Source organism: Theropithecus gelada, chromosome 16 (assembly GCF_003255815.1).
Source record: "Theropithecus gelada isolate Dixy chromosome 16, Tgel_1.0, whole genome shotgun sequence".
Lineage (NCBI taxonomy): Eukaryota > Metazoa > Chordata > Mammalia > Primates > Cercopithecidae > Theropithecus > Theropithecus gelada.
The window spans coordinates 15,193,612-15,475,146 of NC_037684.1; the positions used below are offsets into that span (position 1 = coordinate 15,193,612).

The 281,535-nt window shown below is 47.1% G+C and overlaps 9 protein-coding genes, 1 long non-coding RNA gene and 1 pseudogene across 26 annotated transcripts; 9 read left to right on the plus strand and 2 right to left on the minus strand.

The window, feature by feature from the left end:
* Positions 1-5,390: 5,390 nt before the first annotated feature.
* Positions 5,391-8,540, plus strand: C16H17orf47 (chromosome 16 C17orf47 homolog). Its single transcript, XM_025361603.1, has 2 exons — positions 5,391-7,711; positions 8,368-8,540. Exons 1-2 carry the CDS (start codon positions 6,118-6,120, stop codon positions 8,517-8,519), a joined length of 1,746 nt encoding a protein of 581 aa, XP_025217388.1. The 5' UTR covers positions 5,391-6,117; the 3' UTR covers positions 8,520-8,540.
* A 974-nt stretch (positions 8,541-9,514) lies between these two features.
* Positions 9,515-30,332, plus strand: SEPT4 (septin 4). 7 transcript variants are annotated; one of them, XM_025361604.1, is made up of 13 exons: positions 9,515-9,667; positions 11,122-11,218; positions 23,366-23,662; positions 24,005-24,098; positions 24,537-24,623; positions 25,103-25,226; positions 28,503-28,637; positions 28,751-28,868; positions 28,958-29,059; positions 29,253-29,349; positions 29,430-29,592; positions 29,748-29,847; positions 30,102-30,331. In XM_025361604.1, the coding sequence occupies exons 1-13, from the start codon at positions 9,660-9,662 to the stop codon at positions 30,159-30,161; spliced, it is 1,482 nt and encodes a 493-aa protein (XP_025217389.1). In that variant the 5' UTR covers positions 9,515-9,659; the 3' UTR covers positions 30,162-30,331. The 7 variants fall into 7 exon arrangements, 6 of the variants coding, with proteins under 6 accessions (XP_025217389.1, XP_025217391.1, XP_025217392.1 ...); XM_025361606.1 differs by lacking the exon at positions 11,122-11,218 and having other exon boundaries at positions 9,521-9,667; XM_025361607.1 differs by lacking the exons at positions 9,515-9,667; positions 11,122-11,218 and adding an exon at positions 18,243-18,365.
* A 2,208-nt stretch (positions 30,333-32,540) lies between these two features.
* MTMR4 (myotubularin related protein 4) lies at positions 32,541-60,660 on the plus strand. Of its 2 annotated transcripts, XM_025362663.1 has the most exons (19): positions 32,541-32,629; positions 33,827-33,865; positions 37,492-37,581; positions 37,926-38,042; positions 38,935-39,017; positions 41,591-41,751; positions 41,868-41,964; positions 42,158-42,271; positions 43,102-43,298; positions 43,550-43,678; positions 44,835-44,946; positions 45,445-45,640; positions 45,933-46,118; positions 46,201-46,371; positions 46,523-46,677; positions 53,888-55,286; positions 57,280-57,390; positions 57,633-57,721; positions 58,379-60,660. In XM_025362663.1, exons 2-19 carry the CDS (start codon positions 33,863-33,865, stop codon positions 58,554-58,556), a joined length of 3,588 nt encoding a protein of 1,195 aa, XP_025218448.1. In that variant the 5' UTR covers positions 32,541-32,629; positions 33,827-33,862; the 3' UTR covers positions 58,557-60,660. The 2 variants fall into 2 exon arrangements, with proteins under 2 accessions (XP_025218448.1, XP_025218447.1); XM_025362662.1 differs by lacking the exons at positions 32,541-32,629; positions 33,827-33,865 and adding an exon at positions 35,822-36,076 and having other exon boundaries at positions 58,379-60,656.
* Positions 60,661-61,724: 1,064 nt separating this feature from the next.
* On the plus strand, positions 61,725-89,157 carry HSF5 (heat shock transcription factor 5). The gene is made up of 5 exons (XM_025361857.1): positions 61,725-62,520; positions 70,444-70,818; positions 84,197-84,291; positions 85,802-85,823; positions 89,087-89,157. The coding sequence occupies exons 1-5, from the start codon at positions 61,914-61,916 to the stop codon at positions 89,155-89,157; spliced, it is 1,170 nt and encodes a 389-aa protein (XP_025217642.1). The 5' UTR covers positions 61,725-61,913.
* Positions 72,880-74,944, plus strand: LOC112609199 (annotated as a pseudogene).
* A 5,962-nt stretch (positions 89,158-95,119) lies between the features above and the next one.
* RNF43 (ring finger protein 43) lies at positions 95,120-161,769 on the plus strand. Of its 5 annotated transcripts, none has more exons than XM_025361218.1 (10): positions 95,120-95,714; positions 96,774-97,410; positions 144,518-144,640; positions 152,070-152,144; positions 152,264-152,395; positions 153,031-153,135; positions 154,850-155,011; positions 155,543-155,645; positions 156,622-157,977; positions 160,452-161,769. In XM_025361218.1, exons 2-10 carry the CDS (start codon positions 97,159-97,161, stop codon positions 160,493-160,495), a joined length of 2,352 nt encoding a protein of 783 aa, XP_025217003.1. In that variant the 5' UTR covers positions 95,120-95,714; positions 96,774-97,158; the 3' UTR covers positions 160,496-161,769. The 5 variants fall into 5 exon arrangements, with proteins under 5 accessions (XP_025217003.1, XP_025217005.1, XP_025217004.1 ...); XM_025361220.1 differs by having other exon boundaries at positions 96,977-97,410; XM_025361219.1 differs by having other exon boundaries at positions 95,120-97,410.
* LOC112608994 lies at positions 161,718-178,252 on the minus strand. Its single transcript, XR_003116152.1, has 3 exons — positions 177,774-178,252; positions 163,541-163,720; positions 161,718-163,457 (listed from the first exon to the last, which is right to left on the minus strand). It is a non-coding gene; the product is annotated as an uncharacterized LOC112608994 (long non-coding RNA).
* SUPT4H1 (SPT4 homolog, DSIF elongation factor subunit) lies at positions 162,355-170,228 on the plus strand. Of its 2 annotated transcripts, XM_025361224.1 has the most exons (6): positions 162,355-162,495; positions 163,278-163,389; positions 163,946-164,052; positions 167,852-167,907; positions 168,202-168,255; positions 169,136-169,527. In XM_025361224.1, exons 2-6 carry the CDS (start codon positions 163,321-163,323, stop codon positions 169,201-169,203), a joined length of 354 nt encoding a protein of 117 aa, XP_025217009.1. In that variant the 5' UTR covers positions 162,355-162,495; positions 163,278-163,320; the 3' UTR covers positions 169,204-169,527. The 2 variants fall into 2 exon arrangements, with proteins under 2 accessions (XP_025217009.1, XP_025217008.1); XM_025361223.1 differs by lacking the exon at positions 162,355-162,495 and having other exon boundaries at positions 163,258-163,389; positions 169,136-170,228.
* Positions 178,253-186,655: 8,403 nt separating the features above from the next.
* Positions 186,656-214,580, plus strand: TSPOAP1 (TSPO associated protein 1). Of its 3 annotated transcripts, none has more exons than XM_025361214.1 (32): positions 186,656-187,855; positions 188,657-188,764; positions 189,026-189,154; positions 189,713-189,892; positions 190,419-190,610; positions 191,873-191,950; positions 192,037-192,120; positions 192,386-192,475; positions 192,649-192,771; positions 193,027-193,131; positions 195,020-195,070; positions 195,469-195,489; positions 196,304-196,508; positions 197,144-197,316; positions 199,351-199,466; positions 199,765-199,874; positions 203,184-204,014; positions 204,184-204,335; positions 204,674-205,051; positions 205,136-205,375; positions 205,724-205,918; positions 206,504-207,343; positions 207,940-208,039; positions 208,119-208,270; positions 208,910-209,078; positions 209,462-209,533; positions 209,947-209,979; positions 210,169-210,272; positions 210,356-210,427; positions 210,666-210,776; positions 211,439-211,500; positions 213,359-214,580. In XM_025361214.1, exons 1-31 carry the CDS (start codon positions 187,523-187,525, stop codon positions 211,466-211,468), a joined length of 5,577 nt encoding a protein of 1,858 aa, XP_025216999.1. In that variant the 5' UTR covers positions 186,656-187,522; the 3' UTR covers positions 211,469-211,500; positions 213,359-214,580. The 3 variants fall into 3 exon arrangements, with proteins under 3 accessions (XP_025216999.1, XP_025217001.1, XP_025217002.1); XM_025361216.1 differs by having other exon boundaries at positions 209,489-209,533; XM_025361217.1 differs by lacking the exon at positions 189,713-189,892.
* Positions 214,581-235,512: 20,932 nt separating this feature from the next.
* Positions 235,513-246,687, plus strand: MPO (myeloperoxidase). Its single transcript, XM_025363122.1, has 12 exons — positions 235,513-235,840; positions 235,986-236,079; positions 236,429-236,604; positions 236,797-236,920; positions 237,025-237,154; positions 237,237-237,443; positions 238,414-238,732; positions 240,867-241,027; positions 242,875-243,130; positions 243,627-243,797; positions 244,651-244,888; positions 245,679-246,687. Exons 1-12 carry the CDS (start codon positions 235,687-235,689, stop codon positions 245,884-245,886), a joined length of 2,238 nt encoding a protein of 745 aa, XP_025218907.1. The 5' UTR covers positions 235,513-235,686; the 3' UTR covers positions 245,887-246,687.
* A 1,334-nt stretch (positions 246,688-248,021) lies between these two features.
* LPO (lactoperoxidase) lies at positions 248,022-278,414 on the minus strand. 3 transcript variants are annotated; one of them, XM_025362200.1, is made up of 13 exons: positions 278,102-278,414; positions 273,790-273,867; positions 272,772-272,859; positions 268,899-269,059; positions 267,349-267,466; positions 266,830-266,959; positions 265,915-266,121; positions 264,034-264,358; positions 261,586-261,746; positions 251,589-251,841; positions 250,227-250,400; positions 248,947-249,184; positions 248,022-248,747 (listed from the first exon to the last, which is right to left on the minus strand). In XM_025362200.1, exons 2-13 carry the CDS (start codon positions 273,863-273,865, stop codon positions 248,540-248,542), a joined length of 2,139 nt encoding a protein of 712 aa, XP_025217985.1. In that variant the 5' UTR covers positions 273,866-273,867; positions 278,102-278,414; the 3' UTR covers positions 248,022-248,539. The 3 variants fall into 3 exon arrangements, with proteins under 3 accessions (XP_025217985.1, XP_025217984.1, XP_025217986.1); XM_025362199.1 differs by lacking the exon at positions 272,772-272,859; XM_025362201.1 differs by lacking the exons at positions 268,899-269,059; positions 272,772-272,859.
* Positions 278,415-281,535: the final 3,121 nt, after the last annotated feature.

Here is a 281,535-nt window from a genome sequence, read left to right on the forward strand (position 1 = left end):
GCTCTCCCTGCCATCTCCCAACTGGATGTGCTACTACCAAGGTCCAAGTTGGTTAGGGGCAGGTCTCCTGACTCCTACATTTCTTCTTCTTCTTCTTCTTCTTCTTCTTCTTTTTTTAATAAATAACCCAGTCTTAGGTTTCTATTATAGCAACAGAAAGCAGACTGACACTGTCATGACATGTCCTTTATGAACTTCACCCCAATCTCCATATCTATTCTATGGGTTTTGTGCCAAGTTTTTAGAATGTACTAAGTCCTTCAAGATGAGAAAGCAGAGAGAATATGTAGCAAGTTCTAGACCCACAGATGATTTATAAACATTGGTTCACTGTTGAATGAAATTACTAGAGTACCCTTGGAAACTTTGCATTATTAGAAATTTTCAGAATAAGGCCGGGCACAGTGGCTCATGCCTGTAATCCCAGCACTCTGGGAGGCCAAGTCAGGTGGATCACCTGAGGTCGGGAGTTCGAAACCAGACTAGTCAACAGGGTGAAACCCCATCTCTACTAAAAATACAAAAATCAACCGGGCATGGTGGTGCACGTTTGTATCCTACCTACTCAGGAGGCTGAGGCAGGAGAATTGCTTGAACCTGGAAGACAGAGGTTGCAGTGAGCCTAGATCATGCCACTGCACTCCAGCCTGGGCAATAGAGTGAGATTCCGTCTCAAAAAAAAAAAAAAAAAAGGAAATTTTTGGAATAAATTTCAATTGCTCTTTTCCAAATACATTACTTTTGGCTCCTTTCTGAATGCTAATGGTAATGTTATGTACTCGTATATGTTGGTATTGGAAGTGGGTTATAGTGAGGTGCCCCCCAAGAGCTCAGAAATAAGTTGCTCCTGTGGGAGTTAAGTAAGTAAAATCCACTCTCCTACTGAATACTACTAATTGTATAGTGGAGTAAAATTAAAGGACTTTTAATAAATGCATGGATGGAATAATGCTGTAAAAGAAGTCAGGAGGAAGGACTTGTCCTACCATATATTAAGGTATAGTATAAAGCTGTAATAAACAGAGTATGGCATTGGCATAAGAATGGAAAGAATTACAGAACATAATAGAAAGTTTCTAGCCTGGGCAACATAGTGAGACCAGATCTCTACAAAAAATTTAAAAATTAGCTGGGTGCAGTGGCACACACCTGTGGTCCCAGCTACTCAGGAGGCTGAGGTGGGAGGATCATTTGAGCCCAGGAGGTTGAGGCCACAGTGAGCTGTGTTCACACCATCACACTCCAGCCTGGGTGACAGAGCAAGATCCTGTCTCAAAAAACAAAAAATCCCGAACAGTCCAAAAAACATACCAAAGCATAAAGTTTGGGAATTAAGAATGTAAAACTTCTTTACTGCAAACAATGCCTGAACAAGGATAAAGTCAACAAACCAGGTGGAAATAATTGCAATATATTGTATAAACAGTTTATATACCTAATATACAGAGAGTTCTAATAACCTGTAAGAAAAAGACAAACACCTTAATAGAAAAATAGACAAAGAACAATTCACAAAAGAAGCTGTACAGATGGCCAATTAGCATATTAAAAGATGTTCAGTTTAACTTGTAATCAAAGAAATGCAAATTAAAACACGGTTGTTTTTCACCTCACTGCGGAAGACAAGTATTGATAATATCTAAGGTTGCTGAGAGTATGGAGAAACAGACATCTTCATTCTCTATGTTGGGTATAAATTGGTACTACCTCTCTGGAGGATATTTGTCAGTATGTATTTTAAATGTGATTATTTTTTGACCCAGAAACTCCATTTAGACCAGTATGACATAGATTTTATTGTACATATGAATCACCTGAGGGTCTTGTTAAACTACTGATTCTGACTAAGTAGGTCCAAGGTGGGGCCCAAGCTCCTGCAGGTCTAACAATGCTCCCAGGTGGTTCTGATGACGCTGGTCCATGGACCACACTTTGAGTAGAGAGGATTTAGAGAACTTTATACCCTGGTTGCACATTAGAACCATCTGAGGCATTTTAAAAAAATACCGATGCTCAAGCCTTATCCCCAAATTATTTGATTCATTTTGTCTGAGGTGGAGGCATGGGCTGTGAAAGATCTCCAGGTGATTCTAATGTGCAGCCAGGATTTAGAGCTATTATCCTGAGGAGAAAATTGAACTATACACAAATATATATTTATAGAAATGTATGTTTATTGCAACGTTGTTTATAATATTGAAAAATTAGAAACAACCCAAATGAGGTGGGCTACTCAGTAGGCTGAGGCAGGAGAATCACTTGAGCTCAGAAGCTTTGAGGCTTTACTGTGCTGTGCTCAGGCCTGTGAGTAGACACTGCACTCCAGCCTGGGCACCATAGCAAGAAAAAAAAGAAACAACCTAACGTCCAGCAGTAAAGGACTCATTTAAAACATTCTGGAACAACCGTAAGTAGGTTAATTAGAAATTACATCATAGATATAGACTTATTGACAGAAAGGTATTCATAACATGTTATGGAATAATGCTAGTACTAGGATGCTGGGAAGTTTATAATAGGACTATGTAAATTTATAAATAAATGTCTATGTACTGTAAATGCATAGAAAGATATGTGGAAAGATGCTTATTAAAATAGTAAAGGGGTCCTCTTAGGTGATTTCAACTTTTTATAATTATTTATAAAGCTGTCTAATTTTTAAAACTATTTATTTATTTATTTGATAGAGATGGGGGCTCACCATGTTGCCCAGGCTGGTCTCGAACTCTTGAGCTAAAGTGATCCGCCCACCTCAGCCTCCCAAAGTGTTGGGGTTACAGGCTGAGCCACCACACCTAGCCAAAGCTGTTTTCATTTTGGGGAATAGAAAGGGTTTAGAAATACTTAAAACTGGCTGGGCACTGTGGCTCACACCTGTAATCCCAGCACTTTAGGAGGCCAAGGTGGGTGGATTATCTGAGGTCACGAGTTTGACACGAGCCTGACTAACATGGTGAAACTCCATCTCTACTAAAATACAAGAAAATTAGCTAGGCGTGGTGGTACGCACCTGTAATCCCAGCTACTTGGGAGGCTAAGGCAGGAGAATCGCTTGAACCCAGGAGGCAGAGGTTGCAGTGAGCTGAATCGTGCCACTGCACTCCAGCCTGGGCGACAGAGTGAGACTCTATCTCAAAAAAAAAAAAAAAAAAGGAAAAAGAAATACTTATAACTTAGGCCAAGTGCAGTGGTTTACACCTGTAATCCCAGCACTTTGGGAGGCCGAGGTGGGTGGATCACTTGAGGTTAAGAGTTTGAGACTAGCTTGGCCAGCATGGCGAAATCCCATCTCTACTAAAAATAACAAAAATTAACCACGCATGGTGGTGTGCGCCTGTAATCCCAGCTACCTGGGAGGCTAAGGCATGAAAATTGCTTGAACCCAAGGAGGTGGAGGCTGCAGTGAGCCAAGGTCGTGTCACTGCACTATAGCCTGGGCAACAGAGCAAGATTCTGTCTAAACAAAAATAAAATATTTAAAACGTAAATCAACGGGAGGCAGGACTAGAATATCACAATTAATAGCTAAACCTAATCAATTTTATTATAGCTCATTTGAGGAAAAACTGTTAACAGAAGAGAATGGGTCAGTGTAGAGCATAGAAAAATGAAGCTGGGGCCGGGATTACAGGATACAGGCTCATCCCTGTAATCCCAACACTTTGGGAGGCCAAGGCAGACAGATCGCCTGAAGTCGGGAGTTTGAGACCAGCCTGACCAACATGGAGAAACCTTGTCTCTACTAAAAATACAAAATTAACCAGGTGTGGTGGCACATGCCTGTAATCCCAGCTACTTGGGAGGCTGAGGCAGGAGAATCGCTTGAACCCAGGAGGCAGAGGTTGCAGTGAGCCAAGATCGCGCCATTGCACTCCAGCCTGGACAACAGCCTAGGCGGAGTTTATTTGAAACTCCATCTCAAATAAAGAAACAAACAAAAAAAGACATAAGAAAAATAAAAAAAGAAATAAGAAAAATGAAGCTGACCATCCTATAATCTCAATGACCCTTCAGAGTTCATAATAGAATATTGAATATGGCAGAGTCTATGTCTAAAAGAGAGAGCGAGAGAAAGAGCATGTGAAAGGGAGAGAAGTTGACAGAGTCTCCTCCAAAATGGTCATCCAAATTGGAAAGTCACTCTTCAAGAGAGAACCAGAGTCCAGCTGATTGGACAGGTGACAGAATCATGAGAAAGGACATTAACATTTGTTGTGTGACACCCATGTACCAGGCAGTGGTTTCCAGGTGAAGAAACCAAGTCCCATGAAAGTCAGGTAATTTCTCCTAGGTACATCACTAGTCATTTATGATGAAAACCAATGACTAACTCCAAATTCCTTCTTTCTTTCTTTTCTTTCCTTCCTTCCTTCCTTCCTTCCTTCCTTCCTTCCTTCCTTCCTTCCTTCCTTCCTTTCTTTCTTTCTTTTTCTTTCTTTCTCTCTCTCTTTCTTTTTCTTTCTTTCTTTCTTTCTTTTCCTTCTTTCTCTTTCTTTCTTTCTTTCCTTCTCTTTTTTTTTTTTTGTTGAGATGGAGTCTTGCTCTGTTGCCCAGGCTGGAGTGCAGTGGCACAATCTCAGCTCACTGCAGCCTCCATCTCCCAGGTTCCAGCAATTCTCCTGCCTCAGCCTCGGGGGTAGCTGGGATTACAGGCACGTACCACCACGCCGGGCTAATATTTGTATTTTTAGTAGAGTCGGGGTTTCACCATGTTGGCCAGGCTGGTCTCAAACTCCTGACCTCCGCCCACCTCAGCCTCCCAAAGTGCTGGGATTACAAACGTGAGCCACTGCACCCAGCCCAAATCCCTTTTATTTTCTTTTTATTTATATATATATTTTTTTGAGATGGAGTTTTGCTCTTGTCACCCAGGCTGGAGTGCAATAGTGCAATCTCAACTCACTGCAACCTCCACCTCCCGGGTTCAAGCGATTCTCCTGCCTCAGCCTCCCGAGTAGCTGGGATTACAGGCACCTGCCACCATGCCTGGCTAATTTTTTGTATTTTCAGTAAAGACGGGGTTTCACCTTGCTGGCCAGGCTGGCCTCAAACTCCTGACCTCAGGCAATCCACCCGCCTCGGTCTCCCAAAGTGCTGGTATTATAGGCGTGAGCCACCTTGCCCGGCCCCAAATCACTTTTATTTATTTATTTATTTATTATTTATTTATTTGAGATGGAGTTTCGCTCTTATTGCCCGGGCTGGAGTACAATGGCGCAATCTTTACTTAATGAAACTTCCGCCTCCCAGGTTCAAGCGATTCTCCTGCCTCAGCCTCCCAAGTAGCTGGGATTACAGGCATGCGCCACAACACCCAGCTAATTTTGTATTTTTAGTAGAGATGGGGTTTCACTATGTTGGTCAGGCCATCTCAGACTCATGACCTCAGGTGATCCACCCACCTCGGCCTCCCAAAAGTGTTGGGATTACAGGTGTGAGCCACTGCACCTGGCAAATCCCTTTATTAATAAAACACCAAACTCTCCTGGACCAAGAATGTGAGAATTTTATTATTTGAGCAACCTGGATTTTTACCCCAGGAGCAATGAAACCATCCATGAGACCTGGAAAAAGCTGAAGCTCTCTTTTTTTTCTTTTTTCTTTTTTTTTTAACTTGTATACAGTACAGTTTCAAACAAAATTGGGGCAACTTTGTACTTTGTACCTTATTAAAACTGGGGCTTACACAGTGTGTTTGGTTTGACCTTGTCTTCATAGGATCTTCTGGCTGATTCCTTCTCTGGATGAGTCCCTGAGAATTTCTAGAATCTGGGGAGAGTAAAGGAGGGTCTGGAGCCTTCTCTATATACAAGGAAATCCCAGTTTTGTTAAAAACTTGCCAAAGGCTTGGTGATATAACTCCAAAGAGAAATTCACAGATTCCTTTCAGGTACTTCTTTGGGATTCTGTAAAGAATTGTGACTGTACACTAGGATGTTTAATAGGAAGGAAACTCCCTCCTTTATGACATCACCAGACAGAGAGGTAGCTAAGGGGACTAGTTGAGACACTCTTAGAACAACAGCCACTTTTGTGGGAGCCCAAGAACAGCAGCTTTAAAACGGGGTAAATATTCAGGCATCATTAGGATCCTGAATACAAGCGAGCCAGTAAAATATGGGATCTACTCAGAAAGGCACAATCTATCAGATGGTCAAGACAAATAAACCTGGGGCCAAGGTAGCAGTTTCAGCACAGAGAGGGTCTGAGGTTACTACTAACACATCCCCTCAGCGGGGACATGGGTACATTCTTGCCTCAAGCCATCGAAGTGCTGCAGTCTCCCTGAACCCTTCCCACCGAAGATCAGAAGCTGCACATCCCACCACTCCCCATTCGGCATCAGACTATCCTCGATCTGTCTCCCTCCAGTCAGGGCCTGGACACTATGCGGTACCCACTCCTCGGGTAACCGAGACTGGACCAAGAACAGAATCATCCCGCCATTCCTCTCCTCCTAGAAAGAACCAGCAAACTCAGACACTGGCTTCCCATGCTTCAAGCAGACTACGGAATGTTAGTCCACCTGGAGAGGAAGCAGCACGAAGAGGCGGTGAGAGCAAGTCAGGGCGCGAGGTCGGCCATCATGCCTCATCAATCCCAGATGCCAAATCTACTCGTCGGTTGAGTTTTCAAGATCAGAAGGATAACTTACAATCACAAATCTTACAAGATGACCCACCATCCAAGGTCCAGAACCCCCAAGGAGTCAGAGTTCCCCGTAGGATTTTGACTTACCCAAAGGATGAAGCAGTACAAACTGAGCCCATCCAAAGGATTACGACTGCTAGCGAGATCAGATCTCCAAGGAGTCCCTCTCGCCCGGAGCACAGAAGCAGCTGTGTCTCTGCAGACTATCAGACAGCCCAGAGAAAGGTCCCTGTAGAAGAATCAGAAACAGGTCCTTACAGTTCAATTCCTTCAAAACCCAAGGCCTTGTATAGGAATATGAACTTGGACTCATCACTCAAACTCTCTGTCCTTAAAGATTCTGATGGTGTACACCGAGTTTCTACACGGGTAGACCCTGAGTCTCTTCACAAGTATTCTGTCTATCCTGAAACCAAGCCCTCCGCAAAGGTCTTAGTATCATCACAGGTGGAGTCCAATGTGAGGGCCCCAATCCGAGGAAACAACGAGGTTGGCCGCAGGGTCACCATCTCCCCAGGGGTACAGTCAGTAGAGCCAACTCACCGTGTGACAGCTCAATCAGTGTCTGAGGGCTCCCACAAGTCATCCATGTTTGTCACTCCAGAGCCCATCTATAAACAGCAAACCCCAAAACCCCCAGAAACTACCTACATGTCCCAAGGACCTACACCCAGGTATCCAGAACTCTCACAAAAGCCCTCCATCCATGCAGAACTGGAACTGACCCCTCGGCCCTTGCCTCCTCGGTCCTTACCTAGGTACGGACCTGACTCCTCATGGTGGCCCTTGCTGAATCCTGAAGTTGAAACACCCCAAAGCCAGCCGACAACACCTGATTTTGAGCTTAAGTGTTCTCCTTCCCTAGATCCTTTATTGTCCGGTTTTAAAATAGACTCTAGCCCTTTCTGTGAGGATCTGAAGTTCCAGAGAGAGAAGGCAAGCCTATCACCACCGTCACCACCAAAGGAGTTTCCAAGTTGGGCACCACTGAATAAAGTGCCACAGACCCCCAAGCACACCTGCAAACAACCCATTCAAAGGTTTAGTGCTTTCTTCCTGGGTATGTGAAGAAGCAGACTGCCCAGGTGCAGCCCCAATTTAGTGAGATGGGATGTTGGGGTGAGCAGGAAAGACCACCTCTTCATTCTGGGAATAAGGGCTGCTCTCCTGCCAGTGCCAAAGCTAGTCCTATCCTTGAGCCTATTGCTCCATTCCTTCCCTGCCAGCTTCTCTGTGCTCCAAGCTAATGACATCGATGATGATGCTTGGGCCAGGCGACAGGCATTGATTCCTCCAGGCAACACTGCTTACCTTTTCAATTGAAGGTAGTAGAGAGGGCTTGCAGGGTTGAAAGCTGCTTCCTGAGTGGGGATGAAGAACTGAGCTGGGGTGAGGGCCGGTAAGGGCTGTTAAATAGAATAAGGGCCTCAGGTAAATACTCTGACTACAAAGTGGAGAGGGGGGGGGCAGATGAGCTGGGATTCCAGGAGGGGAAAGGCATTCACAGTGGCACAGAGAGAGGGTGTAAAAAAGGGAAAGGGAGAATGGGTATATGATATATAGTTCTAGGCTGGAGGAGCTTCTTGGAGAGGACCAAGGGCTGAGGGCACCTTTGGGTGGAGAAATGTGGAGCTAGAAAGGGAGCTGCAAGTAGTGGAGGGTGGGATGTGCATCCCACAGAGAGAAGAAAAGCAACCATCTCTCTGTTACTTTCAGATGTCTCAGAGGAAATGTACAATCGTGTCATCTGGTGGCTGAAAGGTCTGTGCTTTTCCCTCCTATGGGTCCACTGTGGGAGCTTGGGGGATGGGAGGACAGGTGAGGAGTGGCATCTATGTATCTACAGAGTTGGGTCATTTAGGAGATAAATGCTGGGATTTTGACCTGAAGAAGCAGAGGAACTTCTCATCTTGCTGAAAATTTCACCATTAGAGTCATTTCTTTGGGGGCTTGGGATCTTTTCCATTTTCAAGAGTCTCCTTTTAACAGGAAGTTACTTCTGGAATGGAGAATAATTTAAGCCTCATGGCCTTTTCAGCTTAGTTGGTCACCTATCACATGATTTTAAAAAAATACACCAAAGCAAACCACCTGCTTCACAGTCTTGCTCAGAGTTGACTTCACCCTAATTCAGGCTGGGGACTCTTCTCATGTGTTTCTCGGGTTCCTCAGAACCCTCCTCATGCCCCTACTCTACCACCTGGGGTACTTATTGGTGCTGCCCAGGCAGGATCTTCAGAGATGTCTGGGCCTTCCCCTTGAGACCGTCAGTGTGTCTTGCAGCTCTAGAATCCTTAAGAGAAGTGTCCCCAGACCTTGTGACCCTCCGCTCCCTTTATACTCTTGGCTTCTCTGGGGGCAGGGGAGGGTGGGGACCAGCCCTCAAGGAGTAAATCTTGGCAGCAGGGACCTCTTGCTGTGAGCATTTTGGCCCAAAATATACTCCAGCCCTATGAGCATGACAGAGGCCAGGGCTATGGATAAAGCAGTTCCTGGGGAGGAGAGAGCCCTGGGAATGCCGTCCAATCCCAACCAGCATGAGCCCTCCTAGTGATGGTCAGCAAAGAGCAGAGAAGGGCAGTCCTCCTCAGAGGGAGCAAAGCTCTATAGAGTAGCGGCACAGTAAAGTACGAACTCGAGTTATCTAACTGGATTTGGGCCCTGGGTCCACTATTTTCTGACTGTGACCTTTGGTAAGTTATTTTACCTCTCCAAGCATCAGTTTCCTCATCTGTTAATGAGAATAATGGCTCCCTCTTAGGGTTATTGTGAGGATTATTACAAGCTATTACCGAAAAAACACTTAGCATGGTGCTTGGCAACAGTGAGCATTCAGTAAATACTAGCTGCTGTTATTTGGGCCACTTGCACTAGGAAGGGATTGGGCCAGGTTTGCCCAAGTCCACTGGGCATCTTTAGTAAATTTCTCTTTTTCCCCTCCTATTGGCACTCTCTGAATTCCATTTGCTGCCCCCTGGGAATGCCTGGCTTCTACTCTGTTATGACAGATGAGGAGGTAAGAATGCCCCTGGGAGGTTACTCCCAGTCTTCCTGGGCCCACCCTACAATCCAAATCCATCTCCTGTCCTGTAATGGGAGTAGGCATGGAGGGAGACAGAGCTGCTCCCTATGGTTGAGCAGATTGTTCACTGCACAAGAGCACTGGGTGGAGGGGGTAAGTGGGGGGCCGAAATCTAACCTGTGTTCCATTTGACAAGCTGTGCACCTGTGGGGCTGCATCTCCCCAGAGGGGGATTTGCACAAAAGCACTGTATGAGCTAGTTGCAGTCCTAGAAAGAACAGACCTTTTGGCAGATGATGAATCTTGCCAAGTGCTCTGTGGGAAGGCTGTCTAGGTAGCCGTTGGATCAGTCCCCACCTGGTTCTCCTCTTTTCAGCCTGGGGCATTCTAGAAAGGGGTCGCTTTTTTGGGTTACACACTATTTGGGTCCTCAACTTGGAAAAACTCAAGGTGGACTCTGCTCTCAGCAGTCCTGTGTCCTCATTTTGGCAGTGTCCTGATTTCACTGCATTGTTCCCATAAGTACTTTGGCTATTCTTGGCCCATGTTTGATAAGATGGTCAAAGCTCTTCCTACTTCCATTATTTTCTCTTGCCGTATTTCTCTATTACCCAAAGCCTAACAATGGCCTCTAATGGGTCCCATTCATGGGCTGACTCAGGATGGACAGTTGGCCACAGATAGAAAGCAAATGAGTGCATAGTGGGGGTCAGCCTAAGCTCAGATAGTGGAACAGCTGAAGGGGAGGTGACCAGAAACAAGGCTGCCACCTCCCACTGCCATGGGTTCTTATCCAACCCTGAGCTCAGCTGTAGGTGGGAGTGGCTACTTTCAGAGATTATCTCCATGCAAGACAGTAAGTCCCTCCCTCCCTTTCTCCCTTCCTTCCTTCGTTCCTCCCTCCCTTCTTTCAATGAACAATTTTTATTCAGATGCCTAGCACTCTACTAGGCACTTTTAGGGGACGCATTGAAGTTTCACAGCACACACATTCCTTGGCCTTGAGAAACTTGCCATGATATGGTTGGGGAGATAAAACACAAACAGGAAACATTTAAACAACAATATGAAATAGTTGGTGCTGAAATGTCAAAATAGATGGAACAGACTGAGTAAGTGCTCTTGGAGGGTCTTAGGAGAGAGGGAGTTCGCAGGGATATGGGTAGGGGGTCAGGGATATGGGTAGGCCCTCCTTCCCAAAGCCAAGGGATGGTAGTGTCTTAGCTAGCCTTTTGCTCACCCCTAGATGCAAATCTGTACCTTTGGGAAGGGGTTAATATTTTCCTTCAGTCAAGATTTGATGTTTTTGACTGAGCAAGCTCCTCCCTGTTCTCCCCCATCCTCACCCCCTTTTTCTGTGCATCATGTTTTAGTTTAGTAAGTCAAAAGCCTTGGCAACAGGATGGCTCCTTCCTAAAATAGCTCTTATCCTGTCTCAATAATTACAGCTTTCCAGCCCTGTTCAGCAACAGAGTTGCTCCCCAGAAGCCGAGAAGAGAAGGCTCCCAGGCAGCTGGGCTGCTGATCTTCTCTGACATTCTGGAGGTAGGATGGCATGGAGGTGGGCCAGGTGCTCTCTAATGCATGAGAGAGCTAGGCTCTCCCCAGCCTGTCCCCCAGCCAGCATGGCCCCATGCAGCCTCAGGATGGAGATGCTGTGGTGCTGGTGTCCAAAGCCTCTGATTCCTCTAATCTGGGAATGGTTGACCATAGAGTCTGTTCCAGATTCCATTCCTGGCAGGGGTTCTCTGGTGGCCTGGCCACGATGCCTGGCTTGTGGAAGGCATCATGTTTGTTGTTGAGCTTCACAAGCTTCTCTGGGTGAACAGCTGGGGATGGCACCTGATTCAGCCCATCTCTTTCTCCTAAGTGTTAGTCCCTTCCCAAATGGCCCTTCAAGGCCCTTTTGTCTAAGGAATGGAGTGGACAGATGCTTCTCATCCTTGGATTGGGACATTAGGGGCTGGAGTCTCCCTAGAGGAGTTTGTGCTGGACTGAGGGAAGCATTCCTGATGGGGTTTTTTTGGGATCAGAACTAGCAAAAGCTCAACAGGAAGGTCCTGAGGGTGCCCTAATGGGTCACTGGGGGCTGTCTTCTCACATAGCCCTGGGGAGTTCCTGAAAATAAAGCAGTTCTGATGGGAGGGACTGCAATGCCTTTGATGGACAGGGTGTGTTAGCCCCAAGATCCTGTTTCCTCAAGGCATCTGACCTACTCATCCTTAAATGTGACTTCTCAGGCTGTCATAGGGCAAGGTGGTTTACTCTCTGCTCTATCAATTATGCAAGAAACCAACTCTGGAAAATAGGCCAGGAATCAGAGGAGGCCATCTCACTGATAATTAAGGCAGACCTCAGTGTCTTTTGGATGACATGTCATGTGACCCCTGAGGGATAGGATGATCAGCCTCCTGTTGTCTTCTGAATCACAGGAACATTTTGCTCAGGTTGGCTTCCTTTACAAAGAGAAATCCAAAGCCTTTGAGGAACTCAGGGAGTTTCCACATTCATGAGGATGTTCACAGAATCCTAGGTCATGGGCTATCTGGAAGGAACCCTCCCTCACTTTTTTTTAAAGTGCTCTGTTGCCCAGGCTGGAGTGCAGTGGTGTGATCCATAGCTCATTGTAATCTTGAACTCCTGGGCTCAAGTGATTCTCCTGCCTCAGCCTCCTGAGCAGCTGGGACTATGGGCACCAGCCACTGTACCTGGCATTTCTCTTGCTTCGGGTAGAGGTTCATAGTTGAGAAGAAAGAGAATCATTGAAAGAATGGAGCAGAACTGCTGAAAATGGGGCAAGGCATCTCGGGAGGCTTTTTTTTTTTTTTTGAGACGGAGTCTCGCTCTGTCGCCCAGGCTGGGAGTGCAGTGGCATGATCTCGGCTCACTGCAACAATCAACAGGAGTTCATTGTAATCTTGAACTCCTGGGTTCAAATGATTCTCCTGCCTCAGCCTCCTGAGTAGCTGGGATTACAGGCACCCACCACCACGCCCAGCTAGTTTTTGTATTTTTAGTAGAGACGGGGTTTCACCAAATTGGTCAGGCTGGTCTCAAACTCCTGACTTTGTGATCTGCCTGCCTCAGCCTTCCAAAGTGCTGAGATTACAGGCATGAGTCCCCACGCCCGGCCTTGGGAGGATTTTTATAGCAGTTTGACCATTGTTGCACAGCTTCTTAGGAAGCAAGCATCTTACCCCGTCAGATGGCACTCTGTTCATTTCCAGCTACCATGGGCAGCCAATTCCAGAGCAGGATGGAAGGCTGGTGACCTCTGGCTAAAACTTGCTAATTTGGGGACAGGCTAAGTTGACCAGCTCATCAGGGTTTGCCTGGGACTTTGCTGGTTTTAGCACTGAAAGTCCCATGTCTCAAGAACCCCCTCAGTCCTGGGCAGACCAGGACAGTTGGTCACCTAGTACAAGCTGTGGTGCAGTCTGCCTGGAAGCACAGAGTGAGGGGACAATGTCCTGGCTTCACAGTGATACATGGGCAGGTTACTCCCTCTGCCTATAAAATGGGGGCAGGAAAATACGATGCTTTTCTCTCAGACTTGATAGCAGAGCTGAGGCCAGACTCTCTTCTTAGTTCTTTGTTTTGCCCAGAATAATCCCACATAGGGAAAAATCTGCCACATCCATCGTGGACTTTTTGGTGTATTTTCAGAAGCTGTGTGGTGACTGGAACCAATCTCCAACATCACATCTTTCTGCAGAGTAGTTTGGTGCTGTTTGAAATGGTGGATTTTCCAAGTAACAGAAACAGTGGGCCTGGGTAGAGTAGGGAGCTTGGCTTCACAGGCCAGGGTGCATACTCGGGTGAGGAAGTAAATCTGTAACCAAGGAGCCACCCTGACAGGTGCTCAGCCAAAGGCAGGCTGTCCTGAGAAGCAGAAATGGCCATGTCCCTCACCCTCCTCTGCTCAGCTGCCTTTGGCTCAGCTGCTGTTAGGGGAGCAGCAGGAGACAGCTGCACCTTGAGGGCTGAATGAAGCCTGGAGGAGGGGGACAGAATGTGAGGCAGTTCCTGAGGGAAGCTCAGGCTGACACTGTGGGTGTCGCTTCCTTGGCACACCCACTGCCAGCAAAGCCATCTAGTTCCAGGGGTCTCCACAGTGGCTGTTTCCGGGAATTTGGGTGGGTAGGTCTGAGACCAAGCACTAGCTTTCTAGAGATGGTGTCTAGCTGGAGAAGCTGACTCCACAGATGGTAGTGGCTTGGTCATTCCAATGTCACTTTAATTTAAGGCATTACTCTGGTATTCTCTGTCCTCCCATCTCTCTACCCCTATTACATGTGCACACTCCAAATCCTTTGGAGGGAAGGCATTTGAAATAGTCACAGTTGACAGTTACTGGTTTGATGTTGATAATTTTCTTATTAGTGGAGATAATAGCTACCATTCATTTAGTGATCACGTTAAGTGCATTAGTGGGTTTTCATAGTAACCTATGAGTGGATTTATTCTCCCTGTTTCACAGATGAAGAAACTGAGGCTCAGAGTTTGTTCATCAAAGCTGGAAGCATTTTAAGGAGCAGTCTGTCCCAGGGAGTCAACTATATGGTATAGAAACCCTTCTTCTATAGCCACGTCTCCCTGGAAAATACTTCTCAATATTTCAGCAGCACCTTTAGGTATCAAGAATTGTGAAGGGAAAGGTTTTAGTGGGAGTAACATCTGTGTCCTTGCCTGTGAACCATGAGGCTGGGAGGTGGGTGTGAGCTTGTGAGCAGCCAGGATGAAGGGCAAGTGAAGGGTCAATGAAGCCCAGAGCCTCAAGGCTTGTCTGGGCTCTAAAATCAGAATGGAAAACTAATCAATGAGTCCTTTTAGTCAATCCATATTGATCAGCCATCTCCTGGGGGCAGAGGCCTGGACACCCAGACAAACATCACATCACATGTTTGCTGATTTGAAGTGAGCAGAGGTTAAAAGAGAAGACATACTCCCTGCCCTTGAGGAGCTTGTGGTTAATTCGGTAGAGAAAAGTATACAGATGGGTCACTTGAAAGGGTGTGGACATCAAAGGACAAAGCAAAGTCCAATGAAATGAGTCAGCAAAGCTTCCAGCATGGAGGCATATGGAGGGTAAAAGCCAGGGAGACACAGATATTGGCACAGTATAGTGAAGACTTTGGTAACTTGGCTGCCCAAAGGTTGAAGGGCAGTTGTTTAGAATCAGTGAGTTTTTGACCATTGGAGGTAGGTATTCGAGCAGAGGCTGGGAAGGCAGGGGAGCCTTCAGACATCTGGTGAGTAGTCACATCAGGAGGTTTGTAAGTCCTTTCCAACCCTGAGCTCCTATAGCCCTGCCCTGCTCGTGGAGGGTGTCGGAAGGACTGTCTGGCTTCTAGCACTCCACCAGTTCCGGAACTGCCCCTCTTTGCAGTCATTCGGCAGGTGCCAGGAAACACAGTGTTCCCCAGCCTTGCCACCCACACCTTATGCCTGCCTCCAGGATCATGGGACACGTGGCAGCAGCTGGGGGAAGATTTGGGCTTAATGTATTTTGGTTTATTGCCTTTGTCCACCACAGACCTCGTTGGACAGACTTGCTGAGGTTTCCTTGAAAGACACAACCCAGTGATAGCCTTTGGTCTGAGGGCTCTCTGACTGTATCATCAGTGACTCATCTATCTCACTGGGGAAGGGATGTATGATTAGTTCTTGCACCACTTTAGGGAAACTTAGCTACTGAGAGGCAGAAATGGCCATTGCTAGTTATGCAGATCTGAAATCCTGATTTCCTATGGTAATTGCTGTTTATTATCGGCTTTGAACCTGGGCCCTGGGATGGCCCACATGCAGCCTTCTTGCTTAGGTCCTGTGCCACACAACCTGTACCTATGGGTGGGCAGGAAAGACCTAGTGGAGGGGGCCAGGACATACCATGTTGGCCTGACCTAAGCGACGGAGCCCAGGACAGCAGACTAGAGCTATGGTAGCTGAGCTGAGTTTCCCAGCTAGACACTCCCCTAGACACTTGGCTCAGATACCGTGCCCTAGCAGTGCCTGGGGAGTTGTACTCTAGTCAAGGCCATCAATGCTTGGTGGGATATTGAATTTTGAGGGAGAGCTAGCGCTCCAAGAGCTGAGCCATGCTGAAGCAGAGTTGGCCAGGCCACCTGCTGGCTGGAGATGAGGAAGAGCACTCAGTAAATTGCCAGTGACTCACGCAAGGGCTGCTGTATTAGACTCTAACTCCCTCACACAGAATGTAAGAGCTAGAGTTGAGAGAAGTCCAGTCTTCTCTTTCAGTGGGGGAAAGAGAGGCCCAGAGAGGGCAAGGGACTTTCAGGCAGTAAGACAGCCAAGTTAGCATAGGACTTGTGGCCAGGCCAAGTTCTCTCAGAGTCCTCCGAATGCTGTGGTAGGTTAGCATGCAGGGCTTGTGCAGGGGGGATGGCTCAAAGTCAGTCTTCAGCTTTTATTTCACCCAGCATGCCTCATGTTAGGCCTGTGGTACAGTGATTAGAAAGAGATTAGACCAATATTCTTGGCTTAGAGCTAAGTTCCGTGGTCCCAGGACTTGCTTAGGGCCTCACTTTCCTCAAGGCAAGCTGGTACCAACCTTCCTCAGGACACACAGGGCCCTCTGGCGCCTGGGCAGCAGGTGCCAGAGAAGAACTGGGATTCCAGCCACAGCTCAGGATGAGCTGGCTGGGCTGCCTTTTGAGATGTGTCTGTGTCCACACTTGGAATTCAGCTGAGATCAGGGGAAGGGGCATGTTATAATAGTGGAAAGTAAGGGTTTCTGCTGGGTCCTGTCTTCCCTGATGTAGGCTTTCTCCTCACCCCAGGCTACAGGACTCTGGAAGCATGTAAGAGGTATTCTTAGAGTGCATACATGAGTACTGGAGGCCCAGGGCTTTGAACAGTGGGGCTTTGTATAGCCCAAGCTTGACATTTGGGGCTGATGGTAGCAGCAGCTGCTGCTTCTGCAGACTTCCAACTGCCATTGGTTTCTCTCTTTATGTCTTTGTTTTCCTGAGTACAGCTTCGGATGCTCTGATCTACCCCAGACCTTTTCTGGGAGCCTCTCTTTACCTTTAGAGGTTCCCTTTCAGGGGAGCCAAGCTGCTGCCCCCATTCTATACATTCTCCCCCTTTTCTCAGATCCTGGGCCCTCTCCTGAATCACTGCATGGCCAGCCTTTCTCCAGCACCTCCTGCTGCTGCCTTGTTCTCTTATCTTCCTCCAAGGCCTATAGTAGCATACAGCATATCCTCCTTCCCCCACTCCATCCACTTGTAGAAGGCCAGAGCTGCAAGGAAGCTTAGAAATCATCTAGTTTAATCCCCTCATTTTCAGCTATGGAAACTGAGACCCTGACGGGTGAAGCAAGGCCACCCAACTAGGAAGGTTTCTCCTCAACCTGCTGGCTCGTGAACACCCTGCCATCTTCCAGTCCACCAGTGCCAAACAGCCAATAACAGCTCCAGTAGCAGCCCCATTGTTTTTCTCAGCTTGATCTTACCTGCTGCCTCAGGCCCTCTTCCCTCCTCTGGCTGAGTTCTAACTGGTCCCCACCACTGCTACTGGTTCACAGATCAGACTGAAATACAGCAGGCAGGCCTCTGGCACTTCTACCAACAGGGAGGGCCGTGCCTGTGGGTCTCAGTTTTGTCCAGAGTGTATTCAGGCAGAAGCCAGTCAGCCTGCCATTGAGAGAGGGGTCTTGGGGGTCAGGACGGAACATGCTTCTGGAAACTTCCACAGGAGCCTGACCAGCTCAGACCCTACTTAGCTCAGGGAATCCCTCACCAATACCCCACTCACCAAGCATCTGCCTTCCCCTAGCTGCTGCTCTGACCCTTCTGAGCCTCTAATGCCTCTAAAGCTTCAGGGGCATCTGTCCCCTCAGCATCTCACCTGCTTGTGGGAGGAAGACTGGCCCAGCTGGGCCTGGGTCACGCCTGGGGTGGCCTCTCCTGAGGCCCTCCCCACTATCCTCAGCCACAGGCAAGGCTTCTCCGCCCTGTTAAAGCCACTCAGCCTCTCCCTTCCATCCTTCCGGCAGATGATCCCTGCAGCAAATCCTCTTTAATCTGTAATCTGCGGTACTGCACGAAGGGAACCTGTCTCTAACCTGCCCCTTCACAGCTCGGGTGGAGGTAGAGAATATCTGACATTCCCCTTTAGGAGGTGTGGTGATCAGTAACTTGGGCATCAGCCGGCTTCACTTTGTGAAAACCTTGCTGAATCCGTGCGCTAACTAACGGTTTCTCTCCAACTCACAGAGCAACTCCCCCTCCCTTCCAAAGGCGTCTTCTTCTGGGGATGCCAGGTGGGGCGTTCGGTTTTCTTTGGCAACTGGCTCAAGCCCCCGCGGTACTTCTGGAGCTGAGTAAAAAAGAGCCAGGTGTCCAGTGCTGCCCGGGGACGAGGAGCTGAGGCTCCCCGCTCTGTCCTGGGTGACCCTATGCTCTGCGCCTCCTGGGGTCGCGGGCTGCGAGGCCGGCCCTAAGGTGGGCACCCCGACCCGGCTCGCGCCGGCACCCCTAGCAGCTGAGGTACAGGCCCCGCCCCGGGGACGACTCGCTCCGCCCCCGCCGCCGGGCCCCTCCCCCAGCTGTCCGCACTCGAGTAGGCGGGAGGGGGACCGCGGTGCTGCGAGGTCGGCGCGCAGCTCCGCAGCGGGTCGCTCGGGCGCTGTCCAGGCGGAGCCGGCCCCGCCCGGGCTGCAGCCATGGTAAGGCAGGCAGGCAGGCAGGCAGGAGGGCGGGCGGGCGCGGGTCAGGGCCGGGGTGCGCAGGGCGGGTCGCTCCCGGGCGGCTCCAAAGGGACCCGCGGCGCCGCAGCCGCGGCTGTGCAGGGTGGGAGGCGCCGTCGCCGGCCGCGGGCACAGGCTGGCACTGCTGTCGAGCGGCGGTGCGTCGTTGCTCCCAAGTTTTTCCCTCTGAGCAGCCACGGAGTGGGCCCCGACCCCTAGATAATGCCTGCGGTCTAGGATGAAGGGGTGGGTCCGTGCTGAGGGAGGTGCCCGCTGGTGGAGACGCGCATGTTGGGGTGGGGAAGGCGCATCAGTGGTGAGCGGAGGTGAGGGTTCCCATCCTCGCCTGGGTCAGCTTTTACCTGAGTAACCCCTCCTCACCCACCTACCCTGGGCACAGGGGCCAGTACCAACTTCATTTGGAAAACACAGAGGAGGCCCACAAACACTGCCTGCCTCCCCAGGAGGGATGGTGAGACGCTTGGCCCCTCCTTGCCTCAGCCTGACAAGGGGCAGTCTCTGGGCCTTTCTCAAAGGGACCCCTGAGTGAGAGAGAGGCCCAGTCCACCATCCTGCCCGGTGGGATTAGCTATATCCTTCTGCCCCCGGGGACAGGAACCATGGAAAAGCTTCCTCCTGCTGCATCTACCCCCTCCCTGCCCACCAGCCAGGTCCCTCTGCAGTGTGTGGGGGTGGGGGCACCCATCCCTGCCACCTGCCTGTAGTGGGAAGAGAAACAGTAACCCCAGCCAGCCTCCCTGGAGGTGCCCAGGTAGGAAGTTTTGATGCTTGGCTCTGAAGATGTCATCTCTTCTCCTGACATTGTTGCCAGAGCCTGCCACAAATAACATAAGGATGTCAGGACCTCCAGGCCACACACCGTCCTCTCCTCCCAGTCTGGAAGCCCCACAGCCTTTGCCCTCTGCATTGGGGAACACGAACTCTTTACAGCAGCGGGGGATCCCTGACTAGCCTGTGGGGCGGGATGGTGGCTGTGGGCAGCCTCCAGAAGGGAACTCCCTGGGCCCCCTGGGATCAGAAGCTTTCAGGACGGGTAGGGCCAATCTTTTGGGCTCTTGTCTCTCAAGCTGTGTCCAGGCAGAGGCCCAAGCCTTGGCCAGGAAGTCTTGGTGACCCTGTGACCTTCCCCAAAGGGGGGTTCCTGGGAGAGGCCTGTCCTTATTCCTGTCCCCCACTTCTCCCCACATGGTGGATGGATGGACTGATTGTTCTAGGGATGGAAGCCTAGGGAAGTACTGATTATCCCCAGTGCCAAGTCCAGCAGGGGCTAGAGGGGCTTTTTCTGCCACATACTAAGTTCAGTTCAGCTGAGGTCTTGATGCTTTCAGCTTGTCTGAGGCCACCCTGTTCTTCTCTAATTAAAGACACCCCCCCACCCCAACCACCACCACCAAAGTCCCCATCCTCAGGCCCCTGCCCTCAAGCCAGCCAAGTTCTTAGGCTGACTGGTTCAGACCAAACTCCTCTATGAGGGTCTCTTTGTCAAAGGAGGTCAGTGTCCCAGCTGCTTTGGGAATCAGTGGGGGAGACCTCCCCAACCCAGGTGCCCCAGGGGGTTTAAATTTACATGTGAAAAGAAAAACAGGCCAACATTAATGACTATCCTGTGACTTGGGATGCACCTTCTCTTCTCAGGTTCAAAGCAGTTTAAGGAATCTATCATTTGGGAGTGCTTTCTCTCCCCGGCCTCCCTGGGAGGCAAGGAAGGGCCATTCACAACTGAACATTAAGGTCCTCAAATTAAGACACTATCCAGACTCACAAAAGATGTTTCCACCCAACCAGAAACAGTGGCCCCCTGACTCCTAGTTGAGTGTACACTTCCAACCAGGCCCCTTAATTTGTCTCCCACCTAAATGGCAGCTCTGAAGCTTCTGGGCTTCCAGCCTCCCCATTGCGTTGAACCCATGCTCCTTAGAGACCAAGTGCTAACAGCTCCCCTGTTGATGCTATGGAAGTCATGGAGTGATGGAATTGATACAGGTTGCCATGAGTCAGAGGTCAGGTGTCCTAGGGTAAGGGGAGTCCCTGAAGCAAAGTACCCTCTGTGGCTGGTGCTCCCTGCAGGGAAATCTAGGAGCATATTTCTGAAGACAGTTCCCCACTGGGGAAAAAAAAAATGAACGCTTGGGAAGAAGTGTGGGACCATTCCCATGAAAACCTATATGGGGAAGTACAGGACATCTCATCCTACTCCAGCACTGCTTAAAGTTAAGATGAAAGAGAGAGATTGGGGGATTCAATTCCTTTGGGAATGGGTATCCTGGGTGACTGTCCTCATGTGCTGATGGGCCAGGTCACTTGGGGACAGCTCATAGTCCTCAGGCAGACCACAGTGTCCTTGGGGGTTAACAGGAGAGGTCAAATGGATCAAGAGCCTGTGCTGCAAACAGACATTGGGAGGTTGGTGCTGTGCCCACCAGGGTAGGCAGCAGGCAGGCGTCATGGGGCAGCCAATCAGAGGAGGAGGGGACTGCAGAGGAACCAAGTGATCCTGCTGCAGCTGAGCTGTCCTTGGAGGGTGGGAGCCAAGGGAAGGGGAGGAGAAGAGGGGTGGGGAAGGACATTCCACAGGCTTTTTTGGCCCCTGCCAGAGACAGAAGGAGGTCAAAGAGAAAGGGAAAGGAGCAAGCCAGGAAGCCAGACAACAAGAGCATCAAAACAAGACTGTTTCTGTGTGTGAGGAACTTTGCCTGGGAGATAAAATTAGACCTAGAGCTTGCTGACAGGGAGTCTGAAGCGTGGGACATGGACCGTTCACTGGGATGGCAAGGGAATTCTGTCCCTGAGGACAGGACTGAAGCTGGGGTAAGGTGCTGCTCTGGGAGATGGGTGGACATGACCTGTCTTCCCCCTGCCTTGGCTGGGATTGGGGCTGAAAGTCAGAAAATGATTTGGTCACTGGCAGAGCTGGGAGTGGGCATGGACAGGCAGAAGGCGGGGACCCTGGTGTCCTGACTCCTTGTCTAGAGCCCCTGTGGCCCCCTCAATGCGGATGAGCAGCCAGGGCTGGCAGAGATGAGGATGGTGCTGGGTTCCTGGAGGCACTGCTGGAAGATCGTGGGGGCTAGGGATCTTCATTAGGGCCTTCCTTTCTCCCATCCCTGCCCCTCCACTCAGTGCCCCTGGGAAATCAGGTGAAGCACAGCTTTCTCTGTCCCACCCTTGTCCTGACCCGCAGACCAACTGCTGGGTCATTGTGGATTTGTGCAGAGAGGCAGGATTTCCTGGAATTCCCCAGACTTACTAGCTGCCAGACAACAAGTCCTGCTGCCCCCCAGTCCCACCCCTTCTCTGTTGCCATGTAATTAATTGTCCAAGCTGGGACACTTTGAGAGTGAAAGGGCACAATTAATCACAATGCCAGGACAGCAGGCATAGAATAGGATGTATGGTCGCCACTGGACCTCACAAATATCATGGGTGAGAAAAGCCTTGGGTTAGGCTTGCCTCAGGATAGCCTCTTCTGGTCACCCAGCCTCCACCTGCTGGTTCCAGTTTTGGGCTGAGGGGCCTCTTTTCCTCCCCTCTGTCCAGGCAAGCACTGGAGACTATAGCTATAAGCAGGTGTGAAGACTTGAGAGGCAACAGCCTGGCAGTAGCTCCTAGTAGACTTTTCCCTCTAACCTCCCTATCCCAACCTCTTCCCTCTGGCATACACCTGGCAGTATGCATATCTGCCTCCCTCAATTCTTCCCTTTGCAGGAAGACTGTGGCCATCTTATCTCCCCCACTCTAGTTGGGACTCCACAGTGGTCTGGGGTAGTCCCCACTGGCTTGGCTAATCCCCAGAGAGTGAGTCAGCCTCTGCAGCCGGCCCTTGTCTATTGTCTGGGGGTGGCACGTGGGTATTGTGAGGCAGAGCTGAGCCCAGCACTGCCAGGCACCCCACAAAGGAGGCTGACCCCAAAGAAGAGGAGAATCTTTAGGGTCTAGAGCTGACAATGAGAGTTGGGGGAAACAGTCCCTCTTCTGAACTGGAGATGGGGTAGAACAGGCTTCTACAGAGCAGTCAATCCATTCTCTGCCTTCCACTCCCTGTGGGTCATGGTTTAGGCCAGGCCCTCTCCTGTACTGCTGGCTCTGGGCAAAGGGGGTAAGGAGATAACTGAGGGTGCTTCCCCTTGTATGTCCGTCACAGTTGGGGGCTGTCACAAGCTCTGGAGGCCCAGCCGTCCTTCAGCCTTCCCCGGGCTCTTCCATCCTCCCTCACCTGGTCTCTCCCAGCTGCCTTCCACCCACAGTCAGCATCCACTGGCAGGTTTACTTTTCTCTTCCAGGGCCCAGGGTCAGATTTGGGTGTGGCTCAGTGTCTGAAGTAAGGGGTAGGATCAGCTATACTGAACGCTGGTCTGTGAACCCTGGGAATTGAGCACCGGCAGTAGAATCTGTACCCCAGTCCCCCAGCTCACTGACCAGTAGTGACAGGAGGTACAGAACCCCCCGCTGGTTGACCTGCCTGATGCAGGCAGCTTTCTTCTCCCCGATCTACTTTCCTCATGTCCCTGCCCCATTCTGATGCACTGTACTCTCCTTCTGGGTTTAATGCCTCTGTCTGTTCTATCTTAATCAGTCCGGCCTTACTTCCTGGCCTGAGACAGTCCCTGGCTAGGCCAGAACCCCAGGAAAGGCAGCCCCAAAAAACATGCTGCTGAGAAGGAGACCAGAACTGGAGTTCCTCAGTTCCCTAGAGCAGTTTCCAGGACTCTGGGGGTGCCCAGGGCTCTTCTTGGACCCTGGGGCCCTGCCTGGCATCTTGGATTGGGGAGACTTGTGAGCAGGTGAGGGAGGGATGGTGAGCACTTCCTCTGGCTTGGCTGCAGTTTCTTTCTCTTCTAACCACAAGTGCTTTCCCTTTCCCTCTTGCCTTCTCTTGTCTTCTGTCTCCTTCCTCATTCTTCCCTTCCGGCTCCCTTCCTGGCACCACCCATCTATTCCACCCACCTCGCTTCCCCCAGATCAAGCGTTTCCTGGAGGACACCACGGATGATGGAGAACTGAGCAAGTTCGTGAAGGATTTCTCAGGAAATGAGAGCTGCCACCCACCAGAGGCTAAGACCTGGGCATCCAGGCCCCAAGTCCCGGAGCCAAGGCCCCAGGCCCCAGACCTCTATGATGATGACCTGGAGTTCAGACCCCCTTCGTGGCCCCAGTCCGCTGACAACCAGCAGTACTTCTGTGCCCCAGCCCCTCTCAGCCCATCCGCCAGGCCCCGCAGCCCATGGGGCAAGCTTGATCCCTATGATTCCTCTGAGGTAGAGCCTCCAGCCCTGCCTTTACCTTTCAGTGGGCTGCTGCAGGAAGATCGGGGGCAGGGGGCAGTGTGTGTGTGTGTGTGTGTGTGTGTGTTTATCTGGGACCTCTTTCAGTCCTGTGTAAGCCCTATCTCCATGATATCTGCCCCCAAGGGCACTGGAAATTAGCAGTTTCAGCAAGGGCAGGAGGCCCAGCTGGTGGTCTCAGATGGGAACCCAGAGAAGTCTGGCACTGCTTCTTTAAGGCTGGGGCAAAGGCCTGAAAGGGAGAGAAGATCAGCGCTGGGTGCCAGGGCCCCTTTGGCTTCTCACCCTGATGCATTCTGCCTTCCTGTCTACTAGGATGACAAGGAGTATGTGGGCTTTGCAACCCTCCCCAACCAAGTCCACCGAAAGTCCGTGAAGAAAGGCTTTGACTTTACCCTCATGGTGGCAGGTAGAAAAGGGGCAGGGCTGGGTTGGGCAGGGTGTGTTTCAGGTGGGGATAGTGTGTGTGTCCATGAGTGGGAAGGGAGTATAGGTCGGAGGGAGCAAGCAGCGAGTGGCTGTACTGTTTTGCAAAAAAGCCAGGAGTCATTGGTCTATGAAAGTGTACGTGTGTGGGGTGGGGTGGGGGTGGGTGTACGAATTGGTTGCAAAGAGCATCTGACCAACAGTTCCCTAGCATTTGCCTCTTTTTGTGTGACCTTGGGCAATCTCTTGCTCCCCCAAGCCAATCTCTGTGCTTCCTCCCAGCTCTAAAATGCTATAGTTTGGTTAGTCTAGTTCCGATTAGATAAGAAAGCAGTTCCCCCTAAACCTTGATCCAGTGGAGTTGCTTTTTGGCTATAGATCTTACCTTCTGATTTGGTGCCTCTGTCCTCTCTCCTCTCAGGAGAGTCTGGCCTGGGCAAATCCACACTTGTCAATAGCCTCTTCCTCACTGATCTGTACCGGGACCGGAAACTCCTTGGTGCTGAAGGTAAGGAAAGGAGAGAACAATCAGGCAGACTTGCCTTGGGAAATTAAACTCACTCTAGAGTCTGGGGGATGGGGCTCTCCCCAACATGCAGGAAACCATGGCTTCCTAGAGAGACTGACAGCAGCTCTCCATAGGCCTATCTGCCTGGCAGCCCACCAGCCAGCTCCCTAAAGATTTGGGTGCTGAAGCAGGGCAGGGACCAGAGTCTTGCTCTCTGAATGAGTCTCTGACCCCCAAGGATTCCAGGAATCCAAGAAAAAACCGGGAGCAGAAAAGAGGCTGGGGCCAGAGCCAACAGCCACCGGCATTTCCTGTGTTGGGAAATGTACTCCTTGCTGGTTCCCAGAGAACAGTCCCCCAGGCAGCTTGGGGGTGGAGAAGGGGGCAGTGTGGATGAGGCAGTCTGGGCAATGAGGCTGGTTCATCCTGACTGGGCAGGTCCCTGCCCTTGCCCTGGCCTCAGTTTCCCCCTTCTCCAGAGCGGATCATGCAAACCGTGGAGATCACTAAGCATGCAGTGGACATAGAAGAGAAGGGTGTGAGGCTGCGGCTTACCATTGTGGACACACCAGGTTTTGGGGATGCAGTCAACAACACAGAGTGGTATGTCTGACTAAGTGCAATCCCAGCTGCCCCTGAGCCACCCTTCTCCATACACAGGTACACACATAGGCCCAGATATATCCATACTTATCAGGAGGAAGCTGTCTATGACCTTGAGCATGTGACTTCCCTTACTGGACAGCCATCTTCGCCTTTATAAAGTAAGAGGGAAAGGATTGGAATAGATTATTTTTAATGTTCCTTCCAATTCTGCCCTATGATTCTATAATGGGGTAGGGACATAAGAAAGAAGAGGCTGAGGCAGAAGGATCACTTGGGGCCAGGAGTTCAAGGCCAGCCTCGGCAACATAGTGAGATCCCATCTCTACAAAAAGTTTTAAAAATTAGCTGGGCATGGTGGCATAGGCCTGTAGTCTCAGCTACTGGGGAGGCTGAGGCAGAAGAATCACTTGAGCTCAGGAGGTTGAGGCTGCAGTGAGCCGTGATTGCGCCACTGCACTCTAGCCTGGAAGACAGAGTGAAACCTTCCAAAAAAAAAAAAAAAAAGATGAGAAGAGCCTCAAAAAGCAAACACATGTGAAGTGTGTAAACATGTAGCACAGAGTTTGATTACATAGTAGTTGCCCAATAAACTGTCACCCTTTTTCCTTTCACTAGCAACATTTTAGGTGTCACAAGCAAGTCTTGTTGAAGGGCTGGGCATGCATGGAGGGAGGGTAAAGGTGAGGAAGAATAGGCAAAGGGGAAAAATGGTAGAACTTTGTTTAAACTCCAGGCACCCTCTAGGCTACCTGCAGAAAGAAAAGTTGGCTTTACCACAACCCCCTATCATTCAGGCTTGAAGGACCTCCCTCCAGCTAATGGTCAGTAAGTCTGACCATTACCTCCAGCTTAGGTAATGGTCAGACCTAAGTGAGTAGATGAAGAGGGGAATGGATGAGATTGACAGGAGAAAAGGTGGTAGCTTTGATGAAGAAGTTAGGCAGGCAGTGCTAAGAGCGCTAGACAGAGAGTTCAAATCTTGATTGGCATTTAGTAACTTCATGATCTTAAGCAAATGATCCCCTTCAATCAATTTACCTACTGTCTCTTACCTTCCATAATACTAATAATTTCATTTGCCAGGCACCTCACAGTTTAAAGTGCACCTCCATATATACTCATTTTGTCAGACATTTATTTAATTAAAATATACCAGCACTTACCACCTCTCCAATTGATCTGAACATCACCCAACATGACGCATGCGCTCTGAAAAGTGTAAAGGGCTATTTACAGCATACTCAGGGATTTTAACAATGATAATTGCAGGACCAGCAACATAATTTGTTGGGCCCAGTGCAAATGAAAATGGAGGGCCCATTTTTCAAAATTTTTAAGAATTTCAACATGGCAACAGCAGAGCATCAAATCAGGTAGAATGTATTGAGCACATACTAGATGTCCAGCCTGTGCTGGACATTTTAAGGGATTCAGAACAAACATGAATGATTCCTATCCCTGAGAGGCTTATAGTCAAGTGGCAACAGGGAAGCAGGGGAAGTGGGGGCAGTTCTCTAACATGTTTCAATCAGATAGCAACTTAAATTAGTAAATGGGTCAGGCAAGGTGTAGTGGCAAGTGCACTGAGCTGTAGGGGCTCAGGTGGGTAGAGAATTTACTAGCTAAATGACCTACAGAAAGTCCTTTTCCTTTCCCTTTCCTTTCCCTCTCCTTCCTCCTTTCTTTCTTTTCTTTTTTTTTTTTTTTTTTTTCTTTTTGAGACAGGTTCTCACTCTATTGCCCAGGCTGGAGTGCAGTGAGCTGATCACCCGCCTCCCGGGGCTCCCTCGGCTCAGGTTATCCTCCCACTTCAACCTCCCAAATAGCTGGAACTACAGGTGTATGCCACCACACCCAGCTAACTTTTTTGTATTTTTTGTAGAGATGGGGGTCTCGCTACATTGCCCAGTCTGGTCTTGAACTCCTGGGCTCAAGTGATCCACCTACCTTGGCCTCCTAAAGTGTTAGGATTACAGACGTGAACTACCACACCTGGCCTGGAGCAAATCTGTTAGCTGCTCTGCATCTAGTTTCTTCATGTATGAAATGATAGTGATGATGATCATAATGCATAATGTCGACCTGTCAGGGCAGTGAGGATTAAACAAGATAATAGAAGAACAAAGGATATGAAAATTGAGGTTCTTGGGGGAAATTTATTTATTTGTTTTGCTCTGTAGTGAAGACAAGGGGGGAGCAGTGTGTATTGGTATAGTAAAAGGAGCCTTCATGGAAGAGATGGTTCTTAGGGCCTTGAAGGATGGAGTGGGTTTGGAGAGGTGGAGGAAAGGGTAGAAACACATGAGCAAAGAGGTTCTGAGGTTACACTGGAAACCTGAATTAGAGTTTCCCTGGCTTCCAGTTGGTATTTGCCTGCAGCCACCTTGCTATTCTTTTTTTTTTTTTTTTTTTTTGAGACAGTCTGGCTGCATCACCCAGGCTGGAGTGGTATGATCTTGGCTCACTGCAACCTCCACCTGCTGGGTTCAAGCAATTCTCCTGCCTCAGACTCCCGAGTAGCTGGGACTACAGGTGCACACCACCACGCCCAGCTAATTTTTGTACTTTTTTTTTTTTTTTTTTTTTTGAGACGGAGTCTCGCGCTGTCGCCCAGGCTGCAGTGCAGTGGCGCGATCTCGGCTCACTGCAAGCTCCGCCTCCCGGGTTCACGCCATTCTCCTGCCTCAGCCTCCTGAGTAGCTGGGACTACAGGCGCCCGCCACCGCGCCCGGCTAATTTTTTGTATTTTTAGTAGAGACGGGGTTTCACTGTGGTCTCGATCTCCTGACCTTGTGATCCGCCCGCCTCGGCCTCCCAAAGTGCTGGGATTACAGGCGTGAGCCACCGCGCCCGGCGTCTAATTTTTGTATTTTTAGTGGAGACGGGGTTTCACCATGTTGTTCAGGGTGGTCTCAAACTCCTGATCTTAAGTGATCCACCCGCCTCAGCCTTCCAAAGTGCTGGGATTACAGAGGTGAGCCACCGTGTCCAGCCTATTCTTACTGCTTTGTTTGATCACCTGGGCCCTTTCCCTCTCATCAAGCTAGCATTTATTAAACTTGCCTGAGTACTCAGTCTAATTTTGTATCAGGACATGTGAGATACACCCCATCCCATTCAGGAATTTCCCTAAAGATTTAGTAAAGTAAGCCAGGGAATAACAATGTCTTAAAAACACTGCTCAGAGAGTGGGCTACTACTTCTCTGTAGTCCCAGAGCTCACTAGGTGGCTCCCACTCTCATAGTTTCTCTGCTTGTCTGTCCCTGCCCCAGCTGGAAGCCTGTGGCAGAATACATTGATCAGCAGTTTGAGCAGTATTTCCGAGATGAGAGTGGCCTGAACCGAAAGAACATCCAAGACAACAGGGTGCACTGCTGCCTGTACTTCATCTCACCCTTCGGCCATGGGTATGGTCCAAGCCTGAGGCTCCTGGCACCACCGGGTGCTGTCAAGGGAACAGGCCAAGAGCACCAGGGGCAGGGCTGCCATTAGCAGGTGGTCACAGATTCCTGTTCCCCAGGCTCCGGCCATTGGATGTTGAATTCATGAAGGCCCTGCATCAGCGGGTCAACATCGTGCCTATCCTGGCTAAGGCAGACACACTGACACCTCCAGAAGTGGACCGAAAGAAACGCAAAGTGAGGGAAGCTGGTGGTGGGAGGGGATGAGGTGGGCTTCTAGAAAGGACGTGGTCCCCAGAACTGTGGGCCCCTCATCTGTTTGTCAGATCCGGGAGGAGATTGAGCATTTTGGAATCAAGATCTATCAGTTCCCAGACTGTGACTCTGACGAAGATGAGGACTTCAAATTGCAGGACCAAGCCCTAAAGGTGGGGCCACTCTAGGGCATCCCCTTCCCATCTTGTTTCTTCCGGGTAGAAAAAGGGAGTAGAATTCTATATTCAGGCTATCAGGGTGGAAAGGACCCTGGCTTCCTAGAGTGAAGCAGAGAAGATGACGATACAGGTGGAAAGAAAGAGGTGAGAACAGAGGGTGCTGACAGGCACCCCTAACCTCTTCCAGGAAAGCATCCCATTTGCAGTAATCGGCAGCAACACTGTAGTAGAGGCCAGAGGGCGGCGAGTTCGGGGTCGACTCTACCCCTGGGGCATCGTGGAAGGTAAAGCACTGAGCCTGTAACCAGGGTATCTCCTTGCCCTCTGTCTATGCCTCTGGCTGACCCCTAGCCTTGCTATGCAGTGGAAAACCCAGGGCACTGCGACTTTGTGAAGCTGAGGACAATGCTGGTACGTACCCACATGCAGGACCTGAAGGATGTGACGCGGGAGACACATTATGAGAACTACCGGGCACAGTGCATCCAGAGCATGACCCGCCTGGTAGTAAAGGAACGCAATCGCAAGTATGACCAGAAGCCAGGACAAAGCTGGCAGGGGGAGATCCCAAGCCTAGCCTTGGGTGAGACCAAGCCCTACTTTTGTTCTTCTGTAGGCCCTGGGCTTAATCTAAGTGGGTGCTGGAGTCCTCCTAGCCTTATCAATCCTTTTCTCCCCTTAGCAAACTGACTCGAGAGAGTGGTACCGACTTCCCCATCCCTGCTGTCCCACCAGGGACAGATCCAGAAACTGAGAAGCTTATCCGAGAGAAAGATGAGGAGGTGAGAGCAGTATGGGTAGGGGAGGTCCCCTGTTTGATCACCAACGTTGGTATCTCTTTGTTTGGTAATAGAAAGATCCCTGGCTCTGGTGCATATTTGGGTCCTAGATAGGTCAATAGGTGGTTCTGTCCAGAGTCTCTATCACACCTCACGGCTACCAAAGTTCTGGCTTAAGGGATTAGAAATTTGGGGCACTTCCCCAACACTAAAGGACTCTTCAGAAGGCCACATTTTGATGCCTGTGCCTATTCCAGCTGCGGCGGATGCAGGAGATGCTACACAAAATACAAAAACAGATGAAGGAGACCTATTAACTGGCTTTCAGCCCTGGATATTTAAATCTCCTCCTGTTCTTCCTGTCCATGCCGGCCCCTCCCAGCACCAGCTCTGCTCAGGCCCCTTCAGCTACTGCCACTTCGCCTTACATCCCTGCTGACTGCCCAGAGACTCAGAGGAAATAAAGTTTAATAAATCTGTAGGTGGCTTCTGGTGTCCCTGTGTGTATTTTTATGACCTCCTGGAGATCAAGACCCTGGGACCCAGTTTTGAAAGGCTAATGGGAGAAGATGTTGGTTTCTGGCTTTTAGTAGGGAAGGGAGAGTGGGGAAACTTTCCACTTCGTTTCCCCTTCTAAGTCCCTGCTTAGAATCCAGCCTGGCTTCTCCATCTTAAGGATCTTATCTATCATGCCTCTATTATCTGGGGTCTGGGTCTCTCTCCATCTTTCACACATACAGTACCTTTGGTAATAGAAATATCCCTGGCTCTGGTGCATATTTGGGTCCTGGATAGGTCAACAGGTGGTTCTGTCCAGAGTCTCCATCACACCTTAGGGGCTACCAAAGTCCTGGCTTAACGGATTAGAAATTTGGGGCACTTCTCCTGGCTAACATAGTGAAACCCCGTCTCTACTAAAAATACAGACGGGCGAGGTGGCGGGCGCCTGTAGTCCCAGCTACTCGGGAGGCTGAGGCAGGAGAATGGCGTGAACCCGGAAGGCGGAGCTTGCAGAGAGCCGAGATTGCGCCACTGCACTCCAGCCTGGGCGACAGGGTGAGACTCCGTCTCAAAAAAAAAGAAAGAAAGAAAGAAAAATACATTTGAGGCACTTCCCCAATACTAAAGGACTCTCCAAAAGGCCCCATGCCCGGCTAATTTTTTGTATTTTTAGTAGAGACGGGGTTTCACCATGTTAGCCAGGATGACCTCGATTTCCTGACCTTGTGATCCGCCCGCCTCGGCCTCCCAAAGTGCTGGGATTACAGGCGTGAGCCACCGCGCCCGGCCCAAAAGGCCCCATTTTGATGCCTGTGCCTATTCCAGCTGCGGCGGAAGCAGTTTTGGATTTGATACCCGCCCTTGGGAAAACACAAGGTATTAACTGCGTGCAACCTCCTGACTTTCTATTTCCCCTGATCTGGGAAAAGGGATAGGCAGGCTAAGCTCTACACTGTAGAAAGCCTGTGATAGAGCTTTGAACAAATGCTGCAGGCATTGTAATCACCAAACACTATAGTAAGTGTTGGGAATGAATAAAAACACAATCACCGCCCTACAGGAGTTCAGTATTTAATTTAAAAAATTACAGCATCTGCTAGGTTGCAGGCTGTTCTAGACCCTGGAGTTAAAGTAGTGCAAAGTTCCTGTCTTCCTGGAACTTACCAACTGTACTGAAGTTTCAATGTTCTATAAACAAAGATAGGTAAGGACCCATTGGCCCCGGGGCTTGGTATTAAAGCGCTCAGGCCCACTCCAGACCTGAGAATATCAGCTGAATCTGAATCAACTGTTCTCCATTTCTGTCGGTTGGTGGTATAGCGGGGCCACAGCGACCTCCAGCGGCCACCCTCCGTTTTGTGGTCTGTTCTGGGTCCCCGAGAAAGAAAGGCAGGGGCGATGAGCCGGGTCCTCGGGAGCGCCCTGGTCTCCCTTCCCTTTACAGACTAGGAGGCCGCAGCTAGCTGGCAGTCTCAGATCCAGGTTTCCCAACTCTGGGATGAGAGTTCTTCACTCAGGACTGGCAGCACAATGCAGGTCGTGAAGAACGGCAGGGTCGTTTATCCGTACAAAGTGAGTGTTGGAGGAATCCATCAAGACACACGAAGGCTGGGAAATCCCAGCGCTGCCAGTCGGAGACGACCAAGACTGAACCTCAGGCCCAGCCCTCCCTTCTCTCCTAGCCTGCAGGTTTTTCTCCTATTCTGGCGTTGGGACCGGATGACAGCTGCGAAACCAAAACGGGAATGGATAAACTGAGGTGCCACTGGGGATCTGTTTGAGAAGTACCTCCAGGGCGGGGCCATCACCGGAAGTGGCTTAAGGCTTGTACCCTACAATGCCCGCCTCTAATTGCGCTACCAGTAGGCGACAAGCCGCCTCCACTTCCGGTCCCCAGAGCAGTAGCCAGCAGCCCCCTCTTTACTGCTCTCCTACTGGCTGCCGCAAGGACGCGCTGTGATTTCCCATTGGTCGCGTCTCCTCTCCGGCGCCGCGCCTCCTTCCTCCAGGTATAGTCTTGTCTTCCGGTATCCGATTGGCTAAAGGCTGGGAGGGCGTTTGCCCGAGTCAACCAATGAGTGGGGTCGAGAGTGAGGGCGGCGGCTGCGTGATGGGGGCAGGGCGGGACTTGGCGTGGCCATTGGCCAGGGCGGGTACAGGCTAGGGATATGATTGGTTCAGGAGAGGGGCACCGTGGTGGGGTCGGGACTGCGCGGCCTCAGCAGCTGCGGGAGACGGAAGTGGCAAGAGCGCGGCCTCAGAGGGTCGGGCGGACACCGCCTGGGTGAGTCACCGTGCCCCCTGCACTGCGAGCCTGGGAACCGCAACGACCGCGTCCTGCCCGGCCCCGCCCTGGTCCCCACCGGCTTTCCTGAGTCCCGCCTTCTGTCATTTGGGGCTCCGCCTCCCAGTCTTTAGGCTCCGCCCCTAGAACCTGGGCACCTGGGCTCCCCTGCCAACCTGGCCCGCCCTCCGGGACCAGATCCCCTAGGTCTGAAAACCCTGGGCCTCCCAGGCCTGATCCTTGTCCCTCCTTCCCTCCCTTCGTTCCCTGGGGCTGCTGCCAGTGGGCGGTGAGGCAGCACCTCTGGCTTGTCTCTTGCGGGTTTCCCCATGAGGGAGAATGGCCTAGGGAAGAGGATACTGTGAACAGGGAGGTGGGCAGGACCACAGATGGAGGCTTTTATCCCCGCAGCCTCCCGTAGGGCTCTGCTGCACTGCCCGAGGATAGCAGGCATGAAGGAAAGTGTCAGTGAAACCTGGGCCTGGCTCGCTAAGTGAGCCTAGGAGGCCCCATCCTGAAATCCCTGTTACTTGGGCTCATTGGACAGCTGCTGACTCCAAGGCCTGGATTGGCCTGATTCTGTCCCTGTTGTGTGGCCTCCTCTCCATAACCTCCACCCCACTTGGTGTCAAATATACTCAGCAGGACCTGTGCAGCCCTGCTGCCCTCTGATCACAGGTTGTGGTCCCCTCCCTCTTGTCCCACTCTGGACTCTGCCCCCAGTAAACAGGTCAGGTGGGTACTACTCCCAGACTCAGAAACTGGCAAAACATTCCTGTGGACTCATGCTCCTTCCACTACTGCCACTTCACCCAAAGATTCAGGGCCCAAAATGAGCCCCAGTTGGGCAGCCTGTGTCTCTTCAGAGTTGGCAGTTCTGCTCCCCCACAAAGAAGTGTTCTCCCTCTGCGTCTGGGAATCAGGACTCCTGAATTCTGCCGAATAATCTTGGATGACACTCATTCCTGCTCCAGAACTTCGTGGCTGACTTCATGCCCTGCAGGATCACTTGTTGCTTTCTCCCCATGTAGCTCCCATTGCCTCTCTCTGGCATGGTGACTTGTGGAGAGACTGGAGTCTCTGCGAGGGAGAAGAATAAGAGTTGTAGAGAAGGTCAGGGGTAGATGTGTGGCATTTGTTGATTCTATGGTAGTGTTAATGGGGCCCTTTACTTTTATGTTCCCTGTCTCCTTACAGTGAGAAGCAGGCAGCCAGGACCCTTGCCACGGTAGAATGGTGAGTACCCTGTCTTTCCTCAGGCCATTGTGTTTTCTGTAATCCTTGTGTCTTTCTCTGTGAAGCTGCCCCACCTCTCCTAGACCTTGAGCTCCAGGCTACCCTGTTCAGCTCCTAAACAGGTTCATCTGCCCTGGAGATAAATTAGGGTTTCTTTAGATTACACAACATCAGCCAGAATACAGCACTAGGACTGGAAGCTTCTAGAAATCGTTTTCTGCATGTGCTATGCCCCATACTTTCCTCATACTCCCTACCCACCACTGGCTCTATTAACCCTTCATAACAGCCCTCTTCTTGCTTTTCTTGGGTGCCCGGTAGAATCTCTGTGTTCTGGTCTGAAAAGCCAGGCCTTCTTTATCTCAAAATCCTTGGACTTCTGGTGGGTCCTTTGAATACTGTGGATGCTATATCAGGAGTGACTCCACCAAAACTGTGGGGCTTCTCCAGTTCCAGGGTGCTGCTGTTAAGCCACTACGGATGACAGCTGACTGAATATCTAGCAGGATAGCATCTTCCAGGGTGCCCAGAATATCACCAGAGGTGGTTTACAATGATCCTATTAATTTTCCATTAACTGTAACGGCCCTTCTCTCACCCCAAGTCCAGGGAAGCCCTTAACTCCTGAGAGCTAGGAGGAGGCAGTGAGATGGGAAAGGCCTAGAGAGCTGCAGGCCCTGGCCCAGACCAGGCCCTTAACCTGGTGGTATCTCTTCAGTTTCTTTTAGGTGTCCCTTGTGCTTAGGGGCAGGTTAAAGAATTCAGTAGATGAGAGGATTTTCTCCTTCCCTCCCTTCCTTCCATAGACATGTGGATTTGGTGTGTGCACTATTGGTTCAGTCTCTTCTCAGAAAGCCTGCTGGGTTTGGCCCCCACCGACAGATAGCTCCTCTTTTTCTCTTCTGGGCTACCCTGAAAAGAGCATGGGCTTCAGAGTCAGCTTCATCTAATTTCAAATCCTAGCACCACCACTTAGGTAAATTACATACTTTCTCTCTAAGCTTGAGTCTCACCAGTAAGACAAGATAAGGTTTACTTCTTGGGGGTTGAAAGGTTTTAGTGAGATAATGTTAGAAACTCGCGAGTTCATTGTAGGTGCTTAATAAAATGTCAGGTTTTCTTTTATTACTCCCTTCTCCCCCAAACAAGACAAAAGCCCTGGTGTCTGAAAGTTACCAGGTGCAGGAAGTTTGGGGTTCCAGTCAGCTCCCTCTGTGACTCTTGGTGACATTTTGAGCCCCTTATTCCTGCTCCCCTTGGCCCTCTACCCAACTCTCTACTCCGCTGCTCCTGGGTTTCAAGTTTCATTTTTTTGTATACCTTCTGTGGTCCATACTTCTAGCTCTTCTCTTTCCTAGACTGAGAAATCCCTTCTCCTCCAAGAAGGACTTTATTACGCAGAGATCAGAATGTGAAACAAGGGAGAGATGGAGCTGAAGGACTAGGGTTGGGTAGGGGTGTTGGATAAAAAGCTCATTTCCCTTTCCAGGAGTGTGGAATGACTAACCTGGCACCATTCTAAGGGGAAAGAAGGGTTTAACGAAGTCACAGGATTGAAGGACCCTGATGGGCAGGGGCATGGTGGGTAGTGGTTTTGGAGGGAAAGGAGGAAGCAAATGGGTAGCGGGCAGGTGAGCTCCACCTTGGGATCCAGAGCAGGCGTCGGGGGAGCTTAGGAGGGGAGGGCGTGGGGATGGTTTTGTAAGAGGGCACGGGGTGGCTCACCTGGGAAGAAGGGAAATGAGAAGATGTGGGCGGTCCCGTAGCCCATGTTCCTGAAAGCTCCTAAAGGTCCCTGGAGTAGGGTACGCCCTCCTACGAGGCCCAGGGTCAGCGGGGAGGGAGGAGGCTGGACTTGTGGGCGGGGCCCGCGGAGCCGCCCCGCCCCTGCCTCCGCCTTCCCGCCGCGGTCCCGGGCTCTCCTCGCGCCTGGCTCCCCTCCCTTCTGCGCTCGTGCGGGAGGGCGGAGCTGGGCCCGCTCCATTGTGGAGAGTAGGGGAGAGGCGCGCGGGAGCCGCACGGAGGCCCCGCCACCAGCGCCCTACCCTCTTGGCCGCCGCGGCTGCACCTGGCGAGCCCCGCAGCCGGGATGCGGCCGGCGCTCGGGGCTGGCGGGCAGCGCAGCGGCTCCGGGGACATGTACGCTCGCCCAGACCGCCCGCGACCATGAGCCTGACCGCCCGCGTCTCCTGCTCCATGCTTAGCTGCTTCGTAAGTGCCCACCCTGCCTTTGGGGGCCTAGGAGGCACCCGCAGCCCCGCCCTGGGTCAGCCTTCGATTTCAGCCCATCCCCCTTCCCAAGGCCCCTGGCCCGGCTCCGAACGTTTGGGGCGGGGAAGGTGGGTTAACCCGTTTATTTCTTGGACTTGCTTCTATCTTTGGGTGCCGGAGATGGTCGAAGGCCAGGAATGGAAATTCTGTGGTCCATCCTGGCCCCGCAGCCGCTGCCCTTGACTGCAGATCTCTAGGCCCCGCCCTGCAGGGGTACATCTCTTTACCTCCGCCTCTCCATCTTGGTCCCACCCGCTGAATCCTTGCTTGGAGATGTGGGATGTGGCCAGTAGGCTGAATGGGATGTTAGGGAGCTGGTCGGGGAGCACAGGATGTCTGTGAGCTGGCTCGGGGCTCCAGTCCCTTCCCTCTTCCACCACTCCATCCCTCACCTGACATGCCAGCCTTTTCTCCTTGACTGTCCCCCAGACAGCCTCTCTTTTCCATCTTCCCTGTCTCTGCAGGGTTCCGTACCTCTGCATCATTCCCGGTCCTCCCCTCCTCCCGCTCTGGCTGATGCTCCTTCCCAGCTTCCCCCATCTGTCCTCTCAGCTGTCCCCCCCACCTTCCCCGTGGGTGTCTGCCAGGCCTCCTCTCTCTCTCTCCTGGCTGTCCTTGGGTCTCCTGGCTCCTCCCAGGCGCGTGGATCCCCTCAGGTCCCCTCCCTGGTGGTTGGGAGGGGAGTTCCTTCTGCTTGCTGTGGGTATTCCTCAGGAATTCCCCTCTGATTAGCAGGCAGGGCAGGTTACTTGGCAGGTAATGGGGGCTTGTCAGCAGTGTGGGTCTAACAAGAAGATAAGCCCAGCTCCCAAACACGTCTTCCTTTTGAAAGCATCGGTGAAGGCCCTCTAGAGGCGTGGGACTGAATCCCCCCACCCACTCCTCTTTGTCTCCTTCACCCACCAGATTGAAGCTTCAGTGGCTGTAGGCGCCTGATTTCCCTCCTCTCTAAAACTAGCTGCCACACCTGGCTCCTTTTCCTCAGGACAGCACTTTCCCATCCCCACTCCTGCCTTACCCTTACACGAGTCTAAGGAAAATAGTCTTTCTTTTCCTTAGTTTTCTCTCCTCCATTTTTGAAATGTTGGTTCTGTAGGACAGTCTTTCTTTGAAGAGTACAGATTCCCAATTCCTCCTGGGGCCTCACTCTTTCCTTAGGCTTAATAGGCTGATACTCTCTCCATTTCACCCTTCCCTGTGTCCAGCCAAGTCAGATCTCTTTTCCCTTCTCTGGTGACCAGAACCTTTAGCGGTGTGTTTGTGGTTATCTGTGGATTTCTTGGTGGGGAGGGAAGCAGAATGAGCCTGATGGGCTAAGTGGAGCTTGGTGACTTAGGACTGTGGCCTTCCTACAGGGTGAGGAGGGGCCCCCCAGCCTGGAGTACATCCAAGCCAAGGATCTGTTCCCCCCCAAGGAACTAGTGAAGGAGGAGGAGAATCTTCAGGTAAGGAGGATTTGGGGGCCAGGGTAGATGCGGCTCTCTGCCTAGTTAAAAAACACCCTCCCTTCTCCCAAAAATCCTCAAGGGGATCTGGTACCAGAGCTCTGGCTTCCTGTTCCCTGGTCTCTGGAGGAGGAGGGTTTGTCTGTGTATCCTGGAGCCTTTGACCCCGGGAAAGGAAAGGGAGCTTTCCTGTACAGCTGTTGCCTGGTGCTGTTACTGTGGAGAGAACTCTCCTCTCCGGCCTTGGTCCGCCTTTTCCAGAGGGGATCCCACAGATCAGGGGCTGTAGAGGAAGATAAGGTGGTCACTCACTTTGGACTGAAGGTTTCTCTGCCCCTTGACAGGTTCCCTTCACAGTGCTGCAGGGTGAGGGAGTAGAGTTCCTGGGCCGGGCAGCCGATGCCCTCATTGCCATCTCTAACTACCGGCTGCATATCAAATTCAAGGACTCTGTCATCAACGTGAGTTTCTGTATTGTTCTTCCACCCCTAAGCTAGAATCCCTATGAGGTTCTAGCCTGGTGGAACAAGGTGGGATTGTTCCAAAGCTCTCCTTGATCATGTCGTTAAAAAAGTTGGAGGCCGGGCGCAGTGGTTCACGCCTGTAATCCCAGCACTTTGGGAGGCCAAGGTGGGCAGTTCACTTGAGGTCAGGAGTTTGAGACCAGCCTGGCCAACATGGTGAAACTCTATTTCTACTAACAATACAAAAATTAGCCGGACTTGGTGGTACGCACCTGTAATCCCACCTACCCGGGAGGCTGAGGTGCGGGAATCTCTTGAACCGGGAGGTGAAGGTTGCAGTGAACCGAAATTGTGCCACTGCTATCCAGCTTGAGTGACAGAGTGAGACTACATCTCAAAAAAAAACAAACTTGGGGATCCCTTCTCTTTCTCTCTGACCTCATGTTTTCCTGCCTCATTTTCCTAGCTATAGCTCTGTTTCTGGCTCATTCTCCTTTCTCCTCTTCTCTCTTTCCATTATTCTATTACTGGCCCTTCTAAGGAGCACAGTGGCGTTGTTGGAAGAACACAGGCTTTGGAGTCAGACAAACCTGGGCTCTTTTCCTGTGTTGCCACTGACCAGCTGGGTGACCTTGGTCAAGTCACCTAACTGAGGCTTGATTTTTCTCCTCAATAATATGGGCTGAAAACACCTGCCGTGCAGGGTTATTGGGATCATTAATTGGGATCACATATGCAGAGGACTCCGTACAGTTACCAGGTGCTTAACAGACCCTCAGTAAATGTTGGTATCCTTCCTTCTATTGATACATCAGTGCCTAGGCTAGGGTGAGGGTAAGGAGTGATACCCAGTGGGGAGTCTGAGCTTCAGTTTGCCCTTCCTCTAAAGGTCCCCCTCCGGATGATTGACAGTGTGGAGAGCCGTGATATGTTCCAGTTGCACATTTCCTGCAAGGACTCCAAAGTGGTGAGGTGAGAACAACGGGGCCTCACTCAGGTCCCCTGGCCCTCGTTTTGTCCAGATCTCTGTGCTGCAGGGTTTCTCTGGTGTGAGAGAGGAAAGATCCTGCCTCACTTTCCCCAGTTGGAAGAAAAGGTGAAGACCATGTTCTGGGTTGGGAGGTCAGTGTACTGACCCATAGTATCTTGACCTGAAAAAATGGGGGTAATGCTTGGTTCATGGAGTCATCGTAAGGATTAAGTGAGATAATGTGTATGTGTATGAAAGCACCGAGGACAGTATCTGGCACAGAGCATTCCCATTATTGTTGGTTTATTTATTTATTCGTTTGATATACATGTATTGAGTACCCTACTCAATGCCAGACTGTTTTAAGCCCTGGGGATATAGCAGGGAACAAATAGACAAAATTTTCCCTTCTCAGAGAGCTTACATCCCAATGAAGAGATACCAACCGTAAGTAATAAGTAAAATTTGTGAAATGATAGTAAATGTGAAGGAAAAAAAATAAAGCAGTGAAAGGGAATATGGAGTGCTATGAGGGTGAAGATTGTAAAACAATTAGGCTGGGCGTGGTGGTTCACGCCTGTAATCCCAGCACTTCGGGTGACCAAGGTGGAACGATCGCTTCAGCTTAGGAGTTCAAGATCAGCCTGGGCAACATAGTGAGACCCTGTCTCTACTAAAAATAGAAAAAATTAGCCAGGTGTGGTGATGCGTGGGAAGATTGCTTCAGCTTAGGAGTTCAAGATCAGCTTGGGCAACATGGCGAGACCCCATCTCTACTGAAAATATAAAAAATTAGCCAGGTGTGGTGATGTGTGCCTAAAGTCCCAGCTACTCAAGAGGCTGAGATGGGAGGACCTCTTGAGCCTGAGAAGTTGAGGCTGCAGTGAACTGTGATGACAGTACTGCACTCTGGCCTGGGTGACAGAGTGAGACCCTGTCTCAAAAAAACAAAACGAAAGTGATCAGAGAAGCTGCACCAAAAAGGTGGCAGTTGAGTCAAGACTTGAAGAAAGTGGCCATGTGGGTATTTGGGGGAAGAATGTGCCAGAGAGAGAGAATGGCAAGTGCAAAGGCCCTGAGGTGGGTGTGTGCCTGCCTATTGGAAGACTGGCAGGGAGGCTGGTGTGGTTGGAGTAGAGTGCCTGTGGGTGAGAGTAGTGGGTTACAAGATCTGAGAACAAAGCGGGGTGTCAGACATTTTGTCATGAAGACTGGCTTTTACTTTGAGGGAACTGAAAAACCACTGGAGGATTTTGAGCAAAGGCGTGATGTGATCTGATTAATGTTTCACAGAATCACGCTGGCTGCTCTATTGAGACTAGATGAAAGAATGGGGGCAAGAGCAAAAGCAAAAACTGGGAGGCTAGTTAGGAAGCTATTGCAGTTGCCCAGATGAGAGATCATGGCGGCCTGTCTGAGGTGGTAGCAGCCAAAGCAGTGAGAAGCAGTCAGATTCTGGGTGTATTTTGAAGGTGGAGATGACAAGATTTGCTGACAGATTTGAAATGAAAGAAAGAGGAATCTGGGATGACTCCAAGGTTTATTAAAAGGATACCCACTTTAGAGCCTACCATGTGCTCAGGTCTGTGGGGCATTCAGAGGAACATTCACATTGCTCTTTCCCTCAAGGAGGCTAAACTCTAGCTGCTGGAAGACCTAACATGTGGCAATGCTATGGGAAAATGTGGTGCTTAGTACTCCAAGCAGGCCAGGCACAGTGGCACATACCTGTAATCCCAGTACTTTGGGAGGCTGAGGCAGGAGGATCGCTTGAGCCCAGGAGTTCAAGAATCAGTCTGGGCAACATAGAGAGACCCTGTCCCTACGAAGAATTTAAAAAGTTATTGCACAATTATGGTCTCAACTACTCAGGGGACTGAGTTGGGAGGATTGCCTGAGCTCAGGAGGTCAAAGCTGCAGGGAGCTGTGATTGCGCCACTACACTCCAGCCTGGGTGACAGAGCAAGAGCAAGACCCTCTCTCAAAAAAAAAAAAAAAAAGGTGTGTATATATATATATTCCAAGCACATTAAGAATCAAGAGAGGAAGGAGTTTCTGGAATAGAGTAGGCTGGGAAGTCTTCAAGGAAGAGGTGAGACCGAAACTATCTTCAAAGCATCAGTAGGATGTGGCTAGGCAGAGAGGAGACATTATCAAGCAGAAGATAAACCAAGGAGATGGGAAGGATGTGAGCAGGACTTCCAGCCTGAAGCAGACGGTTTGAGTTAGGGAGTCATGGGAGATAACACTGGTCCATTAGGGTAGGGACAAGGAGTGCAGACTTTCAGGGCCATGTGGTAGCATTTAGATTTGACACAAGAAACAGTAGGGCCCCATTCGAGAGGATAAGTATGCCTCAAACACAGGAGTTCCTGGGAAGAGAATTATCACGAGAGACAACTTCTGTTGGGTGTTGGTCAGTGTCCCTCATTCCCCCACCCCGGGTCCCCACTGCTTTACCTCTTGCTTTGCAGCCTCTCTTCACAGCCTTCCTGTGGCTGTGTTTTTGACCCTGATAGCTCCATGGCACAACTGCACTTTGCCTCACCCAGGCCTGTGGCTTCTTGCCCGGCAGGTGTCACTTCTCCACTTTCAAGCAGTGCCAAGAGTGGCTCTCACGGCTAAGCCGAGCCACAGCAAGACCTGCCAAGCCTGAGGACCTCTTTGCCTTTGCCTACCATGCCTGGTGCCTGGGGCTGACTGAGGAGGACCAGCACACTCACCTATGTCAGCCAGGTGAGGCCAGTCTATTTTCTTTGGGAGGCTGCTTCTTACCCCTTGGTTCTCATCCCTCCTCCACTCCTGCACATCGGTGCTCTGGGAAGCTAACCATCATGGGGGCTCTGTTGCAGGTGAGCACATACGTTGTCGGCAGGAGGCGGAGCTTGCAAGGATGGGCTTTGACCTGCAGAACGTCTGGAGAGTCTCACACATCAACAGCAACTACAAGTGAGAGGGTTGGGGACCAAAACTCCTTCCACACCAAACGGCTTCCGTGTTTGGATAAAGCATGGTGGGCACAGCTTCTGAGTCTGTGAGGGAGGAAGGCTTCTGGTTTCTCTTCCCACAAGGCCATCCCCAGGGATCCTGTCGTCACATGTTTTAGACCCAGTGCGGTGACCCCCACCTGGTCTCTTTTCAGATTGTGCCCCAGTTACCCCCAGAAGCTGCTGGTTCCTGTGTGGATCACTGACAAAGAGCTGGAGAATGTGGCTTCCTTCCGCTCCTGGAAGCGGATCCCCGTGGTTGTGTATAGGTGAGGCAGTGGCGCCGGGAAGTAGGGAGGCCATTTCTTACGCAACAAGGAAAGAGTCAGTATTGGAGGTTTTGGGTAACCTGGTTGACTGGGAATTGACACTATGGGGAAGTATAAAATAATTTTAAAACAAAAACTATCTTAGTTTTTTCTCCTAAGAATAAGGCTGTTAGGGAGTTTATTCATTCCCCTCCTTTTTTTAGAGAGAGAGAGAGAGAGAAAGAGAGAGTGTGTGTGTGTGTATGTGTGTGTGTGTAAACATTGGTACACGAGTTGGCAAACTGGCCTGCAGACAAAATCTGGCTCATAGTCTATTATATAAAACGGCTTGTAAGCTGTGAATGGTTTTTACATTTTTAAAGGGCTATTTTTAAAAAAACAAAGAAGAAATACATGACAGAAACTGGTTGTGACCCACAAGGCCAAAAATTTGTTGTCTGACTTTTTACTGAAAATGTTTGCTGATCTCTGCACTAGAATATTGTAGCTAAAATAGAGTGAGACAGGAAGTAACCCTGAAGTTTGGAATTGTTCCTGTTCTTGGCTCAGCCAGGCCTTGTTCTCCTGCTGGGTGTCTGTACCTGGAGCAGTTGCTGTGCATATTTGATGAGTCAAGGTCACTTTGGGCGTACAGAGCCCATTTGAGAAAATATGTGATGGTGCTTTGTAAACTGTGAAGCCTGCTAGAGATGCTGGGGCTTTTGGTTGCTGTTATGGCCTGGATGAGTGGGTAGCCCCTGCTGGCTCTAGAGACTTTGGTCTAACCCCCTGAGGTAGGCCTCTGGAGGCTTCGAATGCCAAGGGCATTACGGTTTCTTCTGTTTTGTCAGACACTTGCGCAATGGGGCTGCCATTGCCCGCTGCAGCCAGCCAGAGATCAGCTGGTGGGGCTGGCGCAATGCTGATGATGAGTATCTGGTCACGTCCATCGCTAAAGCCTGTGCCCTGGACCCGGGGACAAGGGCCACTGGGGGCTCCCTCAACACCGGGAATAATGATACCAGCGAGGCGTGTGATGCAGACTTTGGTAAGGTGTGGATGATGCTAACCCCCCAGGGAGCAGGCCCCCTCCTTGACTTGATTGGCTCCCAGGGAGTCCTCAGTGAGAGTCTGGGAAGATGATCGCACACGGGGTGCTGGGGTCCGTGCCTTGTCGGAAGCTGTGGAGTGTGAGGGGTCTGTAGTTGCATGTTCTGCCTTCTGAGAGGGAGTGCCAGAGGGCCAGCAGGAGGCTGGGTGGCTGGCTGACTCAGGGGCTCCTTGCTGCTATGTGTTTAGATTCCTCTCTGACTGCATGCTCTGGAGTGGAGAGCACAGCAGCCCCCCAGAAGCTGCTGATCCTGGATGCGCGATCCTACACAGCAGCAGTGGCCAACCGGGCCAAGGGTGGAGGCTGTGAATGCGAAGGTATTGCTCTTATCCTGGTGTCTGCAACCAGCCTGTGCTGTGGGTGGCTTTGGTGAGGAGGGGGTTGGGGGCCGTTTGTATAGTGGAAAGAGCCCAAACAAACCTGGCTTGGAATCATAACTTTGCTACCTACTAGCTATGGCTATGACTATGACTATGCTGAAGTTGCTTAATCTGTCCAAGCTTTATTTTCAGTTTTACAAGAAGGGGGTGTTACAAACTTTGCAAAATTGTTGGGATGGTTAGAAGTTGCCTATGTAGGCTGTGCCCAGTGGCTCACACCTGTAATCCTAGCACTTTGGGAGGCAGAGGCAGGCGGATGACTTGAGCTCAGGAGTTCGAGACCAGCCTGGGCAACATGGTGAAACCCCGCCTCTATCAAAAATACAAACCATTAGCTGGGCATGGTGGTGCACTCCTGTGGTCCCATCCCAGCCACTCAGGTGACTGAGGCATGAGAATCGCTTGAAGAGGCAGAGGGTGCAGTGAGGTGATATCATGCCACTGTACTGTAGCCTGAGTGACCATGAGACCCTGTCTCAAAAAAGAAAAAGAAGTTGTATATATAAAAGTATTGCTGCAGAGCAGCTACTATTTATTGAGAATTTAGCATATATTGTCTTTCTAAGTACTACTATCATCTGTCATTACTGTTACTATTATTAGTATATGGCACCTGAGTCTCCAGAGATACAAGTGTGATTCAGATTTCAAAACTGTATTTAGTTCCCATGCTGGAGTGCTCTGCCTGGCCAGGGAAGCTTTGCCCACCAGGGACCACTCTTGTCCTGGATGCCTGTTTCCAGGACGTGCTTTTTTTTTTTTTTTTTTTGAGACGGAGTCTTGCTCTGTCACCCAGGCTGGAGTGTAGTGGCGCGATCTCGGCTCACTGCAACCTCCGTCTCCCAGGTTCAAGCAATTCTCCTGCCTCAGCCTCCCAAGTAGCTGGGATTACAGGTGTCCACCACTATGCCCAGCTCATTTTTGTATTTTTAGTAGAGACGGGGTTTCACTGTGTTAGTCAGGCTGTTCTCGAACTCCTGACCTCAGGTGATCCACCTGCTTTGGCCTCCCAAAGTGTTGGGATTACAGGCGTGAGCCACCGCGCCCAGCCTAGGACGTGCTTTTACGTCCCACTCTCCTGTCATGTCTACAGAGTACTATCCCAACTGTGAGGTCGTGTTCATGGGAATGGCCAACATCCATGCCATCCGGAACAGCTTTCAGTACCTCCGGGCTGTGTGTAGCCAGATGCCGGATCCTAGCAAGTAGGTGTTCCCTGCTCGGATTCCTTCCAGTCTCATTCCTTACCCAGTACCTCTTATTCTTGGAAGATTAGATGGGGAGATGAGAAGTTCGGAGAGCAGGAGACCTGAGGGCCTGGGTGGAGTTGGGTGCCATGGGCTAGTTCCAAGAACCCTTCCACTTCTCAGCCAACACTTTGGCGTGGTCACAGGACATTGAATTCCTTTAGTTTGGATCAGTTGTTCTACTCAAAGAACACAGAGAACTGGGGAGAGAAAATGGCTGAGTGCGCATGTGATGCTTCCCAGTTCCTCTTTTGAGCCTCATAAGCTCTTATCTGCTGCAGGTCCTGTCTTCCCTACCTTCCTGCTAGATACCTCTTGTCCAAAAGGCCCTGGGTTGTACCTCTTTGTTTCAGTTCTCACTGGGGACTTTGTTGGGTAGGGCTGGCTGTGGATGGAGGAGAGACTGTTGTGGCCTCAGCTCCCTTTGTGACCGACTTGATTTCTGCTCTTGTGTAGCTGGTTGTCGGCTTTGGAGAGTACCAAATGGCTGCAGCACTTGTCGGTAATGCTAAAAGCAGCTGTGCTGGTGGCAAATACAGTAGACCGGGAAGGCCGGCCTGTGCTGGTACACTGCTCCGATGGCTGGGACCGCACACCGCAGATCGTAGCCCTGGCCAAAATATTACTGGACCCATATTACAGGACGTTGGAGGTATTGAGAGGAATTGGGTGGGAAGACCAGAGGGAATGTGGGAGGAGGGAAGGTGTTGAGCCCTCTGGATCTGTCCTAGGAATCTTTCAGTAGAGGACATTGGTGGCTCTTTTTTTTTTCCTTTTTTTTCAACTCCCAAAGCTTTGGAAAATTGGTGGCTTTTAGTCCTCTTCTAGGTCCAGTCCTAGTTTTCTTTGAAGCTGCCAGCTCCCTGCTTTGGGCAGTTCCCGGGAGAGCAGCACATCAGCGTTTCCAGAGAGGCCCTATGTTTGAATAGTTTCTTTTTTTGCAGGGCTTCCAAGTGTTAGTGGAGTCTGACTGGCTGGATTTTGGGCACAAGTTTGGAGATCGCTGTGGCCACCAAGAGAATGTGGAGGACCAAAACGAACAATGCCCTGTGTTCCTCCAGTGGCTTGATTCTGTTCATCAGTTGCTTAAGCAGTTCCCCTGCCTGTTTGAATTTAATGAAGCATTCCTGGTAAGTCCTAAACCCTGTGACAAGAGGGATGGGGGGAATGACAGCCTGAGGCCCCCAGGTGCAAGCTCTCTCTGCCTTCTAGGTAAAACTGGTGCAACACACATACTCCTGCCTCTATGGCACCTTCCTGGCCAACAACCCCTGTGAGCGAGAGAAGCGCAACATCTACAAGCGGACCTGCTCTGTGTGGGCGCTCCTTCGAGCTGGCAATAAAAACTTTCATAACTTCCTCTACACACCCAGCTCAGACATGGTGAGTCTCAGCCCTTTTCCTATAGGTGCTATTTAGAAACCTATAGGGAGAAGGAGCTGAATCAGTAGGGAAAATGTAGAGTCAAGGGCTTAGGGAAAGAAAAGGGACCAGAGACTCTTGACAAAGCACTAGTATTGGGCTGCTTCCCTAGGTCCTGCATCCTGTTTGTCATGTCCGGGCCCTGCACCTCTGGACGGCTGTTTATCTGCCAGCATCATCTCCATGCACACTTGGGGAGGAAAACATGGATCTTTACCTTTCCCCAGTGGCCCAGAGCCAGGAGTTCTCTGGCCGCTCTCTGGACAGGTAAGAAAAGCCCTTCTTCCTTTCTCCTCTCTCCACTAGGAAAGCAATAACTGTTTCCCCTCTCATCTAAATGTTCTCTATCTTTCTTTTTTTTTGAGACGGAATCTAGCTTTGTCACCCAGGCTGGAGTGCAGTGGCGCAATCTCAACTCACTGCAACCTCCATTTCCCGGGTTCAAACGATTCTCCTGCCTCAGCCTTCCGAGTAGCTGGGATTACAGGCGCCGACCACCACACCCAGCGAATTTTTGTATTTTCAATAGAGACGGGGTTTCACCATGTTGGCCAGGCTGGTCTCGAACTCCTGACCTCAGATGATCCACCTGCCCCGGCCTCCCAAAGTGCTGGGATTACAGGTGTGAGCCACCATGCCCGGCCTCTTTCTGAGGTATTTAAAAGCAACTTCTTGAGTCATTTGCAGGAAAAGCTTGGCCAAGACTTGTAGCCAGCCTGGAGTGCACTCTGTGTATTTTCAAGGTCCTCTGAAGATAAGGTTGGATACTTTTTTTTCCTGAAGGAGCTGCTATCACCCTGTATGATATACCCAAGCAGGGGAGAGAACAAAACAGAAAGGACTGTTTTAGGAAGGTTTGTGAGAATGGTCTTGATTTTTGTTCACTGGTACAGGGCACGGAGAGCTTGCTGTATTAGTAGCAACCTTTGTTGTGTCCAGCATTAGCATCTAGAAACATCTGACTCTCAGGGAAATGGGTTCCCAGCAGGGGGATGGCCTTATATTACTCTGTCAGAAAAAGGCCAGAATTTAAAAGGGAGACATAAAATTAATCATCTTCTGGCTGAATGTTTTGGGGGGAAGTGAGATGGTGTTGGTTAAATTATGAGAGTAGTACCTGTTTCTTGTTTTTAAAAAAATAGTCAGTATAAAAGTAGAAAATCCCTTAGGATCCTTGTCCCCACAGGTGTCCACTATTAACATTTGTTATGTGTCTTTCCAGATGTTTATCTCTACATAGAGTAAATCTACACTCGTGCTCTCATATGGAAACATTTTTATAAATAAAATCAGAATATTTTCACATACCCTTTTTACTTTTTTGCATATTCTGCAACTTGTTTTTCCCACTTTGTATTAGATTGTCTTCTCATAACAGCACATCTAAATTTCTTTTCTTGTTTTTATTGGCTTCAGAGTAGTCCACAATTTATATAACCAGATTCCTATTCATCATTTAGGTAATTTCCATTTTTTTTTTAATCATTACAGGGAGTGCTTTTGTGAACATCCTTGTATGTGTAACTTTTTAAAAAATTGTAAAATACAGGCTGGGCATGGTGACTCACGCCTGTAATCCCAGCATTTTGGGAGGTCGAGGCGGGCAGATCACTTGAGGTCAGGAGTTCAAGGCCAGCCTGGCCAACATGGTGAAACCCTGTCTCTACTAAAAATACAAAAATTAGCCGGGCATGGTGGCAGGCACCTGTAATCCCAGCTACTTGGGAGGCTGAGGCATGAAAGTCGCTTGAATCTGAGGGGCGGAGATTGCGGTGAGCCAAGATCGCGCCACTGCACTCCAACCTGGACAACAGAGCGAGACTGCATCTCAAAAAAAAAAAAAAAATTGTGAAATACACATGCTATTTAACATCCACACCATTTTTAAGTACATAGTTTAGTAGGGTTACTTTGTAGTTTTGTTTTGTTTTGTTTTGTTTTTTTAAAGACAGAGTTGCGCTCTGTTGCCCAGGCTGGACTTCAGTAGCACAATCTCAGCTCATTGCAACCTCTACCTCCTAGGTTCAAGTGATTCCCCTGCCCCGGCCTCCCGAGTAGCTGGGATTACAGGCATGCGCCACCATGCCCGGCTAATTTTTGTATTTGTAGTAGAGACGGGGTTTTACTATGTCGGTCATACTGGTCTCAAACTCCTGACCTCAAGTTACCCACCCACCTCGGCCTCCCAAAGTGTTGAGATTACATGTGTGAGCTCCTGCGCCTGGCCAGTAGGGTTACTTTGTATGCATATTTTTGCATTTGTGCTAGTATTTTTGCCAGATAAATGAAAATACTATGCTCAAAGGATATATATCTCTCTCTCAAATTTTGATATTTGCTTATTGGCTGAGAGCTTTTTTTTTTTTTAAGAGACAGGGTCTTGTTCTGTCACTCACGTTGGAGTACAGTGGCACAATTATAGCTTACTGTAACCTCAAACTCCTGAGCTCAAGTAATCCTTATGTTTCAGCCTCCCAGGTAGCTAATTAGCTCATTAGGCACGTGCCAATTTTTATTTTTTGTAGAGACAGGGTCTGTTGCCCACGTTAGTCTTAAACTCCTGGCCTTGAGTGATCTTCCTGCCTTGGCCTCCCAAAACACTGGAATTACAGGTGTGAGCTACCATGCCCATCCTGGCTAAAAGTTTTTAAAATATGACATATGTTATTGATTATTATAAAGGAAAACAAAAAACCCAGCATCCCAAATTACTGGTTTGAGGGTCTTTTGAACTAAGTCATTGTAAGGGGACCATGATAGGTTTCAGGAATTCAGTGATTTTTTTTCCTTCCCCAAACTATGCAGAATTTGGCTATAGGTTCATAGGTTTACTTTTCCTGGGAGAGGGGTCATAACTTTTAATCAAATTTTGAATAAGCTCTGTGACTCATTTAATAATCATTTCATTAACTTAGTATCTGACTTATCAATTCAACAAATGTTTCTTTAATACCTACAAGTTGCCTATTACTGTACTAGGTTTTGTAGGCTACACCAAATAAATAGAAGATATTGGTTCTACTTTCAAGATAATTTTAAGCTCTAAGGTAAGACACAGAGCAACTAGAGAACAATTCCTTTTTTTTTTTTTTTGTGATGGAGTCTCGCTCTGTCACCAGGCTGCAGTGCAGTTACGCAATCTTGGCTCACTGCAACCTCCACCTCCTGGGTTCAAGTGATTCTCCTGCCTTAGCCTCCAGGGTAGCTGGGACTACAGGCATCCGCCACCACACCCTCATTTTTCGTATTTTCAGTAGAGACAGGGTTTCACCATGTTGGCCAGGATAGTCTCAATCTCTTGACCTCGTGATCTACCCGCCTCGGCCTCTCGAAATGCTGGGATTACAGGCGTGAGCCACTGCGCCCGGCCAACTAGAGAACAATTCTAAGCCAGCATCTAAGCAGATAAGAATGTGTGTAGTTTAGGCTGGGCGCAGTGGCTTATGCCTGTAATCCCAGTACTTTGGGAGGCCAAGGTGCACAGGTTGCTTGAGCCCAGGAGTTTGAGACCAGCCTGGACAACGTGGCAAAACTCCACCTCTACAAAAAATACAAAAATTAGCCAGGCATGGTGGCGTGCACTGTGATCCCAGCTACTTGGCGGGCTGAGGCAGGAGGATGGTTTGCGCCCAGGAGGTCGAGGCTGCAGTGAGCTGTGATTGTGCTATGGCACTCCAGCCTGGGTGATAGAGCGAGACCTTATCTCAAAAAAAAAAAAAAAAAAAAGTGTGTAGTTCAAAGCTTTAGAGAAATGATGTGTGTTTTAAAAGGGTCATTTGGTGGCTGTTTTACTCAGGAAATTTTCATGAAGGACCAGACAAGAACTGTGGGTCTGTTTGTGTTCTCTGTATCTGGCTTAGAATCTGGCACATAAGTAAATTTAAATAAATTTACTCAAGTACAAATTTACTTAAAACTGGACAAATGGCTGGGTGTGGTGGCTCATGCTTGTAATCCCAGCACTTTGGGAGGCCAAGGCGGGCGGATCACAAGGTCAGGAGATCAAGACCATCCTGGCTAACATGGTGAAACCACATCTCTATTAAAAATACAAAAAAAAAAAAAAAAATTAGCCGGGCGTGGTGGCGGGCACCTGTAGTCCTAACTACTCAGGAGGCTGAGGCAGGAGAATGGCGTGAACGTGGGAAGGCAGAGGTTACAGTGAGCCAAGATGGTGCCACTGCACTCCAGCCCAGGTGACAGAGCGAGACTCTGTCTCAAAAAAAAAAAAAAAAAAAACTGGACAAATGAATGAAATAAAGGTAGTTGTGAGCTTAGTAACAAGGTTAGTGGAGAGGGGTCCAAAGGAAGTAGATACATGAGAGGTAGGGTTTTTTTTTGAAATGGAGCTTTGCTCCATTGCCCAGGCTGGAGTGCGGTCACATGATCTTCTCAGCTCACTGCAACCTCCGCCCACCGTGTTCAACTGATTCTCCTGCCTCAGCCTCCTGAGTAGCTGGGATTACTAATTTTGTATTAGTAATAGTAGCTGGGCTAATTTTTGTATTTTTAATACGGGATTTCACCATGTTGGTCAAGGTGGTCTTGAACTCCTGACCTCAAGTGATCTGCTCACCTTGGCCTCCCAAAGTGCTGGGATTATAGGAGTGAGCCACTACGCCTGGGCGAGAGGTAGTTTTTTTTTTAAAAAAGAACTTCTGTGGCTGGCAGGGGTTGAGAAGGGGCTATTTTAAGGAATAGAAAGAAATATAAGACAGGTCATTGAGGGCATTGAAGGCTTTAAACATTACAGTAAAGAGTTTATTTTGATTCAGTTGTCAATAGGAAGTCACTATAGGAAGTCACTGTGATCTTCTGACAGTGGGATCCTTGGAGAACTAATCAGTGAGTACAGGGTAGCTGGAGGCACAGAGACCAGCCAGCACTGCTGTAGTAGTTTAGGTATGAGGGGAAGAGTCCCTGGCAAAGAGGAAGGATTAAATTTAGAAGCACTATAGAGAACCATTGGCAGGCTACAGAATTGATTGAAAGTTGAAGAGTAGAAGTGAAAAGTACTTTGGGTCCCAAGTATCTGAGCTTAGAAAGTAGGAGAATATTAGTACCACTAATAGACATTGAAAAGTCGAGAAGACAAGCCAGTTTGGGGAGAAAGCGGAGATACAGGGAAATTGGGATTGAAATATTAGTTGACAGCAAAGAAGGAGGTGTGTTGTAGGCAGCTCAAGATGGAGAGTGGATTTGGAGAAATAACTGGTATAAAGATTTTAAAGGGAATGGTCTCTGTAACAACTGACCTGACTTACCTTTGATTCTACCTTTCCCTAGATCAAAAATGTTCTACTGTCTTTTTTCTTATCCTTCCATTAAAGTCATAAACACATTCTTCTATACCCATCTCAAATCCTACCCTCTCTGTGTAGCCTTCCTTGACCACCTAGCTGGATGAGCTCTCTCTCCTTGTTCTAAACTCAGGTATTATTATCTCTGTCAACATTGCTGATTAACCTTTGGTACACATAGAATGAGTTGTGGAGGATGGCAGTTATTTGAATTGGGATGAAGAACACATCGGAGTTAATTATAGGCTTCTATTTGTTGTTGTTGTTTGAGACAGTCTTGCTCTGTCACCCAGGCTGGAATGTAGTGGTGCGATCTCGGCTCACTGCAACCTCTGCCTCTTGCCTCCCAGGCTCAAGCGATTCTCATGTCTCAGCCTCCCAAGTAGGAGCTGGGTTTACAGGTGTGCACCACGACGCCCAGCTAGTTTTTGTATTTTTAGTAGAGATGGCATTTCACCATGTTGGCCAGGCTGGTCTTGAACTCCTGGCCTCAAGAGATCTGCCTGCCTTGACCTCCCAAAGTGTTGAGATTACGGGAGTGAGCCACTGTGCCCAGCATATTCTTTACTTCTTTTGTATGCTTGAAAGTTTCCATAATAAAATGAAAAGAAAGAAGTCAGCTGTGGCACTTAAAAGAATACAGATCACTGGGCCTCACTCTTGGCCATTCTTATGCATTAGGTCTTGGGTGGACCCTGGTTGTCTGGATGTCTAAGAAGATCCACCAAGATGCCTGATGTATATCACACATTCAATTGGCACCTAGCAGTGGAAAGTTGATGTGGTATTTTGAGCTCATTCATTCATTTCTCAAGTCATTTGCCCCTGGTAGTGTGCTAGGTGCTGGGGATTCAAATAAGACAGAGTCCTGCTATCAGCACACTTCAGCAGAGGGAGTTAAACAAGTAAACAATGATGTGCAATAATGTGTTACAGGAAGTACTGAGCAATGTGCTTTGATGTGGATTCTTTTGTTTAATCTTCATAATAGCTTTAAGAGCTAGGTACTTTAACCTTTATTCCATAGATGAGGGATCTGAGGCTTAGAGAAGTTAAAGTCACACAGCAAAGATGTTGTTAAATTGGGATTTGAGCCCTGCCTATGGGACTCCAGGAACTCTAATTATAACGACTGTTTTTGCCTTCCTGGAATTTCATACCATTAAAAAAGAATCAAAATTGGTCATAAAAGTTATATCAAATATGTATACAACATTTATTTTAAGTTTCAAAAATCAATTACTTAAAATAAGCTGCGTTGTAACTCTGCCTTTGGGGGATTTTTCCACATGGACTGAACTGACTGAGCCATCTAAAAATAGGAGGCCAGTGAAGTCTCTACTGTTTCCCTGGTGAATTTCCCTCAAGTTTTCATTGCTCTAAGGACTTTGAACTGCATTAATAATCAGGATGGCCATTCTTGAAAATGTCCCTTAACCCATCTGGTATATATGAATGCCTCTAGAACTCTGAGTGCTATATACCAGGGGAAGTTTCCATGGGGCCTTGGGAATCAGAGGAGCACACCGCTGCTAAGTGGTTATAAAGAGCAGTGCTGAGGGAGTTGTGTTGTCTTAATAAAGTTTGTGGTTATTATGTTTGTGGTTGGTTGCCTATATTTTGAATTCTCGTAGCATCTCTACAAGGTATGATTTATTATCATCATTGTATAAAGGGAGAGACCAAGTATCTGGGAGGTTAATTTACTTATTTGTAGTCATGTAGCTAATTAGTGTCAGAGCCAATATGTTCTAGCTCCAAAACCCATCTTCTTTCTGTTTTATTGTGATGGAGGCAGTGAGATATTGGGTTTGAGTCTCGGGTATAGTCCTGGCTGGAACAGTAGATTCAGAAGGCATTGGCATAGAAGGCAGCTGAAACCATTGTAGTGGTTGAGATTGCCCAGGGAGACTGGTAGGTTGAGTGCTGACAAAAGCTGAGGATAGATTTTTGGGTTCCGGAGGACAGGGTCCATGTCTTACACTTTTTTTACAGAGTAAACTTTCAGTGAACATTGGTTATTTGTGATCTTAAGGGTCATTATTGTTAAACTTAAGTGTTCTTAAGTGTCATTTTTTCTAAACTCTGGCTTTGATATTGCTCCACTGATTCAGCTCCATATATTGTATTGCAAGTGCCCATCTCCTGACCCGGAGGTGTTATATTTGTCATTCCAGATTACCTAAAACCAGATCCATGGATGATCTTCTTTCTGCCTGTGACACAAGCAGCCCCCTGACTCGTACATCCAGTGACCCTAACCTGAATAACCACTGTCAGGAGGTCAGGGTAGGCCTGGAGCCCTGGCACAGCAATCCTGAGGGATCAGAGACAACCTTTGTGGACTCTGGGGTAGGAGGTCCTCAGCAGACTGTGGGAGAAGTGGGTCTTCCTCCTCCTCTGCCCAGCAGCCAGAAAGACTACTTGAGCAATAAACCTTTCAAGAGTCACAAAAACTGTTCTCCAAGTTACAAATTGCTTAATACCACAGTGCCTCGGGAAATGAAGAGCAACACCTCTGATCCTGAGATCAAAGTCCTGGAAGAGACTAAGGGACCAGCTCCCAACCCTTCTGCCCAGAATGAGGTGGGTAGGACTTTAGATGGCACAGGGGAGCCACCTGAACATTGTCCTGAAACAGAAGCTGTCAGTGCACTCTCCAAGGTCATTTCTAACAAGTGTGATGGAGTTTGTAATTTTCCTGAGTCTTCCCAGGACTCTCCTACAGGTGCGCCCCAACAGGCCCAGCCAGACTCCATGCTAGGTGTGCCCTACAAATGTGTTCTCGATCACAGCCTCAGCACCCTTTGCAACCCACCAAGTGCTGCCTGCCAAACTCCTCTAGGCCCAAGGGCTGACTTCCTCAACCAAGATCCCTCAGGGTCTGTGGCAAGTATCTTCCACCAGGAGCAACCGAGTTCTCTGCCAGATCTGACTCATGGGGAGGAAGACATTGGTAAAAGAGGAAATAATAGGAATGGGCAGTTATTGGAAAATCCTCGCTTTGGGAAAATGCCATTGGAATTGGTCCGGAAGCCAATTTCTCAGAGCCAGATTAGTGAGTTCTCTTTTCTAGGGTCCAACTGGGACAGCTTCCAAGGGATGGTGACTTCATTCCCAAGCGGGGAGGCCACCCCTCGGCGGCTGCTTTCCTATGGCTGTTGTAGCAAGAGGCCAAATAGTAAGCAGATGCGGGCCACGGGGCCCTGCTTTGGGGGCCAGTGGGCTCAGAGAGAAGGTATGAAGTCACCTGTCTGTTCTAGTCATTCCAATGGACATTGTACTGGCCCAGGAGGAAAGAACCGGATGTGGTTGTCCAGTCACCCAAAGCAAGTCTCTAGCACAAAGCCTGTTCCACTGACCTGTCCTTCTCCAGTGCCTCCTCTCTATTTGGATGATGATGGACTCCCCTTTCCCACGGATGTGATCCAGCATAGGTTACGGCAAATCGAAGCAGGGTACAAGCAAGAGGTAGAGCAGCTACGTCGACAGGTGCGTGAGCTTCAGATGAGGCTGGATATCCGTCACTGCTGTGCCCCTCCAGCAGAGCCTCCCATGGACTATGAGGATGATTTTGTAAGTAGTCACCAACTGCCATACACCTATTATTTAGTCTGTTCATCCAGCCTTCCCTCCATTCAGCATTTATTCGTTGGGTACTTGCTGTGTGCCACTGAGTTAGGTGCCTGAACTATAGGATGAAAAACAAGTAAGCAATTAGAATAATGTTTTTAAGTGCTATGATTGAGGAGGCATCGGGTGTTAGAGGGCTGGAATGGAGTGAAACGTCAAGGAAGGCTTTCTTGAGAAGGTAATGCTTGAGCTGAGTGCTGAAGAATGTGTGATATTTAGCTAGGTAGACAGTGAAAAGGAAACACCATTTGCAGAAGCATCGTGGCAATAGGTACTCCAATGATATGGCTTAAAAGGATGGGACATGCGAGTGTATATGTGTACATGCATGCATACACACTTACACTGGGGCTGTAAGAGACAGATAGGGTGGTGGGAGCTGACATTGGAGAAGTAGGTGGAGATTAGAAGGGTCAGCTTGAGTGCCCTTCTTGTTTGGATTTTACCCTTAAGGCAATAAAATTTTAGGCCAGTGCATAATATGATCAGAGTTGTACTTTAAGAAAATGACTCTTGTACTCTTGCAACAGTGTACAATTTTTTTTTTTTTTTTGAGATGGAGTCTCGCTCTGTCACCCAGGCTGGAGTGCAGTGGCGCGATCTCAGCTCACTGCAACCTCCACCTTCCCGGGTTCACGCCATTCTCCTGCCTCAGCCTCCTGAGTAGCTGGGACTACAGGTGCCTGCCACCACGGCCGGCTAATTTTTTTTTTTTTTTTGTATTTTTAGTAGAGACAGGGTTTCACCGTGTTAGCCAGGATGGTCTCAATCTCCTTACCTCGTGATCCGCCCACCTCAGCCTCCCAAAGTGCTGGGATTACAGGTGTGAGCCACTGTGCGTGGCCCAACAGTGTACAATTTTAATGAGTCAGTTGAGACCCAGATTGGGAGGCTGGTAAGGTCATTTTGGAATAATCTAGGTGAGAGATGAAGACTATGTAGGCTGTGCAGTGCTGGGCAGCCTCAGGTTCTGGCACCATAGTCCTTGGGGAGCTTCTAGGAGCCAGCTTCCTCCCCATGGTATCTTGCCATTTTCAGACACTTTCCTTTCTTCTGTTAAGGTGCTCCCCACTTGCCTGCTTCTCACTTCTCTGGTGCTTTAAACAGTAATCAACAAACCTTTTTTTTTTTTGGTAAAGGGCCAAATAATAACTATTTTAGGTTTTGTGGGCCATACAGTCTATGTTGCAACTACTCAGCTCTGCTGTTGTGCAAAAGCAGCCATAGGCCAGGCACAGTGGGTCATGCCTGTAGTCTTAGGACTTTGTGAGGCTGAGGTGGGTGGATTGCTTGAGCCAAGGAGTTTGAGACCAGCCTAGGCAACATGGTAAAACCCCATCTCTACAGGAATTACAAAAAAATTAGCTGGACATGGTGGCGGATGCTTGTGGTCCCAACTACTCGGGAGGCTGAGGTCGGAGGATCTCTTGAACCCAGGATGTTGAGGCTACAGTGAGCCGTGATCATGCCGCTGCATTCCAGCCTGGGCAAAAGAGCGAGACCTTGTCTCAAGAACAAAACAAAAAGCAGCCATAGACAGTATGTAAATGAATGAATGCAGCTGTGTTCCAACAAAACCTGATTTACAAAAACAGGCAGTGGGCTAGTTTGGCCTGTGGGCCGTAGCTTGCCAACCCCTGGTTTAGAACGTAACAAGAGAGTGTTTCTATGCTGTAATGTAGCATATTGGTAAGAGTATAAGTCTGAAGCCACAATACTAGGTTCAAATCCCAGTTTTACCACATATCAGCTCTTAACTTTCTCTGTGGCTTCATTTTCTTATTTGTAAAATGGGGATATTAGTAGTATACGTTGTAAGACTGTCATGAGAAATAAGTTCATGTATGTAATGCACTTAGCACAGTGCCTAGCACATGGTAAACACTAAGCGTTAATGATGATGAAGATAATGTTGTTGTCTTTGTCTTTTCATCAGACATGTTTGAAGGAGTCAGATGGCAGCGATACTGAGGATTTTGGCTCTGATCACAGTGAAGACTGCCTTTCAGAAGCAAGCTGGGAACCTGTTGATAAGAAAGAGACTGAGGTATGTTTAGGCACATATGTGGTGGGTACTTATGTGAGCCAGTGAGTCGTCATACTTCCCAGAGATGAATGACATGCTGTAGACTGAGCTGTCTCCCAGTGGAGTGTCAACCTGGTAGGCAAGTGGTAGCCAGTTATGAAGATAAGCCTTGTCACTTTCTCCTGGGATGCTTTCCTTATTGCAATGTTGCTCTTCCAGTCTGTCAGCAAGGACCAGGAATTTTTCCTTGTGCCTTCTATTAGGTGACTCGCTGGGTTCCAGACCATATGGCATCACACTGCTATAACTGTGACTGTGAATTCTGGTTGGCCAAACGAAGACACCATTGCAGGTAAGATGTTTTGTATGATTTAGTATGACTTAAAAAACAGTGCAGGCTGGGCGCAGTGGCTCACGCCTGTAATCCCAGCACTGTGGGAGGCTGAGGCAGGCGGATCACGAGGTCAGGAGATCAAGACCATCCTGGCCAATATGGTGAAACCTGTCTCCACTAAAAATATAAAAATTAGCTGGGTGTGGTGGCGTGTGCCTGTAATCCCAGCTACTCTGGAGGCTGAGGCAGGAGAACAACTTGAACCAGGGAGTTGGAGATTGCAGTGAGCTGAGATCACACCACTGCACTCCATCCTGGCAACAGAGCGAGACTCTGTCTCAAAAACAAAAACAAAAACAGTGCAATACATATGTATAGAACTAAATGGAATCTGTTTGGAAGTGGATACCTCTTTATAGAAACTATTTTTGTTTGTCCCCAACTTTTCATTTAGTATCACTCATTCTCAGTATATTGGCATTTCTTAATATTAATTAATTTTTTTTTATTAGTGATGAGGTCTTGCTATATTGCTCAGGCAAGTCTCAAACTCCTGGCCTCAAGCAATTCTACTGCCTCAGCCTAGCAAAGTGCAGGGATTACTGGTGTGAGTCACCCTGCCTGGCTAGTATATTGGCATTTCTGATGAACTCTTCCCTCTTCGTGCTTTGGCAGGAATTGTGGGAATGTATTTTGTGCTGGATGCTGCCACCTGAAGCTGCCCATTCCTGATCAGCAACTCTATGACCCAGTTCTCGTCTGTAACTCCTGTTACGAACACATTCAAGTCTCTCGTGCCAGGGAACTCATGAGCCAACAGCTGAAGAAACCCATTGCTACAGCTTCCAGTTGAATGCCGGGGAGACGACCTGTCCAACTTTAGCAGGTTTGAAGGGAGGATCTGCTTCAGTTGTAGTTTGGAAGGTTCGTTGGTGTGGCTCATGAAATCACAGAGCTCAGAGATACCATCTTGAGAAATCCTCCTTGGTATCATGAAACTGGAGCAGAGGAATTGCAGTTTGGCAGGAGGTCCTCTACTGGTGAGACCCTCACCTTGGGGTAATGGTCCTAACCCAGACCCAGGGTCTGGAAGCTTAATGTTGAGTTGGTGACTCCAGCCTCTTTCTCCTGGAGGTCACAAGATGATGATTGCATAGATGTTACCTGGTGCAAAGTGCCCCAAACAGCAATAGAATGGCATACGTATAACCAAACTCCAAGTGATAACCAGACCCATCTCTCCTCCACCTTGACAAAAGCAGATTATAGTATACAAGATAGGAATTCCTGTCCTATTTGAGATGAACTATATCCTGTACCTCTGTGCTCTGTGTCTGTGCATGAAGGCTCAGTCTTTAGAGGCACTCCCTCTAGTTGCATTAGTACTGTCTTTCTGTGGAGTTTGGTTTGAAGACTGGTTCAGCAAGTGGAGGTTTCAATGTATTTTTCAGTTGGCTCATCAGCCAGCGTTGGTGAATATTCAGTTTAGGGGGACAGTTCTAGGGAGCGAGCCATTTTTGGGAGCAGAGGAAAACTCTGCTGATTGAGTTATTTTGAGTTGTGAAGGCAGTCGTCTCTGTTACACAGTGGCAGCTCTTGAGTTACGCACTGTGAAGAATGAGAAGGGAAAAGTAAAAATTATCCTTGTGAAACATCTGCTGATTGTGCCCTACCCTTTGCGCCTGACTTTTCCTAGTTGTCCTGGTGCTAACACAGGAGCTACACCTTGATCCTCTCCTGGCATGAAAATAAAACAAAGGTTTTCGTTGTTGTTCCATTGCCCGTTTCCCCCATGTTGTCTTTCCCTTGGCTGCTGCCTCCTCTGGGTCACATTGCTTCTTATCCTGAACACTTGACACCTTGAGGGTAGAATTTAGCGTTTGGTTTTTACCTCCTAGCATATGCTGTTTGGTATGTGAGGGTTTCAGTACAAATGCTGCTGTCTATTTCTGTGCACTTAACAATGGAACCCAAACAGAAGAGAATAAAGCCTTGATACCAAAATCGGGAGAGAACATGTGTCCATTTGGACCAAACGTTGTTGGTTTTTTAAAACTTTTATTTTGTTGTTGTTGTTTTTTTTTTTTTTCATCTTAATATGTACCAGTGGCACTTAACCAAAAGATACAGTGATATAGCCATGTACTGTGGGTGGGACAGATACAGTCTCCTTGGCCTATAATGAAACCACTAGGACTTTATACATTTTCCTTAATTTGTTGACATATAAATGGTAAATTACATTTAGGATTATCCTGTTTTGAAATGATGGTAGTCATCTTTCTCACTGCTACTTTCATGTTGCTTTCTAGAAAACAGCATTTCATTCCAAAATAACTAGGATCTGCATTTAGAAAAAGAATCATTATTTCCCTGACCTTTTCAGTCCTACAGAGAAGCATCTGTGGTTCTTTTGTACTTGCCATAGATGTAACCTAAAAAGTTTTGGCGTATTTAGGTCAGCCTAGCGGAACTTTTTTTTCATTTAAATGGAGCTGAATAATGGATATTTTGTGTCTGCAAAATTCCTGAGATCATTGAAAAAGTAACAAGCTATTCCTTGTTTCTGATACATAAAATTATTTTAAGCATTTTATCAATCATTAAAATTTACTGCCAGTTGTGAGTGGCTTTTTAATTAACTTGACTTTCATTGCACTTCACTCTGCCTGTTTTCAAGGGGAGTAAGATTGGTAACATTTGGGGAGACTGTATCTGTCTACTTAGTGTGGCTGTTTTGAGGGACTGTCCCATCAGTGAACAAACTGCATGGCCTTGGAGAGAGACTCTGGGCTCTTGGCTCAGATGTGTTCATTAAATACTCCTTTCAGAGCTGTTGTGGGTGTAAGTGACATGATGTGGCCAAAAATCCAAACTGTGCAGTTGCGTTGTGACAAAAATGCAATGTGCTGTAAAAATTCAATACAATTTAAATAAAATCTCTATATTAGTGCTGCTTTGTTGGGTTGTTTTATTTTCATTTCTAAAAAACCTTAATATTCACTTATTCTTTGACTATGAGAAGAGTAGAACATTGTACCCCTTTCTCCCAGCAATTTCCAATTTATTTATTTCGAGATGGAGTCTCCCTCTGTTCCCCAGGCTGGAGTGCAGTGGTGCGATCTCGGCTCACTGCAACCTCCGCCTTCTGGGTTCAAGCGATTCTCCTGCCTCAGCCTCCCAAGTAGCTAGGACTACAGATACGCTACCACGCTGGCTAATTTTTGTATTTTTAGTAGAATCGCGGTTTCACCATGTTGGCCAGGCTGGTCTCAAATTCCTGGGTTCAAGCAGTGCACCCCGCTTGGCCTCCCAAAGTGTTGGGATTACAGACGTGAGCCACTGTGCCCGGCCAATTTCCATTTTTCAAATGAACCTCTCTTTTTGAATCAGCACAGCTCTTATTACATTCTTATTTATTGATTGGCTAGGGATCGATTCTTATGGATTCCGTAGAATTCTATCCCATCTTATCTTTACTGTCTAAAATGCCACCAGCTGGTTGGGCAGGCACACAAGATAGTACTTAGATTCTTGTGATTCCCTTTTCCCAGGGACCTCAGTTCTCGTCTAACCTTGGGTAAATTGTCTTGAACAAAATACTGGCTTAAAAGAGTGTATCTTAAAAAGATACAAAAGGCTACTATCTAAAAGGTGAATTCGTTTACTCAAGATATTATACCTCCAGTAGCATCATTTTTGTTTGAGAGGTGGGCAGTTCCACTTAGAAAGATTACAGACCAGACCCTTTGGTCCCCAGAATGACCGACTCTGCTGCCTAACGCACACTTTCTCTGCATTCCAAGTCCCCACTAGTTGGCTGGACCGAAACACACGCCTCTTGGTATTCCACAGTGGATAACTGGGCTTCTCTCTTCGCAGGACTTAGAACTCCCCGGCGGGCAGCCTTCCCGGCCTCAAGTCTGGGAACGCCTGGGGAAGGGGGCGCCTGCCCGGGTCCCGCAGGCGTCTGGCGGGCCTGGCCGGGGCACGCGGCCACCGAGGGGGAGGTGCCCACGCCGCGTGGCGGGAACTCGAGGCCCCATTGGCCATGCTGGGAGGCACCGCGGGGCCTCGTGCGCCAACGGTCCCTGGTACGCGGCGGACGGGCGCCGGCAGGAGCGGGCAGGGCGAGGCGAAGGCCGGGGAGGGATCGAGAACGGGGTGGGAGAGCTAGGCTCGGGGGGCGAGGCCCGGGCCCGTCGGGGCGATGGAGGAGGCGCTGCTCTCCACCCCCATCAACCCCAACAACTTCCCTGCCAAGCTGTGGCGCCTGGTGAACAGCCCGCGCTACCGCTCCATCCGCTGGGACGGCCGCGGCGAGGGGCTGCTCATCGACCAGCCGCTCTTCGAGGCCGAGCTGCTCAGCCCGCCCGGGCCGGGGGGAGGCGGCAGCGGGGCTGCGGGGGCCGGGGCCGAGCCCGAGCTCTTCAAAACCACCAACTTCACCAGCTTCATCCGCCAGCTCAACCTCTACGGCTTCCGCAAGGTGGTGCTGGGCGGGCCGGGCGCGGCGGGGCCGGGGCCGGGGCCGGGGGGCGGCGGGCCGGCAGGGGACGGGCCGCTCCATCACTTCCACAGCCCGCACTTCCGCCGCGACCAGCCGCAGCTGCTCGTGCACCTCAAGCGCCTGACTAGCGCCAACAAGGCCAAGCTGGCGGCCGGCCTGGAGGTGCCCTGCCGCCCGCCCAACCGCTTCCAGCGGCTGCTCATCACCTCGGCCTCCGCCTCCGCCGCCGCTGCCTCGGCCGCCGCCGCCGCCCCATTGCAGCACCAGGAGCCGCCGCCACCCGCGGGGCCCCGGCCGGAGCCTCACGGTGAGTGTGAGCTGCCCGCGCCCTCGCCCACAGCGGGCGCATGGGCGGCGGGGAGCAACCGCCCCTCGAGGGCGCGTTTTCGCACGTCCTCACGCTGGGGGAGTCCGAAGGGCGCCCAGGACCCATTGTCCACTGTGCTCCCAGAGACTGAAAGTCCCGCCACTGCCACCGCCACCATTCTCGGCACCAGCACGGTGGCCTCCCCTGGAGGGTCCGTAAGCATTCAGCCCCTTCTGAGCCCACTGGCAGCAAAAGGGACCTCCGCCTCTTAGGCTCCCTTCTACTTGTCCCCAGTTTGAACCCCAGGAGTTACCTGGTTGTAAGCCTCCGTTTACCTTCCTGAGACCCACACTGTCCACTGTAAACATGTAGACTAAAGAGTCCTTCGTTGAAACATTGGGTCTGCAAGAAACACAGAAGGGGCTCCTTTGCTCCGGTGGGAAGCAGAGTGGAGTCACCCTACAGGTTAAGGCGGGACGGAACAAAATCATGGTCAAGAGAACTTAAAACATTACGGTTGGGCATGGTGGCTCACGCCTATAATCCCAGCACTTTGGGAGGCCGAGGCGGGTGGATCACGAGGTCAGGAGTTCAAGACTGGCCTGACCAACAGGGTGAAACCTCGTCTCTACTAAAAATACAAAAATTAGCCGGGCGTGGTTGTGGCGCATGCCTGTAATCCCAGCTACTCAGGAGGCTGAGGCAGGAGAATCGCTTGAACCCAGGAGGCAGAGGTTGCAGTGAGCCGAGATAGTGCCACTGCACTCCAGTCTGAGCAACAGAGCGAGACTCCGTCTCAAAAAAAAAAAAAAAAAAAAAAAAAGAACTTAGAACGTTACAATAGCAGCCAAGGGAAAGTTTTGGAAAAGGTGCCTGCAGTGGAAATTTGTCCTTGAAGAGGGCTGCCACCTTCCACCTATTGGCACATCTAAGAAATCTTAGAAGAAATGTTAAGACAATCATCAGATTTAGGGTTCTGGGTGATGTGTAGAATGGTAGACATTGTTTATATACCTTAAGATCAAAAATACAAGGATACATCGTGGCTTGCAAGATATAGTTCCTATGTAGAATGAATTGGCTACACATTTCTTTCATTGTAGCGAATTAGAGCTTGATGCTTCCTTAAAGGGTTATGATTAGACATACATAAGGCAAAAATGGTTTTCTTTACGGCTGTCAAGTTTTAGTTTAAAAAGAATTTTAGAAAGCTCACATTTACAGACTTTGAAGTTTTCTCTATTGGCTACAATCTTTCAGTATTGAAAAAACTTTTTGGTGTACATCTGTATTTAGTAAAAGTTCAGAAACCCTCTGTGATAGTGAATTGTTTTTTTTTTATTATTTGTTTATTTTTTTGAGACGGAGTTTTGCTCTTGTCACCCAGGCTGGAGTGCAATGGCGTGATCTCGGCTCACCACAACCTCTGCCTCTCGGGTTCAAGCGATTCTCATTCCTCAGCCTCCTGAGCAGCTGGGAATACAGGCGCGCGCCACCATGCCTGGCTAATTTATGTATTTTTAGTAGACAGTGTTTGACCACGTTGGCCAGGCTGGTCTTGAACTCCTGACCTCAGGTGATCTGCCTGCCTCAGCCTCCCAAAGTGCTGGAATTACAGGCCTGTGAGCCACTGCGCCCCGTCTATTTTATTTTTTGAGATGAAGTTTCACTCTGTTGCCCAGGCTGGCGTGCAATGGCAAGATCTCGTCTCACCGGGAGGTGAACCCTCTGCCTCCCAGGTTCAAGCGATTCTCCTGCCTCAGCCTCCAGAGTAGCTGGGATTTTACAGGTGCATGCCACCACATCTAGCTAATTTTTGTATTGTTAGTAAAGATGGGGTTTCACTATGTTGGCCAGGCTGGTTTTGAACTCCTGACCTCAGGTGATCTGCCTGCCTCGGCCTCCCAAAGTGCTGAGATTACAGGTGTGAGCCACTGCACATGGCCAAATTATTTTATAGACTTGATTTTTTTTTTTTTTTTTTTGAGATAGGATCTCACTCTGTCCCCCAGGCTGGAGTGCAGTGGCAAGATCTTGGCTCACTGCAACCTCCACCTCTCGGGCTCAAGGGATCCTCTCACCTCAGCCTCCCGAGTGGCTGGGACTATAGGTGTGGCCACCACACCCAGCTAATTTTTTGTATTTTTGGTGGATACAGGGTTTCACTCTGTTTCCCAGGCTGGTCTGGAACTCCTGGGCTCAAGTGATCTGCCCACCTTGGCCTCTGGAAGTACTGGGATTACAGGCATGAGCCACCACCACACCAGGCCTGTAGACTTGATTTTTGATGCTCTTCCTCCTCTTCCAGGAAGGCGAGGGTGGCGATATTCCATTTCTCTGTTTAAAGAGTCCATGATATGAAGCAGTATACCAAGAAACCGACAGGATATAATAATAATTCATTCTTTACCTTCAACTAGGAGAGTAATAAAAACACTTTCAGCATGTTAACATGGATTTACTATAAAGTAAATGTAATCCCATGGGGCCGGGCATGGTGGCTCATGCCTGTAATCACAGCACTTTGGGAGGCCGAGGCGGGTGAATCACGAGGTCAAGAGATTGAGACCATCCTGGCCAACATGGTGAAACCCTGTCTCTATTAAAATATAAAAATTTGCTGGGTGTGGTGGCGGGCGCCTGTAGTCCCAGCTACTCAGGAGGCTGAGGCAGGAGAATCACTTGAACCCGGGAGGCAGAGGTTGCAGTGAGCCGAGATCATGCCATTGCCCTCCAGCCTGGGCGACAGAGCGAGACACCGTCTCAAAAGAAAAAAAGAAATCTGGGTTATTTTTGAGTTAATGAAAAATTTAAATATACAAATAAAATAACACTATGTTCAACTTAACCTTCGCCCAGGGTTACGAGTGACAACAGTACTTGGTTCATTTGGAATTTAGAAGATAAGGAACTAGGTTATGTGTCCACTGTGGAGTTTAGAAGATAATGGATTAGGTTAAAGTTCCAACAATAAGTTGAAAAAGCAGCAGTGGCATAAGAATGTCCTAAAGGAATATTAGCGCACTTCCATGTGATGACCATTGATTTTGGTAGGGAATGGTAAGGGGCAAGGCAATGGAGACAATACCATGGCATACATTTGGCAGAATCTCTGACATGGATTTTTTTTTTTTTTTTTTTAGGTTGCATGTTTGGTGGGCATAAGGAGAAAAGACTAGAAAATGTGTTTTTTGGGAGAAATGGGATAACCACTTCAAACAAAGAAACATACATACATACGCACACATAAAAACCAACACTTGCTCTTTTCTCTGATCTTCTTCCCTCAACTATCTTAAACCCAGTTATATTTTAAGGATAGAGTCCGTTTTAATTAAAGAAATTCAGGGCCATCTGGAATCTGATTTTATTCACTTATAGTTCAGTTGGTCAGCATTTAAAGACTACTATTTGTTGAAAAACATACATTCATGGTGTTTCAGTATAGATTATATGTCAATCCATGTATAACTAAGTTATTGTTTTGATGCCTTTCCTGTTTGGTGTTTTTTGTTTGTTTGTTTGTTTTCCTTACCATTCTACCTGTTGGTGTGTGCAGAAGGTATGTCAGGTGTGGACTGTCTATACCATAGGTTTGGTTCACCAGGGAATTGTGTTACTGGTTCAGATGGAATGTAATTCTGCTATAAGTTCAAGCATACTAGAACTTGAATAACTGAACAGAGTTGTTGAAGAATACAACTTTGTTTTGTTCTCATTCCATGTTCTAAGCCATTGGCTCTTCTGTTTTTCCTCATCTCATTTTTCTTCTTCTCGAATCTTGCCTTGGTTGTGTGCCTGACTACACTGCTACTGCTTAGTCTCCATTTTTTCTGTGTTCTATCTCTGTGTATGGGTTGAATACTTCTCTGTCTATAATAGAATCCTCTGTTTTAGGACCTAGTTCTTTTATTTAGAGCCACTGAACCAACTGTACTGTTCCCCTTCCAAGAGTCTACTTGATAAGAAACGTGAGATTGCATGTTTTTCCTTTGTGCACTTTTGTTATTTTGTTTTTAGGAACAGTTTATTTTACGATATTTGTTAAAATATTCTAAACTAAGTAACAGGTCTGAGAAATGGATAACCTGTTTTTGCCTGGGGATACCATGCTCTCAAGAGGCAAGTTTTTGGATTCTTTCCTGGGAATTGATTAACTCAGATGCACTTCCATAAAAGAAATAGAATTTTTAAGAACACAATTTCATCCTGCCCTCTATTTCCAGAATTCTGGATTAAAACTTTGCCAAATATATCTTAAAGATATTTTGAGGACATATAGGTGATGTAATGTTGATCTGAATTGACCACTATGAGGTAACCCTTAACAGAAGAATAAATAAGGGCTGAACATGTCTTGGTTCTTTATTTTAAAAAACAGACTTAAAAGAATGCCCTTCTAATCTTGACTGTGTTTTAATTTTAACAGCATCTAAAATAGTTAATTGGCCATCACTCCAAGTTTATCATGATAGAAGTAGACAGATATAAAACAATTTAAGGTCGAGAATTCTTTAATTAGCTGCTGAAGTTATTGACAGCCTGAAAATTCGCCAACAGTTTATCCCCAAAGAGGGCAGAGCTGTTGTACTCTGTAGGCAGTATGTAGTGTTGGCATGTGAGCATCCCAGGAGAAATCAAGCAATGGGTAGTTTTGGACATGGAGAAACACCTCTTGTGAAGAGCAAAAAAAAAAAAAAAAGGAGGGGTTGTCAGTGGTAGGTTCAAAGTGTGTGTACCTGCGGAATTGGTAGTCAAGCAGCATAAAAACTTTTTTTTGCTTTTTCTTTTTTTTTTTCCTCCTGTTATTTTTTTTTTTTTTAAGACAGAGTCTCCCTCTCTCACCAAGGCTGGAGTTCAGTGGCATGAACATGGCTCACTGCAGCCTTGACCTCCCAGGATCAAGTCATCCTCCCACCTCAGTCTCCTAGCTGGGACTATTGGGGCATGCCACCACACCTGGCTGATTTTTTTATTTTTTGTAAAGACAAGATCTCACCTTTTTTTTCTTTTTTCTTTCTTTCTTTTTTTTTGAATCAGAGTCTTGCTCTGTTGCCCAGGCTGGAATGCAGTGGCGCAATCTCGGCGCACTGCAACTTCCGCCTCCCAGGTTCAAGCTATTCTCCTTCGTTAGCCTCCCGAGTAGCTGGGACTACAAAGTGTGCGCCACCATGCCCAGCTAATTTTTGTATTTTTAGTAGAGACAGGGTTTCTCCATGTTAGTCAGGCTGGTCTCGAACTCCTAACCTCCAGCAATCTGCCTTCCTCAGCCTCCCAAAACGCTGGTATTACAAGCGTGAGCCACCATACCTGGCCAGGATCTCACTATTTTGCCTGTGCTGGTCTGAAATTCCTGAGCTCAAGCAATCCTCCCACCTTGGCCTCCCAAAGTGCTGGGGTTAGAAGGATGAGACAGGGTTAGAAAAAATAGACAGGGTCTATTTTTTGTACTTTAAAGGAAGAAAGGAAAAACAGTTTTTAAGAGATCTGTCATTTGAATACATTTAATCTTCTGAAATAGGATTTTTTTCCCTGCATTAGATAAAGCCTCTTGATTTCCAGGGCTCCAGAATTTGTGTTGTTCATATGTACGTATTTTTTTCTTTTTGGCATTAATGCTTTATTTACTTGTTTAAGTATTTATTTTTAAGAGACAGGATCTCACTCTGTCACCCAGGCTGGAGTGCAGTATCATGATCATAGTTCACTGAACCTTGAACTCCTGGACTCAATAATGCTTTATTCTCTCTTTTTAAAACAGGGTCTCACTGTGTCACCCAGGCTAGAGTACAGTGGCTCAATCTCAGCTCACTGCAACCTCCACCTCCTTGGTTCAAGCAATTCGCCTGCCTCAGCTTCCCAAGTAGCTGGGATTACAGGCATACACCACCATGCCCAGCTGATTTTTGTATGTTTTGTAGAGATGGGGTTTCACCATGTTGCTCAGGCTGGTCTCGAACTCCTGGACTCAAGTGATCTGCCCGCCTCAGCCTCCCAAAGTGCTGGGATTACAGGCATGAGCCACCATGGCTGGCCTGCTTTATTCTTTAAAGGAAATTAAACCACAGAAATAGAATGACAGATTTGTAACTTGTTGAATGGGTTTACAATCTAATTATTTGGAAAAGCAGATATTTGAGTGTCAGCTTTCAACGTGTAGTTTAATACTTGAGTAGCACATAATAGGTTTTCCCTCTGTTTTACAGATTAGCTTAATAAATTGAACTTGTGAATCAGTCACATGATTTAATGCAAAACTTTCCTTAGGAATAAATTAGGCTAGCTTTGTTTATGTTCAAGAATCGTAATTTATAGTTCTGCACCATTTATATTCTCTTGTCCTTCATTACATACTGTTGCCCTTTCTCTGTCTTCCTTATCTCCATTTTTTATTCCTTTTTACATTGCTAATGAAGAGAAGACAAGTATCAGAATCTCTGGGCCTGGATTTGTGGATTTTTAACATATTCTTCAAGTGATTCAGATGTAAACCAATGTTTGAGAGCCACTGACATCTGGGAAAGGATACTACTGGAAAGACTCTGAAGAAAGAAAAATCATGGAAAATGATTGATTGATTTAAGGAATGAAGGAGGAAACTAAGTCAAACTTTTCAAGCTTGACTTTTCTACAAAGATTATCATTTTTAAAAATTTGAAAGGGAGGGCAAGACATGGTGGCTTATGCCTGTAATCCCAGTACTTTGGGAGGCAAAGGCAGGAGGATGCTTGAGCCCAGGGGTTCAAGACCAGCCTGGGCAACATAGGGAGGCTCCTGCCTACAAAACAAATTTAGCCAGGTGTGGTGGTGCATGTCTGAACTCCAGCTATTCAGGAGGTTGAGGTGAGAGGATTGCTTGAGCCCAGGAGTTCGAGGCTGCAGTGAGCCATGTTCACACCACTGCACTCCAGCCTGAGCAACAAAGCAAGAATCTGTTTCTAAGAAAAAAAAATAAAACATTAATGCCAAAAATAAACACATACACACAACACAAATTCTGGAGCCCTGAAATCAAGAGGTCTTTAGTAGGGGGAAAAAATCCTACTTCAGGAGATTGAATGTATTCAAATAATAAGCCTCTTAAAAATGATTTTTCTTGTTTTCCTTTGAAGTACAAAAAACAGGCCAGGTACAATGGCTCATTTCTGTAATCCTAGCACATTGGGAGGCCAATGTGCTTGAGCCCAGGAGTTCCAGACCACCCTGGGAATGTGGCAAGACCTTGTCTCTACAAAAAGTAAAGTAAACAGTGCTTGGTGGTGTGCACCTATAGTTCCAGCTACTCAGGAGGCTGAAGTAGGAGGATTGCTTGAGCCTGGAAGTTTGAGGCTAGAGTGAGCCGAGATCACATCACTGCACTGCAGCCTGGGCGACAGAGTGAGATCTGGTTGGTTGGTAGGTAGGTAGGTAGATAGATAGATAGATAGCAAAGAACGTTACATTTATTAAAATCTTGTTATATGTTCCATACCCATTTCTTTTATTTTTTGGTGGACAGCTTATTTTTATGTCTATTATTAATACTACAAAATTGTTTGAAAGACTGAATGGAAAACTTTTAGGAAGTAGCTTACACGTTGGAAAAATCTGGGTCAGGCAAATAAAGCGAAAGGTAAGATGGCCAAATCATGTATAAAAGGCTTTTAATGTTGAATATTTGATTTAACATTTGATTTAATGTTAGAATTTAGGCACTTTATCTTTTATGACTATTACACTGAGAAAACAAAGGTTTATTCAATTCTTCTTTCAGCATTATATGTCTCATATTCTTGATTCTGAATTTGTTTTTACCAAAACTAAACTTCTGTTGTGTTAAAAAATGGCTGATAGGTGAAGAGTAGTATATTTTATGACCTTTGGTTTACTATGTCTGGTGGTGTAATGCAAAATTAGTAAATGTGCTCTTCCTCTTTTATGCAGGACCAGTGGCTGTAGGACAATTTCACCGGTCATTTCGGCGAGATAGTTTGTCTCCTTACTCCTACGTATCAACTCCGTCCCATGACCACAGTACTTTCCCTCTGAAAGGTTTAGATCGGACCCCAGTTCCTCACAGGATATGGCAGAACTCCCTTGGAATGCACCCTGGACAAGTGGAGACATCTCCCACATTTTCAGATAAAGGGGTTCCATTTCCTGTACTCCAGAGGTTTCCAGCTGAGGTTACCTATACGCTGCAGCCCAGCACCACATCTGTCCATGTTCAACAAGGTCCTCAAACAATGGTCAGCTCCTCCCAAAAATACAGTAACTACACACCCTCAGCACAGTACTCGCAAGCCTACTATCCAACAGGTATGACAAATTCAGGTTCATGGCCTTCTATTTAAGGTTGTTTATAATGAGCATATATATATTTTAAATGCATTTTATTGTCTCTGTGCTTTAACACAAACAGTAGGAATGTGCATTTAAGAAATGGCAAAGATTTCTTAGCAGGAGATATTTTTAAACAATATATAAAATTTCATTGTGTTTTTTGGCCGGGCGCGGTGGCTCAAGCCTGTAATCCCAGCACTTTGGGAGGCCGAGGCGGGTGGATCACGAGGTCAGGAGATCGAGACCATCCTGGCTAACATGGTGAAACCCCGTCTCTACTAAAAATACAAAAAAAACTAGCCGGGCGTGGTGGCGGGCGCCTGTAGTCCCAGCTACTCGGAGGCTGAGGCAGGAGAATGGCGTGAACCTGAGAGGCGGAGCTTGCAGTGAGCCGAGATCGCGCCACTGCACTCCAGCCTGGGTGACACAGCGCGAGACTCTGTCTCAAAAAAAAAAAAAAAAAATTTCATTGTGTTTTTAAGGGTTGTGAAAATTTCATTGGGTGTATAAAGGTGTGTATTGTTAGTGAAACTTGTATATTCAAAATGTGTCCTAGTTATGAAATTAAGACTTAGTACCCCAAGGGCGGATGTGGTGGCCCATGCCTGTAATCCCAGCACTTTGGGAATGTGAGGTGGGTGGATCATTTCAGGTCGAGTTCGAGACCAGACTAGCCAACATGGTGAAACCCCAACTCTACTAAAAATACAAAAATTAGCCAGGCATGGTGGCAGTCGCCTGTAATCCCAGCTATTCCGAAGGCTGAGGCAAGAAAATTGCTTGAACCTGGGAGGCAGAAGTTGCAGTGAGCGGAGATCACTCCACAGCATTCCACCCTGGACGACAGAGTGAGACTGTCTTAAAAACAAAAAAACAAAAAACAAAAAACCTTAGTACCCCAGAACCTTATTTTAACTCTGTCCTTGGTGCCGCAGTTTTTTTTTAAATATGTCTATTATATATTTAATATGGTTTAATCTTAAGGTGAGATTACCTCATAATGAAATCATTTATCTCAGTAATGATATTTAATAAAAAAAAAAATACTCTCTGAAGATTAAATTCTTTAGTAAAAACCTGGTGAACAGTGGGATCTCCACAGTGTTATTCCTAGGCAGCTAAGAACTGGGGAGTAGCAGAGAGAAGGAGAAACCTGACAATGACAACTGACCTGGAACTCAACCAAGGGCACTGAGAACATGCTGGTAGATCCCAAGCCACTAATTGGGAATGCTTATGATAGTTATCATCTGTTTTGCTTCTTGGGGAAAAAAAAAAAAAGTTGTGGTTTTTTTCCTTCCTTTTTTCTTTTTTTTGAGATGGAGTTTCACTCTTGTTGCCCAGGCTGGAGTGCAATGGCATAATCGTGCCTCACTGCAACCTCCGCCTCCTGGGTTCAAGCAATTCTCCTGCCTCAGCCTCCTGAGTAGCTGGGATTACAGGCGTGCGCCACCACCATGCCCAGCTAATTTTTTGTATTTTTAGTAGAAACGAGATCTCGCCATGTTGGAAGGGCTGGTTTTGAACTCCTGACTTCAGGTGATCCACCCGCCTTGACCTCCCAAAGTGCTGGGATTACGGGAGTGAGCCACCCTGCATGGCCATTTTTTTTCTTTTTTTAATAGAAAATGTTTTGCAATATAATCTTACCATTTCACTCAAATGTATTTTCTTCTTCTTCTTCTTCTTTTTTTTTTTTTTTTTTTTGAGACAGAGTCTCACTCTGTTGTCAGGCTGGAATGCAGTAGTGCAATTTCGGCTCACTGCAACTTCCACCTCCTGGGTTCAAGTGATTCTCCTGCCTGAGCCTCCCACCTAGCTGGGACTACAGGCGCCTGCCACCACGCCTGGCTAATTTTTTTTTTTTTTTTTAGTAGAGACAGGGTTTCACCATGTTGGCCAGGCTGGTCTTGAACTCCTGACCTCGTGATCCACCCACCTCGGCCTCCCAAAGTGCTGGAATTAAAGGTGTGAGTCACTGCGCCTGGCCTCAAATGTATTTTCAATTTTGCAAAAACACGATAGCAAAAACACATGATGATGTATTTCATCATGTGGTATGCTTTTTACACAATGATGAAATGAGGCAATAGAAATAAGACAAGCGTCAAAGCTTTGAGAAAAGACCAGAAAGAGAAGAAAGGGGGCATTCCAGAAAAGACTAGAAAGAGAAGAAAGGGGGCATTCCTTACCCTGTGAATTAATAATCTAGGATCTTTAATTTTTTCAGTTATGTAAATCTGGAAGCAATTTCTGGAAGTCTTTTGTTAGACCATTTCTCCCAGGTGGCACTAAAGGGAAAGCTAAAATATTTTTTCATTTTAAATATTTTTTAAAAAACATATTTACTTAAAGTAGAAAAAATGTAAATTAGAAAAGGGAATGGAGTGGCCCGGCGCGGTGGCTTACGCCTGTAATCCCAGCACTTTGGGAGGCTGAGGTGGGCGGATCACGAGGTCAGGAGATCGAGACGGTCCTGGCTAACACGGTGAAACCCCGTCTCTACTAAAAATATAAAAAAATGAGCCGGGCGTGGTGGCAGCGCCTGTAGTCCCAGCTACTCGGGAGGCTGAGGCAGGAGAATGGCGTGAACCCAGGAGGCGGAGCTTGCAGTGAGCCGAGATCGCGCCACTGCACTCTAGCCTGGGGAACAGAGCGAGACTCCGTCTCAAAAAAAAGAAAGAAAGAAAAGGGAATGGCGTAATTTGTTGCCATTTAAAAATTATAAATCTGGGCCTGGCGTGGTGGCTCACACCTGTAATCCTAGCGCCTTGGGAGGCCGAGGCGGGTGGTTCACGAGGTCAGGAGTTCGAGACCAGGCTGGCCAACATAGTGAAACCCCCGTCTCTACCAAAAAAATTACAAAAATTAGCCAGGCATGGTGGCGGGTGCCTGTAATCCCAGCTACTCGGGAGGATAAGGCAGGAGAATCACTCGAACCCGGGAGGCGGAGGTTGTGGTGAGCCAAGATGGCGCCATCGCACTCCAGCCTGGGCGACAGAGCGGGACTCCGTTTCAAAAAAAAAAAAAAAATTACAAATCTGGGCGAGGGAGGTGAGCCGCTGCCGCGCCGCTGCCGCCGCATCCCCTCCGCGAGCAGGAGCCCGGACCGGGTCCCGCACGCTGCCCTAGCCGGTACCTTGTAGTCAGGCCGCTGGGGCAGCGCTGGGAGGAGGCGGCTGGACCCAGCGAGCGCCCGCGCGTGTGCGGTGACTGGGAAGCCGCCTGCCAGTCCCCTTCGCCTTCCCTTCCCCCGCCCCCACCTTCCAACCGCGCCAGATCGGCATCCGCTGCCAAAGTCAGTAAAAAGGAGCTCAACTCTGGCCACTACAGGGCCGACGAGACCTCAGGAAAACAGCAGGAAGCAATTGAACACATTGATGAAATCCAAAATGAAACAAACAGACTTAATGAACAAGCCAGTGAGGAGATTTTGAAAGCAGAACAGAAATGTAACAAACTCCGCTAACCATTTTTTTCAGAAGAGATCAGAATTGATCACCAAAATCCCACATTTTTGGATAACAACATTTATCAACCATCCACAGGTGTCTGCACTGCTTGGGGAGGAGGAAGAAGCGGCACTGCATTATTTGAGCAGAGTTGAAGTGACAGAATTTGAATATATTTAATCAGGTTACAGAATAGATTTTTATTTTGATCAAAATCCTTACTTTGAAAATAAAGTTCTGTCCAAAGAATTTCATCTGAATGAGAGTGGTGATCCATCTTTAAAGTCCACTGCAATCAAATGGAAATCTGGAAAGGATTTGACAAAGCGTTCAAGTCAAACGCAGAATAAAGCCGGCAGGAAGAAGCAGCATGAGGAACCAGGGAGCTTCTTTACCTGGTTTACTGACCATTCTGATGCAGGTGCTAATGAGTTAGGAGAGGTCATCAAAGATGATATTTGGCCAAACCCATTACAGTACTACTTGTTTCCCGATGTGGATGATGAAGAAGGAGAAGAAGATGATGATGATGAAGAGGAGGACAGATTAGAAGATACTGATTAGAAGGGGATGAAGAGGAAAATGAAGAAGATGAAGATGATGATGAAGGGGAGGAAGGAGAGAAGGATGAAGGAGAAGAAGATGGCTAATAGAACACTGATGGATTCCGACCTTCCTTTTTAAAAATTTTCTCCAGTCCCTGGGAGCAAGTTGCAGGGTTTTTTTGTTTTGTTTTTTGTTTGTTGTTTGTTTGTTTTCCTCTTGTGCTCAGTCGCCCTGTTCTTGAGATCTCTTTTCTCTGTATCATGGTTCTCACCTTATTTGGGGGAAATACCTTGAGCAGAATACAGTGGGAAAAGAGTCTCTACCCCTTTCTGTTCTAAATTCATTTTTATCCCTTCCTGTCTGAACAAAAACTGTATGGAATCAGCACCGCTGAGCTCTGTCGAAAAAAAGAAAAACCTGCTCCCTTGTCTCTGCTGGAAGCTGGAAAGTGTGAGGCCCCTGTGTGGCAGTGCCCAGAATTCTAGCTTTTTTACTCCTTTCTCTGTATATTCAGCTCAGAGAGTACACTGTGTCTCTGTGTGAATATGGACATTTGGCATTTACCAACATGTATCTGTCTACTTTCTCTTGTTTAAAAAAAACAAAAACAGAAAACAAAACCTTAAAAAAATGGGTTTACAGAAGGTCAGCACAGGGTGGGTTTGAGATGTTCAGGTGGGTTAAGTGGGCATTTTGACAACATGACTTCTCCTTTTGCATGTTTAATTGTCATATTTGACAGACATCCTTTGCAGTTTAAGATGACATTTTTTAAAATAAATTCTCTCCTAATGATGACTTGAGCCCTGCCACTCAATGGGAGAATCAGCAAAGCCTGTAGGATCTTATTTGAAATTGACATTCTCTATTGTAATTTTTTTCCTGTTTATTTTTAAATTTTCTTTTTGTTTCACTGGAAAGATGAGGCTCAGTTTTTAAAGGTTAAAAGGGACAAGTTGCTTTGTTACAATAAAACTAAATGTGTACACACAAAACAAAGTTATAAATCTGGTGACTGTTTGTAGTAGTACACACTATTTTCTAGCTGTATTAATATCCAACTGTATACTTGTATCATTGGCTCATTGCACCTAAATATAGCAGTGAAAGGGATTATTTTCCCAAAATGCTTTAATGATATTAAAATCATCTAGATTGGGTTTTATAGATTTTCAGAGCTGTTACTCTTTTGGTGAATGGAGTTGAAAAAAAAAGGAGGGAATTACATGAAGTAAGGATGATTTTGTACTTTTAATCATTTTGCCTATTAGAAATTAAAAAAATTTTTTTTTACCATGTTACATAGAAAATGGTTAAGGCCTAATTTTTCCCCCCATATTTGCCCAGCTACTTCTTTGAAGAACCAAAATATTTGTACAATCTTTGAAAACAAGATAGCCGGGTATGGTGGCTAACACGTGTAATCCCAGCAACTTGGGAGGCTGAGGTGGAGGATTGCTTGAGCCTAGGAGTTTGAGGCTGCAGTGAGCCATGATTGTGCCACTGCATTCCAGCCTGGAAAATGTATTCCAAGTTTCAAGCAATCCTCATGGAAACTACTAGCTCTAAATTTTATGAGAAGTACTCATATATTATTCACTAACACCGCTACAAATATTATAGTTAACATTCATTATAGAACTGTTATTTGTTAAATTATTATAATTTTGGACATGGTGTTTTTAAAATATTTTATTTTAGCTTGATGTAAATTATAAATTGGGAGTTGTCTCCAAGTGTTTAAGGTAAGAATTAGGAAGGAGGCATTAAAAAAAGAACAAGTAAGTGTCACTGATATTTTTATAGTATACAGTATATAGATAACTTTACGTTAGCTGAATTTTTGTTTTGTCTTCTTTAATAGGGATAATTGAAATGACTGTAAAGTTTCTGAGATTATGAGAATAAGAAATTTCATGATGACTTCTAGTACATAATGTAGGCAAAACTGCTTTGAACATTGTGAAGCACTTTATAAATGAAAAGTTTTATTATTAAATATGAAAAACTTGCAATGGAAAAGAAAGTGCCATAAAAATACCCTACAAGTGCTTAATTCCTCCAAATTATGGGCGAAGGAAATAAAAAGTAGTGAACAATTTAACCAATATTTAGTGAGTACTTAGTTATTAAGAGTATTACAAATGACTTTACCGAAATTAAATAGAGTATCATTCTCATGAGGCAGGTGGATCACTTAAAGCCAGGAGTTCCAGAACAGCCTGGCCAACATGGTGAAACCCAGTCTCTACTAAAAATAGAAAAATTAGCTGGGTGTGGTAGCAACACCTATAGTCCCAGCTACCTGGGGGTTGAGGTGGGAAGATTGCTTGAGTTCAGGAGGTTGAGGCTGCAGTGAGCCGTGATTGTGCCTTTGCACTCCAGCCTGGCCAACAGAGCAAGACCTTGTCTCAAAAAAAAAAAAAAAAAAGTTATAAAAATAAACTTGGATCTGGTCTTCAGATAGTATAACCAGTAAATGTTGAATTTTATAACATTTCATAAATTATTAATTTCTCTAGTAAAGTCAAACACTGCAGCTAAAAAGTTGCCATCAGACTAACTCATAAAATGACTCATTGGAATCATTTTTTTTCTTTCTCACATTAGAAGCAGACTGGAGTTACTTTTTATGTTTGTTGTTCCTCCCTTTAAGTGTCAGTTTTCCATTCTTACCACTTCTTCAAAGGCAAAATTTTGTAGATCTAGCATTAGTTGACTCTTTTTATTCTTGCCTTATCTAGAATTCAGTTTTTCCTCTGATGTTATTTTTGGTCTACAACTGTGATTTAATTTTCCTCTTTTATGAAAATCTTCATTTTAAACCTTTTAATTTTACTTGTTCTCCACTATATATTTGAACATACATCATCTTTATATATAGAATCCTATATTGAGAATTGTTTTTCTTTAACACTGAATAGACTCAAAATCAACTTTGCCTTTTTTTCAAAGTTTTAAACTCAAGGCAATGATTAGTAAATTTGTAGCTGCCCTTCATCTCTTTTTTTATTTAACACGTATTTATGTAGTAATCACTATGACCAGGCACTGTTCTTAGTACTCTTTAAATATTCACTCATTTAATCCTTAAAATACTCTTATAAAATAGTGTAATTAGCCTCACTTTATAGATGAGGAAACTGAGGCACAGCTAGGAAGCTGTGGGCTTGGAAACAAATCCAGACAATCTGACTCAAGAGTCTGTTCTTTTGGCCACTGTGCTCGCCTGCCTGCCTGCCTGTCTGCCTGCCTCTCATGAAGAGAGTCTTTTGTTTTTTAGCTCTGTTTTTCTTCTGAGACAATTTTTGTCTGGTATATCTCTTCCTCAGAGTTAGTTCTAGGGTAGACAACAGCAATTGGAAGGGGAATCTACCTTTGTATGCTGCTGGTGGCATTGTGATTGCTCTGGGTTATTGACTCACCCTGTCCAAGTAGAGAGAATGTACTTCAATTGCTAGAGTGGGAGGTTCAGTCTGGGGGCTCTGTGGGGTAGGGCTGCTTCTAACTCATTTCTGTATCCCCCTACATCTACCATAGTTCTTGCTGTAATGGGCCCTAAGTACATAATTTATTGAGTGGAATGAACTAGTTCTAGTCCCAGCTTTGCGGTTAATCATTGGATATGAACTTCAGTGGATTATATCATGTTATGTGGCCTCAATTTCCCTTTCTATAAAGTGGCCATAATAGTTTGAGTGAGGAATTAAATAATATATGTGAATTGACTTTGTAAAATTTAAACACTATTTACATGTAAAGGATCAAGTGTTTTAAAAGCTGTGCTTAATTTTATTTTTATTATTTTTTAAGAGACAAGGTCTCACTTTCTCACCAGACTGGAGTGCAGTAGCATGATCATAGCTCACTGCAGCCTGAACTCCTGGGCTCAAGCTATCCTCCCACTTCAGCTTCCCAAGTAGCTAGGACTACAGGCACACACCACCACACCCAGCTAATTAAAACACATTATTTTATTTTATTTTTTTGGTACAGCTAGGGTCTTGCTTTGTTGCCCAGACTGGTCTCAAGCTCTTGGCCTCAAGTGATCCCACTGCTTAGCCTCCTGAGTTGCTGGGATTACAGGCCTGAGCTACTGTACCTGTCCAACAGCTGTCTTTTAAATGGTCCTAGAAGGCTGGGCACGGTTGCTCAAGCCTGTACTTCCAGCACTTTGGGAGGCCGAGGCAGACAGGATCACTGGAGGTCAGGAGTTTGAGACCAGCCTGGCCAACGTGGTGAAACCCCATCTCTACTAAAAATACAAAAAATATTAGCCAGGCATGGTGGCGCACACCTGTAGTCCCAGCTACTTGGGAGGCTGAGGCAGGACAATCACTTGAACCTGGGAGGCTGAGGCTGCAGTGAGCCGAGATTGCGCCACTGTACTCCAGCCTGGGCAACGGATCAAGACCCTGTCTCAAAAAAGTAAATAAGCCTGGACATTAACACTTTAAAGGCTAAATAAGAGAATTTATAAGAATATAAGCTTTCCCCCAAGATACGCGTGATATTTTTAATTTTTATTAGAAAATATATATCTGGCCAGGTGTGGTGGCTCATGCCTGCAAACCCTGCACCTTCAGAGGCCGAGAGGCAAGAGGATTGCTTGAAGCCTGGAGTTCGAGACCAATCTGGGCAACAGAGCAAGATTGTGTCTCAAAAAAAAAAAAAAGAAAAGAAAGGAAAAAAAAAAGAAAATATCCATCTTGGCATGCAGTTCTAGGTTAAAAAATATATATATGTGTGTGTGTATATATGTGTGTGTGTGTGTGTGTGTGTATCTCCTATCATTTAAGATTTTTCTGAATTGGCCCTTGGGCAAAAAGAGTTACTGATTGTTGTTTTAAAGTACATTTAAATTCTATAGGTGTGATCTTTAGGCTTCTAATCCTACATTAATGTACATAAATATAGAATATAGAATTATAAGAGGTTTTTGGTGCTGTTACTCTTGTTCTCAGGCAGTCTGTATTGCTCCTCTGAAAGTACTTCATTTTGTGCTTATGGGAAAGAGGCACTTAGCACCAGGAATCTCTCTCTGTCCTCTGCTAGAAGAAACTAAGCAAAAATGCAATCATATTTACCTTTTTAAAAAATTGTGAAACAATATACGTAACATAAAACTTAACCACTTTAACTGTTTTTCAGGGTACTGTTTTGAGGCATTAAGTACATTCACCATCACCACTGTCTATCTCCAGAACCTTTTCATCTTCCCCAACTGAAACTCTGTACCTGTTAACCACTAACTGCCCATTAGAGAATGCCAACCTGTCCCTGAGGTGGAGAGGTTGTCCCTAGCAACCACTGTTCTGTTTTCTGTCTCTGTGAATTTGACCGTTCTAAATATCTAATATAAGTGGAATCATATATTTAATATATAAATTTACCATCTTTTTTTTTTGAGATGGAGTCTCACTCTGTCACCCAGACTGGAGTACAGTGGTACCATCTTGGCTCACTGCAACCTCTGCTTCCCAGGTTCAAGCGATTCTCCTGCCCCAGCCTCCTGAGTAGCTGGGATTACAGGCGTGTGCTACCACGCCCAGCTAATTTTTGTATTTTTAGTAGAGGCAGGGTTTCACCATCTTGGTCAGGCTGGTCTCAAACTCCTGACCTTGTGATCTGCCCGCCTTGGCCTCCCAACGTGCTGGGATTACAGATGTGAGCTACTGCGCCCGGCCAAATTTACCATCTTAACCATTTTTAAATATACAATTCATTGACACTACTTACATTCACAATATCGTGCAACCCTCACCATCGTTTCCTAAACTTTTTATCACCCAAATGAAACTCGGTACCCATTAAGCAATAGTTTCTCCCAACCCCTGGTAATCTCTAATTTATTTTTTGTATATATGAATTTGACTATTCTAGGAACCTTACATGAGGAATCGTATAATATTTGTCCTTTTGTGACTGGCTTATTTCACTTAATGTCTTTAAGATTCATCTATATTATAGTATGTGTCAGAATTTTCTTCCTTTTAAAGGCTGGATAATATTCCATTGTATAATATACAAAATATAACACATTTTGTTCATCCACTCATCTGTTGATGGATACTGAGTTGCTTCTATCTTTTGGCTGTTGTAAATTCTGCTATGGTGAACATGGGTGTACAGATATCTTTTCAAATGCCTGCTTTCACTTTGAGGTATAAACTCAGAAGACCTTTTCTTTACCTCACCATAAATGAGGAGATACTGGGGTTCTAGTTGCTGTAGGAACTTATCTTGAAATTAAATATACTATTATGATGTTTTTTTTCTTTTGAGCATTTATATTATGGGGTATTTTCTCACTGTTGACATTATACTATTCTGGAGTAGATTCAAATTCGAAATATTTTGATTCTATATTTGAATCACTTCCGTAGGATAAAGTACATTAACTTGTTTGCCTCACCTATAGCAGGAGCAATAATTTTTAGTAACTCTGACTTAACATTTTTATTACTTAGAAATTTTTTGAAAATGTCATTAATGCCTATATTTATATCTGAAATGGAATTCTTTTAATTATTTTCAGTTTTTCTTTCTACATGGAATTTAATGCCTCAACTGAACACTGCCTTCAGGAAGACACTGAAAGTTCTTTATGCAGATGAATGTATCTTAGGACATAGTGATAAACTAAGTTTTATAAATGTCAGTGCTTTCATAATGCACAGTAGATTATTTTTTCATATACTAGGCACATAGTCAAATTTCTATGCCTAAGTTTTCATATTCAGTAAACTTACTAATACCTTTGTTCTATTTTGTTGACTATACAAAATAGGACTACAGTGGTAAGGAATAGCCATTGAGGAATCTTTTTGGAGTGTAATCTATTGAAGTCCTCATTTTCTTCATACAGGTACTGTTTTGCTTTCCATTTGTTACTGGATACTTTAAAGAACATTTACTTTTTTGCTGTTTCCTGAGAAACCAACTCAGCTATCAAGCTATCAAAAATATATTAACATATTCTCTGTTATATATTGTAGTTTATTTCTCTGAGATATTTATTTTAAAGTACATTTTTATACCTATTCAAAATGTGTAACCAATGGAGTCAGAAACTTCCAAACAATAAAACTAACACCTTTTATTGATTTATTTGTAACAAAACACTGCTTTTTGGTACCCTGATGGAATGGACCTGCAGCTCCCAAGTCTTTCTCTACCGCTAGGTGGCTAGATTTTCCTTAGCTGCTGTAACTCTAGGGGAAAAAGAATTTTTTTTTCCCTTCCGCAGTTTTGGCAAGCTCTGCAGATCTTGCTTGGTGTTTAGCTATTTGGATTCAGTTGATTTCCTAGGATATTTGTGCTGTCAGACACTTTGGGAAATCTAATTCAAATCCAAAACATTTAATATATATATTTGAATAACCTTCAAAGGATCAAGTCTAAGAACCTGTTCTGCTAACCTATATTGGAAATGATAACAACTTGAATTTTTTGAGGCAATCTTAGTAATATATGGCTTTTTAAAGTCACCAAAATTGTTAAAAAATATGTCATCCAAAAAATAACCTTTATATTTATGTCTGAACTATAATTTTGCCAATTATTTCAAGTTTTCTTTCTGTGTGCAAAATTTAGTGGTTAAATTGCTCATGATACAAAGAGAAAATATTTATTTCTACTGTATCTTCATGAACTTCTGATGTTTTAAAAATCAATATTCATGGAGAAATAGGGAAGCATTTCGGTTAATTTTTTTTATAATCCTTAGGTCAATTTACCTTTAAACATTAAATAATGAGATTAGTAATTTTATTAGCACACTCAAAATATGAAAAATGTGGACATAAAAAGGGAGAGTTGCCACCTTATTGATAAAGACACCTTTAAAGATATTCGGCAAGTAGAATTCTAGTAAAACTACAAATGTTACATTTCAGGAAGAGGGTTTAGCTTAGGGAATTATTGTGAGATATATACAATTTTTTTTTTGGACATAGGGTCTTACTCTGTCACCCAGGCTGGAGTGAGGGGCACAATCACAGCTCACTGCAGCCTCTACCGCCTGGGCTCAAATGATCCTCCCACCTCAGCCTCCCGAGTAGCTGGGACTACAGACATTTGCCGCCATGCCTGGCTGATTTTTGTATTTTTTGTAGACATGGTGTTTCACCATGTTGCCCAGGCTGGTCTCAAACTCCCGGGCCGAAGGGATTCGCCTGCCTCAGCCTCCCAAAGTGCCGGGACTACAGGAGTGAGCCACCATGCCTGGCTGTATTGTGGTATATTAAAGAGCGTGTGCTTTGGAGTTTAATTACTGACTCTGTCACTTCCCGCTATGTGACTTTTGGCAAATTACTTAATATCACTGAGCTTTAGTTTACTTGTTTTGTAAAGGCAATATATGTAAAGCATTTACTACTGTGCCTGAAACAGGGTAGGTGCTCAACATACATCATCCTCCGTTTAATCCACAGTTGTGCTATTAATAACTGATTCTCACTTATACTGGAGAGTCTCTACAAAAAAGCAGACTCAACCTATTATTAAGACTGCATCTGTAAGTAACTTTGCTAATACCAAGAGTTCAGGCTTTTCACAGTGTCCTGACTATAAAGGGAAAGTTTTGAAAATGTGTTTCTTCTGTTAAAATAATAGCAGCTAACACTTATTGATTGCTTACTGTGTACTAGTACTCTTCTAAGTTCTTTATGGATATTAGCTCATTTATTCCTCATAACAACCATATTTGGTAGGTCCCATTATTCTGTTGTTATCTCTATTTTAATAGGATGCAGAAACTGAGGCACACAGAGATTAACCTTGCTCAAATTTACACTGGGCTATAAAGCCAGGCTGGTGGAGCTGGGCTCCAAAACCAGGCAGTCTGGCTCAATGATCTGCATTCCTAACCACTTGCCTAAATGATTAAAACATTTTTGTATACATTTCTACTGGATGCATTGTTTAATGGTGGAACACTTGGAGAATATTTCGTACTTATTTTACTCTTTTAAAACACTCCACCCTCCAAATAGTGGTTACTGTTGAAATGATTGAAATACTTATTTTGGAATTTCAATATATTCCTCTATTTTCAATAAAATGAAATTACTTTCAATAAAAATATATGGTTAGAAAGATAACAAAATGCTTAGGTGTTAAATCATTTACAAAAATAGACATTAGACATGAACCTTTTAAAGGCCTTTAAAATTATTTTGTTACTGTGTTGTTTTCAATAAATAACACCACCTAATTGGACTAAATATTTTGTTAGACATACAAAGGAAGTTCTTCAAATTTGGATTTCTTTCCAGGTTGAAAGAGGGGAGCTCCTTGAATGCTATAGAAGTGTATTGTGGTTGATGGCTTTTCTGTGTTTGACTTTGTTCCAGCTGTGCTACAGTGCTGTTCTCCTACCCACATGGATGCTCTAAGTAGTTGTGTCACTCCCACTGCCTCTTCCTATGCACACTGCAACTACTTCCAGGTAGGAGTCTTGCAACCGTGGCCATGCTCTGCACTTCATGTGCGATTTTATCGACCTTGCAAAATTTCAAAGTGTAATTTTATATTAATGAGTAACCAGAAGTAAGCTGTGGATTAATGGGCTTTATTTTCTCAGTTCTTAAAAAAAAAAAGGAGAGAGAATTGATATAAATAATATCTCAGAATTCTTCTAGGCCAGATCTGTTCAGTATAGTAGCTACTAGCCACATGTGGCTATTTAAGCTAATTAAAATTACATGAAATTTAAAAATTCCTCAGTTATACTAGCCACATTTCAAGTACTCAATAGTTTCATATGGTTATTTAAATTAAAATTAAATAGATTTAAAAATTATTCCATACTTAAAGTAGACACATTTTGAGTGCTCAGTAGTTTCATATGGCTTATGGCTACTGAATTATACAGCACAGATCTAGAACATTCCCATTATTGCTGCAAGTTGTTTTAAAAAGTGCTGTTCTGGATTTTTCCAAGGTAAAATGAATACCAGATAAACTATACAAGTACATAAGTCATCAAATGACAGATTCTTCCAAGTTGATACAGATAATTAGACTTTTCTTTTTAAGGAGAAAGGAGAAAAATGTCAAAAATGAGAAATTTAAATGGTGGCCCCCTTTATCCATAGCCCATATGTTGTAAACACCATAGTGGTTCAGCATCCCATATTCAAAATGCTTGGGACTAGAAGTGTTTCAGATTTTGGATTTTTTCAGATTTTGGAATATTTGCAAAAACATAATGAGATATCTTAGGGATATGACCTGAGTCACATAGTTTAAAGGTAATTTCATACAATATTTTTTGTAACTTTGTTCATGAAACAAAGTTTGTGTTAAGTGCTTTTGTGCTGGAATTTTCCACTTGTGGTGTCATGCCAGCACTCAAAAAGTTTCAGGTTTTGAAGTATTTGGGATTTTGGAATTTTGGATTAAGGATGCTCAACTTTTACTCCAAATATCTTCTCATTATTTCTTAGGAGACACTTGCTTGGAGTTAAATGTTTTATATAGCTATTTTAAGGATACTTTTAAATTCCATGCTTTGTATTTTTATGCTATAACTGCTAAAGATTGGAATTGCGTGTTTGCCTTGGATAAGCATCTAGCCAAGATAGTTTCAGTTCTTAAGAGAATATCTTACTAGTGGCATTAGGGTACTCAAAAGAACATTCCTCTTTTTTTTTTTTTTTTTTTGGAGAAAAATCTACATAGGAAGTCAAATTATAATCAGGTTGTTGTTTGAAAAGTATAGGATGAGGTCAAGGGGACTTAGCTGGCCCTTTTCATGGCTGATATGATCAAGCATGATATCCCAGTCCATTCATCTTCACTGGAGGGACACACCTATCCCACAGTTAGATGCTCTTGTTTGTGGGTCCAGGCACTCTCTTCTCTGGATCATACTGGAGATACTATGACAGTGTTTATATCTTGATTATGTTGTATGCTAAATGAAACATTTTAATAAAGACCTTTTCTTGCTATAGAGACAATATATGGCCATGTGTGGTAGGTCATGCCTTATAATCCCAGCTCTTTGGGAGGCCATGGTGGGAGGATTGTTTGAGGCCAGGAAATTGAGATGAGCCTGGGTAACATAGTGAGAGCCTATCTCTAAAAAAAAAAAAAAAAGAAAGAAAGNTTTTTTTTTTTTTTGAGATGGGGTCTTACTATGTTGCCCAGGCTGGAGTGCAGTGGCTATTCACAGATGCAATCATAGCACACTGCAGTCTCAAATTCCTGGGCTCAAGTAATTCTCCTGCTTCAGCCTCCTAAGTAGCTAGGACTACAGGTGTGCATCACCATACCTGGCTCATTGTAACTTTTTGTTTGGGGGGTGGAGTTTCACTCTTGTTGCCCAGGCTGGAGTGTAATGGTGCAATCTCGTCTCACTGCAACCTCCACCTCCCAGATTCAAGCGATTCTTCAATTCTCCTGCCTCAGCCTCCTGAGTAGCTGGGATTACAGGCATGTGCCACTACACCCAGCTAATTTTGTATTTTTAGTAGAGACAGGGTTTCACCATGTTGGTCAGGCTGGTCTTGAACTCCTGACCTCAGGTGATCCATCTGCCTCAGCCTCCCAAAATGCTGGGATTACAGGCGTGAGCCACCGCACCTGGCCTCATTGTAACCATTTTTAAGTGTACAGTCCAGTGGCATGAAATACATTCACATTTGTGCAACCATCACTACCATTCATCTACAGAACTCCTTTCATCTTCCCAAACTGAAACTCCATACCTATTAAACAACAGCCCCTGGCACCTACCATTCTATTTTTTGTCTCTGAATTTGACTATTCCAGCTACCTCATATACCTGGAATCATATAGTATTTTGTCTTTTTGCGATTAGTTTATTTCATTTATCCTAATACCTATTGTTGTAGCATGTGCTAGAATTTCTTCCTTGTTTGTTTGTTTGTTTGAGACAGGGTTTTGCTCTGTCATCCACACTGGAGTGCAGTGGTGCCATCATAGCTCACTGCAGCCTCGAATTCCCGGGTTCAAGCAATCCTCCTGCCTCAGCCTTCTGAGTGAGTAGCTGGAGCTACAGGCATGTGCCACCACTCCTGGCTTTCTTCCTCTTTTTTTTTTTTTTTTTTTTTTTTGAGATGGAGTCTCACTCTGTCGCCCAGGCTGGAGTGCAGTGGCGCCATCTCGGCTCACTGCAACCTCCACCTCCCGGGTTCAAGCGATTCTCCTGCCTCAGCCTCCTGGGTGGCTGGGACTACAGGCACGTGCCACCATACCCGGCTAATTTTTTGTATTTTTAGTAGAGACGGGATTTCACTGTATTAGCCAGGATGGTCTCAATCTCCTGACCTTGTGATCTGCCCACCTCGGCCTCCCAAGTGCTGGGATTACAGGCGTGAGCCACCACTCCTAGCCCCGCTTGATTCCTTTTTAAGGCTAAATAACATTCCATTGTATGTGTATACCACATTTTGTTTATCCATTCATCTGTTGATTTCTTCTCCCTTTTGCCTATTGTGAAAAATACTGCTGATTATGCTACTATGATCATGGATGTATGAGAAACTCATTTTAAGTGATAAACTAATAAACTCTCCTTCCACAAAATGCTTATGTGGCTAAATTACTTGCTCTATATGGCTAGATTGTAGTTCACCAGATGAGTAAGCACCTGCCCCTGGTGACTAGTCTATCTTTTACAAAATATGGCAAAAATTAGGTACTATTTCAAATACTTTCTAGATTTTCTACCAAGTAGTAATAGAATTCCATTTTATTTGAATTAGCTATCCTGCTTGGGCTGTGGATCAATCCTGTAGAGGCTGTGTTCCAAAAATGTAGTGACAAAAGTCTTTGTATGTTGAGAATGAAATAAAGGGTTTGTGCTGTATACTTTAACTCACAAATGCGAAGGCAAAGTTGTAAGCTTCAAAACCAACCTAAAAATGCTCCCTGGGCTGGGCACAGTGGCTCACGCCTATAATCCTAGCACTTTGGGAGGCCAAGGCAGGCAGATCACGAGATCAGGAGTTTGAGACCAGCCTGACCAACATAGTGAAACCCCGTCTCTACTAAAAATACAAAAAATTAGCCAGGTATGGTGGTGTGCGCCTGTCATCCCAGCTACTCGGGAGGCTGAGGCAGGAGAATCGCCTGAACCCAGGAGGTGGAGGTTGCTGTGAGCTGAGATCGCGCCACTGCACTCCAACCCGGGTGACAGTGCGAGACTCTGTCTCAAAAAAAAAAAAATCTCCCTGGTCATGTTGCTGTAGAAATTGTAAGCTCATTAGGTTGAAGCTAGAAGCCACGTTAAGATCCTTTAATTGCTGCCTGTGTTCCTCTGATAGACGTTTTAGCTCAACTTCTACACATGATCTTAGCTTTTTTGTATTACAGAACCTAATACCTAATTTGCATTTTTACTTCTTTCATTCTTAATGAACCACTGTGTGAGGATATGCTTTCTTTTTTATGGACAGTTGAGCTAGGTGTTTTTATAAGAATTCAGCTGTGTTAGTCAATAAGTGGGAATTTTACAGAGTCAATCAACTTTGGAAAAATGGTGATTACTTATTTTAACATTGTTTTTCCTGAGGCATTGCCTTTTCATGTTCCCACAACCCACCCACCTACTCTTACAGCATGAAGAAGATGAATTTTTATTTGTATGTGTATATTCACTTTGATCCCTTTGACACTTTTCCTTACTTTTTCACTTATAATAAAAGGCAATTGAAGGCCAGGCACCATGGCTCACACCTGTAATCCCAGCACTTTGGGAGGCCAAGGTGGGTGGGTCCTGAGGTCAGGAGTTCGAGACCAGCCTGGCCAACATGGCGAAACCCTGTCTCTACTAAAAATATAAAAATTAGCCATGCGTGGTAGTGTATGCCTGTAATCCTAGCTACTTGGGAGGCTGAGGCAGGATAATCACTTGAACCCAGGAGGCAGAGGTTGCAGTGAGCTGAGATTGTGCCACCATACTCCAGCCTAGACAACAAGAGCAAAACTCCGTCAAAAAAAAAAAAAAGGCAACTGAGATGAAAAGAGTCTTGGCCATACTGCTGAAAAGGAGAGGTACTAAAATTTGTTGGTCTCTTTGGGTTAACAACTAGGCTGCATCAGTATGCTTTAGAGTTATAGGAATACCCCAAAATTGAGAATCCGATGGGACTATATAATTTTAGAGCCAGTTCTACAGGTGAGACATAGACAACTTGTTCTGCTTTTCTGAAAACTTGTCTATAGAACTCTACAGAGAGGCTAAGAGGGAGTAAACAATCCTTTCTTTCTAGATCTTCATCTGCTGGTGGACGTGGCCTGCAAGCAGGAGCACTTTCCAAAGGAGGAAGAATTAAAAGAGTGAGGCATGGATGACAAATGTGACATTGTGCACTAGCTGTAGCTGGAGGCAGACTAGCCTTGCACGTGACAAACTGTTGGGATTTTTTCAGTTCTGTTAAGGAAAAAAAGTATTTTTTGTTTCGTTAATTGAGAATTTTGTTAATTGAGAATTGGGAATTTGCTATGTACTACAGCGGTTCAGTTCAGATTATCTGCCTTGACAAACTACCGAACATCTAGCAGCCATGTTTTTTGGCTGCCCAGATCCCTTTTAAATGAAAAGTTCTGACCTTCTGTTATAGTCAAGGAGCATCTAAAAACTGCTCCATCTATGGTACTAGAGAATAATCTGTGTGTGTGCTGATTTGTCGTCTTGCCACTCAAACTGTAGTCAGCACAACTTTAGTGGGGAATTCGGTCTCTCTGATTCAAGTCACAGTGTGATCCTTTTAGAGGAGATCGTGTGAGAAACAAAGGCATGTGAGGTCACCAACATCACAGGTCTAAATGCATCAGGAATTCCAGGGAAGAAACTCTGGAGAAGAGCTAATTTTCTAAGTGATTAACCAGGAAATTCTCTTACTTCCTAACCTAGCATTCTGTTTTAAGAGCAAGGCATCCGGACTTGGACCATCTATCACACTTAACACTCCCTGATTCTTTTATATTAATGGAAGCATTCTTCTATTTTCGTATCTTTCTTTCATTTTAATGATATATTATCATAAATGGTAAAAAGGTTTTATTAATATATCACTTACTTAAATGTCTTTAAAGAAAGTATTTAACTTGTTTTATATAATTGTATTTATAAATGCTGATAGATTGAAAGGTTTTAAAGTTTTATATTTTTATTATTGCAGGATAGAAGGATAAAGGATGCATGTGTAGTATTTTTATTTTGAAGGGAAAATGTACAATGTGTGAACAAAAACATTAAGAGATTTAATACACTATTTTCTTATTTTAGATTTTTACATTCAATAAGTATAAATTCTCATCTATATAAGGTATTGTGTGCAAATGTGGGGAAAAACTGATTAGTAGTCATTTAGCAGAAGCTATGCCTCTGATTTTTAAAAAATGGTTTCGATCTAGTTTAAGCTTCTGAGAGAATTTTGGATAGTGGGATAGATGGTAACATTTTTTTTCTTATCCCTGTTATAGGATTCTAGATTTGTGCAGTAGGATTGTGGGACTTTGTTTTAGGAGAGAAGGATGTCTTGGATGTCCAGTTTCTGTGGTTGATCCCTTACTTTCTTACCCAGTGACAGCAAGAAACTTTCTGATTTAAAGTCTTTCGATTGACCAGAACTTTCTTACTGGATTCTGCTTCAGTTCTCCTATTAAGCACTGCAGAAACAAAAGGAAAGCCTAGGAATATGAAACTAATTAAAAAGGCACTTGGTGATATGACAAAGTACTATGCTAGCCACTGTGGATGTGACAGTTCATTTCTTATACTGCACTGTGCCTTCCCAATGATGTCAAACCCTAGAAATATTACAGAGATCTACTTTTCTGGAAAAGGGTGAGCTCTGTGTTGATCTGCAGTGACTCTGTTTAGATATTAAAGTAGATTCTGAAAAGCGACCTGTGTGGTCCATCTGATTAGACTAGATAATGTCTATGTGATGGGCATTTATTTATCTTTATTAGCAAGGTTTAAAAGAGCAAATTATCAAGACACCTGTATCTTTTGGCCAGACTATATAATATTTTGTCAGAGTATGTGAAGAGGAGACCCAATTTCCAAATGAAGGAACTTTGCTTTTTCTCTGTCATGTTGAAGAGCTAATACACTGTGTAGATGATATTTTCCCCTAAATATGGCTTTCGTAGCTTTATATATGTTGAGATAATATCTTTTGAGGAACACATGTCAAGCAGGAACCTTGGCATAGATTTGGTTTCAGTTGTTTTAAGGCTTAATTAATGAAATGCCTTATTCAGCTTTCCAAACATTTTTATATATGAATACAGCAGACCAAGGAGCTGGATCTCCTGCTATCCTTACATGCCTTGTATCTATCAACTAAAGCTGTCGTTAATGACTTGGGCAAAATGGCAAGAGGTATAATAAAATCTTCCTGTGAATTAGCCAGTAGGGTCTGACACAACTAGTCAACTAACAAGGTTCCTGACTAGTACCTCAGTATTTCAGTACCTTAAGCACTGATAAATTTCACTCAGTCAACAATAAAGTGAGTGTTCCAACTAGACTTGTTGTCTTGCCTGTTCTTACTGTTTGATTGGTGATTAATAGAAAACTCAGTCATTATGACAGTTAATAGCATAATTCAAATGAGATTGTACTTTGTTTTTCAAATAATCTGAATTTTAAAAGTTTTTTTTTTTTTTTCTATTTAAATAGCAATGGAATTGTTTAAATGCCATTAAGGATAAGGACAATTCTTAGACATGTTTTACAGAAACCTACATTTTTGGAAAAGGATGAATGATCTTTAATAAATTTAATCAATCCAGAGGTGAAAGTAGACCCTGAAGGATGACCTGTCTCATGTATAAGATTAGCTAGTAGATGTCATTGAGACTTAGGCATTTCATTACAATAGTGATGGCATCTTTATGACATGTCTAGGAAAATGTTGTAGTATATCAAACCCAGAGGGTAACTCCAAAACTTTGAAGCTGAAGAATAATTGCTCTTGCAATTCTGGTGACCTAAAACAGTGAACTAAACTACATAGAACTGTTTGGTTTGATTCTGAGTTTCTCCAGGTCTCCAGGTTCATGATGCATATCATCATCATTTCCAAATCTCAGAGTTTCCTCAAGAGAGGGCAACCACATTTGTATCTGTCTTCTTTCTGTCAATTAAGTGTGTGTATTAATTACTAGGGCTAGGTCTCTTCATTCCTTTGCACATTTTAAGCAGGAATAGATGAGGCAAAGCCCATTTGTAGGTTATTTTTTTGGTTTAGTTTAACTTTAAAGGTGTTTTTGCATATATCATGTATAACAATGTATATGTTGCATTATTTATGCTATACAATTACATGGCATACACAGAATAAAATCATAAACCATGACAGATTTCAAAAAATTATCTCCAGCAGAATTAGAACTCTTCCTATCTTTTAGGAAAGGAGCTACAAAGGGTTTATATAGTTGGCCTTCCATATCAGTGGGTTCCACATCCATGGTTTCAGTTAACCTCAGATTGAAAAAGTTTGGGAAAAAAGATTCCAAAAGTTCCGAAAAGCAAAACTTGAATATGCCACAGGCCATACACTTTAAATCCATGAGAATTAAGGAATGTATAAGCATTGTTTTAGGTATTACAAGTAATCCAGAGATGATTTAAAGTATACAGGAGGATGTGCATAGGTAACATGCAAATACTAAGCCATTTTAATACATGAGCATCCTTGGATTTTGGTACTCAGTGGGTACTAGAACCAGTCTTCCATGGATACCAAGGGATTACTGTAGTACCTGCATTCTATTCCTTTTTTTTTTTTTTTTTGAGGCAAAGTCTTGCTCTGTCGCCCAGACTGGAGTGCAGTGGCACCATCTCAGCTCATTGCAACCTCCACCTCCCAGGTTCAAGAGAATCTCCCACCTCAGCATCCCAAGTAGCTGGGATTATAGGTGCATGCCACTGATGCCCGGCTAATTTTTTGTATTTTTAGTAGAGATGGGGTTTCGTCATGTTGGCCGGGCTGGTCTCGAACTCTCAAGTGATTCACCCGCCTCGGCCTCCCAAAGTACTGGGATTACAGGCGTGAGCCACCATGCCCAGCCAGCTGTACCTGCATTATATTCTTAAAGTCCAAACAAGACAGAAAAAGTGCTACATTAAGAATTTATTTTAGGCCTGGCATGGTGGGTCATGCCTGTAATCCCAGCACTTTAGGAGGCCTAGATGGGAGGATTGCTAGGGCCCTGGAGTTCAAGTTCAACCTGGGCAACATAGGGAGACTCCATCCCTACAAAAACGTTCGTTTTATTTTATTTTATTTTATTTATTTATTTATTGAGATGGAGTTTCGCTCTTGTTGCCCAGGCTGGAGTGCAATGGCACAATCTCAGCTCACCGCAACCTCTACCTCCCAGGTTCAAGCAATTCTCCTGCCTCAGCTTCCCAAGTAACTGGAATTACAGGCATGCGCCACCATGCCAGGCTAATTTTTTTTTTTATTTTTCGGGTTTCTCCATGTTGGTCAGGCTGGTCTCAAATTCCCGACCTCAGGTGATCCCCAAACTCGGCCTCCCAAAGTGCTGGGATTATAGGCATGAGTCACCATTCCTGGCCCAACAAAAAATTTTTTAAAATTTGCAGGGTGTTGGCCAGGCACGCTGGCTCACACCTGTAATCCCAGCACTTTGGGAGGCTGAGGTGAGTGGATCACAAGGTCAGGAGATCGAGACCATCCTGGCTAACACGGTGAAACACCATCTCTACTAAAAATACAAAAAATCAGCTGGGCGTGGTGGCAGGCGCCTGCAGTCCCAGCTACTTGGGAGGCTGAGGCAGGAGAATGGTGTGAACCCGGGAGGCGGAGCTTGCAGTGAGCCAAGATAGCGCCACTGCACTCCAGCCTGGGCAAAAGAGCAAGACTCTGTCTCAAAAAAAAAAAAAAAAGTTTGCAGGGTGTGGTGGCACACACCTGTGGTCCCAGATACTCTGGAGGCTGAGGTGGGAGGCCATGAAGGTCAAGGCTGCAGTGAGCCATGATGGCACAACTGTGCTCCAGCGTGGGTGACATAAGACCCTGTTTCAAACAACAAAAATAAACAAAAAAATTATTTTCAAATTTGTCTTTGATCTAGGTTAGTTATTAGGTCTGAAATTCTGAAACTACTCTCATAAACCTTATCTACAGGGAAAACAATGTTGAAGGTCAGTAGACTACTCATCCTTTTTGCTTTCAGAGGCATTATGTCATTTAATCTTTACAACAGACCTATCGTAATTATTATCATCGGCATTTTACAGATGATCAGAGATTCATTTGTACATGAGGTAAGAAACACGTAAAATTTACTACCATAGCCATTTTTAAGTGTACAGTTCACTAGATTTAACTATATCCACATTGTTGTTCATTTGTATAATTTTGAAAGTTTATGGCAGCAGTTCAGAAATAAAATGTCTCACCACGTCAAATATAATCTGGTAATTTGAAACTTCAAATGTTATAAATGTATTAGAAACTGTTGTATTATTTCTAATGGCAAGGTAGTAATAAGGATTGTAGTTCATGAATGTGGTAATTAGCCAGAAATTCATTTTCTCTTTGCCTATGATTTTCTCATTAATCATATTTTACCCTTTTGCTTGTATTTATGACATGGACTTATTTGGAGTCTTACATTGAAGGCATAGGTCTGATCCATAGTATTATTTCACCTCTCAAAGATTGAAAAGAAAATAACAGTTGGATTCCAGACCTCTGATATGACCCTGATTTGAAAGTTCCATATAGGCACAGTTTAGACAGAGCTACTGAATTTAAATTAGTAAGAGCTGAAGAAAAGCTAAGCATAAAATGGACAGAGCCCTTCCCAGGGTAGCAGACATAAGTAGCAGTAAATCAGTAAGTACTAAAGCACAGGATCACTTCATTCTGGCTTTCTGCCATTTATAGACACTCAAACTTGGAATGAGCAGAAATCCTTTTGAATTTATATTTGCAAAACCTTGTGTCCATTCTTTTCTGGATTACCTTTATTTTTTTCTGTTTATTTCCTCATACCATCATCTATGCTCTGTTGGGTGCAGAGTCTGCTTAGATATGTTTGAGTGGCCCTGATTTGCATGTGGTAGCTTGCGTAGGTACTGGGGATCAAATTAGATGCAGTTTAGCTGTGGCTCAGTAGAGGGAGTAGAGGAGCTGAGGGAGGGGAGAGAGCAAAAGAACGTGTCTGGTTAAGTAAGTGTTGTGTGTGCGTACCAGGAGGAGGGGGGCAGGGTGGGGGGTGGTTGCCTCTAGCAGCTCCACCCTCACTTTGTCAGCAGGTAGAGAGCGTGATTGCTGTCCCAGGGGAGGGAGTCAGAGCTAGAACACCAATTACAAACCACAGGCTTCCTGCTCTAGGGAGTTGATCCAGAATTGTCTTTCTGAAAGGAAGCACTCGAATCCTTCCGAACTTTCCAAGTCCATCCATGATTCAGAGATACTGCCTTCTCTCTCTGGGATTTTCTGTGTTTCTGATAGTGAATTGTTGATGTATTTGCTACTTTGCTCCTTTTCTCTTTCAAGACTTGGTCATTTTATATGCTGTTTGGAGAAAAAAAGAACTTTTATTAGAAAGGAGGTTTCAGAAATGATTTTGGATTTTCTGTAAGTGTTTAATCTAGTTCTTGGGGACAGCATCTCTCATCCTGGAGTAAATTTCTGCCTTTGACCTGCATGGATTATTTTTTCAGGCTGCGGAATTTCTCGGCACCTACCTGTAGTATGGGGCACTTTGTTTGGTTGCAGAGTAAGAAGGTGGAAGAATGAGCTGTACTTGGTTAAGCAGTTGAAACCTTTTTTGAGCAGGATCTGTAAAAACATAATTGAATTTGTTTCACCCCCGTGGATTCCAGTGGGCCCGACAGCGCAACAGGTTTGCAGATTTCTTTTGAAATTCTTTTTTTCTCCCCTCCCTCTGCCTCAGCAAAAGAAACGAATCTATATAACAGGTTCATGTTGTTCAATTGCTTGGCTTTTCAGCACTTGTTCTGAAGACTTTATAATATTTTTAAACTTGACCTTGGAACACAGAGGGCTTTGTGGGTGAAGTGTATTTCTATTTACTTAAGGGTGCACATTTTAAAAATCTTATTCTGTGTTTGTACAAAGACCCAAATTTTCATAGTGCCTGGAAATAGCACAGATTTATTCTACTCAAGCTTATTTGTATTTTTTCAGGGTATTCTACCTAGAGCCTGTGGTTAATCGCCTCCCTGCTCTCCCTACCTTTTATTCCCCACCCCCTCAAGGAATTTGAAAACATGTTAGGAATAGTCCTTTGTTTTTCTTATGAACCTAGAAAATTACACATCATAAAATCTGGATATTAAAGTAGTTTCCAAAAGCATCTCATGGGAAATCAAAGTGCTCGGCATTTCCGAGCTGGAGAATAAAATCAAGAATCCTTAAGAGAGAAAAGAAAACGGAGATAGAAATATGAATTTTAACTGGAAAAATAATTGGAAAGCTAACCTTTTCAAATACTCTAATTATGAAAGTTGGAAAAGGTTGTGATGCCCAGGATTATCCTGTAATGTGTGAAGATACATAAATTAGCACCTAATTTATAGGCAAATTTTGGTAAAACATAAAAAATTATGGTATGTCTAAGTTCATGAAAAGTATGTAAATGCAGTGGGCCTAGAACCCTGGCTACACTGAAATACAGTTTAATGTGGAAATTTTTCTAATACATGTTGTAGCATCTTTGGACATCAACGTGTGGCCTGAAATTTTTATTGTTCCCTCTTCTCCTCCATTAAAAAAAAAAAAAAAATCTCCTTGTGGTTTTTAGTCATCTACCATTGACACATATTATGGCTTAAAAAGGGCCATCTCTTCCTTTTCTGAGCTGGAGTTCTTCACTCTCACCTTTGATGCATGGCGGTAGCTGTTTACTTTGCCTTGTTTTGTTCGTGAACATTGGGTTTAGTGCCTGGCAACTTGATGCATATGGAAGAGCAATGCCAAGTGATCTGACATAATACAAATTCACGATGTGACATTCAATCACGAGCAAAGTTGGAAATTCCAAAGAAAAGTGGTGAGATCTTTGCTAGTCACAGTGAAGATGGGAGAAAATGACATACCTGCCGCAGATGTGGGCTGAAAATATCCTCTTCTTTGCCCAATCAGGAATGCCACCTGCTCTTGGGAATAAACTTTAGAGAAAGGAAGGGCCAAAACTACGACTTGGCTTTCTGAAACTGAAGCATAAATGTTCTTTTCCTCCATTTGTCTGGATCTGAGAACCTGCATTTGGTATTAGCTAGTGGAAGCAGTATGTATGGTTGAAGTGCATTGCTGCAGCTGGTAGCATGAGTGGTGGCCACCAGCTGCAGCTGGCTGCCCTCTGGCCCTGGCTGCTGATGGCTACCCTGCAGGCAGGCTTTGGACGCACAGGACTGGTGCTGGCAGCAGCGGTGGAGTCTGAAAGATCAGCAGAACAGAAAGCTATTATCAGAGTGATCCCCTTGAAAATGGACCCCACAGGAAAACTGAATCTCACTTTGGAAGGTGTGTTTGCTGGTGTTGCTGAAATAACTCCAGCAGAAGGAAAATTAATGCAGGCAAGTATAACTTTATTATATTTCACTTTCCATCTGTTTGAAATATGCCTTTCTTCTTTTGTCTCCCAAATGAAATACCATACATGGGCTTCTACTGCTTAGCTTTCTATTTCATAGAAAGAGTAGATACTGCCTTATTGGCATTCTAAAGCAAATTCTTATTTTATACTCTGGAAGAAATACATAAATCCTATATTTTAGAAGATTATCTGCTTATTTTTAACTGGTATTGCATAACTACTTAGATACACATAATACCTTTTTTTAAGTGATATATTCTGGGCTCTAATTTTTGATAGATGAAGTATATGAGCTTGTATTTAATTGACGTGAGGATTGTACTTTACATCCTGTTTAAATTGAAGTAAGCACTAAGAAGGTTGATTTTAATGGTCAGCAGCACCTGAAATTCTGGAATGCCCTTGGAGCATATTTGATTACTGTGTCACTTTTAAAATTCAGTCAAGCTTGAATGCTATGGCTGGCCTTACACCACGTGTGGCACCCTATTGCTAAGCCCAAAATGGAGAGGATTGGATTACAAAATGGACACAAGGTGTAAACCTGCCTCCTGATCACTTTGGCCTCATCCACACATAATTTTATCATTTTCAAGAATTTAAATTTAACATATTTTTTACTGATCTGCCAAGTTTTTCAGGCACAGATTCTTAGGCTTTCAGGCTGTGAATGTTGCCTGTAACTCATTCATACATGAAATGACTGGGGCCATAGCATTTCATAGACCAATTGCTCATTCCCCATAGTAAAGACAGAACCTAGAGGGCTGTACCTTTTTAATGGTCTTTCCACTGTCTTACTCCATAAAATGATGTTGCTTATTGATTGAAATTTATCATATAAAAGAACAATTCTTGCTGTAGCTACTGGACACAGGTTAAAATATTCTTAAATGTGATCCATCTTAGCATCCAAACTCAAATTTTAATTTTGTGATATGAACAGACTATGAACAGAACCAATTTATTGTATGAATTTTAATTTTTGTCTACTTAGAGAAGATAGGAAAATTTAACAAATTATAGAACTTATTCCCAAACATGTATTCTTTAATATATGGTTTAGTGTTTATTCATTATCACTTCTTAGGCAATATTTTGAAGCTGGGATAAATGAAGTAGAAGGAGAATTAGGTGAAAATGGAAGGCTTTGCTATTTAGAAAAATAGGAAAGAAGAGTATATCTGGAAAAATGGCATAAGATTTTTTTGAATAAGATAACTTGGACTCTAAAATGGAATTAGGAATACTTAAAAGCTAAAATCATAAATCATCTTGAATACTACAGCAATTGGAAAGGAAACTTCCTTCCTGGCCTTGCCTAGTTAATACCCTGAAGCATGAATTGTGTGCTCCATTTTAGTTTTTACCATAAGTAATTTTACTAGTCATATTTTGATATCACTGAAGTTTTTGAGAGCCATACGTGCCTTATTGATATCCTGTGATAGCATGTTCAGTGGGCTAATTATGTGGTCCATAAAATGTATTCTTTTAAGTTCTAATCTTATTATCATAAAGCTCTACATAAAGTTTGTGTTTTCATAAAGGAAAAAGTAAACAAACAGCACCAGTTGGCATTCTCTTTGCCATTCATTATTTTATCAATCTTTATCATATCTTCTCTTATTCTATCCTTTTTCTCACTCTGGCAAATCTTACCAATCTTTTTTGTTTTTTAAACTATTAACTTTGATCCTATCATTATACATTAAGTATTGTTTTTACTTTGTGAAGAGGGAATTTCATCATACCTTAGCAAAGACTTTCAGGCTTTACAGTGGATAGTTTTATGTCACTGGCAATTTTTTAGTCTTCACCTTTCTGTCCACATATGCTTCTTTTAGGTCTTTAAATAAGCTTTTTCACTAGCTTAGTATTAATTTCTGGATACTTTCCATATTGGTTTTGGTTTATTGTCTGTTAATCAATTTTTAATCTACAACAGTTATTAAAGTTTCTCAGTAGCCTCTTATGAGAAACTTTATTTTTAAAAAACAAGCTTCTGAATTATATATATGGTTTTCTTTATCCATTTTTTTCATTAATTCTTTCAAAGAACTCTAGTGTGTTAGGGACACATGGTTTACACTTCTGGAATCCATGCTGTTTGTTCCTTATCAGATTACACTGCAACTCAGGTTTACTGAACTGTGGTTAGCCAAGCCTTCCATTTAACTGAAGTTCTGTTTATATCTTCTAGAGATGTGCTTTGCTGTACTTTAACTTTCTTAGTGGAGAGCTGTACCCTGGTGTCACAAATCTAAAAGGAGTCTTCTCTTTGGTTTTGAGGAATTCTGGATAATTCTGTGAATCCTTCTACCTACGAATTATTCTAGTTGCCTGTTAAGATTAGTTGTCTCCAAAGATTGCAGTCAAATCTTTTTAAACTTGAGGATGCTATGTGCCAAAAAATGTACAGTTATGAGAACAGCGATTTAAAAAAAAATGTTGTTATTTCTGGAATTCTCAGATAATTTCTGAAAAGCAGACATTTCTTTACATTTTGCTCAATTAATTCAGCATATAGACAATTTCATAAGGACCAAACTAACTGAATTTTCATTTGTATTATGATTTTAATTTTTCTTAGATAAAAGGAGACCCCTCCTTGACAATGTGCCCCCAATTTGTTAAATAGTAAAATAGATCGTAGAATTGCCTCTAAAAGAATTTTGTCTCAACTTTGTCTGATGGCTGTATGTACAAGGGCATTGAAAGTCAAGTTTTGATGATTTTTGTTCTAATTCTTATCCCTCACTGTTTGTGTTTAGGTTTTTCCTTGCCAATAGTAATGATCTATTTTACAAGGTATGTTCAAAATTATAAATTGTAATATTCTTCTAAAAGCGCTAGAATAAAGTCAAAGTAGAAGAGGAAGTGTTGTTGCCTTTGCCCTTCTATTTCTCAAGTCCTCTCTTTTCGATTTCAGAACATCTCATTTTAGTACCGTCCAAATTTTATTATTTTCCTTTCTATTTTGCCCAAGAGTTGCTTCTGTATATTACTGTATCATTCCAACTCTTTGTCATTGTCTTTAAATTGTCTAATTCTTAGGTTTCCCCTACATTTGCCAAAATATTTGTCTCTTCCTCTTCTCTGATTTCCTTCCACTCTTTTATTTTTCTTTTGTTTTCCACTGAATTTGTACATTTAGGATTACCTTCCACTGCTATTCTGGATCCGTATTTTAATAACCATCAAAAATCCAGGTCAAGGAAACTTTTCAGATCTCCTAATTACCTGGCGGTGACTGATAAAAAGGACTAAATGATAGTGATTACTTCTTACTGTTTTTATTCACATTGGAATATATTCTTTCTCTCCTGTTTTATACCATTATAGAAGGAAAAGTGTTGGAGCTGATTCATTGTCTAATTTCCACTTTTCTGGTTTGGTTACCTCTTATCAATGTTTGTTTCTATTATTTCAAGGAATATTATTGCCACCACTTCTAAAAATGATTACAGTCATATTTTATTTCTCAATCCTGTTTATTATTTATAAATATTATTTCAAGGGACAACTCAAAATTATTCTTTCTTCTCAGAGCAAAAGAGTAAGAGGATCTTAGTGTAGCACAAGAGATGTCACCAATTCTCTAACTATCACACTCTTCCTGCTCAGCTGGTTGTCCTGGATTTTCTTAGACTCCAGGATAAAGTTATGATCAAGATTAAAATGTATTCCCCTGAGGCTTCAGACCTACCATGGGAGCAGCGGTAGTTTAGCACGTGGCCAGTAGCAGTGAACACTTCCTGGAGAAATTCCCCTTTGCACAATGTCTCTGCTTGCCTCTTAATTTTACCTGTTAGTCAGCACATAGTTATCCCATCCTTGCATTTTTACATTATTTGTAGGCAGGGCCTGAAACTTTAAGTTTTTGGCCAAAGCTAGAGAGACAGTCCTATGTTGCAAACTATAGTTGGCAAAGTATCTAAACTGTGACTTGGAGGACTTGACTTTTAGTTCCACACACAGAGGAATATGCTGCCACTATAAATATTAATAGTTGTGTGATTTGGGACAAAATAGTTTTTACCTTTCTAGGCTTCAGATTTCCAGTCTGTGAAATTGAGGAATTAAAATATAATACTGCCAAACTTCTGCTATGCACTTTACATGTATTAGCGCATTGAATTCTCATAATAATTTCATGAGAGAAGAAATTCAGTACCTTTATTTTTTACATTTTACAGATAAGCAAACTGAGGATTAAAATGTTAATATCTGTCAAAGTATTAACTATTATTATCTAATAAGTGGTGTTGCTGGAACTTGAACTGCAGAGCCCATGCTTTACCAGCTCTAAAATACTGTATATGTAAGAATGCCACAGATGAAGAGAACATCAGTCTAGAGTTTGTATAAAAAATTTATTTCCAGAGTAGAAAGGAATGAAAATGATGTGTACTATTATCTGAGATTGATGCAGAATGCATCATATCCTGCTACCTTCTAATAATCTCTGTATTTCTTCTATTTCTCTCATTTTGTGTTTCATTTGCAAAGATATTAGTAAATCACAATGTCTGTTTACTCAGTATCTCCCTTATAATGTAACATATTTTGTCATCTTTCTCTTCATTTTAAAAGTCTAGGTTAAGTTATCTAATATAGGAACCTGAAACAATAAACATTGAAATAGCATGCATTTAACTGACATTGCTCAAGTTAGAGTTCCTTCCATGCAGAAATTTTAAAATAGAAATTTTGTGATTTTGTTTGATGCCAGCCTTTAAAAGAAGTATAGAGTAGATATTCAAAGTATGGTCAACTCTGTTATTTATGTAAATGAAGGTGCAGAAAATCCAATTAATTAGTAATTGACTTTGGAATGTAGTCAGGAGTATACCATCAGACACAGTTCCTCTGTGCTCACAAACATTCTTAGGTGCTTGCCTCCTATGATCCCAGCTCAGAGCCTTCCTGACATGGCTTTCGAGTCTTCTATTCTAGACTTGGCTTTGTTGTTAGAAGCCTGGCACCCAGGAAAGAGAAAGAAGCTGCAGAATATTTTCAATGATAATTTTTAATAAGTTCTCATCAAACAGATTTGTATATATAACAGTTCTGTACTTCAACAAAAATTTGTATCCAACAAAAATTTGTAAGTTCAGGCCGGGCGCGGTGGCTCAAGCCTGTAATCCCAGCACTTTGGGAGGCCGAGACGGGCGGATCACGAGGTCAGGAGATCGAGACCATCCTGGCTAACACGGTGAAACCCCGTCTCGACTAAAAAATACAAACAGCTAGCCAGGCGAAGTGGCGGACGCCTGTAGTCCCAGCTACTTCGGAGGCTGAGGCAGGAGAATGGCGTAAACCCAGGAGGCGGAGCTTGCAGTGAGCTGAGATCGCGCCGCTGCACTCCAGCCTGGGCGACAGAGCGAGACTCCGTCTCAAAAAAAAAAAAAAAAAAAAAAAAAAAAAAATTGTAAGTTCAGCTTCATACATATCTGGTTAATAGGAGGTAGTGAATGAAGTATGTCCCTGGCTATTGCTCCCATCAGGCTATTTAGTGTTCATTTGGCAGACTCTTGGTTGGCAGGGGGTAGGGGGCGGGGGGAGGGGGGGAGGGGGTAGGTATTTCCTTGGGTTTTGTATTATAGTAAAGTGTGTATGTAAATATGTGTGTGTATTATAATTATCCCAAAACTAGCCATAATTTACTTTACTTTTTTTTGTTTCTTTGTTTTTTGAGATAGGGTCTTGTTCTGTCTTCCAGGCTGGAGTGCAGTGACGCAGACACAGCTCGCCGCAGCCTCGATCTCCTGGGATCAAGCGATCTGCCCACCTCAGCCCCACAAGTAGCTGGGACCACAAGCACAGAGCACTATGCCCAGCTAATTTTTTAATTTTTTGTAGAGACAGGGTTTTGCCATGTTGTCTGCATTATTGAAGGTATTCCCGGACCAGGTGTGGTGGCTCACGCCTGTAATCCCAGCACCGTGAGAGGCTAAGGTGGGAGGATCACTTGAGCCCAGGATTTCAAGACCAGCCTGGGCAACATAGTGAGACCCTGTCTAAGAAACAAGGTATTCCTGGAGGTCATGGTTTTGCTTGTTTGTTTTTGTTTTATTAAAAAGCCTTTACATTTTGTTAATTGGAAAGAGTTTATTGGATTTTTAAAATTTTTTTTCCCTTTTATCACTTTCAAATTGCTAATTACAGTAGATTTTTAAAAATGTTATAAATGAGTAATATCCTGTTAGGAACCAGAATTGGTAGCAGGATATTGTTAGAGAAGACTGTGAGAATGATATTCCATTAAATTTATGTAGAAATTTTCTTCCAAGAAGCTTAAAATGATTCACCATACCTGGAGCCAGGTAAGAACAGGTGCTATTAACTCCATTTTACAGAAAAGGAAATATACTGGGAAAGAGAAAGAAAGTAAATCATCTAAGCACAAAGTTGCACAGAGACTGAGCCAGTCTGGTTTGCAGGAGATAGGAGAGTAATCAACTTTTAAGGAATCTGAAGATGTGGATTTCTCAGAGGTCAGTTCTACTGAGTGGAAATCCTAAAGGCCTTTTCCTATTTACCCGAGGACTCCTATTCTCCTTTCCTGCTGTATTTTTCTTTACAAAATTATTGATGTGGCATGCTATAATGTTTTAGTTTTGTAGTTGTCTCTCTCCCCACAGTAGAATATGAGTTCTGTGAAAGCAAGGATTTTTGTCTCCTTTGTTCAAAGCTGTATACTTAGCATCTAAGTATACTTAGTCCTTGGACATGGTGGGTACTCAGTAAATATTTATTAATGAATATAAGGAATATTGTAGTACCAAGTAACTCTGATGGCTGGGAGATCACTCTAGAATAAAACATGCTTGTCACATTTTTAAAGTATGTTATAAGGTAGATTATTTTGAGTGTGTGTGGTTTGATATAGCAGGCTATGTTCCTTTACTCTTCTGACTTCTTGTTAGTTCAAAAATCATAAATGTGGCTGTAATCGATATGTTTAAGGTGCTCCTTTACACAGGATTTTAGAATTTTTTCTTTAGTTCGATAGCTTAAACCTTGCTGTTTAGGATATTCTGGTTTTCCAAGAAAGATTATTCAGGTCCTGATTTTAAACCTTTGATTTTAAGATATTAGCGTGCATCCAAAGGACCTTACCTTCTTAGTACTTAAATTTGTGATTACCAATTCTGGTTTTTAGATACCCTAAAGCAGTTTTTAATCTTGTCTGTGTGTGCCACAGGCCCTTTTGAGAATGTGATAATCATTATTGACCATAGGCACAAAATACACACAAATACTTAACATACACAATTTTGCATAAAATCTCAGTGAGTTGAGAGAGTCTGTAAGACATATCTAGAGATCTAAGGACTCCAAAGAAGAGCAACTATCCTAACATAATCCCAATTATTTCAAGAAATTAAACCAAATTCTCAAAACAAATTTACCTTCAGTTTACTTAATTTGAAAAGTACTTGTATATATTACTTGAAGTCAGACAAACAACAATATTATGATGCAGTTATAAGAAAGTGGCCTGACCTTAGGTGTAGGAACTCCAGAACTAAAAAATGATGTCTGACAAAGATCTTCTTATGTGTAATAAGTGAATTCTGCTCTCCAAATATGAAGTGGAACTGCATCAATTCAAGAAATGCTTACAATCCCTTCAGCATGGCAGTTCCACTGAAAGGCCCTTAAGAATAATAGATATTTTACTCACATGTTTTGAGATTAGTAGAACCATTGTGGCTTTATGTGTCTATTTAGTTACTACATTCAGTAAAACTGAGGGTATAAAACAAACTGTAGCTTTTTGTTTTCTTCTCATGTCTTTAGTTTCCACTCTTTAAGCTCCATTGCTTTCCATAGGGCAGGGTTCTTTGGGCCCTTAAATTTCTATTTGCTCTAATGGAAAACTTTATATATTTTTTAAAGCCAAGATTTGTTGTTGCTTGCTTGTTTTGAATGACAGATAAGCTACTTTACATACCCTTTTCATCTGGGTTCTAAACTTTACAGTTCATAGATAAATTTTATTTTGTGCTATACTTTTTAATATATTGGAATCTGTGTTTAATTTACAAACTTGGAAACACCAGAGCAACCAAAATGATTTAAAAACTAAGGTTTTCAAAAAATTGTAAGCACAAAGGCCTGGCACATTATTCCTCAAGATAAGAAGTTAGACTACAATATTTAGAAATTCTCATCTCTAGGCCAGGTGCGGTGGCTCATGCCTGTAATCCCAGCACTTTGGGAGGCTGGGGCAGGTGGATCACTTGAAGTCAGGAGTTTGAGACCAGCCTGGCCAACATGGTGAAACCCTGTCTCTGCCAAAAAATTAAAAAATTAGCTAAGTGTGATATTGCACGTCTGTAGTCCCAGCTACTCGGGAGGCTGAGGCAGGAGAATCGCTTGAATCTGGGAGGCAGAGGTTGCAGTGAGCCAAGATTGTGCCACTGCACTCCTACCTGGGTGACAGAATGAGACCCTGTCTCAAAACAGAAAAAATAAAAAAATTCCGGTCTTTGAATCTAAAGCAGAGGCAGTATAACTATCTTCAAGACTCCTGTTTGTTGTTGTTGCTTTAAATCTAGAATACCCTGTCATGATGGAAACTGACTATAATACAACTATAATTTTAAATAGCACATTAAATTATTATGTACTTTTGTGCATGCTAGTATATCAAAAAGGTATTGTTGTACATACATAAATATATGACATTTGAGAAACACTGTTGGTATTTTACTTCTGTAGAATAATTTGGATGAGACTAAAGGCCTTATGTTTTAAGTCTACTTATTTTGCTATTTTCTAAAAATACAAAACAAAAAAATGTATAGATTTCTATTCGTTTTTTCCCCCCAAACCATTTTCTACAGTCTTATGTATTATCTACTCTAAAACAACGAAAAACATCTTTTATATGATCTGGGCTTTGTGTTCCCTTATTTTAATATCTTATACCTAGAATTATATGGATGATCTGACTTTAAAATTCTTGTGGTCAAGTTTCTTTAACTTTTGAAGGAGTATATTGGCCCTATATTGGAATTAAGTCCTATTCAGTTTTCCATTCCTAGAGTAAAATACAGTTTTGATGGAGGGGAGGGAAAAGTAGCAGAATATTCCATTTGTGAAATATCATCATCAAATTTCAAGCCAGAAAAAAACAGTCAGTCCAGTCTTCTCATTTTATATATGAAGAATTGAACTCAGATTAGTGCTTATCAAAGAATTCCAATCTGTTGCTGTATCTTACTGGCCAATATTTTTAGCATTGTTTATTTATTTATTATAAACCTTTTGGGGTCACTGCAGGGAAATTAAAAAGCAGATGTCAGCAGAGATTTTCCCCTGAACATTCCATTAAGAAGATATAGACTGCCGCAGGGCCTCTTTCCTCTTTGATCCCTAGTCAACTACAAGGCATACTTTAAAACAAGTGAGCAGACAAAAAATACCTCACCGCAGTCTAGCAATACTTTTATGTGGTGCTGTGTCATTTATTCTGCCACAGAATCACTGCACATCAGGTGGTCTGTAGTCCTGGATCTTCGCAGAGCAATATCATGTCTTTATAAAGTCTAGGCTGAGAATCTTACCAAGACTGGAAGATGTGCTGGATTCCCTAGATGCCTTGTAATGTGGTTTTCCTATTTGTACCAAATTCTGTGACAGATACTATAGTAATTCAAAGAACAGCACCTTAGCCTAGTCCACCTGAGGAGAATCAACTTAAATAGCAGGAGGCATTATGTATTGAATGCCAGATGTAGTTGTAGGCATAAATGCATTAGTGTGCTGATTTATTTTCTCTTTCTTCCTTTCTTTTCTTTTCTTTTCTCTTTCCTTTTCTCTTCTCTTCTCCTTTCCTTCCTTCCTTCCTTCCTTCCTTCCTTCCTTCCTTCCTTCCTTCCATCCTTCCTTCCTTCCTTCCTTCCTTCTTTCTTTCTTGTCATTAGAGACAGAGTCTTTCCCTGTCACCTCTCTCTGTCACCCAGGCTGGAGTGCAGTGGTACCATCAGAGCTTACTATAACCTTGAACTCCTGGGCTCAAGCCATCCTCCCACTTCTGCCTCCCAAAGCTCTGGGATTACAGGCATGAGCTACCGTTTCTGGCCTAGGGTGCTGATTTTCATTTTTTCAGGAGTCATTCAAGTGATTATGGTAATTCTGTCTCAGATTCTCTATGATTAAAGAAAAAACAAATGACAAAATATTAAATTTTAACCCAGGCAACTTCAAGTAGCTTAAAGTTAGAGAAAAAAGTACTACAACCCAGTCATACCTTCTAACCTTTTACTGTTATCAGTTAATTACAGGTTGTTATATTCCTATGTGTATAATACTCATCTTTATAGCATTGTCTTTAGGAGTCTAGAATGACGAGACACCATGGCTTTTTTTTCAGGTTGCAGTCTGACTTTCTACAATGTGCCAATCAGTCCCTGTTAAATTTTAGTTAAAACAGTAAATTTAGCTTTAAACAGAATTCAACATATTGGAAGTTTTGTTTGACTTTATCTCAACTAGCTTGATTTTAATTCTTTGCAAACTGCATTCCATAAGGGAAGAAATAAATACTAAGACCCTTTATGTAGAAGGTGAAGAGTATTTGAATATCACCTCTATTTAACAAAAATTGTTTTCAGCACCTTTTTTTATTATTGACTTTAGTCATAAATGTGTTATTCATGTTCCCTAAAATGTGTTGATTTTAGTATAATGTGAGGCGTATAGAGAACCATTTAAGAAGAATGTACCCATCCACTATGACATTAGGTTATTTTACTCTAAAGTTAGTGAACTCTATGACACACATTAAACATTTAAAAATTATCATGAGTGAGTATTTGGGATTACTGGATTGCCCCCTTGGGGTGTATGAAAAGTCCATAGGCACCTTATGATCATTTTAAGTAAAAGCAAGTCACTTAATCTTTCATCTGTTGGTGTAGGGTTGGGGGAGAACTAAATAATCTTTAAGATCCTTTCCAGCTCTAAACTTTTAGAGTTTATGCTTATTCTAGAAATAGATTTCATATATTAAAGGGACATGTATCTTGCCTATTTAGTTCTTTTTCTTTGTCCTTAGTTGTTGGACATCAAAGACAAAATTTGTTTGGTAGGTGATATCTGACTAAATTAATGTCTTACAATAAATAGGTAGCAGAACTAAGCATGAGACTCAGTTGTACTCCCAGTCTTCTGGTCCTGTACTGTCTTTACGTTCCAGTTAACGCACACAAAAAAGGAGCCTTTCTCTGGAGTTTCGTATTTTAAAATATCTGTAGTGGATTGAGGACCCTTATTGTAAATCCTTCGTTAAGGCTGTCCCAATGATCAGAGCACACTGACTTCAATCACTAACCTGCACCTAAGTGAATCTAGCCTTTGGAAAAACCGGAAAGAGCCAGAGACAACCTAGAACCAGCCTGGGCCATGAAAGTAAAAGGAGTAGGATGCTTCTGATCCTAAGTACTCTGTGAAGTGAATTGTTAGAGATAAGCTGAATAATTATACTAAAAATAAGATTTCAGAGCAGCTAGTGGGTGTTCACCCATGGGGCAAGGGGGATAGAGCTCTAGTATGTAAGCATCTGGAGGCAACTAGGAGGAGTGGAAATGGGGCCATCTGATTAGTAACTATGCCTTGTTATTAAACCGTGACTTTTTGCATTGTGTATTCCCAGAGTTGGAAAACTTCCGCTGGCAAAAAAAAAGAGAAGGGCTGCCGTGCTGTTGCTGAGGGCCATACAGTAGACACAAAAGCGCCTTCTTAGAGGCCTTCAGCAGAGGCAGCTTGTACAGGCAGGCCTGTTCCTCTCAAAGACTGGGAATCAGATTCTTTCCCCAGGGGGTTTCCAACTAGTTTGCACTTCAGAAAAACCTTTTCTTTCTCCTGCTGTTCACGCCCTGCAAAGAATTTTCTTCCAACCAAAGAAATTGTTTTATAATCAAAGATCCTTGTCCTTAGTTGTTGGACATCAAAGAAAGTTTGGAGGAGACTGGGGGATTATGTGAGTGCCTAGAATTTATTTTGAATGCAAACTTGCAACATTAGCAAGTCCCCCAAAGAATATACTCATCTCAGAGCTGGGAGAGAGCCTAATATAACTAAATCTTTATTCTTCCTTGGTTGGATGTGCCCTGGTAAGATACAAATGACTTGAATTGCCCTGTCTGGACCTGATTCATGTATGTTTGGTTCTTGAAGTACACACTTACCGGAAGAGGTCCCCCTAACTTATCTTCCCTTTTAAAACTGATATTTGGAAACATCAAACACTATTAATAAACTCAAAACAACAACCTCCCCCCTCTGCCCCCCCCCAAAAAAACTTTTTTAAACCAGTGTTTGACTCTTGGGAGTTTGGGGTTTCTCCCAGGCAGTTGATGGTATCACCAAATGTTGGGAGCCACATTCCCTGCATTCCCTACTGTCACTGAGGTGTTGATGATGTCATTTTCTCCCACAAAGGAAAACCTCAGCACCCTGAGGGCCTGAACTCAGGTCTTGGCAGGTAAATCAAGGAAGAACTGACTTTTGGATTTCAACTGATTGAGTCAGGCATGAAGAGACACAACCACCACGTTAAGTATTAGCGTCACAGCCTCATCTCTGGGGCCTGAATAGACAATTTATCATTCCAAGAAAATTAAGACTATAACTTTAAGAAATTATCTTCTTGGGTAAGAACAACGATTCATTTAATATTTTGGTTCTTACACTTCGGGACATTTATAGGGCATTGTTCTCAGAGATTTTGGCTCCCTCTTAAATAACTTTCTCTGAATCCACAAATTTTCCAAGCCTTTCCGGAACCTGTTTGTAGATTATCTAGCTTTCCTTCCTCGAGCAGATTAACAACAACATAAACAAGAATTAGGGGAGAAAAAATGATGGATAGGGCAGATTTAGGCAGAATTATGCCTTGGGCAAAGTACATTCTTGTTATTTTATCTTGGTTCTGTGGTTATGAACTGAAGAGAGCGTTTGCTCTAGAAGATTTCCAATCTCTTCCTATCCCTTCTTCACAACCACAGAGTAGTGGTTGGAAATAGATTCCAGGAACACCAGAAATGCTCAGTATTTCCAGTGGTGACAGCTAACAGTGCCCTCACAGGGATCCTTTGAGCGTTCTTCCTCTGAGTCTTCTCGTGGTGTCCTTGTGGTCAGGAGACATATCAATAAATCACAAAGACTTGCCCTGGAGACAAACCTGGTAAAAATAATCAATTGTCTATCTTTGCCACTAGAAACAATCCTTTTGTTTTTACCTGGTTCTGAACAAACATGCTATAGTTTTTTGGAGAAAGACCATCTATTTCACGGAATCATCAACTGACTATTCTCAAAAATTTGAGATGTGCTAGTTTGTACTAGGAAGGTAAGGTAGGATCTGGGAAGTAAGTAGGATTTGCCAAAGGTTTTTATTCTACTCAGCAGTGCTAACTTGCCTGTGTTACTCCTATGCAGGTATTAGATTATAGGGTTTGTTTTTGTTTTGTTTTGTTTTGTTTTGTTTTTTACGCTAGGAATGTATGAATAAAATTCACTGAAATGAAAGTGTCCCTTAGGTTATATAGGGGAACAGGGAATTGAATTTATAAGGAAAGAGCCCAGCCTGCAACTGACTTTTCATTTTCATAGTCTTATTTCTCTTGAGTTGATGTAGGCTTAAAACAAATGAATGTATTATATAAAATGCCCTAGTTTTTCAAGCAATGTCAATCTTCAGGGTATGGAATAGGATTTGGCATTTTGTTTCCATTTTTATTGTTTTGTTTTCTAAAGGGAGGTTTGAGTTAGAGCCTGTCTGGCAAGATTCCATACTTCTAATATACCACCTGTCCTGGCAGAGACAATGGAATCAAAAGTCAAGTTCTTTATGACTGCACCTGCCTTGTAAGTGCTGCCAGAAGATCTGATTTTCTCTTGTAGCTAAACTCTACACAGAAGCTAGTGCTTGGCACCCAAACAGTGGGTGCATACCCAAACACTTGGGTGTCCCAACATCAGGAGGACTAGTACCACTAGTTCTCCAGTTGAGTTGTAAAATAGTTTTTGGCATGACATTCAACAATTATTTAATTTAACAAATGGAGGAGAAGTAACTTTCTGGTTTACCTGGTTTTCAAGACTTTTGTGAGGATCTATTAATAAGCATAAATCATTTGATAATTATTATTTGAAAATTACCTGTACAGTTCTGCATCTAGTGAACATGAAGGAGAGTATATTTTCCCCAAAATAGATCAGGAACATATCTCTGAAGTCAGACCACCATGCAAAGTTCCTAAGGTGAGAAACTACCGTTTCTCCCAGTTGCTTTTTCCTTTTCCAGAAATGTAGGTTACCCTACGGTCACCAGCATTCGCTCTGTGATTAGGCAGTTGTTTTGTAGGCAATCTGACATCCTAGATAAGAACTTCTTTCCTTTTGAATATTAGAGTGTTTCTTGGGTTCCCTCAGGGCAGAGTTACTTCATTATCTTCTAACTTATGTATAACTGGATGCCTTCTAACCTAGGAACATAATTTCTATCACCAATCAAATAATTAAGACAATATGCCCACCAAATGGTGCCCTTTGCACAGGATTCATATGTAATGATATAATATGATAATAAGGCATAAAAGGTATTCTAAAATGAGGAGCAACATCCTACAGTGAAAAGTGTTCTCAGTAGACTTGTATTTTAATCTCAGTGCTGATCCTTCTTAGCTTTATGACCTAAAGGAAAATTGCTTAACCTCTTTGAGCTTGTGGCTTCCTGAGTAAAATGGGAATAATAGTAATAAATGGCCTGACTACCTGAAATGAAATAATGTGTGAGTGTTGTCTTTGAAAATGGCAAATGTTAGGTATTATTATTATTATTAATAATAATAATAAATAATAATTAAACTTGAGCTATTCCTTATTCACCTAATTACTATCAGAAATATTACTAAGTGTGAAGGTTATTTAGGCTCAGTCAACCTATTTGCATTCAATTTGGCATCAGCTTAACACAACTAAGCAAGACTATATTTTTAATGTAGCCAAAAGGACAAGGCTTTAGCTTCAAAATTTTGTGGGTCAAGGATGTTGATTAAATATTACCATAATGTAGTACAGGTAGCCTTAGTGGTTTAAAGAATGACTAATAGTGTATGAGTTCTGGGGTGAGAACTTAAGACCTGTTACTGCCTTGCTTGTGGTACGGTGAATCACTTATCTGCCCTGGACCTTTGTATGAGTGCCTATTCCATATCGGTAACCCCATTAGCTTCCTTTCATGATCAATGAGGTGATCACTGACACAAAGCAGCTGCTTTCTAAGTTTTTATTTATCAGATTCTGAGGGATTCTAGAATCACATTATATATCACTCTTACATCTTCCCTTTTTGAAATTTTAGAGTATTTTAAAAATTGCTGCTTATTGGCCGGGTGCGGTGGCTCATACCTGTAATCCTACTACTTTGGGAGGCCAAGGTGGGTGGATCATGAGGTCAGGAGTTCGATACCAGTCTGACCAGCATGGTGAAACCCAGTCTCTACTAAAAATACAAAAATTAGCCAGGCGTGGTAGTGCGCAACTGTAATCCCAGCTACTCAGGAGGCTGAGGCAGGAGAATCACTTGAACCTGGGAGGTGGAGGTTGCAGTGAGCTGAGATGGCGCCACTGTACTCCAGCCTGGGCAACAGAGTGAGACTTTGTCTCAAAAAAAAAAAAAGAAAAGAAATTGCTGCTACTCTGGTACAGTTGCTCAGAATGCTGATGCTTCAACTTCTGGTGTGTAGCTTGAAGCCATGTTTTTAAGGACCAGAAGGGAAGGAGTTCAGGATTGTGAAGGGGACTACTTTACCCAGTTCATTATACTGTGCTGGTCCCAACATGTTTTTTGAAACTCAGCAGATACGATTCTATAGCCTGCTTGGAAATTATCCCACAAGTCTCTGAGACTCTCAATTCCCTATCTGAGAAGAATCGGATCAAAGTAAGAATAAGCAGAGTTTTTGTCATAGCATCTATCAAATATTTGTGTCCCTGAAAAAATTTTCAGGTAAAGACCATCCTTTGAGCCTTCTCAGAGACTAACAGTCTGCAGTATAAAAAAAATCTGTGTTCAGTGTTTTGTAACTTTACCAATTTGAAGTCTCTTCCCAAAATAAGTAAATAATGGGATAAAGGTAATTACGGGTTTCCTCATCTTTTCTACTTACCTGTTCCCTGTTATGATTAAACACACACAGCTTATAACTCTTTTGGAAACAAACTGAATTACCATTATTATCCTTTCAACACTTGCATGGTATTATAATTCATTTCAATCACCAGTACAACACAGTGGGAGTTAGGAGACCAGTGGGGTGGCAGGCGGGGGTGGGGGAAGACCTGGAGAAGGGCAGACATTTTCCTTTTTATTGGCTTTGGGAAGCCTCCTTCCTCTCCGAAGGCACTTCTTGGGGAAAACTGTTTTCTTCCCAAAGCCTAATAAAGATTAGTAAGAGATGTCTGCAAAGAATTAGAAGCTTTTTGAAATGAAGGCAAGGATAAACATTCAATATCACTGTTATTATCATTAAAAAGGAAAGCCTAGCATGTGATGTTTTGGGTCACTTCCAGCGGCCTTGTTTGATGTTCATGGTTCCTTTTTTGACCTTTACCTCTTGATATCTTTATACATTTATTGAGGCTATTGGACAAAGTCTCGAGATACTAAGCAATACAGTGCTAAGAATGAATGATTGCTAGACTCCATTTCTATGGGTGGAATTTCTGAAAATGTGTTTTTGTCCTCAGATACCCCGTTGTTCCAGTTTGGCAATATTGGTGGCAAAGTTAATTTAATATCTGATCACTTGAGTTTTTATTTCCTATTCTGTACCTTAGCCCAGAACCAAAGTTCTACAGGATACTTTTCATTAAATAAATAACTGGAATTTTTCTATACTATGCTTATTAACCAGAGATACATCAAAAAAGAAGCAGATGTAATGAACCTAAAAAGCAAATAAGAACTTCCCAGGGACATTGTAAGTTTAGCCCAGTCTCTTATACTTTAGAACATAAATTATTTCATGCCAAAAATGACCATAATGATATCCTTGTAGTGTAGACACCAAGTAAAGGCTAACTTTTGTTCAACATGATATATTTAGGCAGGAAAGTGTACCAATACATTGAAGAAAGGATTTCAACAGTACAGATTGAATTTATAAGGACTTCCTGGTCTTCAGAAAGGTAAATAAATCACTGTCAACCTAAAAGGAAGAAGCTGAGGCAAAATTAATATAAGTGGAGAGCTTATTTGAGCCAAGTTTAAGGATTGCAACCCCAGAGCCTAGATTCAAGTTGCCCTGAATGTACACTCTGATTAGCAGCAGTTACAAGTGGATTTTTAGTTTTATTTTATTTTTTATTTTTTTTTCCGTGAGGCATTTTATTTGTAAATATATATATTACATCCCTAGAAAAAGAATCCCAGGATTTTCCCTCCTATGTGTTTTCATCTCGCTTCTTCATGGTCCATGATGCCAGCTGAGGTTGTCAGTAGAATGAAACCAAACTAGCGGGATGGAAGCAGATTATTCTGCCATTTTTCTAGATCTTTGAGTTGCACATCAAATCTGGGGCTGATCACTCCACACTTGTTTAGCCTGCCTGTGAGGTTCACAACAATTTTCCCAGCTCTGTGATCAATGATTTCAGATTCGCCAATGTAACCATGCTTCATCATCAGTGAGAAACCGGACGATGACTTTGGAGCACGGCCTAATAAACACCTGGCGTTTGCCTCTCTTTTCGGCATTGTTGATGCTCTTGAGAGCATCATGCGCACCGTTGTGGTGGCGCGGAAAGATGGCGGAAAGGGCACAAGTGGATTTTTAAAAGCGAAAAAGAGGGATAGGGAGTGGGCTAATACCAAGTTGTTTGTCAGGAATTCTCATTGGTTTACAGAAATAACATTGATTAGTAATTGGCTATACATTGTTAAGCTACAGGGTATGGGTTATAGTGTCTGGTGTGGCATTATTAGATTAATCTATAGCTACTTGTGGCAATAGCAAGCAGTTTCAAGAGATGAATAACATAGCCTAAAGCGAGAAGTAGGACTTGATTGCGGTCTCATTTTAATGTCTCTCTGGGCCTGATAATTAAAAGGACTTGCATTCCTCATATAAAAGCTATTTTCTTTTCTCATCACAAGCTTTTTTTTTTTTTTTTTTTTTTTTGAGACAAGAGTCTCAGTCTTGTCACCCAGGCTGGAATGCAATGGCACGATCTCAGCTCACTGCAACCTCCGCCTCCCAGGTTCAAGTGATTCTCCTGCCTCAGCCTCCTGAGTAGCTGGGATTACAGGCACCTGCCATCATGCCCAGCTGATTTTTGTATTTTTTTAGTAGAGACAGGGTTTCACCATGTTGGCCTGGCTGGTCTCGAACTCCTGACCTCAGTTGATTCTCCCGCCTCGGCCTCCCAAAGTGCTGGCATTACAGGCATGAGCCACCATGCCTGGCCAAAAACTTTTATTATTACTTAACGACCTGTGCTAATCAGAATATCCTATTCTGTAATTGGCAGTTGTATTTGAGAATTAGGTAGAATTATCTCGTTTCTTTTAATGTTTTTGGTCTTTCCTTCTGAGTTTGTGGGGTTGCTGTGTTTCATAAAAAATGGCACATTCTTCATAATCCTAGTTGATGAATTGTTTCACATTTTAAATGTTTATCCTGTAATAAAGTTTGCTTGTACACACACATTTATTTTTCACCCTCTAGGTTTTCAGTGTTTTTTTTTTTTTCTTTCTTTCAATCTCTACCCTGATTTCTGCATTCCTGCATACACACAGTGTTTTGTTTTTTGTTTGTTTTTTAATTTCTAAGCTTAGCTATCATCAAATAAAGGTAAGCTAGAAAATCAAAACCCTGAATCTTTCCATCAGAACCAAAGGAACTCAGCAAGTTCTGAAGGAAATTGAAGTTGAAGATTGTGTATGTCATACCAACCACTGATAGAGAATTATTTGAAATTAACATCATATTTGATTTTATACAAAAGCAACTACTATGGTAGGGTAATGTGTGTGTGTGTGTGTGTGTGTGTGTGTACATAAAGGATAAAAAATGTTTAGGTTAGAATGAATATATCTATATATTGTATAGATGTATTCCATACATATATACATATTCCACATTGTATATAGTCTATAGAGAGAATATTCTAAATCCTCCTTTTCAATCCTTTAGAGGAAGCTGCTAACTCTAAGCAAACCTCAGACCAGTCTCTAAAAATAGCTTGCTTTGAAGACCCTGAAGCCAAATTAAATATGTAACCTTTGAAATTTTGTCTGTTGAGAGCATGGTTACAAATAAAATGGATAACCTTAGTACCCGCTCTGTTTTTTCCCCCCTCAAGTCCGCTCTTCCACTCATTATTTTAGTTAATTGTACTTAGTGGAAAACAGTTAAGTTTGACCTCCTCACAGACTGACCTCTTTCCCTCTGTTTCAGCCTTGTCTGAGGCTTGTCTGTTTCAGCATGTGGGATCTGAGTTTTTTTCCTGTTAAATGGTTGCGGGCTCATCTCTCCTCAGTTGTGTTGACTATGTTGCCCCTTAAGAATTTTAATCTGGCCGGGCGCGGTGGCTCAAGCCTGTAATCCCAGCACTTTGTAAGGCCGAGACGGGCAGATCACGAGATCAGGAGATCAAGACCATCCTGGCTAACACGGTGAAACCCCGTCTCTACTAAAAAATACAAAAAACTAGCCGTGCGAGGTGGCGGGCGCCTGTAGTCCCAGCTACTCGGGAGGCTAAGGCAGGAGAATGGCGTGAACCCGGGAGGCGGAGCTTGCAGTGAGCTGAGATCCGGCCACTGCACTCCAGCCTGGGCGACAGAGCGAGACTCCGTCTCAAAACAAAACAAAAGGCCGGGCGCGGTGGCTCAAGCCTGTAATCCCAGCACTTTGGGAGGCCGAGACGGGCAGATCACAAGGTCAGGAGATCGAGACCATCCTGGCTAATGCGGTGAAACCCCGTCTCTACTAAAAAAAATACAAAAAACTAGCCGGGCGAGGTGGCCGGCGCCTGTAGTCCCAGCTACTCGGGAGGCTGAGGCAGGAGAATGGTGCAAACCCATGAGGCGGAGCTTGTAGTGAGCTGAGATCCGGCCACTGCGCTCCAGCCTGGGCGACAGAGCGAGACTCCGTCTCAAAAAAAAAAAAAAAAAAATTTTAATCTACATGATGGTCCTTCTGTTTTTTGTCTCTCATTTTCATTTTTGAGTTATTTGAAAATCCATGCCCACTATCAAGTCAAATATTTCTTCTATCAACAGTTGTTATCATTTCCGTATCCTCCATATCATGTCAGTCTTTTTTAGGTTGGGATTTTGATGAGCAGGCCTGTTCCCTCCTATGTCATATGCTACACCAGGTTCACTGTCTATATTTCATTAAGTGTGATAAAATAATCATTATTTTGTTGAATAAGTTGGTGTATTGCTGCTGTTGTTCCTCTGAAGACAGTTTTCTGCAGGCTACATTAACAGTGGAAATACATGCCAGGCTACATCCTAACGGTTGTGTCTTCCCATCAGAAAAAGATCCTTTTTCCCCTCCCTGTCAAATGAAGGCTTAGATTTTAGAGACAATTACAAATTACAGAAAATGAAAGAGAAGAACTGAAATCACAGCATCTGTGGTTTTTCTCTATCCTTAATAGTGAAGCAGCTTCTTAGACAATTTTATTGTAATATGTTGATAAAATGTTTATAGTCATCCCTTTGCAGTTTGTTTAGAAAGTAGTTTCTGGCCGGGCGCGGTGGCTCAAGCCTGTAATCCCAGCACTTTGGGAGGCCGAGACGGGCGGATCACGAGGTCAGGAGATCGAGACCATCCTGGCTAACACGGTGAAACCCCGTCTCTACTAAAAAAATACAAAAAACTAGCCGGGCGAGGTGGCGGGCGCCTGTAGTCCCAGCTACTCGGGAGGCTGAGGCAGGAGAATGGCGGGAACCCGGGAGGCGGAGCTTGCGGTGAGCTGAGATCCGGCCACAGCACTCCAGCCTGGGCTCCGTCTCAAAAAAAAAAAAAAAAAAAAAAAGAAAGTAGTTTCTAAGCAGCAGTTCCTGCATCATCTATAAACTTTTAGCTAGAGAAACCACCTTTCTTTTTCTCAGGCTGCAAAAGCAGTCTACTCTTTTCTTTTAGTTTAACACCTGATCTTTATATTGAGGGACTAAGTTACATGATCTTTCTTCCAAAAGAATATTTCTCAGATTTTTGTGTTCTATAGCTTTCTGATTAAATTGCCATAATAATAGAATTACTTATTACTCAGTCACAGGGAACTCAGTCACAGGGAACTGTGAGTATTTATTTCTAGGAGTTCAAGTATACACAATAATAAACTGTCCCTCATAAAGGGGCGTAAAGGGTAACTTCATAGCTATTGCTATGGTAGTGGATTTGGATACATCTGACTATGGAACCAGATCTCTGATCAGAAATAGTTTGAGTTGTATATACATTTAAAGCTAGGGAACTTAACATCACATTATATTGCCTTGTATTGACAATCATGTTTCCATTATCTTTGGATAAGTAAGACATGCTTTGACAGACTATTTGGCTGTCTCAAAGTCATTTCCTTATATTTTTTTCCCAAAGGAATTTCAGATCCTGTTTAATATTTGCTAGTTTTGCTAGGTACTGAAGGCAGAAAGGGGTTGTAGTGGTATCTTGTGAGGAAGGAAATCAGTGTTTCTTATCCATTTTCCATATACTGTCAATCTGTCCAAACAGGCTTATTATATGGCAAACCGATAAAGAACTTCATTTTCCTCTCTATATACTTGCCTGCACAGCACCATGTGCCACTTTGGAGAGCTCTGTGGTGGAGTTTCAACTCTCTAGATAAGGTGGAATAGCTGAACCATTGTGCCTCCATAGATTTTCACAACCCTGAAAGTAACAGCAGTTGGGAGGATGAAAGAGGGCTATTTCCCACCCACCCCAAGAGTCCTAAAGTTCAAAGACACAGCTGGTGTTTCAATGGAGCCAGTGCATCTGGAGCAGCCCAGTTACTAGAGAGGTAACTATTGCGGGTACCCTTGTTGTTATTCTCGAAAGTATTCATCTAGGTGGCCCTTGCCCTTCCCTGTGAATCATCTCCTCAAGTCCCTCTACCCTTTTGTTGGCCTGCTTTGAACTTCTTGTGTGTTAATCTCTTTTACAAAGTAAGACCTCTAAGCATAGGATAGGAAGTGCTCCAGGTGTACTCTCACCCACGCTGTGTGAGGATTGTTGAACTATCTGGTTTCTGCATATTTCAGAAGTGCAGTGATATCTAAGTTCTTACTTTACTTGATTTCTTCTGTTTCTCTAATCACCTTCTAGATTATTTCTCTTCATGTGGATAATATTCAATGCTTTACTTTTCTTCATTATTCTACTTGATATCAAGTCATAGATAAGCCAAAGACATGTTCTCTTCTTTTTTTAAGGCTATCTTCTAGATGAGCATGCGGCCACATTCTAAGAGATTCTCTGGAATTTCTTCTAAAATTCACCATCAACGGATAGGGTTTCCTTTTGTAGTTTTACCTTTCAAAGCTTACCACTGACTCACATTCTTTCTTTCATTTTATTGCAACCAAGATTTCTAATTGTGTTCTAAAAATCAAACTGAACTCTTGTCTTTCCTCAGGAGAGAAGGGTATCCCCAGTAGAGAGGAGTCTAGGGAATGCTGGGAGCACTTCTCTGAAACAACCCAACCACATCCAATTCTGTTTCTTTTGGAGATGGAGTCTTGCTCTGTCGCCCAGGCTGGAGTGCAGTGGTGCGATCTCGGCTCACTGCAAGCTCTGCCTCCCGGGTTCACGCCATTCTCCTGCCTCAGCCTCCCGAGTAGCTGGGACTACAGGCACCCGCCACCACGGCCGGCTAATTTCTTTGTATTTTTAGTAGAGATGGGATTTCACTATGTTAGCCAGGATGGTCTCGATCTCCTGACCTCATGATTCACCGGCCTCAGCCTCCCAAAGCCCTGGTATTACAGGTGTGAGCCACCACGCCCGGCCCTCCAGTTGTGTTTCTATTTAGGGCACTGCCCAAGTAAAATGCACATGAGTTATGATCTGTTGTAGAAAGCATTACAATGAATCTCAAATATTAAATTAGTCAGTTTCTTGACCTACATTGTAATCAAAATAGTGCAGTTGACTCTTGAACAACACAGGGATTGGGGCACTGACTTCCTGCACGTCAAAAATCTGCATATAACATATGATACCCCCAAAACCTAACTATTAATAAGCTATTGTTAACTAGAATCCTTACTAATAACAGTAGACAAGCATATTTTGCATGTTTTGTGTATCATATACTATGTTACAATAACGTAAGTTAGAAAAAAGAAAATATTACTAAAAAAATCATAAGGAAGAGAATTTCTTTTTTTGAGATGGGGTTTTGCTCTAGATGCCCAGGCTGGAGTGCAGTGGTGCCATATTGGCTCGCTGCAACCTCTGCCTGCTGCTTTCAAGTGATTCTCCTGCCTCAGCTTCCCAGGTAGCTGGGACTACAGGCATCTGCCACCATGCTGGCTAATTTTTGTATTTTTAGTAGAGATGGGGTTTCACCATTTTGGTTAGGCTGGTCTCGAAATCCTGACCTGAGGTGATCCACCCGCCTCGGCCTTCCAAAGTGCCAGGATTACAGGCATGAGCCACTGCGCCTGGCCCAAGGAAATGTATTTGCTATTCATTAAGTGAAAGTGGATCATCATAAAGGTCTTCCTTCTCCTTGTCTTCACCTTACTAGGTTAAGGAGGGAGACAAGGGGTTGTTGTTGCTGTTTCAGGGGTGTCAGAGGCAGAAGAAGATCCACGCAGTTCAAACCCGTGTTGTTTAAGGGTCAACTGGAATGTCAAGTGTACCTCCTCCTCAAGGTAGATAACCCAAAGAAGAGTCTTTTAACACGGGGGCCTATCCCCTACTACACAGGGTGGGTCACCAGCTGCTCCATAATAGCAACATTAACCAGCAAGTTAGGACAAGAGAATGAAACAACCATATCCAATTGAAGCTTCAAGGAAACACAAGGTACTAATGATTATTATATTCACATATGGATGAAAGAGCATGAATTACATCCATTGTTGCCAGAGTTTCTTGTGAGAGCATTTTGTGCTAAGTTATATGCTGTTCTCTACATTAGGCCATGTATGGAGATAAAGAAGCCATATAACCCCTCCCTAGGTTTTGAAGACAGGTATTCCGCTTTGAGAGAGCTGTTGTAGTGATAATAGTTTTGGAATGAGTGTGTAACTGTCTTACATGTTGACTTTAGATTTATATGTCTTAGTTGTAGGGACTGCCATTTATTTCCCTTCCATATGTATTCCAGAGGTCAATGGGTACTTAATCAATAAGAAGTAAAAATTACCATTTTCCTAAGCTTTTCCAGCATTATTTGATGATAAGTTCATTTTTTGGTCATTAACTAGCTGGCTTCCCGTTATATCTCATGATTAATATGAAGTATGTATTTGTGCGAAAAACATTTTGATAGTTCTTAAACAGATGCCGTTTAGTCTCGGGATTCACCCCCAAAAAGAGGTATTTTCTTAGCTCTCCCTACTTTATTTACTATTATTTTTGAAGTTTCCTACTCTGGTCCTGCTCTGTCCTGTCCTTAAGGTGATATTCTTTTACAAATTGTATGCATATCCCTTGGGGGAAAAATATACTTTCCTCCCTCCTCTGATCACTGCCCCATAATAGTTAGTCCATTCTTCCAGATCCACTGTCTTAGGGGCTGCTTGTTCTATTATGTGGTATAGATTTCTGTTTCATCTTGAGGGTCATTTTTCTACCCCCATCCTTTAGCTACCAGCTGCAAAGACTCTTACATACACCTCCTAAATTGCTTCGAAAGGAATCTGGTTCTGCTGGCCCCAGTTCTGACCTTGACCCTCTCCCCAGTCCTGAGTGGTCCTGGAAACTCAGTGTCCCCAGCACCTAATTCATGCTGATCCTCTGACTTTCTTGCTTGGCCTCTGGAAAGACAGAGAGCACATTCTGAACACTCCTCTTTTGTGTCGGCATCTCTGTGAGGTGCTTTGGAAGGACTCCAGCCAGGCATGGAAGGGCTCTTTGATAATATCTGACGGGTGGGTAAGAATTTCGGGCACCTGGCCAAGATACACATTGCCTGTAATCGTTAACTCAGCCTGTAAACAGTTCAAACGGCACTGAGAGGCCGTCAGTTATTACATTAGAAGAAGCCTTTCATCTCTCTTGCTCAGAAGCCAGGGCGTCCAGCATTGGCCCCCACTGTGGTGATTGGAGCCATGGTACTCTGTGCACAGCCACCAAAGCCCAAGACATGCAGGGACACACAATGGAACCTGCTCCGAATGACTGACTTTCAAACTTTCAGCATTGGAGCAATAACTAAATCATTAATTTCCTTTTGTTCTGCACCTGGCTGATGCTGGAAGGAAAAAAATGTGTTGGATGGTGGGGAATGGGGGTGGTGGTGGAGAGGTGGGACCCCTGACCTGGAATAAACAGTGGCGAAGGAATTTTCTGAATTGGAAATTTAATTTTTCAGCTCAATTTTCCAGCACACACTCATGTCTGAAAGCTCACCCCTCACCCTTTTTATTTGTCCCTCTGCTTTACGATCTTTCTAGGTTTGGTCCTTACTGTACTCCATATCTCCAGTTGGCTTCACAATTACTCAGTATTACTAAACCCTGGTGCAGGGCACAATGCTGGGCCCCGGAGAGGGCCTCAAGGGGAGCATAAGATAACAAACATTCCTGCCCTCAAGGTGCTTACTAACGGAGCCCTTCAGATACTCTAGATACATACTAGAGAACTCTACCTTGAGAGTATACAGTGAGTTTCTACAGAACTTTACAATGAGAAAGAACAGCAGCGTGGACAGAAGTGATCAGGGAAACTTCATTCCACAAAAAACAAAAAGTTTCAGTCCTTTGTTTAAAATTTGCTTCTTTTCTTTCATGTTTCTCACCCATTTTCTTTTGCCTTTTTCATTAAATTGCTACTTTTGCTAAGCAATATTGAGTATTCTAGGCACTTAGTAAATGGGATCATTAAACGTCTTTTAGAATTTAGCTGAGGAGCTAGAATTTGAGTGTTCTGGTATCAAAGGATGGTGCAGGAAAGCCAAGTGCAACTTATTGTAAGCATCTTAATTTCAGAAGACCCTTTCCTGGTTACTATTTCTAAAGATGTTCATATGGTTTTAAGGCTACTGTTGCTGAAACAGTGTAGATTAGGCCATAGGTTTTAAATAGCAGGTGAAATAAAATCCTACACTCACCAGTATTCAAGGTGAGCATCAAAGTTGCAGGTTTTACCCTTTACACCAGAATCTCAAGTGTAAAGCAGCTAGAGTTTTTTGCTCTACAAAACAATATCTTAACATTTGCCTCACTTTCTTCAACTAAAGAAAAATGATAGGGCCATGTGACATTCTTCTAGAAAATTAAAAAAAGAAAAAAAAAGGATCTGCCTTTTATAACTTGACTGGGGCCCTCATAACATATTAGTTAGAAAGCTCTGACCTCATGCCTTCTGTTTTCTTTGTTTTATATTCCGTTTTGCTCAGCTTTCGGGGGCACTGTTTTATTCCCTTTACATATGCTGGATTTGGGGTTTGTCTCGTTCCCACCATTCACATTTTCTTTGCTGATTCTGAATGTAGCTTTGGAGGAGCATGGATAAAATAAAAGAGTGCAGAGCTTGAGGATGAGGACATGCCGCCCTGCAGCCCGTTATGTGCTCTACTTCTGATTTACCAACTGCAGAGATGAGCAGTGTATCCTTTTTTTCATCTAAGACAAGTAATACTTTCTTCCATGGAAAAAGCAGTAGTTCAATCTTAAAAAGAAATTAGGTCCTTTAGAAGAATTGAAGCACTAAGGCAAACTAAATCAGATTTTGTTACCATTTTGTCCAGCATTGTTATTTGTTCATGGTAAACAGGAGAGTAGTAATTTGAAAGCATGTGTTAGATCATATTTATGTAGTAGAATTATAGACATACAGAATTTATAAGATACAAGAAAGCTTTGAAGCTTCTGCAGATGTTTCAGATCCACTGAATTCAATGCCCTGGTTAATATTGAGATCATATGTAAATTTAATATGATGGGGAAATAATGGAGGAAGCCTCTGTTCTTCTACCTGAACGTAGAGCCTATCTTTTGGGAAATGACCAGTTTTGCATATTGGCCTCCCACTCTGGTGGCTTTCATTCTACATGTAGTAAGGAAACTGCCTAGAATTGTTTTGAACCCTGTTGATCAATAGTTAGCAAATTTTAGCATATACCAGAATCAGTTTCAGAAGGCTTGTCACTCAAACTCCAATTCCTATTTCAAACTGCCTTTAAGATTTAAATGTTCATTCCTCATTTAGTATATCAAGACTGACTTAAATTTTCCCTACCCTAACTTCTTTTTCTAATTTCCCCATTTTGTTAATGCAACATCCCTTTTCCAATTCTCCAGGTTTAGAACTTTTAACTTCTCCATTTCCTTCATCCTTGTACTCCAATCTGTCAAGTACTTTTAACACTTCCTTCGTAATTTCTGTGATTCATTCCGTCTCCTTTTAACTATTACTACCAGAGTTCAAGCTCTCGTCATGCCAGTACTAGATTACTAGAACTCTCTAACTGATTTTCCTACCACTAATTTTCTCTTCATTGCACTGGTTTACTCTGCTATTAAATTGTTCTTCTTACAGTACTGTTTTGATAATGAGATCCTCTTACGAATTTAGGATGATTCCTTTTTTGCGTATGAGAGCAAGCTTTAACTCTCATCTTGGCATGCAGTAGCCTTTGTAATTTGATCCTACCTCAGCTATCCAAACTATCTTTGCAGATCTATTTTTTCAGTCAGACAAGTCTTCCTGTACCTTGAAGACTTGAGAGAAACTGCTCAACAACCTTACTTTTTCTCTCACCTGGCTCCTGGTTTCTTCTCAAGTAAGCTCAGAAGTTTGAAAAATCCATTTGGGCCGGGCGCGGTGGCTCAAGCCTGTAATCCCAGCACTTTGGGAGGCCGAGACGGGCGGATCACAAGGTCAGGAGATCGAGACCATCCTGGCTAACATGGTGAAACCCCGTCTCTACTAAAAATACAAAAAACTAGCCGGGCGAGGTGGCGGGCGCCTGTAGTCTCAGCTACTTGGGAGGCTGAGGCAGGAGAATGGCGTAAACCCGGGACGCGGAGCTTGCAGTGAGCTGAGATCCGGCCACTGCACTCCAGCCTGGGTGACAGAGCGAGACTCCGTCTCAAAAAAAAAAAAAAAAAAAAAAAAGAAAAATCCATTTGACAGATGCCAATGGACTAGATCCTGTGGCTATTTTTCTCCTGTCCAAATTCTGTCCTCTTTAAGGGTGAGCTTAAGATCCATCTCCTCGACAAATCCTGTAGGTCCTACTGGCTTTACCACACAATGTGGCCTTTGATACAATGTCATTTTGTACCACCATTTACTTTGTGAATATGTTATCTTCCCAATGAGACTGTACCGCCTGAGTTGGACCTAACAGTTTTGGGAAGAAGATAGGTGCTCATCAAATACTTGCCAAGTAAAAGGCAATATTTCAGACCCATTCTGATATACCTATGAGGGAAATCTCTGTGCATGCCCATCCAGCATTGCACTCAGTGGTCACATGAAGTGAGTCTCAGTTTCTTGACAGGGATCACTTGGGAGCCATTGATCTGCCCTGTCACAAAGGGTTTGGGGGAAACTATTGCGGCTGTCATTTTAGGGAGAAAGATGGCTCCAGAAACAGGTCCAATAATGCCCAGGCAAGGAATCAACTTAGTAACAGACGGCAACTCTAGTAGTTAGATATTTGGCTAGGAAAGGGGCTTAGCCTCTGAAGTAGTTCAGGTAGGTGTTGGCTTAGCAATTACATATGCTGCTACTTTCTGAGTTAAACCTGCCTAAAAACAAAAGTATGGCCTGATGACTGGGTGGTTACTTCTGTACCCTAAGAACTCATTTATAGGCATCTGCACAGAGGTACCCACCCGAACAAACATTAAGAAGAAGCAAAGGAAAGTGCCTGAAGCATAGTCACTGTGTCAACAGAAATATCAGATAAGGTGGTTTTATGGAGGGGGTGTGTGTGGTGCGGGGAAGAATTGATGCACCTGTGGTTGGTGATTCAGAAACTTGGTGCCACATTATATGGCACCATGAAGCCACCTTATGTCCCAGCCACCCCATGGTGGCTGATGTCATATAATTACCCATTTGCTAACTGGGCCAAGAGGAAATGTATTGGATGAAAGCCAGAGTAAGATAGTTATATCTTAGCTGAGCCATATTCAGAACTATTCAGAACTTTTTGGATCTCCTTTTGTTTCCAGTGAAGCCATTGTCATTGTCAATCTAATAGTAGTTGACTTTTATAGGTGTCTTGCACTTTTTTTGTTTTGTTTTTTTTTGTTGTTGTTTTGTTTTGTTTTGTTTTAAGATGGAATCTGTCTCTGTCGCTAGGCTGGAGTGCAGTGGCACAATCTTGGCTCACTGCAACCTCCGTCTCCCAGGTTCAAGCGATTCTCCTGATTCTCCTGCCTCAGCCTCTTGAGTACCTGGGATTACAGGCACCTGCCACCATGCCTGGCTAATTTTTGTATTTTTAGTAGAGACAGGGTTTCACCGTGTTGGCCAGGCTGGTCTCGAGCATCCAACCTCAAGTGATCTGCCTGCCTCGGACTCCCAAAGTGCTGGGATTACAAGTGTGAGCCACCGCGCCCAGCCAGGTGTCATGCACTTTGGTGTACCCATTCCTAAGACAAATACATTCTCGTGTAAATGTATTCAAATGAGTTCCCATGGCTCACACAAGCTGCCAAATTATGATATCTCCTCAAGCAGGAACAGAGTCCAGACAATTCCTTTTGGCTGAACTAGGACTAAACTTAATCCCAGACTGACTCAGCTTCTCTGTTAACATTGTTTGAAATTCTGATATCCCTCCAGAGGTTGTTTCTAAAGAGTGCTTAGTGTGAAGTACGAATCACAAAGAAATGGACCAAAATGGACCTGGGAGACGAAATATTTTCATTATTAATTTAGCACACATTTATTGACTGCCTTTTACGTTAGAGCATTGTGCTATGCGGGATTATAAAGAAACCCCTGCCCTCAATTTAGTAAGTAAGAGTATAGGCCAGGCATGGTGGCTCACACCTGTAATCTCAGCACTTTGGGAGGCCAAGACAGGAAGATCACTTGAGGCCAGAAGTTTGAGACCAGTCTGGGCAACATAGCAAGACCCCATCTCTGTTTATTAAAAAAAGAAAAGAATATAAAGCAGAAGGTGAAAATTACCATATGTAGATACAAACAAGATGTTTGGGGCATTTCAGATGAAGAAGAAGAGATTCTTCATGGAAGAGGTAGCATATGAACTTGCCATTGAAGGATATATAGGATTTTAATAAGTCACAGAACAGAAATAATAGGCATTCCAAGAGAATGTGAGAGAATAGTGAGTAATCCAATTTATTTTGGACTAGTATGGTGCATTGAGGAGAGAGGTGGGGATGAAACTGAAAAGGTAGAGAAGGGAAGAAACACATACTTCTGAGTGATTACTATGTGCAGGAACTGCTGGTACTTTAAATATGTTACTTCATTTTATTTCTGCAATGATCTTCTTGCATGGTGTTTTTTGTTGTTTTTGTTTCGTTTCTTGTTTTTTTTAGGGACAAGGTCTTGCACAAGCTGGAGTGCAGTGGCACAGTCATAGCTTGCTGTAGCCTCGACCTCCTGAGCTCAAGCAATCCTGCAGCCTCAACTTCCTGAGTAGCTGGGATTACCGACATCTACTAGCGTGCACAGCTAATTTTTAAAACATTTTTTGTAGAGATGGGGTCTTGCTATGTTTCCCAGGCTGGTCTTGAACTTGTGGACTCAAGTAATTTGCCCATTTTGGCCTCTCAAAGTCAGGGGATTACAAGCATGAGCCACTGTGCCTAGCCTCCATTTTTAAAAGGAGACTTAGAGAGATTAGGTTACCCACAGCTTGGAAGTGATAGAGTTGAAATGCAAAACCGAGTTGAAATTTAAAACCAACTTGTCTGATTCCAAAACCAGTACTGAGCACCGAGGCCTTGATGTGACAGGCTATGGAGTTTGAATTTAATTCAGAAGACAGTGGACAGCCACTGATAGTATTTGAACAGGGCAATGATAGAATCAGTGCTGTGTCTAGGAAGATTGTTCTTGAAATGACAGAGAGCTTTAGAATGGTGAGGGACTAAAGACTAGTTAGAAGTCTGTTGTAATGGTTCCAACTCCAGAGACATAGAAAAGGTAGATCTCCAAAGACAAGTGATGGCATAGTCTTTGCAATTACTAGGAGGAGGAATCATAATGACTGTGAGGTGCTCAGCCTGAGTCTCTAGGAAAATGGTGGTGCCGTTACCTGAAATAGGTAAGTTAAGAGAGGTTATTGGCTTAGGATGGAGTGTAGGGAGAATGTGATATTTAGGTTTGGTGTATTTAAGTTTGAGGTATCAGGAGGACTACAAAGAAATAATGTTTAACAAGCATTTTGAAGTACAGAAGATTTGACTTCAGATACCAATTTGGGAGTCATAATTAAAGATACTGGAGTGAATAAGAACTTCAGAAGAGAGATAATAGAGATCAGAGAATACATCTGTAGGAAACATATATATTTAAACAAGAAGGAGAGGAAGAAAAGTAAGAGGAAGAGGCAATAAGTGAGGACAATCAGAGAAGTGGAAGAACTAGAATAGCTTTATGTCATGAGCAACCTGTGAAGAGTCAAGAAGCGCAGATTCATTGGGTCAGAAGTAATTTAGGGCTCTTTGCCTTGCTATAGTATCAGTCCCTTTCTTAGGAAACAACTGACACCATTAAGTTCAAACACATTTATTTTTCTATGTCAACTCTGTTAGGGAGGAAATTCAGCAATCAAGAAAACTGTTTTCCTGTTAAAGATGTGTTTGGTGGTCATATTTTTCATTTAAGTAGTGAGAGCTCTCAATTTTACTACCAGCAAAAGAAAGCAACATTTTGAAGTATTTCACTATGTCATCGGAGATTTAGTTCCCAAGAAAGTTCTTCTTATGTCCGTGCTTCTGCCCTTTTACTCTGTGCTTCTTCCTGGGGTCTGTCAAGTCTCCCTTCATTAGATTTAGTACCTGAAATCAATGCCCAGAAGTCAGGTCACAAGCCCAATATGCATTGCATTGTCTCTTCAAGCCTCAGTTACCTAATTTGTGAAATGAGTGGTATTAATAAAGAGAGTAAAATTGCTAATGAAGGATTATAAAGCACTTTGCTAATATAAAATGCAACATCAAAGCTGAATAATAATCTTAATTTAGGGTGAAGGGTTCCATTAGCAGAGTAAAAATAAAAAGGACAAAGGGTAGTGTTGCTTTGTACCTTGATAACAGTGTACAAATCAAAAGTGCTGCTATTGATCCTCATTGCCCTGTGAACTCTCAACCCAGGAATTTGGCTCCCCTCCCTAACTCTCTAAGTACTTCCCTTACCCACTCAGTGTGGTGATGGTACCTCCCTGAATCTTCTCACAGATGTGAACAGGAAATTCTATTCAGCAGAGCCAACTTGATAACTGAGAAGATTCCTCTCTCATTTATCAGTACTTTGATTATCTTTTTGTGTCTCTTACTATTTGTGCTTAGCAAGAAAAATAAAGAGGTTTGAACAATTAAGAAGTAACAGGCCGGGCGCGGTGGCTCAAGCCTGTAATCCCAGCACTTTGGGAGGCCGAGACGGGCGGATCATGAGGTCAGGAGATCGAGACCATCCTGGCTAACACGGTGAAACCCCGTCTCTACTAAAAAATACAAAAAAAAAAAAACAACTAGCTGGGCAAGGTGGCGGGCGCCTGTAGTCCCAACTACTCGGGAGGCTGAGGCAGGAGAATGGCGTGAACCCGGGAGGCGGAGCTTGCAATGAGCTGAGATCCGGCCACTGCACTCCAGCCTGGGCGACAGAGCGAGACTCCGTCTCAAAAAAAAAAAAAAAAAAAAAAAAAGTAACAAAGAGCTCATAGTTCATAAAGAGCAAGTCAAAGGATGTCTGGAATATTTGAACATACAACTGCCTTTGGCATGAGGTGGCCTACATACGTTCTCAGAGGCAGGATAGGCTGGAGAGCTGATCAAGCTGCTGGGAAGCTGAAACAAAGGCGGGGTGGTGGAATCAAATGTCTCTTTAGCTGAAGTCTTTAAAACTTGGGCTTTAGCTGGGCACGGTAGCCCACACCTATAATCCCAGCACTTTGGGAGGTCAAGTCAGGTAGATCACTTGAGGTCAGGAGTTCAAGACCAGCCTGACCAACATGGTGAAACCTTGTCTCTACTAAAAGTACAAAAATTAGCCAGGCATGGTGGCACATGCCTGTAATCCCAGCTACTCAGGAGACTGAGGCAGGAGAATCACTTGAATGCGGGAGGCGGAGGTTGCAGTGAGCCGAGATCATGCCATTGCACTCCAGCCTGGGCAACAGAAAAAAAAAAAAAAAAAAAAACCTCCAAAAAACAAAAAAACTTGGGCTTCAGCTGGATGCAGTGGCTTATGCTTATAGTCCTAGCCCTTTGGGAGGCTGAGGCACGAGGATCGCTTGAGGCCAGGATTTTGAGACCAGCCTGGGCAACACAGGGAGACCCTGTCTCTACCAAAAATGGAAATCAAAAACATTAGCCAGGCTTGGTGGTATGCTCCTGTATTCCCAGCCACTTGGGGTACTGAGGTGTGATCCTTCCAGGTTTGGGCCCGGGAGGTCGAGGCAGCAGTGAGCCGTGATTACAGCACCACACTCCAGCCTGGGTGATGGAGTGAGACTCTGTCTCAAAAACAAACAAATAAACAAACAAAAAAACTTGGGCTTCAGATACATCCACTTTTCAAGGAATAAAGGACAGAGAAAAAAATGTAATTCATCTCTCATCCCACCAAAGGTAAGAAAAACCCACTCAGAAAAAAATACGGAATATTATCGAGAGTAAACTGCTTCTAAGTTTTCCCAGAACTTTTCTGTGCAGATCTCTGGGCCAAGTCCTCATAAAATTTTGGTAGGGACTGAAGTTCACTGCAGACAGCTGACACTATGGCCTGAAGCCAGTGGGGAGCAAGAGTTTCTTTCTGTCAATACTGCAGGGATTTTTTTTTTTTAATTGTTTGTAATAGTCTCTAAATGGCTTCTCTCAAAAAATAACCTCTCAATAAATCTGGGAGAGAGACTGAAGGGCCCAAAATGACAAGAGAGTACTTCCAAAGCCATACAGCAAGAGCAAGTTAGTCCATTCATTCCACATTCCCCCAGTGTTTATGTGCTGTGCGCTGTGCCTTCCCATGCCCTGTGTGTTGTCTAACGAATGGCCTTAAGACCCTGTGCATTCAGCATGTGTATACACTGCTGTAGCCTACAGTCAGGTGTTACTCTCCTGAGAGCAAGACTCATTCCTTTGGGGTGGGAGACTGTTGCTTTCTTCCCCATTCAGGGTTATGCATAACTTAGCAATACATTGATACTGAGAGGAGACAATAAAAGAGTAATGGGATGGGTTATTAAACAGGAAGATTCTCCAGAAACAAGTGAGTTTTGTTCAGGGTTGTGGAGGAGAGCTAGGCATGATGGTGGAAAGGAAAGAAGAGAACTCCGCCTTGTGATGAGGTCAAGATACTCTAAAGCTGACTTTGAAACTGAAACTTACAGGGAGTATGCAGAAAGTTTCTGAAGAGAAAGCAGAAATCTGAAAATAATCATATCCTGATAAAATGACAAGGCAACCACCAAATTTATTTTACCTCTGTTTATTAAAACGGATGATTCAACATGCATTTTTCTTAACATCTACTGTGTGCATGGCATGATGTAAGTGATGAATAAGACCTAGTCCCTGACCTCAAGGAGCTCAGATTCTACTTTGCAGGAAGGAGGAAAGAACTAATGTTTCATTGCCCTAAGAATCAGGCATTCTGCTGGAGGAAATAGGTAAGAGGGTGGGTCACAATGGAGCACTGACCTACAGTAAGAGGTAAGTGTCATTTAAGAATTTTGAATAGATGGCTTTAGGGGAATATATGAGGGAAAGTATTTAGTTCTGGGGACTGAGGGCTGGTCAAAGGATTAGAGAAGGGCCCAATTTGGACTGGCATGTGGAGTCAAGGGCAAAAAGAAGTAGAGAGCTATCGGATTGGAGTTCTCACAGTCTTTGGCTCACAGGGGATAGGAGAGGTGCCATTTTTTCTCTCTATAGAACCAAAGAAATAGGGAAACGTCCATGGGAAGAGAAAGGAAAAAGAATTTGTCAGAGAACCAAACTATCTTCCCATCATACGTTTTCTGTAAAAGACTTCTTAGGAGCTAAGACAGTGTTTTTCTGCTTTCATTCTCTTTAATGCCTAGAATTCTGCCATAAAAGGCTATTTATATATCTTACTTTTTAGCTCCTAGGAGCGCAAGAGATGCTACTATTGGGAATTTCCAAAATATTCAGAGGATAGAAATACCAGCTGGCACCAATGCTGAGATATCCAGGCACCATCCATAGAGACCCAGTGAAATGCTAAGCCCCAAATGGCAATCCCTCCCAGACTCTCCCAGAGCCATCTCACTTTTTCTTTTATCCCCTGCCTGGAAGGCTACACTGTGGGTGGGAATAAAAATCCACTCTCCTGTTGCATCTAGGCAGCTGCCAGCAGTCTGTTTGCCTAGTTCTTTGCTGGCAAATCATTAAACAGTCCCCCCAAAGCAGGCCTCTTCCCTAGGGCCACCCCATGGACAGAGATCCAGAGCTGTGGTCAAAGGGCTGTCAGCAGTCAGGCTGGAGCCCTTGGGCTATCTCCAACACAAGCCCTTCTTGGCTGTTGCCTCTTCTGAACAGAAACCTCCTTGGCCTAATGTCAACCCCCCAATGGCTTCTAAGGAGAGACTCTGGGCATCTGAGTTGGCTGGTGACTTGAATAATTTTGTCCTTTTCCTCCTGATGTAATTTCTGAGTGCAACTACCCCTGTGATCCCTTTATTGTTTCTTTATTGAACCCCAGGCCCATCCTCCACATTTTTCCCACTTTGCAATGTAAATACAATATTGTGTGTTACTGCCTAGGAACCGGGGACTGGGACCAGCCGAGCAAGCTTCATAGCTTCATTCCATCCCCACTTACATGGTGCCAACGCAAACCTGAGCATAGAAGATTTCATTGAGCCAGCCCATTTGGAGATAGTATCTGCCCTCAAAGGGCTTCTAAGCCCCAGGGCAAGCCAGTTGTGGAAGACAGCAGTATGGAGCAGAGTTTGCAGGACACCTTGAAATCCCTACAGCCTCTGAGCAGGAGACTAAGCCTGAAAGACCTGGAATATGTGTGAAGTAACCATGTTAATGAAGCTCTTTCACACCCTTGCACTGAAATCACCAAATTTAGCAATGCTTGAGTAGCTCTGCCGGTAGTCCAGATGGGCCTCTGGCTTATTTAAACAAATAATCTGGTTTCCTTAAGTTTCATTTCTTTGGTGTTTTTCACAGGGACTGTCTGGCTTTAGTCTTTGGCCTTTTAAGCATTGAAATCTTAACCTAAATAATTACTCAAAAATAAACACTTATCTGCTTCTAGTAGGTTTTCAGATTCCTGCCATCTCTGGCCTGAGTTTGGCTGGAACAGGAACCGCAAAATCAAATCATAAAGCAAACTCTGTCAAGGCTGTTTGCAAGTAGCACATTGGGTTAGGTGTGAGAGTTCAGTTAACTACTTTGTTGTGGCAAGAGTTAAGACCATGCCTCAGAAGGGCCCTGGACAAAGCCTCTATAGACCTTATCCTGGGCATGTGGGAATTAGATATTACCCCTAGCAATACTTGTCATCTGTGTCAAGACCTCAGCCTTTCAGCAGACGACTTCTTTGAATAAGACCTAGCTAAACAAGGGGCCTCAGTGGTACTCCCTATAAGATGGAGGTCAGTGAGGGTCACAAGATCTTTCCTGGGACAGTGATCAGAAGTCAGCTGACTTCCCAGGACCAATTAGTATGATTTTTGGATGGTTGAGCCCTGAGTTCCTCACCTGGTGGAGAAAAGGAGTCCAGAACACATGACTGGGTTATCTTTTAAGGTCTTGATCTTCATAGGCTTCAGAACTTGGTATTCTATTTCATGGCCTTGCTTCTAAAGATCCCTGATGTAACTAAAATGATATTTGATGGGCTCCCTCTTCTTTGCTTCTAACTTCATGAGTAGCTTCCTAGTACCTTTGTAGCTAGGGGTCATTCTGACTGAGTCAGGACCAACCCTGTTTCTGTGTGAGAATATAATGATATAAAAGTTCTACTTCTTGGGTGGCTGGGATTTTTCCTCCTTCTCTCTGTCTGATTAGTGCCAAATAAACTTTCTTCTCTGATATCACTTTATTTCAAAAGCAGCTCAGATAATTAGCTCTTCTTCTCCTTACCTTCTTCCACTTCCTTAGGAGTGCACTAATGATCTGTGAATCACCATACAAAGATGCTAGGCAGAGTGTGGGGTCAGGAAAACCCCACCATGGGGGCTGTTTTCATGTAAAGAAGTCCAGTTGCATCATGGAGCTCCAGCACAGTCTGAAATGAGGATAGGTGAATTTGGAAATTGAAGAACAGCATCTGTAATGTGGGGCGAGGGAGTGAGGAAAATGGCAGTCTGGCTGAATGACCATTATTTGGGTCTGAGCTTCTATGACCTCTAATTTCAGGACACACCTTTCTCATCCTAAACCAACAGGGACGTTTCACTGGGAAAGTGTCTCTGAGCAGCGTCTGGGTCTGGCTGCCTTTGTTTTTTGTTTGTTTGTTTGTTTGTTTGTTTGTTTTGAGACGGTGTCGCCCAGGCTGGAGTGCAGTGGCCAGATCTCAGCTCACTGCAAGCTCTGCCTCCCAGGTTCACGCCATTCTCCTGCCTCAGCCTCCCAAGTAGCTGGGACTACAGGCGCCCGCCACCTCGCCCGGCTAGTTTTTTGTATTTTTAGTAGAGACGGGGTTTCACCGTGTTAGCCAGGATGGTCTTGATCTCCTGATCTCGTGATCTGCCCGTCTCGGCCTCCCAAAGTGCTGGGATTACAGGCTTGAGCCACCGCGCCCTGCCTGGCTGCCTTTGTTGTGGCTAGGAGAGGAGATGAGATAAACCCTAGAGGAGAGGAAGGAAGCTGAGGCTTGGAGGCAGAGCACAAGGAACAGACAGATCCTGCTTCTGCCTTGTTAAGAATGATTCAGGTTTGAAAATTCTAGAAATGGGGACCCTGAAGCCTTCCACTGTGATCCCAGGCATTATATTACAGTACTCACCTAATGTTTACCATGCCACAGAACACCTCCCCAGCGTGCATACCCGGAGGCAGTGTGGGGTTGAATTTAGGGGACCTCAACCTCCTTTAACTAGGTGTTAACTAGGTTAACTAACTTCAACTAGGTGGGCAATCTGTTACTTGAGTCTTGCTTTCTTCAGCTGTAAAAGACAAATTCTGAAGGTCCATTATGGGTGTGAACCAGGCTCAGCTGTTAGCAATTTACATCTCTTTTTATAAACCACATGGCAACTGGATTCAAATCAAGTTTTACTCATTCTTTCACCAAACGCTAAGGGCCTATGATACGCAGAGCCCCAAACCGGAGTTTCAGTGAGCTCAGTTTTTCCCTCAGATTTTGCCACCCTGCTTCCTGTTAGATTCCGGAACATCATTTCAGTTCTATCTTGTCAGCTCTCTTGCTCACCAGCACCCCTGTGTCCCCAGGGAGGTTTCCTGAATCAAGTGAGAAATCATGGCAGCCTCTTCATCCATGCCCTGCTAGTGTGCACTACCATCAGGTGGCCCAAGGTTATGCTTCACCCTCCCCACCAACATTATTTTCTTTCGTAGCTTAAAAAAATTACAGGAAGCAGGAATACACTTTTCTTGTAGAATAATTTTTTAAAAATAGATAGCATGCTTGTAATCCCAGCACTTTGGGAGGCCAAGGCAGGAGGATCACTTGAGCCCAGGAGTCCGAGACCAGCTTGGGCAGTATGGTGAAACCTTGTCTCTACAAAAAATACAAAAATTAGCCAGGCTGGTGAGGCATGCCTATAGTCCCAGCACCTTGGGAGGCTGAGACAGGAAGATTGCTTGAGCCCAGGAGGTTGAGGCTGCAGTGAGCTGAGACTGTGCCACTGCACTCCAGCTTGGGTGACAGAGCAAGACCCTGTCTCAAAAATAAAGAGAGTAAAATAAAATAAATAGACAAAGAGAAACTCCTCTTGACAATTCCCCAGCCTCCCAACTTGATTCATGGAAAAACTCAGTCATCCCGAAGAGATAGTGACAAGTTTATATAAGGTTTTGAAAGAGGTCTTGAGGTTCCCAAATCTAAGCCCTGAACAATAACCATTAGGATCTAACCTGTAGATGTGAGCCTTGACTCCCTTCAATACAAGGCAAGGTGACTAAGCTGGGCCTCAGTGGTGGGCCTATTCTGGTGCTGGGATTCGGAAGCAGCAACTTCAGGCCAACCTGTTTTTTTCCCACCCCCATATCTGCAGGAGCTTTACTTTATGATGCCGGTGTGTCCTCCTACCTAAGATAAAAGTTCGGGTAATGGAGGTTGCGCAGGAAAGGATGATTGTAAAATCTGAAAAGAGGAAATGGGGAGAATGATGCCTTTGATGCCTGGCCAATGTTCTTGATTACAAAGGCAAAATTGTAGCAAGCAGTAAAGTTACCTGTCCAAGGCCTAGTTGAAGGTCTGTACGTGGAATCAGAGAACTAAGAGAGGATTGCAGCAGAGGTCGGTGGCAGGGAGGGGGAGGAGAGTGCCCGGGAAACAGGAGACAGTAAAGAATTGCTTGCAGAAGCACACACCCAAAGAGGAGGAGATGCCATGGATAAAGGGAGACCAGCATTAAGTTCCAGGCCCAGTTGAGCCCTGAAATGCCCTTTGTGAGGAGGTAATGAGATCACATGGCTTCCTTCATGGGAAGGAGGCAGGCTGAGAACTGGAAGAGCTTGTTCAGTGAGGTTTGGAGGTCTGAGAACAGGAGGGAAGTGACTGTGGATAATGAGCTGTCCCAGACTGTGCCTTGCCGAACACTGGCATTTAGAGGCACTGTTGATTACCAAAGAAGGGGGAAGTTCAGAAAAGGCCTTGTCCCTTCCAGGAATAAGAAGGGACTTTATTATTATAGATGCAGTAATAAAAACAGCTGCCATTAAGTGAGCACTTACTAAGCGTCAGGCTTTGTGCTAGGCACTTCTATCCATTATCTCCTGTCTACACGAAGCATTTTTGTTCCCATTCCAAAGATGAGCAATATGAGGCTCAGAAAGATTAACATGCCTAAGGTCACACAAGTAAATTATGGGGTCAGAATTTGAACCCTAGGTCTGTCTTGGGAGGGAGGGGAAAAAATCAGAACAAATAAGGAGGACAGAGGGAGAATAGACTCAGGAATATGAAATACAACACATACCACCAAAGGACAGTTCACGTATCTTTACACAGAGGGTAAAAAATGTGTATGCAAAGCTGAATTCTGAGTCAGAATGACCTAACTCATGCTTGAAAGCAAGTGCCTCTTAATTTGCCCCTCATGGCAGCCTGTGAGACAGGGGTGTCCTAACTCCTGGCCTTTGAGGAAGTCAAATTCACCAAGTTTCTCTAAGCCCTCCACAACCACACCCTTCTCAAATCAGGCAAGCTCATTTCTCTTGACCCCCTGGTGTCACTGAGGGGACAGGTGGCCCAGTGTAGAAATCATGTTTGCATCTTCGTGATTAGGAGACCTTGCATTCCAAGGAAACAAATGTATTTGCATCTGTTTTCTCAAGAACCCGCCTCCTGGCTAAAAATTCCTTGGAGGAAGGGCAAAGACAGCCCCTGTGTTATACCCAAGGAATGCCGATGCTGTCTTTCTTGCTAGGTGCTGAACTGAGTCCTAGTTCAAATGGCTATTATTTGTTTTTAATTTGAGAATACTTGAACAGCTGTCATTGTAAAAGAGTCAAACCATACAAAAATATAATGAGTGTGATTGTCATGCCACAGATATGATTGTACTAGAAAGATCATGTTACTTTATTTTCTTTTTATCAAATCTAACACCAAGGTCCTATCCCATTAGCTGTGTAGACATTTGTTTTCAGAGGCACTTCTCCTCCCAGAGTAGAACAAAAGTCCCAGAGTTTTAAGAAAACCAAGATATCCAAGGGACCCCTCTGACATTTATCCATGCTGGCCACCACAGATACGTTCCTTGTCCAATCACAGGCATTCCCTTGAAATCCACGCAGGCACATCATCTCTCCCAGGGCCCAGCCTCCTGGGGTCTAGTACTCAGTCCTTCTCCAGGGACCCACTGCTTCTGGGGCACAGGCTGCAGCTTCCCACTACTCAGCCTGGCTCCAGACCCCTCACACTGGCTCCAGACCCCTCCTTCCTGCCCTCCCGGTTCTGAGACTTTGACCCCTCCCTTCACCACAGGCCCTTCTGCCTTCAGGACACTCATACTTCCTCAGTGAGTTCAGTTTTTTCTGCAAAAGCCAGGAAGGGAGGACTTTAAACAACATTTGCTTTTGGCAAATGCCCCTGAGGCAAGGAAATAGAAGGTGAAGCCATCTCCTTGGAAGGGAAGGAGGGAAAAGACATGGAACAAAATATAAATAGCTGTCATTCCTTTTTATTCTACAACAGCAAAAAACAAAACTCAAATCTCATGTATTATCCTGTGATCAAAGTATTCAAAGCAAAACACCAAAGTCCCTCTTTACTACCCCCTCTCAAATTCCTCTCCCAGAGCAACCATTATCAGGATTTGGGTGTGCTCTGTCTTGTCTTCATAGTTAACTATCGTCAATTATCTGGTTGTAGACTTTCAACATTTAATCAACAAATACTGAGTGCCCACAAAGTAACAGGCAGTGGGGGGCAGGCTAGACTCAGTCATCATCTGGAGAAGAGAGGGAAGTAAGCTGACAATTACAATGCTGTGGGGTAAGTGTGTGATTAGGGAAATGCCGGACAGAGCAGCAAGTGTCAAAGGTGTTTAGGGAAATGAAACAAGTTATTATTTCTGGAACATAGGTCACAAGGCGGGAAGAGATATAGGAAGGGAATGTTAAGCCATGCGGCAGGGCCCAGACCAGGCAGAGCCTTTTAAGCTATGTTTAAGAGTACAGACTTTATATCAGGAGCTCTGAGGAGCCTTGTAAGAGCTGTAAGTAGAAGAGTAACATGCTCAAGTTAGCATTTTAGACCACTTTGGCTGCAATATAGAGAACTGAATGGGATGAAGTGACCCTAGGGAGTAGGTTATGTCAGTAAATAGGGTTGGCAGTGATGGTGGCCTGGATTAGAATAGCGATAGTAAGAATGGAAGAAAGAATAAAATAAGACAAATATTTAGGAGGTAGAATTGTTAGAATTTGGTGATTGATTGGATATTGGTGGTTGGAGTGGGGTGAAGGAGATGGAGGCTAGGAGGACAACAACTCGCTTGGGTAATAGATGGATGGTGGTTCCAATCCCTAAGACAGCAAACACTGGAGGAGCAGTTTTGGGGATAGAATGATTTCAGTCTTGAACATGCCGAGTTTGAGGTGTTCTATTTAAGATTATTAAGGTAGAAATGTCTAGGGGGCTGTTAGACTTAAGGGTCTGGAACTCAAGAGAAGACCAAGACATATGTAATCACTGACCTCTGTGTGGGCACCGTGGCCATGGGATTGGCTGCAGTCACCCAGAGAACACATCAAGAGTGAAAAGAGGGGGCCGGGCGCGGTGGCTCATGCCTGTAATCCCAGCACTTTAGGAGGCCGAGGCGGGCAGACCATGAGGTCAGGAGTTCAAGACCAACCTAACCAATATAATGAAACCCCATCTCTACTAAAAATACAAAAATCAGCCAGACATGGTGGCAGGCACCTGTAGTCCCAGCTACTTGGGAGGCTGAGGCAGGAGAATCACTTGAACCCAGGAGGTGGAGGTTGCAGTGAGACGAGATTGCGCCACTGCACTCCAACCTGGGCGACACAGCGAGACTCTGTCTCAAAAAAAAAAAAAAAAGGAAGAAAAGTGAAAAGAGAAGAGGGTCCAAGAATCCCAGGGGTCACCATCAACATTTTAGGGACTTGTATTTGGGCCCTTATGCTTTAGTAAGATAAATTTTCTTAGTAAATGAGTTCAGGGAAGGTATCATGTTTTCAAAATAAAATGTAAATTGTTCTTAAATTTTTTTTAACCTTATCCTACTACTACTTTCCTTTTTTTTTCTAATCTCTACCACTTACTAGCTGTGTAATCTTGGGCATGTTATTTAACCTTTTAGTGCCTCAGTTTCCTCATCTTTAAAACGGGGACAATAAAAATCTCTACCTGATAGTGTTGTTATGAGGATGAAAAGAGTTAATATGAAAAAGTGCATAGAACAATCATTGGCTCACAGTATTTTTTTTTTTTTTTTTTTTTTTTTTTGAGACGGAGTCTGGCTCTGTCGCTCAGGCTGGAGTGCAGTGGCCGGATCTCAGCTCACTGCAAGCTCCGTCTCCCGGGTTTACGCCATTCTCCTGCCTCAGCCTCCCGAGTAGCTGGGACTACAGGCGCCCGCCGCCTCGCCCGGCTAGTTTTTTTTTGTATTTTTTAGTAGAGACGGGGTTTCACCGTGTTAGCCAGGATGGTCTCGATCTCCTGACCTCGTGATCCGCCCGTCTCGGCCTCCCAAAGTGCTGGGATTACAGGCTTGAGCCACCGCGCCCGGCTGGCTCACAGTATTTACCCAATAAATATAAACTGTACCACCCTCATCCTGACTATCATTAGCATGGAGATGGATGGCGGGTTGATGCTGTGTTCATTTGGAGCTCCATGGCTCCAACAATGGAGTCAGACAGAGTTGAATTCAAATCTTACGTGACTTTGATTTCTCCCAGCCTCAAGCTTCTCTTCAAGTGGCTGTGATGGGGTAGTGGGGAGATGGAGATGGTTAATGGGTTAAAAAAAAAAAAAAGTGGCCGGGCGCGGTGGCTCAAGCCTGTAATCCCAGCACTTTGGGAGGCCGAGACAGGCGGATCACGAGGTCAGGAGATCGAGACCATCCTGGCTAACACGGTGAAACCCCGTCTCTACTAAAAAATATAAAAAACTAGCCGGGCGAGGTGGCGGGCGCCTGTAGTCCCAGCTACTCCGGAGGCTGGGGCAGGAGAATGGCGCAAACCTGGGAGGCGGAGCTTGCAGTGAGCTGAGATCCGGCCACTGTACTCCAGCCCGGGCTACAGAGCAAGAGTCCGTCTCAAAAAAAAAAAAAAAAGTTACAATGAATGAATAAGGCCTAGTATTTGATAGTACAACAGGGTGACTATAGTCAACAATAATTTTATTGTACATTTAAAACTAACTAAAATACTGTAATTGAATTGTCTATAATACAAAGGATTAATGCTTGAGGAGATGGATATTCCGTTCTCCATGATATGATTAGTACCCATTGCATGCCTGTATCAAAACATCTCATGTATCCCATAAATATATACACCTACTATGTGCTCATAAAAATTAAATAATTATTTTTAAAAATGGCTATCACACCTACCTTATAGTGAAATAATGTCCAAACGCCCTGGCACACAAGAGGCCTTTAATGGTGGTTAATTTCCTTCCATTCCTTCCGTAGTTGTCAATTCAGAACCAGGCAAGTTTGGTGACTCACACCAGGTCTTTTTTCCCTTCCATCTTGTCAGAGGTGTCCTACAATGCAGCACTGAGCTGTAGATGCTGGTTCCCTGTTAAAACCTGGGGAAGAGTGCTAGTTAAATATCTGCAGACACACTGGAGGAGCTTCTCCAAAGTGACTTTCCTCTCCCAGGTGGCCCTCTGGTCAGTGAGTGGCATCTTGGAGTCATCAGGAGAAGGCTGGACCATGTGGGGAGGGTGGAGGAGCAAGCAGAGCAGAGCCTTCTGTGGCTGCGACTTGTCCTTCCTCAGGGAAGGCCTCCATCTTCTGCTCTGGTGGAGCAGCTGCCTTCGGACTCCCCACCACACCAGACTGTCCTCCACAGTCTTCAGAGAAATTGGTCTCCAGTGCAAATCTGTGGTCCCAGCTCTGTGGCCTGACTCTTGCGGATCCTTCCAGCCTCATGTCCTGCCTTCCCTTTCATGCCAGACCTCACTGCCCACAGTCTACCTCAGCCTCATGCCAGGCCTCCGTTCCTTGGTGCAGTGGCTTCCTCTGCCAGGAATGTGCCTCCCCAACCCTACTCCCTTTCATTGGTCCCTGAGGTGAACACATACCTAGTTAGCCTTTCAAGGTAGCTCTCCAGTCACCTCTTGTGAAAACTGCTCTGCTTCCCATATGTATTGTTAGCTGCCCCCCTTTGTGCCCTCCCGTAGGCCCTTGTGTTGTAACATCACAATGTGGTTGCATGCTTGTCTTTTGAGCTGCTTTAAGGCAGGGAGCCTCTCTTACTCATCATTAGCTCCTCACTGCATTGGACAGAGCCTGATACCAAGGGGGCCTTCCGTGTTGGCAGAACAAAGAAATGAATGGACGCATGGACAGACTAATGCAGCTTGTTGAGACAGGGGCTACAGCTTCACTGATGTGAGAACAACTCCACCCTCATGCCCCAGCCTTTTTCTGGGGGCAGGGGCACATAATAACCTTTTTTCCACACTAAACCTTGCTCACTACCAGACTAGTAGGCCTTAAACTCTGGGAGCAAGTATGGAAATCCCTCCTATTTCAACACCCACTGCCCAGAGATTTTGATTCAAAGCAAGGTAGTACATATTTATTGAGAACCTACTATGTTCAAGGGACCACGGTGACACAGTGAGAGGAAATAGCCTCACAGTACTTTCAGAAAGTGCACTTTTAAGTCCATCATTGACATTATCTTCATAAACATCTTTATAAATTCAAGATTCTCTGTGGTTCCTCTGACGGTTCTTTCTGGAAGTCCTCCAGACTTCAACAGTAGTAGAGGGGGAAGTGTGGGCAGCTCTCTAATAAGAAATCTCTTTCTTGCCAGGGTACGTGGGGTTTCTACTATATAGGAGGCCCTGGCCCATAGGATTCTTCAGGGCCAAATAAGTCATACTTTGTTCTCATCGCACTCTGACATTTTGTTTAGGGAAAATTAGATTCAAATGGGTGTACGAATCGCCATGAATGAAAAGAGACAGTAAGGCAGTCTCATCCCTTTGATGAGGAGAGCCTCAGATTTCTGTCGGCACATTCTCCTTTGGTCATTGTTCAGCACCAGCTGGGCTCAGAGGCACAGGGTCTTGAACAGGATCTGCCATACCCTTAGAGCAAATGGGCTGGGCTGGCTCCACCTCCATGGCATCATTCCTGGGACCAGAGTGAGCTGTTAAGGCTTATGTCTTAGCCAAGCCTCATTGCAAGATAGTCTCACCTCTCTGTCAACACCATGCTTGATCCCAGGATGGGCACAGGGCAGAGGCAAAAAAGGGGCTAGTGAGAGAAGCAAGGCAGCACCGAGTGAGAAGACCCAGCCTCCTGAGAAATGGGAATCTACAGGGCAACAGTTGCCCGGGGGCATCCCGAGGAGGGCAGGAGGCACCAGCAGCACCCAGGACTGTCCATGGGGATTCTGAAAGCACCAATACAGACACACATGGATATTCTCTTAGCCTGGGGCTTGGGAAGCAGGTAGGAGGATCAGGAGGTAGAGAGTCTGGGGCCAGGAGAGGAGCCCTCTGCATCTGGCTAGTTTAGAAAAGTAGGATTGTTGGAGTTGAAGGTTGTTAGAGTTGCTTTGCAGCAAGCTCTTCATTTAGGCCCCCTCTGGGACACCCTCTCCCTCCTGTCTGCCTCCACTACCTGTGTCCTTGGCCCCACCATCTCTGAAGTGACAAACAGTGGTCACTAGCTTACTATGAGGCAATCCAATCATAAGGCATACTCTTTTGTGGCACCAAGAGACCTGCCTGGTACCTCCCTAGAACAATGGAGAGGTGTGTGGCTCTCACAGCTCACTCCTGCTGCCTAAAGCCTCCCTAACCCAAATCTGTCTCTCTCTGCAGTCCCACCCCCTGTACCTGTGCAATGCCAGTGATGATGACAATCTGGAGCCTGGATTCATCAGCATCGTCAAGCTGGAGAGTCCTCGACGGGCCCCCCGCCCCTGCCTGTCACTGGCCAGCAAGGTAGACTCATACTTCACCCTACACACACCCAGAACTTCACCCAGCTCTGGGCTGTGAGAAGACCCTGTGCTCTCTTGTTCCCATGTTTCCTAAGAGTGATGTACCTGATTCCCTTGGGTTTCCCTAACCCATGACTGGTCTGAGAGAAGTGGAAATTCACACCTCTGTTCTTTCTCCTCTGACTAGCACCAGCAGGACTTTTTGACCTTCATCCCAGCATGTTCCCCATCCCACCTCCTTCCCGTCACTTGGGAGTTCCTGAGTCCCTTCCCCTGCTCTGCACCAGAGCAAAGAAGGGGTCAATTGAAGGAATTTCTTCTTTTAGAAATATACACTGAGCATGTGCAAGAACAGCAGAGATAGAAATCATTGTCCCACCCTTAAAAAGTTCACAATTTTCCCCTGAGATTGCAAACTGGTGGCCCATAAGCTGGGTTTGGCTTGCAGACACGTTGTGTTTAACCCTCACAGTGACTTTTCAATGTGTAACTTAATTGCCACATTTAAAAATTAAAAATGTTTATATAAAAGCTCAGTTTTCGCCAGGCACGGTGACTCATGCCTATAATCCCAGCACTTTAGGAAGCCGAGGCGGGTGAATCACGAGGTCAGGAGATCGAGACCATCCTGGCTAATACAGTGGAACTCCGTCTCTACTAAAAATACAAAAAATTAGCCAGGCATGTTGGCAGGCACCTGTAGTCCCAGCTACTGGGGAGGCTGAGGCAGGAGAATGACGTGAACCCGGAAAGTGGAGCTTGCAGTGAGCAGAGATCGCACCACTGTACTCCAGCATGGGCAACAGAGCGGGACTTCGTCTCAAAAAAAAAAAAACCTCAGATTTTCAGTTTCTCTAGAAGAAAGCTGCAAAGTACATTGCTGCAGGCCATGGTTGGTAGGAGCTGGGCTGGGGCTGCCCCTTTTCCACAGCTGTGGGCCTTCTCTTTTGCTATGCTCCACCCTGGTCTGCTACCTCACAGGACCTTTAGACCTTTGCCTGTGACTCCTGCTTTAACTAATAATAGCAGTTACTGTTTTCTGTGTGCTCACAATGTGCCATGTGGACATGGGACAGATTCTTTGTATGTATGATCTCATTCACTTTTCAGAACAATCCCAGGAAAGGTAGGCATTATTATTCTCAATTTGACGTATGAGACAAGTGAAGATCAGAAAAGTCAAGTAACTTGCTGGATGACACAATTAGGAAGGAATGGAGCTGAGCTTTGAATCCAACCCTGTCTGTTTCTCCAAACTAGGCTTAATCTATCTGTGGCCTCCCTTCTAGCTGGAAAACTGAATATATGTGTGGAGTGTAGTTAGATTGTGTGTGGTACACATGGGTATGCCCCCAAGGGTGGTAAGAGAGGAGAGTGACACTCCCGGCCTTTGTGCTAGCTTGTTGTCTCAGGCCCAGATCCCTTGTGGATATCCTGGTTCTTCTGGGGGCAAGGAAACAACCTGGATTCTTACCTCATCCCATGGAAGGCAGGGATGTGGGCAGGATTCTGATTGTGGGTTTAGATATTCACCTGGCCTGGCCATGCTGACAAGGAAGGGGACTCCAGAGGTAGTGGGAAGCAGGGGGTCAGGATGCACTTGGAGGAGCTGGGGAGTGTGGCATCTCTGCAAGGCCGTGAGCCTTCATGGCAGTAGAGTTGTTAGGCTGCAGCACCTGCCCTACTTCTGGATGTTTCATTTCTCTTAACTTACAAAATATGGGCAAATGGCACTCATTTATTCATTTGGTAAACAAGTTCCCAGTGCCTGTACTACATTACATAGTGAGTGTGTGTGTGTGTGTGTGTGTATGGTGGGGGGGGAAGAAGGGTTCCGAGAAGCTTTGCTGCTATTGGTGGGAGCTAGGCTGGGGCTGCCCCCTTTCCACAGCTGTGGGCCTTCTCTTTTGCCTGCTGCACCCTGGCCTGCTACCTCCCAGGACCTCTAGACCTTTGCCTGTGAGTCTTTGAGCTACCTCCAATATTTCAGAGGTTCCACGGGCTTACCTCAAATACTTGGTTTTGTTTTGGCGGGATTCTATTAGTTCAACATGTTAATACAAGTTATCTCATAAGAAAATAAATTGTAAGTAATAAATGTAGTTAGTTTGGTAGAACATCTGTTCTTCTTTTGAGACAGAGTCTTGCTCTGTCGCCCAGGCTGGAGTGCAGTGGCTCCATCTCGGCTCACTGCAACCTCCGCCTCCCAGGTTCAAGTGATTCTCCTGCCTCAGCCTCTCGAATAGCTAGGATTTCAGTTGTGTGCCACCATGCCTGGGTAATTTTTTTTTTTTTTTTTTTTTTTTGAGACGGAGTCTCGCTCTGTCGCCCAGGCTGGAGTGCAGTGGCGCGGTCTCAGCTCATTGCAACCTCCGCCTCCGGGGTTCAAGCCGTTCTCTACCTCAGCCTCCCAAGTAGCTGGGATTACAGGTGCCTGCCACCACACCCAGCTAATTTTTGTATTTTTAGTAGAGACGAGGTTTCACCATGTTGGCCAGGCTGGTCTCAAACTCCTGACTTTGTGATCTGCCTGCCTCGGCCTCCCAAAGTGCTGGGATTACAGGCATGAGCCACCATGCCCAGCCTAATTTTTGTATTTTTAGTAGAGACAGGGTTTCACCATGTTGGCGAGGCTGGTCTCAAACTCCTGACCTCCAGAGTTCTGCCTACCTTGGCCTCCCAAAGTGCTGGGATTACAGGCATGGGCCACTGCTCCCAGCCGAACATCTGTTTTTCTTAAAATGTGACTCATGAGAGGTATAAGGGAAAGATGGGGTCTTAGGGGAGGAAGAATTTGGAAACCACTGATCCCCTGAAGCTCTGCTTTGGCTTTTCCTATTGGTGCCAATGGTATTGTCACCAATGACAGAGCTGGGGCTCTCAAGCCAGATAGCCCTGGGCTTGGAGCCTGGCTCCTCCACTTCCCCTCAGTGTGACCTGGACTTTTTTAGCTCACCTCTCTAAGCCTCTATTTCCTCATCTGTAAAAGGGGAATAATAATGGGACTTATAAGTAGTTAGGAGGATTTAATGAGACAGTACAGATGGAAGCTTTTAGCCCCATGCCACGTACATGGTAACCACTCAATAAATGATTGCAATTATCATTACCGTCATCATCATTGGCATCATCATTCCGTGCTTTTGTAGTTAACAAGGTTGGGGTATTTTTCCTTCCATTTGTTTTCTCGCTTATTCTTTTCTGAAACCCTCACCATAATTCTTCTGGAGGCTTCCATTCTTGTCACCACCCCACTACCCCCTCCACCCTCTGTCCAGTCACCCAGATTGGTTTCTGTTTCTTTATTAGCAGCTCCACAGCCATCCTGGTGATAAGCCGGAGTCTTATCACCTTATGCCTGAACTCGTGCACTGGCCTTTTGCCTGCTAGAAGGAGCTAGATCTGGAGAAAAGCAGATGGGTGCAAGCCCTGCCTCTCTTACCATGGAGGCCACTACCTGGTAGTAAAGAACAGGCATTCTGAAGGCTGAGGTCCTGGGTGCAAATTCTGCCTCCACTGCTTCTCAGTTGGTAACCCTGGGGAAATTATTCAGTTTCTCTGAGGCTCAGTTTCCCAACTCAGAAGTGGGGCTGATGACTGTCTTATAGAGTTGAGGAGTAAATGAAATCACATGTAGGAAACATGTAGTATTAATAATAGTTGACATAAGAGCTGGGTGTGGTGGCTCATGCCTGTAATCCCAGCACTTTGGGAGGCCGAGGCAGGCAGATCACAAAGTCAGGAGTTTGAGACCAGCCTGGCCAACATGGTGAAACCTCGTCTCTACTAAAAATACAAAAATTAGCTGGGTGTGGTGGCGCACGCCTGTAGTCCCAGCTACTCGGGAGGCTGAGACAAGAGAATCACTTGAACCCACGAGGCGGAGGTTGCAGTGAGCCGAGATCACACCACACATCACTGTATTCCTGCCTGGCGACAGAGCAAGACTCTGTCTCAAAAAAAAAAAAAAAAATTAGTCAGGCCTTGTGGCGTATGCCTGTAATCCCCGCTACTTGGGAGGCTGAGGCAGGAGAATCTCTTGAACCTGGGAGGTGGAGATTGCAGTGAGCCAAGATTGCGCCACTGCACTCCAGCCTGGGCAACAGGGTGAGACTCTATCTCAACAATAATAACAATAATGATAATAGTTGATATAATAGTAACTAATAGTTAAGCAACACCATGTGCCAGGCACTATTATAAATGCTTTGTGTGGATTCGTTTATGTAGTCCTCATAACAACCCTATGGATTAGGTCCTGTTATTATCCCAGTTTACAGAAAAAAAAAAAAAAACAAAACACAGAGTAGTGAAGTGACTTGCCCCAAGTCTCACTGTTAATAGTTGGTATCAGAGCCAGGATTCAACCCTAGGCAATCTGGTCACTGGATCTCAACAAAGGTTATATTCCTTCTCCTTCCTTTCATCCTTCACTTTCAAGCCCAGAGGAATCTCACCTTTGCTACCGAATCTTTCCTGACCAGCCCAGGCCCAGCCAGCCCAGTAGGAGCAGAAATCCCTCCCTGGGGGCATGCCTCCAGCAGGTAGGGTGTCTGTGCATGCTTTCAACACCGTCTAATGCTAAGTCTAGGTTTCAGGGAGGCACATGATGGGTGGAGGGAGAGGCCAAAGGTCCTTCCTGTCCCCACCCCTACCTCAAAGTAAGCAGCCTCACTTTTATCTGCTTTCTATATTGAACATTTGTGCCAGATTGTGTGTGTGTGTGTTGGTGGAGGGGATAGTAGAGGGGAGAGCCTTCTGGAGTGAAAAAAGGTGTGGAAACCTCTGTTTCTATTCCTTTGTGCTCTAGAATATTATTATCAGCGTTATAGCTTTATGTATTTGCCTTGTCTCCACAACTATATTATGAGCTGTTTTGGAGGGCCTGGCTTTTCCTGGCTTGGTGGCCTGGGCACGGTAGGTGTTTCAGTTTTGATGAGCAGAAAATATATAGGGACTCTTGTCTGGAGAGGAAAATCTAAGGCCCAGAGAAATGCAGCAGCTGACCAGTGAGTCCTGCAAGTAAGAGGCAGAATTGCCAACTCACTCACATTGTTCTCTCTGTAATGGCTCCCGTTGCTAGAGGCTGTGGCAGCCTTGCCTGCTGCCCCTAGGGCTGGCCAACTCTGAAGCTTCCAAAGAGCTCTCTGGATTCTTTCTAAAACTGCCTTCCTGTCCGCCTGCCTATCCTCTCTCTGCTTTCCAAATTCCAGTCCCCAAAGAAGTACTTTTTTTCCTTTTTGCCTCCACTTACTTTCTCCTGCAGGTGGACAGGAGGCATAGATAGCCCTAGATTGGACTGCTACCTGTCCCAAATCTTGCTTTTTATTCCTAGAATTCTGGACACAGGGACCCACTGCCTGAAAGTCCTGTTTGTTTTCCCCTGTTGGCCAATGCTCTGGGCTCTTTGATCACTTTTACAACTTTGTAATTATGGGCTGTAATGGGCTGGAGTGTTTGAATGTCACAGTAATTGCCTTCCACTGTTCCTACCCCAATTCTTCAAAGAGAGAGGGGAAGGGAAATAACAAAATCTCCAAAGAAGAAAATCTTTGCCCTTCCTCATGCTCTTCCAGGCCAGGGTAGGTCCAGGGTCTTGTTCTAGGGATGTGAAAACCGAGGCCTGGGAGTCCCAATTCTGTGACTACTGGGGTGACCTCTCCTGTCCTTTGGCCAAATCCCTGGAATAGGAGATCACCAATAGGGTTCCCTATCAGGGATTCCTTTTCCCCTGGTACTTCTCCCATACCCTTGTTAGGAGGGCTCTGAAGATTGGAAAGTCTCTACCTGCCTGGAGTAGCTTAGATGGGGTGGACTTCCTGGGAGGAAGTGAGTAGGGAAGACGGAAGCCACGAACCTCTCAACTCCTTCAGCACTTCCATTCTGGAATTGACGGGTCCTGTGAATTTCCAGTCAATTAGCCTGGTAAGCCTGGGCCCTAGGCTGGGCCTAGCTCCTGGGGGAGGAAGGAAAGTTACCCTCCTGACTAAAATGGGGCCCCACTTGAGTGTCTCCTCTGCCTGCAGGCCGTGGGCTCTGAGTGGCCCCCTGGGCCCTGCCACTGTCTGGGGAGTGGAGAGCAGGGAGCTGGAGCAAGGAAAGGAGCTGCTCCCAGCCTGCCTGGCAGGAGACCTGCCCTGACAGGCTCTCCCTGGGAAGACAGGCAGAGATCAAAGTGCTGAGCCTGTGAGTAAGTCCCAGCACTGGCTCTTCTTGCTGCCACCACTACTTGCAGGAGGGTTAACTCCTTCAATGCCTGTGGGAAGACCCCAGAGACTTTGGAGGGTGGGGGCAGTGCCCAGGGATGTAAAATCACAGCCTGACGCCATTAGAAGATGAACCTTTGCCCTAGGGAGGAAGGCTGGAGGGTGGCTGTGCTGGGCTGGGAGGCCCCAGGCCAAGGCCAGGAGCAACTCCTCACAGTGCCTGTTAGTTGTTTGCTGTTGTGCCTCCCCCCTCCCCCCACCTTTAGCTCTTATCTTCCTTTCCTTACTCCCCTCCCCACGCACACCCCCTGGATTCCTGCTTTTTGTTCTCTTTCTGGCGCTGCTATCTGTTCTGCCTGGTTGGCTAGATTCTGCTTCCTCAAGCTGGCTCTTGGAGCCTTTGGTGAACATGCACGTGTGCCTGTGGGCACTTTCCCCTGTAGCTGCAGCAGCCGCTGGGGCTGACCTGGCCAGTGGTGTTGATCTGGGACTAGCCCTTCGAGTCCCTCCCCACTTTTGTCTCTAATGCTGCCCTAAGGGAGAGGACAAAAGATAAATCACTGGACAGGGACTCCTCTAAGTCCTTGAATTGGAGCCAGAGAAGGACTCGGCAAAGTAGAGTGTGGCAGGGAGAGGGAGCCCATGAGATGGGCTGAGACTGGGGCTTTGTGATGGCGGCCTTGGGTGAGAGTGCTGTCCCAGGCTCTTAGACCTTTGCCTGAGCTGGGGAGATGCCCTGCAGGCAGGGCTGGGCCCTGGAAAGCCCAGCTCCCTCTGAAGGAGAGCTCTACTTCTCTGCTGTCCCCTTCCTCCTCTCTCTTCTCCTTCTAAGGGGTGCAGGTCACTCCTGCTCTTGGTGCTCACACCTCTTAGTGAAGGCAGGCTGATTGTACCCTGAGGACAGGAGCTGTGTCTTATTTGTCTTTTGTCCTAGAGCCAGGTCCACCACCTGGCACCCTGTAAACCCCCCTTAAGGATTTGTTCTATTACAAAAGGAAAAACTAGATATTATCCCTTGAAGGCAGTGGGGACCTGAGTGAGCTCAGGAGGCAGAAGAGGAGATCCTAGACCCACTGATGCCTTGCATAGGTAGATATGAGTGTGCAGAGGTGTGGTGTGGGCAAAATCCTAGGAAGGGATAGATGTGTGAGGGGTGAGGCTAGACCGTGGGTGGGCTCTATCCTTCCCTGACCTTAGCCCAACCTCTACTGTGTGCCTCTGCAGGCCCGGATGGCGGGTGAGCGAGGAGCCAGTGCTGTCCTCTTTGACATCACTGAGGATCGAGCTGCTGCTGAGCAGGTACCCAGGGACATTTGCGTGTTCAAGGAGGGGGCCGGATGGAGGAAGATAAAGCTCTCAGGGGAGAGGGAAGGGCAGGGAGAAGTCACAGCAGCCCTGTGGGCACTTTCTCCCTGTAGCTGCAGCAGCCGCTGGGGCTGACCTGGCCAGTGGTGTTGATCTGGGGTAATGACGCTAAGAAGCTGATGGAGTTTGTGTACAAGAACCAAAAGGCCCATGTGAGGATCGAGCTGAAGGAGCCCCCAGCCTGGGTAAGCACACTAGACCTCCAGACCTTGCCCTGCACTATCCCTACTTTGTCCTGTGGCAACTCCCACCAAAAGCCCTTAGACTCCTGGAGCTGAGAGAGATCCTGGAAACCCTCCAGTCCAACTTCATCCATCAGCTGTGTGCCTCTGGGCAAGTTTTCCCCATCTTTGGGCCTCACCTACAGAATGAACAGATCAGGACAGATGAGTTCTAAAGTTCTTTACAGCTCTGTGGCTTCATGGCATGGAATAGCAGAGCCAGAATGAAACCCTGGTCCCCTGATCCACGAGCCCTGGTTGGGGCTTCTCTACTGGCCAAGAACCTCTTCCAGCTGCTCACTGGCAAGAAACTCCCACCTTGCAGAGGGGTCCCTTTCTCTTTTTTCCCCAAGCACATGGGTTTTGAGATAGTACTTCTCCCAGCTGACATCCGGAAGACACTCTGAGTGCCCTTGGGTAGGGAGGGCCCACCTAATCCCACTTGCAGGTTCCTCCCTATCCCCTCAGATGGAGGACTCAAGGGAACCTCCAGCTAGCTATGTGCCTCCCGGGCCTCTGTGTTTCCTCCCGAATTGGAAGTACGACCTTCTCTTCTCCTCCTGGAAGTAAGGCCCTTTCCCTCTCTGCTCACTCCCCAGCCAGATTATGATGTGTGGATCCTTCTGACAGTGGTGGGCACCATCTTTGTGATCATCCTGGCTTCGGTGCTGCGCATCCGGTGCCGCCCCCGCCACAGCAGGCCGGTGAGCAGTGTGGGGTCTTTGGTGGTGGTGAACGTCTGCGCGTGTGTGGGTGGGTGGGGAGAAGGAAGGAGTACGTGAGGAAGGCACCTTTATACCTATGAAACCATTTACATTGAAATACCCCAGCATCTGTCTTTGTTGATTTCCAGCAGCCTCTCCTTATATTACTCAAACATTCAAAAAGTACACCAGGTGCTGAGGGTAGTACAGTGAACAAGATGAAAAAAACCCTACCCTCAAAGAGCTTTTATTCTAGAGGGAGAAAACAGACAATAAACAAACTAAATAAGTAAAATCTATAATGTTTTAGATGGTGGTGTGTACTATGGAGAAAAAATGATAATGCTGACAGCAAAGTGGGAAGGGAATGCAAGGGAATAGGGTTAATTTTTTTTTTTTTTTTTGAGACAGAGTCTTGTTCTATCGCCCAGGCTGGAGTGCAGTGGCATGATCTCGGCTCACTGCAACCTCCACCTCCTGGGTTCAAGCAATTCTCCTGCCTCAGTCTTGTGAGTAGCTGGGACTACAGGTGTGCGCCACCATGCCCAGCTAATTTTTGTATTTTTAGTGGAGATAGGGTTTTACCATGTTGGCCAGGCTGGTCTCAATCTCTTGACCTCGTGATCCACCCGCCTCGGCCTCCCAAAGTGCTGGGATTACAGGCGTGAGCCTCCGCGCTCGGCCAGAACAGGGTTCATTTTTAAAATCAAGTCCAGGGAAGGCCACATTGAGAAGATGGCATTGCAGCAAAGATCCTAAATGGGAGAGGGAGTGATCTGTGCAGGTATCTGAGGAGAAAGGGATCCAGGCAGAGAGAACAGTAAATGCAAAGGCCTTAAGGCAGAAATGTGTCTGGTGTATCTGAGGAACAGCATGAAGGCTGTGACTGGAACAGAGTGAGACGGCAGAGTAGCTGATGGGGGCCCAGTTATATTGGACTGTTGAGGCCATTTATTTTTTACTGTGGGTGAAACAGGAGCCACTGGAGTGTTGTGAGAGAAGGGGCATCACGATCTGACTGAAGTTTTAATATGATCATTCTTGCTGTTGTAATGAGAATAGACTACAGGGAAGCAAAGCTGGAAACAGAGACACCAGCTAAGAGGCTATTGCAGGAATCCAGGTGACAATAATGGTAGCTTGGATTAGGAAGGTGGCAGTTAAAGTGATGAGCAATAGTTAGGTTCTGGGTACATTTTGAAGGCCAAGCCAACAGATTTAGTAATGGATTGATTGTGGGGTGTGAAAGGACTCAAGGATGGCACCAAGATTTTTGGCCTGAGCAATTAAAAGAATGGAATTGCTATTTGCTGTAATGGGGAAGACGGGGAAGACAGGTATGTGGTCGGAGATTAACCCATGGTTAATAGGATGAGGCATGTAAGTTTGAAATGCCTATTAGATATCCAAGTTGAAATGTCAAGCAGCAGTTGGATAAAAAGTTTCTCATGGGTCATCAAAGGAAGAAAAGCTAATGGTATAAGCAGGTGGGTGGCCTGCACCACCATACCCGGCTAGTTTTGGGAGGGCTTGGCATGCTTGGCAGAGCCACATATGAGCTCCGAGGAGACGAACTCCCAAGGATGTTCAACTGGCCATGTAATCTACCTGAGTGACTGGGAACGGAGTCCAAGCTGGGGTCTAGAGAGGGAGGGAAGGGGAGCCCATGCCCCAATCTGACATGCCCCAATCTGAGCCTCATTCCTCTTCCCAGGATCCACTTCAGCAGAGAACAGCCTGGGCCATCAGCCAGCTGGCCACCAGGAGGTACCAGGCCAGCTGCAGACAGGCCCAGGGTGAGTGGCCAGACTCAGGGAGCAGCTGCAGCTCAGCCCCTGTGTGTGCCATCTGTCTGGAGGAGTTCTCTGAGGGGCAGGTAAGGCAGGTCTTGTGATTCACCTCCATGACCAGCCTGGGGAGATTGAAGCTGGGGGAGGGGTGGGCAGGCCTAGGGTCTGGTATGGGTACCCTGGCTACATCTGTTTCCCCATGTATCCTGCATGAGGCAGAGATCAGGGACCAGCCTGAGGTTTGGTCACTTTTCTGACCTTCCAGTGAAAGAGCACTATTTTTTGTTGAGAGTGTACCACGTGCCAGGCTGCAGTGGTGCTTTGGATGCATTATCTCATTTTAGACCCATGGCAATGAAGGGTGGGGTTCGATTCATTTATCTTCATTTTACAGCAGAAAACTGTCTGTTAAGAAACTTGCCCAAAGTCATGCAGCTCAGTGCAAAATCCAGGTCTATGTGATACCAAAGTTCATACCATTCCTATTCTACTGTGAGGTCTTTTACAAGTAGATAATAGCAAGAAGGAGAGGCCTAAGGGAGTTGGGGGATGTTCTGATTCCTGGCAATTCCTATGGCTACAGAAACCTTTGGTTTGGACCCCCTCTTTTTCTCTAGGAGCTACGGGTCATTTCCTGCCTCCATGAGTTCCATCGTAACTGCGTGGACCCGTGGTTACATCAGCATCGGACTTGCCCCCTCTGCATGTTCAACATCATAGGTAGGAGGTGGGCCAAGGGCTCCCCCATGTGTAGGCAGACAGATCTAGAATGTGGCTTCCCTTTGGGAAAGGGTTGCAGCCGTGAAGCTGGCGAGAAAGCAGAACTGCCACCATAGTTGTATAGGCTGTACACTGCTCCAGAGTGCCTCACTTGAGGTGAAGGGTCATTCACAATGTAAATTTATTTGTTTGTTTGTTTGTTTATATTTTTTGAGACGGAGTTTCGCTCTCATTGCCTAGGTTGGAGTGCAATAGTGAGTGCAGTCTCGGCTCACTGCAACCTCCTCCTCCTGGGTTCAAGCGATTCTCCTGCCTCAGCCTCCCAAGTAGCTGAGATTACAGGCATGCACCACCATACCCCGCTAATTTTGTATTTTTAGTAGAGATGGGGTTTCTTCATGTTGGTCAGGCTGGTCTCAAACTCCTGACCTCAGGTGATCTGCCCACCTTGGCCTCCCAAAGTGCTGGGATTACAGGCATGAGCCACCACGCCTGGCATGTAGATATCTTTATTATTGTAAAAATTATTTGTATTTCATGGCAAGTTTGTTGATTCTAAATCTGGCGATTTGTATGTTTATTATTCCAATTTTCTGGCAATAAAATATCCTATTCTAACAAAATCAGTATGTTAAGATAATTTTATAAAAGATGAAAGTGAAATAAATATCTTGAGAAAAGAGACCCTTTTTCTAAGGTACCCATGGGTGCCCTATGGGCTAGCAGTGGCCCTGGGTGAAAGAGCTCCAAATGGCTGATGGGAGGATGAGGGATTGATGCGCACAGTGGCCCTCCCCGGGCAGACAGCCTGACTGGAGGGAACGAAGGAGTCCCAGAGCACAGGCAGGTTAGGCACGTCCTTGGTCCCCCAAACTCTGAGCTCACAGGCTACCCAGGGTCAAATAGATTAGCTACAGCCATGTCTTTCTGTAGGTTTGTAGAGTTAAACATCTGTGCTCTTGGTTCTTTTTTCCAGAGGGAGATTCATTTTCCCAGTCCCTGGGACCCTCTCGATCTTACCAAGAGCCAGGTCGAAGACTCCACCTCATTCGCCAGCATCCTGGCCATGCCCACTACCACCTCCCTGCTGCCTACCTGTTGGGCCCTTCCCAGAGTGCAGTGGCTCGGCCCCCACGACCTGGTCCCTTCCTGCCATCCCAGGAGCCAGGCATGGGCCCTCGGCATCACCGCCTCCCCAGAGCTGCACATCCCCGGGCTCCAGGAGAGCAGCAGCGCCTGGCAGGGGCCCAGCACCCCTATGCACAAGGCTGGGGACTGAGCCACCTCCAATCCACCTCACAGCACCCTGCTGCTCGCCCAGTGCCCCTACGCCGGGCCAGGCCCCCTGACAGCAGTGGATCTGGAGAAAGCTATTGCACAGAACGCAGTGGGTACCTGGCAGATGGGCCAGCCAGTGACTCCAGCTCAGGGCCTTGTCATGGCTCTTCGAGTGACTCCGTGGTCAACTGCACGGACATCAGCCTACAGGGTGTCCATGGAAGCAGTTCTACTTTCTGCAGCTCCCTAAGCAGTGACTTCGACTCCCTAGTGTACTGCAGCCCTGAAGGGGATCCCCAGCGAGTGGACATGCACCCTAGCGTGACCTCTCGGCCTCGTTCCTTGGACTCGGTGGTGCCCACAGGGGAAACCCAGGTTTCCAGCCATGTCCACTACCACCGCCACCGGCACCACCACTACAAAAAGCGGTTCCAGTGGCATGGCAGGAAGCCTGGCCCAGAAACTGGGGTCCCCTCGTCCAGGCCTCCTATTCCTCGGACACAGCCCCAGCCGGAGCCAGCTTCTCCTGATCAGCATGTCACCAGATCCAACTCAGCAGCCCCTTCGGGGCGGCTCTCTAACCCACAGCGCCCCAGGGCCTTCCCTGAGCCAGTCCCTGGCCCAGTTGAAGCCTCCAGCATCTGCCTCAGTACCAGCAGTCTTTTCAACTTGCAAAAATCCAGCCTGTCTGCCCGACACCCACAGAGGAAAAGGCGGGGGTGTCCCTCCGAGCCCACCCCTGGTTCTCGGCCCCAGGATGCAACTGTGCACCCAGCTTGCCAGATTTTTCCCCATTTCACCCCCAGCGTGGCATATTCTTGGTCCCCAGAGGCACACCCCTTGATCTTTGGACCTCCAGGCCTAGACAGGAGGCTACTACCAGAAACTCCAGGCCCCTGTTACTCAAATTCACAGCCAGTGTGGTTGTGTCTGACTCCTCACCGGTCCCCGGAACCACATCCACCTAGGGAGGGGCCTTCTGAATGGAGTTCTGACACCGCAGAGGGCAGACCATGCCCTCATCCACACTGCCAGGTGCTGTCGGCCCAGCCTGGTGAGTTTTCAGGGGGAAGTGGATGTGGTAGGGAGAGGAGACTAGAGCTGCATATTTCAGGACAGGTGAAGTCAGCCAACAAAGGGTTGATGGAAGCTGAGAAGGATACAGCAGAGGTGACAACCAAAATACTTAACCATCAGGACAGCATATCATGCTGACTAGAGTGCAGGAACAGCCCAGCTCTGCCAGGTGCTACCCCTTTAGTTGGCAGATCACAGAGAAGTCCCAGGGAGGTGCTGGTGTGGCTGAGGCATCAGAAAGGCACTTGGAAGGCTGGGTGTGATAGCTCATGCCTTTAATCCAAGAACTTTGGGAGGCCGAGGTGGGTGGATCCCTTGAGGCTGGGAGCTCAAGACCAACCTAGCCAACATGGTGAAACCCAGTCTCTACTAAAAATACAAAAATTAGCCGGGCATGGTGGTGGGCACTTATAATCCCAGCTACTTGGGAGGCTGAGGCAGGAGAATCGCGTGAACCTGAGAGGCGGAAGTTGCAGTGAGCCAAGATGGTGCCACTGCACTCCAGCCTGGGTAACAGAGTGAGACTCTGTCTCAAAAAAAAAAAAAAGAGGCACTTGGAGTGGTCTGGGGTAGCAGCTCAAACATAAGTGTTTCTATATTTTAATAACTGGTTTAGTTCTACCAATGCTCACAGCTCAGTATTAGTTCTAAATACAAAGAAGGCCAAGAAGTGTTCCTTGGGGAGAGCTATAGTAGAAATAATTACACATAACCATAATACGAGGCTATATAGGAAGAGCTATGTGAGTAACGAGAAAAAAGAGAGAGAGAAAGAAACCACAGGTGGTCCCCAGCAGCCCTGTACGGCCTTAGGTTTTCTTCTCTTCCCCTGTGGTAAAACAACAGGAGGACTTCCCTTTGACGCATCATGATTAATAAGACTGACCTTAATTTCTTGGGGATTCAGTGCATCCCTATATTATAACAAATGGTGATCATGTAAATTCTCAACTTTAACATGGTATTTACTTGCCCATATATCTCTCTTTTCCACCCAGGACCTTCCACCTTCTACTCTTCCCCATCTTCCCCCATTGTGCAGATGACACAGTTCTTTGTATACAGCCTTCACTAGAGCCCTTCCACCCCAGGAGGTGACCCAGAGGTCCTGAAAGATTCTTCAGTGTAGGAATTCTTCATGCAGGACCTGGGAGCTGCTCTCATCCATTCATGCATTTATTTGTTTCCTTCCTCTTTCCCTCCTTTTTTTTCTTCTGACTATATGCCTGCTTTGTGCTAGGTTCCAGACTAGGCTCTGGGGACATAGAACTTGCCAATCAGGACATCCAGGTCCATGGGGAGAGAGCCATGTACTGCAAGCTTTGGCTATGTGTTTGTGGTTCCATTCAGACCCTATCGTGTGTGTACTTTGAGTGCTGCCAGTACCACACCACTATCTCCCTTTTCTCTCAAACTCAGAACTAGTTTCAGTGCCTCTCTTTTTCTTGCCTCTTACATCTAATCAGTGCCAGATTCTGTTAACTGTATCTTAGCTAGCTTTATCATGTTTTTTCAAGTCCAGTACTTACGGCCCTGCCAGTGTCTTAGGTATACCCTAAAGATCCATGCAGGAGCCTCCCAGCTCTTTCCTTCCCTCTTACAGGGCCTCGAAGACTGAGTGCTGCCCATCCAGTATGTCCCATAGAGTTATGCGCCACAGCTCCACTGCTCACCTACCCTCCCTATTGCTGCCAGCGTCATCTGCCTTACAGTAAACTGTCCAGAAATCTTCAAATGTTCTGTTTTGTCCACAGAGAGGAAAAATCCAACCTGCTTTGGCCTCAAAGGTTCCTGCACCAGCCAGCCCCCAGCTTCCTTCTCAACCTTATTTTCTACTCTCTTCCCTACCTTCCCCAGGCCCATGCTTTAGCCAAACTGGGTAAACGATTCTTGTAGTTCCTGTAGCCCAGAATATACTCCTGCCTCCTCTATTCCCATAAATCTAATTCTTACCTATTCCTACAGAATCAGCTCATTTATCCCCACTTCCAAGAAGCCTTTCCTGATCGCTGCACTTGGACCTGGTCTCTCTCCTTCCTTAATGCATCTCTCATGACTCCTGTCCTGTCCCACTGGTGTAATGGCCATTTGCTTTCATACTTTCTCTCCAAAAAGGTTACCAGGTCCCTGCTTATTCTTTTTGGTCTTCTATTTGGCACATGGTAGCAGACCAAATTCACAACGAATGCTTAATAAATATTTATTGGGTGAATAAATGAATAGTAAGTATTGGTAACACACTGGTTGCTATATATATTTCTTTAGATTTGTTCTCTCCCCTGTGTCCCAACTGGGGCCCCCTTAGCTTTCAATCTAACGACCCTTTCCAGACACAGTCTCTCCTCCTCCCTCCCTGTAATCCCCTCCCAGCCACACTCTGCTGCAGGTGAGAGAAGCAGGTGCCTGACCTGACCTTCAATGACCTCTTTCCTCCCCTCTCTCTAAATACAGGCTCAGAGGAGGAACTCGAGGAGCTGTGTGAACAGGCTGTGTGAGATGCTCAGGCCTAGCTCCAACCAAGAGTGCGCTCCAGATGCGTTTGGGCCCTACCTGGCACAGAGTCCTGCTCCCAGGAGAAGAAAGGACCACAGCAAACACCATTCTTTTTGCCATACTTCCTAGAAGCACTGGAAGAGGACTGGTGATGATGGAGGGCGGGAGGGTACCGTTTCCTGCTCCAGCTCCAGACCTTGTCTGCAGAACACATCTGCAGTGCAGCAAATCCATGTCCAGCCAGGCAACCAGCTGCTGCCTGTGGCGTGTATGCGCTGGATCCCTTGAAGGCTGAGTTTTTGAGGGCAGAAAGCTAGCTATGGGTAGCCAGGTGTTACAAAGGTGCTGCTCCTTCCCCGAACCCTACTTGGTCTCCCTCACCCCAGGCCTCATGTTCATACCAGCCAGTGGGTTCAGCAGAACTCATGACACCGTATCACCTCCCTCGGGTGAACTCTGCACACCAGCTTTGGCCCCTCCACAGTAAGGCTGCTACATCATGGGCAACCCTGGTTCTATCATTTTCCTTTTTGCCAAAAGGACCAGGACCATAGGTGAGCCCTGAGCACTAAAAGGAGGGGTCCCTGAAACTTTCCCACTATAGTGTGGAGTTCTATCCCTGAGGTGGGTACAGCAGCCTTGGTTCCTCTGGGGGTTGAGAGTAAGAACAGTGGGGAGGGGAAAACTCCTCCTTGAAGATTTCCTGTCTCAGAGTCCCAGAGCAGGTGGAAAGGAGAAATTTCTGCTGGACTTCCTCTGGGCAGAGGAAGGATGGAATGAAGGTAGAAAAGGCAGAATTACACCTGAGCGGGGACAACAAAGAGTTCTTCTCTGGGAGAAGTTTTGTCTCAGAGCAAGGATGGAGAATGGGGACAACAAAGGAAAAGTAAAGTATGACCCTTGCGTTTCGACAGCCTAGAGGCCCAGCTCCCCAGTATAAGCCATATAGGCCAGGGACCCACAGGAGAGTGGATTAGAGCACAAGTCTGGCCTAGGCCACTTACACTGAGTGGACAAGAGCTGAGGGGCCTCCTCAGGGTGACATTCACCCCAGGGCAGCCTGACCACTGTTGGACCCTCAGGCATTATCCCATTTGGAATGTGAATATGGGGGCAAAGTGGGCACAGGACCCCACCTGGGAACCTTCTTCCCTCAGTTAGTGGGGAGACTAGCACCTAGGCACCCACATGGGTATTTATATCTGAACCAGACAGACGCTTGAATCAGGCACTATGTTGAGAAATGTATTTATTTGCTAATATATTTATCCACAAATGTGGTCTGGTCTTGTGGTTTTGTTCTGTCATGACTGTCACTCAGGGTAACAACTTCATCTCTTTCTACATCAAGAGAAATAAATTATTTCTGTTATCAGAGGCTAGGCTCCGATTTATGAAAGGATAGGGTAGAGTAGAGGGCTTGGCAATAAGAACTGGTTTGTAAGCCCCTAAAAGTGTGACTTAGTGAGATCAGGGAAGGAGAAAGCATGACTAGATTCTCACTGTGATTCAGTCATAATTATACTGTTCACTTCACACATTATGATGCTTCAGTGACTTAGACCTTGGGCAAATACTCTGTGCCTCGCTTTTTCAGTCCATAAAATGGGCCTACTTCATGGTTGTTGCAGGACTTACATGAGATAATCGAGTATAGAAAACATGTTCCAAAGTGTAAAGTTTTATTCAGTGATAGAAAACATCCAAACCTGTCACAGAGCCCATCTGAACACAGCATGGGACCGGCAACAAGAAGCAAGCCTGCCCGGAAGCAGCTCAGTTTCAATCAGGAGGCTGGGCTGGAAGGATAGAAGAGCGGGGCCTGAAACTATTTATATCCCAAAGCTCCTCTCAGATAAACACAAATGACTGCGTTCTGCCTGCACTCGGGCTATGGCGAGGACAGAGAGAGCTGGTGCTCCGCTGGCATGAAGTCCCCAGGGCCAGAAGGGGCCTCTGTCGCTTCCTGAAGCACAAGTCCCCTTCTGCTTCCCCGAGAAAGGTTTGGTAGGGGTGGTGGTTTGGTGCCTGTAGAACAAGGCATTTCGCTTCCTATACGGTGAAATGAAAGGGAAAAAAAGGACACCTAATCTCCTACAAATGTTCTTTAGTAAAGGAACCGTGTCTAAGTGCTAAGAACTGCGCAAAGTATAAATTATCAGCCGGAACGAGCAAACAGACGGAGTTTTAAAAGATAAATACGCATGTTTTCCGCCGTAGCTCGCAGGCCAGCAGTCCTGTGGGAAGCAAGTGGAAACCCTATAGGGCTCTGGCAGTTAGGAAGGAGGGGTGGGGCTGTCCCTGGATTTGTTACGGGTCTCTGCAGAGATAATCCAGAGGAAGACAGTGGATTCACTGCTCCCAGTGCTTCTAAAACGGGAAGACAAAACAAAACAAAACAAAAAACTTCGGGTTACCATCGGGAATGGGACCGGCGCCCCAGTGCCAGCAGCCCAGATCAAACGGCCCGCGTCGCGTCGCTGCGGCTCAGGCCGACGAACTCCCGCGCAAGCGCAGCCACCCACCCCGCCCCGCCCCTCGGGGGCCCGCTAACAACCCTACACAGCCTCCGCCGCGCCCTTGGCGGGCTCAGGTGGCGGGGACGCGCCCCAGCCCAGGTGGCGGCCGACCGCCCCGCCACCCCGCCTGCCGGTGGGAGAAACCATCTCCTCTGGCGGGGGTAGGGGCGGAGCAGGCGCCCGCCCACACCGGAAGAGGAAGTCTGAGCGCCAGAAGTGGCGGGCATTCTGGGTAACGAGCTATTTACTTCCTGCGGGTGCGCAGCCTGTGTCAGTGTATCTCCCTGTTGCTCTTCCCATCGGAGAAGATGGCCCTGGAGACAGTCCCGAAGGACCTGCGGCATCTGCGGGCCTGTTTGCTGTGTTCGCTGGTCAAGGTGTCAGTCGGGGACTTGGTTGTAGGGACCATGGGGGACCAAGGTCGGGGAAAGAGGGCGGAACGGGGCTGTGGGACAGTAAAGTGAAAAGTAAGGCCCAGGACTCAGAGGTGGCAGGGGGAGTGAGAAGCCGAAGGAGGCCATCGTTTACCTCGTAGGATCGCGGGCAGGTCTTGCAGCTGAGGGCACGGGGGGTCTTACATGCCTTTGAATCCTCAGCTCTTAGACATTCGGTGAACTTACGTTGGAGCCGAAAGACGCTGGGAGTCAGAGGCGGGTGGGGATTCGCAGCTGAGTGAGTAGTCGGAAAGGGTGCCTGACCGTGAGCAGACTAGAGAAAGGAATAGATAAAACGGAATTGGGAAGAAGAGAGGACGGAGTGGGAGGGTGGGACTTAGGAATGGAGCTTTGAAAGTAGTAAGTGGGGAACCTTGGGAGACAGAGTCAACATAGGGAAACAAGAAACTGAGCAGGTCGAAGTATTGAGAAAGTTACTTTGTCTCTTGGTCTTGTTCATGCTTATCTCTCCTTCTCCTTTATTTTTCTTCACTCCTAGACTATAGACCAGTTTGAATATGATGGTTGTGACAATTGTGATGCATATCTACAAATGAAGGGTAACCGAGAGATGGTATATGACTGCACCAGCTCTTCCTTTGATGGGTAAGCCACTTCAGAGTCCGTCATTCCCTTCTGCATTACCCAACCCGCACCCAGAGAAGTAAATGCAGGGCAAGTGTTAATCCTAGTTGGTCCCAGCCGTTCGTTTTTGGGGGTTATCTTGTGTGGGTTTTTTTTTTTTTTTTTTTGAGTCAGGGTTTTGCTCTGTGGCTCAGGCTGGAGTACAGTGGCATGATCATGGCTCACTGCAGCGTGGAACGATCCTCCCACTTCAACCTCCCAAAGTGCTGGGATTATAGGTGTAAGCCACTGTGTCCAGCCTCAACAGTTATTTTGAGACATACTAGTGCTAGGCATCTAATACAGTAACCACTAGCCACATGTAGCTACTGAGCACTTGAAATGTGTCTAGTCCAAATTAAGACATGCTTTTAAGTATAAAATACACCCCATATTTCAAAGACTTAACATGAGAAGAAAGAATGTAATCTTAATAATGTTTGTTAAATGCATGAAAATTTCTTTTGAAAATGAAGGGAAGGGAGGTATAGTAATGGTAGATCATTGCCCAAAAGCTGTTGCTTTTTTGGGGGGGACAGACTTTTCGCTCCTGTCACTCAGGCTGGAGTGCAAAGACGCAATCTTGGCTCACTGCAACCTCTGCCTCCTGGGTTCAAGCAATTCTCCTGCTTCAGCCTCCTGAGTAGCTGGGATTACAGGCGCCCGCCATCACACCCAGCTAATTTTTGTATTTTTAGTAGAGATGGAGTTTCACCATGTTGGCCAGACTGATCTCAAACTCCTGATCTCAGGTGATCTGCCCACCTGGGCCTCTCATAGTGCTGGCATTACATGTGTGAGTCACCATGCCCAGCCCATTTTAGTCATTTTACTTATTTATTTATTTGAGATGGAGGCTCGCTCTGTCGCCCAGGCTGGAGTGCAGTGGCACAATCTCAGCTCACTGCAACTCCACCTCTCAGGTTCAAGCAGTTCTCTGCCTCAGCCTCCTGAGTAGCTGGGATTACAGGTGCCTGCCACCACACCCAGCTAATTTTTGTATTTTTAGTAGAGACGGGGTTTCACCATGATGGTCAGACTGGTCTTGAACTCCTGACCTCATGATCCACTCACCTCGGCCTCCCAAAGTGCTGGGATTACAGGAGTGAGCCACTGCACCTGGCTGCATTGGCGTGGTTTCAGCTCACTACAACCTCCACCTCCCAGGTTCAAGCGATTCTCCTGCCTCAGCCTCCTGAGTAGCTGGGATTACAGGCACCCACACCATGCCCAGCTAATTTTTATCCTTTTTTAGTAGAGACGGGGTTTTGCCATGTTGGCCAGGCTGGTCTCGAACTCCTGACCTCAGGTGATTCTCCTGTCTCAGCCTCCCCAAGTGCTGGGATTATAGGCGTGAGCCACTGTGCCCAGCTGCCATTTCTAAATACACATTTCAGTGACATTAGTGCATACTCATTGTTGTGCAGCCATCACCACCATCCATCTCCAGAACTTGTTTCATCTGTACCCATTAAACACTAGCTCCTCATTCTCTCCCTCTGGTCCCTCACAACCGCCATGCTTTGTCTCTATGAATTTGGCCACCTTAGACACCCTTAGGTACCTATGGGCTCATTCAGTAGCATTTTGTAGCTTCTTTCACTTAGCATAATGTCTTCAAGGTTCATTCATATCGTAGCATGCAACAGAATTTCCCTCCTTTTTTTGAGGTGAATAATATTCTCTTGTATGTGTATAGCATGTTCTGTTGCCCATTCATCCATCAGTGATATCTTGGGTTGCTTCTGCCTTTTGGCTATTTGTGAATAATACTGCTGTGAACATTGGCATATAAATATGTGTTCAAGTCCCTCCTTTTATTATGTTCAGTGCAGATGCTCAACTCAAGTACAGAGTTACAACCTAATAAGCCCATCATAAGTTGAAAATATAAGCCAAAAGTGCATTTAACACACCTAACCTAATGAATATCTTAACTTAGCCTACTTCAAATGTGCTCAAAACGCTTATGTTACAGTGGCTGACCAGAAGCTGTGGCTCACGGCTGCTGCACAGCATCATGACAGAATATTGTACTGAATTGCTAGCCTGGAAAATAACAAAATTTAAAATTTGAAAACGGTTTCTACTGAATGCATGTCACTTTTGCACAATCATAAATTTGAAAAATCATAAGTTGAACTAAGGTAAGTCAGGGATCGTCTGTATATCCACAAGTGAAATTGCTAGATATATGATAATGGAGTGTTTAATTTTTTGAGGAACTGTCATACTGTTTAGCAACTGCACCATTTTCCGTTCCCACCAACAGTGCCCAAAGGTTCTAATTTCTCCCCATCCTTACCAACACTTATTATTTATTAATAATAGCCATCCTAATGGGTGTGACTTTGGTGTCCCATTTCCCCAGTGAAGGGTGATGTTGAGCCTCTTATGTGCTTATAGCCATTTGTGTATCTTTGGAGAAATGCCTATTCAAGGCCTTTACTCATTTTTGACTTCAGTTTGTTTTTTTTGTTGTTGGGTTGTAGGAATTATTTGTATATTCTAGTGCATATTAGGTCTTAAAGAGTGGGCAAATTGAAGACCAGAGGAGGGCTAGATGACCTCAACCAAAGTTGGAAGAGGTAGAACTTTCCTCTTAAAGAAAGAAGCTTGGGATTTTTGAGGAAGTTGAGGTGAGAGAGAGAGAGAACATTCCAAATAAAGGGAGTGACTAGAGCAAAGGCATAGGTTGGGGAAAACCAGGATGTGTTTGGAGAACAGTGGGAATTCTGTTTAGGTTAAATCATATGGTTGGGCTATAGGGACCCTAAGGCTAAAAAGATAGATTGCGAAGGACAGAGAAGAATATACTTGTGGTCAGGAGGATGGCCTGCATCGTGCCTATCTCCCATCAGGCTGCAGGGCTAAGGGCTAGTGTTCTGCTTGTCAGCCCTGGAGGTAGGGTCGGTTCCACTTACAGCGCATGGCTGATAATGTAGGATTTGGATGGGAAGGGAATCTTCTCAAATAAGAATCCAGGAGTGTTACTGAGAGAAGAGGGGAGGCATATTGAGGAGGCAGTCAACAAATGTCAGTGCTTAGACCCAACACAATAGGCAGGCAGTAAGCATTTGATTGAATGCTTTGAATGACAAAAATGCTTATCCATCTTGCTCAAGCAGCATCTTCTAGCCCTTGAATAGCCTTACCATTCTTCTGGAATCACAGCTACCTGGGAAGGACGAGTAGGATAATGAGGAGAGCTAATGCTTATTTAGCACTCTGTGCTAGTCTTTGTGCTAAGGTGTTTTTCATGTATTATCTCAACCTTTGAGTCTCAGCTTACTGATGAGGTTCTGAGAAGGGAACCCCACATGTATAGGTCATTAGAGGGGTCCCTATATGTATAGGTCATTAGAGGAAGAGCTTAGCCAAGTTGAACTCATTTCTAGTAGGAGGATCCATTGTTCTGACTCACCCTCCTCTTTGCACTAGGCGCTAGACCCTTTGTAGTTGTGTTAGTTGTAACTATTGGCCCTCTAGTCCTAAAGCCGTCTCATTTTCTAGGGAATCTGTAGGCTAAGGATGTTTGTGAGCTGAGTGAGAGAGTCTTTTGGGGATGGAAACTAACCTGTGGCTGGCGGGCCAAAGACATAAGAACAAAGAACGTTTGTCGTCCTAGCTTTGAGTCAGCCTCATCCCAACATCAGAAGGCAGTTTTCCCAACTTTGCAGTGGAGACTCAGTACTTGGCTTTTTCCTAGATTTCTCTCTCAGAATTGAGCTCAGGCCCAGGGGAGGCTCAGGCTGACTCTCCATTTCTTTTCCCTCCCTAGAATCATTGCGATGATGAGTCCAGAGGACAGCTGGGTCTCCAAGTGGCAGCGAGTCAGTAAGTGTCAGCCTTTCTCCTTTTGGCTTAGTTGTAGTATTGTTACTGTTCCTCAGGTCCATTAGGGAGTCTGAAATCAGCAAGGTGAGTGACCTCAGGGTGGGAAAGATCGGGTTGTAGGGAAGACAAGGAAGCAGTGTCCTGTGCCTTATCATTTAACACTTGTAGCTGAAAGAGGGGATAGCTCTTCTGTTGGAGTTGCATCACTTCTTTAATGTTTAGCTTTAGCTTCCATTTGATCTTCAGTCTTAACTCACTTCACTGTAATCTTGTATCTTTTTTCTTCTCTCTCAGGTAACTTTAAGCCAGGTGTATATGCGGTGTCAGTCACTGGTCGCCTGCCCCAAGGTAATAATCATAACAGCCAATGTTCATTTACTCTAAAGCTCTGCAGAAGTTTTTTTAGCTGAATTAATGCCAATTCTCACAACTCCTGAGGTTCAGCATTTTACAGATGGGGGGAACCAGGCACAGAGAGGTTAAATCACTTGCTGGAGGTCAGCTAGTAAATGAGGAGCCAGGACTGGAATCCAGGCATTCTGGCTCCAGAATTTTTGCTATTTCTGTTTTTTATTTTTTTAGAGACAAGGTCTCATGTGTTGCCCAGGCTGGACTCTAACTCCTGGGCTCATGTGTTCCTCCCACCTCTGCCTCTTGAGTAGCTGGGACTACAGGTGCCTGGCCTAGAACCTTTGCTTTTGATGACTACATGTATCCCTCTTTTTCTTCTCATTCTTACCAAACACTTACCTGGGTCTTCACTGGTAATGAGTCAACTAAGCAGGACCTTTTTTTTTGTTTTTTTTTTTTAGTTTTTTGGAGACAGGGTCTTACTCTGTCACCCAGGCTGAAGTGTAGTGGCGTGATCATAGCTCAGTGCAGCCTTGAACTCATGGACTCAAGAGATCTTCCCACCTCAGCCTCCCAAATAGCCAGGACTACGGGTGCAAGCTACTATGCCTGGCTAATTTTAAAAAAATTTTTGTAGAGATGGAGCCTTGCTCTGTAGCCCAGGCTGGTCTTGAACTCCTGACCTCAAGTGATCCACCTTGACTTCCCAAAGTGCTGAGATTACAGGCATGAGCCACTATGCCTGGCCAAGGATGACTATTGATAAGTGGTCTAGGAACTCCAGTTTACTTATAGTACCCCCTCAGGGTGGCAGCTGAGTGGCCTATCTTACCCTTCTGAATCTTACCTCACAAAACTATTTCTTTTCCTGCTTCAGGAATCGTGCGGGAGCTGAAAAGTCGAGGAGTGGCCTACAAATCCAGAGACACAGCTATAAAGACGTAGCAAGATGCAGGGCTGCCAGCATCTTTGCTCTCCTGCCTCTGCTTATTTCTTGTTCTGGAACTAAATGAGCAGAATTTCAAATACGTCCTACCCTCCAATTCAGACTCAGCTCACTGTTGAGAAAGCAGCACATCATTTTATCTTCTTTGGACTACAAGTGGGGTGGGAGGGATTTGGGTTGGTGGATTAACAGATGGAATTGAGGAGAGAGTAGGATACTGATTTTCCTATCCATGACCCAGGGCTGTGCCTTCCCCATGCTGAGGACTCCAGGTCAAATGTCAATAAATATGAACCTCCTCTAGAAAGTTCTGAAGGCCATGACACCTGCCTTGCCTCCCTCTTCCATTCTCTTAGGCACAGTAATAGCTTATTTTGCCCTATAAGAAGCTTCCCAGAGCAGCAGAGGCCCTTCTACTCCCTTTTGACTGTCTCAGCCTCTGGGATTGCAGCCTTTCTAGTGTGCTTCCTTCCTTCCTATCAGAAGGTGGTGTCCAGAGGCTTGGTAACCCCATCAGCTTGGTGGCCCTGGTGTCTCGCAGATGTATCCTTCTGCCCTTGAGACCTGGCACAGCAGTACCCCTTGAAGAAATCCTGCGGCTTTGTAGTGCTCCTTGACCATGTTTAATAATTCTTCCCTCCCCTGCTCTTCCTATACGTTAAGCCAGTCTCAAGCACTTACTGGAGGCCCTTGGGCCTTGGGCAACCACTGGGTCCTAGTCTGCCTTGTTTGTGCCCCTGTAGGACGTAGGCACTTTTCTCCTCTGGCCTAGTAGGGGACCTTGGGTAACATTCCATTTTTCGGCCAAGGTGAGTTACTTGTTTTAGGATAAAAAAATTTACCACGAATTCTCATTTATTTAAATTTCCACAGAAATCCCCATTTTGATTTCCCTAAGTTCCTTGTTCTCCCTCTAAAAAGAATGATTACACTCGGCCTGTTTACCTCAGGATTGTTGTGATTGTAGAAATGAGGCTATGTGAAAATTATATAAGTATTATAAAGGTGAAATCCTTTTGCTGTCCTTTTTGGGCCATTTTTCAATACATAGAATATGTGCACGATCAGCCAAAAGAGTGGGGGAAATGCTGAGATCCACGACTGCAGGGTGAGCTGTGGGTCATTAGCAGAGCTGCCTGTGCTAGGGCTTTGTGTCTCAGCCACCTGGTGTTGCTCTTGAGTTGATTTTGCTTGTTACCTGTGGGCTGGAGTGTGTGGGAAGGAGGAGAGACGCTGACCTGACTCTGATTAGTTTGATTAGTTTGTCTACTCCCCTTCCTTGTCTTCGCCTAGGCCTACGGGAGGGAAACTGGGACTGGCTGGGCTGCTCATGTCCACTCATGGTCTTCAAACTAGAACCATTTTCTCTGGTGCCTTCAAGCTCTGAGGGAATGGTCGGATAACCCCAACTCCAAACTGAGTTTCTCAAGGATTTCCCCAGCCCAGCAAACAGAAAGCTCCATGAGTGGTGATTTCTGTTCAATTTCAACCTGAAAGCACCCCTGCCAGCTAGAGCTTACATCCTGGATGGAAGAAGTGCGTTTCAGCAAGAGTACCCAGGCTGTGCAGCCAACACCCAACTTTCACTAGCTTCTCAAAAAGCCCCTTGGAAAGCCCCAGCTGCTGTCCTGGGTGTCTGACCCGGACGTGGCTGCTTGGTGAGAATGGAAACAGTTGTGGGGAGGGGAGGCAAGAGGAGCTTGCACAAATAACCACACTTGGGCTGCCTCAGCCTCACACTGAACTGAGCCCTAACTGACAGTCTCACAGGAAGCCAAAGACATAGCATAGGCATTGATGCTTGTGGGGGAAGGGTGGCCTGTTTTCCTTCCTGGATTCTACAGACTGGGCCAAGTGGGCTCTCCCTGGGAGCTGCTGCTGAATTAGCTTTCTTGCTTTCTCTGGTACTTGAACATGCAGGTGGTGCCACTCAGCAGCCCAGACAGGCAGAAAGGTGCTGGAGTCCCATCCTCTACTGGGAACCCAAAGAAACTAAGACAAGGACTTGGTTCACAGCTCCCTGGGAGGGCGCGGTCCGGTCTTGGTACCACTGCCCTGCTTTCCATGGCTATGAGGGTGGCCGTGAGAGCTGTGTCCTGCCCACTGGCCCATGTGTCTGTCAAAGGTTCAGTCCCATTCTGGCTGCCAAAGTTCTGAGTGCACAGCATCTTAAGATCTCTCCTTGTCTTGCTCAGTGGTGTGGCTTCTCTCCTGAAGAGCAAGCCGCCTCCCTAGCTCAACAAGGACAGATGCAAGTCAGACGGAGACTAGGAATGGTAGCCAGGCTGCCTTCCCCTTGCCTGCCTGTGCCTCATTCTCTGCTTCCTCCCCGCCACATGCTGTGGAATTAGGGTCTCCCAGAGCACTGAGGAGCTCAGTGGCAGTGCATTGATAATGCAGCCTCCAGCTCGAGAAAGGACTGGTGGCTGATAGAGCAAGGGTCAGGATGGTCTGGTTTTGGAGGGGAGCAGTTTCACCAGGGTCCGGACTGAGGCTTTGCTCTTGGTGTGGCTTCTGCCTTGTCACTCCTAGTTTGTCTGCAGCCTGCTACTTGTTCCTCAGGTCCCCTCCCTGACATCTGGTCTCTATCAAAGAGGCAGGTAGGTCATGTTTAAGAACAGACTAATAATAACTTTGGAAGTCTGGTTCATGTTTAGTATCAGTAAAGCCTTTCATGTAAATATTTTTACAGTTGACAAAGGTGCTGGGTGCTGTGGCTCACGCCTATGATACCAGCACTTACGGGAGGTCAAAGCGGGCAGATCACTTTGAACCCAGGAGTGTGAGACCAGCCTGGGCAACATGGCAAAAGCCCATCTCTACAAAAAAATACAAAAAATTAGCCAGGCATGGTAGTGTACACCTGTAGTCCCAGCTACTTGGCAGGCTGAGGTGGGAGGATCCCTTGAATCCGGGAGTTTGAGGCTGCAGTGAGCCATTATAGCACCACTGCACTCCAGCCTGGGTGACAGAGCGAGACCGTGTCTCATAAAACAATGAAACAAACCCAAATACAGTTGACAAAGGGCTTTCACATCCACTATCTCATTTGATTCTCACAAAAACCCTGGAACTAATTAACATCCTTATTTGGTGATGAGGAGACTGAGGCTCAAAGAGTTACAGTGTCTTGACTGGGCGCGGTGGCTCACGCCTATAATCCCAGCACTTTGGGAGGCCAGGGTGGGTGGATCACGAGATCAGGAGTTCAAGATCAGCCTGGCCAAGATGATGAAACCCCGTCTCTACTAAAAATACAAAAATTAGCCAGGTGTGGTGGCATACGCCTGTAATCCCAGCTATGTGGGAGGCTGAGGCAGGAGAATTACTTGAACCCAGGAGGTGGAGGTTGCAGCGAGCCAAGATTGCACAACTGCACTCCAGCCTTGGCGACAGAGCAAGACTCTGTCTCGGGGAGGATTAAAAAAAAAGAGTTAAAGTGTTTTAGCCATAATCAAGTAGTGGAGCCCCAGCTCAAGAAATATAATGCCCACACCAAGTTTAGGGCTACTAACTGCGACATAGTTGTCCACAAACACAGCAAGTTTTTTTCCCTCCGTAAGTGTTCCACAGAACCAGTATGAGGCATTAGCTTTCTTCTGAGTGAAGTTATTGCAACACATTGTCCTTACATGTTGAGCCCACCAACCACTCTAATCCCACCACTCTAGTCCCTAAGTCTAAAATTAGCCAAAGAGATGGAGGCAGTGGGGCAATGGCCCGGGGAGGGGATCCTTGGGATTTACTCAAGGATCCCTATGCAGGGCGTTGGGAAACCAGTCTAGCCCTTCATGAGTTACCCCTGGCTGCATTTACTGTTCCACTCCAGCAGCTCTTATGCACCTGCTGACCTCTGCCTCACACCTCCCAACCTCTCTTTTTCCTCCTCACCTCCCTTTATCTGCAGACTGATGATGGCACCGTCACACCCCACTGGAACACTGAGAGACTTGTGTGATGAAAATGCATGTATCTAACTAAGGGCAGAGTCTTGGCCCTGCTGCCTCCACCAACCACCAACTCTGTGACTTTCCCAAGTCGCCTCTAAAATGAAGTTTCTTGTCTGTGAAGTGCAGTTGACAAAACTATGATCTTAAGTGGTAGGATCGTGGTGAGCTGTGATAGGTGGGGGTGGAGGAGGGCATGAGAAGCACCTAAGGTGCTGGTTATATTTTGTTTCTTTTTCTTTTTCTTTTTTCTTTTGCTTTCCTTTCCTTTCCTTTTCTTTTCTTTCTTTCTTTCTTTCTTTTTTTTTTTTTTTTTGAGACAGGGTCTCACTCTGTCGCCCAGACTGCAGTGCAGTGGCATCATCATGGCTCACTGCAGCCTCAACCTCCTGGGCTCAGTTGATCCTCCCACCTCGGTGCCTCAAGTAGCTGGGTCTACAGGCATCCACCAGCACATCCAGCTAATTTTTGTATTTTGGTAGAGATGGGGTTTCATCATGCTGCCCAGGCTGGTCTCGAACTCCTGGGCTCAAGCGATCCACCCACCTCGGCCTCCCAAACTGCTGGGACTACAGGCATGAGCCACCACGTCTGGCCTTTTATCTTGATCTTGATGCTAGTTATGTAGGTCAGTTCACTTTCTGAAAATATATTGTTATATACTTAGGATTTGTTCACTGTTATACTTCAAATAAAAGGTTTGCTTTGGCTGGGTGTGGTGGCTCACGCCTGTAATCCCAGCACTTTGGGAGGCTGAGGCGGGTGGATTGCTTGAGCTCAGGAGTTTGAGATCAGCCTGGGCAAAATGGCGACACCCTGCCTCTACTAAAAATTTTTTAAAAATTAACCGGGTGTGGTGGCACATGCCTGTAGTCCCAACTGCTTGGGAGGCTGAGGCAGGAGGATCACTTGAGCCCAGGAGGTCAAGGGTGCAGTGAGTCCTGATTGTGCCACTGCACTCTGGCCTGGGCAACAGAGCAAGACCCTGTCTCAAAAAAAAAAAAAAAAAAATCAAATACAATAATTTAGGGAAAAGCAATTTGAGAGTTGTAAACTAAGTATGTAAGGAATTCTCATTATCCAAGGTTGTCTATCTCTAGGTAAGTTCTAGATAGGTGTGACAAGAATTTCATCCTTCCAGCATTGTTGGGTAATAGGTGTTCCACTACATATATCATACATAAATACATCAAAATTGAATCAAAACAGAAACATTTTCCTTCAAGCACTAGGGCTTTTCCCCTTGCCCCCCAAAGACAGGGTCTTGTTCTCTTGTTCTTTTTCCCAGGCAGGAGTGCAGTGGCACAATCGTAGCTCTCCGAAGCCTCCAACTCCTGGGCTCAGTCAATCCTCTCACTTCAGCCCCCAGAGTATCTAACAATACAGGTGCACACCACTCCACACAGCTAATTTTGGGGTTTTTGTTTTTGCTTTTTTTTGGTATTTTTTTGTAGAGACAGGGTTTCAAATTCCTGGCCTCAAGTGTTCTTTTGGCCTCAGCCTCCTAAAAGGCTAGGATTATATGAGTGAGCCACTGTGCCTGGCCAAGGTTTTTTTTCCATTTTAATCTTTATGGTCTCGTTTTTTATAAGATAAAGTTTTGGTTTGGGTTTTTGTTGTTGTTGTTTTGTTTGTTTTTCTGTGGTTCTTTTTTTTTTAGACAGGGACTCACTGTGTTGCCCAGACTGGCCTTGAATTCCTGGGCTGAAGAGATTCTCCTGCCTCAGCCTCACAAGTAGCTGGGACTACATGCATGTGCCACTAACACCTAGCTTAAATTTTAAAAAATGTGTTATAATACTTCCTCGCTATTTGGATACAAGATTCTGAATGTGATTTAACCTGATTTGGCTCAAAGTCGTTGTAAACCTCCATTTTTGTATCATATGGTGAAATGGTTCCAGGACTCTTTTTCTACCTCTTGGATTCATAGCAACCTGTCAGCTGTCACTTCTGTTGCTCACGTGTGGCTGTCCCCCTTCCAGTCTTGTCTGAACTAGGAGAACAGGCAGCCACACTTGGTAAAAATTGCTGTAGGTTGTGCCAGTAAGGTTTAGACTGGAGAGAAGAGCACATGGCTGCCTGCCTCAGTCTTGGGGTTTCAAGGCCTTCGCCAGTGGGAAGGTGAGATGCTGAGTCTACAGAAGAGTGAAGGCAGACCACAGAACATTAGGACTGGGAGAGTCATGACTTAGGCCAGCCCCTCACTTTATAGGGGAGAGGACTGAGCCCCAGAGACTGGTCAGCTTGACTTCAGGAGCGGGTCACTGCTACTCTGTATGTCCTATACTGCCTAGCTCAGTACCTCTTGTCTAAAGATGCTGTGTTTCTCTGCCATAAGATCCCAGGAAGCGGGAACTGAGTGCAGAGAACACTCTGCCTTGTGCTGCTGGTAGATCCTCTGAAAAATAGGATGGAAAACATTTCCCCTCTATGCCTTGGCACTCCCCCGTTCTCAACCCTCTGCCTTCCGGGTAGAGGGCAGACATTATGTTGTCCCAGATAGGGAACTTGAAGTCCAAGGAGCTTTCCTTGGGGGTCTATCTATGGCGGATAGAGGCCTGGGCCTCTGAGAAGTCAGGGAGCTGGCCTAGCCCATTTCAAAAGCTCCTGTGTGCTGCTCCTGGCCTATGCATTCTTCCTGCAAACTGAGCTCTTGTGTTACAGAGTGAGCGTGAGGGAAGGGAAGGAGCAACTTCAGACAGCAGGGTAGGGGGTCCTCGGTTTCTCTCCAAAATGGATCCCTCATCCCCTTTCAACCCCTTCCACCCTTTCAACCCCTTCCCCCATCCCGGAAAATACCTGGAAGGAAGTGAGCGCTCTGGGGCCACTAGCAGGAAGTGGGGGGTTAACTGTCACCTCATCCCTGGGGGCTTGAGTAGCAGAAGGCAGAGGGGGGAAATGCAAATCCATGCTTGGGAGGGAGGAGAACTCCTGAGAGGAAGCAGGTGGCAGCCAGAGCCCAGCCTTCCTCCTGGGCCAGTGGTCCCAGCAGGGGCTGGGGAGGCCTGAGGCAAGGGAGTTATCACAGGCCCTGAACAAGCCAGCGGCCAGCGCACCCTGTGCAGGCAGCTGCAGCACTTTCTCTGGTCAGCTGAGTAGACTCACTTCCTCTGCCCTGCACCCCAGAGAGGCCGGGAGATGGAGGGCGGGGTCTCAGGAGGAGGGGTGGGGCATGGTCTGGATTCATGGAAGGTGAGGAGATGCAGGAGAAATGAAGCAGGGGATATGTCCCTGGGGAATCAGCTGGAGGCGGGCAGGGATCAGTCTCTTCTGCTTTTGCCTAGGGACTAAGATTCAGGAATCCCTGTGGCATCTGCACCTCCCCCTACCTTGTTCTAGACACCAGGGGCCAAAATTGAGAACCACATGGTGTCCTTGCAAAGGGATATTTTATAGCAACTGGAAACAAGAATCTAAGAAGCAGCCTTTGGCCTTGTGCCTCTACACTAATCATCTATTACATCCCTATGACAATTTCCAGATTCAAAATGGGCCACTTCTATTATTGCCTTTGGCCCTCAGTGCCATCCCACGAGGCAATATTATTCCCCTTTCACAGATGAGAAAACTGAGTTTCCATTACATCTCTTGCCCACAGTCAGTGGCCTGGTGAGGCTGCACTGGTGCTTCAGCCTTTCCCCCTTGCACAACACTGCTGTCCCTATGGCCTCCCTTCAGTTCTGCATGGCAGATGGGGATCCAGGGCCAGTAACTGGGGCAGGGGCATGGGGGGTCCTCCAGGTTTTCCTTTTTCTCCCTTGAGCCCCACCCAGCCTGCAGGTGGGCTCTGCGGTTGCAGGTCCACTGACCTTAGTGTCAAAGCCTCTTTGGGGGTGAGGGCTTCCATGCCTCCTGTATTCACTCAGCCTGGGACCCCTTAGAGAGGGACTGGGCCCCCTGACGCCCGCCCCCATTTTGGCCCAGGCATCTCACCTCCCCCTCCCCAGAGCCACAGCCCCATGACGCAGCCAGCCGCTGGTGCCCCATTGGCCCGCCCTAGTGCATTTGCCCTTATTTGGCCAGGCCGGCTCCAGTCTGGGTCTCCACCCCGGCCCAGCCCCCGCAGGCCTGTCTCTCTCACTTCGTCTTTTTGAGGTTTGGCTCTGGGGCTCTGGGGCCCTGGCGGGCGTCACTTCAAACGCACTTTCTGGTTGAGTCACTTTTTAACGGCTCCAGTGCTGTGAGCTGCTGCTGCTGCTGAGTCCCTGGCCTTGGGGGCCAACCCTCCCCCATCTGACTGCTTAATAGGCTCTGAAGGAGAGGGCTGGGGAGGCCATCTGCTGCTGGAGAGACTCTGCAGACCACCTGGCCACCCATTTAGGCCCCTCTGCCCCCCCCCCCCCCCCCCCCCCCCCCCGCCCCCCCTTTGGGCCCCCCCCCCCCCCCCCCCCCCCACCACAAGGCTGGGCCAGAGGGTCCACCCTGGGTCGCTCCCACTGCTTTTTCCAATGGGGTTTTGAGGGGAGAACAGGTCCTCACAGAAGACCTATTCCTTTGGGGACTTTGAATTGAGCTCCCTTGGGGGAACAGAAACGGGCTACCCGATTTTCAGGAAGGTGAAACTTAACCTCGCTGAGTTTCCGGTTCCTCATCTCTGAGATGGGGATACCATCACTTACCTCACTGGGTCAGCATGACGATCAAGTGAGATTCAGATTGAGTGTGTTTCATCAAGTTGTCTGGCTGCCTGGGCTGCCTCCCTTCCCCCTGCCCCGTGTGCAGAACGTGGAGGTGGATGGGATGAATCCAAGCAGGTTGACAGGGCAGTCCTCACTGAGCAGTCTCTTTCCAACTCTCACCGCCTTTTCCAGCTGGGCCTGGGATGTGAGGAATCCTGTTGGGGGCAGGAGGATGGCAGGAGGAAATAGATAGCCCTTTGCCCCTTGTTTCCAGACAAGATAAGGGGAGAATTCTACTAGAGCCCTTCCTAGCCACCCTGCCTTCTCTGCATTTTGGGAGGTGTGCCCTCAAGCCAGCTGGGAAGATTCCATGGCTGCCCCGGGGGCTGGGCAGGATTTGGAACACAGATACTGCTGCTTCCTCCTGCGAGGTCCCTGGCCTCCTATACTCTTGGGGACTTCCTAGAGCACAAACAGGTGTTTTGGTCAACTCCCCATTTTTATAGGTGAAGAAACAGGCTGGGTTTAGGGGTCGATTCAGTGACTGGCCCAGAATTGTACCACATATAATCACAGGGTGAGGACTAGACCCCTAGTTTCTTGACACTGAGTTTTATCCTCTGCTTGGTGATCCTGATGTTGGGATAGGGAGCTGGGCTGATGAGGGATCGTAGTGGGTTTCAGGCAGAAAACCAGCTCTTGGACCCCCTCCCCGCCCCCGCCACACACACACAATTTATTTGCAGCAGTTGGAACTGGAGCAGGTGCAGCTATGCAAGTTAAAGCCGGCACCTGTGTGTGGAGAGTCCAGAGGGAGCTTTCTCTCATTTCTCCACTTGTGTCCCTAGGAGATCCCAGAGGAGAAAGCTTCTGGTTTCATGGCCACTCCCACAGCAATGGTCAGGGTAGCCTTCCTCACACCCACACCCCCTTTCCACCCAGCCCATCCTGCCTTTTCCCAGATGTTGTGGAAAGAACCCAACTTGGCCCTAACTTGTTTTCTGACCGCAGGCTGCTTTCTGCCTCTCTCTGGGCTTGCAGCTCTGTTTCCTGACTTGGGACCAGTTGCTGCCTAACCTTGCTGCTTAAAAGTCCTTGGATCTTATGATCCCAGGAGACCTGAGCCAGAACCCTGTCCCAGTGCAAAGTGACCTCCTAGTGTGGGCCACTGTGCACTGGAGCTGCCCCTTGCCAGACAGAGTAGAGCAGGAGAGTGTGAAATTAAACCTAGGGGAGTCTGGGCCGACCTGGTAGGAGCTGAGAGCCAGCCACCTTGTCCGCCCTCCTTGCCTGGAGGCCCTTCAGCACTCCTTGTGCTCCCAAGGCTCTGAGATGAGACAGAGATCTTCTGAGGTGCTGAGATGACCTCTGTAGGGGACATGGGCTGTCTTAGGTTCTTAAGGCACTTCCCTCTCTTGGCACCTGCTTCCCTTGGTTGCCCCTCCAGGGAGATGGGGAAGGGTCTCGACATTTGGGACTATTGACTCCAATTTGGTCTAGCCCCATTTTGCAATGCTAGGGGCTCAGTTTCCCTCCTTTGTGGCCAGGCCTGTCCCCAACCGTAGCTTACTGGAGGGCGGGCCTGCTCCGCCTTCTGGACTTCCTGTTTGTGAGTGGTTAAGTCTGTGGCTTCTCTCTTGTTGTCTCTTCACAAGGCAGGTTATCTGGGCTGCCATCTCCCACTGGCTGCTTGCCTGCCTGCCTGTGAGTGCGGGCCCCAGGCCCATGCAGATGGCGGGGAAGGGTTGGGTTTCTTTTCTGCCTTCATGTGCGGACAATGAGCTCGTGTCATTTCTTCCACCCTCTGGGCCTGTTCTCCTTACAGGCATTAGGCCTTCAAAAGACCATTTTCTCCCTGTTTCTCCTCCTTGCCCAATCTCTCCTTCTAAACCCTCTTCCACCTGTACTCACATTCTCCAGGAAGCCTTCTCTGATGGGACTCCTGTGACTCTAAGGTTGCCACTGCAGCATCCAACATCCCAACCCCCTGGGCCCTGGCAACCCCCACCTGGGATGGCCCTGTGCCTGTTGCTGTTACTCTGTTAAATATAGATGTGTGTGTCTACTTTACCCTCAGATTGGCTCACTGGAAGTAGGAGCCAAGTGTCCCCATCAGACCTGAAGCTCTGCCCCTGCTTTGGGTACAAGACACTCACTTGCACTGACACATACACTCTTACACACTGCCTGTCAGGCTGGGAGTGCCCAAGGACGGGTCCTGTGTCCTTTTCTCTGCTGGCTCACCTTTGCCTACCCACAGCCTCAGCTTGGCACACAGAGATGGTTGTCCCCGAGGTCAATAAGGTGGGGGTGGGAGTGAGGGACCGTGAGCCTGGAGCCCTCCAGGATTCCAAGCCCAGATCCCTCTATCCTGGTGAAGGGCTGTTCCCACCTTGTTCCTGCCGCCCCCACCCCTACTTCCTCTGAGCAGGAATCTGTCAGAACCAGAGAGTGCCATGGGGGACTTTTGACAGCAAGTCCAAGTGAGCCGAGGTTGCCCAGTGACAGCCTACTTGAAACTGCACTGGCCACCAAGTGGGCAGAGTCTGAAGTATCAACTTGAATTCCTCTCTCCTGCGCAAAGACGTCAAGGGTCTGGTTTTTCGCATCCTGGGGAACTCAGGCAACAGGTGGCTTTGGGGGCAGGAGTGGGAGCCAGGCCACTGTCACAGAGGTACCTATGTTCTGAATCCACCCCCAACTCCTTCCAGTCACCCTGCCGAGCACTGGCGCCAGAGTCCCAGGTGAGCCTCCCTGTGTCTCCTGGGGAGGAGGCAGGTGTGTCCAGGAGCGTGGATAGGCCTTCCTCTAGGTGTGTGTGCAGGCCTGCGGCGTGTGTCTACGACAGCGTGTCTGTGTCTGAACGTTTTGGGCCGCTGTGTGTGCATGCGTGTTTCCACGCAGGCACTGGCTGCTCTTCCCTCAGGCACCTGCTGGTCAGTCACACAGGCCACGCATCTGGGTGGTGGCAGCCCACATCAGGCTTCCAGTCCAGCAGCCTTCTTCCACTCACAGGTGGATGGCCCATTCCATGTATCAGGCATTCTCACAAAGTTTCTTATTGTCTCTGTATTCTTATTTTAGACTCGCCCCTTCCCCTGTCCTTGATTTTGTCTCTGGCCCTGTCCCATTTCTTCTGGTTTGAGGCCCAGCAGAGCTGGGAGTCATCACTGGGCTGGGGAAAGTCCAGGTGCAGGGACCCCGAACCTCTCCTCATTCCATCCTTCTTCAGCCCCAGCCTCGGGATGGGAACCAGCAGAGGGCCCAGACTCTCCAGAAACCCCCTGACCCCAGAAGCGCCATCGACAGAGAAGCTGGGTCCTAAGCTCTCTTCTCAAAAAAAGAAAATAGATAAATAAAAATAAAAACTATTGGTGATCTTTGGGCATTGAGGTTGTACAGAGAAAATCAGCCTCTGTTGTCACAGGGCAGTAGGCATCAGGGACACCTCAGTCTGCTCAGGACAAGAGAAGGGCTAGATAGGAGACTGTTGGAGCAATGTGTGTCCCTGGGAACCTCAGCTCTGACTTGCCGCAGGTCACAAGCTGAGAAGTCTATGGCATAGCTGGGCCCAGAAGCCGGGAGCCCTGGGTCCCATTCTGTGACTCTCTTTTGCGGGGACAGGACGCCTCTGAAGTGAGGGCTATGGAGGCATCAGAAGCAGGAGAAGGAGTAAGATGCTCTCAGGGGAGGAGCCCTGAAGAATGGGGGTCCAGGAACCCAGGTTACTGCACAACTTTGATATTCTTATCCTCTTATCGCCCGGGGCAGCTACTTCCCCTCCACCCAGGTCGGAGGCAGCGGTGGTCTCTTAAAGGAGTATCGCCTCATTTCTGGCCAGCTGGGCCTACAAGGCAACCCTCCTCACCACTTTCTCTTTAGACTCAAGGGGGTGAAAGGCCCTGTTTCCCCTTTCTCTGTCCCATTTTAGGGACCCGGGAGTGGGGCAACTTTCCAGGTTGAAGGACCCCCTTCCTGGAGGGAAGGATGTGGGGCTGTCTCCCTCCCCACTGCCCCCATGCCAATTCTCTTCTAGGCCCTGAATCTGACAGCTCCCTAAGGTCTGTGTGGGCCTAAATGGAGGACCCAGAGAAGAGGTCCATGGCCTTCTGGGAAGGAGTCACTGGGTGGTTTTCTCTCTACTGCTCCTACCTCCCCAAACCCATTCCTCTTGCTTCCAGAACCAAGCTCATCGAGAGGCTTGGAGAATGCTGGGGGAAGATGGTGTGGGCCGGGCTCAGCCCCCCCTGCCCCCTGCCCACCCCCACACCCTACTCCCCTCCCCCAGCCAGGGGCCCTGGGCTGGGCAGCTTCCTGCCTTCCCCATGGGGAAATCGGGGGTGGCATGCAGGTGGGTGGGCCCCATGCCCACATCCGGTGGCCGCCAGAACCTTCCCTCGAGCCTCTTTCCCTCCAGTCCTCCAAGCCCCCTCTGTCCCCGTAGCACCTGTGCCCCACCTTAGGACCTGGTCCTCACCCAGCTCTGCCCTGCTCTCTTGTCCTCACAGGCCCCAAGGAGAGCATGAACACCTAGCCTAGTGTCATCAGGCCCACTGGGCCTGAGAGTGCCCCCCGCACTGTGCCCTGCAGGCTGAGGCTGCAGGAGGGGTGCCTTTGCGGGGTGCTGAAAACAACAGCCTCCATGGAGGGTGTGCTGGCCCCAGTGCCCTTCATGCATCGGCACCTCCACGGCCCCATGGGAGCACACGCAGAGCAGCCAGGGTTTGGCCTGAGTGTCGGGAAGGGAAGGGAGTTTTCTGGGCTGGGGTCAGCAGCGGTGAGGCTCAGAGAGAAGGTCCTTTTCTTGTGCTGGAATTCTGGACTCCCTGTTTTGGGCACTCACTGAGAGCCCTGTCGAGGAGCCCTGTTCTTCTGGGGACACCCTCAATGCCCTGAGTCAGTCCCAGGCTCTTGAGCCATCCCTTGGAGCTGGTGCCATGGGGGGAAGGGCAGCTGGGGCCGGAAGCCACCTGCCCAGGGCATGAGAGAGGGTCCCCAGCCCTCCCGCGGGCCCACCCTCTGTTTCCTGTCAGTCTGTCCTCCCCAGGGAGGGAGGGAGGGCGCTCATCCCCTGCGGGCGGGGGCGGGGCGGGCTCTGAGACCGTTGGGCGCCCTGAGATCTGGCCCACGTGGCCTCGGGGTTATAAGCCCTGCCCTCCCTGAAGGGAACCCCACTTCGGAGCCTGGAGCACAGGGTGAGCCCTCCTCTGCTCTGCAGCCTCAGGTAAGGACCCGGACCTTCACTGCTGCCCCAACTGGAGCTCCTCAGCTCGGGGCCTGTAGGGGCTTGGGCTGCTGGTCTGGGTGGAGGCGCAATGGGGGTGACGAGGAGCTTGGGTGGGAACCCCATGCAGGAAGCTCAGGGCAAAGCGCCTTGAAACCTTCTCTAGTGAAGGAAGGTAAAATGGCTCCTGGACCCCAGTGGGGGAAAGAGGTGTCCAAGGAGGAGGGCTGGAGAGTAGGGTGGGGATGGCAGAGGGTGGGCAGAGACTGAGAAGTGAGACCGTGTCTCAAGGGGCACCAAGCTCTTCCTCCGCCCAACATGGCCACCATTTTTGTTGGGATAGCCTTGGGCTCCTGCCAGGGGAACAGCAGGGCAGTGAGGGGTTCAGGACTTTGGGTTGGTGGGGAGCTGAGAATCAAGGCCCTGGGGAGTCAGGACTTTGGGGCTGGTGGAGAGGCTGAGGACTGAGGCCCTGGGGGGTCAGGACCTTGGGCTGCTATGGAGGCCGGGACTCAGGCCCTGCGGGGGTCAGGACCTTGGACTGGTGGGGAGGCTGGGAATTGAGGCCCTGGTGTGTTCAAGACCTTGGGCTGGTGGGAAGGCCAGGGCCTGAGGCCCTGGGGGGTCAGGACCCTGGGCTGGTGGGGAGGCTGGGGACCTAGGCCCTGGGGGGTCAGGACCTTGGGCTGGAGGGGAGGGCGGAGGGTGGGGACTGAGGCTCTGGGCAGTCAGGACCTCAGGGTTGGGGTAGGCTGGAGGCCAAGACCTTGGCAGGGGAGCTGTGGCTGCCACGTTTGGACGCTGGAGGGTGGGTGGCATGGCTGGGAGCAGCCAGCCAAGGGGTCACAGAACTGGAGGTGAGTCCTCCAGAGGCCCTGGTCTCTACCTGAGTGTCCCTAAAACTGGGGGGATGGGGTGGAGCCTTTAGGGGGAAGGGAAGAGGGAACCAAAGAGGAAGTGGGGGAGGGAGGTAGAGGAGGCAAGTCTGGCGCCATGCTGAGTCACCGCCCACAGGCCCAGTAGGGGCCCTGGCAGGGTTGGGGTGATCTTAGGAAGCCACGAGGAGGGCTGGGGGGCTCTTGGAGCAGAAGTGAGGAGGCCCGGGCGGCCTGAAGAGTACACGCCGACGGACAGACAGACAGTGCAGTCACCCATAAAGTAGAAAGCACTACTAACAGCACTGGAGGGTGTAGTGTTTCCTACTTTATGGATGAGTGTACTGTGGGCTTCGGAGATCACGCCACCGCCGCCGCCCGCTGCCCGCCACCATCTTCCTCGGCGCTCGGGGACCTCTTGTGACAGGTGAGCACCTCACAGCCCCTCCCTACTCTGCCCAGATGCCTGAAATACCTCCATGGCTCTCCCGCCCTTCCTGGTTCCGGACAGCTGGGGAAAGGCCACAGCCACTCCTCTGCTGCCCTGCAGTCTTTGAGGGCGGGGAGGGCTGGACGTGTGGAACCCTGATGCAGCCGCAGCCGCAAGGACGAGGAAGGGGTGGGAAGGGAGGGTACATGGAGGGGAATGGGTGGTGGTGCCAGGGACCCAATGCTAATAAAGACTGGACTGTGCTTCTCTTTTGTCTGAGACTCTGTTGCTGGGGTGGGGAGCTGAATGCGGGCGGCAGGCACACAGACAGTATGGACACACTGAAGGGCTGAGAGGGAGAACCTCTGTCACTCCTCTGAGAGATACGGATTTGGCCCTGCCTGTGAGATTAGAAGAGGGCTCTGGGCCTGGCCAGGCCACAGCTGGAGGAGAGAAGGGCCTGGGCTACCTGCAGAAAGGGGCAGGGATGTAAGGCATCCTCTCACCTTCTACCCTAGCTCTGGCCCTATCCTGCCCCCCACTCACTCTCTACATGCCCAAACTGAAAGCTGCCTACATCCAGTTGTAATCTAAGAAAGTCTAGGGGGTCCTAGTCCTATAAAAATTGGGCAAAATCGACTGTGGCACATACACAGCATCTTAGACAAGGGCGCAGACACTCATATACAAAGCACACGCTGAGATGCAAATGCATTTACACATAGAGGCCTCATGCAGGGTGCCACTAACACACACACAGACACATGTGACATGACTGGTATGACACACAGGAATTACACACACCCAGGGCACATACATATTCAGTAGTACACACATGCAATGATAGAAACATAGGACGTGTCTTACACATAGAAGAGCACACACATACAGTGACATTTGCATAATAAACACAGTGGCTCCACACACATACATAGAGACACGTTCATAGACCATGATAAATACAGAATACATAAATAGATACATGGTGATATATATATATACACACACAAATCAAACCAAGTCATTATGCATATTTACGTGACTATATGAGCATATCATATATTGTGTAATCAATTACTATATTGTGCCATATAGTAGCATCCACATCTATATATATCATGATGTGTTGCAATTTATAAACTCACGCAATGATTGCCTCCCATGCACATAACATAGACACAGTAGCAAACAGACATAGATGCAATGACACAGAAACATACAAATACACCCAATGTGTTTTTCTTGTTTTATTATGTGACCCATAGACACATAATAGCACACACATATACACACAATGGCCCCTTCACATATGCAGAAATAGAGATATGTCTATTCTCTATATGCATACTATACACATGCATGTGCATAACGGCATGCATATATACTCTGACCTAAACATCAGCAACACATCATGCAGTGGCGTGCGTGTCGACCTACACACTGCTTTAGGGAAGTGAATATGTCCACTCCTCCCCATGCACCCGCTACCTCCAGCTCCATTGGCTCTTGCCTGGGTGGAGCCCACAGTCAGTCAGGGTTCAGTATCACTGCTGCTATTCTGTGGGGGTGCCACACGAGGGCCCCCGACCGTGGCTGAAACTGGCTTGTCTAATGAGTCCCGGGTTCAGAGGGGAGAGGGGCTGCCTCTCGGGGCTTCTCCCAACACCCCTGTCTCTGGGGACTCTGTTTAGACCCCTGCCCCTGGATATAGGCTGACTCCTGGCTGGGGGGATTCTCACGTCCTTGTCCCCCAAATTATTTTTTCATAGCAACAAGGTCTAAGGCTACACAGAAGGTGAACTTCCAGGCAATTCAGGGCAAAGCCAACCCAACAGGCCATGTGGGATTCCCTGGTGGCCTGGGACAGTCAGGTTGCCCACCAAGTGCAATCTGCCAGGAGGAAGCGGAAGCAATTCTCTCCGTCTATTTCTACCTGTCTCTTTGCTTGTCTTCCTGGTTTCTTTCTCTTGGTTTCTCTCTCTCTCTTTGTTTCATCTCAAGTCCCATCTTTTCTAGTTCTGCCCTTCTCTGTGGCTGGATCTCTGTCATACCCTCCCCCGTTCTGTCTCACCCGATGTGGGGAGGACCATCTGCACCCTGCTCGACTCTGTACTCCGGAAGGTGTGAAAATGTGTGAAGATGAGGGTGGGAGGCCACATGTGGGAGCCCTGGGCTGACATCCCGTGAGAAACCTGCTCTTCCTTCTGTCCCCCGACCCTGTCAGCCGGTTCAACCCACCAGTCCAGCGCCATCACCATGGAAACCAGCAGCCGACTTCCTATTGGTGGGTGGGAGGGGAGGAGGAGGAGGAGGGGAAGGCTGGTTCTCCCCGGCTCGCCCCCCCCAGTTCTGAGGCTCAGCCCTCCTCGGAGCCCACCATCTCGAGGCTCCCGGACTGTAAGGGACCCCTGCAGTCCCCAGAGCTGAGGCCAGCAGGGGCTGAGACTATGAGGCAAGCAGCCCATCGACCCAGACCTCCTTAGGACCAGCCCAGTCACCCAGCAAGCGAGAGAGCAGCAGCGGAGAGCAGAGCCGGAAATAAAGGACCACAGCGGACCACTGGGGATCACCCCCAGCAGCTCCTGAAGACCCTGGCCAGGCTGAGGGGTTGCGACGGAAGGCCAGACCCACAGACACTGACAGACACACAACGACAACGATGCACACAGCTGCACGACACTGACACACTCAGATACAACCAGTGACAGCATCACATACTGCCACAGCCCTGCAATACAGACACCCACACACACACAGAAACAACTGGCAACTCTGAAATGGGCAGACAGTGACACACAGCACCACCCCCCTCAACACACAGAAGTGGGGGCACCCATCTTCCCAACACACGAGACAACATTGACCTGCACGGACAGACCTGGAGACACACACACGCACCCTCACCCAGGCGCAGCTGTCGGTGGCCTCTGCACATCCTCCCCACCCCCACGGGGACACCCTCGCTCCTCCACACACTTGCGCACACACACAGAGCCACCAGCAAACATAGCTCACATACCCCTGGCTCCAGCTCCGGCAGCCCTGGCGCCTTCTGCAGCCTCCTTTGTAGGTGGGGAAGAGCTCAGCCAACCCTGGATGGAGTGTCGGTGAAGCAAGAGCTCAGAGGGGAGCGGGGCTGGCCTGGCATGACCCTCGCCAGTCCCCCCACCTGGCTGGGTGATGCCTCCTGGCCCAGGTTCTGGGGACCCTTGGCAGTACCATGGAGCAACTGACAACCCTCCCACGGCCTGGGGACCCTGGAGCCATGGAGCCATGGGCACTGCCCACCTGGCAGAGCTGGACTCCAGGTCGAGGGGGTGAACCTGGCGATGCAGCCCCAAGTGTCGCTGATACTCCTCCAGCAGCTCTGCAGCTTCCAGAACTGAGGTCTGAGGAGAGTTCTGAGCCCAAAGGAGCCAGGAGCTCTGGGCCTATTGGGGGCACTGACCCTGAAGAAGCAGAGGCTTGTCTGCCCAGCCTGGGCCAGCAAGCATCGAGCTCTGGACCTGCCTGCCAGAGGCCAGAGGATGAGGAAGTAGAGGCTTTCCCGAAGGTAAGGGATCTGTGGATGGCTGGGGTCTGCAAGGTGGGGTCTCTCACCGTGTCCTCCAGCCTGGCCAGGAGGTGAGGCGAGGTGTGCATCCCTACTGCCCACCTCTCCTCTCTTGGCCTGTCTGTGGGTCTGTCTCTGTGGCTATCTGTCCTCTCTTCATCGAGCAGGAATCTCAGGGGCTCCATTTCTTTCGTCATTTGCCTGTCCTTCTGACCCTCTTTGCCTGTCTGTCTAGATCTGGCCCTGCTGCTGCCCCGTCCCTCTCTGTGCCTCCCTCTGACAGTGTGTCTGTCTGTCTGTGTCTCTTCCTCCATGAGTTTGTCTGTCCTTGGGGGCTGGGGGGTACAGGGTGAGTGTGGAGGTGCACGGAGAATCAGTGCAGAGGAAGTAGAATGAAGGGAGGGGGCTTGGTGCTGGGCTGAGCCAGGGTTGGGGTGGGTGTGAGCAGGCTCCTGTAGAAGAGGGAAGGAACAGGACTTAGTGGGAGGGCAGGGGAGTCTGGAGGGATGGGAGTGGGAGCTCTAGCTGGCACGTCCCTGGAGGAGAAGATGGTCAGGAGTGGGACGAAAAAGGGAGGAGCAGGAGGGTGCCAGGGTTGGGGGCGCCTATGTGGACAGGAAGGACTGGACAGTTCCTTCTCCTAGGCCTCCTCTGCTCCTCTCTGAAGACCTGGGATGTGGGGCAAAACCGTTTCATCTCCACGTCTCCTTGGACCATGGATGGGGGATGCTTCCACATGGAAGGTTCTGGCTGGGTGATGTGGGTTTCTGAGGTGCTGTCCTTGGTCCTTTCCCATGCCAGGCCAAGCTGAATATGGGCTTTGGGGACAGGCCCAATCTGGAGCTGCTGAGGGCCCTGGGGGAGCTGCGGCAGCGCTGTGCCATCCTTAAGGAGGAAAACCAGATGCTGGTGAGGCTTGGAGACTGGGGTGCTGCATTCTGGTTGGAGCCAGGCCCTCTGCCTCAGTGTCCTCCTCACCCCATGAACATCTCTCCAAGTGGGGGCTCCATGGAGGTGACAAAACGCTGAGACCTAGAGAGGGTGAACCCCTGCCTAAAGTTGCCAAGGACCCCACTGTGAGCCTAGGGCTCTAACCCAAGACCTGGGTCATTAGGACTGGGTCTGTGGGGTGCTCCCTACATGCCCCAATTCTGCCTGACCCCTTGGCAGAGGAAGAGCAGCTTCCCTGAGACGGAAGAGAAGGTGCGGAGGCTGAAGAGGAAGAACGCCGAGCTGGCGGTCATTGCCAAGCGCCTGGAGGAGAGGGCCCGAAAGCTGCAGGAAACGAACCTGAGGGTGGTGAGGACAGGAGGCTGCTGGGCGGAGGCTGGGCGACCAAGGAAGAGGGGAGCCAGGGCTGGGCTTGAGGGCTGTCTGAAGCTTGGGAGTCACAGACTCAGCACCCAGGAAAGCAAGAATCTAAGGGATAAGGTGCAGGAAGGGCAGAGGCTGGCCAGACAAGGAGGCCAAAGGTTTCTGGAGCTGTAGTGGGGAGGTTCCTGAGCAGGCAGGGAGCAGGGTTCTGGATTACCATGTGCTGGTGCTGGCGGCAGCTCCTGCTGAGCTCATCTCAGGGTATAGAGCTGGAGTGGGGGCAGGGATGAGACCCGTCACAGTGGCAGCCCCAAATTAGCAGCATCCTTTGATCCTAAACTCAGATGTAGAGTTAATCCTTTCGGACTGCTGGGATGGGGTAGAGTGAGGCTGCTGGCTTTCTGAGACCCCAGTCAAGGTGGAAGCAGGTGGCCACCCCCCTAGGTTTTCATGCTAACTCCTCCTTTGGGAGGAAGGAGATGAAGAGTGGGAGAAGTGCCCCAGCCCTCAGGTGACCATTGGCCTTACCCCTCCTCTGGCTAGGTGAGTGCCCCCTTGCCCCGGCCGGGGGCCAGCTTGGAGTTGTGTCGGAAGGCCCTAGCCCGCCAGCGAGCCCGGGACCTCAGTGAGACAGCCAGTGCACTGCTGGCCAAGGACAAGCAGATTGCTGCCTTGCAGCGGGAGTGCAGGGAGCTGCAGGCCAGGCTCACCCTGGTGGGCAAGGTGCGAGGAGGCCCTGGTCACCTCTTCCAGCTCAGCCCTGTACAGGGCTATCTGCCTGTTGTGGGATGCGGACAAGATGTTAATGAGATGCAAATGAAACGGGAGGGTGGAGGTTGCTGGGAGTAGGTTCCCCTGGCAACGGCCCAGGTGGGAGAGGGGAGAAGGGGGTGGAGCCATGACTCCCAGACCTGGGCATTTCTGTGCCCCAGGCTTGAGGCTGTGTGTCAGTGGGTCTGGCTGTATGCATCCACACATCCCCTGTAAATGTTCACAAGGCATTTAGCACAGTGCTGGGCACATTGAGAGCATCCAAGAAATAAGTTACTCAGAATGTCCGCACAGGGGCTCGCGGGAGCATGTGGCCACACACGCATGCACATGTAACCAGGCATGTACGCTTGTGGGGGTGTGCACACTCCCGCGCATTGGAGTCCCTCTAGCAAGGCGAAGGGCTCTCCAGGGGATGGCATGGGGCGGGCAAGGGTTAGGCCTGACTCCCCTCCCTGTCTCTGTCCCCCAACCTCAGGAGGGTCCCCAGTGGCTCCACGTGCGGGACTTCGATCGGTTGCTGCGCGAGTCCCAGCGGGAGGTGCTGCGGCTGCAGAGGCAGATCGCGCTGCGCAACCAGCGGGAGACGCCCCCGCGCCCGCCGTCCCGGCCCCCGGGCCCTGCTCTCCCGGCCAGAGCAGAGGCGCCGGCTCCCGGGGCCCCGGGAGAGGTGAGCGCCGGCGCAAGGGCAGGTGTGTGGGTGCGTGCAGATGGCGGCGGGGAGCGACCACTGGGATCTCCCCTGCACCGTGCTCAGAACCCCAAGGACCCAGTGGTGGTGTGCGCACTCCCAGGGACTGGGGAGCTTTCCCGTCCTGGTCAGGGTCCACCTCCAAGCCTCCCGCGCTCGTACCTGCGTCGTGCCCTCCCCTGGGGGCTCCAGGGTTCCGCCCTCCATAGGCCTGCGCCCAGCGGGGCCCGGCCGGCCGCCCCTGCCGCGCTGCCAGTGGTACGGCCCAGCCGCAAATCCCTGGTTGCCCTGGCAGCCGCCCGGGGCCCAGCCCGCGCCGCCTCCTCCCGCCGCCGCCGTAGAGCGGGGACGCCCCCGTCAGCGTCCGCCTGGCTGGCCAGGCCTGGCCCCGGCTACCCGGGGGCGGCGGTGCGTCCGCCTCGGCTCCAGGTACAGGCAACCCTCACTGAGCGGGGGACTTAGGCAGCCCCTGATTCGAGGGCCAGGGACCTGCTCCGGACCCCCAGAACTTAGGGGTCTGGCTTCTCTCCATCATCCTAGGTGGGCAGCAAATAGGTCCTCCTCCTTCTGGGAAGAGAGCTGGGAGGAGAGACCAGGTAGTGATCTGATAGTGACCAAGACCTCTGGGTGGGGGGAGGCTTCTTGCTCAGATTTTGCCCCTCTGGCTGGCCCTGGAAGGGAGATGCACCTCCCATTAAGACCTGTCCTCCCCAAAGTTTGTATGGATAAACGGAAGGTGTGGCAGGGTGGGCTTTGGGGAAGCCAGGAGAAGGGTCTGGCCGGGCTCGCGCTGCTCTAGGCCAAGCCCAGATTTGGATGATACAGAACTCCTGTCTTGGGGAACACCACTTCCCTGGGGACCCAAGCAGCCTCCTAATTCTCTGCCGGTCGCTGAAGGACACCCAGGACAGTTATTGAGTGCAGAGCAGGGCTGCTGCTGGAAGCTAAAAAGGGAAAGCTTTGGCCTGGATAAAGGACCCATCTCCCAGGGCACACGTGGGTCCCAGGATCTCAAAGCACTTACAGCTCCAGGACACAGGGGTGCAGCCTTTGTACTTATACATCAGCTGGAGACAATGGGAGGGGATGGGCAGACAGTACCCCTCTGTGCTCTTCCTAGGCAGGGATCTCTTGCTGGCTGAATGATGGGGTGGGAACCTGCTCTGGGCAGGCTGGGCTGGGGCAGGCTGCCCTGGGGCCCTGTTCTCAGGTGCCAGCCCCTTGCCCCTGGGCATTTCCAGGCCACACCCCAGGAGGATGCGGACAACCTACCCGTGATTCTAGGGGAGCCAGAGAAAGAGCAGAGGGTGCAGCAGCTGGTAAGTCCTAGGTCAAGGGCTGGAGGCAGCCTGCTGTGGGCAGATGTACCTTCCCGCATGAGGAGCCCTTGGTTCTGACCCAACAGGAATCGGAGCTCAGCAAGAAGCGGAAGAAATGCGAGAGCCTGGAGCAGGAAGCCCGGAAAAAACAGAGGCGATGTGAGGAGCTGGTGAGCTCTTGAGGGCAACCCAGAGGCCAGCTCCTCCCTTTGCCCTGGCCAGCCAGGTGGTGGGCTCCCTCTCAGCTCTGCTCCCGCCCCTGCTGCCCTCAAGAACACATTTTCCCTCCTGCTCCTCGGTGCTTTCCTTTCCTGGCTGGTGCAGGTTCCAGCAGGGGAGGAAGGCCTTGCCTGGGAGGAGGGCAGGGTCCTCTGTGCGGGGAGAGGGGAAATGTGGGTGCTGGGCCCCCTCCTGAGAGCTCCTCTGCCTGCTCAGGAACTGCAGCTGAGAGAAGCGCAGAATGAGAATGCCCGCCTGGTGGAGGAGAACTCCCGGCTCAGTGGGAGAGTCACAGAGAAGGAGCAGGTACCATTTCCACCCAAGTGCTGTGGAGACCTGTGCTCCCACCAGAGCCCCAGTCCCCAGCCAAGGGGCTTTCTCCCCTACCCCTGAGCAGAGGTAGGGGACTGTTCCCGCTGTGAGGGCTCTGGTGGGTCAAGGCTCACCCACCCAACTCCCTGCCATTGCCCCCTCACTAGGTGGAGTGGGAGAATGCGGAGCTGAGGGGCCAGCTCCTGGGGGTGACACAGGAGAGGGACTCAGCCCTTCGCAAGAGCCAGGGCCTGCAAAGCAAGCTGGAGAGCCTGGAGCAAGTGCTGAAGGTGAGGGGATGGTGCAGGTTGGGTAGGGTGCTGGGCCCTGGCACAGGGAGCAAGTGGGACAGCAGAATATGCTTAGGGAGGGGCACTAGCTCTGAGGGCTGGGCCTGGAGCTGCAGCCCCTTGCCGTCTCCAGACTCAGTTTCCTTTGTAATAGAGGAATCTGGAGCAGACGGTGTTTGAGGCTTCCTCATCTTAGATCTTCTCTAGAAATGGCCAAGTGGGGGCTCTGGCCTTGACTCAGATCTTGTGTTTCAGCACATGCGGGAGGTGGCCCAGCGGCGACAGCAGCTGGAGGTGGAGCATGAACAGGCTCGGCTCAGCCTGCGGGAGAAGCAGGAGGAGGTCCGGAGGTTGCAGCAGGTGGGGCGGCAGTGAGGGAAGCTGGCAGGCTGCCGGACACCAGCTTTGCTACTCATTCATCCCACAAGCATTTACTGTGTGCCTGGCACGGTGCTAGGCATTGGGGAGACTGTGGGGAACAAAGACCAGGTCCCTGAGCAGTCAGCAAATTAGCAGATCCATGAGTGAGCTGATTTCAGACACTGATGTGCACAGTGGTGGAGAAGAACAGGGTAATGTGACAGAGTGACTGGGATGGGGTGAGGAGCCACTTCAGCGGTCATCAGGGAAGGCCTCCCTGAGGAGATGACAATTGAGCTTGCCAGGCAGGAGGCGTAGATATGTACATGCTCTGTGGCAGGGAAGAGCTGGAGAAGCCTGAGACCAGTGTGGCTAGAATACAGCAAGGGATGGGCAGCATGGTGGGAGTAGGCAAGAACCGGATCCTGTCGGGCCTTAACGGCCATGTGAAGAGTTTGGGTGTTTTGCTTTGTGAGTAGTTAGAAGCTCCTGAACGATCCTAAGTTGGGGAGTGGCATGATCTGAGTCACAGGATCACAAAGACCAGATCCCTGAGCAGTCAGCAAATTAGCAGATCCATGAGTGAGCTGATTTCAGACACTGATGAGCACAGTGGTGGAGAAGAACAGGGTGATGTGATAGAGTGACTGGGATGGGGTGAGGAGCCACTTTAGAGGTCATCAGGGAAGGCCTCCCTGAGGAGGTGACAATTGTGGCATTGTGGAGGGTGGACTATGGGAGTGGGCGTGGAGCAGGGCCTGGGCAGTGGCCTGGGAGGGAGATAGTGGCTGTCTGGACGGGGATGCATGCAGCGAAGGGGGAGACAAGTGCCCAGGTTTGAGTTATGTTTTAGAGATAGAACTGACAAGCTTCTAGCCGGGCATGGTGGCTCACGCCTGTTATCCCAGCACTTTGGGAGGCCAAGGCGGGTGGATTACTTGAGGTCAGGAGTTCGAGGCCAGCCTGGCCAATATGGTGGATCCCCATCTCTACCAAAAATACAAAAATTAACCTGACATGGTGGCATGTGCCTGTAATCCCAGCTACTCAGGAGGCTGAGGCAGGAGAATCATTTGAACCCAGGAGGCAGAGCTTGCAGTAAGCTGAGATTGCGCCACTGCACTCCAGCCTGGGCGACAGAGCAAGACTCCATCTCAAAAAAAAAAAAAAAAAAATTGACAAGGCTCCCCGTGGGATTCCAGTTGAACTCCTTCTCTGTCAGCCATTTGCTGTATAAACTCTGGTGGAGGTGGGGCTCTTCCCGCTCTGTGAGGTGAAGGATGAAGGGGCAGCGGATCAGAGAGGTAGGGCATCCCAAGTGCTAAGTTCCATTCGGGCTATGTCTGAGCTACGTGTTAAACATTCAAGGGGAACTGTCCACAGGCACCTGGATACATGAGCCTGGGGTTATGGGTAAGTTGGTCTTGGACATATTTGGAGCCATCACTGTGTTCAGTTGCATGAGTAGATGGGAGCCCTAGGGAGAAAGTAGACAATATAAACTGGGCCCAGCACTGGGTCCAGGGGAACCCTAACATTCAAAATGGAGGGCAGGAAGCAGGCAAAAGAGGCTGAGAAGGAGCATCCAGAAAGGTAGGAGGGAAACCGGGAGGATGGTTGCTCAGGAAAGAGGGGAGCAGACTCAGCCACGCTCCTCCTGGACCCCTTTGCCTTCTGGTCTAAGGTATGGTTCAGGGTGGGTGTTCAGGAGGGAGAAACTCTTCAGCCTCCTCCTTCCCTATCCCTCTTCCCTCTCTCCCTACTCTTCTTTCTACTGGCTTCTTCCTCCCCTGCCTCTGTCCTTTCTACCCTCCCTCTTTTGCATCCCTCTCTACTCCACCCCATTCCTTCTCCTTCCCTCCAGCATTTTGGTTCCTCCCACCTGTAGGCCCAGGCAGAAGCCAAGAAGGAACATGAAGGAGCCGTGCAGCTGCTGGAGGTAGGGCGCCTGGAAGTGGCCCCCAGTTCCACCGTCTTGGGAGGAAGGCAGGGGAGCTCCAGATAGAGCTGGAATGGACTATGGTGGTGGGGAGAGGGGTTGCAAGAGGGGCCCTTAAATGCTCCAGGGCCTGGGGGAGTCCCCTTCACCACTGGCCTATTTCTCAGGGTGGGCATGGCTGGGCAGGGGGCTCCTAAGTCTGGTGGCAGCAGTCTCCCATTGCTGCCACCCCCAGGTGCCTTTACCCTGAGATATCCTTCTGTTTAGGAACTGCTAGTCAGTCCAGGGAGCTGACTGGGTGATGTCCACTTAGGCCCCCTTCTCCCCCTCCCTCTCTGGGTTAGCAACCCACAGTGCTCAGGGTTCTAACCTGTTCTCTGCTTCCTTTCCTGCAACAGTCTACCTTGGATTCCATGCAGGTAGCGCCTCGTTCTCTGCTTCCCCACACTTCTCTAGGCTGGCTGGGTTGCATCTCCTCCCTCAGGGCCCAGGCAGTCCCACTCTCTCATCCAGCAGAGGGGGTGTCACTGGGAGCAGACCTGAGAATCCAGAGGGGATGGGGTTCCCACAGGACATGTGCAGCTGTCCCCTCGTCCCAGGCCTGCCGCCGTGTCTGTCAGACACTGGGCCTCATCTCTCTAGACACCCTGATCATGAGGAAGGTCATCGCCAGTCTAACTTAGGAGCCTCGCCATAGAGGCTGGAGAGAGCCCCTGCTATTGGGACTCTCCTCAGACCTGAGAAAACTTCCCGGGCATTGGCCCATTCCCATCATGAAGACATCCCTGGCTCTCCTGTGGCATTTCCTGCCCACCTCTCTCAGGGAAGGGGTTTGGGTTGCTGACTATGGGAGGGTGATGAGCGGTGGAGCTGAGAAAACTCCTGCGGTGATGGTGGTGATGATGGGGTGGGAATGATCCCTGTTGGCCTAGAAAGCAGCCAGAGGCAGAAGTGCCATTGCCTAGGGCCTGAGGGTTGGTGACTGTGTGGCAGGCCCCGGCCTTAGCTCTGGAGGGGGCTGGGGTGAAGATGTCCCAGGACACAGCCCAGGACTTCACCCTCAGCTCTGATGCGTTAAGGGCCGTGGGGTGGCCAAGGCAAGGCTGGTACCTAGGTCTGGGGCTGGGTGGATGAATGTGACCTGAAACCCAGTGTAGGGCTGTGTAGAGATGGCACAGGCTGGCACTGGGCAGCTTTGAGGGGCCTGGTGGCTCATGGTGGGTCTTGGCCCAGGCCCGGGTTCGAGAGCTCGAGGAACAGTGCCGCAGCCAAACCGAGCAGTTTAGCCTCCTGGCACAGGAACTCCAGGCCTTCCGCCTGCACCCGGGCCCCTTGGATCTGCTCACATCTGCCCTGGACTGCGGGACCCTTGGAGACCGCCCGCCACCCCCCTGCTGCTGCTCCACTCCCCGGCCTTGCCGGGGGTCTGGCCCCAAAGGTAAGGTGGACCCCAGTGGCATTGGCCTGGAATCCCCAGGCCTGGGCTTTTGTATAGAGCAGAGAGTTCAGGATCAGAGAAGGCCAGCAACTCATCCAAAGTCCACAGCAGGTTGGGGCTGTGCCTGGCTAGAACCAGGTTCTGATGGGGGAAAATAAAGCCCGGGGGAGTGACTGTCCCAGAGTCTGGCCCAGGCATTGTGGGCCGCTGCTCCTCTCCTTCCAAAAGGACCTGAATGATCAGGGCTGAGGGCTGGGCACTAGGAGTCAGTAGCAGGCAGTGTGGTCTTGTGAAGAGTAGGGGCTTGGGGGTCAGTCAGATCTGGTGGTCCCAGCTCCACTTACTTGCCAGTCACTGTGAATTGAGAATGCTGCTTAACCTCTCTGGGCCATAGTTTCGTAAGCTGTAAGACAGGAATAATTAAATGCATCTTATCAAGCTGTTTTGACGATCATGTGAAATAGTATTTGTAAATCAGCTATACTCTATTTAGTAAGTTTCTCTCTAAACATTTCCCTTTTGGTAAGGAAGCCCGGCTATGGAGGGCCTGGCCCCCATATCCAAGAAGCACCACCCTATCTCCTGGTCCCTCCTCAGGCCACAGACCCCAAGCCCACGTGCCATCTTCTCTTTAGACCTTGACCTCCCGCCGGGCTCCCCTGGGCGCTGCACCCCAAAGTCTTCCGAGCCTGCCCCTGCCACCCTCACTGGGGTCCCTCGAAGGACAGCCAAGAAGGCAGAGTCTCTCTCCAACTCCTCCCACTCCGAGTCCATCCACAACAGCCCCAAGTCATGCCCTACACCTGAGGTAAGTGCTAGGGTGGGGCCTGAAGTTCTGGCTTTGGTTTTGGGCAGGGTGCAGGGCAGGTGGCCCTGACCTCTTCTGGGGTCCCCAGGAGTTGGGTGGCGATTTTTGGGGTCCCACGTTGGGAGGTGGGAGGCCTGTGGATTCCTTCTGTGGGCGAGGGGCTCGGGTGGAGCCGTTCCCGCCCTCCGCCGCCTGCCTGCAAGCCGCACCTGGGGCCACCCCAGCCCACTCCCTGGAGGCCCAGGGAGGCTGTGGAGTGCTGCACTGGATGGAGGAGACACTTGGGCACCAGGATCTGCATAAAGAGACTGTTCCTAAGAGTGTCTGTAGTGAAAGCAGGTGGTTGTGTGAGAAAGCACATGTTCCAGGATTCAAATCCCAGCTTTGACTTAGGCAAGTCACTGAGCCTTTCTGAGCTTCGGTTTCCTTATCTGAATCCTGGAGCTAATAAAACCTGCCTTCTAAGCTTGTTGTGATAGTTAAATGAAGAAGGAACATGCCTGTCTCAGTGCAGGGCACAGAGGATGTGTGCTCAACAGGGGGCAGCTGTTATTATTACTAAGTTCCTGGGCATCACTCATAGCTCTGGTTGTCAACTCATCCTTCTTTCTACCCACAAACCCCAGAAGGTGGAGGGGGCAGGTCAGGAGCAGCTCTGTAAGCCAAACATTCAGCAAGTGGTAGAATGAAGCCCCGGGCGTCTACTGCCCCCTCGTGGGATAGAAGGGTGGTGCCGGCTTTGGATGTGGTCGTGGAGAGGTTGCCCACTTGGTCCCCTTCTCCCAGGCATTGGCAGAGAAGAGAAGGCAGCCTGGGCCGGGCGCGGTGGCTCAAGCCTGTAATCCCAGCACTTTGGGAGGCCGAGACGGGCGGATCACGAGGTCAGGAGATCGAGACCATCCTGGCTAACATGGTGAAACCCCGTCTCTACTAAAAAATACAAAAAACTAGCCGGGCGCGGTGGCGGGCGCCTGTAGTCCCAGCTACTCGGGAGGCTGAGGCAGGAGAATGGAGTGAACCCGGGAGGCGGAGCTTGCAGTGAGCAGAGATCCGGCCACTGCACTCCAGCCTGGGCGGCAGAGCGAGACTCCGTCTCAAAAAAAAAAAAAAAAAAAAAAAAAAAAAAGAAGGCAGCCTGTTCCCCAGGCTACCCCAGCAACCTCAATGAGGGTCAGAGAATCGGGGTGCCCTGAGGTTGGGGTGCCCTGGGCTGTGGGCCAGGCAAGTAGACAGGAAGTTCTGAGTTCCAGAGCTGAACGGCAGACACACTGTCACTCAGCTAGAAGCAGGGACCTCTCAAGCTCCTTCTGCCTCCTTGCTTCCAGCGATTTACAGTTGGGGTGCTTTGCTGAGGTGTTTCTTTTTTCTTTCTTTCTTTTTTAAAGACAAGGTCTCGCTCTATCACCCAGGCTGCAGGGCAGTGGCACAATCTTGGCTCACTGCAACCTGCGCATCCTGGGCCCAAGCGATCCTCCCACCTCTGCCTCCCAAGTAGCTGGGACCACAGGCGTGCACCACCACACCCAACTAATTTTTGTATTTTTAGTAGGGATGGGGTTTTGTTATGCTTCTCAGACTGGTCTCAAATTCCTGGCTCAAGCAATCTGCCCTCCTCAGCCTCTCAAAGTGCTGGGATTATAGGCGTGAGCCACTGCACCTGGCAACTTTGCTGAGTTTTTACTTTAAGGAACCAAACCAAATTTCTATTGACACCCACGCCCCACACCAGCATGGCCTGCGCCCCTCTGAGATGAGGCAAGTGGCTTTATTTCCTGTCGGGTGCAGTAGAGGCTCACGGAGGGATCTGGGTTATCCCCACTGCCCCTGCCCAGGGTAGCTGGGCTCTGCCAGGACCTGTCTCAGGTACGGATTTAGAGAGCATCAGGGGGTTCTTGCCACTGGTCTTGTGCAGCAGGTATGTGCTCACTTTCCCTCCTCAAAGCCATAGGTCCTCTGGCTCAGCCTGGAAACCTGCCTGCTTGGCGTTTGGCCCCAGGCCCTGAAGAGGAACCAGCGCTTTCTGTTTGCCCCCAGGTGGACACAGCCAGTGAGGTAGAGGAGCTGGAGGCGGACAGTGTCTCCCTGCTCCCAGCCACGCCAGAGGGCAGCCGGGGAGGAGCCAGGATCCAGGTCTTCCTAGCGCGTTATAGGTGGGTACCTCACCCTCACTGCCCTCGAGCCCAGCCCCATCATTTGGGGTGTATGAGGGGGCCGAGAGGAGATAGAGACCTCTGGAAGTGGTGGGGGCGGCACAGGACACAATGGACCTATTCTCATAACCTAGTTGGGCCAAGGTGGGTGCAGTGAGGGCTGTGCTTTGCTAGTGGTGGACAACCACAGCCAAGTCTCCATAAAGGCTCAGTGCAGTGGGAGAGAGAAGACGGGACATGGAAGTGGAGTGTAGGTCACTCTCCTCCTCCTCCTCCTCCTCTGTGCCTCCCCCAACAGCTACAACCCCTTTGAGGGCCCCAATGAGAATCCAGAAGCAGAGCTTCCGCTGACAGCTGGCGAGTACATCTACGTCTATGGCAACATGGATGAGGATGGCTTTTTTGAAGGTAGGAAGGTAGTAGGGGGTCATTCTGTCCATTCCCCTGCCTTTGAGTCCATGTTGCCAAAGACATCCATCCATCCATCCATCCATCCATCCATCCATCCATCCATCCATCCCTCCCCTCTGCCCAGCGTGCTCAGCCCACCTTAACTTTTTGGTCTCAGCTAAAAGGCATACAGAGACCCAGTGGCCATTGGGGAAAGAGAAAGAAGGGGGTCTGGCTCCAAGCAGGACAGGACAGCATAGTCCAGATGGTGGACAGAGTGTCACAGGAGATTTTGGCTAGATTCATTTTTGTGCGGATGGTCAGGGCATGGCAGTGTTTCACGCTAGTGACACCTGAGGTCAGGCATGCAGCATAGATTTGATGCTGGACTCCAGTCAGGTACGTGAAGGAGGAATCGGTAAAGATTCCAGGGGAAGGTGTTCGCAAGCGGTTAGCAGCTGTCAGGGCCCAGGCAGGGGGTCCGCTTCAGGGAGGTTCTGCAGCTCCTGTGGGTAGTCAGAGGGCTGACCAGGCAACTAAAGGCAGATGCCTCATTGAGACTGGGCACCATGGGCCTGCGGAAGACATGGCCTTGGGAGACTCTCTGAGGGTGGCTCTGGCCTGGGCACCACCAGGCTGAGTCCATCAGCAGCAGAGAGGTTGGCACTGTGTAGGGAATTGGATGGGGCATGGACAGGGCAGGGCGAGAGCCACAACTGTGTATAGAGATTCAGGAATGGGCTTAGCTCTGAATCTGTAACCCTGGAAGCTTGGGAGCCTGCTCAGATTCTTTTCCCTGGGTCCTCTGCCTGTTATTTGAGGAGTTGCTGGGACCCATGGTACCTGGCTTTGTGGCCTAAACAGTTAAGCTTCCTGCAGGGGTACATTACGAAGATCAGAATTCATAAAAAGGTTTCAGAAAAACAATACTTTATAAATGAAGAAAGAAAAAAAAAAAACCACCCAAATCAAAAACCCAAACCCAAACACCCTTTTTTTGGAGGCAGGCAGCAAAGGCATACGTATTAACTAACCACAAATGACTAGAATTTGAACTGTGCGATCTGGGATAAATTGGGATAGATGTAGAGGCACGTAGACCACTGGGGGCAAGATGCCGTATTCCCTGTCCAACTGTAGCTAAAGGGCTGCTTCCTCTACGTCTGGGCCACCTAGGCTGTTCTCAGCTGTGTGGGCTTCTGGAGCATGTGCCTGACTCTGGCCCAGGCTCCAGCTTCAGCCCTGCAGGCTGGAGATCCTCTTACTGTGAAGATTCCTGCCTTTGTCTCCCACTCCACAGTGCTGGAGCTTATGATCGTTTCCTAGGGCTGCAGGAACAATTACATGGAGTGACTTGAAACAATAGACATTTATTCTCTCACTCGCCTCTTCTGGAGGCCAGAAGTCTGAAGTCAAGGTATTCACAGAACTGCATCCCCCGTGGGGGCTCTAGGGGAGGTTCCGTTCCTTGTCCCTTTCAGCTTCCTGTGGCTCCAGTTGTTCCTTGGCTTATGGCCACCTCACTCCAGTCTCTGTGTCTGTGGTCACCATCTCCTCCTCCTCTTAGTGTTTCTCCTCTGCGTGTCTCTTATAAAAACACTTGTCATTAGATTTAGGACCCACCCGGATAATCTAGGATGATCTCCTCTCAAGATCCTTAACTTAATTACATCTGCAAAGACTCTTTTTCCAAATAAGGCCATGTTCACAAGTTCCAGGGACTAGAACATGGACATGTCTTTGGGTGGCCACCATTCAACCCTCTACGGTGCTTATTCTATCAGCGAATTTATTGACAGTCCCTCTTGTTTCTTAAAGTTCCTTACTGTTTTTTTTTTTTTTTTTTTTCCTAGCATAGGCAGAGAGAGAGAGGGTGGAGGTGGGGGGCACAGATGACTGTTGGGGGAAACTCCAGGCCCCACTGCAGCTCAGACCTGCCTATACTCACCCCTCTCCCCTAAGCCCTGGCTCGTGCTCCCCCTTCCTCCCAATAAAGCACACTAGCTGCCAGCTGTCTGTTTCCTGAGAACTTTTTTCTTCTTTAAATTGGCCATGACATGACATGTTAGGTGCCCAGCTTCCTTGACATTCCTCAATCAAACAACAACAGCAAATGTTTTAAAATACTCTCTTGTCAAGTCTTCAGGAGAACCGACGCAGGTAACAAAACATAACCATTGGTGGCTGCCTGGATTGATTGCTGTCAGTCATGCTCCTAGACACAGGCCTGCTGGGGGTCCTGATCCTTCTAGAACTTACAAGTGACTCTTTTCACTAGCACTTACTTCATTTGTGTCTAAAGATTCCTTCCCTTACTCTGCTGAGTTGGTTCTCTCTCTCTCCCTCTGTGGATGTCTGCTGTTCACAAAGGGAAGTTGAGGGGCACCCTGGCCCCTGTTCCTCAGGCCCAGGTAAAATCCAATCAGCAAAATTTTTTTATTTTTGGATACAGCATCTTGCTTTGTCGCCCAGGCTGGAGTGCGGTGGCGCGATTACAGCTTGTAGCTTCTGCCTCCCGGGCTCAAGCAATCCTTCCACCTCAGGCTCCTGAGTAGCTGCAACTATAGGCGTGCCACCACTCCCAGCTAATTTTTGCATTTTTTGTAGAGATGGGGTTTTGCCATGTTGCCCAGACTTGTCACAAACTCCTGGGCTCAAGCAATCTGCCTGCCTCTGCCTCTTGAAGTGCTGGGATTACAGGCATAAGTCACCATGCCTGGCCAGTTTTCTCGTCTTGACCTGCTTATTTTTTAAAACTTTAATATGAAATTATGAAATTATTACTGCAATTTTTAACACAAAAGTGTTCAAATGTACAGAATACATTTGAATACTTATATACCCAGCACCTAGATTCAACAATTGTTAAAACATGGGCATATTTGCTTTATCTGTATGTAGGTTAAAAATGATTTTAAAAGCATTATGATATTTTACTTTGAAATACTCAACGTGCTTATTTAGAACATGATATTCTCCTCCGTCCTCGCAGTCCGAGTGTCACCTGGTAGCTTATTAGAATCACAGGATCTCAGCCCCATCCAGAGAGTTAGAATCTGCATTTTAACAAATATCCAGGTGATTCATATCCAAGTTAAAACTGAAGAAGCACTGTCCTGTAGAACCAAAATACTATTATCAGACCTATCTCTAATCCAGATCTTTACAGCTCTTGTCTTTTAAAAGAATTGACAGTTAAATGTTGATTTGAATCAAATGCTGAAGATCACCCACTAGCAGTTGCTAAAATACATTTACTATACCATTTTTTCTTTATCTCCTCTCTGTCTTCCCCTGCCCTGCCCTTTCCTGTCCTCCTCCTGCCAGGAGAGCTCATGGATGGCCGAAGGGGCCTGGTCCCTTCCAATTTTGTAGAGCGTGTGTCGGATGACGACCTCCTGACCTCCCTCCCTCCGGAGCTGGCCGATTTGTCCCACAGCTCAGGCCCTGAACTCAGTTTCCTGAGCGTAGGTGGGGGTGGCAGCAGTAGCGGGGTCCAAAGCAGCGGGGGACGGAGCCAGCCCAGACCTGAGGAGGAGGATGCAGGGGACGACCTCAGTGTGAGCCCATCACCGGAGGGCCTGGGCGAGCCTCCTGCTGTGCCTTACCCCCGCTGTCTGGTGGTCCTCAAGCAGCTGGCCCACAGTGTAGTGCTGGCCTGGGAACCCCCTCCTGAGCGAGTGGAGCTACACGGCTTCCATATCTGTGTGAATGGGGAGCTGCGGCAGGCCCTGGGGCCTGGGGCGCCACCCAAGGCTGTGCTGGAGAATCTGGACCTGCGGGCCGGGCCCCTTCACATTTCTGTCCAGGCCCTGACCAGCCAGGGCAGCTCCGACCCACTGCGCTGTTGCTTGGCGGTGGGTGCCCGGGCTGGAGTGGTGCCCAGCCAGCTGCGGGTCCATCGGTTGACAGCCACATCTGCTGAGATCACCTGGGTGCCCGGCAATAGCAACTTGGCCCATGCCATCTACCTCAATGGGGAAGAGTGCCCACCTGCCAGCCCCAGTACCTACTGGGCCACCTTCTGCCACTTACGGCCTGGCACACCCTATCAGGCCCAAGTGGAGGCTCAGCTCCCACCCCAAGGGCCCTGGGAACCAGGCTGGGAGAGGCTGGAGCAGCGGGCTGCCACCCTGCAGTTCACCACACTCCCAGCAGGTATGTGGGCTTGGGCTCTGTTGTCCAGAACACCCAGGAGGCCAGGCCATGGGTGATGGAAGAAGGGGACCCTGATCTTATTTGCATTATCAGAGAAATGGCAAATTGGGCAGGTATCTCTGATAGGGAGCATCCTGCATCACTGCGTCTTGTGCCTCCCTGCCCCCAGGCCCGCCTGATGCCCCTCTGGATGTGCAAATCGAGCCTGGGCCCTCACCTGGAATCTTGATCATCAGTTGGCTCCCAGTCACCATCGATGCTGCTGGCACATCCAACGGTGTCCGGGTCACAGGCTATGCCATCTATGCTGATGGGCAGAAGGTATGGCCCTGCTCACTGTACCCTGGGAGTGGAGGTGGATCCCTTCTTGCTATGCTCAGAGACGAAGGCTCTCTGACCTGGCACAGAGATGCCCAGCCCCTGGCATTTGGGCACCATGAGGCAGATGGGGTTAAGAGCATGGGCTTTGGCAGCACATGACGGATTTTAGAACTGTTCCACCACTGAAGCCATGTGGCCAGGAGGATGAAATGAGATAGGCCATGCAGAGGGCTTAGCACAGTACCTGGCATAATGCTAGCTGCCACTGCTGTCAGTACATCCTCACACTTGGCTGTCTCAGCCTCTGCTTCCCATCCTGTGCCCCCTCCATCCTACAGATCATGGAGGTGGCCTCGCCCACGGCAGGCAGTGTGCTGGTGGAGTTGTCCCAGCTGCAGCTGCTGCAGGTGTGTCGTGAGGTGGTCGTACGTACCATGTCGCCCCACGGGGAGTCGGCGGACTCCATCCCGGCTCCTATCACTCCTGCCCTGGCTCCAGCCAGCCTGCCAGCCCGAGTCTCCTGCCCCTCACCACGACCAAGCCCAGAGGCCAGAGCACCCCTTGCTTCAGCCTCCCCAGGGCCTGGAGACCCCAGCTCTCCTCTCCAGCACCCTGCTCCCCTTGGAACTCAAGAGCCCCCAGGAGCACCCCCTGCAAGCCCTTCCAGAGAGATGCCAAAAGGGTCCCACGAGGATCCTCCAGCACCTTGCTCCCAGGTACCCTGTTCGGGGAGAGGGGAGCAGGTGCATGCTGGGAGAGGGACCTGGGCTTGGGTCCTTCCTCAGCGCTCTCTGTTCCAGGAGGAGACTGGGGCAGCAGTGCTGGGCACCTCAGAGGAGAGGACAGCCAGCACATCCACCCTGGGTGAGAAGGACCCTAGCCCCGCAGCTCCCTCACTGGCCAAGCAGGAGGCCGAGTGGACTGCAGGAGAGGCCTGCCCGGCCCCCAGCTCCGCCCAGGGAGCAATGGCCCAGCAGGCGCCAAATACCGAGGCGTGCCAAGGAGGAGACCCAGGGTCTGGGCTGAGGCCCAGGGCTGAGGTAGGGTTTGGGGACACACTGTCACTTCAGAGAATTGGGGCCTGCCTCCCTACCTTCTGCCAGCCCAAATCCAGTTGCCTTCTCTGCCTGTCCTCTGCTCTGGTCCTGCTCTCACACCTTTGGCTGTGCTGTGTGTCTGTCTGTCTTCTAGGACTTCTCTGTCCCATGTGGCTCCCATCTCCCTTCTCCCACCTGCCCCCGACCCATGGTGTACCTCCCCCATTTAGGGCATGGCTCTTTCTCCCTCTGCCAAAGGACCCTTGTTATTGTGGCTGGGGCTGACCCTGCCTGGATCCCCCTGTGCCCCTCACTGTCCTTATCTCTCCTGCCTTGCCTCACCTCTTGCAGAAGGAGGACGCGGCAGAGCTCGGGGTTCATCTGGTGAACTCCCTCGTGGACCACGGCCGCAGCTCAGACCTGTCAGACATCCAGGAGGAAGAGGAGGAGGAGGAGGTGGAGGAGGAGGAGGAGGAGCTGGGTTCCAGGACTTGCTCCTTCCAGAAGCAGGTTGCTGGCAACAGCATCAGGGAGAATGGGGCCAAGGTAACAGGGTACGGATGGGCTGCTGGGCCCCAGGCCTCAGTCTCTGGGGCCTCCCAACTGTGTATCAGCAGCTGCTCTGACTGCCACTGAGTGCCAGTAACATTCTAGGTCTGTGGCCTGGGCCCTGTCCTAAGCAGAAGATAGTAAGTGGCCCAGGATTGGCCTCTGCCCTCCTGGAAAGAAAGGGGAAGAGGAGGAACTCATTTCTGCACCTTCTCTCCCTCCAGCCCACCAGATACAGCATCCTGGCCAAGGGAGGCTGGTGCCACCTAAGATTCTTGTGCTGGTAGCTTCTGGGGAGGGGATGGGGAGGTCTGCTCCTCAATGCTCCTGTTCCACGGGGCTGGTGACAGTTCCTAGAGTGTGTTCCCTGATTCTTCCTTTGGCTCTCACTGGATATGTGTGCGACTTTGGGCCAGCCACTGTCCCTCTGGTTCCTTCCTCTCGGAGGAAGCTGTGGGAGGGCTGTGGGGTTGTCCGTAACCCCTGCCTTCGTTTGAGGGCAAAGATCACAGCTCTCTCTCCTCTTCCCCACACATCTCTCTTCCCTGCTGCGTTCTACTCCCACCTCCCCACCTCCACCAGTCCCAGCCCGACCCCTTTTGTGAGACTGACAGCGATGAGGAGATCTTGGAGCAGATCCTGGAGCTGCCCCTCCAGCAGTTCTGCAGCAAGAAGCTCTTTAGTATCCCCGAGGAGGAGGAGGAGGAAGAGGAGGACGAGGAGAAGGAGAAGCCAGGGGCAGGCTGTTCTTCCCAAGACCCTGGCCCCCCTGAACCTGCGTTGCTGGGGCTGGGCTGTGACAGTGGTCAGCCCCGAAGACCTGGCCAGTGTCCCTTGTCTCCTGAGCCCTCCAGGGCTGGAGACTGCCTGGAGGACATGCCTGGATTAGTTGGTGGAAGCAGTCGGAGGAGAGGAGGGGGCTCCCCTGAGAAGCCCCCAAGCCGCAGGCGGCCTCCAGATCCCCGTGAACACTGCAGCCGACTTCTCAGCAACAATGGGCCCCAGGCCTCTGGACGACCTGGCCCCACGCGGGAGAGGGGTGGCCTCCCTGTAATTGAGGGCCCCAGGACTGGACTAGAGGCTAGCGGGAGAGGGCGGCTGGGCCCTTCCCGGAGGTGCTCCCGTGGCCGGGCGCTGGAGCCTGGCCTGGCCAGCTGCCTTTCCCCCAAGTGCTTGGAAATCAGCATTGAATATGACTCGGAGGACGAGCAGGAGGCGGGCAGCGGGGGCATCAGCATCACCAGCTCCTGCTACCCTGGAGATGGGGAGGCCTGGGGCACAGCAACCGTAGGAAGGCCCAGGGGGCCTCCGAAGGCCAATTCAGGCCCCAAACCCTACCCACCCCTCCCAGCCTGGGAGAAAGGGGAGCCAGAGCGGAGAGGCCGCAGTGCGACGGGCAGAGCCAAGGAGCCACTCTCCCGGGTCCGTGCTCACTCCCCGCCCTGGGCAGCCCCTGCCTGCTGCTGCCTGGTGGCCCTGCTTGCTGCCCACCAGCAGCTCCCATTCCACGCTGCCGCCTCCATCAGCAGAGGTGGGGCCGGGCCTCTGGGCTCCCTCACCTGCCTCCTCCCACCCACATTCCACTGCTTTGCTGCTTCTGCTGATCAGAACTGGGATGCACAATATTCTATCACTAGTCACCTGTTGTGGCCTTTGGGCAGGGTCGCCCTTTCCTCTGCATAGCTAGTTATGGCTTCAGGACGCTGACTGTGATGCCATGTCCAGGGTCACCTGCCCTGATGCTGATGGGAGGCCCTCCTCTCACAGGCTCCTCAGCCAACTCTAGTCCCCTCTACTCCACTCATCTACTTGGGGGCAGGGGCTGGGGCCTCCCCTCCTGCCCGCCCTCCCACTGTGGGAGTGTCTGAGGTCTCCAGCAGGCCGGGCGAGACTCCAGGAGAGGACTGCTGTGCTCCTGCGCTGCTGTGCTGCTTACGCTGATGGGGCAGAACTGGGGAGCACGGGCCCACCGGAGGAATGGTGTGTTACTTCTGCCATCTGTTGCCCTCTTTTTGCAGGCAACAGAGACCAGGGAAGCCAGAGGGCAGGACAGCTCTGGGCGGAGAGGCCCCCAGAAGAGAGGTGCCCGAGTCCCCAGGCCAAGCACTGCAGAGCTAGGTGAGCATCTGATGGGGGTTGAGCTAGAACCCCTCGGCCAGAACTCGCTGCATCACCGCCCTCTCCACTGTCTCCACAGTCCCTGTGAGGAGCCCGTCAGAAGCATTGGCTTACCAGCACCTACCCGTCAGGATCTTTATGGCTCTGTTTGACTACGACCCCGTGTCAATGTCGCCCAATCCTGATGCTGGAGAAGAAGAGCTTCCCTTCCGAGAGGGTCAGATCCTGAAGGTGACTGATTTGCCATCAGGGCTCAGAGCTCCAAACACCAGCTAGGTCTTCCCTCCTCCCTCCTTTCCTCCACTGGAGGTAGCACAGATGGGCGGAGAACACAGCTTCTAGAGCAGATGACGTGGGTTTGGACCCTGACTCTGCCGCTTCTAGCTGTGTAACCTTGAGTAGATTACCTAGGCCCTCTGGGCCTCAGTTTTCTTATTGGTAAAATGGGGATAATATTAGTGTCTACCTCACAGGGTGATTTGTGGATTAAATGATCCAATGTACATAAAGAGCTTAAACTGCCTGACACATAGGCAGCACAGTCTAACTATCTGCTGCTGACATTGCTATTTTTATTATTCCTCCAAGTATTGATTGAAGGCATTTTGCTATTGCTCTGAGATTAAGGAGATCCACTCTGGGGTGGGCAAAGGGCATGACCGTGTAGACAGTGAATGGGGTAATACAGAAAGGGCTGTTTTCTCCTATTCCTCTGATCCTGTTCGTTTCTGTTTTTCCCCTTTTCCCATTCCATGGCCTACGAAAGGGAGAAGATTCTTCTGCATTTCCAAGTGGGGTGTTGCTGGGGTTCGGGGCCTGGGGCACAGGGAGCGAGCAGAACTGGCTCAGACCACTGTTCTTTGCCTCCAGGTGTTTGGGGACAAGGATGCCGACGGCTTCTACCGGGGCGAAGGTGGGGGCCGGACAGGCTACATTCCCTGCAACATGGTGGCTGAGGTGGCTGTGGACAGCCCTGCCGGGAGACAGCAGCTGCTCCAGCGGGGTTATTTGTCCCCAGATATTATCCTCGAGGGCTCAGGTATGACCTGCTGCTGTCCCTCACCCCCCTCCTACCAGCCCTCTTCCAACTCCACCTGACCCTGAGCAATTGTTGTGTCTGGGGTGCCCCCACTTACCCAGACTCTAGCAGAGCCTTGGAGCCTTGAGAACCCTGTGGCTGGTGGTCAGACTGCACGTGGGCTGGCCACATGGAGTGGGCGTCTGTTGCGGAGGGGAGTACAGCCACGCAGCCAGGAATTTTGGGTCCTGGAGGTTGGATGGGGCTCTTGTCAGGGATGGGAGATGAATGCCCTCATGAAACAAGCTCAGTAAGCCAGCACGGCCCTGAGAGGAAACTCCAGAGTCCCAGTCCTGTCTCTCCCACCTCCCCTGCCTCGCTTTCTCTCTGCTTTCCTGGATCAGGGAATGGTCCCTTTGTGTACTCCACAGCCCGCACAACTGGGCCTCCTCCCAAGCCCCGCCGCTCCAAGAAAGGTGGGTAGGACCCCATTCTCTCTCAGGTGCTGGGAGGGTGTGTGTGCGGGTGGGGTGGCGCTGCTTGGCTGGCTGGGGAGGCACCTCTGGAGTTTTGAGCAGGTAAAGGGAATCAGGGCAGACCACCCACATCCCCTGCCTCCCGCTGTGGGGGGCTTTTTTCCGGTGGGGATGAGGGATGGTTTGTGGAGCTCTCTGTCCCCACAGGCACCTGACCGTAAAATCCACGAACCCCGGACATGCCATTTAGCCTTTCTGGGTGTTAGTTCACCGCCACACCAAAGGGCTGGGGAGATGCGCCCTCAGCAGCCTTCCCTGCCTGCCTCCTTGTGTGTGTGTCTGGCCTGCGCTGCAGCACCTGCAGCCTGGGCGGGCAGGGCGGGGTGGGGCTCACAGGCACATTCTCTCCACAGCTGAGTCGGAAGGCCCTGTCCAGCCCTGTCCAGGTGAAGGAACATCCCTGGGCCCGGGAGGCTGGGGAAGGAGATAGGGTGGGTGGCCCCTCTGGCCTCGCCCCAGGGGCTACAACTAGTAGGGAGGTGGTGACAGGGGTTCGGCAGGGGTCCAGGGCAGAAGACAGGATGGAGTATAGGGCTCTCCAGAGAGTCCAGAGTCTTCTCCTTCTCCCCCTGCAGGACCCCCTAAGCTGGTCCCCTCCACTGAGCTGAAAGCTCCCCACTCCATGGTGGCTGCATTTGACTACAACCCCCAGGAGAGTTCCCCCAATATGGACGTCGAGGTGAGGACCCTCAGACAGAGCCCAGCAAAGGGGGCGGTGGCAGAGCCTTCCTGGGCCTGATGCCCTCCTCTTGTTTTCCACAGGCAGAGCTGCCCTTCCGGGCAGGGGATGTCATTACTGTGTTTGGGGGCGTGGACGATGACGGTTTCTACTATGTGAGAACATTGTTGGGGAGGGTGTACCACACCCCAGCCCCCCAGACTTCCCAGGGAGGGCTCTCCCAGAGCCGGGCAGGGGGATGGGCAAGGAACCCTCAGGAAGTCTGCTGGAATGGAACGGGTCACCTCCCTGGACAGTGGTTTTGGCCCCAGCTATTCCCCAGGGGCATCAGGGTCGAGGGGCAGAGCTAGAGCCTGTTTCCTGATCTCAGCCTCACCAGCCTCTCCTCTCCAGGGGGAATTAAATGGACAAAGGGGCCTGGTTCCATCCAACTTCCTGGAGGGCCCTGGGCCTGAGGCAGGAGGCCTGGACAGGGAACCCAGGACACCCCAGGCTGAGAGTCAGGTCAGTGAGGAGCTGGGCTCCCAGCTTGGCAGGGCGGTCTACCCTACTGGTGGGGTGGTAGGGCCAGGGCAGTGTTGCAGCAGGGGTGCAGCTGGGGTGGTCATGCAGGTAAGCACTGTGTCCAGTGCAGAGCCACTAAGTGACCACCAGAGGGGAGCCCCACCAGGCAGCTGCCCCCAAATATGTGCCCCTCTCTGCAGAGGGGTGATAGCTGTGACCCTGACCCTCAGGCCATCTGACCGGCTGCCAACACCCGGGGGCTGACACAGGTGAGGGGCCCTGTGGAAAAGGACCCCTCTGCCTCATGCCTGTAGCCAATCAAAGTCCCTGTTTCAGGATACTCCCACCCTGGGGGGGGGGTCTCCCTACCTCCCAGGTGCCTTTGGAAGCCAGTTGCCCAGCCAGGCCCAGCTTCCTGGGTTCTCATTCCTAGAGCTTACCTCTCCTTGGGGTGGGTGGAATACAACTAAGCCTCCACCCTCAGAGGGCAGGGAGAGAGGGTGAAGAGGCCAAGCCCCAGTCAGAAAACTCAGGGCTTCCGTGTGTAAACACAAAGGCCTTGGAGAGCAGGGCCCACCAATGTACAGGGCCACCTGGCAGCCGGGCGGAGAAGATGCGGGTCTGTCTGTAACCCATCTCCTCTCTTTGTTCCCTGTTCTCAGAGAACGAGGAGGAGAAGAGTCCAGTGCTAGATGGAGATAGATATATGTAGAGAGAGCAACATGTAAGTGGGGGGACTGCACCGCTATGTGACCCCTCACGCCCACTTGACCATAATCAGACAGCACTCCTTTGTCTCAAATACTGGAGCTGACCCAGCTTTCCCACTGTTGTCCAGGGAATGGCAAAGGAGAGCTTGCCATGAGCCAGATTTGCATAGAGTCATCCCTCCCCCTCCCTGCTCCCCTTGCCTTGCCTTTACCCAGGGCAGTGCCAGCTGTCATAGGATTACATGTCATCTTAGTGTGTGATGTCCCATATTAGCTGATGCCTCCTATTCTATAACACATATGGTTTATAGAACATGACGTGGCATCCATAGTAGGACTCATCAGTGGTATTATGATACTGTGCAGCTATGGTATTATAATATTGTAATTATTACTGGTGCCAGGGTGACACTGTAATGCCACCAGTAATAATAGGCTTCCCACCCTTGTCCTCTGCGTTGTGACCTGTTAGGGTGATCAGATGCATGATTTACCTCAAACTCTCAGTTTTCTCTATTTGGGGGATAAAAGGGGAAGTTTGGCCAGGTGCGGTGGCTCATGCCTGTAATACTAGCTACTTGGGAGGCTGAGGTGGGAGTCACTTTAGCCCAGGAGGTCGAGGCTGCAGTGAGTGGTGATCACGCCACTTCACTCCAGCCTGGGAGAAAAATAAAGGGGAAGTTTGAGTAGTTCAAATCCATAAATAACCCCAAATCATTATTCTCTGGAGCCCAGAAACCTCGTTCTTTTGTTTCCCTGACAACCTCTCCCTCCTGGATGTTGTGGAAGGAGCCCTAAGAGGGAGTGGGAAGGGTCTGGGGCTCCCCAACTGGCTCTCAGCTCTGGCTGATTGGGGGTAGATGCTTTGGCCTCTGTGGGCAGCCCTGCCACATCACCACAGGCCTGGGGCAGGGGTGGGGCCTCGGCTGTGCACCCACTTTCCTTGCCTCTGGCCTGGGCTCTATAGTTGGTTCTGGCTGGGAGCCTGCCAGGCTCTGGGCAGCGAGTGGGAGTTTGAGGAAGGGAAGACATGCAGGCTGGCAAGAGCTGACAGAGCTGTGCCAGGTCCTGGAGGTGAAGGTGGGAACAGAGGTATGGGGGGCTTTCTGGTGGCTTCTCTGTTCTCCCAGCTTCCTGGCCTTAGATCACTAAGGAGCGCCATCTGGGTGGGCTTGAGGCAAAGGGAGTGGAGTTAGGAGGAGATTCAGTAAGGGAGAAGATGCTGCAGCCTCCAGAGCCTGTGGTGGGGGCTGAGTGATGCCCCCAGCTGTGAGTCCCTCTGGGTCCTTGGCCTCCCCACAGTCCTCTTAGGGCCCTTAAGGGAGAGTCCTAATCTTCCTCCCCATGGAGTGGGTACTGGCTCCACTCCCTGAAGGCCTGGGGGGGCCACACCTGCTGAGTTTGGGGAGACGCTCCTTCTGTCTACGAGGGGCTGTGGAAGCTACCTTCCTTGGCAGTGACAGCTGCTTCTAAGCAGTCCTTGTCCTTGCGCTCTGTTTTTTGGGAGAGAGGTGACGTGTGAGAAGTTGGGGGCACCCATCCCAAGGGGCAGCTTCCAAGAACTCTTGGGCCTTGTCAGCCCTGCATCCTGGAGGGAGAAGGGAAGGGACCTGCGCAGGGTCACAGGTGAGCAATCCAGAACCAAGACTGCATCCCCTGGGACTCCCAGCTCAGTGCTCCCTCGGCATCACCCTCCCCATTCGCCGCCTGTGCTGTGTGTGTCTGGCAGTGAGTGGTGGGAGGTGAGGCCCTGGTTCTTACCCATGGTTCCATGACATGGGACGCTGCAGGCCGCTGAGGCTGTGGAGAAAAGTGGTGGGGGGTCGGGAGGGAATCAGGCCCTGACCTTGCTCCTTCTGTCTCACATTTCAGGACTGGGGCTGCACCACACAAGGGCCCCCCGGGTCCCCAGGTGGGCCCTGTGCTCCCAGCCCTGACAGCGCCCCCAGGATCGAACGTGGGGAGCCCCAGGGCAGAAGTGAGAAGGTGTGGGGTTTCTTCTCCAAGGGGAAACAGCTCCTCAGGAGGCTGGGCTCTGGGAAGAAGGAGTGAAGCTGTGGCCCATCCTGCAGGCAGAAGAGGCCCTGAGAGGCCCCCAGACCAGCGTCTCCGCTGAGCAGGGAAGGCTCAGACTGGGCCCAGAGTCCCCGTTCTTCTGCATTAACACTGCGGCACTCAGAGAGGATCAAAGAGCCTCCGTGAAGGTCAGAGCTAGATGGCTCCTTAAGGATGAACTCTCTAGAGAAGCACCTTCCTCCTATAGTAGGGGAAACTGAGCCCACAGTGAGTATGTAACTCGACCAAGGTCACTGAGCCAGGACTGGACCCAGGACCCTCGCATCCTGGTCCACCCACCTCGTCTACTAGTGTCCCACAGTGCTGCGCTAGTCCCTTCTGCCACCCTCCCCAGTCCCAGGACGGGCCCTGGGGGGAGAAAGGAGCCTGTGCCCCCTGATGGCTTTGGCTGTCCTGATCTTGTCTTCCCTCCCCTGAAGGAAAGTTTGCACTGGATTTTCTTGGAGCCCCACCTCCCCAGCGGGCAGGCGGGCGGAGCCGTGTATATATGTACATACTCAGTGCCTCAGTTCAGCTTCTTCCACCTCGCTCCCACTGCAAGGCCCGGGAAGGAGAAAGGCCAAGCCAAAGCAGGCCCCACCCCGCCCCCGTCGTGCTCCACCCCTCCCTGCCGCGGCCTCCTGGCCCCTGTATGGTCCCGCCCCCAAAGACCCTGGGGCCCGCAGGGCCGAAGGCGGAGTTGGGTTTGCCTTATTTTGCTCATTGGATTCAAGTTCTTTTGCATAGTTTTCTTTTAACCCCTGTTGGAGTCCAGGGGCTGGAGAAAAGGACAGATTTATGCAGCTATTTTCATACATTTCCCGTTTAGAGTGGGGTAGGGGGTTCTCCACCCTTACCCTATCCACTCCATTCCCCACCCTCTGCCGGGTGAGTGTCTCTTTGCATGTTTCCTTTGCTGTGGTGGGAGATTGTTTGACTGAACCCCCATCCCCACCTTGGTCTCCAGGGGTGTGGAATGGTGGGGGAATTTGTTTAAAAAGACATTTTATTATAATAAAGTCTATTTTCACAAAATCTATGCTGGACTCTACGTGGGCAAAGGACTCCTTGGAGGGGGTGGGGCAGCTGGGGTTTGGACTCTTGACTTCAGACCCCAGAAGTTACATCCTAGGGGTAACAGGGGCAAAAACCAATCAACACCACGAACTTTCGAATTCTTTTCCTAAGAAAAAGATTTGGTAGCTTCCTGAGCCCTTGGTCACAGGGCCAGGTATTTGCTACTGGGCGGGGTTGTGGAGGGAGATGGGACAGAGGGAAAACATCAGTTTCAAGATGGTGGACCGAACACACAGTGCAGTCTATCTCCTCTATACCAAATGCATAGAAATAATAGACATGAGAGAAACAGAACAAACAAACACTATACACAGTTCCATTTGAAAGCAAGAAAGGGGGCTCTCAGTAGACTAGAAACAACAGGATTCTGGAAAAGACAGAGAACAGATGGCAGATTATACGGATGAAACTCGAGAGTAGGGTATATATATGTGGGAGAGCTCTGCACATTGCCTCTGGACTAGAGGCGGTGCAAACAGGGCAGAAGAGACCCTAGGGGCTACCAATGGTGTGGTTAGTTGGGGTTTTTCTTTAATTGATTGTTGCACATTCTCCTTCTGCCATGGGCCAAGGGCAAAGGTGAAGATGTCTGCCTTTAGATGACAGACTTAGAGAACAGTAGGGGTTGCAGCTTGGATCAGAGACCAGGTGGTACTTTAGGTAACTGGCCACACCTGGCAGAAACAAGATGTATCACTGCCCAGGTGAGAAGGCACCAATCTGTGGCCCTTCCCTCTCAACCGAAACCCTCAGAATCACGGCAGCAGTTCCCACCCAGCCATCCAGCAGAGACTCCCAACCACAATGGCAAGGACACAGTAAAGACTTAAAAAATATTTGAGGAAAGCCAACTTCACTAAGAGAGATAACACATGGAAATGGAAAAATATACACAAGTCAATAAAGCATTAGGAGAAAACTTTAAAAAGTCTGCAGTTATTATTGGAGAGATAAAGGAAGGAATTACATATGGGAAACAAGAACAAATAGTTATGAAAAAGATCCTAATAGAGATCTTGCAAAAAATACATCTTTTCTTGTTAAAAAGGACCCAATATATGGGTGAAGAGCATATAATTCATAGTTGGATAAAATTAGCAAGCTTGAAATTTGAGGTAATTCCCTCAGAGTGCTGTACAAAGGGATAGAGAGATGAGCAAAATGAAAGAAAAGTTATACATGGAGGATGGGGTCAAATGTTTCAGTATCTATTCATAAGAATACCCCGGGGTTGGGAAGATGTGGGGAGCAATAGAGACCATGAGTGATAGAACAAATGATGGCTATAAATTTTGTAGGACTGAAGAAAGACACAGATACTTAGATTCAAAGGACTTACTGCATGTGAAACTGATAAATAAATTACAAGTACAGAAAAAAAGAGAAGCAACCCAATTCAATTTTTGAGATTTTTTTTTTTTTTTTTTTTTTTTTGAGACGGAGTCTCGCTCTGTCGCCCAGGCTGGAGTGCAGTGGCCGGATCTCAGCTCACTGCAAGCTCCGCCTCCCGGGTTTACGCCATTCTCCTGCCTCAGCCTCCCGAGTAGCTGGGACTACAGGCGCCCGCCACCTCGCCCGGCTAGTTTTTTGTATTTTTTAGTAGAGGCGGGGTTTCACCGTGTTAGCCAGGATGGTNAACTTGTTCCATCAGTCAGAGAAACCCATCTGGATACAATTTTTTAAAACTAAATTAGTGAGCTTCATATTATTGTACTTGGCACATAGCTACAAATTTAAAAACAAAAACTGTAAGATCTGCTTCTACCTCTATGTTTATTTCTGTTTGTTTGTATGTCTGTATGTTCATGTTTCATTTGATTTTTTCGTTACCTTTTATAAACTGTATACTGTGTAGTAATCTTTGCATAGATTGTTTTAAATAACTTCCTCCCATTTCGAGTCCATTTTTTCATTTATGATATCTATTGATGAATAATATTTTAAAATTAAGTAATGTCTGTATGTAAGTGTGTTATTTTTCTACTTTTAGATAGTATGACAAAATCAATTTATTTATTTATTTTTTTTTTTTTTTTTTTTTTTTTGAGACGGAGTCTCGCTCTGTTGCCCAGGCTGGAGTGCAGTGGCCGGATCTCAGCTCACTGCAAGCTCCGCCTCTCGGGTTTACGCCATTCTCCTGCCTCAGCCTCCCGAGTAGCTGGGATTACAGGCACCCGCCAACTCACCCGGCTAGTTTTTTGTATTTTTAGTAGAGACGGGGTTTCACCGTATTAGCCAGGATGGTCTTGATCTCCTGACCTCGTGATCCACCCGTCTCGGCCTCCCAAAGTGCTGGGATTACAGGCTTGAGCCACCGCGCCTGGCCTATAAATTCATTTTTCAAAAGTTGAAATAGGTTTTCATTCCCAGGATAAACACCACTTGTTATGATTTTTTTTATATTGCTGAATTCAATTTGCTCCTATTTTGTTGAGGAATTTTGCATGTGTTTTCATGAGTTATCTTGTTCTGTAGTATTCTTTTATTGTAATGTCCATGTCAGGTTTTAATATCAGTACAGTTAGCCTCATAAAATGAGGTGGAAAGTTTAAAGTTTCTATCACATTCTATATCATGTAAGAGATTGTGTAGAACTAGCATTATATCTTTCTTTTTTATTTATTTATTTTTTTTGAGACAGAGTTTTGCTCTGGTCGCCCAGGCTGGAGTGCAATGGTGCGGTCTCAGCTCACTGCAACCTCCGCCTCCCAGGTTCAAGCAATTCTCCTGCCTCAGCCTCCTGAGTAGCTGGGATTACAGGCACATGCCACCACACCCAGCTAATTTTTGGTAGAGACAGGATTTCGCCATGTTGACCAGGCTGGTCTCAGAACTCCCAGCCTCAGGTGATCTGCCCGCCTCGGCCTCCCAAAGTGCTGGGATTATAGCCATGAACCACTGCGCCCAGCCCGCAATATATCTGTCTTAAATGTTTGATAAAATTTGCCAGTGAAAGCATCTAGGGCTGGAGTTTTCTTTTAGTGAGGCTTTTAAACTGTGAATTTAATGTCACTAATAGATACAGGACTTAAACATAACTATTTCTTCTGGAGTGAGCTTTTGTAATTTGTTTCAAGGTATTTTTTATCCTAGTTGTCACATTTATATTCATAGTGTATGTAGGGTCTGTGGTAATGTTCCCTCTTTTATTACTGATGTTTGTAAGTTGTCTTCTTTTTTTCTTGATCAGTTTAACTAGAGGTTTATCAATAAAATCGATCTTTCAAAGAATCATCTTCTTGGTTTCATTGTTCTTTCTCTATTATTTTTCTGTGTTAAATTTCATTGATTTCTGACATTTATTTTATTATTTAATTAATTTCTAGCCTTTATTATTTTTTCCTTCTGCTTGTTTTGTTTACTGTAGTCTTCTTTTTCTTGTTTAACAAAGCATAAGCTTAGATCACTGATTTGAGACATTTCTTTCTTTTCTAATATAAGCAGTTAATGCTATAAATTTCCCTCTATGCATTGTTTTAGCTGCATTCCACAAATTTTGATATATTGTGTTTCAATTTTCATTCAGTTCTATTTATTTATTTATTTATTTATTTATTTATTTATTTTGAAACAGATTCTCACTCTGTCACCCAGGCTGGAGTGCAGTGATGCAATCTCTGCTCACTGCAACCTCTGCCTCCTGAGGCAGTGATTCTCCTGCCTCAGCCTCCCAAGTGGCTGGGATTACAAGCATGCGCCACCACACCTGGCTAATTTTTGTATTTTTAGTAGAGATGGGGTTTTACCACCTTGGCCAGGCTGGTTTCGAACTCCTGACCTCAAGTGATCTGCCCACCTTGGCCTCCCAAAGTGCTGGGATTACAGGTGTGAGCCACCGGCCCTGCCTTAGTTCTCATGTTTTAAAAAACATTTCTTGACTCGGTTTATTTAGAAGTGTGTTTTCTTAGTTTCCAAGTGTTTGGATGTTTTCCTGTTATCTTTCTCTTATTGTTTTCTAGTTTGATCCCATTATGCTTAAAGAACATACTTTGTATGATTTTAATTCTCTTAAATTTGTAGAGACTTACTTTATGGCCCAGAATGTGGCCTGTTTTTATGAGTGTTCCATGTGCACTTGGAAATAATGTTTATTCCGCTATTATTAGGTAGCATTTTGTATACATATATATTGTTTCCATTTGGTTGATGGTGTTATTCAGTTCTACATCTTGGCTGATTTTCTCTCCATTAGTTCTTTTTTTTTCTTTTCTGGCAGCACAACTTTTATTTATTAATCACAATGTTGGAAATGTTATATGAGGTAAAAACATCCACAATAAAATAATCACTACATTTTCTTTTCTTTCTTTCTTTCTTTTTTTTTTTTTTTTTGAGACAGAATCTCACTCTGTTGCCCAGGCTGGAGTGCAGTGGCACGATCTCGGCTCACTGCAACCTCTGCCTCCTGGGTTCAAACGATTCTCCTGCCTCAGCCTCCCGAGTAGCTGGGACTATAGGCATGCGCCACCACTCCCTGCTAATTTTTGTATTTTTAGTAGAGACAAGGTTTCACCATATTATCCAGGCTGGTCTTGAGCTCCTGACCTCCTCCTGATCCACCGCCTCAGCCTCCCAAAGTGCTGGGATTACAGGCTTGAGCCACTGTGCCCGGCCAATGACTACATTTTCTAAAACAATATAAATGTTAGCTCTTGGTTGAACAGTGATGCCAGGCTTCTTCTCATTGCAGTTTCTGTCTTCACTCTTTAAATAGATAAATAAAGTCAATTTCATTCTTTCTTGCTTCTGCTGTAGCAACTAGAAAAATTGTTTATTTCAGTTATTCTACTGACCAGGTGTTCACAAGAGGTTTCTATCTACTTTCAATGCACAATGGGTTAGACTACTTTATATCCCCCATTCATTACTTACTTACAAGCCAGAGAGGCTGGTGTGCTAGCCTTTTACCTTCATAACACTGTAAAAAGACAGCATTTAATAAACAAAGGGACACAAAACTGGTGGATAGGCAGCCAGAGTTCTCCAGCCACTTGTTGCGGGTAGTATTCTGTGTTACCTTGACAAGTTTCTTACGATGCTCTAACTTCATCTTTCTAGTCTGTGAAATGAGATTGTTTAGCTAAACTGTCTCTAGGGTCACTGACATTCCTAAAATCTTTGATTCTAATATTAATTTTTTTGATTCTATTGCTTATCAATAGAGCAGACAAAGGAATATTAGGTTTTTTATTTTAGTTTGTATTTTTTTTTTTTTTGAGACAGAGTCTCGCTTAGTCGCCCAGGCTGGAGTGCAGTGGCGCGATCTCGGCTCACTGCAAGCTCCGCCTCCCGGGTTCACGCCATTCTCCTGCCTCAGCCTCCCGAGTAGCTGGGACTACAGGCGCCCGCCGCCTCGCCCGGCTAATTTTTTGCATTTTTAGTAGAGACGGGGTTTCACCGTGTTAGCCAAGATGGTCTCGATCTCCTGACCTCGTGATCCGCCCGCCTCGGCCTCCCAAAGTGCTGGGATTACAGGCGTGAGCCACCGTGCCCGGCCTATTTTAGTTTGTATTATAAGAATATTTTTATTGCCATAACTAAGCTTTTCTTTCTGAGTAAAATGAAAGTTTCGTGTCCTAGTTAGTTAGTTATTATTTATGAGGGATCATAAGCAGTAAAAAGAGGTGAATAATTTTAAATATTTCTATTTAGTTTTAGAGTACATTTGCCTTTTGATCTGTTGACACTCCAAATAGGAAGGAGGAGAAGAAATTAAGCATCTGTTTCACTAGGCTGACTTTGGGATGAGATATTATAATCTGAGAGATCTTTCCTTACTTGACATTAATCTTTTTTGAAGATTGGATGAAACTTTTTTATTTCTTCTCTTTACTTAGAGATCTGTGTCTGTAGAAGATGCAGTATGGAGAATTGGAACAGTATGGATGCTGACGCTCAGTTGCAGAGGTATCATCAGAATGCACTAGACACAATCAGGTTGATGCTCAGCCTGCGCTCCACGCTTGCCCCACTTCTGGATCTGGGTGATTGGTATTGACTATCAGTCTCTTTACTTCTTTAAGATATACTTGACTTCAAATCCTTTCTATGCTTTTCAAAAAGGCTAATGAATTGCACTATACGACAGTATTTAAAATAAGAAGCATATTCAGGGCTTAATGTTAATATGCTTCAAAATGTTGCAGCTGACAGGAATCACTGGGGAAACTGGGTCTGTCTTTGCATGACTGAGATTCTGATTCTTCTTATAATTCATCTGATTGGTGTTGCTTCCTCTTTCATAGCCTGTAAAAGAAATTGGGCCAGGCATGGTGGCTCATCCCTGTAATCCCAGCACTTTGGGAGGCCAAGGTGGGAGGATTGCTTGACGCCAGGAGTTTGAGACCAGCCTGGGTGACATGGCAAGACCCCTATCTCTACAAACATAAATAAATAAATAAATTAGCTGGGCTTAGTGATGTTCCCCTATAATTCCAGCTACTCGGGAAGCTGAGGTGGGAGGATTGTGTGAGTCCATGTTTGGAGTATCAGAGGAAAGGAAATGGAATCTCCATTGGTTCTATTAATTACTGAGGGAGGAGTGTAAAAGCCTCCAACTACAATTGTGAATTTATTTATTGTCCCTTTTAATTTTGTCAGTTTTGCTTTGTTCTTCAAAGGCCTGTTGTTAAATACATATAAATCTAGAATTGTTATGTCTTCTTGGAGAATTAACTCTTTCCTGCTTTACCATTAATTATTTTCTTTACTTTGAAGTATTTTTGTTTGATACTAGTATAGCCACCCTAGCTCTCTTTTGATTTATGTTAGCATGGTATATCTTTTTCTATCCTTTTGCCTTTAACCTACTTATATCATTATATTTGAAGTGGGCTTCTTTTAGACAAATATAGTTGAGTCATTTAAAAAATCATTCTGGGCTGAGCATGGTGGCTCACGCCTGTAATCCCAGCACTTTGGGAAATGGAGGCAGGTGGATCATTTGAGGTCAGGAGTTCAAGACCAGCCTGGTCAACATGGTGAAACACCATCTCTACTAAAAATACAAAAATTATCCGGGCGGTAGTGGCGTGTGCCTGTAATCCCAGCTACTTGGGAGGGTGAGGCAGGAGAATCGCTTGAGCCGGGGAGGAGGAGGTTGTAGTGAGCTGAGATTGCACCGCTGTGCTCCAAATTGGGTGACAGAGTGAGACCCTGTCTAAAATAATAATAATAATAATAATTCTGACAATCTGTGTTTTGACTGATGTGTTTAGACCATTCACTTACATTCAGTGTGATTATTTATATTTTGGTTTACAATTATATTGTTTTCTGCTTGTTCCCTCTGTTTTCTCTTTCTTGCTTTCTTCTAGGTTGTTTGAACAATTTTTGGTATTCTTTTAAATGTTATTGCATTTATATATACATGCACACACATTATATGTATATATATACATATATATGACTTTTTTAGTAGTTGCTTTAGGTACAATAGCATATATGTTTGACTTTTCATTACTTAAATTAATATTTTAGCACTTTAAGTGGGATTTAGAGATTTTACCACCAAATATTTTCCTTAATCTTTCTCCCCAGTTACCTTGTGCCTCTACATACATTAAAAATTTCATTGGGCAGCATTATAATTTTCGCTTTCAACCAGAAAATAGGTTTTAAAAAACTCAAAGGAGAGAAATAGTCTATTATATTTAACCCAGATATTTAACATTTTTGTTGCTCTTTCCTTTATTTCTGATGTCCCAAGTTTCCTTCTGGGGTCATTTCAGATAAATGGTGACAGTGAATTATCTTAGTTTTTCTTCAACTGAAAATATTTTTATTTCACCTTCATTCTTGAAGGATATTTTCATTGGATAGAGAATTATGGGTTGAAAGTTCCTTATTTCAACACTTTAAAAATATTGTTTCCCTTCCTGCTGTCTTATAATCTCTGATAAGAAAGTCACAGTCATGCAAATTGTTGATTCTCTATAGTAATGTATCTTTCTTTGGTTTAATGCAAGATTTTTGTCTTTGTCCTTTGTTTTCAGCAGTTTGTGTTGAATATGGGTTCCTTTATGTTTATTTATGTTTATTCTATTTGGGGTTTGCTGAGCTTCTTGATTCTATAGGTCTTTGCCAACTTTGGGGAGGTTGGCCAAATTTGAAGTTTTCTTCAAATATGTTTCTATACCACATTTTTCTCCCTCTCCTACTGAGACTTGGATGATGCAAATATTAGACCTTTTGGTATTGTCCTACAGATTCTTTATAGGATTGCTTTCCTGAGCTCCTCCCTTTCTGTCATCTCCCTGATGCATTCTGATTCCTTGAGATTCTTGATCCCTCGGCCAAAAAGCTTATTTACCTTGAACTCTGTGATGTACTTCCTGTGACCATGCCTGCACTGGGGCGGGGCAATGGGAAGACAGAGAGAAGAAAGAGTATCAGGGATTCATTCCACCTTCCTGGGAGCATAGCTCCTCTGACTGGAGAGGAAGGTTGCCCTCCCTCAGAGTTCTAGGGTCTCTCTGGCCCCTTCTCCTGCTGCTGCCGTTATTACCAAGGATTGCTTGGAACTGGGGTGCAAGATAATGGAGAAAAGAAAAAGAGAAAAGTGGGACATCTCTGTACTCTCTGAACATTAGGAGATCTCTTTCCTGCAACTGAAGCCAGATCCAGAGAGTTTTCTCCTGGAGCCCCCTCTGTCCCCATAGTTTCCCATATTGGGTTTGGGGCTGCATTGAATTCAGGTTGGGGGATACCTTAGGAAAAAATACAGTAAACTCACTGCTACTTGGGTGGTATGTTCAAGTATATTATTCTTCTCGAATTTGCCTGCGTTGATTTACTTTCAGAGTCTTTATATAGTTGCTCCATGCACTCTGTACAAAATTTATAGCTGCATTCATTGTGAGAGAGACAGATAGTGTGGAACGTGTTTATTCTATCTTACCTAGAACTGGAACTTCTTATTAATATCTTGATTGTGATTGCATTGAATTATAGATCAATCTTGGAAGAACTGACATTTTCACAATATAGAGTCTGCTGACCTATCAAAAAGCATATCCTTCCATTTATTTAGGTCTCCTTTAATTTCTCTTAGCAATGTTTTATTGTTTTCAGTATCAATCTTGTATCTCTTTTGTCAGATTTATCCCGGTTTCGTATTTTTGATGCTGTTCGAAGTGGTATTATTATTTTTATTTCAATTTCTGATTTTTTTTTTTGCTAGTATATAGAAACACAGCTAATTTTTGTATTTTGGCCTTGTAGATTCCTTTACATAGATTCCTTAGAATCATATATATACGTGTGTGTGTGTATCTCTGTGTGTGTATGTATATATGTGATCATATTGTATACAGGCAAAGACAGAATTCAAATTCTGATCCCTTTAATTTCCTTTTCTTGTCTCATTGTACAGCACAGACTCTTCAATACAATGCTGAATAGAAATGGCAGAAGCAGACATCCTTGCTTCATTCCCAGTCTTAGGGAGAACGCATTCAGTCTTTCACTATTAAGTATCAAGCTAGTGATACCTTTGTTTGTAGATATCCTTTGTCAGACTTGAAGAAGTTCCTTTTCTTCTTAGTTTGCAAAGAATGTTTTAGTTGGTTTGTTTTTGGTTCTGGTGTTTTGAGACAGAGTCTTACTCTGTCACCCAGGCTAGAGTGCAGTGGTTCAATTTCAGCTCACTGCAACCTCTGCCTTCCAGGTTCAAGCAATTCTCATGCCTCAGCCTCCTGAGTAACTGCGATTACAAGTGTGCGCCAGCATGCCAGGCTAATTTTTATATTTTTAGTAAAGACGGAGGTCCAGGCACGGTAGCTCATGCCTGTAGACCCAGCACTTTGGGAGGCTGGGACGGATGGATCACCTGAGGTTGGGAGTTCGAGATCAGCCTGACCAACATAGAGAAACCCCATCTCTACTAAAAATAGAGAAAAATTAGCTGGGCATGGTGGTGTGCACCTGTAATCCCAGCTACTTGGGAGGCTGAGGCAGGAGAACCACTTAAACCCAGGAAGCGGAGGTTGCGGTGAGCTGAGATTGCACCATTGCACTCCAGCATAGGCAACAAGACTGAAACTCTGTCTCAAAAAAAAAGGAGTTTGCCATGTTGACCAGCCTGGTCTCGAACTCCTGACCTCAAGTGATCTGCCTGCCTTGGCCTCCCAAAGTGCTGGGATTACAAGATTGAGCCACCGCGCCTGGCCCAATGCTACCATTTCAATCTTTGTTAGTGTCTGGCTTCATATTAGTAAACCAATGTAAAAGTAATCCAAACCTACTGATTAAGTAAAACCAAAGTTTGCTACTTTGTGGGATTGTGGTGGAGGGAGAGATTTTTAGTTCTTTCATGATAAAAATTATTTATATTTTCCTTGTAAAACTTTCGGAAGAGCACTGAGTATGAAGCAAAAGGCTCTTGTTCCTCAGCCCTTTCAGTTCATTCCCCAGATGTAACCACTGTTAATAGGCTTTTGTGCCTGCTCTCAGAATCTTTATGTATATGTAAACACGTGTGCATGTGTGTGGTGCCTGTGCACATGTGTGTCCGTGTGTTTTGTATGAATTGCAACATGCTGTATATAATGTTTTGTAACTAGTTATTTTATTTTGGCAACATTTCCTGCCATTTTGTTCCTTTTCTTTTTTTCCAATCAGTTTTCTCAGGTTGAATCTTGCTATTTTGCTACAAATAGATCTCCCTTTGTTATAAAACCGGCATAAAACACATTTACCAGGATATACCACAACCTGGCAAAACTTTTCTGATGGACATTTGGCTTGCTTCCAGCCTTCAGTTTGTTGCAAATGAGGCAGACATGAACACACTTGGGTAGGTATCTTTATGCTTTCGTAAGAATGTGTCTGAAAGATAAATTTCTACCTGGAAGTAGAATTGCTGAGTCAGAGCATTTTGGATGCTCTGACATCTGACATCGTCAGATTGCCATCCCATGGCATGGGGCCAAGCTACACTTATTTTTTTTCACATCCTGACTGGCGCTGGGGTTTTCAGTCTTTTCTATTTTAACTAATCTTATTGGTGAAGACGCTGTTTAATTCTTGTTCTTTGAGTTTAATGTTGCTTGTTTTTAGTGTCTTTTGTAGAACTTTGATTAATGGAAGCTTACCCCCTCCCCAAATAGCCACAAATATAAAGGGTGGAATAACTGAAAAACCATTAAGCATTTGTAAAAGCACAGAATTTAACTTGTCTTAACTTTTACAGTACTGACCTAAGCATATTTGAAAACTGAATTTGAACCTAAAAAATTTTGAAAATTCGCTCTTTTTTTTTTTTTTTTTTTTTCCTTTTTGAGATGGAGTCTTGCTCTGTCACCCAGGCTGGAGTGCAGTGGCACAATCTCAGCTCACTTCCACCTCCGCCTCCCGGGTTCAAGCAATTCTCCCTCCTCAGTCTCCCGAGTAGCTGGGATTACAGGTGTGCACCACTATGCCAGGCTAATTTTTGTATTTTTTCAGTAGAAATGGGGTTTCGCCATGTTGGCCAGGCTGGTCTCAAACTCCTGACCTTGTGATCAGCCTGCCTCAGCCTCTCAAAGTGCTGGGATTACAGGTGTGAGCCAGCACGCCTGGCCGAAAATTCACTCTTTAAAAAAATATATCTTGGCCAGGCGCAGTGGCTTATGCCTGTAATCCCAGCACTTTGGGAGGCCGAGGCAGGTGGATCACGAGGTCAGGAGTTCAAGACCAGCCTGACCAACATGGTGAAACCATGCCTCTGCTAAAAATATGAAAATTAGCATGGTGTGGTGGCATATGCTTGTAATCGCAGCTACTCGGGAGGCTGAGGCAGAAGAATTGCTTGAACCTGGGAGGTGGAGGTTGCAGTGAGCTGAAATCATGCCACTGCACTCCAGCCTAGGTGACAGAGCAAAACTCTGTCTCAAAACGAGAAACGTACAGTGCTTTTCATATAAATGAATCTACCTTCTATATAAAACTAAACGAATAGAATCCCATTGCATTTCGTTTTCTTTAAGAATACTTACCTTAGCTAGGAACAGTGCACACACCTGTAGTCTCAGCTACTCAGGAGGCTGAGGCAGGAAGATCGCTTGAGCTGAGGAGTTCAAGGTTGTAGTGTGCAATGGCTGTGCCTGTGAATAGCCACTGTACCTCCAGCCTGGGCAACATAGTGAGATCTGGTCTCTATAAAAAAAAATAAGGGCCGGGCGTGGTGGTTCACGCCTGTAATCCCAGCACTTTGGGCGGCCAAGGTGGGTGGATCACGAAGTCAGGAGACCATCCTGGCTATCACGGTGAAACACCATCTCTACTAAAAATACAGTAAATTAGCCGGAAGTGGGAGCGAGCACCTGTAGTCCCAGCTACTCGGGAGGCTGAGGCAGGAGAATGGCATGAACCTGGGAGGAGGAGCTTGCAGTGAGCCAAGATTGCGCCACTGCACTCCAGCCTGGGCGACAAAGCGAGACTCTATCTCAAAAAAAAAAAAAAAAAAAAAAAGGTAAAGAAAGAAAAGAAAAAAACATCCTTTGAATGTTTTTTAAGGTTAAACAAAAATACTTGTAAGATGTTGCAAGTTCTGTAGAGAAACTTAATGACCAAATTTTCATTTTTCAAAAAGGAAGTGCTTAGGAACAAACCTAACAAGAAACCAGCAAGCCCTATATGGGTAAAACAATAACATTTAAAGGAAAGATACAAAAGAAGACAAATGGAATGACACATTAAACTACTCAAGAATGTAAATTCCATGGGAGCAAGTAATTGGTTAACTGCTGTATCCCTAGGACCCAGAACAGTGCTGGCGCATGGTAGGTGCTCAGTACATATATGTTTAGTGAATGAATGAATGTACAGGGATAAGAAGACAATATCATACAGATATCAATTGTTACCAAATTTATGTATAAATTGAATGCAATATCATTAAAAATCTCAACAGGATTTTTTATGGAAATATACAAACATTCAGAAATTCTTAAGCAAGAGTAAATATGCTAAAATGCTAAAGATTGTTTTTAAAAAGAATGAGGAAGGATAATTTATCTCACCAGTAATGAAAACATATTAGAAAGTTATAGTAATTGTAATGATTAGATATTGACATAGGAATAGATAGACTACTAGGAAGGTAGAGTAGAACAGTCAGAAATACACACACATTTATGGCCAGTGACAAAACTAGTATCTGAATTCAGTGGAGACATGACAGATTATTCAATTAAATGCATTGGGACAACTGATTATCTGTTTGGGAGAAAAAAAAGAGATGGCTCCCTACCTCATACACCTCATACCATTCACACACACAAAATTCCAGATGGATTTCAGACCTAAGTGTAAAAAGCAAAGTGTTAAAATATTATAAGGATGTACAGGAAAATATGTTTGTAATCTTGAAGAAAGGAAGAGCCCCTTTAAAAAAAAAGCTGAAAGAGCGAAATACAAAATAAATAAAACAAAAGCAAAATCCTTAAAAAAAGATTGACGCATTTGACCACCTCAAAATTAAGACACTATAAAAAACATAAATGAAAAGTGACGTACTAAAAAGAAATTTGGAACATACATAACAACTGAAGGATTTTAGTGCTTACCCAGAATATGGAATACTTGTTACAAATCAATAAAAAGAGTGACAACACCATAGAAAAATTAACAAAACAAAACACAGGAAAGTTGCAGAAGATATAATTCAAATAAAAATATGCTCAACCTCACTATTAACCAAAGAAATAAAAATTGAACCAATAATATGATTCCATTCTTTGCCCATGAGATTTTTACGAAGTTTGGAGGACAGTTTAGCAATATGTTTCTGTTAATATTTTATTTATTAGATACAGGATCTTGCTTTGTCGCCCAGGCTGGAGTGCACTGGTGTGATCATAGCTCACTGTAACCTTGAACTCCTGGGCTGAAGTGATCCTCCTGCCTCAACCTCCCAAATCATTGGGACCACAGGAGCATCACCATGCCCAGCTAATTTTTATTTTATTTTTTAGAGACAGAGCCTCATTATGTTGCTCAGGTTAATCCCAAACTCCTGGGCTCAAGTGATCCTCCCACCTCAGCCTCCCAAAATGTTGGGATTATAGGTGTGAGCTACTGTGCCAGGACTTAAATTTTTTTTTTGAGATGGAGTCTCACACTATCGCCCAAGCTGGGGTGCAGTGGTGCCATCTTAGCTCACTGCAACCTCCACCTTCCGAGTTCAAGCAATCCTTGTGCCTCAGCCTCCCAAGTAAGCTGGGATTACAGGTGTGCACCACCACACCTGGCTAATTTTTGTATTTTTAGTAGAGATGAGGTTTCATCATGTTGGCCAGGCTGGTCTTGAACTTCCAACCTCAGGTGATCTGCCCACCTCGGCCCCCCGAAGTGCTGGGATTATAGGAGTGAGCCACAGCGCCCAATGTTTTTATTATTATTATTTTTCAGACAGAGCCTCACTCTGTCGCCCAGGCTGGAGTGCAGTTGTGCAATCTCAGCTCACTGCAGCCTCGACCTCCCAGATTCAAATGATTTTCCCACCTCAGCCCCATGAGTAGCTGGGACTACAGGTGTGTACCACCAAGCCCGGCTAATTTTTGTATTTTTTGTAGAGATGGGGTTTTACCATGTTGGCCAGGCTGGTCTTGAACTCCTGACCTGAGGTGATCTGCCTGCCTTGGCCTCCCAAAGTGCTGGGGTTACAGGCATGAGCCACTGCATCTGGCTTTAAAAATTGTAAATAAACAAAACCTATGGTCCACTTCTTTATTTTTACCACAGAGAACACTTGTGTATATGTACAACAAGGCCTCTCGAGGCATTGTTGTTGTCGTCGTCGTCGTTTTTTTTTGAGACGGAGTTTCGCTCTTTGTTGCCCAGGCTGGAGCGCAGTGGCAGTGGCACGGTCTTGTCTCACTGCAACCTCTGCCTCCCAGGTTCAAGTGATTCTCCTGTCTCAGCCCCCTGAGTAGCTGGGATTACAGGTGCCCACCACCATGCCTGGCTAATTTTTGTATTTTTAGTAGAGATGGGGTTTCACCATGTTGGCCAGGCTGGTCTCGAACGACTGACCTCACGTGATTTGCCCGCCTTGGCCTCCCAAAGTGTTGGGATTATAGGCGTGATCCACCATGTCCAGCCGAGGGATTGTTTTTAATAGTGAAAAAAATAATGTTAAAATGTCAGCTTCCATTAATAGAGGAATGGTCACAAAATGGAGAGACAGGCCAACTAAAGAATATCATGCAAGTTAAAAAAGTGTGATCCTACTCACGAGGCTGAGTCAGGAGGATGGCTTGCGTCCAAGAGTTCCAGGCTGCAGTGTGCCACTACACTCCAGCCTGGGCAACAGAGAGAGGTCCTGTCTCTAAAAAACACCAAAAACCAAAAAACTTAAAGAAAGTGAGATCACACTCTAAGTGATACATGATAGATCTAAAGATGTACTGAGTGAAAGAAACACATAGCAAAACAATACGTATAATGTGATATCATTTATGGAGAAAAACCAGGAAAAAGAATATTTCTCACAGATCCATAAACATGAATGAATGTAAAGTATTACTAAAAGATTTGGAAGGTCAAATACAAAAATGTCAACAGTGTTTACATCTAAAGAGTGGAGGAAGGGGACTGGAATTGGGAATGACGCAATAACGTAATCTAAAAGGAGCTTTAGCCTGGTCTGTAACTTTACATTTTATTCCAAATATATCCAGGTATTACCTGTAGAATTCAAAATTAATTAAAACCGTTATAAAAAGAGATAAAACAAGATCTATGGGCTGGGTAAAACTGGTGTGTCTAAGCAGCCGCTGCCTCTCCCCTCTCCCCAGCTTCCATAGCCTTCTGGGGGTGCCTCTTTCTCTCCAACCACACACACAGGAAATCTGGCTGAAATCCCAACTGAATTGTTTCCTAAACAGCATTAAGAAAGAACAAGCTGTTTTGCAAGCAGTAGCAGAAGAGGGTCCGTTATCCCACCAGCAGTTGGGCTTCACCCTGGGGGTGGGGATATTTGGAAAATATAAGTGGGCAGAAGAGAGGGCAGTGGGGTGTGTGTGTGTGTTGGACGCGGGGAGCTCCCTCAAATGACTATAGTCTTGAGATGTAGCAGTTCCAGCAGTGCCCTCCAGAGGCTACCCCCAGGAAGGGGAGCTGGCGGGTAACTTACAGGGGGCAAGGCTTATTTGAAATCCCTCCCACCCCCTGGAGCTGCATTCTGCTGGTTACTCTGCATGCTGAGAAGCGCTTTGAGCCTCAGGCACACCTGGCCCAACAAATAGGGCCTAGATGAGGGAACGACAGAGGTGCAGACAGGAGAGGTTGACCACCTTGGGGTGACCCAGGTGGGTCATTATCAATTGGTTGGAAACATGTCAAGTCACAGAACATCTCTAGCCCTGGCACACACTTGTGCACCCCCAGACCCACCCCCGGGCCAAAGGCAGGGGCTTTGGGGAATCTACATCTTGAGAGTGTTCTCACCTCCATATGTGGGTGGAGCACTCAGGGAGTTTAAATGTCATTGTTGGAAAAGTATTTTCAAACATCCCTGGCCTGATTGCTGCCTGTGAGGAAGCAGAGCAAGCCTCTTAACAGGCGAATCACTGACATGCTGCCTGCCAGGTCTCCGTGTCTGGGCCTGCCTTTCCAGTGCACTGTCCACACTGCAGCCCGAGCGGGTGAGCTCTCTAAAGTAACTTGGACCATGTACTCCCGCTTCACACACCTCATGACTCCCTGGGGCTTCGGGACAATAATTCCTCAGTAGGTCTGCGAATATGTTGTATCCTGGGCCTCTGCCTGGCCCACCAGCCTCACCCTGTCCACCTTCTCCCTGTGTTGGAACTGAGTGAGGCCGACAGTGTCATTCTCTGGGCCCAGAATGCTGTTCCCTCTCTGTGTCTACTTGTTCAGCTTTGAGACATTCTTCAAGACAGTCTCCAGAATCAACTCCTCAAGAAAGCCTTCCTTGACCTCCCCCAGTTGATCCAAGGCTCTTTGCTGCTCCCTAAGATCCCTGCATGGGCTCTTGGGGTGCCATTTGTTTGCCTTTCTGCCCCCCTCTGTGAGCTCCTTGAGGATAAGGCTCACGCTCTGCTCAGTGGAGAATGCCCAGTGCCCAGTGCAGCACCTGACAAGGGCTCAGTAAATACTTGTTGAAATCACTGAATGAAAGGTCAGGAACAGGTGTCCGGGGGCTACTGGGTAAAGAGCACTGGTTTGGAAGTCAGGGGACCTGGCATGGAGGTTATTCTGAACTGTGCCACACTGTTGACCTTGGTCAAGTCGTTTCCTTCCCTGGGCTCCTTCTTTCTTAGCTCTGCAATAAGGAGCTTGCATTAAATGTCTCTCCCCTCTGGAGACTTGACAATTCCCTTAGAAGAGGAAAAGGACACTCAAGGACACTCAAGGTTGACAAGGGTGACAGGGAACAGGCACTCTCATGCATGGCTGATGGGAGGATGAGGTATAATCTTCAGCAGGCCATTTGACTATCAATATTAAAAAGCCCTAAAACACGCATACCCAAATATGCAGGAATTTTACTTCTTGCCTAAGGAAATAATTGAAGATGTGGTTAGAGATTTAACTCCATGGATACTTATCCTAGTACTACTTATAATAATGAAAATCAGAACCCTAAGAATCTAACGAGATAGAATTAGTGAATAAATCATATAAAATAGTTATGTGAAATATTATACAGATATAAAAATGAAGCAAACCTATGTTTATTGACACAGGGAGATGCCCAGACTAAAATTGTTAAGTACCAAAAGAAGATGGTAAAACAATATTTAAAGTTCTTCTTATCAATATTTAAAAATATATGTCTACATATAGGATATCAAAATCTTAAAAGAGGTATTGGTGAGTGGTGAGATTATGGGCAATTATTTTCCGTCCTACTGTTTATTTATGTGACGACAATGATAAACCTTGAAAGAAAAAAGAGTACCCACAATCTCACTTGATGTTAAGTAATTTTGATTTATTTTTATTTTTGCATACTCATATTCTCAAACTTTTCATCAATGAAAATTATATTACTTAAAGGATTGAAAAATCATTTCCAAAAGCCTATAAAATTCTAGAGCCTGATTCACAAAGAGCCACTTGACCAACTGCACACACAGCAAGTCACTGGCAGGGCAAAAACTGGGTTCCCCTTCCTAGCAGGGGACAGAATCCCTGGACACACTGGGAAGATGTTCTGGGTGTTGCTGTCTCTTGTCCCTTGGCCAAGAGGTGGTCTGGGCATAGAAGACAAGAGTGGGCTGGTTGCGGTGGCTCATGCCTGTAATCCCAGCACTTTGGGAGGCCGAGGTGGGCAGATCACAAGGTCAGGAGTTTGAGACCAGCCTGGCCAACGTGGTGAAGCCCCATCTCTACTAAAAACACAAAATATTAGCTGGGCGTGGTGGCAGGCACCTGTAATCCCAGCTACTTGGGAGGCTGAGACAGGAGAATTGCTTGAACCCGGGAGGCAGAGGTTGCAGTGAGCCAAGATCGCACCACTGTACTCCAGCTCAGCTGACAGTACAAGACTCTGTCTCAAAAAAAAAAAAAAAGAGTGGGTGGCATGTTGCAGGAAGCCAGGGACCCCAAACAGAGGGACCAGATGAAGCCATGGCAGAAGAACATAAATTGTGAAGATTTCATGGACATTTATTAGTCACCCAAATTAATACTTTTATAATTTCTTACTCCTATCTTTACTGCAATCTCTGAACATAAATTGTGAAGATTTCATGGACACTTATCACTTCCCCAATCAATACCCTTGTAATTTCCTATGCCTGTTTTTACTTTAATCTCTTAATCCTGTCATCTTCTTTGTAAGCTGAGGAGGATGTATGTTGCCTCAGGACTCTGTGATGATTGTGTTAACTGCACAAATTGTTTATAGGGCATGTGTGTTTGAACAATATGAAATCTGGGCATCTTGAAAAAAGAACAGGATAACAGCAATCTTCAGGGAACAAGGGAGATAAGACTTGGAGCCTGACTGCCGGTGAGCCAGGTGGAACAGAGCCATATTTCTCTTCTTTCAAAAGCAAATAGGAGAAATATCTCTGAATTCTTTTTCTCAGCAAGGAACATCCCTGAGAAAGAGAATGCACCCTGAGGGTAGGTCTATAGACAGCCCCTTAAGGTGACCACCTTTTACGGTGGAAGCTGAAGGGATGAAAGGAGCCCTGGTCTCCTGTAGCGCTCCCAGGCTTATTAGGATGGGGAAATTCCCGCATAATAAATTTTGGTCAGACAGGTTGTCTGCTCTCAAACCCTGTCTCCTGATAAGATGTTATCAATGACAATGCATGCCCAAAACTTCATTAGCAATTTTAATTTCACCCCATCCTGTGGTTTTGTGATGTCTCCCTGCCTCCACTTGGTTGGTGATATTTTTACCTTGTGAAGTATGTGATTTCTGTGACCCACACCCTATTCGTGCACTCCCTCCCCTTTTGAAAATCGCTAATAAAAACTTACTAGTTTTACAGCTTGGGGAGCATCACGGAACCTGCTGACAAGTGATATCTCCTCCGGACACCCAGCTTTAAATTTCTCTCTCTTGTACTCTTTCCCTTTATTTCTCAAACAAGCTGAGACACTTAGGAAATAGAAAAGAACTCATGATAAATATCAGGGATGGGGTTTTCCCTGACAGTGGCAGGAAGGTGGCTGAAGGTAGGAGGGGGAACCTAAATGGGACGTGGGAGGCATGGTTGGCACGAGCTCAGCCTGACCAGGACTCAGAGAGGTACATTGATTTGGTCGAAAGTCATAATACTTTTCCTGCCTGAGATTGGTGGCCCTTTTGCTGGGCTTTCTCAAGCAAGAAATATCCTCTTCTATTTCAGAATGATTCTGAATCATTAACCCAAGTCCTCCCAACTGCACTGATCTTGTCCCAGAGAGGCCCTGGGCTGCATTACCCAACTGATCACTAACCACAACCAGCTCTGCTCTCTCCTGGTTCCTGAAATCCAGGAGCAGATGGTGGTGGGGAGGAGGAGTTTGGAGACAACCCTCTACCAGAAGCCAAGAAAAAAGGGGAGTGAGGAGGAATAGAGGAAGTTATCTTGGTCCTGCGCCCACAGCCCCCAGGGTCCTCTTTCCTGTGAAGTCCAACGGTCTCCAGCCAGATTTCCTGTTCCCTTAGCCCCACCAAGAACCAGAGGCTGCCCACCGGGGTTGGCTGTAGAATGCAGGTTACTGTTGGAGTGGGGGATGGCCAACTGAGGCCCATTGGGTCATTTTTACTCCAGGTCTCCCTTTCATCCTCCTGTCTTCCCTGGGGGCACTCTATTCCCCGCAGTTCCTGGGCTACCAGTTCCTGACTTTTGTTCCTTTCAAAGGAACCCTGGATAACCAATGTAACCAGAATTTCAGAGGGGTTAGTTGTGTGTATCCCCTGGGGACAGCACTGGTATAGGCACACAATGGTGAGCTGATAAACTTGGGTTGGAAGTGCTAAATTCAAAGGCTGGGGACTGGCTGAGCACAGTGGCTCACACCTGTAATCCCAGCACTTTGGGAGGCTGAGGCGGGTGGATTGCTTGAGGTCAGGAGTTCAAGATCAGCCTGGTCAACATGGTGAAACCCTGTATCTACTAAAAATACAAAAATTAGCTGGGCATGGTAGTGGGCACCTGTAATCCCAGCTACTTGGGAGGCTGAGGCAGGAGAATCGCTTGAACGATTGCACACCAGCCTGGGCAACAGATCAAGATAACGTCTCAAAAAAAAAAAAAAGACGGGACAATGCCGGTCCCTCCTTTCCTGCCCCTTCCCCCCATTTCAGGGGCCCCTCTGTGTGTACCTCCCAACCCCAGTGGGGGACGAGAGACAGTTCAGTCTCCAGGATCAGACCTTCCTCTCCCTCACCCCGCCCCCAGCTTACAGGACATAAAAGCGCAGATTGAGCTAAGAGGAGCTGCCAATATCAGGTGAGCTGTGGAGGTGGGGTCCTTGGAGACTGGATGACAGCAGCTGGAAGGGGATAAGGGTGCAGTGAGCCCCTCCCTCAAGGAGGTCTGGCTTTATCCAGAGACAGGGCCCTCTGAGGTGGGGCTGAGGTACAAAGGGGGATTGAGCAGCCCAGGAGAAGAGAGATGGGGGTTCCCTTCTTCCCTTCTCTCAGATGCACAGTGGACTCAGGACCTTGCTGGGCTGGGGGTATCACTGCAGAGATGAAGCTGCTTCTGGCCTTAGCAGGGCTCCTGGCCATTCTGGCCATGCCCCAACCCTCTGAAAGTGCTTCTCCAGGTAATAGTTCCCAAGGTGGGAGAAGATGGTGTGTTGGGGTGGTTGTGTTCCAGAAACCCCTTTTCTCAGAGCAGGCCTTCTTAGCTCTGGGGCCTGATAGGGGGTTGGGGCCCATTCCTGACTTTGTGATCCCTGCTCTGGGCAGCTGTCCTGGGGGAGGTGGATACCTCGTTGGTGCTGAGCTGTATGGAGGAGGCCAAGCAGCTGGTGGACAAGGCCTACAAGGAGCGGCGGGAAAGGTGGGGCACGAGGCACTGCCCAGCTCTGGACAAGGCTGTCCCAGGCCTTGCAGAGAAGGAGCAGGCAGCAGGGAACTTGATGGTGGGAGAGGGAGATTACGGGGACCCATGTGGACTCCCTTTCTGTATGTCTGTCCCTGTGTCTCTGGATGGGAGAAAAGCTTAAACGCCATCCTTCCCAAAGCCTTGCCTGTCTGGACACCCAGGTCCATATCCTTTTTATAAAAGGAAGCCTTCCTCCCACCCGTGGGCCTGTCTGCATGGTCCTGCATGTCTGCCCCTGGGCTGGGGCTCTGCTGGGTGGGTCTGCACCCCTTCTCTGGCCCTCACTCCTCCTTTCTCTAAGCAGCATCAAGCAGCGGCTTCGCAGTGGCTCAGCCAGCCCCATGGAACTCCTATCCTACTTCAAGCAGCCCGTGGCAGCCACCAGGACGGCGGTGAGGGCTGCTGACTACCTGCACGTGGCTCTAGACCTGCTGGAGAGGAAACTGAGGTCCCTGTGGCGAAGGTCATTCAACGTCACTGGTACTGTTGCCCATCCCACCCCAGGCCCCTGCTCCACTAGTGACTCCTCCTAGGGACCACAGCCGTCTCCCAGTGATCCCCTCAACTTCTTCCTCCAGGGAGTCTCAGGGGTCTCCAGGGCTCCTCAGCCTCAGGTTGCCTGGGATAGGAAGTGAGGCGGCTCAGCTTCCCCATTGCTCTTTCCCTCGGCAGATGTGCTGACACCGGCCCAGCTGAATTTGTTGTCCAAGTCAAGCGGCTGTGCCTACCAGAACGTGGGGGTGACTTGCCCGGAGCAGGACAAATACCGCACCATCACCGGGATGTGCAACAACAGGTGCGGCTGGCAGGGGGTGGCTGCAGGACCAGGGCTCAGAGAGGCGTCCTGGATGCCTCAGGCCTCCCGGTGTCAGGTGTCAGCGCCCTGTCACCCCCTTGCAGACGCAGCCCCACGCTGGGGGCCTCCAACCGTGAGTTTGTGCGCTGGCTGCCGGCGGAGTATGAGGACGGCGTCTCGCTTCCCTACGGCTGGACGCCTGGGGTCAAGCGCAACGGCTTCCCGGTGGCTCTGGTGAGCGCCGGGGGGGCAGAGGGGGCGAGGCCCAGCCACGCAGTGCGCGGACCCAGGCGCCAGCTGACTCCGTGTCCCGTAGGCTCGTGCTGTCTCCAACGCGATCGTGCGCTTCCCCACGGATCAGCTGACCCCGGACCAGGAGCGCTCACTCATGTTCATGCAATGGGGCCAGCTGTTGGACCACGACCTCGACTTCACCCCTGAGCCGGCCGCCCGGGCCTCCTTCCTCACTGGCGTCAACTGCGAGACCAGCTGCGTGCAGCAGCCGCCCTGCTTCCCACTCAAGGTGGCCCTGCTTCCCGCCCACTGCCTGGGTGGGGAGAGGGGAGATTGTTTCTGGAAGGGGCCATCTCCTTTCTGTGCCCAGGTTTCCTTTCCCAGCCGCTGAGGAAGGCTGGCCCTGCCTTCCCTGTGTCCAGAAGCACTGGCTGCTCAGCTGTGACCTGTCTCCTTCCTGTGCCTGGGCTCAGCCTACTGGCAGCCAGGGCCGTCCATTTGCTCACTGCCTCTCGCAGGCCAGGGGAGAGATGGTTGTTCTTCCCTGGCTGACAGGAGTCCTGTTGGTGGAATCACTGGCTTTTTGTTAGGTTGGGAGAGGGTTCTGGGAGGAGGACCTTCCCAGTGCCCCCCAAGCCTCCATGCTCAGTCGTGTTTCCTCCCCACTGAGGGGGCAGCCCCAACCCCCATCACAAAGAAGGAGAGAGTCTGGGGGTCTGGTGGGTGCCGTGGGATAGGGCTGGGAGTGGGCAAGGTAGTCGAGGCACTGCTGAGTACGGAAGGAGGAGGAGAGAAAGGAGAGAGCGCCTGAGAGAGGGAGAGAGACGGACAGGAGAATGTCAGGGCCAGAGGGAGAGCAGGCACAGCGGAGAGAAGGGGAGAGAGAGAGGCGAAGCTTTAGTGAGGAAGGGTCGGAGGCCTGGCCTCAGCCTCCTAAGTAGCTGAGACTACAGGCACCTGCCACCATGCTTGGCTAATTTTTTGTATTTTTAGTAGAGACGGGGGTTTTACCATGTTAGCCAGGCTGGTCTCAGCCCAGACCCAGGGGCTGCCCAGGTTCCCAGTTCAGTGTTCTGCTCATTAACCCTGCAGCTCAGAGGCTGCTGCTGGTGGTGCCCTAGGCAGCGATCCCGTTCGGGCCTCCAGAAGCCTCTGCAGCTTGAGGGTACCAGAGGTCCTGAGGGCAGGGGAAGAGCCACTTCTGCCTGGGCACCTTCCCTGCCCTCGGTGAGCCAGTCTAGCCTCTCTCTGTGCCTCAGATCCCGCCCAACGACCCCCGCATCAAGAACCAAGCCGACTGCATCCCATTCTTCCGCTCCTGCCCGGCCTGCCCCAACAGCAACATCACCATCCGCAACCAAATCAACGCGCTCACCTCCTTTGTGGATGCCAGCATGGTGTATGGCAGCGAGGAGCCCCTGGCCAGGAACCTGCGCAACACATCCAACCAGCTGGGGCTGCTGGCCGTCAACCAGCGCTTCCAAGACAACGGCCGGGCCCTGCTGCCCTTTGACAAGCTGCACGATGACCCCTGTCTCCTTACCAACCGCTCAGCGGGCATCCCCTGCTTCCTGGCAGGTCAGCATTGGGGTAGGGACCAGGGGTGGCATAGGAGGTGTTCCCTGTTGGAGCCACAGTGAGTCTGTTTGTGAGCAGCTAGTGGGTTTGTTCTTAGAGAGACTGTCCTCACCGGCCATTACTATCAACTTCGTGATATTAATTCAGTTGCCTTGGTAACAAGTCAGATGGAGCCAGAAAAGCAGAAAAGCAAACAACCTCTCCAACCCTAAGATGGAGACCCAGGGATGGACGAGGAGCCTCTGTCCATCAGTCCGTGGCTTTCTCTGTCCCTCTTTACCCTTCTGGACTCTGGAAGAGAGGAAAGTTGAGTCCCTCAGGAGCGGGGAACTAAAGGACAGAGAGGGCTGTGGTGCCCTTGCCCTCTAGAGCGACACTATCCAATGTGGTAGCCACTAGCTGCCTGTGGCTATTTTAATTTTAGCTATTTTAAGTTAAATAAACCCCGTTTCTCAGTGGTGCTAGCCACATTTCAAATGCTCAGTTGTCTTACAGTCTAGTGGCTCCCCCTAATGGGTGGCACAGATGTAAAATATTTTCATCATCTCAGAAGGTTGAGTTGGACCACACTGCTCCAAAATATCCCCTCCTGCGCATCTTAATTGCCCATAATAAGAGATGATGGGATTTTAAATGTAAACAATTGGCAGTTTTGGAGACATGATTGGGGCAGTGATGGCAGCCATGACCAGACATTTTCCAGCGTTTTTTTTTTTTTTTTTTTCCCCTAAGATGGAGTCTCACTCTGTCACCCAGGCTGGAGTACGGTGGCACAATCTTGGCTCACTGCAACCTCTGCCTCCTGGGTTCAAGCGATTCTTCTGCCTCAGCCTCCTAAGTAGCTGAGACTACAGGCACCTGCCACCATGCTTGGCTAATTTTTTGTATTTTTAGTAGAGACGGGGGTTTTACCATGTTAGCCAGGCTGGTCTCAAACTCCTGACCTTGCGATCCACCCGCCTTGGCCTCCCAAAGTGCTGGGATTACAGGGGGGAGCCATTGCACCTGGCCATTTTCCAGCATTTTTAAATGAAAGCCCAATAGTGGACCTCAGGCCCTTTCCTCTGGCCTCCCTCTGCCTCCTCCTAATGGTTCCTGCTGGTCTCTCCCTGGCTGGGACCCTGGGAGGAGGATCCAGGTCGGACTTTCTACAAGAGAGGCCGACCTCTTCTGGGCTAGTTAGGCAAGGGCAGCCCTCCTTAACCAGACTCAGCTGCCCCCAGCCTGGCTTTGATGAGCCTCATGTCCCAAGCCTGGGTCATTTTGACCTCTAGCTGCCCATGGATGGAGATGCTGCTCTCAGAGAATTTCCTTTCCACCAGCTTCTAGAGTTGACAAGGACTGACGCTAGTGTCCTGACCCTAGCCCTCTGGGCCCTGCAGAGAAGAGTTGTGGGAAGACTAGGGGAACCAAGGGGGATCTGCTTAGTTTTCTTGAACAGTCTCAGGTGTGGACGCCACACATCTCATGTCCTAGCGCCCTCCCCTGGAGCAGGCTGCACCATTGGCATGTAGGAAAGGGCAGGGCTGACAACTCTGTTGAAATGGTAGTGGCTTTCTGGAGTCCTGTGTTGAGAAGGATTCTGAGGTGGCATCCAATGTTAGCAGGAAAGAGTGCTGTGATCATTAGCTGCATCAGACATGGGCGTGGACGTAGGCTGTGCTGAAAGGCATGCTTCTTCCCAGACACTCCTTGGAATCAAGAGAATCAATGAACCAAGCAGTGTTCATAAGTCTCATACTTTGTACCAGGCACTGTGTTAAGTCCCATGTATCCATATGTGTGCTAGGAGGGAGGGTAAAATATAAAAAGGCACAAGCCTTAGTCCTGTGCTCAAGGAGCTCCCTGTCTCAGGTACAGGAAAGTGGCACATCGTGTGTTGGAAGTGATGCCTATTGAATGAACATCCCCAACCAGCAGTGCCCCTGAGCTGAGGCAGAAGATATTATTGTGGACTGGGGCATCAGGGCAGGCCTCCTAGAGGAGTGTAAATTGGGGATGGTGTGAAAAGATGGATGGGGAGGAGGGTTGAGTAGGAGGCATTTCAGGCCTTGGCTGGGGAGGGGGTTTCAGTGGAGCAAATCTTTTCTGGGATGGAGGACTTAGGAATGACAGTGGCTTTTGCCTCCCTAAGGGGACACCCGTTCCAGTGAGATGCCTGAGCTCACCTCCATGCACACCCTCTTACTTCGGGAGCACAACCGGCTGGCCACAGAACTCAAGCGCCTGAACCCTAGGTGGGATGGGGAGAGGCTCTACCAGGAGGCCCGGAAGATTGTGGGGGCCATGGTCCAGGTAGGCTGTCTTGAGCACCGGGCACACGGGATCCAGATGTGCCCCTGCAACATCCTAGCCGTGTGACCTTGGGCAAGTTCCTAACCCTCCTGAGCCTTGCCTTCTTCATCCATGAGGCTATAAGGATTATAATACATATGTGAAAACACCTTTCAGATAGTAAGTGCTTGACAAAGGCTTCTTCCCTTTCCTCTCCTTCGCAGGTTTGCTCCCTGCAGTCTTCTTTCCTGTGGGTCTGTTGTTGGTGTTGGGAGGGTTGAATGTTTGACTTAGTGCCTGAGTAGCTGTTCAGTAAATTCTTCTTCCTTCTATCTCACTGTCGCTCTTAGCTCCTTTACCCACTCACATCTTTCTAAAATTAAAAAAATTATAGGGCCAGGCACGGTGGCTCATGCCTGCAATCCCAACACTTTGGGGGGCCAAGGCAGGTGGATCACGAGGTCAAGAGATCGAGACCATCCTGGCTAACACGGTGAAACCCAGTCTCTACTAAAAATACAAAAAATTATCCGGGCGTGGTGGTGGGTGCTTGTAGTTCCAGCTACTTGGGAGGCTGAGGCAGGAGAATGGCATGAACCCGGGAGGCAGAGCTTGCAGTGAGCTGAGATGGTGCCACTGCACTCCAGCCTGGGCAACAGAGAGAAACTCTGTCTCAAAAAAATAAATAAATAAATAAAATTTAAAAATTATTATTATTATTTTATTTTTATTTTTTGATACAGGGTCTTACCCTGTTGCCCAGGTTGGAGTGCAGTGGTGTGATCTTGGCTCACTGTAATCTCCACCTGTCAGGCTCAAGCCATTCTCCCATCTCAGCTTCCTGAGTAGCTGGGATTTCAGGCACGCGCCACCATGCCCGGCTAATTTTTGTATTTTTTGTAGAGACGGGATTTCGACATGTTACCCAGGGTGGTCTCAAACTCCTAGGCTCAACTGATCCGCCCTCTTCGACCTCCCAAAGTGCTGGGATTACAGGCATGAGTCACTGTGTCCAGCCCACTCACCTCTTCTTTTTGGCTCTGTCATAATCCACCCAACGTCATTAGCCTCATTTACTCCTGGGGCAATGTTCCCGGTTCTGTCTCTCAACATCTGGTGCTTCATTGCCCCCACCCTCTCCCTCAGAGGCAGATGCAGACACACACACACACACACACACACACACACACTCCTAGATTCTGGAGGAGAGAGTTTCCGGTGCTAAGGGTGAGTTTTTGATTTGCACTAAGAACTCAAGTGAAATTCATTTACACTCCAAAAGAACTTCTAGAAGCTAGAATGTAGAGTGAGACTGTTCCATGTCTTCACTTTTCACGGGGAAAATCATGCCAGATGGTCCTTCATTCCTTCCTGCCTCCCTGCTTTCCACAAACCTAAACTGAGCCTTACTGTGGGCAGGCACTTGGTGGGCACTGTGAAGAATTTCAACAACTTCAATTTCCCTTGCTCTCAAGGACTTTATAAGATAGTTGCAGAAATGACAGATTAATAATGTGCAGACAAGGAAGTTACCACAATGACAAAAAAAGTGATTTGCTATTTAGTCCTCTAAGGCAGAGGGCAATATAATTATCCTTAATGTACATTTGAGGAACTCAGACTCAAGAGAGGTTAATGACTGGTCCAAGGTCACCCAGCTAGCAAGCAGTAGAACTCTATTTATGCCTCTCAGTGCCACTCTGTTAGGCCCAGTTCCAGTATTGTGGGAGGTTATTCCCTGACCGTAGAGGGATGGGAGGGATTCCCCAAGCCAAGAGCAGGCAGAGACTCTGGCCCTCCTGTGCTGCCAGGTGGCATTTGCAGTGGAGAAGTGGGTAGAGAGGCCATTCCAAATGACTTGTCTTTAGATCATCACTTACCGGGACTACCTACCCCTGGTGTTGGGGCCAGCGGCCATGAGGAAGTACCTGCCCAGGTACCGTTCCTACAATGACTCAGTGGACCCACGCATTGCCAACGTCTTCACCAATGCCTTCCGCTACGGCCACACTCTCATCCAACCCTTCATGTTCCGCCTGGACAATCGGTACCAGCCCATGGAACCCAACTCCCGTGTCCCCCTCAGCAGAGTCTTTTTTGCCTCCTGGAGAGTAGTGCTGGAAGGTAAGCGGGACCTAGGCCAGGAGCGAGTGGGCTGGCAGCTAAAGGTGGGGTGGAGGTCACCTTGGCTCTAGGGAGCTAGGGTGGGGAGCAATCTGGTTTCCTCCCATCTTGGAGATCTGGTCTGACTCTCCAGCCTCAGTTCCCCTGACTCTGCTTCCATATCTGATAATAAAGAGTGGGGGTGGGGATGGCTCTCAGAGGTAACTGGCTACTTCCTATGTGTTGTGGCTTGCTGTGAGCCAGGATGCCAGGGCCTGGGAGCATCGCAATCTTGCAAGTCTGAATGGCATAATCTCCTGAGATCTATATGCCCCTGGATCATGTAGTGACCAGTGAGGACCTGCTCACTGGAGCCACCTTGGTACCAGGCACTGCATGTGCCCAGCCGTCTTCTCAAATACTCCTGACCTTACCTGGACTTGTCCCTCACTCCAATCTGAGCTCTGATACTGATCCAGATACTTCCTTCCCCTGAGCTGGCTCCTCTGGTCCCCAGGTGGCATTGACCCCATCCTCCGGGGCCTCATGGCCACCCCTGCCAAGCTGAATCGTCAGAACCAAATTGTAGTGGATGAGATCCGGGAGCGATTGTTTGAACAGGTCATGAGGATTGGGCTGGACCTGCCTGCTTTGAACATGCAGCGCAGCAGGGACCACGGCCTCCCAGGTGAGGGGCTGCAAGAGTCTCCCCTGACACTCTCCTCCCCTGAGCTGCCTCCTAGGTAGCCCATCACTCCTCTTCCCACTCTAGGGCCCCTGCCCTCTCCAGAGCATATTAGAGGCACTTTGCTCTCAGGAAGTAGTCTGAGACTCGGCCCCTGCCTTTCCCTGGACCCATCTGATCAATTTCCAGCTCCTCTCAGCCTCCTTTGCATGCTGTAATTCTCATCTGAGGGGCATCATCATCAATGATAACCCACAGTCTAAAAATCTGTCTCTGTCATAATTTCATTTTGCTTCATTGTATGTTAACTCTGGGGGAAGAGATTATTGTTGCCTTCATTTTACTGATGAGGCAACTGAGGCTTGATGAGATTCAGAAGCTGGACAGCTTCTTTAGTCAAGTCAGTGGCAAAGCTGACATTTGAAGCCAGATTAGCCTAACCCCAAAGCCTGTGCCTATGTTATGGGGTAGCCCATGTGGCTGAGGCTCCTAGACACACTTCACCTCTCATGGGTCAGAGATAGACATGTTGTGCTGCTCTGGAGGGGGACAAGGAGATGTCCCTATTCTTGGACCAGCAGGAACTGTGGCAATTTAGGGTTTGCCTTATGGTAGGCGGGCAAGAGAAAGACAGAGATGGTCCCAGAGAGGCCCAGTTGTGCTCCTTGGTCTGAGCCAAAGGTTCAGGGTTCCCTGATGTGAGGTCCTTCCCTCCCTCTATGACCTTGGTTGTGTTGGGAAGGTGGGTTTTCTGGGCTGCTGGCAGATATGTGAATCTTCCCGGCTGTCTCCAACGACCTCCCCACCTTGAGGCAGAGGGACCTGCCCACAGCCACCTGTCCCCTCCCCTATGCAGGGTACAATGCCTGGAGGCGCTTCTGTGGGCTCCCGGAGCCCAACACGGTGGGCGAGCTGGGCACGGTGCTGAGGAACCTGGAATTGGCGAGGAAGCTGATGGAGCAGTATGGCACGCCCAACAACATCGACATCTGGATGGGCGGCGTGTCTGAGCCCCTGGAGCGCAATGGCCGCGTGGGCCCACTCCTCGCCTGCATCATCGGCATCCAGTTCAGGAAGCTCCGGGATGGTGATCGGTGAGGAGGGGCAGGCGGTATGGGCCGCTGGGTGGCTGTGGGCCTATCCCTGACTCTCTCGGAGCCCAAATTTCCTCCCGTCAGGTGAAGGACTGGAGGAGTCAGTGATTTTCCAGTGTGTTCCAGGAATCCTCCAGATGCCCTGGAGTGCCTCTAATGTGCCCTGAACCTGTTGGGGGTGCAGCAAGGAGAGACCTGGACCCCTGGTTGTAAAGGGAGGAAGATAGAAAAATGCCACCCTTAGCTACTTATTCCCGTGGGTTTCACTGTGCAACCACGGGCGTGTCAGCCACCAGTGGGCAGTCCCCTCCCAGCTTTCCCACAGCTCCCCTTAGTGTCATTTCGTCGTGGTCCTGACATCTTCATGTCTAGTTCTTGCTTAGCCTGTATTGCACTTTTGGGAAAATTAGAAAAAGGTGCCCCTCTCTGGGTGGATGAATTATAAACCACCCCCAAGATTCTCTCTCACTCCTATGGATGCAATTCCTGGCCAGGGCACAGGGCTTCAGGAGTGTGTGTGGGCCCTGGTCCCCCTCCAGCGTGGTGCCCTGGAGGCCGCTGGGCTAGGGATAAGGGACAGGCCACTGGGCAGCTGTGCTTTACTCTGCACAATGAGTGGAACATCACTTGTGTGAAAGCCCCTGGACTGCCCAAGGGCCTGGGGCCCTCCTGTGCTGCCAGGTGGCATTTGGTGTGACCTTGTTATATCCAGGGAGCAGCACAAGCCCACCGATGCCCTGCCAGCCCAGAATATCCTCAGGCACAGTGTCCATGGGTGTTTCCCATGCAGGTTTTGGTGGGAGAACGAGGGTGTGTTCAGCATGCAGCAGCGACAGGCCCTGGCCCAGATCTCCTTGCCCCGGATCATCTGCGACAACACGGGCATCACCACCGTGTCTAAGAACAACATCTTCATGTCCAACTCGTATCCCCGGGACTTTGTCAACTGCAGTACACTTCCTGCATTGAACCTGGCTTCCTGGAGGGAAGCCTCCTAGAGGCTAGGTAAGGGAGTGCAGCAGTGAGGGGTATATCTGGGCTGGCCGATTGGAACCACGGAGATCTCCTTGCCCTAGGTGAGCCCAGCCCTGTTCTGGGTGCAGCTGAGAAAATGAATGACTAGACATTCATTTGTGTGCTCATGTATCTGCAAAGTATATAAATTGGCATTTCATGTGTGTGTGTTGTCTGAACATGGGGAGTGTTTGATGGGTTATGTGTATGTGCCATTTATGTGAGTGTGTGTTTGTGCCGATGAGAATACTGAGTATGTGGAAGGCAGCAGAACGGACTGGTGAGGCACACAGCTCAGGAATTAGACTGCCTGCGTTCCAATCCTGGCTCTGTGGCTTGCTAGCTATGTGAACTTGAGCAAATTACCCTCATTAAACAAGAGTTTTCTTCCTTGTAAATTACATCTGTCATGGTTTCTTGGAGGGCCCACTTGTATCCTCTTGTTCTTCATTTATTGAGCACCTACTACATGCAAGGCACTGTACTGGGCATGAGAAACATATAGAGGCAAGAAAGAGATACCAAGATGCCATCTGTGTCTCGGTTAGCAGAGCTGGACCAGTGGTGCCCTGGAGGGATGAGCCAGCTGCAGCTGGGCTCTGTGGTTGACTTATGGGCCCAGCCAGCCAGGCTCAGGCCATGGCTCCCCTTTTTCTTCCTCACCCTGATTTCTTGCTTATTCACTGGAGTCCTCCTGAAGAGGAACTGGGCCTGTTGTACTTTCTGTACCATTTATTTGCTCCCAACATTTATAGTAATAAAGGCACCACTGATGGGGACCTCCACTCTGTCCATGTCTGAGGAGGAACTGGCGCTTTTGCAGAGACTTACTCTGGGCTCTGAACTTGAACCAGTGTGGTCTGTGCTCAGGGCCCTGTGTTTCTGAACTGAGGGTGAGGGTGTCGGGGAGTTTTCCTTTGAGATCTGTACGTGGAGGGCAGTCATCTCTTGGAAACATGGAGGGCAGGGCATGCGGTGCAGACCCTCCTCCCTCACCTCCACCCCTGCCACCCTGCAGGGAACTGTGGTCACCAAGCTCTTATGTTTGTTAATTGCTCTAGCAAACGTTTGCTATGTGTTCACTCTGTGTCAGGCCCGTGCCAGGGGCTAGGAAGTGGAGGGGACAAAATGCTGTGTGGTAGGAGAGAAAGTGCAGGCACCTGGTGAGGAGGCAGGCCCTTTCCCGACGAGAGGGGCCTCTGCATCCTGCATCCTGGCAGCCTGGCACAGGGGTTCAGAGGCCCTCAAGACAGTGGACTCCTTCTCACTCATGGTGCACATGGCCCCTGGAGCAGTGAGAGCAGATGGCTGGGCCCAGAGAATAGGGCCAGCACTGAGGGAGGGGAAGGAGTGTATTTCCCTAGTAGTCTTGCCTGGAGCTTGAACCCTGCATCTGACTGGAGGACTCCCTCCCTCTCCCCTTCCTTCTCAAGTGTGGGGAGGGGCCGGAAGTGGTGTAGGATGGTGGAGTCTAATGTACTCATGGGGCCCTTGGTAACGTTAGGACCTCACCATGGTAAGCAGCAGCATAAATACTGCTTGTCCTCATTTCCACGATGAGGAGAGGGCTGCTCAGAGGGGTGAAGCAACTCGTCTGAGGCCTTGAAGAAGTGGGGGGCAGTGCCAGGCTGCAGTCGAGGTCATCTGGCTCCTGGGCTCTTCCCACAGGATGACTGGGTGTCTCCCACTCCCACCCCACCAGTCAGGGGATCTGGAGGCCCTGGTTGGGCTAATCTTTCCCAGGGGGTCATTTTAAAAGAAGAACATATGAATATGTATTGGGCAGAAGCTCAAGGAATGTTCTGGAAGTGCTCCTTCAGAGACATCACAGGATCCAAGGATCACTCTAGAAGAGAGTATTTCTCAGAAGGGCCACTGGAAGTGATATTAGCTTTAGCTGTGGGGGACCCAGGCTTGGTTTTCCTTCCTGTTTTATCCCTTGGCACCGCCACCTACCATCCCCCCCACGCCCTCTCTCTTGCTACTCCACAGCCAGTGCTTCTTTTCCCCAGGAGCCCCCTGCCCCTCCCCTTTCTTTAAGAGCTCTTAGAAATCCCACCAAACCATCCCCTCTCACCCCAAGACCCATGCACGCACCATCTCAGTGGTAAGACGTGTATGGCCTATAAACATCTAGTTACTTATTTGGCAGTGATTCCAAAGTCCACTTTGCATCTTTAGTCAGTCATCAGATGTTTTTGAGCACTTCTAATGTGCTGTGCACCGTGCTAGGTGCCACGGGGAACCCTCGGAGGCAGGCTGACGTCCTGGACTAGGGAGCTTACAATCTAGGTGAGAGGACAGGAGGAAAGATAAAGGTCAAGGGCCAAGACTTGTGGAGGGAAGAGGACAGGTAACATCCAGCAAGCTGGAGCAGAAGCGCACCTCAGAGGGGCTAAGTCTTGACAGAAAGGAGAAGCCACAGGAACCGAGTGTAAGAGCTGGGAGGGCTGAGGCAGCCACCCTGGGGTCTGAGCAAGCTGTTCACCCGGGGGTGTAGAGAAGCCCAGCTGCAAAGAAGGGCTGGGACTTGGGTGTGGAGCTCTAAGGGACCAGGTCATTGAACTTGCTTGAAATGGCCGTGTGGACCACAGGAAACTTTCCTGTGCAGCGCAGGCGGTATTGGAGCCCAGGCCCCTAATTCTTCACTGAGGCCCAGGGTGACAGGTCCAGCTTGTCGATGGCTGAGCAATCCACGAAGTCATAGGGGTAGCTGTTGGCCCGGAATGGGTCCCGTGGGACCTTGGTGATGCGGGTGTTGTCACAGACAAGGCGTGAGAAGGACATTTTCCGTAAAGAGTCCTTCTGCTCCTTTGTGAAGACCCCAGGGTTTTCCCACCAGAACCTGCAGAGATAGAAGTAGAGTCACTCCACAGTCTGGCCGCTGGCCCCTCCCCGCCCTGTCACAGGGGAAGGAAAGGGTCACAGGAACCATGAAAAGCCCTACTCACGCTGAGATCTGGAATCAGTGCTCATGCAGAACGTTGGGACAACCCTCTTGGAGAAGGGCCTGCCCTTCCCTCCCTGGCTGAGGACGCACTTGCCTGTCTCCATCGCGGATCTGCTGGAACTGCTTGCCCAAGAGGCAGGCCAGGAGAGGCCCCACCCGACCCCTTTCCATCAGCGGCTCAGCAATGGCCCCTATCCAGATGTCGATGTTGTCAGGGGTCCCGTAGAGACCCAGTAACTTCTTGGCCAGCATCTTGTTCTTCAGCACTGTGTTCAACTCCTCTAATGTCTGCGGCTGTGAGAGGTCGCAGAAGGCTCTCCAGGAATTGTACCCTAGGTTGGAGAGGCTGAGGCTGTCTCATCCCAGGGACTTCCTGTTCACAGCCCCCTTTGGAGCCATGTCCACTCCAGCTCTATCAGCCCTGGAAAGTCTGGTCTTATAGCCTTTGGGATGGGGAAGGAGGCAATCCATTGTTTTTTATTTGCACTTCAATCTTGAAGGGGCTAGTTGGTTAAGTCCTATGTAACCACTAAGTAATCGTGAAACCTATGTGGTACTTACTATGAGTCCAGGCACCATTCTAAGCACTGTGCAAATATGTAACTGAAGAACAGAAATGTTAACTAATTTGCCCAAAGTCCTGTAACTAGTAAATGACATAGGTGGGATTTGAACTCAGGCAGTCTGGTTCTTAATTAAATTGCCTTTCATGGGGACAAAAGAAAGGTCCAATAGTCACTGGTTTCTCTCTACTGTTTTCTTAATGTTTTCAGGGCTTTTAAACTGTTTTTAAAGTTAGTTGGTGATCTCTTTTTCATTTAAGGAATGCCAAGATAGTACCAGATATATCCTCTTTTCTCTGCATTAGGGGAAATGGAAGATTCTGCTTCATAGAGAAACAAAGTGGGTTTTAGAAATGGCCTGGGGCTGGACATGGTGGCTTGCACCTGTAATTTCAGTGCTTTGGGAGTCCAAGGTGGGAGATTGTTTGAGGCCAGGAGTTCGAGACCAGCCTGGGCAAAATAGCAAGACTATGTCTATATTAAAAAAAAAAAAAAAAAAAAAGCTGGGCATGTGGCACACCTGTAGTCCCACCTACTTGGTAGTCTTAAGCAGGAGGATTACTTGAAGCTAGGAGTTTGAGGCTACTGTGAGCTATGATCGCACCACTGTACTCTAGCCTGGGCAACAGAGCAAGACCCTGTCTAAAAACAACAACAACAACAAAAAAAACCAAACAAAAAAACTGGTCTGACTTTTGTTTCAGAATTGATCTGATGATCAGATCCTCAGGGTTATAGAAGAGAGTCTCCAAGAGCCCTAGGAAGTTAGCTAAAATTTCCCCGGCGCAGGCCAGACTTCAGACCCACTCACCAGGTTGCCCATGGTCCCGGCAACGCTGTGTGTTGATGGCAGCCAGGTCAAAGCCATGGATCCTGTGAGTTGGCTGGAAAAGCTTGTTGCGCAGCTCTCCAGTCATCATTTTATTCTGTTTCATCAGCTTGGATTTCTTGGCCAGCAGGCCCCGCACCAGAGGATCAATTCCACCTGTCAAGGGAGACCCAGAAGCCATGCTTAGGATGGGGGTAGGGTGGGAACATCATCCATGGCTTGCCTGTGCCTCCACCAGACATTTTCTCTTGGTTGAATGCGGGTCAGCTGGACATCCCAGGCTGGAAGGAGGGAGAGAAGAGCACAGTGCAGCCTGAAGGGTATGCTCAGGGAGATAGGGGCATCCAGATTTTCTACTCTGGGGGTGGGCAGAAAGGGGCATTCATGGGATGATGGCATGACTATAAACATTGAGATATTTTTTGGCCATGCATGGTGGCTCATGCCTGCAATCCCAACACTTTGGGAGGCCAAGGTGGGAAGATTGCTTGAGCCCAGGAGTTTGGGATCAGCCTGGACAACATGGCAAAACCCTGTCTCTAAAAAGAAGGCAAAAAAATTGGCCGGGTATGAGGGTGTGTGACCTGTAGTCCCAGCTACAAGGGAGGCTGAGGGAGGAGGATCACGTGAGCCCAGGAGTTCAAGGCTGCAGTGAGCCGAGATTGTGCCATTGCACTCCAGCCTGGATGACAGAATGAGACCCTGTCTCAAAAAAAAAAAAAAAAAAAAAAAAAAAGATATTTTTAAAGCTCTAGTTCATGGAGTCAGCTTTTTCTTCCATATGTTCTGCTGAGGAACATTGCATAATGGGAAAAGGCTGCATAAATCTCAAGGAAATGGCCTTGACTTGTTAGGCTTTAAGTAAAGTTAATTTCAACACAACATAGCCTAGGGATAAAGGAAAGTTGGGTCCAACCTCTGGCACCTCTATGAAGTAAAAAACTCTAGAGGAGATAAAAGAGCAATGTATTTACCAAATCCATGAACTCTTTCTGTAGGAGTCAGAGAAGCCTATGGCAGGGGAAGGAAGTAGGGAAATCCCAGTCACCTTGGAAGCCAAGAGGAAAGAAAGAATAACTAATACTTATTGATCACCTCCTGTGTGTCAGGAACCATTGTAGGGTGCTCCACATGTATATCTCATTTAATGTTTTGGATAGCCTCGTGAGATGGGTGCTATTATTGTCCCCATTTTATAAATGAGGAAACTGAGGCTCAGTGAGGTGAATTCACTCGCCCAAGGTCATGTAAAAGTGCTTGGAATCTGACTTCCAAGAGAAGTTTCCCTACAATAAACTGCATAGTGGGAGACCAAGGTGACAGCACTTCCCTGAAAGGGCATACCATCTTTGACCATCCTCCAAGTGTTGAAGAAGAGGGTGTGGAGGGGGAGTTCTGGTTCTGGCCCCCATGGCTGATAATTCTCATCCAGGCGGAACACAGAAGAGGGGACCTCCAAGTGGCCAAAGCGGAAGGCGAAGGTGAAGACATTGGAAATTCTGGGATCCACAGATTCATTGTAGCCTTGATATGGGGGTATCCACTTCTGCATGTGGTCACCTAGCAAAATGGGTAGGTAGTCCCTAAAGGTGATAATCTGGAGGGAGAATAAAATCAAGAGGAAAGGGTGTAAGAAGGCTGAAACCTCTGCAGAGGGAGGCTGTGAAAGAGCTGCAGCCAAGAGTGATGAGCTGTTGAAAATCAAGGATGGCAAATGGATAGCATATGTGCCCAGTTCCCATTCCTATGACCATAGTAGACATTGCTAATCAATCATGACATTTTTTCTGTTGATCTCTTACGATTTGTCTCAACATAGGCTCTACTAATCAGTCATTCAAATTTGGCATATGAAACGTACTCTCTTTGTCATCTTTGCGCTAAGTTTATGACCTTGATGCTAAAGTGACAGTCTTTGTGTGTCACTTTAATGTAACAATGTCAGGGCAAAAGGAATGATAAACCACAGGAATGATTCAGGGGCAACTGAGGAAAGTTCATCCAGTCTCCAATTCTGAAAGAAATACAGCAGAATGGAAAGACTGGTTTCTGGTTTTCTTTTACATAAAAACACAATGAACTAACACAAACAAAAAATCTTCAGAAAAGAAAAATGCCTCCACATAACCTAATAATTATATTAATTTTTATTCTTGTAGTCTTTGCCTATATGTTACTCACTTTTACATAGTTACAATCCTACAGAATGCATACCTGTGCCTTCTGCTTTTTCACTTCACGTTTTCCACATTTCTGTCTAGCTTTCACAGTGAAGCCCTGTGTCTCTTTGCTCTTAACCCAGTGCCATAAGGAGCTCAGGTGCAGTGGTTCCTGTTCCCCTAGAAGGTTGCTCAGCAACAGCAGACAGTCAGGGAAGTACTTTCCTGCCTTGCAGACAGCACCAGCAGGGATTGAGTGGGAAGCCCCCAAACACCAAAAGAGTGAAGTAGACCAGAATAGCATTGCAAGGCTCAGGAAACTAAGGTTTGGTGGACCTAAAGCCCACAAAAGCAGTCCAGAACCTACATGCTAAATCTAAACAGGGTAACTATGTGCTAAAATAGAAGTGCTTTTTTTTTTTTTTTTTTTTTTTTTGACAGGGTCTCACTTTGTCACCCAGGCTGGAATGCAGTGGTGCCATCTCAGCTTACTGTAGCCTTGACCTCCCAGGTTTAAGTGATCTTGCCTCAGCACCCCCAACTAGCTGAGACCACAGCTGCATGCCACTAAGCCCTGCTAATTTTTGTATTTTTAGTAGAGACGGGATTTCACCATGTTAGCCAAGCTGGTCTTGAACTCCCGACCTCAGGTGATCCACCCGCCTGGGCCTCCCAAAGTGCTGGAATGACAGGTGTGAGCCACTGTGCCTGGCCTAAAATAGAAAATTTAAATAGGATCAAGGGTCTCCTAATATAGTAACCAAAATATCTAAGATACAAATGAAAATCACCCATAATACCAAGAACCAGAAATGCCACGTTTTGAGTAAAAAGGACAATCAACTGATGCCAAGGCTGACATGAATCACATGCTATAATTATCTAATAAAAAATTTAAAGGCAGCCATTATAAAAATGCTTCAATAATCAATTACAGATTCTCCTGAAACAAATACAATATCACAGCAAAGAAATAGAAATTATAAAAAAGAAACAAATCAAAATTACAGAACTGAAAATACACTAACTGAAATTTTTAAAAAGCTTGAATAGACTCAGTAACAGAGTGGGAATGACAGAGGATAGAATTGGAGACAGATCAACAGAATTTACTCAATCTGAACAACAGAAAGAAAATAGACTTTAAAAATTGCTCAAACAAACCAGAGCCTCCGGGTTCTGTGAGACTGTAACAAAAGATCTGGCAATGGAGTCAATGGAGTCTCAGAAATAGAGGAGAAAGGGGGTGAAACTGAAAAAGCATTTGAATAAATAATGCCTGAAAATTTCTCAAAATTGGTGAGAGGCACACATTTACAGATTCAAGAAGATGAATGAATCCCAAACAAGATAAACATAGTGAAATTCACTCCAAGGCATATAATTAAATTTCTGAAAACTAAACATAAAGTATTAAAATAGTCAAAGAGAAATGACACAGTACCTATAAAGAAACACCAATTCAAATAATGGTAAACGGCTGGGCACAGTGGCTTACACCTGCAATCCCAGCACTTTGGAAGGCTGAGTTGGGTGGATCACCTGAGGTCAGGAGTTTGAGACCAGCCTTGCCAACATGGCAAAATCCTGTCTCTACTAAAAATACAAAAAGAATTATCCAGGTGTGGTGGTGCGCATCTGTAATCCCAGCTACGCGGGAGGCTGAGGCAAGAGAATCGCTTGAGCCCAGGAGGCGGAGGTTGCAGTGAGCTGAGATGTCACCACTGCACTCCAGCCTGGGTGACAGAGCGAGACTCCGTCTCAAAGAAACAAAAACAAAACAAAACAAAACAAGTTTTGTGAAGCTCTCATCTGAAACCATGGAAGCCAGAGGAAGTGATGCCACATTTTTCATGTGCTGAAAGACAAAAACTGTCAACCCTGGATCCAATAGCTGGTGAAATGATTCTTCAGGAATAAAGAGGAAATAAAGACGTTCTCACACAAAGGAAGACTCAGAGAATTTGCTGCACACAGACCTATCCTTAAACAATGGTTAAAGAAAACTCTCTAAACACAAAGAATGGTAACAGAAGAAGGACAGGACCCTCAGAAAGGAAAGAAGAACAACGTAATGGGTAAAAATAGAAGTAAACATAAATTCTTTTCCACCTCATGATTTTTTTTCATTATATTTTATGGTTGACGCACCATCTGATGTGGTATAAAATGTACGTAGAAGAAATGCTTCAGACAATTATATTTCAAAAGTGGGGAAGGTGAAGGGACCAAATGGAAGTAAGTTTTCTACATGTCACTTGAAATGATAAGGCACTGACACCAATAGGTTGATACGTCGTAAATCCATATCTCTATCTCTATCTTTATTTCTATATCTGTCTACGTATCTATCCTGCGAACAACCACTAAGAAAATTATACAAAGCAATATGTGATCAACTGGACCTTTAAAAAATGTTCAATTAACCCACAGGAAGGCAAGAAAAGCAATATTAGAGGAACAAGAAACAGAAGGAACAAACAGAAAACAAATAACAAAATGAGAGATATGGGAAATTTAATACCTAACATGTTAATAATTACTTTAAAGATAATTTAAAAGTAATGATTACTAAAGGTCAGAGATTGGCAGAGTATATTTCTTTTCCTTTATTTTAAGTGATCCAACCATATGCTGTCTAAAAGAAACTCACTTCAAACATAATGACATAGGTAGGTTGAAATTGACGGAATAAGAAAGATCATGGAGACATCAATTTTTAAAAGCAGGGGTGACTATATTAATATCAGATAAAATTGACTTCAGAGGACAAAAGTGGAAATTACATAATGAGAAAAGGATCTATCCATCAAGAAGATGAAGCAATCCTAAATGATACGGATCAAACAACAGAGCTTTAAAGCTTTAAAATACATGAAGCAAAACCTGACAGGACTGGAAGAAGAACTAGGCAAATTCTCATTTATAGCGAGGAATTTCAACACCTGACTCTTAGTAAATGGGAGAATTACTAGACAGAAAATTAGCTGGAGTACAGAACTGAATAGCACCATCAACCAACAGATCCAATTGACATTTACAGAATATTGCATTCAACAACAGCAAGATACACATTATTTTTAAGAACTCATAGAATAGTGAACAAGATAGTCCACAGCAGGGTCTTATAAAATAAATCTTAACAAATTTAAAATAATTGAAATCATACAGAGTATAGTTTCTGATCATGATGGAATCAAACTAGAAATCAATAACAGGAAGGCAACAGGAAAATCTACAAACACTTGGAAATTAAATAACACACTTCTAAATTATACATAGGTTAAAGATGAAGTCTGAAAGGAAATTTAAAAAATACATACGAATGAAAATGAAAACACAATATATCAAAATTTGTGGGAGGCAGTCAATTCAGTGCTAAGAGGGAACGTTATAGCACTAAATACATTAGAAAATAGAAAAGATTGCAAATCAGTCATCTAAACTTTTACTTCAAGAAACTCAAAAAAGAAGAGCAAAATAAATCCAAAGCAAGCAGAATAGTCTAAAGGATAAAAATCATACAATCCTATCAATTGATGCAGAAAAACCATTTGATAAAGTTCAACATCTATTCATGATAAAAACTCTCAGTACACTAGGAATGGAGCAGAACTTCCTCAATCTCATAAAGGGCAACTACAAAACATTTATAACTAATATTATACTTAATGGTGAAAGATTGAATACTTTCTCGATTGGGAAGACAAGGATGCCTGCTTTCTTACTATGTGCATTTAATATATTATTGGAAGTTTGAGCCACTAGGAAGTTCTAGGAATTGACACATAATAAGGCAAGAAAAAGGAAGAAAAATCATATAGATTAGAAAATAAGAAATACAACTGTCTTCATTGGCATATTACATGATTACCTGTGTAGAAAATGCAAGCAATCTCTAGCAGAATGCCTAGAACTAATTGAGTTTAGCAAGGTCACAGGATACAAAATCAACACATAAAAAAAAATTATATTTTCATACACTGATAAAATAAGTAGAAACTGCAATAAAGCTGTAATACCATTTATAATTCCTCCAAAGAAAATGAAATACTGGACCGGGTGCGGTGGCTCACGCCTGTAATCCCAGCACTTGGGGAGGCTGAGGTGGGCGGATCATGAGGTCGAGATTGAGACCATCCTGGCCTCAGAGATGGTGAAACCCCATCTCTACTAAAAATACAGAAATTAGCTGGGCTTGGTGACAGGCGCCTGTAATCCCAGCTACTCAGGAGACTGAAGCAGGAGAATCACTTGATCCTGGGAGGTTGTAGTGAGCCGAGATCGCGTCACTGCACTCCAGCCTGGTGACAGAGCGAGATTCCGTCTCAAAACAAAACAAAACGAAAATGAAATGCTGAGGTATAAATCTAACAAAACATGTACAGAATCTGTGTGATAAAACTACAAAATATTGATTAAAGAAATAAAAAAATCTAAAGATTGGGGAGACATACTGAGTTTATGGATTGGAAAACTCAACATTGTAAAGATGTCAACTCTCCCTAAATTTATATATAGTTTTAATGCAATTCCTATCAAAATTTCAGTAAGGTTTTTTGGTAGACATACACAAACTTACTTAATAATATGTATGGAAAGGGAAAGATCCTAGAATATCCAAAACAACTTTGAAAAAGAAGAATAAAGTGTTTTAAGGCTTACTGTATAGCTACAGTAATTGAGCACTGTGGTATTGGAAGAGGAACAGACATACGTGCAAACCAGTGGAAGAGAATAGACAACCCAGAAATAGATCCATGTAAATATGCCCAAATAATTTTTGCCAAAGAAACAAAAGCAATTCAATGGAGAAACAATATCCTTTCAATAAGTGGTGCTGGAGCAATCTGACATCCATAGGCCAGAAAAAATAAAAAAAGCATCTTGACCTAAACCTCACACTTTATGCAAAAAATTTACCCAAAATGGATCATAGACTTAAATGTAAAACATAAAACTATAAAACTTCTAGAAGGAAAAAGCAGGAGAAAGTCTTTGGGACCTAGGACTAGGAGAAAAGTCCTGAGACTTGACACCACATGCACAATCCAGGAAAGGAAAATTTGGTTAAAAGGACTTCATTAAAATTAAAAGGTTTTGCTCTACAAAAGTCCTTCTTAAGAGGATGAAACAAAAAGCCCACCAAATTATAGACTGGGAGAAAATCTCTGCAAATCACATATCTGACAAAGGACTTGTGTCTAGAATACATAAAGAACTCTCAAAACTCAACATTACAATTCAAATAGTCCAATTTGAAAATAGCCAAAATATATGAACAAGCATTTTATTGAAGAGGATACAGAAGTGGCAAATGAGCACAGGAAAAGATGTTCAACATTACTAGCCATTAGAGAAATGCGAATTAAAACAATGAGCTATTACTACACACCTATCAGAAAGGATAAAACAAAAAATGGTGATGACACCACCAGGATGCTAAGAAATTGGATCATGCATACATTGCTGATAGGAATGTAAAATGGTACAGCCACTCTAAAAAATGGTTTGGCAGTTCCTTTTAAAATTAAAAGTAGAAGACTCAGAGTAGCCAAAGCTATGCTAAGCAAAAAGAACAAAACTGGAGGAATCACATTACCTGACTTCAAGTTATACTACAGAGCTATAGTAACCAAAACAGCATGGTACTGGCATAGAAACAGACACAGAGACCAATGTAACAGAATAGAGAACCCAGAAACAAATCCACACACCTATGGTGAACTCACTTTCAACAAAGATGCCAAGAACATATACTGGGGAAAAGACAGCCTTTTCAATAAATGGTCCTGGGAAAACTGGATATTCACATGTGGGAGAATAAAACTAGATCCCTATCTTTTACCCATATATAAAAATCAAATCAAAATGGATTAAAGACAAATCTAAGACCTCAAACTGTGAAACTACTACAAGAAAACATTGGGGAAAGTCTCTAGGACATTGGTCTAGGCAAAAATTTCTTGAGCACTATTCCACAAGCATAGGCCACCAAAGCAAAAATGGACAAATGGGATCACACCAAGTTAAAAAGCTGCTGCACAACAAAGGATACAATCAACAAAGTGAAGAGACAACCCACGGAATGGGAGAAAATACTGATATTTGCAAACTACCCTTCTGACAAGGGATTAATAACCAGAATATATAAGAAGCTCAAACAACTCTATAGGAAAAAAAATCTAATAATCCAATCAAAAGATAGGCAAAAGATTTGAATAGACATTTCTCAAAAGAAGACATACAAATGGCAAACAGGCATATGAAAAGGTGCTCAACATCACTGATCATCAGAGAAATGCAAATCAAAACTACAATGAGATATTATGTCACCCCAGTTAAAATAACTTATATAAAGAAGACAGGCAATAACAAATGCTGGCAAGAATGTGGAGAACAGGGAATCCTTGTACACTGTTGGCAGGAATGTAAATTAGTACAACCACTATGGAGAACAGTTTGGAGATTCCTCAGAAAACTAAAAATTGAGCTGCCATATGATCCAGCAATCTCACTACTGGGTGTATACCCAAAAGAAATAAAATCAGCATATCAAAGCGATATCCGCACTCTTATGTTTGTTACAGCACTATTTACAATAGCTAAGATTTGAAAGCAACTCATGTCCATCAACAGATGAATGGATAAAGAAAATATGATACATATACACAATAGTGTACTATTCAGCCATAAAAAAGAATGAAATCTAGTCAATTGCAACAACATGGATGGAAGTGGAAATCATTATGTTACGTGAAATATGCCAGGCACAGAAAGACAAATATGGCATGTTCTTACTTATTTGTGGGATTTAAATATCAAAACAATTAAACTCATGGACATAGAAAGTAGAAAGATGGTTACCAGAGGCCGGCAAGGGTAGTGAGGGGCTGTGGGGGGCGGAGGTGGAGATGATTAGTGGGTACTAAAAAATAGAATGATGGCTGGGCGCTGTGGCTCATGCCTGTAATCCCAGCACTTTGGGAGGCCGAGGTGGGTGGATCACTTGAGGTCAGGAGTTCGAGACCAGCCTGGCCAACATGGAGAAACCCCATCTCTACTGAAAATACAAAAATCAGCAGGACTTTGTGGCAATCGCCTGTAACCCCAGCTACTCAGGAGGCTAAGGAAGCCTGGGCGACAGAGCAAGACTGTCTCAAAAAAAAAAAAAAATAAATTAAAAATAAATAAATAAATAAATAAAAGAGTAAGACCTACTAGTTGATAGCACAACAGTGTGACTATAGTTAAGAATAACTTAATTGTACATTTTAAAATAAGAGTGTAACTGGATTGTTTGCAACTCAATGTATAAATGCCTGGAAGGATGGATAACTCTTTTTTTTTTTTGGAAATGGAGTCTCACTCTGTTGCCCAGGCTGGAGTGCAGTGGTGCGATCCTGGCTCACTGCAACCTCCACCTCCTGGGTTCAAGCGATTCTTCTGCCTCAGCTTCCTGAGTAGCTGGGACTACAGTCACGTGCCACCACACCCAGCTAATTTTTGTATTTTAGTAGAGATGAGGTTTCACCATGTTGGCCAGGATGGTCTCGATCTCTTGACCTCATGATCTGCCCACCTCGGCCTCCCAAAGTGCTGGGATTACAGGCATGAGCCACCGCACCCGGCGGGATACCCAATTCTTCATGAAGTGCTTATTTCACATTGTATGCCCTTATCAAACCATCCAATGTACCCCATACATATAGACGCTTACTATGTACCCACAAAATTAAAAACATTAAAAAATGTTTTAAAAACCCTAAAAATGGACTTAGCATGTGACCTAACAATTGCACTCTTAGGCATGTATTTCAAAGAAATAAACATTTATTTTCATGTAGAAACTTATGTTTGAATGTTTATAGTAGCTTTATTCATAACAATCTCAAACTGGAAACTATCCAAATGCCCTTCAAAAGTTGAACGGTTAAACAAACTGTAGTTCATTCATACCATGGAATACTACTCAGCAACAAAAAGGAATGAACTACTGATATACACAACAGCATGGATGAACCTCAAAGATACTATGCTTAATGAAAAAAGCCCATCTCAGATGGACACATGTCACATAATTCCATATATACAACATCTGTGAAATAACATAATTATAGAGATGAAGAACAGATCAGTGGTTGCCAGGGGTTACGGATATAGGGGTGAGGGTGGAGGTGGCTATGAAGAGATAGCATGAGGGAGTTTTGGGGGGACAGTACAGTTAAGAGTCTTTATTGTGGTGGTTACTTGAAGCTACATATGTGATAAAACTGCATAGAGCTGTGCAGACACACACACACAGAGATGATTACATTTATAACTGGTGAGATCTGAGTAAGCTCTATGGTTTATATGAATGTTAACTTCCTGGTTTTGCCACTGTATCTTGGTTATGTAAGACATTAGCACTGGAGGAGACCGGGTGAGGGGTGCATGGGACCTCCTTGTACATTTTTTTAAGATTCCTGTATAACTCTTAGAATCTAATAATCTGCAGGGAGGGAGGCCCAAAAGCCCTGCCACTGGGGCCCACCTGGCTCCCACTCCTGGCTCTGCCCTCTGCTCGCTGCTGCGCCTCCAGCTACCTTTTCTCTTCCCAAACCTCTGTTTCCCCCGGCCTCTCTGCTGCTTCTCTCCTATTGTCTCATCCTTTGAAACCCCCCTCCTATTGCAATATATTAGAATCTATAATTATTTCAAAATAAAATGTTTAAAAAATATATGCATGGTTAATATCAACACATCAACTTTGTCTCTTCTAGTTAGTTGATCAGCCAATCAACAATATCTGTTGAGTATGCCCATGAGACAGGCTTAGATGTAGACAATTAAAAAGGAAGACAATCAAATCAAAATAACCCAAATCACTGCGGTGTAGCAGTCCCGGGAGTGAAGGCGCCTACAGTCCAGTGATGGCACCGGGCAGGCACACTGAAGGGACCAACGCACAAGTGACTTTCCAACACTCCCAATCCAGAGATTCATTTTGAGACAGAGAAGCTGAAGAAATGAAAGGAGGGGGATTTCAAAGGACGAGACAACAGGAGAGAAACAGCAGAGAGGCCGGGGAAACGGTGTGGGAACAGAAGAGGGAGCCGGAGGCGCAGCAGTGAGCAGAGGGCAGAGTCAGGAGTGGGAGCCAGGTGGGTCCGGATGACAGTGCTCCTGGGCCTCCCTACCTGCACGAAGGCTCCCAGGATTTTCCGGGCTTCCTGGTAGAGCTTCTCTCCATCCCACTGAGGGTTGAGTCTCTTTAGTTCTCTGGCCAGCCGGTTATGCTCGCGGAGAAAGAGGGTGTGGGACGTGGCCAGCAGAATATGCTCTGAAGCTCGAGAATCTCCTGAAAGCCCAGAAGACAGGAAGGTAGATTCTCCCTAACAGCCCCAGGACCCAGTAACCTGCACAAAGAAATGATGGTGCCCCACAGGAGCCCCCCATCAACAAGCTCTCCTTCCTGTCAGGTGGAGAGGGATGGGGAGGGGGTGCTGAATCATAGGTTTGACTCTCAGTTCTATATACACACTTTTTAGCTGTGTGACCTTGGACAAGTTACTTAACACTTCTGAGCCTCAGTCTTCTTACCTATGAACATGAGAATAAAGCCTATCACAGGACTGTGACAAAGGCTAGTGGTGACACACTACACAGTAACATTTTGCTAATTATAACCCAATCGCCTTCTAGGAAGGGGGGCTTCGAGTGAATGAGGAGCTTTTTACTTCACAGAGCAACTTTGAAGGTTTTAGGAATGCAGGTTTGAGGTGAGGAGCGTGGGTAGGGCTGAGTTCCTCTGGGTAATAAAGGGAGAATAATCTGGAGATGGGGGTCTATAGTGGGAGGGAGAGAGGAGTAAGGATGGAGGAGCAGTTAAATGGCCAAAGACCAGGTGTCTCATAAGGGAATAAGGAGCTTCTCCCTGTGCCCTCTAATCTTTAGGGGAGTCTATCTATTATCTATCTATCTATCTATCTATCTATCTATCTATCTATCTATCTATCATTATCTATCTATCTATCTATCTATCTATCTATCTATCTATCTATCTATCTAGACAGTCTTGCTCTGTTGTCCAGGCTGGAGTGCAATGGCATCATCTTGGCTAACTGCAGCCTCAACCTCCTGGGCTCAAGTGATCCTCCTGCTTCAGCCTCCAGAATAGCTGGGACTACAGGCACGTGCCACGATGTGTTGCTAGTTTTTAAATTTATTGTAGAGACAGGGGTCTTGCCATATTGCCCAGGCTGGTCTTGAACTTACAGTCTCAAGGAATCCTCCCACCTAAGCCTCCCAAAGTGTTGGGATTACAGGCGTGAGCCACTGCACCAGGCCAGGAAAGTCTATTTAAAATTACAAATTCTTGGTGTGAATGCATATTTTTATGAAGAACAAAAAAGAACTCAGTTTTGTGTCTGGATTGATGTGGGGTATATGTGAACGCAAAATCCAAAACATCTATAAAGGTATCTTGGCCTATGAGCTGGCCTTCTGCAATGTCAGGGTGGCCAGGGGGTTTGTCCTAAGAGAGAGGATGTTTGAGGGTGAGATGGCCCCTAGAAGCCGGAAACAGAGAGGACCAGGAGGGCACCTGGAATGAACAGAATTGGCAGGGCTTTGGTCGTGCACAGGCTGTAAGAGTGGGGGTTTTGTGCCCAGGTTATAAAAAGCTTTAAAAATATACATTCCTCTTCATCTAGAACTTCCTCTTCTGGGAAATTATCTTAATAAATGTATCAAAAATGAGAACAAAGATTTATCAGTGAAGATATTCCTTACCTAAACAACAGCAACAAAACACAGAAAAACTGGAAATAACCCCCCAGTAGGGTTGAGAAAATGAATGATGGTAATATGTGTCATGCAATGCTAGGCAGCCATTAAAAATCATGTCATAGAAGAACAGTTAATGGCATGAAGTAGATTAAGTGAAGACCTCAGGTTTTGGAGCATTATTTATAGTAGGACCCGATTATGTAAAACAACGTAGAACTGTATCTGTGATAGGAAAAACACTGGAAAATAAGCATTAAAATGTTAATGATGATTATTGGTGGGTAGTGGGATTGTGTAAATTTTTTTGTTTTCTTTTTTTTTTTTTTTTTTTTTTTGAGACGGAGTCTCGCTCTGTCGCCCAGGCTGGAGTGCAGTGGGGCGATCTCGGTTCACTGCAAGCTCCGCCTCCTGGGCTCAAGTGATTCTTCTACCTCAGCCTTCCAAGTAGCTGGGACTACAGCGCCCGCCACCACGCTCGGCTAATTTTTTGTATTTTTAGAAGAGACGGGGTTTCACCATGTTAACCAGCATGGTCTCGATCTCCTGACCTCATGATCTGCCCACCTCGGCCTCCCAAAGTGCTGGAATTACAGGCGTGAGCCACCAGGCCTGGTACTTTCTATTTATTTTCTTTGTTACTTTTCTGGACTTCCTGATGTTGTTTTACAGTGAATACATGTTCTTGAATTCTTTATTCATCTGGGCCTTTCTGCTAGTCCTGGACCAGGACCTGGCTAGGGACAGCGATGACTCAGTGTGCATTTTTCCAGAAAGATGACAAGAAGGGGGCAGTGGTAAAGCTTCCCTGGATAATCCCCTTGTCCTTGGGCCCTTCTGTTCCCAGGCTAGAGACTCACCTGCCAGGAAGCAGGGCACACGGGCTGTGGTGTTGATGAACTCACAGGGGCTTGGCTTCTTGCTGTCATAGGGCAGGTAGGGTAGCCCATGGTCTGAGACCTCCTGGTTGACAGCCATGAGGCCCAGGGGGCTGCTGAGGTTGCGGAGGCGGCTGGCCAGGCTTGGCTCGGAGCTGTACACAAAGCTGGCATCCAGGAAGGAAGTCAGAGCATTGATCTGCTCTCGGGCCAGGGACTTGTAGGGTGGAGTGGGGCAGACAAATCCAGCTCGGAAGAAAGGCATGCATTTCCCTTGAGTCCTCGCCTTGGGGTCATTGGGTGGGAACTGCAGAGAGATTGGGCAGAAGTGACTGGGCAGGGGTGGAACAGCTGGGCCCTGGCAACCTCTCCCCAGGGCAAGTCTGGATGCAAAGATGCTGATGGTGCCTTCCTGGGACCCTGGTACCGGACACTGACCCCAGACACTTCTTGCTGACATTACACACCCTGGGCTCATAATATCCTGAAGTTCATTACATCCTGTTGTGTGAAAGAGCTGAGGGTAATCATTCAGTCCTCACAGTGAGGACTCCAAATTTTTGGTGAGGAGGGAGTCCTGAGCTACCTGGACAGGAAAGCAGGACATGAGGTGGGAACAGATTTGTTAATAATTACTACTAACAACAGCTGCCATGTATTTATTTTGGGCTTACTGTGTGCCAGAAATTATGCATACTTTAACTCACCTCAGTCCTCGAAAAAACCCTGTAAGGTGGACAATTCAGTTCCATTTTATAGATGAGAAAACTGGGGCTCAGAAAAGTTAAGTAAGTTACCTAAGAACTTACACACTGGAAGGGAAAGATGTAGGATTCAGATCATTGGCTTCATTCCACAGTTTATGCTCTTTATACCACAGCACATAGCCTCGATTTATTCTGTGAGTGAATAAATGACTCTCCAACTGTAACACCCACGAATAATAGGAAAAGATGCATTGCTGCAAGCTCCTCTCCCTTCCAGATGGAAATTCCTACAAATCCCTGCTGCTCACTCGGATTCATCCAGGTTTCAGGTCCTTCTGCGTGGAGTTGAAATCATCCTCTACAATGATGTACGGCAGCATAAACTTTAACATGCATAAAATGAATCTCTGGGGATCTTGGTAAAAATGTAGAATCTATTTCCTAACATCTTGGGTGAGACTTGAGATTTTGCATCTCTTTTTTTTTTTCTTTTTCTTTTTTCTTTTTTGATATGGAGTCTCTCTCTGTCATGCAGGCTGGAGTGCAGTGGCGGGATCTCGGCTCACTGCAACCTCTGCCTCCCAGTTTCAAGCAGTTCTCCTGCCTCAACCTCATGAGTAGCTGGGATTACAGGCATGTACCACCACGCCAGGCTAATTTTTGTATTTTTAGTAGAGACGGGGTTTCACCATGTTGGCCAGGCTGTCTCAAACTCTTGACCTCAGGTGATCTGTCCACCTCAGCCTCCCAAAGTGCTGGGATTACGGGCGTGGGCCACCTCTCCCAACTGAGATTTTACATTTCTGATAAGCTCCCAGGTGTTACCAATGCTGCTAGGTCGGGGATGTAAACAACCTTCGCCAGTGTTCCCATTCTGCTATCAGTAGTTTACTTGTCCAATTCCCACGCTGGCCTTTTGTTCTTGAGAGCCGGAGCAGTGTCCTGTTCCCTTTGGAATCCTCAGCATTCAGTGTATTGCCTGGTATGGGGTGGTCAATGTCTGTTTACTGAATAAATGAATGAGTGAGGCATGGAAAACTACCAAATCAGTATCCATGATCTATCCAGAGATCCTAGCTGATGAGCTGGGAATGTCTGCTACATCAGGGTGGGCAAGGGGCTAGCTAGTCAGAGATGCCCAGCTGCAGGGCCTTACCATGATGGGGAAGCAGTTGTCTCCCTGGATACAGTACTCATCACACTGGGCTTTGGAGTACTCACTACTCCCCAGCTCGGTGTCAGGGGCAAAATCCAGGTCGTGATCTACAATCTGACCCCACTGCATGAAGAACAGGGACCTGTTTTGGTCCAGAACACCCTCCTCATTCAGATAGCCAACAATCTTGTTAGATACCTCCCGGGCCTACAGATGGAGACAGAAGGGGAGGGCAGATTAGAGGAAAAAGTGCTTTGAGGATTCAGATGCAACTACACCTCATTAACTACCTACCATGTTACAAGTACACTTAATCCCTACAAGGAGTTTGTGAGGTGAGTAGCATTAGCCTCTTCTGTAGAGGGGGAGATTGAATCCTGGACAGGTAAAGTCAGTTCTCCAAGGTCCTGCTGCTACAAACGGACAGGGATGGGATTGAACCCAGATCCGTATGACTTGATGACTTGCCAGGCCAGTGCCCTTTCCACTAAGAGAGGGAAAACAAAGACAGGCTGCCTCTGAAATACGAGCTACGGAGGTGCCGGGTGTCCGGGAATAGAGAGGGGCTCTGGGTAGGGGCTGCCAGCTCCCATAAGGCCAACAAATAGGACCTCCAGGCAAACAACAGCTGATGCACTCCAGGAGCGAGGGTTGGGGTAAGCGCGAGCGGGATGGGGCAGGGAGGCCATCTGCCCGGGAGACCCCAGGGTATCTGGCCTGCGGCGACCGGGACGTGACCACCACGTGGCTGAGCTCCGGGCTCCGAGCTCTGCTGCCCTCTAGCGGCAGATGGGGGTCTGTGCAGATCTCCATCGCGCACCCCTGCTGCCCGCACCGATTTCTCCTCCTCCTTTCCCTGCGAGCATCCCGTTCCCTCTGACTCCCATCCTTCACCCTCGCCCGGCCTGCCCTCACCAGCGGGAGAGGGAAGCCGTTGCGCGTCTTCCCCGGCGTCCAGCCGAAGGGCAGGGAGAGCCCGTCCTCGTACTCCGCGGGCAGCCAGCGCGCCAGAGCCCTGTTGGCGGCGCCCAGCGCAGGCTTCCTCCTGAAACCAGCACAATCCTCGCTGAGCTTCTGCAGGCCGGCTCCGGGGCTTCAAAGCCCAGGACCTCATGGGGGGAAGGAGCCTCTGCTCGAGCCGGAGGGGACGCAGAGAAGGGAGCCTCTCAAATGTGCGGTCTCTGAACTGCGCCCACCCCCTGAAGGCGCGGGGCTCCCCCCGCCCCCGGGAAAGGTGCCGCTTCCAGAGACACACAGTGGGCTAGCGGGAGAAGGCTGGAGATGCTCGATCTTGAGAAGGTGGGGAAGGTGGGAACGCCAGCCCAGGTGGGGAAGGCAGTGGCAGATCTGCCTGGAGTGCCCAAGGAGCAAAAGTCTTGGAGGGGCGGGGCGGGGTGGCTGGAACGGTCGGTCCCCACCCCCAAGCCCTGCCACCTGTTGTTGCAGTCTCCGGTAATGGTGCGGTAAGGGCTGCACGGGTCGCATCTCACCACGGGAGCAGGAGCACCACAGCCCACCTCCAGAGACAGCGAAGTCAAGTCCAGGCTGGGGTCTGAAACAGAAGGGACTCCAAAGGGACTGAGTTCTTTTTCCATTCACAGGCACCCGTGGGAGGCAGAAAATGGAGACCAGAGGTGAACCTGCATGTTTTGGAATGCATTCCATTGTAAGTAAGCGTTTCTCAAGTGGTTTCTCAATTAATCTGACAGCACATTAAGGTAATAAATTTTATTCCCATTTTACAGGGAAGAAAATGAGACTACAGTGTTCAAGAGACTTGCCCAAGGCCACACAGAGTAACTGGTAATGTTCCCAGAATTGCTAGTAATTCCTTATATACCAGGTCCAGATTCATTTGAATTGACAGATCTTTCTTTTAGAATGGAAATACCCCTGGGAGGTTAAGCATATGTTAGCATGAGTTAGTGTGATAAGACCACTTTCTTCTAAAGCTTCATTTACATCTAGAGTACCAAGCAAGCAGGGACATAGCGAGGACAGATGTTGGGAAGGGATAGGTAATTTTTCAGTGAGGGGCAGGGGTTGTGGGAGGAGTGACAGAGTAGAGGGGCTTTAGGCATCAGAGGGTTCAGTGGGGGCACAGAGTGGAGAGAGAGGCCCACTTCTGAACACATACCCTCATGTGCATACCTCATCCACCCTGGCGTCTGCAAGAACAGGGAGGTGAGGGAATCTGGCTCATGGGGGCTTCTTTGGGGGCCATCTCTGAAAGGTGGCAGGATTTCAACTCTCAGAACCTTTTGGATTTCAGAGGTCAAAGTGCTTCCTACTTCTTACCCTGTCCCAGTTTCCTTTTTTTGGAGCTTTGGAATTTGCCCAACTCCTAGGCTAGCTTTCCCCCCTCACTTGATGTTTTCCCAGGGAGAACCTGCAGCCTCTTCCTCATGTCAGGACCAAACCCCTTCCTCATGACCCTCTGTGGGCTGTGGCATTTGGTTGGGGGTGAGAATGGAGGGGATGGAGGAGGCCATGACCAAGCCATCAGTTAAGTTCATTTACTAATAGCTCCATCTTACCCAGAACAAGATGGAAATCTTAGCTCCTGTGACATTATCCCAGTAAATTCCCCTGACACAAGTGGCTTAAATATCCTTTCTACTAGAGGAAGTGGTGACACTGTGGTTTAGGACAAGGAACCCATGTTTATTGACTTTAGCACTTCCTTTGGGCAGAGGCCTTACAGATAGTGTTATACAAACAGCACCAATGTCCCCTCACTTGGAGTTGGCAATGTGAGCTTGCTAGGTCTCAGTTCCTTCCTCTGCAAAAAGAGCATTGCCCTGGCTGTCCTCTAAGCCCCTCCTTGCTCTGCCAGTCTCGTCTACTGGTCTAAGAAGGTAGAGACGGGAGTGTTTCTCTGAGTAGATAGTTCTCAACAGGAAGTGCAGCTTTGGGTGGCCTCTGCTCTCTCCTGTGGGGAGATGACCCCTTCCTGCCACAGAGGGCTGGTGAGTTTTCTGTACCTGTGACATTGGTCAAGGACGCCTTCTGCCCCAGTCTCTTTAAAGACTCCTCCCACACCTGTCCGTTGCGGATGGCTGTACGCGTCCGGCCTTTGGCGTGCTTGAGGTATTCTGAGAGCTGTCGGCTGGTAGGAGTCTCAGAGCTCATGGCGGTCTTCAGCCTACAGTAGAGGGAGATGGGGATCATGGCCTGGACCCTGTAGGAAGGGGGCTGGGGGCCGCTGGAGGGGTGGGAGGGGATGTGTGTACAACATGGCCTCATAACCCAGGCTGCTGCACTGTCCAATACAGTAGCCACTAACCACATGTGGCTATTTAAATTGAAACTTATTAAAATGAAAATTAAAAATTCAGTTCCTCAGCAGCACTAGACACACCTCAAGTGCTCAATAGCCAGGTGTGGTTAGTGATGACTCTTTTGGACAGTACAGATAGAGGACATTTCATCATCTTAGAAAGTTATCTTGGACCCTGCTAGCCTAAAGTGGGCTTAGAGCTGGACGGACACAGGGGTGGATCTGGGTTCCACCAGGATTGGTTTAATTATATGACCTCTGAGTGACTTCCCCTCATTTATGAACTGGGAATCACAGTTTTCTCCCATCAGAGACTTATGTATGGACTTTGGGATAGACTGACTGGGATTGGCTCCTGACTGCCACTTTCCAGTTGTGTGCCTTTGAGGCAAATTACTTACGCTCTTTGTACTCAGTTTCCTTATTGGTATAATGAAAATAATGATAGTAACCTTAGGTTGAACCATGCTGTTTCATCATTTTTGACCTTGAAAATAGCTGTTTTCTACAGTTCGATTCAGTACTTCCTAGGATTTTGGGGAGGAATGAATGTAGAGCCCCCAGAGCTGTATCTGCACAGAGCACACACTCACATGTGCGAGCATCACTGTTACCATCAGCCGGGTCCCACAGGGGCTCCTGCAAGGTATTAGAGTCCCTGCCTCACACCATGAACAAAGGCAGGCAGGCCGCTGGGCCCCCGTGGGCTTAGTCTGTAAGATCCCATCCAAGGTTCCAGATGTTCCTTCCTTTCCCGCCCCGCCCCGGGCTCTGCATGCTTCCCCTGCCTGGACACAGATTCACCAGGGACTCACCTCCTGCTCTGCCCTGGGGTTGGGCTCTGTTGGGGGCAGGCAGGTCTTGGAAGGACCTCTTTGCCATCTCCACAGTCTCTACCCCAGTCCTAGCCGTCATCCTCTCCTATCTAGATAGCTCTTACTTCCACTCTTGTCCTCTTCCCATTCGTTCTCCACAGGGCTGCTGGAGTGATGTTTTTAGCATAAAAATCAGACTGTGTCACTGCTGATTCAAGTGTTCTAATGGCTTACCCTGGGACAACACACATCTGCTCTCACCTTATGCGTGATCTTCCTTGCCTCCTGCTTGCACTGGCCTTCCTTTTCCTGAGCACCCCACGGGCTTTCCTGCCTCAGACCCTATGCTGTTGCAGTGCCTGGAATGCCACCCCCATGCCCTCTGCCTGGGTGGCTCCTTACCATTCTCCAACAGGCTTCCCTGATCCCTGTGCCTAGAGTGGCATCCCTTGCCCTGTTTATTTCCTTCATTTTCCTTATAAATTGTAAGTCACTGCACTGTGTGTGTACTTGGGTAACAGAATGTTTAAATGTGACTCGTTCTGTCTCTGTGAGGCCCCTGAGTCCAAGGACTAACAAGCGGGGAAGGGCTCCTCCACATTTCAAAGCAGAGCACTGGTTTGCCTGTGCAGGACTTGCAAAGGAGGTGTATGAACTCCGGTTTTGTGGCTTTTATGCTGTCCCCCATCATGCGGCTATAAAGGGAATGAATTTGAGGAGGGAGAGAGAATTTTCCTTTGGAGACATTTGCAGAAATACTGGTCACTTCCCTCCCACCACCATGAGGCTCCTCCTTTGCCAGTTTAATTCTAGAGAGAAAGGTCTTAGGAGGAGGGCTTGACTGTGTGTCCTGGAGTACTGGCTGGGGTTTGACACCTGCCTGAAGAGCAGTGTCCTGACAGCACAGAGAGAGGGGCAGGGCAGCCCCATGCAGAATCCGGAATCTGCATGGCCCCAACAGCAGGGCGAAGCTGCTAGTATTCTGGAGGCTGCTTAAAAGGGACCTGCCCCAAGACAGGGTGGGGAGGGGTAAAGGAGTGGGCCCAGTTCTCCCAGGCAGAGAGGGTTAGAGCTGGGAGTCACTGGCCAGAGAATTTTCCAGATCACAGAGTTGGCAGCAGAATCTCTCTCTGAAACCAGGAAAGTACCCAAGGGGAGACAGAGAGAGAGCTTCCGGCCCCTTGAGGACTGAGCTGTTCAGGGGATGTAGACTCACCACCCCTTTTTCCTCCCTCCCTCAGCTTAACCAAGGAGCAGAAACCCAGGCTGGGAAGGAGGAGCCCCAGAAAGAGGGAGAAGGAGACTGCACTCTTTTCTCCCGCCAGAGGCCTCAAGCAGTTCTGAGCTGAAGGAAGAGAACAGGTCTGGGCTTTATCTTCTTATGCTGACATTTTAATTCCTGAGATAATCCTGGTCTGGGGACTAGAAGCCAGAGCATGTTTTATCATCTAAGTCACCAAAAAAGTTATCTGAAGGCTTGAGAGTTCATTCAAGGGCCAAGGAGGAGTGAGTGGTGGCCCAGGTCCAGTGCAAAGGGACAGCGAGAGGAAATAATAAGGTTACTTTTTTTTTCTCAATGTCTGCCTTTTCCCTGGAGTGTGCGTTTCCTGAGGGAAGGCGCCCACGTTGCCCCTGCACAGGATTGGAGGGTGGTTGACTCTATGGGTGCTCTGTGGGCCCTGGGCTCTTCCCCTTGCTGCCACGGGTGCATCTGCTGCAAGCTCACTCCAGTAACCTTGTTGGGCGCCTGCTTCTGAGCCACTGGAGTGGCCTGGTTGGGGGTGCCAGGGAATTCCACAGGTGTGCCGCAACACCTCTCAGCCACCTGCAAGCCTGCAGCCATGTCTGACTGACGTGGGCAGATGAGGGCTCTGCTCCCTTGCTCCAAGATGGGACAGGCTCTGAGGAGCAACTTCTGCTCCAGGTTTCCCTGTAGGGTCAGGCTGAGGCTAGACCTGAAGTCACTTTATTTGTCCAACCTCCCCCTTTGCTTCTCCTGCTTCTTCACCCCGTCACAGCTTCCCTGTGAGCACTTGTGTAATATGTCACCTGCATCTGAATGCAGGGCTCGGATTTGGCTTCTGGTGGACCTGGCTTCAATTAGTCAATATCAGTTGGATGAATGAAGAACTTTTACTGAGAGGCTTTCTGGGACTCTGGAATGCATGACCCAAGGAAACATTGGGCCACGTGGAAGAAAGTCCTTCTAGGCCAGGTGCGGTGATTCACGCCTGTAATGCCAGCACTTTGGGAAGTCGAGGCGGGCGGATCATGAGGTCAGGAGATCGAGACCATCTTGGCTAACACAGTGAAACCCCATCTCTACTAAAAATACAAAAAAATTAGCCGGGCGAGGTGGCGGGCACCTGTAGTCCCAGCTACTCGGGAGGCTGAGGCAGGAGAATGGCGTGAACCTGGGAGGTGGAGCTTGCAGTGAGCCGAGATCTCACCACTGCACTCCAGCCTGGGCGACAGAGCAAGACTCTGTCTCAAAAAAAAAAAAAAAAAAAAGGTCCTTCTAGGGTTAGATTAGATATCCTCTTCCAGGTGATGCACAGGCTGGGGACTTTAGGAATGTGGGCTATTGCTCCTACTTGTCATGTACTTGGAAGGCTGGGAGGATGGAAAGGCAAGTTTTATCATTGTTTGCCTCACTGGCTCATCGGGGCTGGCCTAGATGTGCTTGTCATGAACAGGAAGCCTGTGAAGGGAAGTGTGTGTGTGTGTGTGTGTGTGTGTGTGTGTGTGTGTGTCTCACGTACCTGGTTCGGGAGTCCAGGAAGGCCTTGTTGACTTGGACCTTGGCCTGACTCACAGCATCGGAGATGGCAGAGGTTCTGGTGGTCTGTGCTTGGGGTTGGAGAGGGGAGCAGGAAGTAGGTTGTCAGACACCACTCCTTTGCAATGTCTTCTACTTTTGTCTCCCTCTTAGCCATCACCCCCACCCTGCAAATCTGGGCAGGCAGGAGATCAAGATTAGGAAAGTTTCATAAGAGTCCTTAAGGGGAAAAAGCACAGAATGGGAAGAATACTCTTGGATCTTCAATAAGATGTCAAAATTGCTCTTCGGGATCTCACTAGAATGCCCAGAGATGGGACGAAGAGGGAGTGTGGCCACTCAGGGTGGCTTGGGTTACTGGGCTGTAGGGATTTTTCTAGTTCCTGGTGAGATGGTCTCATGGACTATCACAAGTTCATTAAGGAGGACCCACTGATCACCAGGACCCTGACGTAGAGAAGGGGATGGCATGATAGCAATGGGATTCCCTGTTCGCTCTTGTATTGGTGTCTGGAGCATGGAGGACAGGATCTGTTTTCTCAACAAGGAGAGCATAGTGGGTTAAATAATGGCCCTCCCAAAATTCACATATGAATGGAACTTCAGAATGTGACCTTATTTGGAAGTAGGGTCTTTGTAGATGTTATGAATTAAAATGAGGTCATACTGCCTTAGCATGGGCCCTAAATCCAATGAATGATGGTTTTTTGAGAAGAGGAGAGGACACACAAAGAAAAAGGCCATGCAAAGACTGAGGCAGAGATTGGAGTGTTGCAGCTACAAGCCAGGGAACACCAAGGATACCAGGACCACCAGAAACTAGAAGAAGAAAGGAAGCATTCTTCCCTAGAGTTTTCAGAGGGAGCACAGGCCTGCCAAGACCTTGATTTTGGACTTCTATCTCCTGGACTGTGAAAGAATACATTTCCATTGTTTTAGGCCACCCAGTTGGTGTGCTTTGTGACAGTAGCCCCAGAAAACCCATAAAGGGAGACACTCACCTCTTGTGGCAGATGCTGCAGCCTGAAGCAAGATGAAAGAAGCCAGGAGGGCTGGGAGATGGAGAAGGATCCTCATCGCTGAAACGAGATGCAGGATCACTCTGTAAGCCTCTCTAGAGCCCAAGTGGGAGGGTTTGAATCACAGAAAGCAGAGAAAGCCCAAGGAACGCCAGACACCCTAACACTGGAACAGAGAAGGAGAAGCCACATTAACGAATGAAACATCTACTTTATGCACAGGCCTGTACTAGGTGCTGGGAGTGATGGAAAGAGGAGAAGCCGTGGTAGAAGGGAAAGAACTCAGGCTTCAGGATCGAAGGCCCTGATTTATCATTCTGCATTTGTTCCAAATAGCTCTGTGACCTTAGGCAGGTTACTTAACATCTCTGGGGTCCTGGCTTGCTAAGGGAGGAGGTGAGACCAAGTGATCCAGAATGTCCAATTCTGTCCTGACAGCCTGTGGTCCTGAGACGCTGTGCCTGTCTTGTCACAGGTGTGAGAAATGCTGTTACCAAGCCTGGAGCCTGCCTTTGAGTTCTCCTCCCTCCTTCCCTCCAGGAAACGGCTCCCTGCAAGCCAGTTTCCTCTGGCCCAGCCCCAGGGGAGAGTGCCTGAGAGGTAGACACTCAGCACCTCCCTTCGGAAACCTGGCAGGGGCTTCCCCATCCCTCAAAGTGCCAACTTGATGGCAATACTGAAAGTAAGTTATGACAAAGCTCAGAGCTCCCCTGAGCCCACAGCTGTGCCCCAGCCTGCCTGGGAAGATTCCAGCTCATGGATTAACCCCTTCGCCATGAACTTTAACTCTGAACGAAAGTCTTTAGACTAAATTTTGTGCGGCTTTGTTTTCTGATGAGGGTCTTCATTGGGCTTAGTGGAGCAGACCCCATATGTCTTCTGAGGAGATTCTGGCTCCAGCCCGGGGAGGCAGCCACAGCGTGCAGATGGAATGATTGTGTGTTTAGAGCATGGTCCTGAGAGGCTCCTCAGTTTTCACAAGAGCGCACGGGCTCTCCCTGCAGCACGGCATTCACTGGTGGAATCCAGAAGCACACTAGGGAGAGCTGCCTCAGGTTGTCCCCCAGCCACGTCTCCCCGAGGCTCAGCTCCCAGAGAGAAATTCTGGAGCTCTGCCTGACAGATTTCCTCACCTGTCTTGCAGACCCTCTCCAAATCATCTCCCCTTGGAATAGGCCAGACCAGGAGAACTCTGTATCTGGATCAGGTCATTTCAGCCTCTTTCACCCCTGTCAACCTCCAATTTTTTCCCTCTAATAATTTGTATCTTGTTGGATGTACTTTTTGTAAGCTAACTCTAGAGAAAAGGCAAGGCATGAATAAATACCTCTCTGGCCAAGATTCTCTCTGTTACTTCCCCCTTCCCCAAGATGAGTTCTCAAACAGCTTGACCTCTCAGTGGGCTCTTGTCCTTAGAGTCGCATGGCCCCAAGGAGGAAGACAGTCTGTGACCTCCTATCCCTCTGTCACCATATTTTGCAACTTCAGGGGACCCATTGCAGGGTTCATTGAGTTAGCAGAAATCTGCCCTTCAGACAAACAGAGATGATGGTTTTGGAGGAAAAGGTATCATTGACTTTAAAAAACAATTGTGGTAAAAAAAAAAAAAAACATGGTCAAGTGTGGTGGTTCATGCCTGTAATCCCAGCACTTTGGGAGGCCAAGGTAGCAGATCACTTGAGGTCAGGGTTGGAGACCAGCCTGGCCAACATGGTAAAACCCTGTCTCTACTAAAAATACAAAAATTAGCCAGGTGTGGTGGCATACACTGGCAATTCCAGCTACTGGGGAGACTGAGGCAGGAGAATTGCTTGAACCTGGGAGGTGGAGGTTGCAGTGAGCCAAGATTGCACCACTGCACCCCAGCCTGGGTGACAGAGTGAGACTCCGTCTCCAAAAAAAAAAAAAAAAAAAAAGGAAAAGAAAAGAAAAGAAAAAACCAAAACCCAAAAAAACTACATAGCATAAAATTTAGCATCCTAGTCACTTAAACTATGTAGTATTATAATGTCAGGTATATTCACATGTTGTACAATGGATCTCTGGAACATTTTCATCCTGTAAAAACTGAAACCCTATACCCATTGAACACCAACTCCCTATTTCCCCTTCCCCCCAGCTCCTGGCAACCACCACATCATTGATTTTTTTAAGAGGGCTGTGAGCACAAGCATTCATTATGTTGTTCTTTGAATGACTAATGCATTTCATAATAAATGACAAACACAAGGTAAAAGATTAGTCCATTTTTTAAAGAGGCATCATCTGAGACAGCCTGAGGAAGACAAGATCATAGAAGAAGACATGAAAGTTGAGAAAATTAAACAGGAAATAATACTTAAGTACTTATTTCTCCTCTCCTCTTCTTTGGGACCCCCTTCATGCTCTCCTCACTGGAAAGTGGAGGAGTGGGGACTTCAAGGCCACAGATAAATTATTTTCCCATGTCTTTGGCAATGTTCTTGGTGGGTGTGAAGGAAGGGTGTGAATAAAAATCAGAGCCAGCTAAATACAAGGTCATGTCACTGAAAAGGGGGTGTGCAAAAAGATTCTAGAGGGACACTGTCTGCAGCCAGAACCACGCAGGGCAAGAGGGCATGGGGCTTTAGAGTGTAAACGGCCAACAAGAGGCTTCTGTGATGTGTGGATATTTATCTGCATTCTTATCAACATGGTGAGTGCAGAAACCATTTCCCTAGCCCTTTGATTTGCAGCAAAGCCTGGAGCCTTCCCTGGGACATGAAGCACTATCTGGAGACAGAGCCACAGCCTTTGCCCCTCAAATGCCAGGCTGGTCCACAATCCCATGCCTCCGCTCATGCTCTTCCCTATACAATACCCTCTCTGCCTAATAAACTCCTATTCATCCTTCAAAACCCAGACCAAATGCCACCTTCTCTGTGAAGTGTACCAGTTTTCTCCAGGAAAAGTTAGATTGTTCTTTTTTCTGTCCTCCCACAGTATTTCATCCATATCTCATATTACTGTCTTCACATCTGTTTCCCCTATCAGACCATGAACTCCTGAAGGGCTCCATCTTATGTATTTGTTTTCCAGGACCTAAGTATGTCAATATATAATAGGTGTTGGGTGCATGCTGAATGAATGAAACTCCTAGAGCAGAGAAGTTCGGCATCTGGAGGTTGCAGAGGGAGAGGGCAGAGATGGTCTCTCAGCAAGCCTCTCACACTGTAATGTGCCTACTAATCACCTAGAGATTGGGGTAAATGCAGATTCTGACTCAGAAAGTCATAGAAGGGGCCTGAAAATCTGCACTTCCTGTAAGCTCCAGGTGATGATGATGTTGCTGGTCTGCAGACCACACTCTGAGTACCAAGGCCTTCCAGACTTTGGTTCTCAACGTTGCTGAGCAGTCACCAAAGAGATAGGGGAAGGCCCGAGAAGGGATGAAGTCAGTGAGATTCTCTTCCATGACTGGAAAGAGCCCTGTGGAGGGTGGTGGAGTGAGCCAACAGGAAATCCATAATTCTTGCCCCATCACCCACAGGAACACTGTCTTGATCTTTTGAGTGACTCCAAGATCAGGATGAGAATGAAGAGATAGCTCTTATCAAGCCCTCCAGAGCAGAAATAATCTACTTCAACCAAAAGATTTGAGGCACACAATTGCATCAAAAACAAATATGATTTAACCATCCCATTCTCCCAAAATGAAGCCTGCCTAGCACTGCTGCAAACAGGTCACACACCTGCTTGAGAGCCAGGTGTCCACAGGGCACTTCAGACAGCTAGGACCGGGCAAACTAGATGGTCGGATCTGCTGCAGATGGCAGGCATGAGATGCTGGAAATGAGATGAAGACCTGACAGCTCTGGCTTAGGGAATGCCTTAAAACACTGCAAAATTTCCACTATAGTGGAGAGGCCAGATTTCATCACACTGTCTCAAGAATAGCACAGGGAGCACCATTGTGTCAATGTTTTCCCCAAATTCCGATATGATTCTGGACACATTAAATTGCTTAGATCTCAGTTCCTAAGCAGGGTGGATAAGAGAGGTCTATGGTACCTTCCAGCCCTAAGAGTCTATGATTCTGTGACATAGTTTTCAGACACAGAAAAGCCTTTTCCCCCCACAGTGGTTGGGGGAGGCTTAATTACATTCTCTCATATACCAAACAAGGGAAGTGTGCCATGGGGTGGCTAAAGCTGGCACCAGAAAATGCCTGATAGAGACAAGTCCAAATCCAGTGCTAAGCTTTCTGAGAAGACATTAGGAAATTTCATCATCAACTTTGCAGAAACCAGGAAAGATGAAAGTTGAAGAGTCTTACCTGCCCAGTGCCTTGTCTTTTTGCAGCAGCCAGGGAGTTGCTCTGCTTGGAGGAGCTGGTCTTTTATACCTTCCAGCAAGAATGTATTTCTGGGAAAGGCCCAGAAGGAAAGATTTTAGTGTGGCTTGGAGGAGATGCTGAGGCTTAGCAGGAAACACCATGTGACTCTGGGCACATGCACCAGGAAACTGCAGAATGGCAGGGATTGGTTGATGCAATACCACTGACTGTGGGTGAAGCAACTCCTCTTTCCATCTTTCAACTTAAGTGCATGATCGTGATCTAGTCCTGGAAGGCAAAGCTGCACGCCCTGAGCACATTTGTCCCTCTTAAACTCCTAATGGGATCCGAATAGCTCTTAGAATTATGAACAATTATTAGGTAGATGCAAAAGTAATTGCAGTTTTTGCAATTACTTTTGCATCAACCTAAATGGTTCTCCTCCCCATTCATATATTCGCTGCCCTTTGATCCCTCCCTTACTTTCCACCCCGTTTACTGTGGAATCCAATGGATTCATCTTTTGGATTTAAAATGATTAATAAACATTAATTTTTTTTGGTCAAAATTTCAAAATACTTTGGCCACCAAAAGATGAGAAGAGCCCTAAGCTTGTCATTAGGATAGTGGGTTGCAGTCCCCGCCTCTGCCATTGTATGGCTCTAGGCAAGTCACTTCACCTTATGGTGTCTCAAATTTTCTAGTAGTGAAATCAATGGTTGGTTTTGGTGATTATTATGATTCTATGACTTCATGCCTTCTATAGGGTGGCCCATTAAAAAACTCCAGTATCTGGGAGGCTGAGGTGGGTGGATCACTTGAGTTCGAGACCAGTCTGGTCAACATGGTGAAACCCCGTCTCTATTAAAAACACAAAAATTAGCTAGGCATGGTGGTGCATGCCTGTAATATTTTAGCAATAGCTACCTGGGAGGCTGAGGTGGGAGAATCACTTGAACCTGGGAGGCAGGGGTTGCAGTGAGCCAAGATCATGCCATTGCACTCCAGCCTGGGTGACAGGACGAGACTCTGTCTCAACAAAACAAAACAAAACAAAACAAAACAAAACAAAACAAAACCACCACTATCCTATAAATTATTGACCTAAAGCTCAAGTATAATGCTACATACCTTTCCTACCTCAATGACTTTGGAAATTCAACCTCATTAGATTCATACAAGAAGGAAATAGGAAGATTCTGAGAAAACAAAATTTCATGAGAGTGTATTTTACAGACAGACAATTTAAAACATAATAAGCCTCTTTATGAAATCATACTCTGAGTTGAAAATACTCTGGGAGCAACTGTCAAAAATGTGTCAACCCCAAACCAGACTTCTTGGTTCACCTTCAAAAAAGTGATATTTCCTTTCTCTAGATGATGGAATATATCTAAAAACTGCTTCTCTTGTGATGAATCCAGGCAAAGGAGCTGGGCATCTCAGAAGAAGGCAGGTGTCCAGGAGAGGTGAGTGGGACATCAGGTTCTTCTTGTTTTCTTTGAAACACACTTCATCTCCTTAGCCAAGCATTGTTTCTTTGTCTGACCATTCCCTGAACTTTGGCACATGCTTCTCAAGGTTCTTGCCTCTGAATTTTATGCTTAATATGTTCAGGAAGTTGTGTCATTAGGCAGATCTTGACCTAGTTGGTTCTGAATAATTTGAAGATGGAACTTCCTTTTAGAAGACCCTATGGGATAACATTGCTTCCTATGTACAAAATACAGTGAGTTATGGAGTCAGGGTAACAGCAAAATACAGGTCTGATCATTCCTGGGTTTTATCATGTTATGACATGATATGATATGTCCTAGATTTGGTCTTTCTGTAATGGGTCAAATAGGATGGGGCAGTGTCAACTCCAGCCCAGTAAGATCCTTCCTTGATACTGATGTGAAGCACACCTGGAGGCAGTCAATCTGACAGTGACATGCCTATTGTCCTATAGCTAATTTTTATTTTAGAGCTTTGCTGACATGTGATGACATGTTGTCATGGGTTTATCTCAGTCTAGTCAAATCTGTAGCACAGGTAGATGTCTTCCCATGTGGGAATGGCAAATTGGCCTGAGAAATGGAGAACGGAAGGCAGAAAGTCCAGGAGAAAGCTAAAAAGGCCAATAGCTTCTCATATGTCAGTGCAGAGTCCAAGATATTTTAGCAATAGCAGCAGCAGCAGGGAGTACCCAATGAAGATAAGGTCTATTGCTGGCACATGGCAGTACACACACCCACACACATACACAAACATGCATGCATACTTCCCAGAAACACACAGTTTATAAATGAGACTGATTTTGGACATAGCTGGCTCACCTCTGTTGCCTTCTAGAATTAGAATGCTGCATGCTGCATACACAACCTTTGGTTGATTCAAAGGATACTCATGGTCAGTAACACAGTGACCAATCTGTTTGTGTAAGGTGATTATAGCTCTCACACTGGGTCCATGTCAGGTGCCGTCTCCCATGGGCGTGCAGCTAGTCCCTTCCTTAGCTGTCTGTTTTCACCCTTGTCTGCTGTCTTGGCTGTCATTCATAGCTGGGCAGGGTTTTTTTTTTTTTTTTCTTTCCTGACTCAAATGCATTTCCTTTTGTTGGTTTCCTAGAACACCAAACAGACCTCATGTCCCAAGGATGGCTTTATATGCCCCTGTTTACCCTTGTTGGGATTCATCCACTAGTTCTACCCCAGAGAAGGGAGGAACCCAGGCACTCTGGCTTAAGCTGTCCCTGGCCTCTGGAGGGGTGTACAGATGGCAGAGCTTCTCTGAATGGTGTCCCGGGGCAGCATGAGCTGTTGGAAGGGATGGGGACATTGCCAGGCAGCCCCCGTTGGAGAGAGGAGGGATTTGTAGATGAGAAAAAGAAATATTTGGGATGGGTTGTATGTCTCCCTAGCAGACAGGAAGAGGCTCTGTTACCTTCTCCTAGCAGTTTTTTCTTTCTTTCTTTCTTTTTTTTTTGAGACAAGGTCTCACTCTGTCACCCAGGCTGGAGTGCAGTAGCGTGATCACCAATCAGTGCAAGGGCTCAAGCCATCCTCCCACTTCAGCCTCCCAAGTAGCTGGGACTACAGGTATGTGCCACCATTCCCTACTAGTTTTTAATTTTTTGTAGAGACAGATGTTCTCTACTAGTCCCTATGTTGCCCAGACTAGTCTAGAACTCCTGAGCTCAAGTGATCCTCCTGCCTGGGCCTCCCAAAGTGCTAGGATTACAGGCATGAGCCACCAAGCCCAGCCTCCTGGTATTTTTTAGTGGGAGAATCGATCTGATGATTGGTGGTTTCTGAGATTGGCATAACATAAGGGTTCCAACTGGCAAACCTATGATCAATGCATTTTTCCGATTAGCCACAGCATGCCGGGACTGAAGGGCTTCCCTGGGAACCAGCCTGGTGGGTGGGCAGAATGCTGTCTCTTCCTTCTCT

What these genes read in the sequence shown, in the direction of transcription:
- C16H17orf47 (XM_025361603.1), top strand. Translation starts at nt 6,118, where the DNA reads ATGGGATCTACTCAGAAAGGCACAATCTATCAGATGGTCAAGACAAAT. An exon ending in GTTTAGTGCTTTCTTCCTGG is followed by an intron (nt 7,712 to 8,367) that starts GTATGTGAAGAA and finishes TGTTACTTTCAG; the next exon opens with ATGTCTCAGAGGAAATGTAC.
- SEPT4 (XM_025361604.1), top strand. An exon ending in CTTTACCCTCATGGTGGCAG is followed by an intron (nt 24,099 to 24,536) that starts GTAGAAAAGGGG and finishes CTCTCCTCTCAG; the next exon opens with GAGAGTCTGGCCTGGGCAAA. An exon ending in TCCGAGAGAAAGATGAGGAG is followed by an intron (nt 29,848 to 30,101) that starts GTGAGAGCAGTA and finishes TGCCTATTCCAG; the next exon opens with CTGCGGCGGATGCAGGAGAT.
- MTMR4 (XM_025362662.1), top strand. Translation starts at nt 36,032, where the DNA reads ATGAGCCTGACCGCCCGCGTCTCCTGCTCCATGCTTAGCTGCTTC. An exon ending in ATCCCCGTGGTTGTGTATAG is followed by an intron (nt 42,272 to 43,101) that starts GTGAGGCAGTGG and finishes CTGTTTTGTCAG; the next exon opens with ACACTTGCGCAATGGGGCTG. An exon ending in TTGATAAGAAAGAGACTGAG is followed by an intron (nt 57,391 to 57,632) that starts GTATGTTTAGGC and finishes GCCTTCTATTAG; the next exon opens with GTGACTCGCTGGGTTCCAGA.
- HSF5 (XM_025361857.1), top strand. Translation starts at nt 61,914, where the DNA reads ATGGAGGAGGCGCTGCTCTCCACCCCCATCAACCCCAACAACTTCCCT. An exon ending in GCCCCGGCCGGAGCCTCACG is followed by an intron (nt 62,521 to 70,443) that starts GTGAGTGTGAGC and finishes TCTTTTATGCAG; the next exon opens with GACCAGTGGCTGTAGGACAA. An exon ending in ACAATATATGGCCATGTGTG is followed by an intron (nt 85,824 to 89,086) that starts GTAGGTCATGCC and finishes CTTTCTTTCTAG; the next exon opens with ATCTTCATCTGCTGGTGGAC.
- RNF43 (XM_025361219.1), top strand. Translation starts at nt 97,159, where the DNA reads ATGAGTGGTGGCCACCAGCTGCAGCTGGCTGCCCTCTGGCCCTGGCTG. An exon ending in TGAAGGAGCCCCCAGCCTGG is followed by an intron (nt 152,396 to 153,030) that starts GTAAGCACACTA and finishes CTCACTCCCCAG; the next exon opens with CCAGATTATGATGTGTGGAT. An exon ending in GCCCCCGCCACAGCAGGCCG is followed by an intron (nt 153,136 to 154,849) that starts GTGAGCAGTGTG and finishes TCCTCTTCCCAG; the next exon opens with GATCCACTTCAGCAGAGAAC.
- SUPT4H1 (XM_025361224.1), top strand. Translation starts at nt 163,321, where the DNA reads ATGGCCCTGGAGACAGTCCCGAAGGACCTGCGGCATCTGCGGGCCTGT. An exon ending in ACCAGCTCTTCCTTTGATGG is followed by an intron (nt 164,053 to 167,851) that starts GTAAGCCACTTC and finishes TTCCCTCCCTAG; the next exon opens with AATCATTGCGATGATGAGTC. An exon ending in CACTGGTCGCCTGCCCCAAG is followed by an intron (nt 168,256 to 169,135) that starts GTAATAATCATA and finishes TTCCTGCTTCAG; the next exon opens with GAATCGTGCGGGAGCTGAAA.
- TSPOAP1 (XM_025361214.1), top strand. Translation starts at nt 187,523, where the DNA reads ATGGAGCAACTGACAACCCTCCCACGGCCTGGGGACCCTGGAGCCATG. An exon ending in AGTCATGCCCTACACCTGAG is followed by an intron (nt 197,317 to 199,350) that starts GTAAGTGCTAGG and finishes GTTTGCCCCCAG; the next exon opens with GTGGACACAGCCAGTGAGGT. An exon ending in ACGATGACGGTTTCTACTAT is followed by an intron (nt 210,428 to 210,665) that starts GTGAGAACATTG and finishes TCTCCTCTCCAG; the next exon opens with GGGGAATTAAATGGACAAAG.
- MPO (XM_025363122.1), top strand. Translation starts at nt 235,687, where the DNA reads ATGGGGGTTCCCTTCTTCCCTTCTCTCAGATGCACAGTGGACTCAGGA. An exon ending in CATCCCCTGCTTCCTGGCAG is followed by an intron (nt 238,733 to 240,866) that starts GTCAGCATTGGG and finishes TGCCTCCCTAAG; the next exon opens with GGGACACCCGTTCCAGTGAG. An exon ending in CAGGGACCACGGCCTCCCAG is followed by an intron (nt 243,798 to 244,650) that starts GTGAGGGGCTGC and finishes TCCCCTATGCAG; the next exon opens with GGTACAATGCCTGGAGGCGC.
- LPO (XM_025362199.1), bottom strand. Translation starts at nt 278,262, where the DNA reads ATGGTGTTTCCTGCTAAGCCTCAGCATCTCCTCCAAGCCACACTAAAA. An exon ending in ACAACTGCTTCCCCATCATG is followed by an intron (nt 264,359 to 265,914) that starts GTAAGGCCCTGC and finishes ATCTCTCTGCAG; the next exon opens with TTCCCACCCAATGACCCCAA. An exon ending in CAGATCCGCGATGGAGACAG is followed by an intron (nt 248,748 to 248,946) that starts GCAAGTGCGTCC and finishes CTATCTCTGCAG; the next exon opens with GTTCTGGTGGGAAAACCCTG.